We start from the raw sequence: 212,377 nt of genomic DNA, 5'->3' as shown, positions 1-212,377 counted from the left end.
TAAGGAAAAACAGCATATGTAAATATTGACAAACAAATTCAGTATAAAAAAATGAAAGAAACAATTTAATCAAGTTTTTATTTTTAGAAACTGTGGAACTTTATTTTAATGTTTCCTTCTATATTAACCACATCCATCCATCCATTAAGGTGCCTACAAAAGGCCTCCTGCTCTGTTTCTCATGACCACGTCCAGCAGACGGAAGGTCAGTCCTCAAAGTGTGAGAGGAAGGATCATCTTAAGCCATGGTTTCATAAATTAACTTTAGTTTTTTCAACAACAAATTAAAAAATAAGGCATCTTAAAATTGTGATTTGTCCTCCATTAAACCAAAAACACGGAGTGAAGGATCAGGTCAGCTGTTCAGCTCCAGACCCAAAGAGGTTCTGATGGTCAGTGGAGTCCCAACAGAGAAACAGGACCAACAAATACTCTGTGCTGCGTGTGTGAACACACACACTGCTCCCTGGCTTGGTGAGTGTCAGGTTCTGTAAAATGTTCAGTGCTTTTAAACAAAATGCAGTAGGAAAATACGGTGTGGATATTTGCATAGTATCTTAATTTAAAAAAAGTTTGTGCTGTAGATTAACATAAAAATATAAACATGAACAAAACAATAAAAAATAATAGATTAATGTGCATTTTTTTCTAGAAGTGTAGTTTGTTTCAAGGAAGGTTTGATTACATTTTGAGTTGGACGCTAACAATCTTCTGTATGTACATTTTCCACATGTGATGCCTGAAAAAAAGTTGGTTGAAATAAATGTCAAAAGTTAAAAACAACAACAGCTATGAACAAATGTTACCTATTTGCTCTACACTTTATTCTCAAATGAGGTTTTCTTTCTAATGTGACTCCTGAGTGTTGTTTGTTGTGTAGAACCAACAACCAGCTTTAGGTCGTTGACGTCACACCAGGTACGACACACCTGATTACTTTGACAGACAGACTGAATGTCACACATGCAGGCAGGTTTATCATGCGTGACGTGACATTAATGTATGCAACCAGTTCATCAACAAATGTAGAAACACTGTGTTCTTTGGTTTGTTAGTTCCAGGTATTCAGGAAACCGTTTACAGGATTATTCCTGACAAACGTGACACAAACTCAGGTTGGATCCAAACCATCTGTGTCTGATCATCAGGCTGCAGCTTCACCGTCTGTCCTTCAGCCTGACCTTGTTCAGCATTTACAAGGGGAGAGCAGCTGTGTGTGTGTGAGTGTGTGTGTGTGTGTGTGTGTGTGTGAGTGTGTGTGTGTGTGTGCATGCGTGCGTGTGTGTGCATTCTTCTTTATTCCATGCATCTCAATCTTACCTACCATTAATTTTAATGAGTTTTTCTTCAGATGTACTTTTCTGATGATTTTCTTTTTTTAAAGAATTGAAACATTGATTAAGTTTCAAATCATTTATTTTCATTACATACAGTTCTAAATGTAAATAAATGTAATACATAAATATCAATGTATAAAGATTTACATAAACAAAATTAAAATGTGTAACTATGATGTAATGAAATAGAACCGTCTCACACACTTGTTAACGGATTCACTGCAGGAAGCGTGACTGTGACAGATCTGTTCTTGTATGAAGCAAACTGAATCCATTTTAATTCTTAAGTACAGCAAAACAAAAAAAGGCCCAACACCATTGGTCTTAAATACATGAGATCTGTCAGAGTAGAGCTCCGTCAATACAGTAATGGATTAAAAGATTAATACTGGAAGATGGACTAACATCTATTACAACTGGAACGAATGTATTCATAATGACAGAACTAGTACAGTGATCCCTCGTTACTCACGGTTAATCCGTTCCAGGACCGCCCACAAATAACGAAATTCCGCAATAGAACGACAAACTATTTATGTTATCATTTACGGTAATGTGAACGTTTATGAACCCCCCCATACTGATACTAAACCACCTTCTATCTGCGTTACTGTATTACTGTTTATCATGGGTGATAAAACAAAGGCTAGTGAAGATAGTGGTCGTGGTGACCATCTCTCTGATGGCAACTCTGACTCTGACCCACAATAAAGGTAAAGGTAAAGGTACCACTAAGCTACATGCTACATGCTACATGAAATGATGTAATGCTGATTCTGAGTTTTCTATTTTTTTTTTAAATGACGTATAGTCGTTAGCTAGAAATGACCTGTATCTTTATTTTATTTTATTGTGTTAATTTTATGTCCTGCTATTATTTTTGGAGAGTCTTAGGGAATAGTACTTTAGTATTTAGAGTAGTAATGATATTCAAACGGTGATCAGATTGAAATTTAATAAATAACGAGTTATATTCAACTTAAGAACAACCTCTAGGAACACACACAAACACACACCTTTCTGGACTTGATTAAATTAAAAACGGAATTATTTTAAATTTGATTGTCCAACTTATAATAAGTTATAAGTAATTGGAAAGAAAATAATGGCTTCCTGAAAAAACTCAATCCAACAAGCTGTCTTCTTTTTATCTGTGCACCAAATGATGGAAATCGACAATTCACAATAAAAAAAACCAACAAACACCTCCTGCGTTCACCAGCTTCCTCTAAAGCTGTCCTCGCACACATGAATGTTTCTCACCATAAGAAACTAATAATGTTTAAAGGAAAACTAAAGAAAACTAAATGATAACTACTCATATTTGAAAGATTTATGAATTTTCAACAAACAATATAGAAAAAACCCCACCCCAAAACATTTCAGAAAAACTGTAAACTCTATGAAACAAGGTCTAACTGTAGTATGTAATAATAACATTCACATGTGAGACACATTTCCAGTCAGCACAGACTCCATCAGTCCGGTGTGAACACAGGGATATACAGTAGAGCTGTAATGTCCACAGGTAACACAGAAATAGAATCAGATTCACGTCGGTCGCCTAAAGCTGCATTCATTTGTCTAAATATAATCTGTGGTGATTGTCGGTCGTCCAGGTCCTGACACGTCTCTGCTGGATCCAGTCTGCTGGACTCGAAGCTGAAGCTTGAAGACGTTTTGAGTCTCCACAAACCAATCCAGACATCAGGTAGGGCTTTTATTTTATCTCATCTTCCTCCAATTGCAGTTGTAACTGACTTTTTTTGATGCATTCATGTTTTATGTTTCATGTTACTACTGGCAGGAATCCCTCCATCCAGTAACATCAAAATAAAATCACGACCAAAAAAAAAAAAAAAAGGGTTCAAGTCCAGCTCTCCTTTAAGAATTTATGAGGTGTTGCTTCAAATCAAATAAACTAAAGTGTGACCAAACAGTTCTGCAGGCCTGTTGCTTCACAGACAGCCCCAAACTATTCATAATGAAAAACATCTTTCATTCAAATGTGGAGCTCAGCTGGTCTCCAGTCACCTGCTCCGTCCCCACGAGTGGAGCCCCATGCGTGTTTCCACCGAACCAACGGAAGTGCCTCTGTGTCCACGCACATGTATGTCAGCCTAACATGTAGGTGTGGCAGGAAAAACTACAAGCCCTTCAGTGGTTCCACTCACCCCTGTTCAACTGCACAGCTCAGGAAATGACATGTGAAGGGTTTGACTGATGCACTTTTGAAATAATTACATTTATTAACAATGTTTTAATTTTTAATTTTAATTATTAATTAATTTAATTTATCATAAATTTTTTCTATTTTTAAAAATTAACAAAAATTATTAACAATATTTTAATAAATTATAAATAAAATAAAATAAAGTTCTAAATAAAATGAGAATATTCACAACGTTATTCTTTTATTTAATACCTTAATTTACCACATGTCAGCATTCATGAACACATCAGTTCTCTGAAATTCCATCAGAAACATCCAGAAACTGTCAAACACAGCTGTGTGATAACAGACGTGTTGCCCTGATAACACAAGAGACAAACCACTGACACTAATGTGAAAATAACCACGGCAGTAAAGCGGTGAACACACACTGGGACACAGTGTGCAGAGCGGCGTCCGTACAGCCTGAATGGTAAACACCAGAATGTCAAGTGGTGGTGAAATAGATCCACTAAACATGTGTTTTACAGACACAACAATGTACTTTGATCATCTGATCAAAACTACCAATCCTTTGCTTTAACAGAGGAAGACAGCAAACAATGGAAAGCATTAGATAGTTAAAAAGTCAAAGCCAAGAAGTAAATCCCATCAATATGCAGAGTCACACATCAAACTGTGTCCTACGTGAAGGAAATGTGTGCTCCATAGGTGTCTGGTTGGGAACGTCCTCCTCTTTAACGTCACATGTGTTCCTCATCAGCCCCCCCATCACTCCGCAGCCCCCAGCGTGACTGATCTCCTCTTCTAAGGAACATGTGTAATAAAGTACATGCCACCGTCCACAGCCAGTCAGTTACGAAGCTATTTAACACCACGGTCACATGACGCGCCGCGATCACGACTGTCCTTTCCATCACTTTTGCTTTTCACACTTAAAAAAAGAAGCACCGTCGTTTCAGATAATAGGAATGAACCCAACAACAAAACATGTTGTAGCTGTAGGCAGAGAGACACCGCAGTATTTATTAAACTTAATAAATGTCAGCGTCGTTTTGAGGACAAGGGGCCCTATTCTGAAAATCACACTTTTCCAGGTCTCTACATATACATCGTGGTCCTCCCTAACCCGACCAACTCCTACAATCTGGTAAACAAACACTTCCTGCATCAATAGATATTTGGACTTTTAGGAAGTCATGGCTCTGAACGACTCCATTCGACCATAAAGCGCTAGATTAGCCGTTCTTGATGTCAGACTTTGCACTCTGCTATTGGACAGAATATTGGACGATATGGATTGGTGGACATGCTCAGGGGCGTGGACGATATGGATTGGTTGACACGCCCAAGGGCGTGGCCATCCCCAAGACGGAGTTCTTTGTGTCAGACGTGAGGCAGCAGTCTGTTGAAATGGCGTCCGTGAGAAGGAGACAAGGTAGTTGTTCAGGTGTTGATTGTACAAATCAACACCAGCGTTTATTTTTAATCCCATCAATGAAGAACAGAACAGACCGTGGTTACATTTCATGTTTAATGTCTCTGTGCAGCTACATCTCCTGCTCGTTAGTTTGTGTGTGAACCACTTCACTCCAGCCTGTGTTAGCAACGAGGGTCAGTCCAGACGGGGCTTTGTCTGAGACTGATCCTCATTCAAGGATCACTCCCCACCATAGGGACCAAGGACCTGTACCCTGGACCAAGGACCAAGGACCTGCACCTCGGTTACAGGTAAGTCTCACCACATTTATCTTTAGCAGTTGTCTGTTAGCGTAGGGTCGTGCTGGACCTACAGTAGGTACAACACACAGAAGTTGGTCTCATGTTTTCTTATTGTTTGTTAGCATGAAGTCATGTTAAGCAAGGCTATTTAGGCCAATGGGCTTTTTTTCGAGTTTGCGTGTTGCGTGTGCTGCTGCACACCCGATCACGTGTGTGCGTGCAGGACCTACAGTATAAAGCTAAAACACACATCAGTTGGTCTCATATTTTCTTTCCTATTATCTGTCAGCATAAATAAAGTCAGCTAATGCTAGGCTAAGTAGGGAGTTGTGCTTTGTTTCGTATTGTGTGCATGCGCACAAGTTAGAGTCGATTGTTTGTTGGTCGTCATAGCGACAACACACACAGGTCTGTCCTCGTTGTCCAAAATCAGAACATTGGTGTCCTGACATTAGTGTCCCTCTTCCTTGTGCATCCTTTCAGCCCACAGCTTGAAGGGTCGTGGGGGGCCAAACTGACCCAGTGGACACCCATCCTGTTGGTACACAGCTGTCCTGAAGGACTCTTCATTCCCACTATAGAAGTAAAGGTATGTACAAGTCATATTCCATACAATGTTTTAATAAAATTGGTTAAATACACTAATTTTCTAAATATAGTTGTCTATAGGTGTTAGTGAATGCACGTGTGTTGATAGTAGTTCAGTAAAAAATAAGAGTGTTGTGTATTAGAACATTCCAGCAAGACAGTAAGTGAAGTGAAGACTTTAGTATAAATTTTTGAGACAGATTCATGTATGTCATGTATTGTTTTGGCTCCTTATGTCGTTACGTTTGGTGTACCCCTCTACAAGATCCACTTTCCAAAGGCTTTTGAAGGGACGATGCAGAGTCGAACCTCACCAGACAGAGACAACATTCTGTTAGTGATGTAATATTTTAATATTTCAAACAAACATGTTGTAAAATTCTGTTGGTAATTGTTCGCAACAAAACACAGTAAAAAGTAACCATACAAATAAATAAATTAGTATCAAGTACCAGGATGTATTTTGAACACAATTTTTCTAAACAGAGAAATGAATCAAACAATATCAATAACAGTAAAGATCAATCTTTGTGTTTTACTGAACAGGTTTTGTAGCTGACATGTTGGACCTCATATGTGACAAAGTCTTGGTGGACCCCGTGCCATACACACCTGAGATGTTGTCCATTCCTCTCCCAGAGAATCTGTCTGCCCAGTGTGAGCGTCCTGACAAGGAGGAGGTCATTGCCAGCTACATGACCAGGTTCAACCAAGACTCGGTCTAAATCCAGCGTAGTGGCCTTTGTCTTCAGGAAACTCCTGGCGTATGTGAAGGACCCCACAGGGTGGAATGACGACCCGGATTCTGTGTCCTAAGTAGCCCCAGCACCAGCCAACAAAGGGGCCATAGGCCAGATGTCTGCACCGTCTACAGAAGGAGGACACAAAACTATTTATTTCACAATGTTTTCAATCCTGAGTATTACAACTGTTGTTGATCTCCTGACAGGATGGCCCTGTGTTCTCATTATTATTGGATGTATTGTTTTATGTAAAGAAATGCTTGTATATGTCAACAGAAATGGATTGTGAATACCAAAAGATGTTCAACATGTCTATTAATAAGATAAAAATCAAGGTGTCGCAAATACAATACATTAGACTTTGTTGTACCTATACTGTATATGTCATGTTACTGCATTAATGAAGGAATGCCTAATGAAGCAAAATAAGACATAACTAGTTTTTATTCCGACATTTTTCAAAGAACGACTTACCGATGTATTGGTCTCAGACTGAAGGGCCACACTCGGCCCTCAGTACGTGAGCGGCCGTTTGTAGGGTGTAGACGTTTAGGCACACAGGCTGGAACCCAGGATGTTGAGTCATGAACGGAACCTCATCAACCTGCAGACGGCTCCTAACCTACAGGGAGAAACATGGTAAAGGTCATTTAAATTTATAATGGTAAAAGTAGCCGAATACCGTAGAGACATAACTTTGTGGTTTAGCTGTGAGCTTGTTACTTGTATCTCTAAACAGATGTTTTCTGCTTCTGTTGGCACACAGTCAGTGTCCACAGGAACACCTGTACAACAGGTGAAGACACCTCAAAATAGAGCAGATAAAGGCATAAAGAGGATAAAGGATAAAGAAGGGCGTGGCCCAGGTGAAGGAGGCGTGACCAGCGGAGCTCATTAACATACTGCAGCCGGAGGCCTGAAACGAAGCGTTTTGTGAGGAGCTCAGATGAGCGATTTTGAAAAGCTGATATTAAGGACCACAGATCACTTTAGGTCAAAATATGTGGAATACAGTCTAGTTGGACATCTGGCAGCTGAATGACATTAAGTTAAAAATACAGAATATGGGACCTTTAAAAAATTAAAAGTTAAAACTGAATAATAAATATTGGCTAGAAGAAGCTTCAGCTCCTGAGCAGCCGCTGTCATCCGACCTCTGCTCACGTGTGTCGGCCTTCAGGTGTGTGAGATGATTTTTGTATGTCCTGTGTGCATGAAGGTTTGTTTCCCTACTCAACTAGAAGATAGAAAAGATAAATAAAAGTTTAAAAGAATCTCCAGGTTGTGCTGCATTACTCAGAGTTTATGTGTATTTTCAAGTCACAAATATTTTAATAGCAAATAAAATAAGTTGAAAAATATCCCTCAAATCAATGAGCTTTTATAGAATCATCACTATGCTTCTCTGTGGTGGGTAAAACCACCTTAACCTGGTTAAATGGTGTGTCCACTGACAATGAAAAACATCTAGTTTCCTGATTTTAAGAAAGAAAGAACATGATTAATGCTTTCATTCTGTATTCTTGTCAAGATGAAGATTGTTAGGATCTAAAGACATGAAACACTTTGCCAAATAACTTCTTCCTCCTACGGATATCATCTCGGCTTCAGCTCTGAAGTGAGACTGAGATGTAAAGACTGACCACAAACGGGTCCACTACTTTCTGTTGAAACAAGCGACATGAACCTTAGAACAGTCCTTAAAAAGGAAACATCACACTTTTATTCCTCATCTTGAATCAATAAAACCCCAAAGTTCAAGTCATCACTTCTGGTTTTGGATGCCATTCTTTAGTTTCATTGCACTGCAGCACTACTGGCAATAAATATTACAATTCAAAAAACAACAATAAAAGTTCAAACTTTAGAAGTATGGATGGACATTAGCATGTGTTGCACAACTCCTGCCAGACTGGTTAATTTTTAACAAAACCCGTGTGTGGGTGTGACTGTGGACAACACATGTTTTCTGTTGACTTAAAATATAACATGTGCTGTTTAGCTACACATGTTTGACACGTGCAGAAAAAGGAGAAGAATACATGCATTTTTCCTCAAATATGAATCATGGGAGTGTGGGTGTTTGATCACTTGCAGATCAAGATATGTACTTGCTCTAAATAACAGCAACAACAACGCTCAGCATTTATTCCCATGACCTCAGAGGATTTATTCAACCACCAGTATTCAAAACACTCAAAAGCAATTTCATGTCATTCCAGTATCAACCACAGACAGAAATAACTCACAGCTTAATGCTGCGAATTCCTGCTGAAGCGTCTTGAATGAAAACACCTCACTGCTCTCTCACAACGATGGCACTTCAGTCAGAAAGTCAATTTCTGTGTACGCTTGAGCTGCAGTGGATGTCTCCCACCGTCCTGTCATCCTCACTGCTAACTTAATTTCCTGCTGTTATTGTCTGATGCTGTCCAACTATCTTTTCTGATTATATCTCATCAGGTTTCAGAGACGTGTACCTACAAAGGTATAAAAGTGAAACTTTGACCTTGACCTAGTTTTTCAAGGTCAAGGCTGTGATTTAATGTTCATCCCCTATCCTCCCTGAATAAAATGTCTTTTGTTTCGTCTTTCTATCTGATCCGGTTCCTGAGACGTGCAAAAAAATGTACAACAGTTGACATAACTGTAGTTATGTCAATGGGTTAATTGTCAATGGGTTAATTGTCAATGGGTTAATTGTCAATGGGTTAATTGTCAATGGGTTAATTGTCAATGGGTTAATTGTCAATGGGTTAATTGTCAATGGGTTAATTGTCAATGGGTTAATTGTCAATGGCTGACAACATTTTCCCTAATGTTCCTTAATGCCAGTTCCTCCCCAGTCCCCATTGTTCCCCCTGTTTTCTCCATTCCTGTGTCTGTCTGTCTCTCCCTGTCTGTTGGTGTCTGTCTGTCTCTCCCTGTCTGTTGGTGTCTGTCTGTCTCTCCCTGTCTGTTGGTGTCTGTCTGTCTCTCCCTGTCTGTTGGTGTCTGTCTGTCTCTCCCTGTCTGTTGGTGTCTGTCTGTCTCTCCCTGTCTGTTGGTGTCTGTCTGTCTGTCTGTCTGTCTCTCCCTGTCTGTTGGTGTCTGTCTGTCTCTCCCTGTCTGTTGGTGTCTGTCTGTCTCTCCCTGTCTGTTGGTGTCTGTCTGTCTCTCCCTGTCTGTTTTTGTCTGTCTGTCTCTCCCTGTCTGTTGGTGTCTGTCTGTCTCTCCCTGTCTGTTGGTGTCTGTCTGTCCTGTCTCTCCCTGTCTGTTGGTGTCTGTCTGTCTCTCCCTGTCTGTTGGTGTCTGTCTGTCTCTCCCTGTCTGTTGGTGTCTGTCTGTCTCTCCCTGTCTGTTGGTGTCTGTCTGTCTCTCCCTGTCTGTTGGTGTCTGTCTGTCTGTCTCTCCCTGTCTGTTGGTGTCTGTCTGTCTCTCCCTGTCTGTTGGTGTCTGTCTGTCTCTCCCTGTCTGTTGGTGTCTGTCTGTCTCTCCCTGTCTGTTGGTGTCTGTCTGTCTCTCCCTGTCTGTTGGTGTCTGTCTGTCTCTCCCTGTCTGTTGGTGTCTGTCTGTTGGTGTCTGTCTGTCTCTCCCTGTCTGTTGGTGTCTGTCTGTCTTGTGGTACTGCTACTGTTATTCAAAGAGTCTGTCATTTTTTAATCAGTCAGGTTATTCCATGTAATCTCAGATCCCTTCTGTGTTTTACGGTGTTAATGCGATCGGCGGGCCTGCTTGTTCTTCAGTATAGCGTTCCACTCAGATGTGTTGTGTCGCGTTCTTCATGCAGAGTTTTGTCAGAGCCAGCATTACCTGCAGCTGTCAGGTCTGTAGCTGGGTCTTGTCAGTGGTCTCTATGCCTTTCTTTTTATTATTCAATCATGCATTTTTGTTAATGAATGTAATCTAAATGAGTTTGGAATGGTTCTGAACCGTATTTATGGTTTGGGTTGTGAGGAGTGCATCCATTCTGAAATAAACCAAGTCTAAACCCCCCAGATCTGAGAAGGATTTGACCTACTGTTAACCTACTATTTTTTAAAATAAACTTTAGACAAGTTTAATTTGAATTGAGTTATTTGAGTCAGGTTTTAGTCAGGTTCAGCATAGTTCTCATCACACTCCTCAAAGTAACAGATGACCTTTTACTGACGGCCGATGCTGGAAACAGCTCCACTTTAATCCTCTGCTCCTGCTGCTCCATGTAATACTGGACTGTCAAACAGAAAGTCAGTCAGTCAGTCAGTAGGACTCTTGCGAGGTGGGGGGGGGGTTGTCCCGTCCCTGTTCGTTGAGCCAACCAGTTGAGTCAGTTTTTTCCAGCGTTGGCGGTCTTGTGCCAGCTGCTCTGTACCCTCCACAGCGACTCCCTGCTGTAGGAGGTCGCCCACAATGGAGTCAACCCATCGGGTGCGGGGGTTGCCTCGAGGTCAATTCCAGCCTGAGGCCTTAGGGTCCAACTGGAGAATGGTTCTTGTTGGGTGATTGGGGGGAAGGCGGAAGACATGAGCAAACCAGCGGGTACGACATTGTGCAGATACAAGATGCAAAGAGGGCAAGATGCTCGGGGCTGGTACGTAAAGCTCTTGACAGGCTCTACAACGTCATCACCCAGCTGCAGGGGAGGTGGATCCGGTCCGTCATGGACATGCATGAGTTTGGTTTTAGTCCAGCTCACTTGAAGGCCAAGCTTCTCTGCATCTCCTCTGTACATGCCCAGGGCGTCTCTCAGCTGGCTGTAGGATGTGCTGAGCAGGATGGTGGCATCAGCATATTCCAGGTCGGTCAGGTGGTAGTTACCGAGGGATACTCCAGGGACTTCCTCACAGACCCTGGACATCAGATGGTCAACGATGCCGTTAAAAGGTCAGGAGCGGCTGTGCAGCCCTGACAAACGCCATTGGAGATGGGAAACCAGTCGGAGTTCTGCCGTTGCTGCGGACACAGCTCTGTGTGTTGATGTAGAGCAGCTTGAGCGGGGCCGTGATCTTGGTTGGTGCTCCAAGGGTATGTCGGATGCTCCAGAGTGAAGCATGGCAGACGGTATCAAAAGCAGCCTTCAGATCAATGAACCTGATGTATAGATGGCGATCTTTGTGGAATTCATGACCTCCTCAATGAGCAGGCGAACGGCAGAGATGTGATCTGTAATGGAGCAGTTAGGCATGAAGCCAGCCTGCTGGAGACGGCAGCGACTTCTAATGGCTGGGAGAGAATGGGTGAGCAAGATCTTGGTGAAGAGCTTTCCGGGGATGGAGAGAAGTGTAATGCCTTTTTGGTTCCTGCAGACTAGCCTGTCACCCTAACGTTTCTAGAAGAGTAGGATGACTCCTCTGGTCCAGTCACTGGGAAGCCTGCTGTCTCCCACACATGGTTGAAGGTGTGGGTGAGCCACTCCACAATACTATCACCATCAGATTTTAGCATCTCAGTGGTTACTGCACAGATGCCAGGGGCTTTCATGTTAAGTTTTTTCAGAGCGGCTCCGACTTCCTTGGGTGTGCTGGGATCTGTACTGCTATTGCTATGTGGATGACACTTCTTCCTTTACAAAACAGTTAGGATGGTAATGTCAATCATCTTTTATCTTTTCTATCAGAGGTAAAAGATTTGAATGACCTCTCTTAAGACGGCTGAAGGAGAATCAATCATTATCAGAAATCATTTTATTTCTTCTCCCAAATCTGCTCCTATTTTTAAACTTCAGTTCCTGTCTTCAAACATCAGACCCACAGCCGTCAAACCTGGTGTGGCGTCTACAGTCAATTTATGACAGGCATTGTTGTACAATTATGTTATTCTCAGCTAAGAAATATCTAAGCTAAGATCAGATCTTTTCTCTTTGATTGATCCTGTGATGTCACCGATGCTTAAAAAACTTCACTACTGCTGTTCTTTGTATTCAGATTGAAATGAATTAGTCATTACGCACATCATCGCTGTTTTAAATGCAGCTGCTCGCTCTTCATCTGACGCTAAAGATGGGATCACATCGGGTTTGTTCTAGGCTCTCTTCATTGATCATTCAGTCACTTTCTGTATTGATACCAAAGTTTGACTAATTAATGAAGCACTTTGTGGCTCATTCCCTTTAATATTGGAGACATGCTAGCCCCTTACAGCCTTTGACCCCCCAGGAGGGCTCTGCTGCTAACAAAGTCTGGACTCAGGACTGAAGGGGACCAGGTAATACTGTCAGGGCCCCTCAGGCCTGGAACTCATGGCCTGAGGTTCCAACAAAGGCAGCTCCAGTGACATCTTTTAAATCACTTCTCAAGTCTTTCTTGTTTGTTAAGTTTTTTCAGATTGTAATTATTTTCTTTTTTCAATCCATCTACTTATTTGCATCCATGTAATCTATTTTTATACATTTCTATGACTTTCTAATCATATTTCCCTTAATATTTGAGGGAAGGGTTTTGATGTCTCTGTGCTATTGGTGAATTTTAATTTTAACTACTTAATATGTTGTTTTACCCTGAGATGCACTCCGTAGCTCTGTTCTGAAAAATACTGTATAAATAAAGCTCATTATCATTATTTTATTATTATTATTACTACTACTACTACTACTACTACTACTACTACTACTACTACTACTACTACTACTACTACTATTATAATTATAATTATAATATGCCTACTTGTTTTCTTTCATATCACAGTTGTTTTCCTTATTGTACTGCAGCCAGAAATTTGAATTTGTGATTTACTTGATAACAGTCTCCTTCTTTGAAGCCACAGAGATGCTCTTAGCATAAATTCTTCTTCTTCTTACTTTTTATTTCTTACTAATGCATAAAGAGTGTCTTTGAACATTAGAAAAATGTGTATTTTCCAGGCGAGAAAACCCGAAGGCAGTCACGTTTCAGTTGACGGGTCTTGTCTGTCACACAGAATGGACCGGCTGGAGGTGTCAAAGTTCACCTGTACAGTTGTCTGCGTCTTAGTGGGCTGGGTCCTGACTGCTGGTATTTATAGGTGGTTTAATGATGGGCGGGGGCCCGGCCTTCTTCACTGTGGGTAGTGACCTTTACAGGGCCTGGCAGTTCTTGATCAACGTGCTGAGAGACTCCAGTGTACAGTACTACAGTAAAGGAGTCACAGCCCTGGAGCTGCTCCCCCTACTGGTGAACAAAGAGCTGTTCACCACCTGAAAAAAGGAAGGTGAAAATGTGTTCTTCTCGTATGCATACGTCTCATATGCATATTTCGCTGCCCTCCTGTGGATGTATTGATGCTGATACAGGAAACACACGGAAGTGTGTGTAGGCACGGATAAATACACCGACAGAGTCGTGTGTGTAACTAATGACTGTTACACTGAACACTGAATATAAGACACTGTTCTCAAACATCATGAGACCTTTACAACTTTTAGTTTTTACAATGAACCACAATGTTTAGTGTGCGTTTTAAATTTAATGTGGAGGTAGATGAGATGAATGGATGTTCCCACAGGTGAATTCTGTGTGCAGACAAAGATTCAGGAGACTCCAGTTTTTAGTCTGGGTTTATTGTCCATCTGTAAAACCTTTTTAATATTTATCCATTTAGTAATTCTGGTCAGACTTTGACACCTACACTAGTGTGTGTGTGTGTGTGTGTGTGTGTGTGTGTGTGTGTGTGTGTGTGTGCGTGCGTGCGTGCGTGTGTGTGTGTGTGTGTGAGCATGATAAATCATGTATCTCTAAATGTTAAATCAAATGTAATGTATGGGTCCATATTCAGCAGCATCCAGCAGTGTGTTTAGAATGACACATTTCCTGACTCCACCCGACCTGGCGTCCGTCTGTCTGTCCTCAGACTGTCCCCTCTCTCGTCATGTGACCGCTGGATTAACAATCCTCGTAGATTATAAACGTAATAAAATTGAAAACAAAGTTTTAATGTTGATTTAAATGCTGACAATTTTTAACAGACATTCATTTCAGTTGATCGACCGTCCAGGTTAAACTTAAATTTACGATCACACAAACGATTCTGAGAAATTTTCCAAACCACACCGAAAGATTTTTTCTTATTAATTGAAAAATATCGGAAGTTGAAGCTCAAAATGAAACACTAACGCAAAAGGTTCCAGTTTACGCACAGGAATAATATGAAAAAATGGATAAGTGGTTGGAATAAACTTCAGTGCGTCAAAAATAACCCACATTAAGATAGAACCTTATGAATAAATTGTTTCATTGACATAAAGTTATTGGGAAACTGAAATGTCTTTAGAATAAGTTATTTGACCGATAAAAAAAAGAAATAATAATAAACACAGAGTCGTCTGCATCACGGACTGCTATTATTCCGTTCCACTTTGCGACACCTCGCACGTTTTGGAGCCATTAGGTCTGTAATGATTTACTTCCAACATCAAACGGCGGAGAACAATGAGGGTCTGTCTGCTGTCTCTGCCTGTGCGTCTTTAATTCTCCATAACAAAAGTACAAAGGCCGAGACGGAGACCAAAGGCTTTATACCTTAACACCTTTAACACCTCTGCGGGCCGCGGCGCCGCGCCGCGCCGCGCCGGGCCGACGCGCACCCACGGCCCCGTCTGGAGCACCTGATAGGGCGGAGGAGGGAGAGGAGCGGCCCCGGAGTCAGAACGCACGGGAGGAGAGGAAGGACGGCGGTGGCACAGAAAGTGTGTGTGTGTATGTGTGTGTGTGTGTGTGTGTGTGTGTGTGTGAGCGTAACAAAAAACAAGTTTAAAAAAAATTATTAAACTGCATGTTCACCAAAGAAAAGCGGCAGAAGAAGAAGAAGAATATTCGATCTACAATCAAGGAAAGGAAGTTTTTTTTCTCCACAAATTCTCCACGTCAAACACACAAACAGATGCGTAAGTAAATGTGGGTTCTCCTCGGGTCCAAACGGGGCTCCTCACGCCGGGTCAGCATGTTTCTGTTCACTACAGACAACGCTTTAAGAGATTACACTAATTCCATTTTGAAAGCCGGTAACTAATATTGTAATGGCGACACGTTTTATGGTTGATCCACGCGTGGTGTTGACACAGGATTTACCTCGTTGCTTCAGTTACTGCGTCTCAAATAATATTCAGGTGGAAACAAGTTTATTTTTTTATTTTGTTGTTATTTTCACCCAAACACGGAATACAGTGACTTCTATCCAGTTGAATATTTAATTGAAACAAATCTAGAACTGTTTAGTGTCGTGTTTGATCGGCTGCATAAGAATAAATTCAATTCGCCTGACAAAGAGTTAGTCAATGTAACTTCATCCTTAATCTAGATTATCTCAATGATGCCTGGGACGAGAGAGATTAAACAGTTTTGGCTCCTATGAACAAGATGATATCACATGACAGGAAAAATCCTGTCGACACTAATCACGGATATAATTATCGACTCTTTATTGGAATAGATCGATGAAGCAGGTTTTACAGCTGCTGACGCGTCATTTACTGGAACATGTCTGACTTTTTCTAAATCAAGTTGCAAAAAGTTCATCAAAGGTGAGACAGACGCGTGTGTGTGTGTTTGTGTGTGTGTGTGTTCACGGACATGTCTCCTCTCCCACGCCTGTCTCCGTGTCAGTGTCGGGCCCCAGCAGGACTCCGGTGGGGGCCCCCGCCGCCGTCACGCCCGCGCCCCTCGGGAAGGAGCGCGCGGAGCCGTGCGCGCGCAGCGCTCTCCTGGAGCAGAACCGGCGGCACCGGACGGCGTTCACGCGCGAGCAGCTGTCCCGGTTGGAGCAGGAGTACCGGAAGGAGAGCTACGTGTCCAGACCCCGGCGCTGCGAGCTGGCCGCGGCGCTCAGCCTGCCGGAGACCACCATCAAGGTACGGCCGCAGGGGCGTCTGGAGGGCCGCAGGGCCCTCCTTCACCAGCGTTCACCACACTGCAGATGGAGGGGATTCAGCCGAACGGGGAGACGTTTTAACGGGCAGCAGCACAGAAGACATGGAACTAAACCGAGATAAAACATTCTAAATATCACCAAACTATTTAAAAACTAATAACGGGTTTTACAAACAACTAATCAGGACTGATCAAACGAATACTTTCTGTCCCCGCTGATCAATACAGTGAAGCCTCCCCTAGTCAGTGTCACAAATAGAATTACTGACTAAGATTTTAAAAAGACAAGATAATGAAAATAGGTTTTTTTAAAAATTTGACTAGATTTTCAAGAGATCATTTAATCAGTTCCTATGTCTCTTCCTCAGTGTGTGTGTGTTTGTGTGTGTGTGTGTTTGTGTGTGTGTGTGTGTGTGTGTGTGTGTCTTTCAATGATCCAGGTTTCATCATATATTTTGGTGTCTTCAGACACTATAGTTTCAAATGAAGTCAGCGGACTAAAAGTTTTGAAACAGACAATAAATATCAACTGTTTCCCTTTTCCCCCAGAATCAGTATTATAATGTAACTTTATGACCATCCCTTTAAAAATATAATAATTTGGTTCAAATCTTCCTTTTCTAAAGACACCCATCTCATCACGCAGCTCACTCAAGGAAACAGAAGCGTGTTTGTTAGCTTGACTCATCTACCTACTACTTACTGACACCATGACTGTTAACTCTTCCTCCTGACACCCAGAGCCACAGTCTTCATCAGTGTTCCCGTCTGTAGTTATATGACATCTGCAGTGAGACCTGCATCACCACTGCTGCAGTGGGAGCACAGCTGTGTAGTCGATGACTGGAATCATGATGTCCACACATTTTCAACATGCGTGGTTTTTATTTTTCATCTTATTGTAATGTCTTGTGAAGCTTTAGATGTTCTCCCTATCTGTCTCAAACCCAGCATTTTATTAATCCTTGAGTTAAAGATCGTGGCGTGTGATCCGTCCTCTCACTTTGCACTCGTTAGGAAGCAGAACAACACAAAATGACCCGTAACACAACAATTTTGTACCAACGAAATAAAGAAAACATGTTCATGAGTGAGCTGTGGATGTGTTGGTGGACACATTTAGTCTCCAGTCTTTATGCTAAGCTAATCTGCTACATCAAGCTATTACATGGTTCAAGGGGTAGGTAGCCTATGTGTTGTAAATTCTTAAAGCCTTTATGCTGAGCTCATTAGCATTCAGCTCCAGCGCTGAGCCGGCCCCAGGGACTCCACAATGCTACCGATTACCACCTCTGGGCTAAACACAACCAAATCACATTCAAGTCAACCAAGTCCCAGTTCATGTCACATGAAATCCATTCCAGATTTCTACTTGGGAAACATCAGAGTGACATGAAGAAACCATATCTAATAGTCTGTGAACACTTCTAATGCCCAATGCAAAGTAGACGTCTAACCAGGTCAAAGAGCAGGTCTACCCCAAGACTATGATGTGTCTGATCGCTCTTCAATCAGGTAGCAATCATGTGATCAACTGACCCAAGGGATCAGGGTAAAAACCGATCCTCCAGCTGCTCCTTTCCTTACAACAAATAGAATGTCTTATTTATTGCAACTGAAATTACGTTTGTGCTTCTGCACAGAGATTAAAGCTGTGACAAAGCACTGATAGAGATGATAGACTTTCTGTTGGCTTACCTCAATGGTTTACAGCCACAACAAAGACACAGACAAAAAAAAATCAAAAATTTTCAGGTCAAAAGAAGACGTGAACAATCTGACATAGCTCCTCACCCATCTGCCATGAGGTTTTCATCATCTCCCCTCTTTCTTTTCTTTTCATTCAGAGTGATAGATTGAGTAGTGACAGCTTTAGCAGTGTCTGCATTTGACATAGAGGCCCACTGGCCCAGTGTAGCAGCTTTAATGTGCAGTAAAAGCCTCCACATTTCTACCAACCACTGGAGGGTCTTTTATGAAAGAGCAGGAATCCGAGGCAAAGTCTCGTAAACGCTGCCACCTGACATTTTAGAAGCACAGCCTTCTGGAAGATTCTATAAGCTGGTAAAATAATTTAAGACGGGACGGAAACATGGCCAACTCGTCCCCGTGAGCTTTGAGTTTCTGCCGCCACACAAAAGCAGGGGTTAAGTGAAGAAAACAAAATAATCTGGTTTGTTTAAACTGATCTCGACTATCTGTGGTTTTGGACAGCATGCTGGCGTCTGCAGGCTAACGAGGCGTGGCATTTATTTTAGAACTAAAACATCAACGGCGAAGATGAGAAAAGACAAGATGTAGGAAGGAGCAGTGACGTGCGGTCAGGGGAGGCAGGTGAGATACGGCCTCACCTGCCATCATGAAAGAACAACAATTAAAAATAGAAGAAATAAATTAAATGGTTATATTTATCCAGTGATGCGTATTATAAAGTTGTTTTCTATTTAATGTCACCAATTTTAGGTTATATTTACTCCAAATAGCTGAATTTTTACATTTACTGCTGAAATACTGATCAGAGATCTGTGGTGAGACACCAGCTAGCCTCACCATGGATTGATCAATGGATTGATCATGGATTGATCAATGACTCAACTAGCTGTGCTGGTAGCTAAACAGCGAGATGGTAATATGTTGCTATTAAAATGTTCAAACATGTTTGCTCTATGAAGTAAATTTGTATTATTTAGATAATGTATATAATGTACAGTGTTTTTTGTCAACAACTTTTTGTGTGTAACGTCTTTCTGGAGTTGAGCGGTCCTGAGACCGCTGGGAAAAGACACGAAGTGAGGCACGATGTTCTCCTGCCTCATGGTAGGGGGCGCTGGTGATCCCAGGGATTCGGCTGAGGATTCCTCTTCCTGGGCCGTAGAAGAAGTGACAGTAAACTACAGCCTTCATTTGTTTTCCTCTCCTCTTGCCTTACTATAAAAATGGAGGATTACACATCTCAACTCAGATGTTTTCTCTGCTTTAGTTCTGAAGGAGCGGCGCATGGACTTCATTTATAAGTAAACGTAACATATAAACATGTAGGAAACAACATAACAACATTTTTTCAATCAAATTTGCTAATTAGGTGTTACAGTTTGTACGTGTAAATAATTCTGCTATGAGACTTGAAAAATAACCCACTCACTGTTGCTTATTAAACTGTGAATAAGCGACGCTGTGGGTTCATGTTTGTGAATCTGATTATGATGAAATCAGTGCCTCACCAGCCATGAACCTCACCACACGTCACTGGGAAGGAGGATAGTTATGATAGATCAAGATTAGATAATATACCTTTATACTACGTTTTAAATGTGACTGGAATGTAAAGTCAACAAATCTTTTGCAATAAACTATGACCCAAAACGACTGGAGATACTTTGCTAACTACCACAGAGGCAGTGGACGCTCTGTTGCTGCATTTCCTGATCTTGTTCCTGATCTTGTTCCTGATCTTGTTCCTGATCTTTTTCCTGATCTTGTTCCTGATCTTTTTCCTTCCTATCTCCAGGTGTGGTTCCAGAACCGGAGGATGAAGGACAAACGGCAGAGACACTCCCTGCCGTGGCCCCATCCTCTCCTCAATCCCGCCGGGACACTTCTGATGGGCCGCGCCTCTCTATCGTCCACTCTACCATACCCCTTCATCCTGCCCCACATCTCACACCTGCCCCTCCACCACCACCACCACTACTCCCTGACTCTCTCCTCACCTGCATCCTCAGCTCAGAGTCGCTACAGCGCCCCCTTGAGAAGCATCGACGCACTCCGCCTCTCCCAGTATCACAGCAGACTGGGAGGACTGCCTCCAACCGCGGCCACCTTGCCCCCCTCCACCGGCATCGTGCAGCATCCTGCCTCGTGTCCCTGCCCCCTCTGCCTGCACTGGGGACCAGAACAGCTGCTCAAAGCCAGAGGGGAGCCCCTGGGATTAAACCAGGCACACAGTCTCAAAGCCAACATCCAGCCTCCTGTTCAGGAGCAGAGCGAGGAGGTGGTGTAGAACCACAACTCAACTCAAGGGCCTCAGACATTCAGATGAGGGCTGTCATGTAGCAGCACTCTCTGAGACTTTCATTAATCCTGACTGCATAGTGGATCTCGCCAAGTCGTAACAGAAACACACGTGAGTTTCTGCAGACACTTTAACAACAGCCGAGACTCATAAACCTTCTAAACAGGACTGGGAAACATGCGGCGTATAGGTCTCCTCTAACAACACGAATCACTTCATACCGCTGTTTTACTGCAAACATGTTATTGGGTGACAACATTCAGCAGGATCTTGATAGGCTTTACGGTTGATTCAACAAACACACCAGGTCAGAGTGATGTTCTGATTGCTTGTTCATCTCTTGCCCCATTATCAAATCACTAATGAACACCATCCCAAGGTACGGAACTCCTCTGCTGGGGGCAGGAACGCAGCTCCAGTCCAGAAGGACCGATAAATACAGGCAGACCTCAGCTTACGTCGTTTTGAGGTACATTGGTCTCGGTTTAAAAAAAAAAAAAAGTTAAAAATAAAAATCAAGTTTACGTCATTTTAATTACCTCTATGTCGGTCGATCAAAAGTATTGGATTGTAAAATTATTAGTAAATCATTAAAAGTACATAATATCATGTTAGTGTACAATAAATAAGAATAAAAACACATTATTAAATTAAGAGCCTGTAGCAACCCCCGTGACCCACAAAGTAACATGTTGTACCTAAACCAAATGAAGGGTAGGCACTATGTGTCGAAGCAGCTGCTAAGTCGTTACTGGTAACACGGCTGGTATTGACAGGCTGGTGTTGACGGGCTGGTGTTGACAGGCTGGTGTTGACAGGCTGGTGTTGACAGGCTGGTGTTGACAGGCTGGTGTTGACGGGCTGGTGTTGACAGGCTGGTGTAATGCTATTAAGCACATCGAAGGAAACTTCTTATTTTGCATTTGATTAGGTTGTAATTTTATCTTTATAAGTTTCTCCTTACCAAGCAAACTCAGAAGGAAAGTGTCGGGACCTTGTGGTCACTGGGCTAGGGTTAGGATTAGGGTTAGGTTTAGTGTTGGGGTTAGGATTAGGGTTCAGGTGTGTGCTAGGTTTAGGGTGAGGTTTAGAGTTAAGATTAGGTTTAGGATTAGGGTTAGGTTCGGGGTCAGGTTTAGTGTTAGACATGATCTCATTTTACAAAACCATTGTGTAAGCCCACCACATGAGCACCTTTGTGAGCACCTTTGCATCTCATGCCCCTGTCCCTTGTTTACATTCCGTTGACCAATCAGCAGCAGGATAAGACTGTTAAATTCTCTCAGCTGCATTCTAAATATTTCATTGTGGGTCACACATAAATGTGGTGTAGATGGATGGAAGTGTAGATGTTTCCACTCTGCTGGCTCAGAGGTGAGGACAACAGTGACTGCCTATTATGGCTTTATATTTTTTATATGGACAGTGAGGTGCAATAAAATGGCAACAGTCCCACCTGAATAGGATGTGCAGAAGAAAGTCACAAATATCTGCTGATAACCTTGGTCAGTAAATCAGTTCGACCTGGTTGACTGAGAACCTACAGAGTTGGTCGGTAACAGAGCCCAGTCATACTTTACACAGCAGTGAACCAAGAGGAAGCCTGTAATCCATTATGTGTGGTGCTCAGAAGATGGCACTGGAGTGTTTGGTCCTTCATTGTGGGCCGGAACACATCAGAATGTGGCCCTGACCACCCCTGAGTGTGGTTAGAATGGTCGGATCACAAAAGACATCCTCAATTCAATCTAAACAGGCTCTAAGATTCCATTGTATTAAGTTACCGCTAATTTTTCCCCCCATAATTTTAATAGTTAAAAAGTTTGTTCTCCTTTTGTTGGTATTCCACACCAGCCCGGAGAAAAGTCGAGTCTAGTTTTTGTTAAGCGAGGCTTTGTCGGGGTGTGCTCAATAGAAGCACTCCTGTAGTAATTTATCGAAGAAAATAGAAAGAAATACTAATAACAGGATCAGATGACATTTAGATCTAGTTGCAGTAGGTGCTTTGTTTGAAATACCTATCAAATTTGTACTTCATTTAGTATGTTTTTATGTCAGAATGGTTTTACTGACGAAAATGCTGCTGAAAAATAAAAAAAAATTAATGGAGTGACTTTTAATGTCTCCCTGAAGATAGTAGAGGTTTGTAATTATAGCGTTTGTAGTGATTGCAAAAGTCCAATAACAATAACAGGCAGAAGCATTAATGTTACTTTTCTGATCGCAGATAGAAAATTCAGTCAGGGAGGAGTTAATCCCAACAAATAAAATTTAAATGCACACACGGAGAGTGATAGGAGGGTTCAGATTCACCATCTCTAGTTAGATAACACCTGGATGTGTCAATAGCCTTCTGTCAATAAAGCCTCTACAACAACTTCTGTGTTTTACATGGACCAGTATAGACTACATGTATGTATATATATGTATGTGTGTGTATATACAGTATATATTATGTATGTTTGTATACACACACACACACACATCTCCCCACCTATATATTTGAATAAGCTCACTTTCACCAACTCCACCCACTACCTGTCAATCAAGCGCCAAACCAATAATCACGGAGCATTCGCCAGAAGGAATCACGTGAACAATGTGGCGTAAGGCATCTGCTATGACAGGAGAAGAAATAACTGTACATGGACTTCCCAGTTAAATTAAGTTTAGAGAGTCATTCTTCTACCAATATATTCACTATCTCTCCTCTGGACATGTCCAAACCATCTCAGTCTGGCCTCTCTGACTTTATCTCCAAAACCTCTAACATGTGCTAATAAATGTAAATATAGTAAGACTGTAATTCATGTTGGTGGTAATGACACCCGGTTACGCCAATCAGTCATTAACATTGAGTCGGTGTGCAGCTTCGCTAAATCAATGTCGGACTCCGTATTGTTGTCTGGTCCCCTTCCTAATCTGACCAGTGATGACGTGTTTAGCGGCTTCACTCAACCGCTAGCTGTCTAGGTGGTGTGCTGCTAATGACATACAGTTTGTAGATACATTGGTACCTCTACTTACGAATGTCTCTTCATACGAAATTTTCTACTTACAAAACGCCTCAACAGGAAAATATTGCCTCTAGTTACGAAAGAAATTTCGAGTTACGAAAGGTAAAAATACAGTATGGGCTGATACTCGCAGCTCCTACAGGTTCCTGAACACAAAATTCTTACAGCTGCTCTGCCATTGGCTATTACCTAGCATCCTCCTGGCATCCCATTGGCTGAGAGGAACCTCTGTGTGTAGCTAGATAGGTGTCTATGCAGCGTCCTCCTCATTCACCCCTCGACCCGTGAGGTGTTCTGATAGTTTTACGTAAATATATTAACTTTTAGAGTATTCACTATGGACCCCAAGAAAGAGACGGAGAAAAGAGGAAAAGAAAAGACGAAGAAAAGAGTTTTTTTGTCCGTACAAACAGAGATAATAGAAAAGCATGAAAAAGGGATGCGTTTGGTTGATCTCACCAAAGAATATGGCCGTAATGCATCTACAATCCCTCTCCAAGGAACCATCACCTTATCGTGGTGGAGAGGTTTGTGTGCCCTAAGGATCCTGGGAGCTATGTTGTCTGGAGTCTTGTACTCCTGGTAGGGTCACCCAAGACAAACAGGTCTCAGGTGAAGGGCAAGACAAAGAATGGTTCAGAAGATCCCATGAAAAACGGAAAAGGGAAAAACGTGACCCTGCCCGGAGGAAGCCCGGGGCCCACCTCTGGAGCCAGGCCTGCCACGGGGCCTGGCCGGGCTCAGCCCGAAAAGGCAAGGTGGATTCTTCCCACGCCTGTGGACCCACCACCCGCAGGGCAGACCGATGGGGTCGGGTGCGCTGCCATATGGGTGGCAGTGACGACAGGGGGTCACGACGGACCAGACCCGGGCGGCAGAAGTTAGCTTTGGGGACGTGGAATGTCACCTCACTGGCGGGGAAGGAGCCGGAACTTGTGTTGGAGGTGGAGCACTACCAGTTGGATCTGGTGGGGCTTACCTCCACGCATACCCTCTGTTCTGGATCCAAACTCCTGGATAAGGGTTGGACCTTGTTTTACTCTGGAGTTGCGTCAGGCGTGAGGCGCAGGGCGAGTGTGGGGATACTCACAAGCCCCCGGCTGAGCACAGCTGTATTGGAGTTTACCCCGGTGGATGAGAGGGTCGCATCCCTACGCCTTAAGGCTGTGGGGGGGGGGGGGGGGGAGACTGACTGTTGTTTGTGCACATGCACCAAATATCAGTTCAAAGTATTCGGCCTTCTTTTGCCTTCTTGGGGTCCCTAAATGGGGTCCTTGAAGGGATCCCTGCAGGGGACTCCATTATTCTCCTGGGGGACTTCAACGCACACGTCGGCAATGATGGAGACACTTGGAGGGGCGTGATTGGGAGGAATGGCCTCCCTGATCTGAACCCGAGCGGTGTTATGTTGTTGGACTTCTGTGCTAGTCACGGATTGTTCATAACTAACACCATGTTCGAACACAAGGATGCTCATAAGTGTACCTGGTACCAGAGCACCCTGGGTCGGAGGTCAATGATTGATCTTTGGATCGTATCATCTGATCTTCGACCGTGTTTTGGACACTCGGGTGAAGATAGGGGCAGAGCTGTCAACTGATCACCACCTGGTGGTGAGTTGGGTCCGTTGGCGGAGGAAACCTTTGGATAGACCTGGTAAGCCCAAACGAGTAGTGCGGGTGAACTGGGAACGTCTGGAGGAGGACTTTGTCCGTGAAGCCTTCAATTCACACCTCCGAAGGAGCTTCTCGTGCATCCCTGTGGAGGCTGGGGGCGTTGAACCTGAATGGTCGATGTTCAAAACTTCCATTGCTGAAGCTGCAGCTGAGAGCTGTGGTCTCAAGGTCTTGGGTGCCTCAAGAGGCGGTAACCCTCGAACACCGGGGTGGACCCCGGTGGTCAGGGAAGCCGTCTGACTGAAGAAGGAGGCCTTCAGGGGCATGTTGTGCCTGGGGACTCCTGAAGCAGTTGCAGGGTACCGACGGGCCAAAAGGACTGCAGCCTCGGCTGTGATGGGGGCAAAACAGAGGGTGTGGGAGGAGTTTGGAGAGGCCATGGAGAAGGACTATCGGACGGCACCAAAGTTGTTCTGGAGGACTGTCCGACACCTCAGGAGTGGGAAACGGGGAACCATCCAAGCTGTATACAGCAAAGATGGGACACTGTTGACCTTGACAGAAGAGGTTATCGGTCGGTGGAAGGAACACTTTGAGGAACTCCTGAATCCAACTACCCCAACTGACCCATCCTCTGTTGCAGAGGCAGAGCTTGAGGATGATGGGGGATCAGAGTCAATCTCTCGGGGCGAAGTCACCGAGGTAGTTAAACAACTGCACGGTGGCAAAGCCCCGGGTATTGATGAGATTCGTCCGGAAATGCTGAAGGCTCTGGGTGTTGAGGGGCTGTCGTGGATGACACGCCTCTTTAACATTGCGTGGAAGTCTGGGACAGTGCCGAAAGAGTGGCAGACTGGGGTGGTGGTTCCTCTTTTTAAAAAGGGGGACCAGAGGGTGTGTGCCAACTACAGGGGCATCACACTCCTCAGCCTCCCTGGGAAAGTTTACTCCAAGGTGCTGGAAAGGAGGGTCCGGCCGATTGTCGAGCCTCAGATTGAGGAGGAACAATGTGGGTTCCGTCCTGGTCGTGGAACAACGGAGCAGCTTTTTACTCTCACAGGGATCCTAGAGGGGGCTTGAGAGTATTCCCATCCAGTCTACATGTGTTTTGTCTGGAGTACTGCGGGGGTATGGGGTGAGGGGGCCTCTCCTCAGGGCCATCCGATCCCTGTACGCCCAAAGTGAGAGCTGCGTTCGGGTTCTCGGCAGTAAGTCGAACTTGCTCCGAGTAGCTGTTGGCCTTCGCCAGGGCTGCACTTTATCACCAATTCTGTTTGTGATTTTCATGGACAGGATATCGAGGCGTAGTCGTGGTGAGGAGGCTTTACAGTTTGGTGGCCTGAGGATTGCATCACTGCTTTTTGAAGATGATGTGGTCCTGTTTGCGTCATCAGCCTGTGACCTGCAGTACTCACTGGTCCGGTCTGCAGCCGAGTGGGAAGCGGCGGGGATGACGATTAGCACCTCCAAATCTGAGGCCATGGTCCTCAGCAGGAAACCTGTGGAATGCCTACTCCAAGTGGGGAATGAGGTCCTTCCACGAGTGAAGGAGTTTAAGTATCTTGGGGTCCTGTTCACGAGTGAGGGAACAATGGAGCATGAGATTGGACGGAGAATTGGGGCAGCAGGAGCGGTATTGCAGTCGCTTTACCGCACTGTTGTCAGAAAGAGGGAGCTAAGCCGAGAGGCAAAGCTCTCCATCTACCGTTCAATCTTCGTTCCTACCCTCACCTATGGTCATGAGCGATGGGTCATGACCCAAAGAACGAGATCGCAGATACAAGCGGCTGAAATGGTCTTTCTCAGGCGGATAGCTGGTGTCTCCCTTAGAGATAAGGTGAGAAACACTGCTGTTCACGAGGGGCTCAGAGTAGTCGCTGCTCCTTCATGTGGAAAGGAGTCAGTGGAGGTGGTTTGGGCATCTGGTGCGGATGCCTCCGGGACGCCTCCCTAGGGAGGTGTTTCTGGCACGTCCAGCTGGGAGGAGACCTCGGGGCAGACCCAGGACCAGGTGGAGGGAGTATATCTCAACACTGGCCTGGGAACGCCTTGGGATCCCCCAGTCAGAGCTGGTGGATGTGGGGGCAAAGGGAAGTTTGGGGCTCCCTGTTGAAGCTGCTGCCCCCGCGACCCGACTACGGATAAGCGGTGGAAGATGGATGGATGGATGGATGGATGGATGGCATCTACAATCACCACGTTATTAAAACAAAAGGAAGTTTAAGGAGTTTAAGGCATCGCATGGACTCTGTGGAGACGCTTCTGGAGAGCAGGACCATGTCTAAAGTTAAGGCTATCATGAACAACACCAGCCCCCCCCCCCCTACACACCACCTTCTCCCAGCAGAGGAGCACCTTCAGCGGCAGACTGCTGTCACACAGCGCCTCCACAGAGAGGCTGAGGTCCTCCTTTGTGCCATCAGGGGGTTCAATGACTCTCTCAGGAGGAGCGGGGGGTTGAATGGAGGGGAGGAGATGGGATGTCAGCCTGTGCTGCAGTGTAGGGGGGCCAAGGTGTTGTGATGTTGTGATATTAGATAGTGATGCCTTACAATGTAAGAAGGGTGTACCTTACCCACCATGTGGGCCTCCTGCTATTTTCACTTTCACTTTTTATTTGTTATTTATGTTATACTGTTTATATTTTAGTTATAGTTTAGTATATAAGTCCTGTAATGCTGCATGTGTCTGTTAGTGTAGTGTATGTCTTGTGGTATGTCCTGTGATGTCAGTGTTTCTTTTTCTCCTGGTGTTTATCCAGTATTTATTCGTTGTGTAATGCCTGAGCAGTGGATATGTGCAATTTCCTCCGGGGTTAATAAAGTATATCTACGTATCTATCTATCTTTACGGTGATTTCAATATTCACATGGACGACAGTAATGCTAGCCTCAGTAGCACATTTATGTCATTACTAGACTCCATAGGCTTTAGTCAGTGTGTACAGGAATCTACTCACCAGTTTAAGCATACTCTGGATTTAGTCCTGATTATCGGATTGAAATTGAAGAGCTACTTGTCTTTCCACTGAATCTTCTCTTCTCTGACCACTGCCTGATAACTTTTGACATTCGGCTGTTGTGTAATTCCCTTCCCGCAAAAAAAGTTTATACTAGAAATCTATCAGATCATGCTACCTTAGATTTAATTGCTCCACTAAAAAATAAGACTATAAAACAGGGGATGCGAGCTCCCTGGTTTAATTCTCATACCCACCAATTAAAACAGCATTCCCTAAAAATGGCGTTCTACTGAACTAGGAGAACATCGCTCTGCATGGCAAGGTAGTTTACATAAATACAGGAAGGCACTTTGTTCTGCTAGAGCAGCCTATTATTCATCATTAATTTAGGACAATAGAAACAATCACAGATTCATGTTCAGTACTGTATCCAGACTGAGAAAGAACCACATGAGCTTAGTATTCCATCAGGTCTCCACAGCAAGGATTTTATGAATTTCTTCAATAATAAGATCGGGCTCATCAGAGACACAATTTTAATGGCTATCCAGAGAACACATATCTGACTCCTGAAACTTTTGGTTCTATGGATGTCTTCTCTCCAATACAGATCAGCCAACTGTAGTGTCCTCAGCTAAACCATCCTCCTGTCTGTTAGATCCAATTCAAACAAAACTCATCAAAGAAGCCTTACCTTTACTAAGCAACCACTTCTTTGTATAATTAACCGGTCATTATCAACTGGATATGTACCACGGTCCTTTAAAGTAGCTGTAATCAAGCCACTTCTCCAAAAACCTTACCTTGACCCTGCTGTTCTAAATAATTATCGACCCATCTCAAATATCCCGTTTTTATCTAAGATCTTGGAGAAAATAGTCGCTAATCAGTTTTGTGATTTCCTTAAATCCAACAGTTTATTTGAGAATTTCCAGTCAGGTTTCAGGGAACATCATAGTAGGGAAACAGCACTTGTCAAGGTTAGCAACGACCTTCTAACCGCTTCATACAGAGGACTTGTTTCTATACTGGTTCTCTTGGACCTTTGTGCGGCGTTTGACACAATTGACCACAATATTCTTCTGGCACGACTGGACCAAACAATTGGTATTAAGGGATCAGCACTGATGTGGTTTAAGTCCTATTTAACTGACCGTTCCCAGTTTGTTCACGTTAATAACAACTCCTCTCAGTCAACTACGGTTAGTTATGGAGTTCCTCAAGGCTCGGTTCTTGGTCCAATACTGTTTATCTTGTACATGCTTCCTCTGGGTAATTTGATAAGGAAACACTCCATCAACTTCCATTGTTATGCCGATGATACGCAATTATATCTCTCGATTAAACCTGACGAAGTCAGCCAGTTATGCAAATTACAGGCGTGTATCAAAGGGATTAAAGATTGGATGACCAATAACTTTTTACATCAAAATTCTGGTGAAACTGAGGTCGTTGTGCCCGGCCTACAAACTGTTAGGGATGTAGTGCCCAGTGATGTAATAACCTTGGATGGCATCACGTTTGAGGCCAAAACCACTGCGAGGAACCTAGGTGTCATCTTTGATCAGGATCTCTCGTTTAACACACACATTAAGCAGGTTTCTAGAACGGCCTTTTTCCATCTCCGAAACATTGCTAAAATCAGGCATATTTTAAAACGGAGTGATGCAGAGAAATTAATCCACGCTTTCATCACTTCCAGACTAGATTACTGTAACGCACTTTTTTCAGGCTGCCCCAAAAAGTCGCTGAAGACATTTCAACTAATTCAGAATGCTGCTGTCCGTGTTCTGAACAGGACCAGTGCCAGAGACCAGGTTCTGACCAGGGCCAGTGCCAGAGACCAGGTTCTGACCAGGACCAGTACCAGAGACCATGTTTCTCCTGTGCTGGCTTCTCTGCATTGGCTTCTTTTGATAGCTAGGATAGATTTTAAAATACTCTTCCACACGTACAAAGCCCTTCATGGCCAGGCACCGACCTATCTGAAGGAACTTTTAGTTCCATATAATCCATCTAGAGCATTACGCTCTCAACATACAGGCCTACTGGTGGTTCCTAGAATCTACAAAAGTAGGATGGATGCTAGAGACTTAAGCTATTAAGCCCCCCTGTTATGAAACCACCCCCCGACCTCAATTCAGGAGGCAGACACCGTCTCATTATTTAAGACTAGACTTAAAATGCTTCTTTTTCAAGAATGTTACAGTTAAGGAGGCTTAGGTTGCTAAGTTCTTTTTCTTATAGACCTACACTGCTGGAGACTCAACATCAAGAAACACTGAGCTCCTCTCTCGTTCTTTTCTCTGAAGCTCTCTGTTACTCCTCCTTCTCTCTGACCTCTCTCTCCTAGTCTCCAATCACACCTTTACTAACTCAACTTCTTCCCTGGAGTCTCTGTGCTCTATATCCTCACAGGTTTTCTCAGGTTCATCCACCCATCTGCTGTGGACCTGTTCCTCCCATCCCACCAGTACTGCCCCTCATCAATCCATCTGCTGGGGTCCTGTTGCCTTTCTTCCTCTTTGCTGCCATACAGTCATCCATGCAGCTGTAATTGTGTCAACTACGTGATGGGGGAACATGTATTGAAGGAAACCCAGGAGTCGGTGGAAACATCCTGATTTTCCCGTCCCTAATTCAGCACCTGCATCAAATCTATAACCATATTGACTCTGACTCTATCTGGCCTATCTGACATTCTCTCTCGGTCTCTCTTTCTCTTACAATGAAGATACATTGTCCTTATCTTCAATTTACTTCTTTTCCACCCAACCAGTCAAGGCGGATGGCCGCCCAAAAGAGTCTGGGTCCTGCCCAGAGTTTCTTCCTCAATGAGGGAGTTTTTCCCCATCGCTGTCTCTTATGCTCTGGAGGGTTCAGTTGGGTTTTTCTGTCTGTTAATGCACTCTGAAATGTCTGTTGCCATGATCAAGCGCTATATAAATAAAACTTGATTGATTGATTTATTGAATGATTTTAAATTCCATGATTAATTTTGGTAGAGCAAGAACAGACACAAAAGGTCTGCTGCTGAGAAATTGAGCGATGTAAAGAAGAATGTAATAACATTCATTCATTCATTGATCTTCCAACCCGCTTCATCCGAATGGCGGGTCATGGGGAGCAGGAGCCTATCCCAGCTGGTATAGGGCATGAGGCGGGGCAAACTCCGACACGACGCCAGTGCACCGTGGGATGAAATATCACCCAAGAGCAAAAGGAGAAGCGTTTGATCTGACATGTGTTACATTGGAAGAGCAAGCATAAACACATACAGGGTGATAAAACATACTATGACCACTACCTTGTAATGACTGAAGTTACCACAGAGATTTATTGTGAAAAGAGAAAGGAAATTCCCAAATGAAGGTTAACAAATGCTTACTGGGTGCCTTCCAAGAGATCAGTGCAAACAGATGTACAAAACCTCCATGTAATGCAAAATAATCCATTGTCAGCACACTTTGATCCAGTGTAAAAGGGCCTAGGCAGTAGACTGGAGAACAAGGACACAAAAAAACACATATATTAGAGACGATGAAGGGGCATGATCAGAATAATAAGAAACGAGTTACCAGTGATTCATACTGGAGACAAACCGTTTTCAATACTGAACTCTGCACACAAAAACTTTGAACAAAATAAACACTTCATCGTTCAGACAACCTTAATGAGTCCAAGGCAGGAACACCACCTGAATGGAACACTGTTTTATATTAGAACATAGGTGGTGCTTAGTAGATCCATTAGACATGACTTTCAGTATATTAGACTTGTCAGACAATCACCTGTGCTTGTCTGACGTCAGTGAAAGATGGTGTGCAGCGTGTTGTGTTGGCACACATGCCGTATGGAGCAATTGATATGGTGTTAAGACTTTTTACAAGACTTTTACTTGGGACCTCGGCCAAGTTTACAGTGGAAACAAGTCATTATAGTGCAAGGACAAGAACCCTTACAGATCCTTCTCATTGTCATAACCTCCATTTGTGTAATATGATGGAATGAATGGTCACAGGGACATTAACACATTTTATAGAAGGCAGAGTGGATTTGGTTTGGGTCAAATACGATGGTCACACATCAGGAAAGCACAGACCAACAAGGAAGTAGTGATCATTATAGTGTGTGTGTGTGTGTGTGTGTGTGTGTGTGTGTGTGTGTGTGTGTGTGTGTGTGTGTGTGTGTGTGTGTGTGTGTGTGTGTGTGTGTACACTGTATATACTGTATATGTATATACTGTATATGCGTATGTATGTATGTATATATGTAAGTGCAGTAATCCCTCGTAATCCATTCGTGCATCAGCACACGCGACTTCACCTCATCACAGATTTTTAGTAAGTAGTCACGTGATCACTGTATGTATGTATGAATGTTTGTATGTGTGAACTGATTTAGAAATAAAAGTCATTTACCAAGATGGATTCAATGGAAATTGGCTGAATGCTTTCAGATTTCAAGCTTTTGTTGGACTGGTGATGTGAAGGCAGGAAATGTGGATCAATTTCAATTCAGCCCCAGAGATTCATTTTCTTCCATTCCATTGATGGAGGAAAGTGACCAAAAATACCAATGTGCTGTCTTGTCTGCTCTTATCACATCCTCTGCTCTTACAGTTTCTACTTCCTCTGGGTTTTACTCTGGATTTTTTTTTTTTGCAAAAGCGAATGAGACTCTCATAGATAACTACATTACAAGTTTAATGTTCCTTCGTTACCTCTGTGTTTCAGAGATTTCTTTGATTGCTTATGTTAGTCTTTGAAACACAATATTATTTTTTTCCTGAAATCAAGAGTAATAGTTTATTCCTGTCTGTGACTATTTGTGAAAGCTGAAAAATGGGATGTTCATGCCTCATTTGCCACCTTCCAGGGGTATATTATTAAGAGTAAACTGGTAAAGATGGATAAAAAAAAAATACAAGCAGTAGTTGAAATGTCAACTTCAATCAATCAATCAACCAATCAATCAATCAATCAGTCAATCGATTGATCAATCAATCAATTAGTTAGTTTCATTTAAAATTCGTCAATACCACCAAACATTAGAACTAATTCAAAAATGAAAGCTACAGCGAAACAAGTACGCTAAAGGTGTAATGTTAATTAAAATTAAAAGTAGGTTTTCAACCTTGATCTAATCTGAACCTTGAGATTCTTTAAAATGTAGTTGTATTGTGTTCCAGAGGTAAGAGGCACGGTAAGCATCACTCTGAGGCCAAACCATTTCTTGTTATTTGAAGGACTAGGAGAGCTACTTCTAATAGGAAACTGGCCGACCAAAGACAAGTACATTAAAGTAATGAAGTCTGGAGATATGAATGCAAACAAATTCTAAAATATAATATACCTCTGATTTGTTCATTGACTTTAGGACAATAGCAGCTCCACCCATAAAGCTGACTTCTTCATCCAAGAGGAAGACATTCTGTTGCTGATGAGAGGTGAAGCATCGTCAAGCTTTTCCTACAAGTCCAGTTGGCTTTATTCAACACAGAGATCTACCATATGTCCTGACATTTACAACTATAAGAGCTTACAATAAATTCACAATACAGTGCGCCCTCGTTACCCATGGTTAATGAGTTCCAGGAACCACACGCGATTAATGAATTTCGCCATAGAGCGTCAAACTATTTATCTTATCTTATGATCTTAGCCAGTGGCTACTTTTCTTCTGATCTCCAGGAGCCAAACATGGTTTAATGTAATACAGAGTTCATAAGAGCGCGACACTCCAGAGCTGAACCGGCAACATTCTCTACAACATAATTTTGTTTTCTTGATTTTTTTAATTAAAGTTGAGGAATGAAATATACTTTAAACTTCATGTACAGCCAATAAAAGAAGTGTTCCTCACTATGTTTTGTGAGAAATTTTTATTTTGATATACATTTATTTCATATTCATGGAAATAATTTGACACCTGCTTTAAATACACATACATACATACATACACACACAGCAGCGGGCGTCAGGAAGTACTACCAATACAACAACAAATGCTCAAATACACACTAGATAACTACATTTAAAGAGTTTCAGAATAGCAGTGTGTAATGCTTATAATACTGTCTTCATGTGAGAGAGAGTCTCTGAGTGTTTTTAGAATGATGAAGTCTTTTCTGAAATCTGTAAGTACACTTACGTTTTTTTATTCTATATTTATTTTTTCCAAAACAAATCTGTTTTCCTTCATACCCGTTTTAATAATCATGTTTGCATAAAGACAACATTGCTGCACGTTACTCATGAATACACAGTTGGTTTACAGTTTATTTATCAACAGAATAAAGATTGAAAGTTAAGCTTTTGTTTGCTGGTTTTGTCTTTCTTGTTTCATGGTCTAGTAGTTCATGGCCCCAATAACAGTGTACATTATTATAGAACAATGCAAACAATCTCTTCTGGGTTTCGCCCGATACTTCTTTTCCCTCAGCAGAGTCAATTCCGGATCCAGTTCTAATGTTTCCCAGAATGTGTTCTGTTCTCTCTGCTATTCCATGTTAGCAGGTGTACCTCACACACCCTGCATGGATTTCCAACCCACCTGGACAGGTGTTTGACCATATTTGTGCAGGAGCAGCTGTACAGAGGCTGCATGTAATAATGTGAGACCATAAACAGAGGGGTTAATTACAGGTGAGTCTGTCTGAACAGAGCTTAGTATGGTGGGGCACACAGAGGGGACCGCTCAGATAATAATGTGGTATAATCGTGGAGGGCCATAAATAGAGAGGGAGGATACAACCGCCTGTCTGAACTGGCTCAGGGGGATGTAGAGGGAAGTACTGACTAAAGGTGTTTCATCTGACAATTTACTGTCTGGTGGCTAAACTGGAGATCCTGATCTGGCTTGAACAGCTGACTGCATTTGAATCTGCCTCAGCAGTGGTCTTTCATTTATACTGATGCTATTTCCAAAATATGGAAAATGTTCTCAACTGAGGCGTCAAAGTTTACTCTCACTCTCAGGGAGACAGTGGGTCAAATCCACTGGGTAGGGCTGTCACCTCACAGCAAGAAGGTTCCAGGTTTGAGTCCTTTGTGTGTGGGGTTTGTGTGTTCTCCTGTGTCTGCGTGGGTTCTCTCCGGGTTCTCCAGCTTCCTCCCACCTCCAGATAGCTGTGGTGGTCAACCCATTGTCCGTAGATGTGTGTGTGTGTGTGTGTGTGTGTGTGTGTGTGTGTGTGTGTGTGTGTGTGTGTGTGTGTGTGTGTGTGTGTGTGTGTGTGTGTGTGTGTGTGTGTGTGTGTGTGTGTGAGTGGTTCCGCGATGCACCGGCGATGAGTTTTGCATGTCTGGCTGGTGGACCAGAAAACTGGTCACAACAACCTCCCAAAACCAGAACCAACAACCACAAAGAGCTTGACAGCACAAAGCCAACAGCCCAAGACAACATCCAGTGTCACATATAAAAGAGATGCTTTGTCTACACTATTACTATTTATACTGTAGTTCTACAAAAAGTGGCTCAGGATACTGACTTTGAAATTGGGTGAAAATCAATCACCTGCTCTACATGGATCACATTAATCTGTACGTCAAGCACGAGTGAGAAACCTGTCCATGATTGGATAAATGTACCCGGATGGAATCAGAGAGGCAAAAGGGTCAGAACTGAAGGGGCTGAACTACCAGAGGGCAGCATATGAGATGTCCCAACCTGTTCAAGATGCTCAAGGTTTTGTATCTAAAGTATTCTGTCCCCCCACACAAACTGGGATTTGCACCACATCACTTGAATTAGTATTACACCGACCCTATCACTAACTACCCCCCTGTAACCTGTCACATGCTGAGTCTTTCAGAATCAACAGACTTGAATGCAATAGCCTCTGTTACAGTGATTGTTTTTCTTCGTGTATTCCAGGTGAGTTTTATGTTATAAAAATACCAGTCAATCAAAATAGTGTACGCAGTGCAAAACAATGAAAACTTTCAAATCTGTTTTTAAACCCGGAGTACAGGTTTTACTAAAAATGTTTAATACAAAGACTTGTGATGACAACACACACACACTAAGCACTGTTTAGAGTGGACGCGTCACTCTGGCCTGCTTTGTGAAATGAATTAGTTACCATTAATTAAACAGCCACCTCTCTAAACAAATGAAATATAAAGTAGTTTAAAATTTAAATAACTAGTAAATTAGTTTCCTTTAAAAAGTCACAAAAATAATCCTTATTGTACATGTGTATTCATGTGAAAGGTGCTAACAATCAAATGGACCACAGTCTATTAGGACACAAAACCAAACAAAAAAGCAACAAAAATACAATTAAATAGTCGTTTATGAACTGAAACAATTTTTTTTACTTCCATGTATTTTGTTTTCTATTGCAGAGAACTGAAAAACATAACCATCGTCAGATTCCATCATTCTTTTTCCTCCAATATAATACACATAAAATAAAAAACTTTCACGTGTTCCCTTCCAAAAAAGAAAATGTCTTTCCTCAGATCACTCATTCAGTCTTTCTCCCTGTATAAAACTGACATGCATAGGAATATTTCTGTATCAATGTAATGAAATGGCCTGTACTCCACAGTGTGAGCCCCAGCGGCTCCAGGAACGCGTTAGGAGGACATCTGGTGGGTGGCTGGAGGAGCACTGAGTGAATTTTCATCATGTTGGGAAAACACGACATGAAGCAAGGAAACCAATACATGAAGAAACATCCACCCATTAGTGGATGCTTCTGTGGGGCCAGCGTACACTGATGGTCACGTTCCATTATTAAACAAGGGTGCAAATATTTGTTTGTTTGTTTGTTTGACAAAATCAACTGTTTCCCTTACTTTTAAGCCTTTTTTCAAGATTTTTTTGTTGTTGCTATAAACAAGAGAAACTTAACTGGTTGCATAATTTCCAAGTAGCTGCAACATCCACTGGACTTGTGGGCCCTGATCAATAGGAGACATTAAAACAACTTAGAATTAGAGCTGATTTTTCCACAGAAGGATAGCTTTCTAATGTTACGGATCTGTCTGTTTTCTCGTTAAACTGATATTATATTAATAAAATTAACCATAATGTCTTCCCCTGACACCAGCTAAGAATGGAATGTGCAGTGACTCCATCTGCACACCTAGAAGATTCTGCAAACTCATGAAATGTGAATTAAATATATTATTTTCAGTTTCCCTTTTGTATTATATCCATATTTGGGGTTTGAGATCAATAGGATAAATTAGGGGACGGCACGGTGGCACAGTGGGGAGGGCTGTCGCCGCAGAGCAAGGCAGTTCCAGGTTCTCCCCGTGTCTGCATGGGTTCTCTCCGGGTTCTCTGGCTGCCTCCCACCTCCAAAAACATGTGCTTCAGGTTGATTGGCCGTTCCAAATTGATCGTAGTTGTGAGTGTGTGTGCGTGTTTGTGTGTGTCTCTGTGTGGCTCCGTGGTGCACGGGCATCGCGTCCGGAGTTTCCCCCAATGCACACCCTGAGTCAGCTGGGATAGGCTCCGGCTCCCCACAACAGCGGATGAAGCAGTTGTGAAAATGAATGAATGAATGAATGAATGAATGAATGAATGAATGAATGAATGAATGAAATCTAGAGCAGGCCCTGACTCGCTGAGGAAGGTTGTCTGCATTAGGGGCGGCTGTGTCTTGGTGGTAGGCGGGCGGTAGAGTGGGTCGTCCAATGTTCTGAGATCGGCGGTTTGATTCCCGCCCTAAAAGAACAAAAAACACCAAGAGGTCAGCTGACAGTCGGAGGTGTCAGCTCACCGCCGGAGCACTGCCGAGGTGCCCTTGAGCAAGGCGCCGTCCTCACAAGCTGCTCATTTGGGCGCACCACGAAGGAGCTGCCCGCTACTCTACCTCCCATGCATGCTTACAGGCCCCCTTGTGTGTGGTTGTGTGTATTACAGGGTCCTGTACACACTAACATGCATGCGTGTGATTCACTAACAAAAACTGGTGTGCGTTCTTAATTTCCCTTCGGGGATTATAACAGTGAATAGAATTAGAATTTAAAAAAAATAAATCGACCAATTGGGGTTAGACAGAGGAGGAGAGAGAGAAACAGACAGACAGACAGAGAGACAAGCAGACAATTCACAAGGCGGTCAGAGACTGCATCATCCCGCGATGCCTCTAGCTTCCTGAAAATGTTGCTTTTTGTTTTGTGATTATATGTCATCAGGTTTCAGAGATGTGTACCTATCTTCTTCTTTTCCTTTCGGCTTTTCCCTTCAGGGGTCGCCACAGCGAATCATTTGCCTCCATCTAACCCTGTCCTTTGCATCCTCTTCTCTCACACCAACTACCTTCATGTCCTCTTTCACTACATCCATAAACCTCCTCTTTGGTCTTCCTCTAGGCCTCCTGCCTGGCAGTTCAGAACTCAGCATCCTTCTACCAATATATTCACTATCTCTCTTCTGGACATGTCCAAACCATCTCAGTCTGGCCTCTCTGACTTTATCTCCAGAACCTCTAACATGTGCTGTCCCTCTGATGTACTCATTCCTGATCCTATCCATCCTGGTCACTCCCAGAGAGAACCTCAGCATCTTCATCTCTGCTACCTCCAGCTCTGTCTCCTGTCTTTTCCTCAGTGACACTGTCTCTAGACCAAACAACATCTCTGGTCTCACCACAGTTTTGTACACCTTTCCTTTCATTTTAGCTGAGACTCTTCTATCACACATCACACCTGACACTTTCCTCCACCCGTTCCATCCTGCCTGGACATGCTTCTTCACCTCTTTTCCACACTCTCCATTGCTCTGGACTGTTGACCGTAAGTACTTCAAATCCTCCACCTTCTTGATCTCTTCTCCCTGTAACCTCACTCTTCCACTTGGGTCCCTCTCATTCACACACATGTACTCTGTCTTACTGCGGCTAACCTTCATTCCTCTCCTTTCCAGGACAAACCTCCACCTCTCTAGCTTCTCCTCCACCTGTTCCCTGCTCTCACTGCAGATCACAATGTCATCTGCAAACATCATAGTCCATGGAGATTCCTGTCTAACCTCATCTGTCAGCCTGTCCATCACCATAGCAACAAGAAGGGGCTCAGAGCTGATCCCTGATGCAGTCCCACCTCCACCTTGAACTCCTCTGTCACACCTACACACACCTCACCACTGTCTTACAGTCTTCATACATGTCCTGCACCGCTCTAACATACTTCTCTGCCACTCCAGACTTCCTCATACAATACCACAGTTCCTCTCTGGACACCCTGTCATCAGCTTTCTCCAAATCTACAAAAACACAATGCAGCTCCCTCTGGCCTTCTCTGTACTTCTCTATCAACATCCTCAAAGCAAATACTACATCTGTAGTACTCTGTTTTGGCATGAAACCATACTGCTGCTCACAAATGTTCACTTCTGCCCTTAGTCTAGCTTCCACTACTCTCTCCCATAACTTCATTGTATGGCTCATCAGCTTTATTCCTCTGTAGTTGCCACAACTCTGCACGTCTCCCTTGTTCTTAAAAATGGGCACCAGCACACTTCTCCTCCATTCCTCAGGCATCTTCTCACTATCTAAGATCCTGTCGAACAACCCACTCAGAAACTCTACTGCCACCTCTCCTAGACACTTCCATACCTCTACAGGTATATCATCAGGACCGACTGCCTTTCCACTCTTCATCCTCTTCAGTGCCCTCCTCACTTCATCCTGACTAATCTTTGCTACATCCTGGTCCACAACAGTCACCTCTTCTAGTCTTTGGTCTCTCTCATTTTCCACGTTCATCAACTCTTCAAAGTACTCTTTCCATCTTCCCATCACACTACTGGCACCTGTCAATAGACTTCCATCCCTATCCTTAATCACCCTAACCTGCTGCACGTCCTTCCCATCTCTGTCTCTCTGTCTTGCCAACCGGTATAGATCAGTCTCTCCCTCCTTACTGTCCAACCTAGCATACAAGTCATCATAAGCTTCTTGTTTGGCCTTTGCTACCTCTACCTTCACCTTACGCTGCATCTCCCTGTACTCCTGTCTACTCTCCTCAGTCCTCTCAGTGTCCCAATTCTTCTTAGCTAACCTCTTTCTCTGTATACACTCCTGTACCTCCTCATTCCACCACCAAGTCTCCTTATCTACTTTCCTTCCAGATGACACACCAAGTACTCTCCTACCTGTCTCCCTGATCACATTAGCTGTAGTTGTCCAGTCATCTGGAAGCACCTCCTGACCACCCAGAGCCTGTCTTAACTCCTTCCTAAAAGTCATGCAACACTCTTCCTTTTTCAGCTTCCACCATTTCGTCTTCTACTCTGCCTTTGTCCTCTTCATCTTCCTCACCACCAGAGTCATCCTACACACCACCATCCTATGCTGTTTGGCTACACTCTCACCTACCACTACTTTGCAGTCACTGATCTCCTTCAGGTTACACCGTCTACACAAGATGTAGTCTACCTGTGTGCTCCTACCGCCACTCTTATAGGTACCTATAAAGGTATAAAAGTCTCAATTTGACCTTGACCTAGTTTTTCAAAGTTGTAGTTGTGATCTATTTTTTCAGCGCCTGTACAACCTAACATATGCATGTGATTTGATTTTTTCTAACTAGTGTGTGCCACAAAATTCCTCTCAGGGGACCACATTAACCTTGACCTTCCACATCTGTTCCAGCTGTTCTTTCAAACCTTGATATTTCTCAATCTTTTCGTGTTCCTTCTTCCTGATGTTGGCGTCAGCTGGAATCTCCACATCTATCACCACTGCTCTCTTCTGCTCTTTGTCCATCACCACTATGTCCCGTTTGTTAGCCAGCAGCTGTTTGTCGGTCTGGAAGCTGAAGTCCCACAGGATCTTAGCCTCGTTGTTCTCAACCACCTTCGGTGGTATGTCCCATTGGGACTTGGGTACTTCTAGTCCATACCGGGTACAGATGTTCCTGTACACAATCACAGCTACTTGGTTGTGCCTTTCCATGTATGCTGAGCTGGCGAGCATCTTACACCCTGCTACCACATGCTGGACTGACTCTGGGGCTTCTTTACATAGCCCGCACCTTGGGTCGGATCTACTGTGGTAGATATTGGCCTCTATACTGTATATATATATATATATATATAATCATCCCCTTCTCTCCCTGAATATAACGTCTTTTGTTTCATCTTTCTATCTTATCCGGTTCCTGAGATATTTGCAAAAAATGTACAAAAATTGACCTTGACCTAGTTTTCTCTAGGTCATCTCATTTTCATCCCCTTTGCCGCCCGAATAATATGCTTTTTGTTTCATCTTTTTATCTGCAGCGGTTGTGAAGATATTTGATGACCGGACGAACACACGAACGCTGACAATACTGCACATCACCGCTTCACGGGATGTAATAAGGCGGTCCTTCCCATGGATTAACCAAGCATTGGACTCTTAGAAATATCCTTCCACTGCAATTTACACTTCCGGCATCGTTGTCCAATTAAATTGATTAACATTGCTTTGGTCCCGCCTATATAATTTTGTAGCCAGTCAGTATCATTGTTGTTAAGTAAAGGTCTATCCGATAGGCTAAACCGTCTCCTGTGACAATTGTTTGACCAATAGGCGTTGAGGACGAAGACTCTGCTCCGATAAATGACAAGGTTAGCTTACGATCCGTTCACCGACCGCCGCTGCGCCCCGGAGCTACACGTACTGGACCCCGTCAGACCGAACCAAGCCGGTAAACCGTCACTTCCATGGTGCACACCGTTCGTGTGTGGTCACTTTTAATTGTGTTTTCAATGTGCGTTCATGTCGTCGTTACACCTGTGGTCGGAAGCTCTTTTGAGTCACCTGTCATTGCTGACATTCGCTAACTTTAAGCTAGCAGCGTAAGGTCGGCCATTCAGGGACTCCCGGACCGGTGTGTGTTCTCGGTTCCAGGACCGGTGTGTGTTCTCGGTTCCAGGACCGGTGTGTGTTCTCGGTTCCAGGACCGGTGTGTGTTCTCGGTCAGGACTGGAACTTGGGTTCCACCACGACCGCTGTGGTGTAGGTCTGCTGGTGCTAGCAGTAGCCCACGTACCGGCTCCGGTGGGCCGAGCAGCCCCGATGGGTTGGGCGGTGAAATGCCTGCCGATCGCAGGCCCACTGTGACCTGAACCGGCTCTCCGCCGGTGGGACTTCGTGTTCGTTCCTGCGATGTCGCGTCAAGGATCTGACTTGTTGGAGGATTTCTCGGCTGAACGAGCAGCACCGTGTCTGGTTTCTAGGACTCGGATCCGGGGAGAGTTTTTGACCTTCAGGTCTGCAGACTTTGTTAGCATAGCAGCTTCGGCTCCGTGTCACCGCAGCCGAGCAGGTCCGGACAGGTGACACGATCACCTGTTTTAACAAAATACTTTCTGCACAATTTTTTTCAGAATCAAATTAAATTAAAACCAGAATATAACGTATCTCTGCTCGTGCAGACAGAAGTACATGATTTTGGGCTATTTCCCCAAAACGTGTTGTTTCAAATAGTGGTGAATTTTTGTGCACTCTATACTTTATTATATATGTACATTGACCAGAGTGAAATCATCGTTGCTACTCTTTCAATCAAGTTGTCAGAGCCGAATATAATCACCCAGCTCTCCCCATGAACCAGAGGCCCCTGTGTGCACTGGTGATGTCCTGTCAGTCAGATGAGGGTTTTTTAATCCAGTTCAGCACTTCCAGTGTGCTGATATCTCATGTTCAGTTCCACCCCAGCCTCCAGCTGTCCCCCTTTGTTTTGTGTTCATAAATGTAGGTGAATGTCCAGGTTTCATTCTGGTGACCATATCGCTGATCCTCTCCTGTCTCTGCAGCTTCCAGCAATGTATGCCTGCGCCAAGTTTGTCACTTCTCCTGCCCTGGTACGTCCACAAAAACACTATTAGTGAAGGATGCTGTTTGAACACGAGTGTCCATACCTACGTTTGTGTTTAAAAAGCTGATCTATGTACACAATAACCAACAGCTGTTGTGAAGCTGTGATTGTACTGGAATGAAGTGACATGACTGACAGAAAATGGATTATGAGCATTTTAGCACATTAATTTGCCTTAATGGACTCATTAACGATGAATGGCAAACATTTTTGTTGTTGTTTTGATAACCATTTCACATTGGTCTCGTGACTTGTCCTAAAATGTGTTTAAAAGGGAGGCATATTTGGCAAATGTATTAACACACTTTTACCCTGTTGTCTAAAGCTCCGTGGAGGGTCCAGAGTCCTCGCCCGGCCTGTCTCGGTCTCCCTTTTCCACAGACCTGAAACCACAGTGGAGCAGCAGGTTTGTCTCAGACCATTAAAGAACTTCTGCCCCACATCTGAGACATTTTCCGCTGTGCTACCTCCACTCTGCTTTCCACTTCCTCCTGATCTCACCCTCAGAGGTGGCCGACACGTTCTAGTCCTAGGAGTTCTCGTACCGTTCAGGTTCTGTTGTTCTTTCCACCATGAAGTATTTTTCCACTGAATAGCAAGGTGACGTTGAACATATCAGTGAATAGATATGGTGATAGCTGAGTAATTGTTTTCACTTTTACACTTTTTCTTGATCATGACAATTATATTGGCTATTGGGTTGTACTGCTCATCATTTCATATGGTGTAAATAGTTATTAATAGTTACTAATAGTTAAATAGTCACAAAATTTCTGTGGTAATAGTACTTAACAGCTGACTTAATAGTGGATCCACAACTTAAGTGTGTTCACACCATTCATGCAGTTCAGTTTCATTGTTTTGCCTTTTTTCTCCTTCCAGGTCTGTTTGCCCGTTAGCAACTCGACAGTCCTCACGCGCTCCTTCCAGAGCAGCGCCGTGTCCCGGGACATCGACACTGCTGCCAAGTTTATTGGTGCTGGTGCTGCCACAGTAGGTGTAGCGGGGTCAGGAGCTGGAATTGGGACGGTGTTCGGAAGCCTCATCATTGGCTACGCCAGGTAGGGCTTGAGCTCATGCAAGGTGTGACAGCATCTGACGTGCTTTCAGTGACTGTTATTTAGTAATATATAAAAAAAACAGCATGACGACCTCATGAAAACTGAGTAGAATCCAGTCGTAGTGTCCACAGGTATGGATGTGGCCTTCTGGCAGAACTTCACTCCCCCTGTACAACCTGATTGGACTGCTGGTGTTGCCACATGCCCCCAGTAGTGACAAGGACATATAAATAATAAAGAGTTTTATTAAATTCTCTTACTTTGGAAACTGAATAATGCAGCAAATGGAGGTCGTTGTCAAAGAAGGGAGAGGAGGAAGGTTTACTGTTCTTGTTTTTGCCTTTTGTTGCTGGCACTTTCTGCGCTGTCACTTGCAGGTCGTTTGAATAAAATCAATCCAAGGAGGTCTGCTTCTGCCTGCTTCTTTACAATACAGTAATATCTCATTACTCACGGTTCATGCATTCCAGGGCCACCCGCAGAAAATTAAATTCCGCAATAGAGCAACAAACTATTTTATTTAGTTATTTAAATGTTTATGAACCCTCCCCACACTCATCTTAAACCATCTTATATCTGTATTACTTTTTCCCATACTCTGATAAACTGTTTAAAGCATTTTTGTATTAAAGAAAAGTTTCTTTAATGGGCTACTAAAGCAAATACAAGTCTAATCCACCATGGAGACAGAATTTAACAGTCAAGCAGTTCCTCTACTGCTTAGTTAAAGATCCTCTCAGGACCATTATGTCTGAATTTCAAGAACACTTTTCTCAATTTACACCATAAATGAGCAATGAGACAAAGATTGAACATGTCTCATATCTACAGAACAGTAACTGAAGTTCTCATTTCCTGGTGCACTAACTGTACCTGAACATTGCATATTTAAGGTCACATTTTTCACTCACATTGTTTGTTTTTGGAATTCTGGGTGCCCTATTCTGTATAATTCAGGTTTCCTGAATATTTTCTGAACCCAGTGTTCTTGTTTGCGTGCGTCGTTGTGTCTTTGACACAAATTTTTTGACAGGGACGCAGGATCGTCAGATGGCGTGCTTCCCTCGGACGCAAGCTTTTAATGCACTTCCATTCAACAAAAACATTCACAATTTTTCCATTTCTCCACGTAAATATTAAACCCGGAAATTGGCATTATGTTCTGATCTTGCGCCTCACGAGACTCACCTGCGTGATTTTGACAAACGGCAACACAACGTCTGCATGTTTTGCACGCTGTAGTGAGCGAGGAGTAATTTAAACCCTCCAGAACAATTATAAGCTGTCGTTTGTGCTTGGGGAGTCCTGTTGGGTTTCTCTGTCTGTCAAAGTGCTTTGAAAGTAAGGGTTGATTGAAAAAGATATAGATATTACTGAAATGTGTGAGGAAAAGGCTCTGTCAGCTTGGTGCAGTGTCCACAGAAGAGTATATGAATTAATGGCAAAGAAAACTATTGAGTGAAAAGCAAGTGAACCCCCCCCCCCTGTATTCTTCATTTCTGAAACTTTTTTTAAATGACTACCAGGTTTTAACATTTTGATAAAACTAATATATAATTGTACTTTTTTTTTCTTTTTACTTAAACAGTTCTGATGTTATTAATAAAAACATTAAAATTAACTTTGCTTAATTTTTAGATTGTACTATTGGCAAAACTCAATCGTTGCATAAGCTTCTTCTGTATATTCTGTTCTTACTTTTGGGATGCATAATCATCACGTTGGTATGCACAAATCTTTCTTGAAGCGCATCCCAGGGATGCACTACTTTCTTGAGGTAAAATGAACTCTGAACCTTTCTGTCCACCACAGGAACCCATCCCTGAAGCAGCAGCTCTTCTCCTATGCCATCCTGGGATTTGCCCTCTCTGAGGCTATGGGTCTCTTCTGTCTGATGGTGGCGTTCCTCATCCTCTTTGCCATGTAAACACGTGGATACACCCACAGTTCCTACCAGTTAGCACCCACCAGTCACATTTTTTTCCTGAGCTCCGTTGACCCTCCTTTTTTGAACATCCATGGGAGGTTTCCAGAGTGGGGACTTTAAATGAGCTGGTCGGCCATTCCCATCAGTGGGACATCTGATTACATCTGAAGGTGACAGACCTGCAAGTCTACATTTTATTTGTTCCTATGCTTATTTGTTTTTCAAAAATTTTCTGTAAAAGCTCACTTTGGGTGAAAGAAACTGTCCAATAAATAATAGAAATAACTGACTGGTGTTTTACAACTTTTATTGCCAATGTCATTTTGTATGCATCCTGTGGAAATACAACTGGTAGATGTCTGAGGTGTCACATGGAGTTTTGAAATGTTTCATTTTTTTCTGTCAGGTCATCTGATTTAGCCAGTACAGGTAGTCCTCAACCTATGAACACAATTGGTAAACTGAATTTGTTCGTAAGTCGTTATTCAATCATTATTCAAGGTCATTTAAATGTCATTACTATTCTAAAAACTCAAGTACTATTGCCCAAGAGTGACCAGAAACAGTACTAGGATATAAAAACACATGATGATATGAAATACAGGTATAGGTCATTTCAAGTGCAGTCATTCTCGAATATACACGTTTGTTTTCAAAAAAACAAAATTCTAGTTTATTTCATCTTTATGCCTATCCATCACAGGTATTGGACTAGTAAAACCGTTAAAAGCACATAATATTGTAATAATCAGAATCCTTTATTAATCCACGAGGGGGAAATTGCTTTTCATTGGTTACTCCATGTAGAAGATTAGTAAAAAGATCTTTTCCTTTCGGCTTTTCCCTTCAGGGGTCGCCACAGCGAATCAATTTCCTCCATCTAGCCCTGTCCTTTGAATCCTCTTCTCTCACACCAACTACCTTCATGTCTTCCCTCATTACATCCATAAACCTCCTCTTTGGTCTTCCTCTAGGCCTCCTGCCTGGCAGTTCAAAACTCAGCATCCTTCTACCAATATATTCACTATCTCTCTTCTGGACATGTCCAAACCATCTCAGTCTGGCCTCTCTGACTTTATCTCCAAAACCTCTAACATGTGCTGTCCCTCTGATATACTCATTCCTGATCCTATCCTTCCTGGTCACTCCCAGAGAGAACCTCAGCATCTTCATCTCTCCATTGCTCTGGACTGTTGAGCCTAAGTACTTCAAATCCTCCACCTTCTTGATCTCTTCTCCCTCTAACCTCACTCTTCCACTTGGGTCCCTCTCATTCACACACATGTACTCTGTCTTACTGCGGCTAACCTTCATTCCTCTCCTTTCCAGGACAAACCTCCACTTCTCTAGCTTCTCCTCCACCTGTTCCCTGCTCTCACTACAGATCACAATGTCATCTGCAAACATCGTAGTCCATGGAGATTCCTGTCTAACCTCGTCTGTCAGCCTGTCCATCACCATGGCAAACAAGAAGGGGCTCAGAGCTGATCCCTGATGCAGTCCCACCTCCACCTTGAACTCCTCTGTCACACCTACAGCACACCTCACCACTGTCTTACAGTCTTCATACATGTCCTGCACCGTTCTAACATACTTCTCTGCCACTCCAGACTTCCTCATACAATACCACAGTTCCTCTCTGGGCACCCTGTCATAAGCTTTCTCCAGATCTACAAAAACACAATGCAGCTCCCTCTGGCCTTCTCTGTACTTCTCTATCAACATCCTCAAAGCAAATACTGCATCTGTAGTACTCTTTTTTGGCATGAAACCATACTTCTGCTCACAAATGTTCACTTCTGCCCTTAGTCTAGCTTCCACTACTCTCTCCCATAACTTCATTGTATGGCTCATCAGCTTTATTCCTCTGTAGTTGCCACAACTCTGCACATCTCCCTTGTTCTTAAAAATGGGCACCAGCACACTTCTCCTCCATTCCTCAGGCATCTTCTCACTATCTAAGATCCTGTTGAACAACCCAGTCAGAAACTCTACCGCCACCTCTCCTAGACACTTCCATACCTCTACAGGTATATCATCAGGACCGACTGCCTTTCCACTCTTCATCCTCTTCAATGCCCTCCTCACTTCATCCTGACTAATCTTTGCTACATCCTGGTCCACAACAGTCACCTCTTCTAGTCTTTGTTCCCTCTCATTTTCCACGTTCATCAACTCTTCAAAGTACTCTTTCCATCTTCCCATCACACTACTGGCACCTGTCAATAAACTTCCATCCCTATCCTTAATCACCCTAACCTGCTGCACGTCCTTCCCATCTCTGTCTCTCTGTCTTGCCAACCGGTATAGATCAGTCTCTCCCTCCTTACTGTCCAACCTAGCATACAAGTCATCATAAGCTTCTTGTTTGGCCTTTGCTACCTCTACCTTCACCTTACGCTGCATCTCCCTGTACTCCTGTCTACTCTCCTCAGTCTTCTCAGTGTCCCACTTCTTCTTAGCTAACCTCTTTCTCTGTATACACTCCTGTACCTCCTCATTCCACCACCAAGTCTCCTTATCTACTTTCCTTCCAGGTGACACACCAAGTACTCTCCTACCTGTCTCCCTGATCACATTAGCTGTAGTTGTCCAGTCATCTGGAAGCACCTCCTGACCACCCAGAGCCTGTCTTAAGTCCTTCCTAAAAGTCATGCAACACTCTTCCTTTTTCAGCTTCCACCATTTTGTCTTCTGCTCTGCCTTTGCCCTCTTCATCTTCCTCACCACCAGAGTCATCCTACACACCACCATCCTATGCTGTTTGGCTACACTCTCACCTACCACTACTTTGCAGTCACTGATCTCCTTCAGGTTACACCGTCTACACCAGATGTAGTCTACCTGTGTGCTCCTACCGCCACTCTTATAGGTCACTCTATGTTCCAGCCTCTTCTGGAAGAAAGTATTCACTACAGCCATTTCCATCCTTTTTGCAAAGTCAACTACCATCTGTCCTTCTGCGTTCCTCTCCTGGATACCAAACCTGCCCATCACCTCCTCATCACCTCTGTTTCCTGCACCAACATGTCCATTGAAGTCTGCTCCAATGACAACTCTCTCACTTCTAGGCATACTCTGCATCACTTCATCAAGGTCCGACCAGAATTTCTCCTTCTCCTCCAGCTCACATCCTACCTGTGGAGCATACCCACTAACAACATTGAACATCACACCTTCTATTTCTAGCTTCAGACTCATCACTCTATCTGACACTCTTTTTACCTCCAGGACATTCCTAACAAACTCCTCCTTCAAGATAACTCCTACTCCATTTCTCTTCCCATCTACACCATGATAGAACAACTTGAACCCTGCTCCTAAACTTCTAGCCTTGCTACCTTTCCACCTGGTCTCCTGGACACACAGTATGTCTACCTTCCTCCTCTGCATCATGTCAAATGTAGCCGCAAGAGGACACAAGCCAGTGTCTTATTGTGCCGGTCCCAAGCCCGGATAAATACAGAGGGTTGCGTCAGGAAGGGCATCCGGCGTAAAACATTTGCCAAATCAAAGATGCGAATCAAACCTAAGATTAGTAAAAAGATAAGAGTAGGTTATTTAGAATTAAGAAAAAAGAGCAAAGGAGATTAGTCAAAGTCAGCTTTATTGTCAAGTGTACCATACATGCATGAAACTGCAGTCCACGATAAGCAGGCAGTACAACAGACAGCACAACAGGTAGTGCAACACAGGCAGTACAACAGGTAGTGCAACACAGGCAGTACAACAGGTAGTGCAACACAGGCAATACAACAGGTAGTGCAACACAGGCAGTACAACAGGTAGTGCAACAGTCAGACAGTACAGCACAAAGTATGAGACGAAACACAAAGGGATGGTAAACATCTCTATACACTCTTCAATTCCATAGGGGAAGTGATGTGTGTGCAGTCCCTGAGTTGACTCTGGGGGAGAGAGAAATGGGTAGTCAGGTGCTGGGGGGAGGGCAGGGCAGGGTGAGAGTAGGGTTAAAAGTTGTGGCAGGGGGCAGAACAGGGAGGGAGTTGAGCCTCCTGAGATAAAAGAAGGAACAGAATTATATATAAATACGTGCAGTATACAGATACATTAACAATAACTGCCATTTCATTTCACCTTCACTGCATGTTAAAGTGAGGCATCGTACAGCCTGATGGCCACAGACAGGGAAGATTTCTTGTCGCCTTCAGTAGTGTGTTTAGGAAGGGTCATCCTACTACAGAACGTACTCCTTTTTCCATCAGTAACCTGTATAGTGGGTAGCGCTCATTGTCCAAGATGGTCCTTAGTTTGGACAGTGTCCTCTCCAACACTACAGTGAGTCTAACTTTCCTCCAACAATGTCACCAGTCCTGCAGATCAGTCTGTCCAATCTCTTGATGTCCACTACCCTCAGACCACAAACCCAGCACACCACAGCATAGAGGAGCGCACTGGCCACCACAAACTGATAGATCATCTGCAGTATGGTGTTGCACATGTTCAAAGACCTCAGTCTCCTCAGAAAAAAGACATGTCTTTGGCCATTTTTGTGGTGCTGCAGTGGCAAGGGTCAGCAACACCAAGTTCCTGGGTGTGCACATCTCCGAGGACCTGTCCTGGGGCCGCAACACTGCATCACTGACCAAAAAACCCAACAGCACCTCTACTTACTCCACAAACTGATGAGAGCAAGAGCCCCACCCCCCATCATGCTCACCTTCTACAGACGCACCATCGAGAGCATCCTGACCAGCTGCATCACTGTGTGGTACGGCGCCTGCACCATTCCCTGCCCCAGGACTCTCTGTGCAGCAGCAGTATGAAAAGGTCCTACAGAACCTCACCGCCACATTCAGCTCCGAGAGGTCAGTCCGAGAACTCACAGAGTCACCTGTCCTCGTCCAAGGTCATCTAGGCTCCACCCACTCGTTTCTTGACACACTTTCACTTGTGCTTACGAGGGTTCTGTTTGCACACTCCCTCCAACACTACACTGGGTCGACCAATCAGCTGGGAGTTTGCGATGACAACAGAATGCGATGACATTCCAGAAGTTCCCCAAACATGATGTGGAACCTTTACTTAGAGCTGGGCTCCTTTGATGAGATCGGACACCGTTGATGTCTGTGTTAAATTCATTTGAACATGAGTTTCACAACTGAATGATTTAAAGCCGGCATGTCCAAAATCTGGACTGTGGGCCAGTCACGGCCCAAGATCGTACCTTAGGCCTAAAAATGTGTTAGAAGTGACCCTCCAGACAGTACAGTACACAAACTGAGCATGCAGTTCCTTTTCTCAACCCATGGAGGTAGTGTTGTCTAACATGTCTTTCAGCTGCCATAAATCTCCACAAAGAAGAAGACTGAATAATGAACCAATCACGGAGCATGCAGCTGCTGGTACTCTTGCTTGGGACGAGTCGTCCCTCCATGTGTTGTCCCTCCATGCTCTCCAGGGGTTCACAGCTCCCACTCAGCTGTCTGAATGATGCTGTTCTGACCCCCCAGCTGGAAAGTTGATGGTGAAGCTGCAGTTTAAAGGGAAGGTGGAAATTACAGTCTGTTCACTTTGACAGCTGAAGTAACTCTGACTGACTCACCATGAAGGTGTTTCCTTGTTCGCTCTGATACTGTTAATAACTTTACATGATAATACACATGACAAGCTATCTGAGAGCGACCATGTTGAGAAATTGAAGGAACTCAAACACAGGCTGAATATGGAGATGTAATCTATCACAGTGTTGTGAGGAGGCTCCACAGGAGAACCACACTGTAGTGATATTTTTCTCTTTGAGAGGAAATTGGACAGTTTTTGTCTCTAAAAGGAACACCAATTCAAAACTGTCAAACACCAAATGGATGGCAGACTTTAGATTTAGATCTTTAGATATTTGGTAAACCCTCTCTGTAGATAAAAATGTGGTAAATATCCCTCGGTACAGAATCATTCAATGAAATGACTCTGAATAGTTTGTAACTATGTAGATGGGACACAGATTATGCACAACAGAATCTCTTGCATTTCGAGAACCAATAACCCAAACCCTATTCAAGCTCCTTGGTGGCAGCCCGAGAAGGAGTCAGTGTGTGTTTTCTATCTGTGCACATCCTCAGTAGCTGTTCTAGCTTCTTCTTCTTCTGTCGTGTGTCCTTGGACCTTCAGCTCCGTTGTAGCAAGCCATTCCAGCGTGTCATCGTCCAGGTTAACCATACCCTGATCACCATTCGGAGGCCGGTATATGGGGCAGCTGGTCACGATGTGTTCCACAGTCTGTAGTGGGTCTCCACACTCGCAGCGGGCGCTGTCTGTGAGACCCCACTTCTGCATTGTGGCACCAAAACGTCCCACACCTGTCCTCAGGCGATTGAGTGTTGTCCACTCCTTACGGGGGAGGTTCTGGCCGGGAACATCTGTGGGGTCCTTGATGTAGTAGTGAAGCCTGGATGGGTCTGCTACCTTCCAGTGGTCCCTCCATTTTTCCCTTACCCAGGAAGCCCTGGAGGTGTCGGCTGGTGTTGTTCGGAGTAGCTCCTGCGCCTGTGTGCAAAGGGGTGTTGGGACTTGAGGCGAGCGCGCTGTGGTGTCTCTGTGACAACCTTGTGGAGGAGGTAGGATTCACTCCGCTGTGCCTTTTGAGCGAGGGCCAGCGTGGCTCCTTCTCGTCTGACCACTACTGCATCGATTCCGGCGAGGACAGGCAGTTGGTTTGTTGGAGTGGCACGTAGGCATCTGGAGATGGTACATAGGGCGATGTTGAGGGCAGCATACAACTTCCTGACGTGAGGGCTACAGCTCCAGACTGGGGCACAGTACTCCGCCGTGGGGAACACCAGGGCCTCAGTGGAGATTCGCAGAGTCTTTGTGGTGGCTCCCCACGTGGTACCGGCTAGCCGCTGTATCAGTGCAGCTCAGGCGGTGGTCTTTGCCTTGACACTGTCCAGGTATTGCTTAAACGACAGTGTTCGGTCAAGGTTCACGCCAAGGTATGTGGGGCAGGACTGGGACGGTAGCCGAGTGTCGTCAACCATGATGTTTATGTCGCAGGTTGCTTCCTTGTTGTATAGGTGGAACATTGCTGCTACAGTCTTCTCAACGCTCAGCTTGAGGCGCCAGTTCTTCAGAATTGAGGACAGGATGGTCATGTCCGTGGAGAGGCCCTCCTCTACTGCTTCCCAGGATGGCTTGCTGAGTAGAATGTTGCTGGTCTAGCTGTGAGTTTATGTCCCTAAGAGACCTGAGGTAGCTCTCCACAGAACTCCTCCATCAGTGGCTGGTTCTCTTGGTACTCTCTGCTGTACAAAGACGAACAAAAACTCACAGCTCGCCTCCTGATCTGTCCGGGCTCAGTCAGCTCCTGTCCTGTGTCAGACAGCAGGGAGTGGATCACGTTGGTCTGTCCATGCTTCTTCTCCAGGCCGAAGAAGAAGCTAGAGGGAGCATCCATCTCTGTGATGTTCTGAACCCTTGATCGGACCAGTGCACCCTGTACTTTAGTATCTAACAGGTCGGCTTAAGCCATTCTTTTTAACTTGTGAATTTCAATGTACCCCTGATTTCCTGTGGAAGTATTTGTCTCTAACTCCACGATATCAGCCTCCAGGTCCTTCATAGACTGGCAGGTGTCACGTGTGACGTTTAGAGTATACTGCTGGCACAGGAGTTTTATCTCAGTTTTGCCATAGTCCCACCACTGCCTAAGAAAGGTAAAATCAGCTTTTATAAGTTTAAAAGTGCTCCAAAAATAATTTCAGACTTTTCTAAAGCCTCTGTTAAGTTAAAAGTGAATTAATATGCCAGTATTCTGTCTTGGGTAAAATATTTTTTATCTCAACATGACAAAACCAAAGAATGATCAGTAAGAACAGCTGCCTTTATTTTACAGTCCCTAAAACATTGAAATTGTGTGTAAAACACTAAAAGCAATCCAGCCTGGCTAAAGACACCCAGTCCTGTTTCAGATGTGACCACGTATACTGTTTGCAGTCTGAACCAAGCCACAGCAGTTCAGCCTAGTTTGGACTTTTCCAAGAAAGCTCTTTCTTTCTGCACCGTTTGTTATAGCATAAATTTTCATAAAAACCAGGGTGTGGTGCTCAAATTGTGCCTTTGCTAAAAGATACCTCCCCTTTACGACATGCTTGACCTCCAGAGATGTTGGGTTAAAAGTTCTAGAGAACAGGAAGCCCACTCTACCACTCAGTGTGGTGTGATGGCTCAGGACCACCCTAAAAGACCATTCTAAAAGAATCCATGATGACGGAGAAGTTACAAGTAAACACCTGAAAATGAATAAATAAAAATAAAAGCAAAACTGGCAGCCTCATCAAAGTTTTTTTATTTTGATCATTTGCTTTTTGAGTCGACATTTCCTTGTCACTATGTTCTGACGTAGCTCTGTTCTTAATAAGATGCGTTGCTAAATTTAAAAGAAAATTAGTTTATCAGGAAAATTTTGTTCAGTATTAAGACTGGGTTAGTTAAAAACCTAGTGAGTTAGTTTAAAACCTAGTTAGTTCAAAAACTAGTCAATTTTAAAAATATGTCTTGTGGTGTGTCCTGTCCTGTTGTCAGTGTTTCTTTTTCTCCTGTTGTTTATCCAGCACTGTATTTATTTATTATTTATATCTTGAGCAGTGGATATGTGCAATTTCCTCCAGAATTAATAAAGAACTGTATATATCTCAGGAAATCTGATTCGTATCCAATTTGCAGTCTGAACACAGCTTTAGTCTGAGGCTTATGAGTCTATTGGGTCTTAATGTTACATTTTAATGACTGTTAGCATTAAGCTAAATCCTCTTGCCAGGGTCATGTAATCGGCCCTTGTCCATGGTCCTGAAGCCTTATTAGGCCATCTTCATCATCTTCATCTTTTGCATCGGTCCTGGCACAGAAGATTAAATGTTTCATGTCTTTTCAAATTTGCGTTAAACGTAAACATTGAAGTGTTTGGAATTTGGGCCTACTATTGTTCTAAAAAAGGGTTAGCCCTGCTGATTGCTTTTAATATGACTTAAAAAAATATCCCTTTCGAGTTTTTTGACAAATCACACCCTTTTATATTCATAAAATAAGTGAGAACTTTACTCAAATACTTCACATGATCCAAAGTTGTTGATTCTTTTAATCATAAGCTTTTGCACATGATAATGATGATAATGTCAATCTAATTATCTGTATCGTATAAGATAGAAGATTAATTCAAGTTATTCCACATGTGTCTCAGAATGGTAATTATTTCTTCATTTAAGAGTGATTTTCACTTCACCACTGAGTACGTAAAGGGTAAAGAAGAAATCAGTTCTTTGAACCAGAATTTTTTGCCAACCGGTTTGTTCCGAACAGAAACAGTATAGTATAACGTTTCCGTTTTTCTGTTCCACCCAAGATTTGAGGTACCTGAGGTACATGAACTGGTTAGAACATAAAAATATAGTTTCTGAACTGGTTAATTGCATTCCTTGTAAATATAATTGGCAATTAAGGCAATTAGTTTTCATACAGTAGCTATGTTTGTACAGTAAACAGAACAACTACACTGATCTATTTACGGAACAGAAGATGGAGAATCAGAGGGAGAAGTTAGGGCAGCTGATGAGGCAACAAAGCTTCAAAGCTTCAGAGCTTCAGAGCAGAACTCGAGGAACTCTGTTCTGAAAAGGCTGCAGCCAATGAATTAATGTTTAAATCAAACATTTTTTAAAGATTAACAGACTGCAGTGTTTACCTGTTACGAATATATCGAGATTGGGAGACCATGTTTGACTGCTGGTGATGTGCCTCAACTTCTCTCCACTGTCATCACGCGTTGAGAACCATGAGGTCGGATTTTTTTTTCAAGAACAAAAAAAATGTATTTATCCGGTTACTATTATTTTTGAATAATCGATTCTGTTCCTGAACATTAGAAAATATCATGTTTTTGGTTTCGTTTTCATGAAAGAACATCCTCAAGAGAACTTTTATTTTGAAATTCCTCACGGATGTCCATGCTTTTAACTTTACAGTGTGAGGGACGGTGAGAAGCGCGACTCTGTAGTTGCGTTGCGTGAACACAGGAGCGTGAAAGTGGACGACTTGAAAGCGTTTCTTGTCACACCAGGGTTTTAGAACTACCAACCGCTTCCCGTTGGACTACTAGACCACCAGAGGTTCCCGGGGCAGGTGGAGGAGCTGATTTAGAGGAAGGTTTCCTACTTTTTGGAGGCCTGGAGAACCGAAGGCTGAGGAGAAGTGAGGTTAGCTCGTAGCGATGAATAAAAGTCGTTGTTTCGGGGCCTCGCCTGTGAGCTCGACTCTCCCCCGTTGCTCTGCGCTCTAATCCCGCAGAGTTTCGCTCCAGGTCGCGGCTGTCAATGCTGCTTCCAGCTCGCTGCTGCCATAAATTAGTTCCTGTAGCGTCACGTTACCTTCTGCTGAAGTATGGCGGACAGCTTCGAAGAGGAGTCCAGCGGCGATGCCCATCCTGTCGGCGGCTCCGGACAGGGCAACGGGGTTTCCTTCCTGCCGTCTCTGACCAACTCTCTGCCGGGGGGACACTCTGCTACCAGCGCTGCGCAGTTCGGCGCTAACCCGGCCTCCGGTGCCGCCGCTGCCGCCGCCGCGGCCGCGCAGACCGGCCTCACCGCTCTACTGGCCCCCATGACGGCTGTCAGCGCCGCCTCGGCCGGGTTCGGGAACACGGCCACCCCCGGCTCGTCGCCGCCCGTCGTGGCCGTGCCTCCCACCGTGCACAACTCCTCACCGCTCTCGGGCGTGGGGCTCGGGGTCGGCGGGGTGGCCGGGTCGGGCCTCGTACCCCAGATCCACGCCACGTCCTGGGACCCGACCCTCAGCACGGACTGGGACAACGAGAGGTCCTCCCAGCAGTGCATCCTGAGAATAAAGAGGTAACCGTCCTGTCTTCGACCACAGGATTTTCCGCACTATAAGGCTCACCCAGAGCCTTACGTTTTGTTTTGTTTTCAAAAACCGACAATGCGCCTTATATATGAAATACGTAAGTTTTAAGATATGTCGTTCATTGAAAGTGCGCCTTATGGCCCAGTGCACCTTACGTATAAAGTTTGGAAATAGGCCATTCGTTGAAGGTGCGCCTTATAATCCAGTGCGCCATATAGTGCAGAAAATACTATAAACAGTTTAACACTTTGTTGTCACTCTGGTCGCTGTGTGTAAGCCCCCCCCCCCCAATGTCAAAGCGAAAATGAAAGCCACAAAGATTTAAACCTCGGGAACAGTTCCAAGAGTCGAGACTTTACTGAGTCTTGGTTGCTAATTGTTATTTGTGTGTGTGTGTGTGTGTGTGTGTGTGTGTGTAAAGGTTACGGCACCTAAAGTGACAAATGGACTAGTTTTCGGCACCATAAGGCGCATCTAAAAGCCTTTAATTTTCTCAAAAACCGACAGTGTGCCTTATAATCCAGTGCGCCTTATTTGTGAAAAAAGTTTTGAAAAAGGCCATTCATTGAAAATGCTACTTATAATCAGATGCACCTTATAGTCCAGCGCACCTTATAGTCCAGCACACCTTATAGTGTGGAAAATACTGCAACGGTGCCAAAGGCCCACCATCTGATGGGAACTTTGCTTATGCTTAGTTAGAAAGTTTATGAAGCGCATGACTGAATAGTTCAGCAACAGAAAGCCAAACTATTCTTTCCTGCACATATTTCAACGTTGAGGTTCTGTAGTCAAATACACACTAACGTGTCTGCAGTCCTGACTTATTACACACTGAAAATATTTGAGTGTTATGAGGAACAACGTGTGACAAAGGAGACCCTCAACTCCTGTTTGGATTAAATGATTAAATCTGTTGGGAAATAATGGGAAACATTCCAAAATGGCAGGTTCTTGCCCTCACTACCCAAAAACTCCTACCAACATTTTTAGTGTTTTGGTGATATTAAATTATAAATGCTTATATAATCTCCATAAACAAAGGTGTTTTTGGTTTCAACATTTAAATGTTGTATGTGTGTTATTATCAGCTAAATGTGGGGCTTCAGTGTTTTTATACATTTTAGGTTGTGTTCCAACATGTTTGGAAACATGCAGGTAACCAATTTTCAAAGAAACTCCATGAAAGTTGCTTATTGTTAAATTTTTATCAGATTCTATATTCTATTTTCTAATTTGTCTCCTTGCTGCTTCCTGTCTGACTCTTCAGGGATATCATGTCCATCTACAAGGAACCTCCACCAGGAATGTTTGTTGTGCCAGATCCTCAAGACATGACCAAGGTAAAATCCGATCCCCTGGTTGGCACCCTGACTCTTTTACACTTTTCACTTAGTACCTCATTGGGTGGAACGGTGGCGCCGTGGGTAACGCTGTCGCCTCACATCAAAATGGTTCCTGGTTTGAGTCCTGTTCTTTGTGGAGTTTTGTATGTTGTCCCAGTGTCTGCGTGATTTAGGGGGTGTGATGGTGGCACATTCTGAGGCCGTGTGAGGAGAGGTAATAGTTTTGTTTTTTTGCATTCTGGCTAAAATGTGAGCAAATTTAAATGGTAAAAGGCACAGGGTCTGGAATCATTTCAATCCATCCTTGGAATCAAGTCAGCTGATCCTATCTGTAGCGTTTAGAGTTATATACAGTGGTACCTCTACTTAACAAATTAATTGGTTCTGGAAGATATTTCGTATGTAGAAAATTATGTAAGTAGAGACGCGTTTTCCATGCAAATGCCCTAATCTGTTCCAAGCCCCCCCAAAATTCAGACATAAATGTTTTATAAAGCATAAAAATGCATCAAAACATGTAACAAATACATGTTACAATTACATTATTACACAATAAATGAGAGTTGTGCATAATGTAAAAAACAAAGAATAAAAATGATGGTTATTTACCTTTTAACTGCTGTCCTCATTGTTTTTTGCCCTCTTTGGTTCATGCCCTCTTGCCCCACCATGAACAACAGAGTGAATTCCAGTCCTCCTCCTGACCTTCTCCAACCACACATGCGATGCCTTAAACTCCTTAAACTTCCTTTTGTTTTAATAACGTGGTGATTGTAGATGTATTACGGCCATATTCTTTGGAGAGATCAACCCTTTTACATGTTTTTGTATCATCTCTTTGTACGGACAAAAAAACTCTTTTCTTCGTCTTTTCCTCTTTTCTCCGTCACTTTCTTGGGATCCATAGTGAATACTCTAAAAGTTAATATATTTATGTAAAACTATCAGAGCACCTCATGGGCCGAGGGGTGAATGAGGAGGACGCTGCATAGACACCTATCTAGCTCCACACAGAGGTTCCTCTTAGCCAATGGGATGCCAGGAGGATGCTAGGTAATAGCCAATGGCAGAGCAGCTATAAGAATGTTGCGTTCAGGAACCTGTGGGAGCTGCGAGTATCAGCCCATACTGTATTTTTACCTTTCGTAAGTTGAAATTTCTTTCGTAACTAGTGGCAATATTTTCCTGTTGAGGCTTTTCGTAAGCAGAAAATTTCGTATGTAGAGACATAAATAAAGTTATACTCTACATTTGTTAGTAGAGGTACCACTGTAGTCGTCCCTCGTTACTCACAGTTAATGCGTTCCAGGATGGCTGTGTCTGTTTTCATAGATCAACATGTCTGTAACAATCAGTGTGACTGTTGACTGACATGTTAGCCGGAGTTTGTTTTCCTGACAGTGATGCTGCAGGTAGGACAGGTGATAGCTTCAGTTGGCTAGCAGCAACACATTTCAGACTAAGTTGGGACAGGTTCGTGTTTACCTTTGTGTTGCTCACATCTTCTTTTCACTTGATTCCCACTCTTGCCTGATCATAGATTTCAGCTGTTCTACAGTTCAGCGTCTCCTTTGTTGTATTTTACATTTTATAATGTTCCAAACATTTTAGTGGGGGACAAGTTTAGACTGCAAGCAGATCAGTTTTAGCTCTCATAGACTGTTGTATGATGGAGCCACGCTGTTGAAATAAGTATGTATTTTTAATGCATTTCTGCTGAAATAAACAATGCATTTCCTGAAAAAGATGTCATGTACTTGGCAGCATATGTTGCTTCAAAAATGTTATTTATCTATTGTTTAGCGCTAAAGAGGCTTTCACTATTGTGCAGGTCATGTGTACTAGTACATCCCCATCCTATGGTGGGTGTCCATGATTTCCAAAGAGAATTTCAATTTTATTGTTTGTTAGACTGCACAACAAGACACAGGCACAGTAGGTCAGCTGAAAGAGGAGGGGAGTCAAGAGCAACAACCATTAACCCTTGGGAACTGTTTGGGCCCAAAAGTGACATTTTTGTTGTTTTTATGTCTTTCCCAATAAATCAGTCAGTTAAATGGCTAAATACAGGAAATTTTGCCAGTAATTTACTTTCAACTTTACATCAATGGATAGGTTTGAAGTAATGGAAAAGATCTGATGCATTGAAAGAAAAAAATAATTCTGTATTACATTTTTTTTTAACACTTTTCTAAGAGGACCTTTTTGTGACCTGAGTAGGTAATGTGTGTAGCCATTTGAAGAGGTCACTGAGGTTAAATACACAAGTGTGATGGCGTGGAGGTGCATATTTAACACACTCAGCCTTTTAAATCAGATGGATTCAGGTTTCTTTTGGATCTGTGTCTAATTGCAGCAGCACATTGATATCAACTCCGAAATGTGTTGGTTTAAGGAAGAACTCCTAGTTGGTTCTTCCAGATCTGAACCAAATTGTAACTGGGCCTGTTCTGATCCAAACCCTTTCTCCCACCAAGTTTCATGTGGTTCTGGCACACTGAGGTCATGTGATGCTCGGTGGATGTACTGCAAATAAACCTTGTGTGCGTAGACAGTCTTGGATCGTTCATTTCAACTCAAAAGTTGGAGCAAAAACCAAAGTGTTGCATTGAGTTAATCTGTACAGAGAATTACTTCCACAGTCAAGACATCACACACACCTGTTCCTACACCCAAGAAAAATAAAGGAAATCTAAAAAATACCCATAAATTGCACTAATGAAATTAATATATTAAAGTCAACATGTGAGATTGTGTCTTTCCTAGTTAGACCTTTTTGTTGCAGTGTCTGTGTACCAGCCTTTCTACTGTGAAGTCCATCAATTCCTTCCAAGTTTTTGTGTTTGAATTCTGTTTTATCAAATCAATCATTTTCATTAAATTTATGAAAGATGAAAAATGGTTACAGTAAACATAGCGGAGTTCTTTGTTCAACAAGTTAATCTGTGTGTGGTTGTATGGACGTGTTTGTGTTACTGTTACGTAAGCCAAGGATCTGTTTTGTTAGTTCAGTTCAGAGAGAAGTTTCTTAACGAAAATAACTCATTCTGAATTATATGGACTTTTTGTAAATTTGGGAATGTGCTCCACCTCTTTCTGATGTACATAATGTACATACTCATTTGGGTTTTGAATGGTAAATGAGATCAGATCACATGTAGTCATCTGAGTCAGACATGGAGACGTATTATATTGCAGGTGCGAACTGTCCTGAGCTGGCCATTTGTGATTGGATAACGCAGGAGGGATATTTATATCTGCTATCGACAGGCCCTGAAGCCTGACTGCTCATGTGTTGTTGTCCTGTGTGTGTTTATTGTAGCCATGATATTGTGACTTTATGATTTTATGACTTTCCCACACACACGTTCTTCCACCCAGGAGATCCTTACTTTGAGAAAAGATTCTCCATCATCATTAGTAGGTGTGATCACAAACACGTGTTCTTTGTTTTTATTGCCTGAGTTTGGCTCTAAACATTTCCACCTACTTTATGGAAAGTTTATATTTATACTTAATATTCATCACATCTATTCATGTTTTTTTTAAATAATTCCTTATTTATTGTTGTGGGAAAAGTTCCACACATATTTTTCCAATGAGTCACTAATCCTTCATACTGTCAGCTGCAACCCTCATTCCATACATTCATGCATTCAGTGCTTCAAGCATCATTCAACTAATTCTGTATGATTCATATTTTTCCCAAAATTAATGTTTTTAACTTCATATGGATTCTACATCTTGAGCAGTTCCTCAGTGTGAGCTGTCATCTGCTAGAGTGGGAGAAAAATCTACTAAATGAATCGTCTCCAAGACCACAGTTGTGACTCTGCAGCCGTAATTCCTCTAAGGGAGGTGTATATTTAAAATTATGTGTTTACATCAGTAAAAGGACTTAAAGTTGTGGCTTCTTTTGCCTCCAGAAATTCTCAGGGTTATAAAGCAGAACTCAGGGTTTCAGGAGCTTCCCCAATGTGTGTCTGACCAACAAAGACCCCTGGGAACGGTCCATGTATAGAATTTATAGTTCTTAGGGAGTCAACCTTTTCCACAGGACCTGTTTCTGTGTTTGATAAGTGAGACCTTGGCATACCATCACTATCTGTCTCTGGGCCAGCGTTAGTTCTCCCCTGGGTGTGTTGACTCCTTTATGCTGGGTAATTGGCTTAAGTAGGTCTGATGAAGGCAGGAGAAATATGATGTCATAGCCTTGAACACACACAGCATAATAAATGTAAGTGACCTCACTCTAATGTTACGTTACCAGTGGATGGACTCTCAAAGCACAGTTATGTGTCTACAATGATTACATGAGTGAACAAGCATGTGTCTGTGCAAATTCACAATTATTCAACCAGATTGATCATGTGATTAAATAAATATTTTAACACTACATTTAGATTAGTTATACATTTGATTAAATATCTTAACACCACCAATTCCACTGATTCTGCAAGAATAAAGAGGTACATGGACTCATTGATGTTTTTAAGTATCTACTGTAAACAACCTGTGGTTTGGAATAGATGAGGCCTTATGGGAGCCATTTGACGTGTGTGCAGACTCGCACACCTTCCCCTATTTGCTGTAGGGAAATGTTAAAATGTGACGCCTGAACCTCTCCCTCATTTTTGTGTCTCTGCAGTCATCAGTGTCAGCTTCCGGTCAGCTTGTTGTTTACTTTAGACGACTGGATTTGTTGTTTTATCACTCTTTCTGACACACACGCACGCACGCACACACACACACACACACACACACACACACACACACAGAGGTATGTATTGTATGTATATGTAATACAGTATGTACTGTGCATACTGATCATTCGTAGGAGCCATATGTGTGTGTGTATTTGTACCTGGTATACGTATACAGTAATCCCTCGTCACTCGTGGTTAATGCATTTTTACTTTCAACCATCCGCAAAAACTAAATTCTGCGATATAGCAACAAACTATTTTATTATTTACGGTACTTTAAACGTTTCTGACCCCTCCCCATACTTATACTAACCCACCTTCTATCTGTATTACCTTGAAAACACTCTGATAGACTGTTAAAAGCACTTTTGCGTCTCACAGAAGTCCGAGACTCGCGTAGCACACTTCAGGATGCCGTCAGCCAATAGAATTCATGTATGGTATCACGTGACTACGTAATAAAAATCTGCGACGAGGTGAAGCTGTGCGTGTTAATGCGCGAGGGATTACTACTGTGTGTATATAGACTGACTATACCCAGTCACACTTTCATAGCAGACAGTCAGTCAGAGTTGAATTGATGCCCAACTGGAACAGATAAAATCCTCTCTGACGGGTTTATCAGTGACACGGCTCAATGCTCAACAACAGAATGGAGGATATGTTATATACTGAGAACTGTAGTTTACATTTTTAAAATTTTTGTTGGTATTATCTTCAGATGACTCGCATTATTGTCAAAAAGATTAGCTGGAATAGTCCGATCAATGTGATAAAAATAGCCTAACTAGAGTTCAGTGTGTTTAGAGTCACGTTTGTAATGTGTCAATGAAGATGACAAGTTTGGGTAACCCTGATGATGGTGAGGTGATGTGCATTCCCAGCGTCCCTCATGATGTCCAACTTCTGCCCACCCTACTTCCATTAGTTTAAGTTGTCTGCCTGCGTCTCTGTCCCTCCTGCTCAGATCCACGCCTTGATCACTGGGCCATTCGACACACCGTACGAGGGTGGCTTCTTCCTCTTCCTGTTCCGCTGCCCCCCAGACTACCCCATCCACCCACCACGTGTCAAGCTCATCACCACAGGTCACAACAACGTTCGATTCAACCCCAACTTCTACCGTAATGGCAAGGTCTGCCTCAGCATCCTTGGGTGAGTTGTCTTCTTTTGGAATTACTGGTGGTCCTACAAAATCCTACAAGGTCTACAAGTGTTACAGCCTCAGGTGGCTGAGCAGACATTATGTTTTAAATTGGGAGGGAGGAGTGCTGAGAGACTGTCAAGGTTTTCATTCATCCAAGTCGTAGTTGTCCAAAGGCATTAAATCAAATCAACCGGACTTGTAGAAAGTTCCTTGAATATGTTTGACTTCTTCCGTTCTGAGCTGAAGCAACAAGTCCAGTTCATTTGATTTAAGGCCCAAACTGACTGACTAACCCAAATACTCCTGCCCAGCTGGTGGGTAGTGGATTAAATTTCATTAACCAATGTCAAGCCTTTGCATAGTTGAAGCGGTCAGGTGTCAGACAACAAAAAAACACAGTTGAGCAGAGATATATCTGAAGTGTGTGGGCAGTATTTCAGTGTTTGAATTCTGTTCTCTGCAAACTAATGAAGTACTTTTATAATGTTTTCCTGTGTAGAGGGAGTGTCAATTAGCTGTTAATGATATTTGCACATCCCTAACATGAGACATCAATCCCAAAAAAGTTGGACCAGTTTTTTTATATATATAAATAAAAACAGAATGCAAAGTGTTTTAAAAAAAAAATCCTTTTAACGTAAAATAAAACAATTGAGTTCTGATAACTGATAACTTCTATCCTGTTTTTACCCTATGAATGGCCTGTTACGTTGGGTACAACGTCCTGAGTGTTAGATCAGATTTTAAAAAAACAGTGTTGAGAAGAAACTGATTATAGAAAATTTTGGAAAAGGGAATGCTATATTAATGTGATATTTTTCTATTGATTGTATAAACATACATTAACCATTGTGTTACCTTGACTGGTTGAGACATTTTACGACACACTTTAGATTCTTGACCCCACTGAAGTCCTCCTTCCTCGTGTTCATGTCACCAGTGATGCTCTGAGGTTATTAGTGATCCACCAGGTGCTTCACTATCTTCCCTAGGACAGCAAATCATTGGTCCAGAGCCGGGTTCAGATCAGGTCCAAGCTCATCAATTTTACGTAGGTGTCAGAGGTCACCATGCCACACACCTTACAAAGGATACATGAATTACCCTAAAGTTAACTCTCTCCTCTCCACCAACCTGATGCTTGTGTGAACTGAGTCCAAAGGGTTAAATCAAATTACAGACCAATCTTGGTTTGCTATTGGTGTTCTTCAGTAGTTTTTGTTGCTTCCTTGTTCTGTAGAAAAACATTCTCTACTGTTACCTGGTATCCTCTTGTGGAATTTGATGGCATAAAATTCAAAATAAACATGTCTATGAAAAACATCTATGTAGGTGATGTACTGCTTGGGATACCGTCTGTTACTGATTTCAGTATAATAACAATAAACCAAAAAAGAATTAGGACATGTACCGTATTTTCCGCACTATAAGGCCTCAGATGTTCTCATAATCCCATAGTGCGCTTTATAATCCAGTGCGTTTTATATATGGATTAATATTCATATTAATATTGGTTAAAAACATGATCGCTGAAAAAAAGCCAGCAGTCTGGCCGCCAGTCATGCCGCACTCCGCCACCAGAGGAGCCCCCTCACAAGGCACTCGGGCCCACGCCCCCTAACAACGATAGTCAAGGGGCGTCACCGAAGTCCCGGCTCTGACTGAGCTGCTCTCAGACGGTAGAGCAGACTGTAGGAGCACCGGTGGTTACGTAGCAAAACATGAGGAACTTTCAACAATTCTATGAATAAGGTCTGACTGACTGACTGATCTCAGTATTTCTAACTATTTGGCGTCAGAAATAACCCACTTTAAACTGAATTGGTCTAAAAATGCCATTGTGATGGAATCTGGAATCTAGTGACGGTCCATTCTATTAGTCTGTGGAAACACACGGAGAAACTGGCATAAAGGTGAATGAAAGACCCTCAAAGATGAACTTCCAGCCTTTTCTGAAATATAAAGAGCAGAGTCACTGCTAGACAAAGGTGCCAACGGGTGTGCTGCATTGATTTACAAATGTAGTTGATAGATCTGGGGGGGGGGGGCGAAGGGGCGCATTCAGGCTTGTGTATTCTGTCTGCAGCGACGTGCGGTGAGATTCACGGCGGTGAGACACCGACGTTAAAGTCAGTTCTAGGAGTAAAACAGCGTCACGTTTGACAGTAAATTAGCAGCCTGACATTAAAAACTAGTTAAAAATTGTTTAGGACACACAGCAGCAAATAGCTGCACCTCACCTCCGACTGGACTACCGATCAATCGAAACAATATTTAATTAATAAACGAAGACGAACGTCTGAGCTTAAATATCTGCTTCGAACTTCAGATCAGGAAATAATCCGCTCTGTTGGCACTGACTGCACTCGTAATGAATTTAACCAGTTCTTAATGTCAGGTTTTTTAATGTGCGTGTTGACTTCTTTCTAAGATGGCAAAGTGATCAAGTGATCAGGTTTCCTTGATGAGGCTCAGAATGGATTATTAACATAACAATAGGGGCCATTCAGAGGTAGTCAGGAAGTCATGAATGCAATCATGACTGAGCAGCGCGGCTCTATCTAGTGGACGGATTGCGCAACTACAGCCGCTGCAGTTTATCAAATAATTTTTATTCATTTTTTATTGTGTGCGCCTTATAATCCAGTGCGCCTTATATATGAAATAGATTATAAAACAAAAAATTACTGAGGGTGCACCTTATACTCCAGTGCGCCTTATAGTGCGGAAAATACTGTAATAATGTTCCGTTATTATTGGAGTCATGGCTGTATTATTTAAGGTAAAATCTAGATTATGGACAGAATCTCCTACATGTCGAGTGGAAGGGGGAGAGAAAAGCTTTGTTGAAGGTTCAGGTTAATCAGACTGTACGGTGTGAGCGTGCTAATCCTGAGTCACGTCATCACAGATGGATTACTCAGTCCAGTAATGTGTTGGAATCAAAGAGCGTTTCTTTTCAAACTGGTTTTGTTACAGTGTGTTTGTGTCTTCCAGGACGTGGACCGGTCCAGCCTGGAGTCCAGCGCAGAGCATCTCCTCTGTGCTCATCTCCATCCAGTCTCTGATGACAGAAAACCCCTATCACAACGAACCTGGCTTTGAACAGGTACTGTGTGTGTGTGTGTGTATGTGTGTGTGTAGGAGTGTGTGTGTGTGTGTGTGTGTGTGTGTGTGTGTGTGTGTGTGTGTAGGAGTGTGTGTGGAGGAGTGTGTGATTAACTTCATATTCCCCCAAATGTATCACTAAGTTTGAAGATTGTTTTGATTTTTCTCGACTTGGTGACCTTGAATACATTTAAATGTCTCATCAGTGACATGTTGTTATTCTGACTGGGATTAAGGGAGTTCAACAGAAAACAATCCATGACTAAAAGGAGAGGATGACATCATTTAAAGCTAATTTTGGCAAAATAATTAAGGTTGATGTAAAATGACTATACGATAATGGTGAACTATGCCGTCCTTTTAGAAGTTACTAAATTCACAGTAACTTTAGACCCTTCATGTAAAATTCAAATAGAACGAGCCAATTTTAATATAAATAAAACCTATAGCTGAAGCTTTAAACAAGTACACAAAAAATTGGTTCGCTCTCATCCACTTAGGGTTTCGTTCTCGACCAGGAATCTACCGAAGCACCTGAACATATAAATAAAAACTACATCAGGTCTGAAATAAATGTTTTTTCTGAAAAACAATGGCCTATTACGTGCTGGTGTTCTCACCTCTTTAATGTGACTTCTGTTTCTGGAGCAGAGGTGGAAGCCATGTTTGGATTTTATGAAGTTCATGCTCAAGAAAACTTAGTTGCACAAGTCTGTTGGGCCAAAGATGGACAGGACTCCAGACAAACACTTTTTCGGCCTATTAGAGTTCATATATCTGCACAAAAGTGCCATCTGCTCAATATGGTTTACGTCCCTTGACTCATCACAGGAAGTTGAACATGCTTGAGCAGAGCTGGTCATCAGTTTGCTCACTGGTGATGTTGGTCCTGTCATCAACGGTCTTTGCAGAGAGAGGCATTTCATTTTCACACTTTCCTCTTTGTTTTTGGATTCTGAGAAAAGATTTGTTGAAATTTGTTAAACTACTCTTTCATGTATTCTCCGTCTGTAAACGTCTTCCTCCTCCCTCTGATCTCCTGACCCGCCACAAAACTAGCAGCTGGAGTCGAGTTCGGAGAGTTGATCCACCTGAAAGTTATTTTGCTCTGCTCAGCTCTCCGTGTCACTCTCCTCCTCTCATCTTCATTTGGGTGTTCATCAGCAAATGCTGCGTGTTTGTTTAGTAAATGTCTCTCAACGTTACATTTTTCTTATTTTTTTGGTATTTTTTCATGGTTGGCTTACCGTGGGGGGTCACACACTCAAGAAGCAGAGGCAGGTAGAGGTGAGGGCTGTAGACGTGGATAAAAACTTTTAAAAATTTGATGTTCCAAGTATCACCTCCAACTTAAAAATAACAAAGTACACAAAGATAAAAAAAATACACAAATGGTATTAAATTAAAATAACCGTTACTCATTTTGTCGAGGCCTAAGGGAGCCGCATGTTTCCAACCCCTGGTCTAGAATATGGACAAACAGTCAGGAAACACGGCCATATCAGACAGGGAGTCTTCTTATAAAGGCCCAATTCAAGACGAAACAGTTTGAGTTATGTGTATTGTTTTTGATTTGTGGACCCCATGATTGGGTCTTGTGGGGCCACGATCCCAACACGGGATCGTATTGTGTTGTGTTAGGGTTACAGTCTGGACACGATGCTAGATGACCTATGACCTCTCCTGTCTTGGGTAGAGTGTGTGTGTGTGTGGGTTCACAACGTGTAGCTGTGTATCACTGATATTCGTATCTATTTGACCTGTACTTTGGGTGGGGGGCAGAAACTAGCCTGCTAGCTGCCTTAGCTATTTTTTTCTCATGTTAGCTTACCTAAATATCTGTCAGCTGCACTGGAAACGTGAGTCAAGTAAACCTGACGGTGACTCACTTTGTGTGTGTGTGTGTGTGTGTGTGTGTGTGTGTGTGTGTGTGTGCGTTTATTGCGCTGCGTCACTCAGATCTTGAAATTCAGCTGCGTCATTGATCCTGTGAGGCCAAATATGAGGTTATAAAGCTTTTTACTGTCAGTTGTTGACTGTTTATATAGATGGCGTGACATAGATAGATAGATAGATAGATAGATAGATAGATAGATAGATAGATAGATAGATAGATAGATAGATAGATAGATAGATAGATAGATAGATAGATAGATAGATAGATAGATAGATAGATAGATAGATACTTTATTAATCCCGGAGGAAATTGCATATATCCACTGCTCAGGCATTACATAACAAATAATACTGGATAAACACCAGGAGAAAAGGAAACATTGACATCACAGGACATACCACAAGACATACATTACACTAACAGACAGACACATGCAGCACTAACAGGACTAAACTATAACTAAAGTGTAAACAGTATAAAATTTAAAAATATTACAGTATTAAAATATAAACAGTATAAAATAAAATTTAAACAGTATAAAATTGAATTAAAATATAGAACAGTATAAAAAATAAATAAATTATATATATATATATATATATATATATACAACAGTATAAAATTAAATTTAAATTAAATTAAATTAAATCCATATTCAACCCCGTGCTGACCTCGCCACCTCCCCCCCGCTCCTCCTGAGAGAGTCATTGTACCCCCTGATGGCACGGGGCACGAAGGAGGACCTCAGCCTCTCTGTGGAGGCGCTGTGTGACAGCAGTCTGCCGCTGAAGGTGCTTCTCTGCTGGGAGAAGGTGGTGTGTAGGGGGTGCCTGGTGTTGTTCATGATGGCCTTAACTTTAGACATGGTCCTGCTCTCCAGAAGCGTCTCCACAGAGTCCAGGCTCAGCCCGACCACTGAGCCCGCTCTGCGGATGAGTCTGTTCAGACGGTCCATATCTCTTTTCCTGGCCCCCCCACCCCAACACACAATGGCGTATGACAGCACACTGGAGACTACGGACTGATAGAACATGAGAAGGAGCTTAGGACAGATGTTGAACGAGGCCAGCCTCCTTAGGAAGTACATCCTGCTCTGCCCCTTCTTGTACACACAGTTGGAGTTGAGTGACCAGTCCAGTCTGCTGTCTAGCTGCAGTCCCAGGTACTGATAGTTTCCTACCACCTCCACCTCACTGCCTTTGATGATCACCGGCTGTGGAGAGGGAGGTGCCCGCCGGAAATCCAGAACCATCTCCTTTGTCTTGGAGACGTTGAGCTGGAGCTGGTTCTGTTGGCACCACTCCACGAAGTCAGCCACCAATGCCCTGTACCCCCCCTCATCACCCTCCCGGATACATGCCACTATCGCGGTGTCATCGGAGTACTTCTGTATGTGGCATGTATCCGAGTTGTGCTTGAAGTCTGATGTGTAGAGGGTGAAGAGAATGGGGGATAGAACGGTCCCCTGTGGCGCCCCCGTGCTGCTAGTCACCATAGAAGACAAACAGTCCCCCATACGGACGTACTGGGGTCTGTCCGTTAGGTAGTCCGTAATCCAGCTCACGAGGTAGGGGTCCACAGCCATGGAGGTCAGTTTATCCTGCAGGAGCTGGGACTGGATGGTGTTGAAGGCACTCGAAAAGTCGAAGAAGAGCACTCTGACGGCACAGCCCCCGGCGTCCAGGTAGGAGAGTGTGCGGTGGAGGAGGTACAAGACAGCATCGTCAACCCCAACCTTGGCCTGATAGGCGAACTGGAGAGGGTCCATAGCACCCTGCACCTGTGGACGCATGAGCTCCAGGACCAGTCGCTCTAGGGTCTTCATTACGTGGGAGGTAAGAGCGACCGGTCGGTGGTCGTTGAGCTCACTAGGGCGTCCTTTCTTGGGTACAGGGACAATGCAGGAGGTCTTCCACAGTGACGGGACCCTCCCCAGCCGCAGACTGAGGTTGAACAATTGTTGCAGGGGGTCCCCTAGTTCCGAAGCACAGGCTCGGAGGAGTCTTGGGGAGACCTTATCTGGTCCAGCCGCCTTGTAGGGACGGAGCCTCCTCAGCGTTGTCGTCACCAGGTCTGCAGTGATGATGGTCTCGGTCGTGGTGGGAGCAGGAGGTCGTGGCGAGGTTGGAAGTCCAGTGGTTGAGGTGGGGCCGTTGAGCTTCGCAATTCTTGGAGTGGGCTCGGGAGAAGTGGCAGGGGTGGAAGGAGAGGAAGCACAGGAGGAGGGAGCATCAGTGGAGCGGTCTGTAGGCCAGGAGAGGTCTGTAGGCCAGGAGAGGTCTGTAGGCCAGGAGAGGTCTGTAGGCCAGGAGAGGCCTGTAGGCCAGGAGAGGTCTGTAGGGCCAGGAGAGGCCTGTAGGCCAGGAGAGGTCTGTAGGGCCAGGAGAGGCCTGTAGGCCAGGAGAGGCCTGGGACGAGGAGCCGGGAGTGGTGGGGGAGCTGAACCAATTGAAAAAGCTGTTAAGTTCATTCGCTCGTTCAATATTCCCCTCCACAGTGCTGCGCCCTTTCCCGTGTCCGGTGATGGTTCTCATCCCATTCCAGACCTCCCGCACTCGGTTGCGCCCCAGCTGCTTCTCCAGCTTCCTCCTGTACGCCTCCTTGGCCTCCCTCAAGCAGAGTCTCACTTCCTTCTGGGCCTTCCTCATCTCCTCCTCGTTCTTGCTCCTGAACGCCCGCTTCTTCCTGTTCAGGACAGCCTTGACTTAATGACTTAAAGCCTTGACATACAGACTTTATTATCAATGAATAGTGACACCAAAGTGGTGTCACTATTCATTTATTTCCAGTTCTTTCTGCACGAATAGATCCATACATACATCCAGTACACACAAACAGTGTTGGTGAAGTCCTCTGAATGAACCGGTTTTTCATCAAACACATCTCGTAAATGTTCTGGTATGAAGCTCTGAGGTCACGCCCTGACACGTGTGACTCAGGACTAAAACCCGTTGAACTGATTGCACAGATCAATACTTGTGTCATCAAACATCAGAAAATAAAATGACCAATTTGAGATCTGCCGACGCGACACAATCTTATTGACTCAGAGAACTTTGAAATCATTTTATGACTCAAACAAGCAGCAGTAAAAACACGATGTCATTGATGGAGGCAATGAAATGATTCCACAAGCATAAAAAGTCTTATTTAAAGGAGAGAACAATCCAGGGAGGGTCTGCTTCATTCGTGGGTCACAGAGGTTGCTGGAGCCCGTCCCAGCTCAGTACGGGCGCGTCAGTAATTAAAAAATATTAAATAACAGGCAGGTAGTGGCAGGTAGTCCGTCCTTCATCTTACCTGTAGCATCAGGCTAAATGGTCTTCCCGTGTTTGTGTGATGGGCCTTTATCCTTGATCTTGAAGCTTCATTAGAACATCTTCATCATCTTCATCATCCACAGGAAGATTAAATGTTTCATGTCCTTCTAAGTTTGTATTAAATATAAATGTTCAGCTGTTCTTTTTTAGGTTAATGCCTACCATTGACCTCAAAAAGAATTGGAACTGTTGATTGCTTATTTTTTCATGTGTTTTTTTAAAATGTTTTTTTAATCAAATCGCACCTGGTAATATATCCAGCAGCAAAACAGATGTGTGATCAGTGAGCAGCTGTAGCTGAAGGTATGTCTGCAGTTAAAATAATGACTGACAAACTGAACCAAACATTAAACGCTCCTGAAGCTTGTGTTCGTTGACCTAAATGCTGTGTTGGACGTCAAGTAAATGAGAAACCGCTCTGGACCATGGAAGGCAGTCAGGACGGGGTTCAGCCTCTTCCTGTTCAGAACGCGTTCTGAGAAAGAATTTGGAAAAGAAAAAAGTTTCAGCTATTTGTAACATAAAAAAACCCCCAAATAATAAAAGTAGAATTTCTAAAACATTCCACTCCCCATCCATGACTGTAACCTCACACACCACGTTCTCCGGGCTGATTAACCAGTGACGGTGTATTTCAGGTGGACGTGAACTCTTTACATAGAGCATTTATTAGATTTTCTCTTCAACAATGTGTGTGTGTGTGTGTGTGTGTGTGTGTGTGTGTGTTTCAGGAGCGCCACCCAGGTGACAGTAAGAACTACAACGAGTGCATCCGCCATGAAACCCTGAGGGTGGCTGTGTGCGACATGCTGGAGGGCAAAGTCCCCTGTCCTGAGGCTCTGTGGTGAGACCAACACATCCGTCCACCCTGCTCTCATTTCTCTCCTTCTCATTGGCTGACTCCTCTTTATTTATGCTTTTCCATCCACTAATTAGCTGATCTGTGTCCACTTGTGTTTTTTAGGAGTGTGATGGAAAAATCCTTCCTAGAATATTATGATTTCTACGAGGGAGTCTGCAAAGAGAGGCTGCATCTACAGGGCCAGAACATGCAGGTGAAGGGATTGTTCTTTCATTTCCCATGTGTGCTTTGAGCTAAAAGAAAACGACACGAGTTCATTGTTGTTCATTTTCCAGCATTCAGCCTCGATCTCTGAGCAGCAGCAACATTCAGTTGTTCAGATGATTGTCAGATCATAGAATAACACTCATTTAAACAGTTGTACAGCTGAATACAATGAAGACGCATCATTTGTAAACCTTTTAAGTCTATTTTACCTCTGAAAGGATGAACTTTGTTAAAGTTGGGTTCTCTACGTTGAATGGGGCCCATCCGTTTGTGGATGACTGGTCTGTGGGTCAGTCGGTCTGTGGGTCAGTCGGTCTGTGGGTCAGTCGGTCTGTGGGTCAGTCGGTCTGTGGGTCAGTTGGTTCTGAACGATGTTTAGTTGTAAATGAGTGGATTCTCTCCTCCACATCTGTCTGAGTCCCTCTTGATGCTTGTGGAGATGCTTGCCACGGTCACATGACTACCTTCTTAAAGGGGCCGCTCTGCTAAACTAAAACTCCCATGTTAGTAAAACCAACAAAAAGCAAACGTTGGTGTGACGTTACGAGAACGCTGCTAATAAAGTTAGCAGCGTTCTCGTACAAATTGGATTCAAGTTTATTATTATATTTAGAAAAAAAACCTGTTTCTATGCTTTGTATGGTGATATCACCGGTCTGTGAAAATACTGTCGTTAAATTGATCATTGGAGAAAAAAGGCTGTGTGTCACTGGTTTAGAGTACTTCAAGTACGATAAAATAAAAGCAACATTATGACGAAGATTGAAGTAACAGAGCTTATACTTGACAGTTCAGACGGTGTTTATTTAGTTTATCCGTTTGGTAAATGGGTAAAGAGTCTGCATGTAGACTGAAAATCAGACATTTTGTCACTGCAGAGCGCTGAAACCCAGGATTCAGGTGTGAACGGTGTGATGGCTGTGATTCTGTCCTTATGTTCACAGTGACAAACCAGCTCGTTCCTCTTCTTCTGTCCCTCTCTTTGTGACCAAGGACCCATTTGGAGAGAAGCGTGGTTGTTTCGACTACCAGGGCCTGCTTGCTCGGCTCGGCTCCATCCACAGGAGGATCCGGGAGAAGAACCTGGCAGAGGACAAGCAGAACGGATCGGACTCGGACTCAGACACCAGCTCCTCCGGGACGGACCCCGACAGCCAGGGCAGCTGCAAGCCCTGACTCCCACCGCCGAGCCGGGCTCGCCGCCAGGCCGGGACGGGGGGAGGGCTTTTGTTTAGTTTGCGGTGGAGGAACAGAATCACAGATTTGAATGTAACAAACACATGTAAGGCTTTTGGTGGGTCGGGGGCTTGGGAGTGACCTCTCTATTGACGCCGGAGAAGGAAGGACGCTCCTCTTTTGGGCTGAAGGGGTGTTTTTTGTGCTACTTTAGTAGCAAAGCAGCCCCTCTGATGTCAGTCTGGCTCTAACGCTCCAGTTGGATGTCCAGACACCCGACAGATGTCGACATTAAGTAGCCATCGTTGTTTGTGAATAGAAAAATTATTTTCATGGCTCTGACTGTACATGCACTCTGTCTAAAACACGAGACAAGTTCTGGTCCTCCTGAAAAAGAACTTGTCTGAGCTGGATGGACCTGTGGTGGGTGATGTGGTTTATCAAGGCAGGGTCTGATCCAGATTATCCTCCATCCTTTACTGATTCACACAAGGAGAAAAAAACTTATGATGGAAGGTGATTTGACTAAAGTAACTTTGCAGGTCACGTGCCTTGTCTCCTCTGGCCAGGACGAAGCCATGACGCGACCCATCAAGACTGTCTGCTACCTGGACCCCATCAAACATCAAGTCACCATTCTGAAAACAATGATTCCTGTGTGTGCAAAGCATTCTGAGTTTTCAGTTTTAAATAATTCAAATCTGTTTTCCTGCTGGGAAAGTTGTTAGAGACTCGTCTGTGTCATTCGTATCCATCTTGATACAAACTGTTCTGCTCCTTGTTGTCGTGCGGTGTGTACAGTGCATTGTTTAGTCGTAAACCTCGCTATTATCCAGGTTGCAGGCTGTTGTGATGGCCCTTCAACATCAAAAACCAAATGTTTCCACGCGTCGGCTGATCCGTCTGGGTTTGGGACAACTGGAGGCAAACGAACGGAACCCCGGAAGTGTTGGGGCTGCAAGTTGCCCCTCGTGAACAACAGCCCCACCAGTCCTTCAGTTCAGCCACTGCAGAGGGCAAATGAAACCACGTCGCTGCTTTAACAATACATTATTTGATTGAGAGATGCAGTCTCCAAACAATTTATAAATGAATCTGGAATCTGACATCAGTGACCAGATTCTGCAGCTCCACATAGTGACCGGTCTTGCTGACAGTGTGAACCTGGGGGGGGGGGGGGTAGCTGGTATCAGTTTGAAGGGCTCTCCAGGGAGGGGAAGCCTCTCATTTTTATCTCTGTTGAATTGTGCCATTAGTCACCCGTGCTTGTCAAACACAACAATCATGTGACATCTCCTGAAACCTTGTGTTATCATATCTATAGGGTGGCTTCCAGAACCAACACCTGTCAATATGGATCTGCGTGTTTTTTTCTGTCTAAAAATGAGTCATGTTGATGACAGTAGAATATTTTTCCAGTTTCTCACAAGTTTAATATTTCTTTACCAACTTTACAACGATTTTAGTTGTAGAACTGTTTTAAATTGGCAGACATTGCAGCATTCAGAGGCGATCAAAAATCTGTTGCGTTATTTTCTATCGTACGTGCTTCTCGTGAAAATCCTTGGTGTCAGAGGACAGGCTGTAGATCTTTCGCAATGACATCACCCGTTGGTAAACCATTTAACCCATACTGAAGCAAGAAATTAGCATATTTGTTATACTAGATGGTGGAACTAACATGGATCGGTAGTAATGTACCTCTACATTATCATCTTACTTAGAAATGGGACCATAATTTACCAAGTGATCATCATGCTGCTAGGGAGATGTGAGAAGAGTGTTTTCAGGTTGACTCTGCAATGCAAGTTTGCACACTTTCAGAAGGGACCTTTTTTTTTGCATCTAGTACAAGCAAGGATTATGCTAGGATACCAGTAACAATGTACAGGATATGAGTGTTGTATTGAGATCAGTTTTAATAAATCCAGACCTGCCAACCTGTACTGATTTCTGTGTAGCAGGTGTTTATTTTGGCATTAAAGTAAACGGATGTGATTTGTCATTCTTGTCAAAATGCCGGTGATGTCTGACGTCAGGTGTTGGCTTGCAGTGTCTAAATAAAAGTAGCAACGTTTGTCCCACCAGACATCCAGAAAAACATCACTGGACCAATGTTGGCACTGAATTAAAGCCGAGATCCATGAAAATATGAAAAATGAATATTAGCTTAACATGGCATCGAGTATTGACGGGTTTCCTTGTTGACGTTTTAAATTGGCAAACTTGCTAAATTGTCACATGTTTTAACACAGCTTTACACATTTCTGTAGGCTTATTCTCAGCAATGCAGCCAAACCCATAACTAAAAGGAGAGAAGATAGTTGAGACTAAACAGGTGTGTATATATGTGCATTCACACACCTAAGTACAGTGTTTTCTGCACAATAAGGCGCACTGGATTATAAGGCGCAAATAATAAAAAATATTAAAATAGATTTTAAAAAGTAGTGGCTGTAGTTGCGCTATCCGTCCACTAGATGGAGCATTCATCACAGTACCTTTACTAGGATGTGAATGGCCCCTGTTGTTATGTTAATAATCCATTCTGAGCCTCATCAAGGAAACCTGATCACTTGATCACTTTGTCATCTTATAAAGAAGTCAACACGCATTTTAAAAAACCTGACATTAGAAACTGGTTAAATTCATCACGAGTGCAGTCAGTGCCAACAGAGCGGATTATTTCCTGATCTGAAGTTTGAAGCAGATATTTAAGCTCCGACATTTGTCTTCGTATATTAATTAAATATTGTTCCGATTGTTGGTAGTCCAGTCGGAGGTGAGGTGCAGCTATTTGCTGCTGTGTGTCACAAGCCTGAATGCACCCCTCCGCCCCCCCAGAGCTATCAACTACATTTGTAAATCAATACAGCACACCAGACACCTTTGTCTAGCAGTGACTTTGCTCTTTAAATTTCAGAGAAGGCTGGAAGTTCATCTATGAGGGTCTTTATTCACCTTTAGTCCAGTTTCTCCGTGTGTTTCCACAGACTAACAGAATGGACCGTCACTACATTCCAGATGACAGCACAATGGGGTTTTTAGACCAATTCAGTTTAAAGTGGGTTATCTCCGACGCCAAATAGTTAGGAAATAGTGAGATCAGTCAGTCAGTCAGACTTTATTAATAGAATTGTTGGAAATTCCCTGTTTTGCTACGTTATGGTAGCCAGACACCGGTGCTGCTCTGCTGCTGCTCTGCCCTCTAACTGCAGCTCAGTGAGGGCCGCTGCTTGGGTTATGCCCCTTGACTACCGTTGTTAGGGGGCGTAGGCCCGACTACCTTGTGAGGGTGCCCCCTGGTGGCGGTCATGTTTTTAACCAATACTAATATTAATATTAATCCATATGCAAGAGCATCAGATTATAAGGCGCACTATAAGGTGTCCTTATAGTGCGTAAAATACTGTAACTCCCTACTGCAGTTGTGATTTGGGTGTTAATCAATATATATATAATGTCCCTCTCACCCTTGTGGGGTGGTATCTGTGTGTCATCCTCCAGCTCGGGTCCTCTACCAGAGGCCTGGGAGTCTGAGGGTTCTGTCAGTATCTTAGCTGTTCCTAGGACTGCGCTCTTCTGGACTGAGGCTTCAGATGTTGTTCCAGGAATCTGCTGGAGCCACTCTTCCAGTTTGGGGGTCACTGCCCCAAGTGCTCCTACTCCCACGGGGACCACATTAACCTTGACCTTCCACATCTGTTCCAGCTGTTCTTTCAACCCTTGATACTTCTCAATCTTTTCATGTTCCTTCTTCCTGATGTTGGCGTCAGCTGGAATCGCCACATCTATTACCACTGCTCTCTTCTGCTCTTTGTCCATCACCATCATATACAGTATATATATATATATATATATTCAGAGGCGATCAACGAAAAGAACACAATTAGAAACAAAAAAAAGCAAGGCAACCCTCACACACTATAACCAAATAGCAATAAACCCAAAATAAACTGTTTAACACACAAATTATCCAAAAGAGGAAAAAAAAGATTACTACACAATAAATCAAATATAACCCACCAAACTGATCAATAATAACTGAACGGAAGAAATAACAGATGAATAAACTGAAAAAAAATGGGGAGAGTCTGCCCCTCCAATTAAAACCACCCTCCAGGGGTAGTGGCTCAGCGTCAATTAGAGGGTCGGGATGCCCTCTCTTGGCTCACGTTGAGGACGCCGTATGATACGGCCTTGACCACCGGTAATGGTGTCTGGCCCGATATTCGCCGAATCAGCGCCGGATTGTGGTGGTGGAGGCCTCCAGATGAGCCAAACCCCAGAGCAGACACACAGATGCAGGGGGGGAAAAAATAACACAACGAACAGAGAACGAGGAACCAAGAACCAAAACAGCAGTGAGCTCTCAGTGGCGATGACGGCCGCGCAGTGCAAAATAAACAAATTAACCTAATTAAAATACGACTATAGGACATTACAAAATAAAAAGTTACAAATAAACATCCTACCGGAGGGCAGGGTTGAGGTGTCACTCGTGGCAGCAGGAGGAAGAGGAAGCGGAAAAAGGATGGAGAAGGGTCCGACCAGGTCTATTTATTAGGCACTCGCTAAGTGTCTGCTACACTACCCCCTCACGGCGAGGAGTGTAGCACTATCCTGCCATATATATATATACACACACACACACACACACACACACACACACACACACACACACACACACACACACACACACACACACACACACACACACACACACACACACACACACACACACACTAATATATACTAATATATGACACAGGTCATATATATATATATATATATATATATATATGTGTGTGTGTGTGTTGGCCCTTACTTTGCAGCTACGAAGGGCACTGGTGAGGTCAAACACTGATGAACGAGGATGCCTGGCCCTCGGCCTCCATTCAAAGGTGTTCTGTTGGATTGAGTTCAGGACTCAGTGCAGGTCCGTTAAGTTCTGTAACACCAAACTCGCTCGTTGGACCAGGTTTTGTGCACTGGTGTACAGTTATGTTTTTTTTTTTACAAATCGCACCATGTAGACAAGGTCTATTCTCCTAGCAACTGCCAGCCAAACCCAGACTTGTCCACCAGATTGCCAGACTGAGAAGCGTGATTTATCAGTCAAGACAGTACGTCTCCACTGTTGTACAGTCCAGAGACGAAGTACTTTACACCCCTGCATCTGACGCTTTGCATTTCGAATGGGTGACGTAAGGCTTGGATGCAGCGGCTTGGTCGTAGAAACCCATTCCATGAAGTTCTCCATGCGCTGTCGAATTACTCTGAAGCTTACATGAAGTCTGGAGGTCTGTAGTAACTGATGATGCAGAAAGTTACAGGCCTCAGTACACTATGCGCCTCAGCATCAGCAACAATTTGTGTGACCTGCCCATTCTTGAGCTGTTAAAAAACCGTTCCCAGTCCCACTGCCACCTTTATAAATGAATTCAAAGTAAAAGCTGCTGAGGCTTCTTCTCTGGCAGCTGAGTATGTGCTAACAGACAAGGGTGACTTTGATTGCAGGAGGAGAGGGCCTCTTTGTAATGGAAAACAAGAGAAAGTGATGTAAGCAATCTTCTGTAGTTTGATTCAAGTATATAACTACAATGAAAAGGTGAGTTTACTGGTAGGAACAGTAACAAAAGTAGGATTGGTAGTGCAAAAATAAAGGTTGTTGTTCTTGTGGCTTCCATTAAACCCACCAGTCCTATCAGTTCTCATGTAATTTCTTGTACTCTAGTTTTCCCAGTAAATTGTTGGAAGCTGGATCTTGGTGTAGAGTGGATGAATGTGACATTTCAGCTTTTGTAACACAGTTACAATAACAATTCCATTTATAGGACATAGGCGGTCTCAGTTCTTTGTTCACAGGATGAACAGGAACCGGAAACCACATTCCAACCTCCATGGAGAAGGGGGCTGAATACTAGTCACAATGTAATTGGACCAGAAAAATGATGCCATGTTTTCCTAGCAGCATGATGACCATTTAGTAAATTATGGTCCCATCATCTCATGCAAATTTCTTATCTGAATTGTATAAAAATCACTGGGCAAGGAAAGATTGCGCTCTTTTCCGCTGCGCTGTTGCAAGGCCCGTTTACTGCAGGCATTCAGGGACACTGGGGAGAGCCCGGATATCTGTATTAGACTTGTTGTCAGGAATAAACTTTTTAAACTTATGACGATTGGCTAAGTCTCCTATTTTACCTCAATAACAAGAACCCACAGAATAACGAAGTTTTAAGACTACTCTGCTTCACAGAACAGAAGAAAAGGTCAGGGAACAGACAGACATCCAGAAAGCTCTTAAGACATGTGGCTATCCAAACTGCGTCTTTGTCAGACCAACCAATCCAACAACAAAAACAGCAAATGAACAGCAGAGGAAAGACAAACAGAAACCCGTTGTCAGGCCAATCGCTGAAGTTTCAGAAAAATCCTAAAGAATTGGAACACACTGAGACAGAAGCTGGTGCACCCAAAAAACAGAACAAGCAGAGTAATGTAGTGTCTGCTGTCCAGTGCAGTGAGGATTGCAGTGACTGGTTCACTGGAGAAACCAAACAAGAGTATGGATCAACACAGGAGAGACAACTCAAGACTAGACTCAGGCCCCGTCCACACGATGCCGGAACTTTTTTAAAACACAACTTTCTTGTTGCGTTTACGCCTTCCGTCCACACGACAACGCAGATATCCAGAACGAAAACGCAACTTTTTGAAAACGCTGGCCGAGGTGGATTTTTTCTAAAACGCTGACGTCTTGCCTGCGACGAAAACCTTTGTGACGTCATATTTATGGGCCTGTGTGTTGTGACAACAAAACGCGGAGGATTCCAAATGGATAAAATTTGACTCAATACTGCCACCACATGGTTTGGCATGCTTATAGCCGTCTTTGAAAACGCACTGGTGTGTTTACGTGTGGACGGAGGTTTTTTTTAAAGCGCTGTCGTGTGGACGCAAATCGTTTTCGAAAAAGTTTTTAAAAAGTTGTTTTCAAAAAGTTGCGTTTTCAAAAAAATCCGTCATCGTGTGGAGAGTCGCATTTTAACAACCCCCTTCACGCCCCCATCAACCATTGTTGAGGAGTCAGTTGGGTTTCAACTATAGTCGTTGAAATATGAATACCACTGACCACACCCCACAGGGTTAATAAGCTGGGACCAGCCACCACCAGATCTGAGGGAGACTCTTTAATACTCTTGGTGGAGAACCGATTTAAACAGCTTTGGATGACAGTCCACCTGAAGGACACAGGTCACTCCTTTGAGAACAGATGGTTAGGAATTAAAAAAGCCATTTTGGTCAAACTGGAGAAACCATCTCTGAACAGAGGAGGATTACGACACCGTCCATCAGCCACCTACAATGCAGCTTTGACCTCCATCAACAGAAACCACAACAAGCATTCACACCTGGGTGCCACTCACCATAACAGCTCACCTGAGGGTGGGCAGGACAACACCTTCTTCATAATTAGTAACAACTACTAGCTAGACTTATTGTCTTGGAGGTTTTGGTCCCTTGTTTGTTTTCTGCTCCACTAGGAGTATCTGGATTCTCTACTAGTCAGCCAGAGCTGAATAAGGCTATTTTTTAAAAAACGCAACTTTTTGAAAACGCATCGAAAACGATTTGCGTCCACACGACTGCGTTTTCAAAAAAATCTCCGTCCACATGTAAACGCATCTGTGCGTTTTCAAAGATGGTTATAAGCATGCCAAACCATGTGGTGGCAGTATTGAGTCAAATTTTATCCAACAGGAATCCTCCGTGTTTTGTTGTCACAGCACCACGGGCCCATAAATATGACGTCACAGAGGTTTTCGTCGCAGGCAAGACGTCAGCGTTTTAAAAAAAATCCACCTCGGCCAGCGTTTTCAAAAAGTTGCGTTTTTGTTCCGGATATCTGCGTTGTCATGTTGACGGAAGGTGTAAACGCAACAAAACGGGGACGGGGCCTGAGCCTCTTGGTTGAGTGGTGAAACGTTTTCAACCAATCTTGAAGCAAGTCTAGTTGACTTCTTTTGTTCTTCCTGAGTGTCTGCATGCAGTACTGAAACATGGTGGAGGTTCCCTGCAAGTCTGAGCTTGCATATCTGCAATTGGAGTTGGGAATGTGGTTAAGATTAAAGTTGTCTTTATTGCTGAAAAATACAAGCAGATACTTATCCAACAGTCAATATCATCAGGGAGGTGTCTGATTGGCCCAAGTTCACTCGGCAGCAGTGTCATTAGAAACTGACATCAGTGTTAAGAACTACAGTAGGAGACCAGGAAGTGTGTTCTCCACAGAGACCTGACCTCAACACCATGGAATGTGTAGCGTTACATAACGAGACGGAAGGATCAGAGGCAGCACACCTCCACAGAAGATCCGTAGTTAGTTCTCCGGCTTACATGTGTGTCTCTTTTGATCATATGTGGCCAACGCAGGAGACAAAACATCCATCCATCCATCTTCCACCGCTTATCAGTAGTCGGGTCGTGGGGGCAGCAGCTTCAACAGGGAGCCCCAAACTTCCCTTTCCCCCCACATCCACCAGCTCTGACTGGAGGGGTCCCAAGGCGTTCCCAGATCAGTGTTGAGATATAATCCCTCCACCTGGTCCTGGGTCTGCCCCGAGGTCTCCTCCCAGCTGGACGTGCCAGAAACACCTCCCTAGGGAGGCGTCCCGGAGGCATCCGCACCAGATGCCCAAACCACCTCAACTGACTCCGTTCCACGCGAAGGAGCAGCAGCTCTACTCTGAGACCCTGGTGAACAGCAGTGTTTCTACCTTATCTCTAAGGGAGACACCAGCTATCCACCTGAGAAAGACCATTTCAGCCGCTTGTATCCGCGATCTCGTTCTTTGGGTCATGACCCATCGCTCATGACCACAGGTGAGGGTAGGAACGAAGATTGAACGGTAGATGGAGAGCTTTGCCTCTCGGCTTAGCTCCCTCTTTGTGACAACAGTGCGGTAAAGCGACTGCAATACCGCTCCTGCTGCCCCAATTCTCCGTCCAATCTCACGCTCCATTGTTCCCTCAGTCGTGAACAGGACCCCAAGATACTTAAACTCCTTCACTTGTGGAAGGACCTCATCCCCCACTCGGGAATGAGACAAAACATTCTTTTCAAATTCCTTTTCAGATTTCAAATGCAGTCACCTTTGTCTTTCTCTGCTAGTTAAGGGATGAACTTACCCTGCTGGTTTACCGTCCCAAGGTAACGTCACATCTCACCAACGTTTGTGGGCTCCGTCATCTCCCTGACAACCTCTGTCTTGGTTCTGGCAGACGCCTTCTACAATGCCTGCTTTTGCCAGCCTTAGTTAAACACCATGCAGTAAAGAGTTATGTTTTGCTTGGTCCTATCCCCACACCAACACCTCATCAATGCTGCTGTCTGGCACTTTCAGTCCTGTGTGAACAGGAAGTGTTCCAGTGCAGGAGCAAATCCAGTTAGGAGGTGGTTAAAGTGACTCTTCTGTTAGTGGAATCTACAGCATTGAATTGTCAGCATTGCTTAAAACTTTTGCTCCAACAAGCATCCCAAGGCTCTGTTCCATTGAGAGAGGGATGTAGTTCAGAGCAAACACAACCACACAGTACTTGGTCGAGTATCCTTCAGCATGAAGAACTGCGTCAACGTGGTGTGGAGGAGATCAGCCCATGGTTCTGCTGAAGTGTTCTGGAAGCCCTGCTCTGCTGCATCTCATTCGTATTGTGTGGTCTGGTGTCTCTCCCCTTCATCTGTTTAATTCTCCACAGAGTCTCTCCAGTTCAGTCAGGTGAGTGGGCCAGCCAATCAGAAAACCAGAAATAAAATAAATAAAAACAGCGCTCTTGGTGGGGGCTGTCACGGACCACTAGTTATACTGTTGAATCACCTTTGTGTGTCGTTAACAGGAGTTAATTGTTAATACATGACTGATTTAACTTAAGTTTTTCTCCCATGTCAGCAGCAACTTTAAAGCACAATTTTTTTAGGTATCAGCCATTTTTATTACTTTATAGCATGCTTTCAGATATCATGGCACAGAAATTGTTGAAGTATTATAATTAATAAAGTTATTAAATTGCTGTAAATGGACACCTGTATCCTCACTAATAGACAAATGCTACAGCAGAAGAGAATGTCTGCCAAATGATGATACTACAGGTACATGAATATGTGTTCATTTTCTTGTGCAGTACCTATTAATGTTTGATTCATAATCAATAAATAAATGAAGTCCATACATTTTATTTATTATATAGACAATAAATAAATGTATGGACCCAGACTCAACCGCAGGTAGATGACCTTCCTGACCTTGATGACCCCCCTCCCCTTCCTGATACTTTCGTTGTACCCCCTGAGGAAACTGGAGGATTATTCACAGCCTATCAAAAGCAGTCAGACATCGAAGACCAAATGGGGGAGGTGATGGACTGGACATCTACTGGGGTGGTACCAGCGTGTCATGTGATGGTGTTACGTTGGACGTTCCTGCCCATCGTGTGGACGACTACCAGTGGTTCCACTGGGAGCTCATGTGCAATTTCTGCACTCTTCTTTTTGCTGTTAGGGTCAGTATAGGTGTGTCTATACAGTGATGTTTATATGTTGTGATTATATGTCTCGTGTCCTTATATCCTACCTTTATTCATTGGGACTGCTGTGTTAACTGTAATCTTGTGTAATGTGTGATTGTATTGTATTGAGTAGAGGTTAATAATTTCCCCTGGGGATTATTAAAGTATACTTCATTTCTTCATCTTCGTCTTCCTTGGGTTTTCTCAAATATTTCTCAACTTTCACAGACAGTTGATAAACTGGCTAGTAGATGACCTAACTTTGCAGCAGACGATCAAAACTTTGGCCAATAGTTATGACAAACTTTTGTTGTACATTACAGTATTTTCTGCACCATAAGGCGCACTGGACTATAAGGCGCACCTTCAATGAATGGCCTATTTTCAAACTGTTTTCATATATAAGCCACACTGGATTATAAGGCGCACTGTTGGTTTTTGAGAAAATTAAAGGCTTTTAGATGTGCCTTATAGTGCGGAAAATACTCTACATGGTTTGTTTCATCAAATGGCTCATCTCTGCTACTGATTGAATATCTCAGCCTATGCAGTCACAATCTTGGCTTTGCCGCAGGAAGAGGAAGAGTTTGGCAAGTTTGAAGCTCTTGAAAACAGCAAAGTGTCGACCGATAAGAACAACGGAACATAAAAGTAAAAACACTGTGGACCGTTTGGGATGAAAGTTGGAGCTCAGTGAACTGTTTACTCTGATCAGATGGTGGATATTTTTATTTGTTGTCAGGTGCTGTGGCAACCATTCCTGCTAATCACCTCACAACAGGTTCTGATTTGACACAACACTATATTATTAAATTTTAAGCACTACACAAATATTCTGTATGTGTTTTGGGACACAGGACTCATTAATCAGTTTGTATTTCAACAGTTTAACAATTAAATTGACAGAAACCAATCACAAATATGATTGTTGATGTATGAAGAGCAAAATTAAATTTCTAGTGAAACTACCAGTTTAATTTCATGAAGTTCATCTTCCCCTCAAAATGCAAAAGAATTTCAGTTCTGTCTGTGTCCACTAGATGGCTCTTATTTATCACAGACTAGTAGATCTGCCTTGGGTGTAGTAATGATGGCTTCAATCGTCAAAATGAATAAATTGATTAATGTAGTACTTCATTAGTAATGTAATAGTATATCATGGCGTACTTAATATTACATATTTTCAATTAATGTGATTGTTTTCACAATTTAACTTTAATTTAATTTTTATTTCACAGCGTTATTCTTCAGTGGTGCATTTTTGCATTTATCAGGGATAATAAAGGCAGAAATTTATTTCTGCCTTTATTAGGGATATATGCAGAAATGCACCACTGATTATCATACTTGGTGTTGCATGAATAAAGATTTTATAAAGACCGTCAGTCTCGGTTACTGCTTTTACATAAAGTCACTTTTTTTTTTAAAGTTTAAAGTTGAATATACCTAAAATTCTTCTAAACTTTCTTGTAGAAAAAAAACATTCCTATAAATGGCGAAATATTGGTGATGTGAAAAACTTGAGATATTTACCTTAATTTCACTCACTTAATTTTTCAAATATTTATTCCATTCCAACACAAGTGCTTTCCTAATTTATTCTAGAACACAATGTATTTTATTGTTGTTGTTGTTGTTGTTGTTTCAAAGTTTAACCAAAACACATTTGCATTCATACTTTCGTGTGATCAAACCTGTCCCGGTGATCCATCAGCACCTGTGAAATAATGGCCACACATTTGCGAATTCTGATTGGTTTAAAGTCTCCTTAATTTTAACCAATCACATATCTTATCAACACAAACTAGCCAGTGATGATGCAGTGGGCGGGTCTTACCGTCACCGCAGCAGGTTTGGGATTGAGTCTGGTGTGTGTCGGTTCACACACAGGTGTCCTGTGACTGACGGCAACAAGTCCACCGACGGAAGGTGAGTTCAGAACAAACGTTTTACCGGATCGTTGACGTTAAAAAACTCAAAAATGTAGGCGGTTCAGAGATTGAGGTCATTGTTACTGGTTGGAGACTGTTGTTCCAATTTGAGCAGTGAAAATTAAGCATAAGGTTATTTAAGACAAGAGAGACTTCCTCTTCTTGAAAATGGTTTTTATTTAAAAAAAAAAAAAAAAAAGCCAAACGACAAACAAAAATCTTGCCAATGCCGACAGTTTAATTTAAAAGTGTGAAGTTGCCATGGCAGTTGGACGGAGTTGTTGACCTAAACAGGTTGTGTTTATTGGCCCCAAACCTGTTCTCATTAACACACCCTGTTGTGTCAGAGCCAGTCCTAGTCTTCAGAGATAGTCCTAGTCTTCAGAGATAGTCCTAGTCTTCAGAGCCAGTCCTAGTCTTCAGAGCCAGTCCTAGTCTTCAGAGCCAGTCCTAGTCTTCAGAGACAGTCCTAGTCTTCAGAGATAATCCTAGTCTTCAGAGATAGTCCTAGTCTTCAGAGATAGTCCTAGTCTTCAGAGATAGTCCTAGTCTTCAGAGATAGTCCTAGTCTTCAGAGATAGTCCTAGTCTTCAGAGCCAGTCCTAGTCTTCAGAGCCAGTCCTAGTCTTCAGAGACAGTCCTAGTCTTCAGAGATAATCCTAGTCTTCAGAGATAGTCCTAGTCTTCAGAGATAGTCCTAGTCTTCAGAGATAGTCCTAGTCTTCAGAGATAGTCCTAGCTCTTCTCCTGCACGGCCAAACATCTTGGGAATCAACTGTGACGACTTATCGCTGTATTTTTTAAATGTAGTTTAAGCTTCTGCACCACATCTGCAGAGATGTGTCAGTCCCGTCTGTCTGGAATGGATCTTGTTTTTAAGTGTCTTTTTTTCCATTCTTTAGCAGATATAAAACCACAACTAGGTGCCGTAGCACCAGAACCTCTCAGTTATTCCGTCACAATGAGGAATTGTTTTCAGATGTTTTATTTTACTGTCCATGACAGAAATAGCATCAATCACATGAACACGACAAAGATAGCAACAACTTCTAGTCATAGTGAATAGAGCTCAGCAATGGTACTATTTATGATTGGAATCAATTGCCAATCATTTTTATTACGTGATGTAAATAAAATTTAAGTCAAGCAATGTTGATATTATAACAATTTATTCTCCAGGTACAGCTGTTAAAACACTGAAAAGGAAATTAATGATCTGGGATTTTCAGCCTTATTAGATTGAAACAGATTTGTTCATGTCAAGAGGTGTTGGGTTTTCTTTAACACCCGTTCAATACCACCACAGCCCAACGCTCTGGGAATAATAATGTGAACCGAACGGCACTGATCCTGGATGGTGTCCATGCCTACATGCATCTGGATGTTCCTGCTGGGCTTTCCATGCATGGATAGACGCGTTCATGAGCACCAGGCTACATCTAACGCGTTTGTTCTCTTTGCGTTGCCATCAATTTGTAAGACTTAACCTGCACTCTGGTCCTTCATTGGATTTATTGCGTATAGGTGGGTCAAAAATGAAATACGTTCAAGTGTTTTCGTCTCCAGTTATGAGATGTTCTGAATCAAACTGATGGACTCCATGCCATCAGTTCTTTTTGGAACCTCACCCACCAATGTGTTGTTGTCACTGCAGAATAATAAAGTTCCAGAGTGTACTTTAAATGTGTGAAAGGAAGGAGGGAGTGGAGATGGGAGTGAGAGAACCAGTTGGTTCAGGTGTCTGCCCTATCTGAGGTGACATCACACACACATGAATGTGAAAGAACAAATTGTTCTCATCAATCAAACACACGAAGAAAATGTTGATTATTTAAACGCAAGGCAGCAAAGCGCGGGACGGACTTCCTTCTCGCCAGCAGAAACAGGAACTGTAGTATTTTGGTTGTTTCCGTGGCAACAGTCTCACTTTTCATTGTGAAGTTTATGCTTTGCTTGATTTTTGCATAAGTTCATGTAGATAGTCACACTTTCTAATTAAATGTGAAGATCTGCTACCATTACCATAGAAAGGTACAGTTCACCATCGGTCCTCGTGGTTAACGCGTTCCAGGAGCCACACGCGATCAACGAATTCTGCGATAGAGCAACAAACTATCTATCTTACTATTTACAGTAATTACAGTAAATGTTTCTGTACCCCCCCCCCCCATACTGATATTAAACCACCTTCTATCTGTATTACCTTTAAAACACTCTGATAGACTGTTTAAAACACTTTGTGTCTCATGGAAGTCAGAAACTCATAGAACGTAGAACACTTCATGATGCTGTCAACCAATAGAATGCGAGTACAGTATCACATGACTGTCTACCAAAAATCTGCGATGAGGTGAAGTCGCGAGCGTTGATGCGCGAATACACACTGTATTTGATCTGAAATATATTTTTTATTAGTTATACAGATGGATACTTTATTAATCCCAGAGGTTAATCTTTGTGAGATAACAAAACGTCTTCTAGCTTGAAGTTTTTGTCTCTACATGTAGTTGCACGGAACACAGGCGTGTTCCTTGGCAGTAACAACACAACGTTGCACACGCTTAGTGAAGCAGCTGTGGTATAGATTGGTTGTGGAGTGTTTTATAATCCCCTTCCATTCCTGTATGATTGGTTTGAAGTGGGACGAACACAGAACCCCTCCCTCAGGAGGGTTCAGCGTCGTCATGGAAGGTCTTCGTGTTGAAATCGATTTAAGATCCAACGGCCTCATCCCACTTGTTTCGTCCTATAACTGGTTTCAGTTCCGAGTCTTTTCAGACAACATGTCAGAGCGTGAATCCCTTCCATCATGGGTGTACAGTTTCTCCGTGACGACCCACGTGATGTAATGGGACAGGGAAAGTGTTCAGTGTGGCTCTCGGGGCCGTTTCTCAGGTTTACGGCAGGGCTCTGACTGGAGCCTCCGTCCTGGGGAATGACTACACAAGACAAGAATTTAAGAAGGCCTATGGGATTAATAATTTGGTTCAGGAAGATTGAGTCAGATTTCTGATTGATTGGCAGAAACTAACCACACCCCCATCAAAAATTCACCCAGTCAGAAATGACTTTCATTTAGAACTAACTGATACAGTGCTGAAAACCTCCTTAGGACACGTGTGTTTCCTCAGCAACTAATCAAACTGAATCATTTATCATTTTCAGCCACCTTGAAGTTGGAAATTTAACTTTAAATAGAGTCTGAGCTGCCATCGGACGTTGTTGCTGCTTTTCCACCAGGTGTTACAGCGAGTCGGTGTGTAGGTGGGTGTCTTTATCCTACATAGTGCTGCTTATGCTGCATGTACCCTTTTTATCATGTCTGGCTATTGTAGTGATAACACACACACACACACACACACACACACACACACACACACACACACACACACACACACACAGACACACACACACAGACAGGAAAGGTCAGAAATTTTAGTTCAGTGTAAAGAAATTATGTAAGGTAAGAATTCTTTTTAAAAGACTCATTTTAAACTTAAGTTTATGTTGATTAATTGTCAAAATGCAAATGTTTGGTGTGACTGGTCTTTGTTCTTCTAGGTACAGTAGAACACAGGTATGGAATTTATAGGATCTGTGTGTGTGTGTGTGTGTGTGTGTGTGTGTGTGTGTGTGTGTGTGTGTGTGTGTGTGTGTGTGTGTGTGTGTGTGAGGAGTGACAAAGCGTTTAAAGCCGTGTACCTTGTAAAGCGACTTGTAGAGCCGGTGTGCCTGTCGGTCAGGTTGGGGGGGGGGCGGCGTCGCTCCACTTTCAGTCCCGCCCAGAAACTTGCTGCCATTGATCAGCATCCGTCCTCCAGTCAGACGAGAAGCTGCTCTCACTTCACACCTCAGGAGGACATTCTGATGAGAGTCTTCAGGTTTGGATCTTCTTCTGGTGTCTGGTTTCAGGTGGAATGGAGTCTAGAGGACGTTAAAGGTTAAAGTCGGTGTTTGGTGAGACAGACGGGTTAGACAGGTAGTCTCTTTGGTCGTCGTGATTTTAAGTGTTGCTTTACTACATCACACTACCGTGTGTGTGTGTGTGTGTGTGTGTGTGTGTGTGTGTGTGTGTGTGTGTGTGTGTGTTATACTGATAGTCATGTATTGGGGATGCTTCCTGTGATCATGGCTGCTGGTAACAACATGAGATTGAAATCAGGTTCTGAAACACTTCCTGTTGTGTGTGTGTGTGTGTGTGTGTGTGTGTGTGTGTGTGTTCCACATGCTGAATGTGAAACCAGACTGTCAGCTGATAAAGAACTGTTTATTTACTGTCCTGTATATCACTGGATCTTCTTCACTGCGGTTCCTTCTCGATTCTGCGTGTTTTTGTGTGATGCAGGGATTTGTTCCTCGCCCTCCACTCACACTTGTACAGAATGAAGGCATGAAGGATCACATCTCATGTCTATCTTCTGATATTCCCAATGACTTATCATATGGTCTGTTTAACATGACAGTTAATTCCTTTGACCTAAAAAAAAAAAAAGGCAGCTCGCTATTTATGATGAATGGAAATGAAATGACAACTATTTTTGGAATGTTTCAGTCAAGCTTCCTCCATTGTCTGAACGGTGACACAGGATATTCACCATCTGGAATTCTTTGGGAACTTTATAATTGGAGGGGGGGGGGGCAGACTGTAAACAAATGCACATTTAACATTCTGATATAATAACACACATCTGTGACCTACATTCCAGCTACATGGTGGCCATGAAGGGTGTGTTCGGAAGGATTTTAAAGTTTATTCTGGATGTTGCACACAATGAGGAGTTCATACGAGGGATTAAAGGTGTGAATGGGACACGCAGGAAGATGGAAGTGAAGTCAGGAATCAGTTGGAGGAGTTTCCTACTTTAGTGACACTTTGAACCCTCAGTTCTTCCTCAGGGACTGTTTTTGGTTTAAAAGGAAATAAACTTTATTAATCCCACATTGGGCAAATTATGTGTCCACTCTAGTGTAGGTAGTAAATCACACACACACACACACACACACACACACACACACACACACACACACACACACACACAAGGAGCCTGAAGGCATGCAGGTGTTGGGAAGGTAGAGCTCCTTCATGGTGCCCCCCCAGTGAGCAGCTGATAGAGGGAATAGTGCCTTGCTCAAAGGCACCTCAGCAGTTTAAGTGAACTGGTTTTCACCTGTGTTCTTTGTCTGTATTGATTAAGACGTTGAAGTAAACGCTGGTTTGATCAGATTTAAACCTGTCACATGAAAGCTGTAAGTTCTGACTGAAAGCTCTACGAGTTTAGTTTTGTCAGTCGGATTCCTGCTTTAAGGACATGTGTATTGTGGTCGTGGCTGAAAATCCAGTCCTTTAACTGTATTATATAAGGTGGATGATCACATTTTGGGATTATGAACGGTTTGTCTTCCTTCCACAGCACCTTTTTCTTTCCCATGAGACACAACTCGCCCTGAAGGCCGCTTCACTTCATGCACTGCATTCCCACTCTACCGATGGACCCCCAGGTGTGTCCACCCCGTCTGACCAGCAGCCAATCAATGATCAATGGCCTTGATAAATCACCAGTCAGCACATTCCGACCGGGCCACTCTCGCAACAGCAGCTGTGGTTCTTCCAAACACATCAAACAGGTGAGAAGACCTAAAGGTGTCAATGTCAACTCAAGGTCAGATGGTGACCTCATGTCTCCATTTGGATTTTAAAATGGTCACACAAATCTTTAAAACCCACCTTAAAAGAGCAGATTATGTAGTTGGGTTACGTATTGTTAAGAATTATACATTTTTTAATTAATGTAATAAACTTAATATTATTATTATTATTATGGTTTTTTCTTTCTGACTACTGATGGTTTAATGTTGTCCATTAAATAGTTAACAAATATTAACGTTTCCAATTTCAACATTTTGAACCATGATACTCAGAAATTTGCTTTTTAATTTTAGCTAATTTAATCCCGAGGTTCCATGAAATGATTTTTAACGTCACTGATCTGCTCTGACTTTATCTGCTCCACTGCTAAAATCTCTCATTTCTTAGTTTTCACTTTGACGTCAACTTTTTTACTGCAGAAAAGCAGTCTTTTTGTCCTTTTTGGGGTTTGTTTGTAATAATGAGGGTGTTTCCTCTGCCAGTCTCGTGACTGGGAGGTGTTGGAAGACCTGAACCAGCTGGATGTGTCATCAGTCCCGGGCTCGACCCTTGACCTCAGCATCCCCGGGATCTGCGAGGGCGTCTTGTTGAAGAGGAGGAAGTATCCACTGAAAGGCTGGCACAAGGTGAGCGCCTGATGTACAGCACCTCCATTTTATTATCTACTATATCTTAAAGGTAATGATGGTTTTAAATTAAAGTTTTGAGGCGCTCTGGGATTTTAATTTTAGTGGTTTCCTTCAGAAAAACCCCTTCAGATCAATAATAATCTAATATAAATATTTAAATGAATTTGTTTCGGTTTCTAATGATCTCTGGGGACACGAGTCGTTGTTGACTGATGGTGTCAGAGATGCTCTTTGGGGGGTCTGGAACCTGTTGGGAGGTTTTCGTGACGGCGGTACTAAACCCATTGTCATCCATTCATGTCCATTGAACCTCCAGATGGAACCATCCAGTTGGGACGTCTGTGGAACAATCATCTAGGTTTCTTCAATGTGATTGTTGGATAAAGTTAATTCTCCATTCTTCTGTTTCAGAGATACTTCCTGTTGGAGAAAGGAATCCTGAAGTACTCCAAGACGCATCAAGACGTGAGTGAACTCTGCATTGTGACCTGGAGTAGTGACTTTTGGGTGACCGCTCCATCGGGGTCTCTACAGCTGTGTAGTGGTTTTATTGTGTGTTTGTAGATCCAGAAAGGGAAGCTCCATGGCTCTCTGGACGTCAGCCTGGCCGTCATGTCCATCAACAAGAACTCCCGACGCATCGACCTGGATGCTGGAGACAACCTCTACCACCTCAAGGTAACCCACTTATCATCTGAGATGGCAGTCTTCAAGGGAGGGGGGGCGTGGTGCATTCCTGTGACCTATATGAAACGGCGACAAAAGAGGAATGAAGTGAACTATTCGCTTTTTCATAACACGCATTCTGAGAAGTGTGTGTTCAGACAATAACAAAGGGCAAACACTTCCTGAACGGGACGGCGTGTCACCACGTCTGCCACGCCTCAAACGGTTTTACCTACAGGTTGTTGGGCTCAGGTTTTCACCAGGGGCTAAAATAAATCCACTGATGGTCAACCTGTTTCTGTCCTGTCTGTGGTTGTCCTTTGTTCCTATGTATTCGTCATTCAGCGTTCTCCTGCAGAGAAACTGTAGCAGCGTGGTTTTCCTCCACGTATTGATCGATCAAGGCTTCGTGAAGCACGTCTATAATTTAACCTGATTATTTATTGGTGACCTAAGCGTGGCGTCTGCACGATGACTCTCTGTTCTTTGGAAGTTGGTTTAAAATGTAGCGAATACAATTTATCGACGGGTTCTTGTGTTACTTTTAAACAGACTTCAGTTTTTCCTGCACTTTTTTCTTGATGATAAATTTGCTTTGACAACATTTAAATGCAAAACAATTAAATATTCATTCAGTGATTGTTTTATTGATGGTATTAGTTACTGATATCATAGTATTCCTGTACTAGATGCAAATGACATTTTCTAACTTCTGAATTAGTGCCTAAAAGTTTCAGGTGATTTTTTTCCATTATGTTGCATGAAATAATGTACACAACAATCCTGTGTTGTTGTTTTCTCCCTCCTGTCGTTCCTTTTAGGCAAAGAACAATGAGTTGTTCTACATCTGGCTGACCAAGCTGCGAGCCCATCGGGTGTTCAAGAAAAACGAGGCGATGAGCATCCATCACGGCATCCTGCACGCTCTGTCCCGGGCCCCCAGCTCCCTGACCCTCAACCAGCAGAATGCAGCAGTGGTCAGTAGAAACACATCAGTTTAACGTTTGCATTTGTGACGAAAATGCTCAGGAGAAGGAAACAAAAAAAAGCTCCACACACACCTCTCAGTGTAGTTTTGAGTATCTTGAAATCTGACTGTCAACACTCTGTATTCTCTACGCTTTTGGGCCAATTTATCCAAATGTTGCAGGAGCTTTGTCCTTATCTTATAATTCCAGGAAAAAGTGTCAAAAATCTCAAAAAGGATTTCAAAATGAATGCATTTGGTTTCATTACTGTGTTGTAAATTAATTTTAATTCAGGTTTTATTTTTAAGTGTTATGAGATTAATTGAACTTCAGTTGTTTGTATGTTGAGTTTAAATGATTTATTTGTACGTCTGCAGGCTGCGGTTCTGGTTTTTGCTCTAAAAGATTGTTGTCATTCCGGACCAACTTTCAAACTGCTTCAGCACAAACAGTTCAAGACTTTAAGAGATAGAATCAAATGTTATATTTGATAATATGTGACATGAAGAGTAGATTAGTCCTTCTAGCATGTATTCATAGTGGGGTCCTACAGACGGAGGTGGAACTCATTTTCTGTGTTTGTGATGTGTGATTTTAACGGTAGTGTGTTTGTTGTGTCCGTTCCAGCTGCCTCACTACGCCAGCTCCACCTCAGTCTACCACATGGAGAGCTCCGCCCCTAGGCTGGCCTCTCAGCCGGGGGCCGCCAACAAGGTGTCGGCGTGGCTGCAGCAGACGGACGACATGGACGCGACTTCCACTGGTGAGGACCGTGTGTGTGTGTGTGTGTGTGTGTGTGTGTGTGTGTGTGTGTGTGTGTGAGTGTGTGAGTGTGTGAGAGCTCTCAACATCCATCCCTGTTTGTCAGAACTGACTCGCTGTCAGGCCGAGCTAACAGAACTAGCCCAGCTCATCCAACGACTCCATTGGCTGGAAGGAGGCCTCCCAGTCACGCCCACAGACCTGGAGAAGCGAATCAGCATGCTGGTGAGGATTCTGATCAGAACGGAATATTTGGGATTTTTTTCTCTAAATTGAATGTTGTAGTCATTTAAAATCCCTTTTTGACGTAAAGCATGAATGTCAGTCTATAAACAAAGAATTACATAGAAAAATGTTTGAGACGGACAGAAGAACAATCCTTTTTCTTTGTACCAGAATCTCTTCTTGGAACAACCCAAAAGAGGAAAAGTCTTTGGCCACTCCAGGACGTTGTCCCGTGTTGAAGCGATGGGAATGGTAGGACTGGCGTGATGCTGATTCATCTTCATTTTGAACCTTGACTGAGTGTTTGATACCTTACCGTGTGCCCCCCCCCTCCAGTTGGGTCCTTACAACCTGAGCACAAGCAGCAGTTCTGGTTTAGGGGCGTCGGTTCCGTCCCTGTCAGGCCACGTCTACTCTCAGCTGTCCAGCCCTCAGGTCACCTCACCGGAGGCCAAGAAGCTTCACCAGGAGATCTGCACAGCTTCACAGAAGGGTGAGCCCCCCCTTTCCATTCTGTTCTTCATCAATCCCATGATGCTTCACTCAGAGGGACGCCCTGTGCGTTCCTGGGTGAGCTCTAAAATACGCAAACTTTGTTGTATCGTAAAGCTGCTGCAACTTGTCCGTCTTCTACTGGTTCTCCATCCTCTGTTCCGTAACTGGATCAGTCGTCATGACGATAAATTTCATGATTAGAAGCCTGATTTTCAGTCCCCCCCCGCCTACAGGGAGGGGCTGGGGGACAGTCTGGTGGAGCTCGTCAGTAACAATAACAACAATATCAATTACAATAATAGAATAATAATAAGGTATACAATAATATAATAAAATAATAGTAATAAAAATAATATTAACAATAATTATTATAATAATATAATTAGATATAATAATAATAATAATAAATATTATATGATATATTAGTAATAATAACAATATGTATATTATTACTAAATATATAATATTATTATAATACGAATAATTATATATATATATATATATATATATATATATATATAATATATTATTTTTATAATAATAATAACAATAACAAAACTCAACAATAACAGCCAGTGAGATGTTTGAGGTGACTGAGGTCAAATCTGAACTAACTGAGGTGTTACATTTACGTCCAATCAGCCGCCTCATTACACCTCAAAAGTCTTCATCAACTAAAATGATTGTTTGTCATTTAGTTTGTGTCTTTGCGTTGCAGTTCACGCCTCTCTGAAGTCCATCCATGAACTTTTGACCTTGGAGAGGGAGCGGGTGAGGCAGGCTTGGACCGCACCGGACCTCCGACAGAACACCTCGCAGCAGCTGGCCTCACTGTGCAGCACACTGTCTGAGGTAACACACACACACACACACACACACACACACACACACACACACACACACACACACACACACACACACACACACACACACACACACACTCAAAATGGTCCCCACATACTTCATTAAGCTTAAAACAACACTGTTGTGAGTCTGGAGGCGTTTCTCCTTTGTGTTAACTTCCTCATCAGAGGTAGAGCTCAGAGAAGGCGGGGCCACACCTGTGTGTGTGTGTGTGTGTGTGTGTGTGTGTGTGTGTGTGTCAGTAAGGTGGTGTGTGAAACTGTTCAGCAGGTTTGGGTTGTTTGTAGGGAGGACTGACACAAGCTAGGAACACACCTCGAGTCTCAACTTATTTACACACACACACCTGTAGCCTAACATGACATGTTAGCCTGACATGTAGCTTGTAGCATCGTTAGCACACATGCAGACACACACACACACACACACACACACACACACACACACACACACACACACATTGTCCCATCAGAACTTTTTCCAAACCCTGTCTGGTGTTGCTTCAGACTTCGTCTCCGCTGCAGGTGTCCAGTGTTGCTTTCCATCTGCTTCTTTTTCAGCCTGGGGGGCGTTTGGCGTTGGGATTTTTCAGCTTGTGAGTTCTCGGGTTGATTCTGACTCGCCACGTTCTTTAGGGAACAATATGAGCGTCCGATTTTCATGAACGCTCACATTTGTTAGGCAAAGTTTTTGATGCTGGATGCCCTTCCTGCCACAACCTTCCTATATTAATCCAGGCTTGGGACCGGCCTGGTTTGCCCGTCTGGATCAAATCTGGGGCTTTTAACTCAGTGGCTGTACCACTGAGTTCCACCCCCAGTCTAACAACTTCATAACGTCTCACCTGTCAGTAATGATCGCTGTTCAGTTCCATCTTAGACGTGTTTAAAGCTGTTACGACTCCATACATAAACTCTGATGTTACTAACTAATAGTTTCCTTACAGGTATTAATAGAGTATATACATTCACACTGTCACACATTTACATGTTACTCAGATGGACAGTAACAGTTCCATGTATTTGTTCATAACATTTAAAATAAAGAACTTGTTTCTTAAACTGCTCAAGAACCGACTGCGGTGTCGTCAACATAAATGTACAGTCATCAAATATTTTCCTTTAACTTTTAGAGGATGTCTTTTGTTCCTATCAGAATCATGCTGGTCATCGTTCAGGACTGACCAATCGCTGCTTTGCAGGACGCTGACACATTTTCTGTTTGAGCAAAACAGAAAATGTGTCAAAAATGTGAGCAAAAAAGTCCATTCCTGCTATTTTCTGGAGATGAAGCAGGAAATTAAATGATTGTGATGTTGTTGTCATTTTATGCCTGTGACCGACACATTTAAAATGGAAAGCCTGGGAGTGTGGAACTAGTTTAAACATCATTCAGTGGTGTGAGCAGTCAGACGGTGGACAGGATGCTGATGCTGATGTTGATGCTAATGCTGACGCTGATGTTGATGTTGACACTGATGCTGATGTTGATGCTGATGCTGACGCTGATGTTTGACGCTGATGTTGACGCTGATGTTGACGCTGATGTTGACGCTGATGTTGACGCTGATGTTGATGTTGACACTGATGCTGATGTTGATGCTGATGCTGACGCTGATGTTTGACGCTGATGTTTGACGCTGATGTTGACGCTGATGTTGACGCTGATGTTGATGCTGATGTTTGATGCTGATGTTGACGCTGATGTTTGATGCTGATGTTGACGCTGATGTTGACGCTGATGTTTGACGCTGATGTTGATGCTGATGTGGGAATGCTCTCTGATCTGCTTGACGTTCTTCACTGATGTTTTCTTGCATGGATGCTCTGTGTGTTTAGCTGGACTTGCAGTCCCGTCTGACCAAAGTCCACTCGCTTTCCCTCTCCTCTGACTCCTCTGAGGAATCCTTTTGCACCGTTCGCCCTGACCAGGTGTGTGGCTTAGTATTGTGTGTTTTTGTCACTGTGACTCTTGTGCATTCACTTTTCACCAAACATCAGGAACTTGCAGCATAGCACATATTTGACACTTTTCCTCAAAAAAATTACAAGAAAATTTAAAATGATGGACAGTTTTTCACTGTGATGGAAAATGTTGGGTGTTGAACCGGTAACTGTTTCTGAGGGTGTGTGTCTGTTGGCTCCCTGTCTGAGCCTCCACTAATGTCACGCTCACATCTCTTCATTTTCCGATTGAAACCTTTCCTCCTGACAGAAGACGCCCTCTCTGGGTCGTCACAGCGAACGCGCCCCCTCAGTGGCCGAATCGATGGCCGAGTACTTCGACGCCAGTGAGATGATGACCTGGGAGAGCTCCTCGGAGGCAGAGGCTTCAGATGAATCGGGGCTGAGCGACACCACCACCAGCAACTCCGAACCCGATGACAGACACAGTGAGCGTCTGACCACGCATGTCTGCAACATATATGTGTAGTGATCCCTCGAGTGATGCATTCCTGGAAACACCTGCAAAAACAAAATTCCACGATAGAGCGACAAACTATCTTATCTAAATTAAATACATTTTTTATTCAAAAAAATTGCAGGAGGAAGCGTGACTCTCGGAATGCGGTGCACACACGAGGGCTGTCAGCCAATAGCATGCGTGTACGGTGTCACGTGACTACTAAAAATCTGCGATGTAGTAAAGATACGCATCTTGAAGCGTGAATAAACGAGGGATTACTGTCTACATATATATATAATATAATATGTAGTATAGTATATAATATATAATGTAGTACATAATATATAGTATATAACATATAAAATGTACGACCAACACCGTGACTGACTCTTCTTTCTTTTTCAGCCACTGCTACCGTGAACTACCGGGCCAGTCTGAACAGCACCTCTGATAAACCCGGCCCAGTGCCCACTAATACTGGTAACGCTGCCACTGATTTGTTTCATGTACTTATTATGTGTGTTTTTATTGTGTACCACAGTATATAATTATGAAAAGGCAAGAGAAAGAAAACTCAGTGATAAAGGTCTGTAAAAAGTGCCGTGAAAGGAGGACACATGTCCTGTTGGTTCACGTTTTTATGAACTGAAATTCTGTAGCGTGAACTGGTAGAGACACAGAGAAAATAAAATAACATTAACGTTTGTCAGTCTTTCTATTAGGACTAAAACAATCAAAGTTGGTCATTTAATTTTCTCCTGAAACTGAACCTACAGAAAGGAGTAAAAAGACTGAAAGACACCTCCTCTCCTTTCTCAGAAGTCACAGCGATACATTAAAAAAATATTTTAATCATCTTTTGTCTGGAGGTTTTATTGCGTGTAAATTCAGACAGGCAGAAACTTCCACTAATGAAAAGACAAACTAATGGCCATGATGGTGATGAGTCACCTGCACACAGGTTCTGGAGAATCGCTCAGTTCAGTGACATGAATTAATGAATGTGTACAAAAGAACTGGGGCAGGAGAAGAGAAGGACGTTCCTCAGCGGTGTATCTCTATAGTTAATGATCTCATTATGAGCTGCAACCAAAGGAATGTTTTACGTCAACTCTTTAATGTATAGATGGCGTCAGCACCTTGTTCTGAAACTGGTTCCACAGAAGAACCTGAAAACTGAAGGCTCTGGGCTCCATTCCACTGGTGGAGACTCTAATGTAACATGTTGGTAGGACAGTAATCTGGAAGTGTGTGAGGAGGAGAAACTAAATTATATTCCAGATTTAAAGGAAGGTCAGTAAAGGAAAGAGATGTTTTTTAGACTGGTTCTGATCATGTGTAGCAGGACTGTCGATCACCCAACGGCCGCCTGGAGAGATCACTGAGAGATGATTGTTCTCATGTAACTGAATGACATAAGAACAAGGAAAAAACTTCATGGAATGCCGTCCAAGAGACAAGCAGCTGATTTAGAGAAAGAAATAGTCGCAGTTAGTTGAAGGACATTTGTCAGGACCTTTATAGGTGTGTGTGTGTGTGTGTGTGTGTGTGTGTGTGTGTGTGTGTGTGTGTGTGTGTGTGTGTGTGTGTGTGTGTGTGTGTGTGTGTGTGTGTGTGTGTGTGTGTGTGTGTGTGTGTGTGTGTGTGTAACATTTTGTCATACAGTGTATCCCAAAGCTGAGAACTTCAATGAATGATCTATTTTAAAACTTTTTTCATATATAAGACGCTCTGTTGATTTGAGGAACCTGTTAAATCCTGTACTTCTCATTATTCTGATGAAGCCTTTTTGGAACATGTCCTGTTGGTCTGAATGCTTGTTGTTGTTCTTCAGGCCGTCGCACCGCCCTCCCTGCCCCCGGAACAGACAACAGCCACATCGGCATCTTGGCCATCCTGTACAACAACATCGGGAAGGACCTGTCCAGGGTCTCCATGCCGGTCGCCCTGAACGAGCCGCTGTGTTTGATGCAGAGGGTGAGCGAGGAGCTGGAGTACCCAGAACTTCTGGACATCGCCAACCGAACCGATGACCCGTATGAGAGAATGGTGAGCTGGTTGTCACTGAAGGAGTTGAGGTGCAGTGGGGTTCAGTGTGGAGGTCGATAATAATGTCAACAACACCCCAGGTCTATGTGGCAGCGTTCTCCATATCCGGATACGCCTGGGCGTCCTGGAGGTACCGCTACAAACCGTTCAACCCGGTTCTGGGAGAAACCTACGAGAGTGACCGAGTGGACAGAGGCTTCCGCTACGTCAGCGAGCAGGTGGGCAAAACCTCCTGGAGGTACCTCCAGCATCCAGTCAACGAAGAGATATTTAACGTTCTCTGTTGCTCTCTTGTTTTCAGGTCAGCCATCACCCCCCCATATCTGCCTGCTACGCAGAGTCAGAGAACTTTGTTTTCTGGCAAGGTAAGAGTTAAAAGCTGTGTCCAGGTGTGTTGTGTACCTGGAGGAAACCTCACCTTGTGTTTCTGTCTGTGTCTGCTCTCAGATCAGAGATGGAAGAACAAGTTTTGGGGGAAGTCGGTGGAGATCATCTCTTCTGGACAGGTCAACGTCACGCTGCCCAGGTGAGTCAGAGAGAGTCAGAGAGAGTCAGAGAGAGTCAGAGAGAGTCAGAGAGAGTCCGAGAGAGTCCGAGAGAGTCAGAGAGAGTCCGAGAGAGTCCGAGAGAGTCCGAGAGAGTCCGAGAGAGTCCGAGAGAGTCCGAGAGAGTCCGAGAGAGTCCGAGAGAGTCCGAGAGAGTCCGAGAGAGTCCGAGAGAGTCCGAGAGAGTCCGAGAGAGTCCGAGAGAGTCCGAGAGAGTCCGAGAGAGAGCGTTAGAAGATCACCTGAGGGAGAACCAGCCTGCGTTACAACGTGCAGCACAGGCTTATGCAATACTGAAAGCAATTTATTACTACGAGTACAGTGACGGTACTGTGTACAGAGACAGTGGTCATTTGTATTGTGAGCCTGGTGTTTGCTTTAGATTAACATTTTTAGTCATACTTTTACTGTGTATACACACCAAAATAATTGGAAGAACATGTATTTTTAAGCAAAAACATTGTAAAAATTAACATTTCAAATACAAAATGAGACGAAACACTGTAAAAACATACATAATTCACTGCAGACCAGTAGCTGTAGGACATTTTAAAGCAAATGATTCTAATATCCGTACATGCAGATGCACTGGAAACACTGCACATCATTACTCTAACAATTATTACATAACAGGAAGTGATGAAAAAGGAATTGTAGGTTATTTAAGAAAAACAAATAGTGTCTATTTTCTTGACAAGCTCAAACATTTGCTGTGTAAACAGAAACCACACTGTTCTCTCTCTGCTGGCGCCTTTCAGTAGAATTCAGTCTAACTCACCCAACAGTCCGGCTCTCTCCCCCCTCCCTACAAGAACACCTGAACAACTAGAAACCACAAAGTTCTTCCAATATGTTTGAAGTTGGATTCATTTACAGCACAAAGGAGAAAAATTAGTGTCCACAAAACCCACAGCATAATGATTTGATGCATGCATGAAACTTTATTAGACCTACAGACCATTATTTATTTATTATTCACTTTATTATTATTTATTATTTACTTTATTATTTATTATTTATTTATTATTTTTACTTTATTATTTATTATTTACTTTTTTATTTATTATTCACTTTATTATTTATTATTTACTTTATTATTTACTTTATTATCTATTATTTACTTTAATACTAATGGAAATAATAAAGTAAATAATATTTAGTTTGGGAAAATGAGAAGACTGTGGATGTGGTAACCCCCCGGCACCGTTCCTGCTCTGAGGCTTTGTCACACCTGTGTGTTCAGGTACGGGGATCACTACGAATGGAACAAGGCCGTAACGTGCATCCACAACGTGCTGAGTCAGCAGCGCTGGCTGGAGCACTACGGCGAGGTGGTCATCAGGAACAAACGGAGCGACGTGTGCACCTGCAAGATCACCTTCGTCAAGGTCAGTACAAATACACACACACACACACACACACACACACACACACACACACACACACGTCTTCACGTAACCAACCCCTCCTTTAACGTTTACATCTTTTTCTCTCCTCTCGCTGTGGAACCCCTTGGACCGTGGTCCAGTCTAACTACTGGGGCTCAGACGGGAAGAATGAGATCCAGGGTGTGGTCCTGAACCGGGCCGGAGAGGTGGTTCACCGCTTTGGAGGCTTCTGGCATGAGGGGATCTTCTGTGACACTCTACCTTCACCGAAGTGCCTCTGGAAACCCAGTGAGTAGCATTATCTGTTTCCTTTCTGTTCTTGACCAATCCCATGATGCTTTGCTCACCGTTGAGCTCTGACACACAGACTTTGTTGCATCACAAGCAGCTGCAACTTCCTCTAATTCTCCACCCTCTGTTCCGTAACTGGATCTGTCGTCATGACGATAAATTCCATGATTAGAAGCCTGATTTTGACGGATGAGCTGCACCAGACTGCCCCCAGACCCCCCCGTTGAATTACATAACTGACAACTGTATCGTTAGCAGCCGGTGAGATAAGAGGCCCCCTAAGGAATAACTTGCTGTTGGGAGTTTCACTTGAAATCCTTGTGAAGTCTCAAACACGATGACAGTAGATCACAGCTTCAGAGTGAAGCAGCGTCTACAGAAAGCTTCATAACCAGCGAGTCTGACACTGGTGAACCCTCTGAGTCACCAACACATCACTAATGGGTCATTACTGGGGGCAATAGTGGTCAATGACCCCAGGAGGACTTTTGACTCAACTGTTCTGTGTCTTCAGTCCAGCTGTTCACATTCAGTGTGAAACACATTCAACTGTTGGTCATAAATTGTTCTTGATCTCTTACTTTCTACTCTCTTCCTGTTCAGACGTGCAGCCTGACGATCACTTCGACTTCTACGGCTTCTCCCAGTACGCCAGAGAACTGAACGAACTGACCCCCGAGCTGCAGGCGGTCCTTCCCCCCACAGACACCCGCTTCAGACCGGACCAGCGGTACGAGGAGGATTGGTGACTCACACGGCTCAGGTGCTGCACCACCTTCGCCCTAACGTGTTCCCCTCTCTCCACCAGGCTCCTGGAGCAGGGCAAGGTTCTGGAGGCGGATAAGAAGAAGGATGAGGTGGAGGAGAAGCAGAGAGAGAGGAGGAAGGCGATGGCCAAGAGAGGGGAGGAGCACGAACCCCGATTCTTCAGGTGAGGATCGTCTGCCGTCAGCTGCTGGCGTGGCGTTGGGACTGTGTGTTTAGACGTAGAATAAGGGTTTGGGTGTACGAACATTTATTATTTGGGGGATTTTCTTTCATTTTCATGGCTACAAGTTGAATCTTGTCTCATTCTCAGAGTGGGTTTTTGTCTCTAGAGAATTTCCAGGGCATAACTCAAAAATAGTTTTTCCAAACTTCCTGCACACGTCTGGTGTTTTTGTGTCCATTAAACCAATGGACTCTAAATCATGGACCGGTCTCTGGGTCAGTCGGTACCGAGCCGCACAGAAAGAATCCAGAACTTCCATTATTTGTTTTACTTCTTATCTGATTCTGAACGATGTTTTAACATTTTGGATTCTCTCCTCACATCTATGAGTCCCACTTTAGCGCTATAACGAAACTCCCAAGCTAGCAAAACCAACAAAATGACAAATGTCTTTGAAAGTTATCGTTGTGCAGAGTGAAAGAGCCAGGACACAGAGGAAGAGCCGAAGAAACCTGAAAATAATCGTTTTTCTGCTGCTCGTTTGGTTTTATTTTGGTGTCTTTACCCTCCACACCTCTAAGAAAATGTTGTCTGACTGTAAACCAGTCCGTTAAGGTCGGGGGCCGCTGCATCAAACAGTTTGAATCTCTGTATTAAACTTGACAAATAATAGATTTGATTTAAAATGTAATGAGTTTTATTGGTGCTGGTTTATGTCTTTGTTACTTTTAGACAGAGTTGCTAACCAGCTAGTTAACTGCTTGTCCATATTCTCTTGTCAAACACTTCAGTTTAATTTTTCTAACATTCTGTTGTTGACTCTCAGGAAATCTTTGGATGAGGATGGCAGAGAGGTGTGGCTGTACAACGGAACCTACTGGAAGCTCCGACAAGACCCAGGCTTTGCAAACACAAAAAATCTGGAGCTGTGGTAGAACATGGCTTCAAATGTGGTGCTGAGGCTGAAGGATACAGGCCAGGCGCTAAACATGTGCGCATTATGAAGAGGAATAATGTTCCATTAGTAAAAGAAATTGTAATGTAATTGTACCTAAGTTAGTCCTATACATTAATGTACGCTAGGTTGTTTCAGCTGCTAACCCTGACTGCAGAGGAGCGCGTATGGAAGCACAAATGACCCTCTCGTCGTCGTGAGGAGGTGAGGTGCCTCTGCCAAACAAATGAAGACTGATACGGATGAAGCCGGATGTTTCCCCACTGCTTTACCGTCGGTGGACTCACACACGGTCAAATCCTGTTTACGACCGTGTTTAAATATCACGTTTCTGTCAGGATCCGGGCCCCTCTGTTCTCATGAAGGGTCGTATTTATGGGGCAAATTTTTATGTTTACTTTTTGGTATTTTTAAACATGCTTAAATTAATAGCTGAGCTCACGTTAAAATATGGATGAGTTTAGAAATATATTTTTTAGATGCTTAAGGAAAAAGTGCAGAGCCATTCCCTCTGCTCGGGGGTAAAATACGTTCTTTAGGTTCTCAATGAATTAACTTTGATTGCGTTATGAACTTAGCATGTATTTTCTGCTGTTTGATTGTGACACACTGGTGATGCATTGTTTTACTGAAGCTGGTTAAATGTAGAAGACTTGATAGATGTCCTACTTGCCTCTCTGATATGAATTGATGTCAAAAATGAGCTGACAGGCAAGGATGAGGTCTCTGAAAGTTGTGATCTTAGTTAATGAATTGAAATATTTTAGAGATAGAGGAAAGGTGATATTGTAAAGACCCAGTAAAATGTTTTTGTCTCAATCATTTTGTTTCAAATAAAATATTCCGTACTCAAATCTTTGTTCCTTTCTCATTCTAACTCCATGTCCAGGCCTTTGTCGAGGCAGATCTAAGTATACTGGAAGACAAGTCTACAAAAACTGTCAAGAAATTAAATGTGTGTGCAGCAGAGATGATGTGGGTCGGTCTCGGTGGTTAGACAGTGAAACAGTGAAATATTTCCAGTGATTGTTTTTTTCTATGCATTTTCAGATCAGAATTTTCGCTTACATCACAGCCTGGAATAAATTTTTGGTATTTTGGCAGATACTTGTTAATATGTGGTTCTGTTTAATCCTTAATCATTCTTTTGATTTAGGGGAAGGATGAATTCTTTTCAGACTGGTGGGTGGTGATGTGATGTGATTCTGACACCCCATTAATACATTCTATAGCAGTAGAAGACCAATCGCTTTATTCATGCTCTCTGGCTGCTACAGCATGCATTGTTTGGTCATATTCTGATTTGGCAGAGGTTGCAATAGTTTACTTGTTGTGGGCATGTTTGATATATGTGTTTTAATTCTGATTTACTGGATTCAGACTGTCTTTATGTTCAGGGGATTTTTCATTCCTCCAGTGAGTCAGAACTCATTCAGTTACAGTTGGTATTAATTACACTCTTATCTGTTCATCCTAAAACCCTGTTTTAGGTGGGTGCACAGGTCCGCCTATATATAGGATGTAGATAATGCCATTATCGCTTAATAATATGTAATATATTTTTGTATTCTTGTATTTTTATTTCATTTTTATTTATTATTAATATATGAACTACTGTATTATTAAAATATCTGACTGCTTCAGAAGGATGGGGAAGAGGAGCTACAGCCCCCTCCAGTAGAGGGCAGTATTGCACTGAGACGATATTGTTTAGGACTACAAATGAAAGCAAATGCTGGAGTGTGACTACACAGATTGAATACAAATATGTGGAAATAGTGAATGAACAAATGTTCTGAGGAGACAACGTGACGGGAGACTGGTCCAGGGGGCTGATTTCGCGGTAGGAACCTTTGTTGCTGACTTCGGTTTCTGGTCGGAATGAAACCGGAAGCACACCGCGGCTTCCTGTTGCTAACGCGCGAAGGCAGGAATTCAACGCGTACGGACGAACTGCTGCGTGAACGTTAACTATACTATAATATTATAACCGGAGGGTACTCGGTGACGTCGCCATGGTAACGGGGACCCGCGGACTAACCACGTGACGCCAGCCCGTAACATCCAGTGTGAACGGAACCCTGGAGACGAGATCCGTCCGCGGAGCAGCAGGAAGTAGGTCCAACAGGTGACAGGTGGGCTCGTGCGCTGTACTGATGGGGGTATTATGGTCTGGATTTGGAACCTTTCCCCGTAATTGCAGTTTTGTTTTTTATATAAAATATGATAAACACAGTGGGGCCCAAAGTGTAGACAAACCTTCTCCTTCCATGTGTTTTCCTAACTTTCACGACTACACTGGATTCTGACTGGAGGCTTCAGAAGGATGAGAACACAGGTGGGGTTAGTAGGTGACAAAAGGGTGAAGTAACTGAAAACACGTTGTATATTCTAGTCTATTCAAAGTGGGCACCGTTCGCTCTGATTACTGCTTCACACACTCCTGGCATTCTCTCGATGATCGTCAAGCGGTCGTCACCTGAAATCAATCAATCAATCAATCAACTTTTATTTTTAGCACTTAATCACTTCTGAAGACGTTCCAAAGCGCTTTACAGACAGAAAGCCAACAATGCCCTCCAGGGCAAGCATAAGCGACGGTGGCGGGGGAAAACTCCCTCATTGAGGATGAAACCCCGGGCAGGACCCAGACTCTGGAGGGGGGTCATCCGCCTTGACCTGTTGGTTGGGAAAGAGAAATACAGTGTAGGTCAAGGAAAAGAGACGGAGAGAGAGAAACGGTTTTCCAACAGTCCTGAAGGACGTCCCAAAGGTGTTTGACACCCTTTGCCTTTCACTCTACGGTCCAGTTCACCCCAAACCATCTCGATCCATCAGTTCACCTTTTCTGCATCTCTCAACGACACGACGGTTGGAACCAAAGATCTCAAATGTGGACTCATCAGAACAAAGAACAGACTTCCACTGGTCTAATGCTCATTCACTGTGTTTCTTGGTCCAAACAAATCTCTTCTGCTTGTTAACTCGCCTTAGCAGTTGTTTCCTAGCAGCTATTTGACCATGAAGGCCTGATTCACACAGTCTCCTCTTAACACTTGTTCTACAGATGTGTCTGCTGCTAGAACTCTGTATGGCATTCATCTGGTTTCTGAGCTGAGGTGCTGTTAACTTGTGATTTCTGAGTCTGGTCGCTCAAATGATCTTCTCCTTAGAAGCAGAGGTGACACCTGGTCTTCCTTTCCTGGGTCGGTCCTCATGTGTGCCAGTTTCATTGTAGCGCTTGATGGTTTTTGTAACTCCACTTTGGGACGCATTTAAAGTTTTTACAGTTTTTCTGGACTGGCTGACCTTCATTTCTTAAAGTAATGATAGGCTCTCGTTTTTCTTTCGTTAGCGGATTGTTTTTTGACATAATATGAGTGCTAACAGTCGTCTAGTATGTATGCGGTAGGATTATCTACGTATGTACTGTATATCTGTGGATCCCATCCAGATCACTGGAGACATTATGACGAGTGAAGCTTCGTATCTCAGCAGGGGGGGGCGCTACAATGGATGTTAATTCCAGCTTCTCTTGCTGATGGACAGGATGAAGAGTTCCTCCTCCCCCCTCTCTCCTCCACCCTCTCCCCACCCGGCCCCCCTCCCCGTGTCCTCCTCTTCCACCCTGCTGACTGGCTGTCCTGAGCTGGACCTGTCAGTCCTACTCAGCCCCGGCCACGCCCCCACACGCCCCCCCCCACCGAAGACGAGTCAGCAGAGGGACCGATCGCAGCCGAAGAGGAAGACGGGAAGACGGTCCAGCAGAAAGGACGACAGCCGGGTGATGGTAGGACATGTAGCCTAACATGACATGTTAGCCTGACATGTAGCTTGTAGCATCGTTAGCACACACACAGACACACACACAAACACACACACACACACACACACACACACACACACACACACGTATACAGTCTTAAATGATTCTCAGTGTGAATCAGGACCAAACTGTTGGTCTGTGTGGGCCAGTCCTTTGTGAGTCACATCACTGGTTCGCTGTGCTGCAGATGAATGTCAAAGAGCCGATGGTCGTCACGGTAACGCCAGAGATGCAGGTCCAACCCAACGCCCTGCCTCAGCAGCCAATCGGAGCTCAGAGGAACAGCAGAGGACGTCACAATGGTAAAGCGTGTGTGTGTGTGTGTGTGTGTGTGTGTGTGAACATCTAATGAAACGTGTTTGTGTAAAGATCACAACAACACTGTTTTACTTTCTCTGAACTCCATCAGACCGTTAACGACAGTAATCAGTATTATCAGCTGTGTTCTGTGTCTCCCCAGCCCTCAGACAGTGGGCGGAGCCTCCTGATGTGGACCCCTGCTGTCTGGAGAGGATGGAGCTAAACAGCACTTTGGCCCTGAAAGCCCAGCTTCAGTCGCTTCAGGTTAACTCGGTTCACTGATCACCTACTGAAACGGTCTGACCAGCAGGTCATCACCTGGGTTGTCTGTCTGTCGTCCAGCAGGGGGCGGAGTTTGACTCCCACAAGGCCGTTCAGGAGACTCTGCAGAGTTCGGAGAAGACGAAGAACCTCATCAACGCCAAAGCCAGTGAAGGTAACAAGCGCAGGACCAAAGCGAGGTCTGTCCTGTGACGACTGTAGAGGCTTCATAGAGGCCACAGATAGCAAACCAGATAGCTACCGCAAGAATCACATCCCCATCCACTGCTAAAGCTAAAGTTAGCACATCCCCATCCACTGCTGAAGCTAATGTTAGCACATCCCCATCCACTGCTGAAGCTAATGTTAGCACATCCCCATCCACTGCTGAAGCTAATGTTAGCACATCCCCATCCACTGCTGAAGCTAATGTTAGCACATCTCCATCCACTGCTAAAGCTAATGTTAGCACATCTCCATCCACTGCTGAAGCTAATGTTAGCACATCCCCATCCACTGCTAAAGCTAATGTTATCACATCCCCATCCACTGCTGAAGCTAATGTTAACACATCCCCATCCACTGCTGAAGCTAATGTTAGCACATCCGTCCATCTCTCTGGAGAGGCTAACCATGTTTTAACAAGCCCACCTGTGGTGATGGTGTAGGTTCTCCATCCCAGCAGGTCAGTGAACGATTCGTTTTCTCCTCCTCTGCAGTTGTCAATCTGTCCCACTCCCAGCTCCTCTACACCTCATTGGTCAGCGTCGATGTGGAAAAAGACCAGCTGATCAGCCAGGCGCTACATGATAAGCTGGTGCTGGCCCCACCCCCTCGCTGTCATGGGAGCAAGACAACAGATGGCCCCTCCCTCTTGCCCTTCATGACCTCAGACCTCTTTAGAGAGAAGCCCCTCCCACCAGAGGAGGACACAGCCATCATTAAGCCCCACGTGGAAACGCACCACGCCCACTCCACCTTCGATCTCTTTACACGACAGAGACGCTATCAGGCCACTCCCTGATCCATGCTGATTGGCTGGAAGAACTGGGGCTCTTATTGGTCAGTGTGTGATGTCATTGAACGTCTGTTTATCGATAGAAATGTATATTTTTTTGTCATTAATCACTCAGCTTTAGTCAATAAAATGTTTTCAAATACATTTATTCCTGATGACGTGATCCAGAGTAGAGAACAGATGGGTTCTGTTGGCAGGGCTTTAACAACAGAAACATGAACTGAAGTATCAGTCAGATGTTCCAGATTATCAGGATGAGTATCGTTACTAAAAGGTCTAGAAAAGAGTAACAACCAGCAGCTTCAGGCAGGTTAAAAAGTTTCAATTTACTTCACAGGTTTATTTGAAACATTCTTGTGTTATTTCCATAATCAGCAAGATAATAATTACATTTCTTGTACAAAAAACAGCACTGAGAGATCAGACGTTAAATATAATGAAGTGGCATGATTTATAGTGTAATATGTGTCTTAAAAAAATTAATGAATTGAAAAGATGCCAGGAAATGGGACTGAAGTTGAGTTGTACTTAGAATCTATTTCATATATTTTATCCCCACCTGTATATTTGAATAAGCTCAAAGTCTAACTTTGTCACACCGTTACAAACTCCACCCACTACCTGTCAATCAAGTACCCAACCAATCACGGTGCATCTGCCAGAAGGAATCATGAACAATATGGCGTAAGACATCTGTTATGTTAGAAGAAATAACTACATGGACTTCAGTTCACATCATTCTAGAGTCAGAACTGTTAACAGTGTTCATGTTCAGAGCAGAGAGTCCAAACAGCAGAACGACAAAAAACAACCATTTGTGAGTGAAACTAGCTGCTAGCACCAACAGTCTGTCCAGCTATGGTTTCTGTTTGGAATGGGGCAATCCATGTAGTACCCACAATGCTCCTGGGGGGCTGACAAAAATGCCCTTTAGTAACTCCATACAGTTGTGTTCATGTAGTCACTAACAGAACCATCACTTCTCCTGCTCTTTTAACAGGAGCCTTTTCCTTCAGCGTTAGCTCCTCTCCCAATCTCACCATTAGTTAGCTTTCTTTCTCCAGTTAGCCTGCTAGCATTCATCTACGGCTTCTCAATGGGTCCATACAGAGAGAAGACTTTCCTTTCTGATGGACCTCATAGACCTGGCACAGGGAAACCTGAACCTGTCCCTGTCCCTTAGCTTTGCTGCAACAGGCCTTGGTTGCAGAAGACTTCCCATGATGCAGTCCTCCTCTCTTCACCCCGTCCAAACGCACACATTCATGTTCCGTCAGTGTCACTAACTTAGATTTCCATGGTGTTTTTTTTGCTCATTCATCTCACAGGTTCCTCTAGATAGTCATGCTGAGATCAGTGATTGTGGTTGTAGCTCCTGCTGAGGTTCTGCCTGGTGCTCACTGCCAATACTGACCAATACTATAGTAATACCAACCAATACTACTATAATACCAACCCATACTATAATACCAACCCATTCTATAATACTACCAACCAATACTATAGTGATACCAACCAATACTATAATAATACCTACCAATACTACAATAATACCAATACTATAATAATACCAACCAATAATAGTACCAGCCAATACTATAATACCAACCCATACTATAATAATACCAGCCAATACTATAATACCAACCCATACTATAATAATACCAGCCAATACTATAATACCAACCCATACTATAATACTACCAACCAGTACTATAGTAATACCAACCAATACTATAATAATAACCAATACTATAATAATACCAACCAATGCTATAATAATACCCACCAATACAATAATAATACCAATACTATAATAATACCAACCAATACTACAATAATACCAACCAATACTATAATAATACCAACCCATATTATAATAATACCAACCCATACTATAATAATACCAGCCAATACTATAATACCAACCCATACTATAATACTACCAACCAGTACTATAGTAATACCAACCAATACTATAATAATAACCAATACTATAATAATACCAACCAATGCTATAATAATACCAACCAATACGACAATAATACCAACCAATACTATAATAATACAAACCAATAATATAATACCAACCCATACTACAATAATACTAACCCATACTACAATAATACCAACCAGTAATATAATAATACCAACCCATACTATAATAATACCAACCAATGCTATAATAATACCCACCAATACTATAATAATACCAACCCATAGTATAATACTACCAATACTATAATAAAACCAACCAATACTACAATAATACCAACCAGTAATATAATAATACCAACCCATACTATAATAATACCAACCAATGCTATAATAATACCCACCAATACTATAATAATACCAACCCATAGTATAATACTACCAATACTATAATAAAACCAACCAATACTACAATAATACCAACCAATACTATAATAGTACCAACCAATACTATAATAGTACCAACCCATACTATAATATTACCAACCAATACTATAGTAATACCAATCAATACTACAATAATAACAACCAATACTATAATAATACCAACCAATGCTTTAGTAATACCAACCAATACAAAAATGGTACCAACCAATACTATAATAATACCAACAATACTATAATAATACCAACCCATACTATAATACTACCAATACTATAATAAAACCAACCAATACTACAATAATACCAACCAATATTATAATAGTACCAACCAATACTATAATAGTACCAACCCATACTATAATACTACCAACCAATACTATAATAATACCAACCAATACTATAATAATACCAACCTGGGTGGTCAAGAGGTGCTTCCAGATGACTGGACAACTACAGCTAATGTGATCAGGGAGACAGGAGAGTACTTGGTGTGTCATCTGGAAGGAAAGTAGATAAGGAGACTTGGTGGTGGAATGAGGAGGTACAGGAGTGTATACAGAGAAAGAGGTTAGCTAAGAGGAAGCGGGACACTGAGAGAACTGAGGAGAATAGACAGGAGTACAGGGAGATGCAGCGTGCATGCAGGGTTAGATGGAGGCAATTGATTCGCTGTGGCGACACCTGAAGGGAAAAGCCCAAAGGAAAAGAAGAAGACTATAATAATACCAACCAATACTATAGTAATACCAACCCATACTATAATAATACTAACCAATACTATAATAATACCAACTAATACTACAATAATACCAACTAATAATATAGTAACACCAATATAGTACCCACCACCAATCCCACCACAGGACGTCTTCCTCAGGCTGTGATTATTCTGAAGTCATCCTCCATTCTTCATCAGGATGTTTTTTTGGTGATGTGACCATTACTTCATTTATTCATTTGGATGGATGGATGGATGGATGGATGGATGGTAATGATGAAAAACATTGGAACATGTTTTCCCTTGCCCGGATGCGGGTCACCGGGGCCCCCCTCTGTAGCCAGGCCTGGAGGTGGGGCTCGGAGGCAAACGGCTGGTGGCCCGGCCTGCACCCATGGGGTCCGGTCGGGCGCAGCCAGAAAGGACAACGTGGGTCCCTCTTCCCATGGGCTCACCACCTGTGGGAGGGGCCATAGGGGTCGGGTGCATTGTGAGCTGGGCGGTGGCTGAAGGCAGGGACCTTGGTGATCCGATCCCCGGCTACCGAAGCTGGCTCTTGGGACGTGGAATGTCACCTCTGTAGCAGGGAAGGAGCCTGAGCTGGTGTGTGAGGTGGACAAGTTCCGACTAGATATAGTCGGGCTCACCTCCACACACAGCTTGGGCTCTGGTACCAGTCCTCTCGAGAGGGGTCAGACTCTCTTCCACTTGGGAGTTGCCCATGGTGAGAGACGCCGAGCAGGTGTGGGTATACTTATAGCCCCCCGGCTTGGCGCCTGTACATTGGGGTTGACCCCAGTGGACGAGAGGGTAGCCTCCCTCCGCCTTCGGGTGGGGGGCCGGGTCCTGACTGTTGTTTGTTCGTATGCACCAAACAGCAGTTCAGAGTACCCACCCTTTTTGGAGTCCTTGGAGGGGGTGCTGGAGAGCGCTCCCACTGGGGACTCCATCGTTCTGCTGGGGGACTTCAATGCTCATGTGGGCAATGACAGTGAGACCTGGAAGGGTGTGATTGGGAGGAACACCCCCCCCCCCCCGATCAGAACCCGAGTGGTGTTCAGTTATTGGACTTCTGTGCTTGTCACAGACTGTCCATAACGAACACCATGTTCAGACATAAGGGTGTCCATATGTGCACTTGGCACCAGGACACCCTAGGCCGCAGTTTGATGATCGACTTTGTGGTCGTGTCATCGGACTTGCGGCCGCATGTCTTGGACACTCGGGTGAAGAGAGGGGCGGAGCTGTCAACCGATCACCACCTGGTGGTGTGTTGGCTCCGATGGTGGGGGGAGATGCCGGTCCGACCTGGCAGACCCAAACGTATTGTGAGGGTCTGCTGGGAACGCCTGGCAGAATCCCCTGTCAGAAGGAGTTTCAACTCCCACCTCCGGCAGAACTTCCCTCACGTTCCGGGGGAGGCGGGGGACATTGAGTCTGAGTGGACCATGTTCCGCGCCTCCATTGTCGAGGCGGCCGACCGCAGCTGCAGCCGTAAGGTGGTCGGTGCCTGTCGTGGTGGCAACCCCAGAACCCGTTGGTGGACATCAGCAGTAAGGGATGCCGTCAAGCTGAAGAAGGAATCCTATCAGACCTTTTTGGCCTGTGGGACTCCTGATGCAGCTGATAGGTACCGGCTGGCCAAGCGGAATGCGGCTTTGGTGGTTGCTGAGGCAAAAACCCGGGCGTGGGAGGAGTTCGGTGATGCCTTGGAGGACGACTTCAAGATGGCTTTGAAGAAATTCTGGTCCACCATCAGGCGTCTCAGGAGTGGGAAGCAGTGCAGCATCCACACTGTATATAGTGGGGATAGATAGATAGATAGATAGATAGATAGATAGATAGATAGATAGATGGATACTTTATTAATCCCGGAGGAAATTGCATGGGGCACTGCTGACCTCAACTCGGGACATTGTGACTCGGTGGGGAGAATACTTCGAAGACCTCCTCAATCCCGCAGACATGCCTTCCCATGAGGAAGCAGAGTCTGGGTTCGCTGAGGCGGGCTCTCCTATCTCTGGTGTTGAGGTCACCGAGGTAGTTAAAAAGCTCCTCGGTGGCAGGGCCCCGTGGGTGGATGAGATCCGCCCGGAGTTCCTAAAGGCTCTGGATGTTGTGGGGCTTCCTGGTTGACACGCCTCTGCAACATCGCGTGGACATCGGGGACAGTGCCTCTGGATTGGCAGACTGGGGTGGTGGTCCCCCTTTTTAAGAAGGGGGACAGGAGGGTGTGCTCCAACTACAGGGGCATCACACTCCTCAGCCTCCCTGGCAAGGTCTATTCAGGGGTTCTGGAGAGGAGGGTCCATCGGGAAGTCGAATCTCGGATTCAGGAGGAGCAGTGTGGTTTTCGTCCTGGCCGTGGAACAGTGGACCAGCTCTACACCCTCCGCAGGGTCCTTGAGGGGGCATGGGAGTTCGCCCAACCAGTCTACATGTGTTTTGTGGACTTGGAGAAGGCGTTCCACCGTGTTCCTCGGGGGGTTCTGTGGGGGGTGCTTCGGGAGTATGGGGTACCGGACCCCTTGATAAGGGCTGTTCGGTCCCTGTACGACCAATGTCAGAGTTTGGTCCGCATTGCCGGCAGTAAGTCGGATTTGTTTCCAGTGAGGGTTGGACTCTGCCAAGGCTGCCCTTTGTCACCGATTCTGTTCATAACTTTTATGGACAGAATTTCTAGGCGCAGCCAAGGCGTTGAGGGTGTCCGGTTTGGTGGCCTCAGTATTGCAGCTCTGCTTTTTGCAGATGACGTGGTGCTGTTGGCTTCATCAAGCCGTGATCTCCAACTCTCACTGGAACGGTTCGCAGCCGAGTGTGAAGACGTTGGGATGAGAATCAGCACCTCCAAATCTGAGACCATGGTCCTCAGTGGGAAAAGGGTGGAGTGCCCTCTCCAGGTTGGGGATGACATCCTGCCCCAAGTGGAGGAGTTCAAGTATCTTGGAGTCTCGTTCACGAGTGAGGGTACAATGGAACGGGAGATCGACAGGCGGATCGGTGCAGCGTCTGCAGGGACGCAAACTCTGTATCGGTCCGTCGTGGTGAAGAAGGAGCTGAGCCGAACGGCAAAGCTCTCGATTTACCGGTCGATCTACATTCCTGCCCTCACCTATGGTCGCGAGCTGTGGGTCGTGACCGAAAGAACGAGATCCCGGATACAAGCGGGCGAAATGAGTTTCCTCCGCAGGGTGTCCGGGCTCTCCCTTAGAGATAGGGTGAGAAGTTTGGTCATCCGGGAGGGACTCAGAGTCGAGCCGCTGCTCCTCTGCATCGAGAGGAGCCAGATGAGGTGGCTCGGGCATCTGGTTAGGATGCCTCCTGGATGCCTCCCTGGTGAGGTGTTCCGGGCACGTCCTACCGGGAGGAGGCCCTGGGGATGACCCAGGACACGCTGGAGAGACTATGTCTCCCGGCTGGCCTGGGAACGCCTTGGGATTCTCCCGGAGGAGCTGGACGAAGTGGCTAGGGAGAGAGAAGTCTGGGCATCTCTGCTTAAGCTGCTGCCCCCGCGACCCGACCCAGGATAAGCGGAAGAGAATGGATGGATGGATGGATGATTGGATAGATAAATAGAATACTTTAATAATACCGGAGGAAATTTGATATCGTCTTTATTTTCTCTGCATCATAGACACAAACATGACTTTTGTGGTATTATGACTAATTAATGAGCAACGACAAGTTATTGAATCTTGAAGCCATCAAACTCATCACAACCAGATATTCTCCATGTTTGTCACTACTGGCAGTAGATGCAGTGGAGCAGCATCTACCTATGGAAAGCAGAAAATCACAGTTGCATGAGATGATGTAGCTGCAGCATCACAACCATAAACAATTAGGAAAACACAAACAGTACATTAATTTGCCAAATATATATTTGCAGAATAATCATTTGTGATCGCTCCATCAGGTTGTTCTATCACATCCTGGAGGTGAAGGCTGCTCTCCTGACCAGAGACCTGGTCACCTCAGATACACCATGGCAACCTACACACACACACACACACACACACACACACACACACACACACACACACACACACACACACACACACACACACACACACACACACACACGGTAGTGGTTATTGTACTTCTCCAGGAAATTGCTGGTATTGTAAGCTAACGTGATTCCAAAAGATGAAGTGTGTTATCTGTGAAGGTGGGGTCAAACCCTGGTAAAGAAGGATGTGAGGAAACAATTGAATTCTCCAGATGATATTTGTATGTATTTTATTTTATACACTGACTGTACTGATATGCCTGCTGTCTCTCTTTGGGACAGTCCCAGTGTGTGTCTGTGTTATTTTTCTGTCTGAGGCCCTGTTAGGATTGAGCGGATGTTTCCGTGTCTTTTACCTGACAGCGCCATCGCCAGTCGCAGCTCCTCCTTGAGGAGTTCCAGGAGCTCTCTCACTCCCTGTTCCCCCTGGGCAAAAACCACACAAAATAGTTACCCCTGCCCCACTTTAGTTTTAGAGCTTCTGAGCCAGCATTGAAAAATATTTTGTTAAAAATGAATGACTGAAAACAAGTTTGTAACGTGAGTGTTGTCCGGAGTGTGTGCTTCTCCCGTCAGGAGGCTGCAGATGGGCGTGGTCAGTCACCTGACAGGCCAGGCCCCACAGGACTGGGCGGCCAATGAAGACAGCCTTGGCTCCCAGAGCCAACGCCTTCAGGATGTCTGTCCCTCGTCTCACCCCTCCATCCATGAAGACGTCACAGCGACCCTGGACTGCCCTCACCACCTCCTCCAACATGTCCAGCTACAAACACAGTCACACTTCCTTTATGTTTATGGCACTTTACCCAGTGATGGCCCATGTCTGTATCATCATCGTCATCATCATCATCAAAGCCCATGTGAAACGAGGACAGTACAGCGGTAGCTTTAGGGCCATGTGCACAGATTTAGGCAGAAGGCAGACATCCTACTCATTGGGAAATGTGACACCAGAGTCAGTTTGTTTAATGCAAGCAAACACAGAGCTGTGTATCAGTAGAGTCGTGAGCCAGTTAACCTTAACCCTAATCCCAACCCTAACCCTAATTCCAACGCTAACACCAACACAAACCCTAATACTAACCCTAATCCTAACCCTAACCCCAACCCTAATACTAACCCTAGTCCTAATCCCAACCCTAACTCTAATCCTGACCCTAATCCTAAAACTTATCCTAAACATAACCCTAGTTCCAACGCTAACACCAACCCGAACCCTAATACTAACCCTAATCCTTACCCCAACCCTAACTATGATTTAACTTTAATCTTAACCCTAGAATTTAGCCTAGCCTTGACCCTAGCACTGACCTAAACCCTAAAACTAAGCCTAAATCTGACCCTAACTCTAACCCTGACGGCTCACTGATGACTGATGCTTTAGTATTTATTTCTAAGGTGGATGGAATAATATGAATATTGTGTTGAGGTGGATTATAAGGTCTGATGACATCATCACAGAACGGCACGGACCGTCGCTGGAACGCCATCCAGTTGTCGAGCTCCGTGATTGGACACAACAATGCCATCAACACCATAGTTCACTGCCTGGACAGCATCCTCACCTAAAGGCACACACACACACACACACACACACACACACACACACACACCTGAAAACATCTTCAACTGGTAGCACAGTGTGTGTGTGTGTGTGTGTGTGTGTGTGTGTGTGTGTGTGTGTGTGTGTGTGTGTGTGTGTGTGTGTGTGTACCATTCAGTACTCCTTTGACAATGACAGGTAGACGTGTGTGTTTCTTCAGCCAGGTGATGTCGTCCCAGCAGAGGCTGGGGTCGATGGCTTTAGCAACATAAACAGCCAAACCGCTGTCGTTGCCATAGTCACCCTCAGAGAAGGCCAAGGAGGCTGTAGAGAAGTTAGACATGCTACACACACACACACACACACACACACACACACAGAATGAAGATGTGTTTAGCCATCATGTTTTCTACATCATGTTTTCTGAATTGCTGCAGCTGTTTTTGGTTCCTACCTAAGATGCTGGGGAAGTTTAAAGTGGTTGCGCATGTCATCCCTTCTCCGGCCCAGATATGGCGTATCCACGGTAACAAAGATGGCCTTATAACCCGCCTCTTCCGCACGCTTGACCAACGACAGGGTGAGGGCTCTGTCCTTGTAGATGTAAAGCTGCAGCCACAGGACACCCCCAGAGCCTGCTGATGATGTCATCGCTGACATCACTTCCTCTATTGTAGAAGTGGCCCATGAGCTCAGCATCATCCCCGTTCCCACTGCTCTGCATGCTGAAGAGAGTCAAAGTGTTTGTCACCACGGTCATTATTATTATCATTATTAGTGTTGAGACCTATTGTAATAAATAATAAGGATAATTAGGATCTGGCCTTACAGGCGTTAACCTGCTTGTATCAGGAGCTAATGTTAGCAAAGACAGAATAAATATGGTGGAATGCACACTGGAAAAGGGATGGAATTGAACAGTAGAAGGTGTCTGTTCCACCTGGAACAAAATGAGGCTCAGTAACTGGACACGTTGACCAGGAAGTGGCTGAGATCCATTCATGATCTGACTACAGAGCGGACTGACAGTTTGATTTAGGCTTGATATTAAATTTGAATTGTCCAGTCAGAGGACGTCAATATGTAACGTGTTCCATACAGTGAATGCATGAATCATTTACCAGCTGAGTTCTGTTACTGTTCTCCCAGTACTGTTACCACAGTGCTGCTGGTCGTGTTCATGGTGTCACGGAGGATCGTAGTGTTGGATACCAAATCTGATATAACATCCAACCTCCATTATTCTTCTACTGTTTAATTCCATTTCAGTTTGTACATGACCTTATTACCTTATGTGCTACATACAAGTAGACTCAACTATAAACCAGTTGGAATCCTGGTTTAATGGGGAGAAACAGGATCATCACAGCCTAACAGGCTTCAAGCGTAGTACGAAGCACAGAAAATGAAAATTAAACTTCTGATATATTGATATATTGACAATGATATTTGACTGGTTTACCTTCATTCTGAAAAATGACAGCTCTGTGTGTGTGTGTGTGTGTGTGTGTGTGTGTGTGTGTGTGTGTGTGTGTGTGTGTGTGTGTGTGTGTGTGTGTGTGTGTGTGTGTACCTCTGGCTGTAGCCACCTCCCCGTCTGGATGAGCCATCCTCTGCATTGCTGTTGCCGCCACACACAGAGGCATGCTGAGCTCCTGGCCCAGGACAGAGACAGACAGATCCACTGTGGACACATCCCGTAACACACGAGGAACTACACACCACCTGCACACAACACAACACAACACATTCAGCTCTCCTTGTTGGTGCAAGAACAACAAGTAAATGATGTCTGCAACATCGTCTTTTGCCAGTTTACAATCAGGTCCTCTCCAAACTCCCAAAAGAACTAGTCAGCAGGTTGACTCATGTGAAGTGGCTCATGCTAATGAACAACATTAGCATACGAGGGCTACTAGTTACGTCTTTGAAATTGACAATTGGATGACCACTACTGACACTCCGACCATCATTGGGGCAGTTAGTTGGGTCCTGGTTGTTGGAGTATGAACAGCACTGACCACATGTCATAGAGGTCCAGAGCTGAGACCACCAGCACCACCAGAACTGAAGAAGCCTCTCGGATGACGGCGAAACGTCGTCAAGGAACTTTCTACAATCCAGTGGACTGATTTAAACACGTGTGGATAACCATGACCTGGATGAATGGGCTCACACTCCTGGCTGGGCGAGAGCGGGAATCGAACACTGGATGACCAACTCCACCGCTGAGCCACTGCCGGCCCCAGGGCCACTGCTGGAGCCTATCCCAGTGTACTAATGGTTCGAGGTGGGGTACACACCGGACGCCTCGCCAGCTAATCGTAGGGCTGTAATGATTCACATTCAAATTCACAAAATAAAGTAAATACGATAAGCACGAATTTCACTTTCGGCAGGTTTTTTGGGCCAGAAACTTAAAATTTATAATCTAACCATCTGATTAAGATGAACTACATTAAAATATGGGGCTGAAAACACAGTGGGGGCAGACAGTGATGCTAAAACAGGCTAGCTATAAACATCCAGGTGAGCTAACAGCTTGACCATTTGACTGTTAAGGAGTCATTTCTTAAAACGTACAGATAAGAACATTTGGCATGAAAATGTGTCTTAAACTTTCACAGCTAACAATTTACCTCAAAGATCCTCTAACAGACATGAGCTTTCAACCAAATTTTAAATTGTTTGGACACCTGATTTTATCAATTGGAGGTTAAAACCCCCCAAAGCTGAGTCAGTGTGTACATTCAAGAAAACTGAGCAGACATGAACCTCGACCGGAACCCAAACTTGACCCTTGACCTTGAACCCAGACCAGAACAGCGCCCCCACATGCTGGTACAGTAGTCAGAGTAAACATTTATTGCCAAGCTGTTGATTTCTGATTGAGTGATGGAAGTATTGTAAAATAATCTTTATTAATTTAACCGTTAAACACAAATGTGAGTTCTGCTGTTCATATTTTATGATTTAATTTCACCAAACATTAACGGTTTGACCAGTGGTGAATCCAGGTGGTGACTGTTTGGTTTGGACAGGCTGTTTCTGGTTTTACTGACTGGTTGCTGGACGTTCTCTGTCAGATTTATTTTTCACATATGTATATACATTACATTTCTCCATACCTTCCCCTCCCCCCCTTTCATTAGAAGAGGGGTCGATGAACGTATATTGATTTCTAATTTCTCAATCAGAAATCAACAATTTGGGACTAAAGTTCAGACACTTTTCAAAACTTTTCATCCGACACCATATAAAATTATTCTGACACAAATAGAATTTGCTGTAGAACATGAATTAAAATACTCCTTGATGCTGCATGAATCCACACAGGTTGAATTATGATCACACACACACACACACACACACACACACACACACACACACACACACACACGAGTGTGACTCTAACACAGGGACACATGTTCAGCCTTCATAAACACACATATGTAACTGCACCTGTTAAAAGCAGCGATGTTGTCGGCCAGTGTTCTCTGCTCGTCGGCTCCTGAGCGGTAGTAGTCGTAGACGGCCTTAGGGAGAACTCTCCCGGCTTCTTCCTCAAAGTCGGCCACACACACACGCGGTCCAGACATGGCTGTCCACTCTGGCACTGACAGGGTCACCGTGTCTGACACACACACACACACACACACACACACACACACACACACACACACACACACACACACACATGCACCACTGGAGCAATCATTAACCTGTCAGACACGTCATCAGCTTCATCGTAACATCAGCTCTTCTTCATTTACACAAGATAAAGACAAACACAAATATGATTATGTAGTTCAAACACAGTTATCATGCCATAGATAAACCTAAACCTCAACCTTCAAATTAAATTAGCCTTCTACCACCACCTGGTGCAGTTGGTTACATTTTTGTCAGATGTATTATTTATTGTTATTGGTATGTGGTATGGTATTTATTACAATGTAGCCGCAAGAGGACACAAGCCAGTGTCTTATTGTGCCGGTCCCAAGCCCGGATAAATACAGAGGGTTGAGTCAGGAAGGGCATCCTGCGTAAAACTTTTGACAAATCAAAGATGCGAATCAAACCTATGACTTCCATACTGGATTGGTCGAGGCCTGCGTTAACAACGACCGCCATCAGCGCTGTTGACCTACAGGGTGCTGGTGACCTACAGGGCGCTGGTGGAAATTGGACTACTGTTGGTCGAAGGAGGAGGAAAGTGCGTTCACTCGAAGAAAGAGAAGAGGAACACCAAGAGTATAGGACTGAGAGTAGGGACGTTGAATGTTGGAACTATGACAGGAAAAGGTAAAGAGTTGGTTGACATGATGCAGAGAAGGAAGGTAGACATACTGTGTGTCCAGGAGACCAGGTGGAAAGGTAGCAAGGCTAGAAGTTTAGGAGCAGGGTTCAAGTTGTTCTATCATGGTGTAGATGGGAAGAGAAATGGAGGAGGAGTTATCTTGAAGGAGGAGTTTGTTAGGAATGTCCTGGAGGTAAAAAGAGTGTCGGATAGAGTGATGAGTCTGAAGCTAGAAATAGAAGGTGTGATGTTCAATGTTGTTAGCAGGTATGCTCCACAGGTAGGATGTGAGCTGGAGGAGAAGGAGAAATTCTGGTCGGACTTTGATGAAGTGATGCAGAGCTTGCCTAGAAGTGAGAGAGTTGTCATTGGAGCAGACTTCAATGGACATGTTGGTGCAGGAAACAGAGGTGATGAGGATGTGATGGGCAGGTTTGGTATCCAGGAGAGGAACGCAGAAGGACAGATGGTAGTTGACTTTGCAAAAAGGATGGAAATGGCTGCAGTGAATACTTTCTTCCAGAAGAGGCAGGAACATAGAGTGACCTATAAGAGTGGAGGTAGGAGCACACAGGTAGACTACAGTCATTGACCTCCTTCAGGTTACACCATCTACACAAGATGTAAAGTATTGGTAGGTGAGAGTGTAGCCAAACAGCATAGGATGGTGGTGTGTAGGATGACTCTGGTGGTGAGGAAGATGAAGAGGACAAAGACAGAGCAGAGGACGAAATGGTGGAAGCTGAAAAAGGAAGAGTGTTGCAGGACTTTTAGGAAGGAGTTAAAACAGGCTCTGGGTGGTCAGGAGGTGCTTCCAGATGACTGGACAACTACAGCTAATGTGATCAGGGAGACAGGTAGGAGAGTACTTGGTGTGTCAGAGAAGTACAGAGAAGGTCAGAGGGAGCTGCATTGTGTTTTTTTTTGCAAAGGCCAAACAAGGGGCTTATGATGACTTGTATGCTAGGTTGGACAGTAAGGAGGGAGAGACTGATCTATACAGGTTGGCAAGACAGAGAGACAGAGATGGGAAGGACGTGCAGCAGGTTAGGGTGATTAAGGATAGGGATGGAAGTCTATTGACAGGTGCCAGTAGTGTGATGGGAAGATGGAAAGAGTACTTTGAAGAGTTGATGAACGTGGAAAATGAGAGAGACCAAAGACTAGAAGAGGTGACTGTTGTGGACCAGGAAGTAGCAAAGATTAGTCAGGATGAAGTGAGGAGGGCATTGAAGAGGATGAAGAGTGGAAAGGCAGTCGGTCCTGATGATATACCTGTAGAGGTATGGAAGTGTCTAGGAGAGGTGGCAGTAGAGTTTCTGACTGGGTTGTTCAACAGGATCTTAGATAGTGAGAAGATGCCTGAGGAATGGAGGAGAAGTGTGCTGGTGCCCATTTTTAAGAACAAGGGAGATGTGCAGAGTTGTGGCAACTACAGAGGAATAAAGCTGATGAGCCATACAATGAAGTTATGGGAGAGAGTAGTGGAAGCTAGACTAAGGGCAGAAGTGAACATTTGTGAGCAGCAGTATGGTTTCATGCCAAAAAAGAGTACTACAGATGCAGTATTTGCTTTGAGGATGTTGATAGAGAAGTACAGAGAAGGCCAGAGGGAGCTGCATTGTGTTTTTGTAGATCTGGAGAAAGCTGATGACAGGGTGTCCAGAGAGGAACTGTGGTATTGTATGAGGAAGTCTGGAGTGGCAGAGAAGTATGTTAGAGCGGTGCAGGACATGTATGAGGACTGTAAGACAGTGGTGAGGTGTGTGTAGGTGTGACAGAGGAGTTCAAGGTGGAGGTGGGACTGCATCAGGGATCAGCTCTGAGCCCCTTCTTGTTGCTATGGTGATGGACAGGCTGACAGACGAGGTTAGACAGGAATCTCCATGGACTATGATGTTTGCAGATGACATTGTGATCTGTAGTGAGAGCAGGGAACAGGTGGAGGAGAAGCTAGAGAGGTGGAGGTTTGTCCTGGAAAGGAGAGGAATGAAGGTTAGCCGCAGTAAGACAGAGTACATGTGTGTGAATGAGAGGGACCCAAGTGGAAGAGTGAGGTTACAGGGAGAAGAGATCAAGAAGGTGGAGGATTTGAAGTCCTTAGGGTCAACAGTCCAGAGCAATGGAGAGTGTGGAAAAGAGGTGAAGAAGCGTGTCCAGGCAGGATGGAACGGGTGGAGGAAAGTGTCAGGTGTGATGTGTGATAGAAGAGTTTCAGCTAAAATGAAAGGAAAGGTGTACAAAACTGTGGTGAGGTTTTGGAGATAAAGTCAGAGAGGCCAGACTGAGATGGTTTGGACATGTCCAGAGGAGAGATAGTGAATATATTGGTAGAAGGATGCTGAGTTTTGAACTGCCAGGCAGGAGGCCTAGAGGAAGACCAAAGAGGAGGTTTATGGATGTAGTGAAAGAGGACATGAAGGTAGTTGGTGTGAGAGAAGAGGATGAGAAGACAGGGTTAGATGGAGGACACTGATTTGCTGTGGCGACCCCTGAAGGGAAAAGCCGAAAGGAAATGACGAAGATGTGATGTCTGAATTTTTACTGTTTGTAATGATGATCTTTGTTTAGTGAAGAACGGCTGTGAATGTCTCACCCCGACTGGATGAACATGTCTCCAATCAGTCTGGTTCACAGACATTAAATTATCACTTTAATTAAAGTCAGATGTTGGACTTCAACCCGTCGTTCTCTTAAAGTGCTTTATGGACGGAGACCAAATACATTTATAGTTCTTGTTTCTAGGTTTTGAAGTAGTGCTCCCATTTCTGCTTGTGACCTTTGAACCCATATGGTTAAAGTGTGTGTTGACAAATGGTTAATATGCTGACAGTGGAAAGACACACAACTACCCACATAAAGAAACAGCTGTGCAGCGTCCCAGGAGTGATGGAGGTGAATAAAAGCTATGATGAACCAAAATAAATAGTTTGATTTTTGATAGACAACCAGGGGCTCATCAGAAAGTAACAATTCTATAGTTGGAAATTATATATATATATATATATATATATATATATATATATATATATATATATAAATTTCTTTTAGAAAGAAGCATTTATGGAGCTAATTTATTCTCTCATTCTGGGGGAAGATGAACTGGTGTGGACCTGTCGTTTTAGTTAAACAACTAAAAAATAAATATATATATAAATATTGCCAACTAAGAAATTGTTACTGTCTGATGATCCCCTAGTTGTCTATCAAAAATCATATATACTGTTTATATATATATATATACACACACTGCTCACAAAAATTAAAGGAACACTTAAAAGAAACACATTAGATCCATCAGATCTCAATATGAAGTTGGATATCTCTACAAATAACGACAGAGCAACGTCTGAGGAACAAAAGGATGCCAAGTCTTTTAATGGAGATAAAAGTTTTCAGCCTACAGAGGGCTCATTTGTGTAGACACCCTAAAATCAGAGGGAAATGAAGATGTGGCAGGCTAGTCCATTTTTTCAAAAACTTAATTTCTGTAACTCAAAATGCTTTTCAGTACCTTGTGTGGCCCCCACCAGCTTGTATTCATGCTAGACAACGTCGCGGCATGCCCCTAATGAGACGACGGATGGTGTCTTGTGGCATTTCCTCCCAGATCTGTGTGAGGGCATCCCTGACTGTTGTACAGTCTGAGGAGCAACCTGGCAGCGCCTAATGGACCTAAACATAATGTCCCACAGATGTTCTATTGGGTTTAAGTCAGGGGATCGTGAAGGCCATTCAATTGTTTCAATTCCTTCATCCTCCAGGTACTGCCTGCATACTCTTGCCACATGAGGCCGGGCATTGTGGTGCATTAGTAGGAAACCAGGACCTCCTGCACCAGCGTAGGGTCTGATAATGGGTTCAAGCATGTTATCTGGATACCTTATGGCAGTCAGAGCACCATTTCCTAGGCAGTAGAGGTCTGTGCGTCCCTCCATGGATACGCCTCCCCAGACCATCACTGACCCCCCACCAAACCTGTCGTGTTGAACGACGTTGCAGGCAGCATAACGTTCCCCTTGTCTTCTCCAAACTCTTTCACGTCCATCCCAGGTGCTCAGGGTGAACCTGCCTGTTAAAACTACAGGGCGCCAGTGGCGGTTTGCCAATTCTGGTGTTTTTGAGCAAATGCCAGTTGAGCTCCACGGTGCTGCGCAGTGAGCACAGGGCCCACTACAGGACGTTGGGCCCTCAGGCCACCTTCATGGAGCCAGTTCCTGATTGTTTGGGTAGAGACATTCACACCAGTGGCCCTCTGGAGGTCATTCTGTAGGGCACCGTCAGTGCTTAGCCTGTTCTGCCTTGCACAGAGGAGCAGGCATCGGCCCTGCTGATGGGTTGAGGACCTTCTAAGGCCCTGTCCAGCTCTCGGAGAATAACCACCAATCTCCTGAAATCTCCTCCATGCTCTGGAGATTGTGCTGGGAGACACATTAAACCTTCTTGCTGCAGCACGTGTGGATGTGCCATCCTGGAGAAGTTGGGCAACCTGTGCAACTTCTGTAGGGTTAAGGAATCGCCTCATACTGCCAGTAGAGATGGTTACTCAAGCCAAAACCAGCAGGAGTGGAAAACCAGCCAGAAAAGATCAAGAGGGAGAAACTTCAGATGACCTCCACATGTGAACCCAGTCCTGTTTCGAGGGTTTTCTAATTGTTGCCACTGTAGTGCACCTGTTGTTAATCCATGAACACCAATACAGCTGAAAGTGATTAACGATGCCCTCAGCTGCTGAACCAACCAGAACATTATCAGACAGGTTTAATTGATTTCATGCCAGGCCCAGTTAAAAAAGTGTGTCTTCAATTTTTGTGAGCAGTATTATATACATATTTATTTTTTTGAGCAGTGTATATGTGTATATGAAGGGAGTACTAAAGTAACGCATTGTAGATCTGAATGAATTAAATATTTATATTACTTTCTTTCCATAGTTGAATGTACACAAAAATTACCAATGAAAATCAAATGCATCAACAAATGGAGGTCTGGATTGGGAGTTACACTCTAAATTAAAGTGGGAAAAACACCACAGGCTGATTCAGCTTTGATGTAACGTCCTTTAAACAAGTAAAAATGGGACTTCACAGAAATGTGGCTGACTTGGTATTTGTAACATCTACAGCATCCACGGTGGTCAGTGGGTGTGGTGAGTGCTTCAGTGGATTATGAAACAGCTGATATACACTGAAGGTGACATCAACATTATGAAAATACACAACAAATGAATGATTCCTTATTAACACCAACACTCCTCTGAAGGTTCTGTCTGAGCAGAGGTCCCCAAAACCAGACCATCACCTCCAGGACTGTAAGGCTACACGGACATCAGGTTCTACTGACACTGGCTGGATGTGTGGGATGTCGTCCTGCTGCAGAGTCAATTCTGGGCCAATCTGACACCTCCCTGATGGTACTGAATGTTGGATCTCCTCGTATTTTTTAACATGGAGGACATTAATCCTAACAACACCCCCAACTCCATTTGCAGACGTTCAAACAAGCTGCCCTCTGCAACAGTCAACATTCAGATGCATTCATCTAAAGCATGTGTCAAACTCAAGGCCCGGGGACCAAATGTGGCCCGTCACATCATTTTATGTGGCCCGCGAGAGCATTAAAGGTGTCTAAAAATAAATAGGTCAAAAGTGTGATTTGAGCAAAAACTACATTACTACAACTACAACCACAATGCAGTAGTTCAGCCCATTTTAACTCTGACTAAACGTTGTGAACAAAGTTAACGTCCTAACTTGTGTCTGATGTTATTTTTCTTTATTGATTGATAGTTTGATCCTTGATTGATGGAGTTCTGTGGGTTTAATAACCTGACAAATGAAAAGGATTTATTTTAAAGAAACAAACCTTTAATATAAATGGTACGGTTTCGTCACCAGCTGTATTCAGTTTAAGGAATCTGAAGAATTTATTGTTGAATAAAAAAACTCACTACTTCTCAGTTTAATGTTTATTTGCCATCCAACAAAATCTATTAAAACGTTTAAGAATTAACATCTTACGCCATCACCAAAAAAAACAAATTCTCCCACTAAAAATGTAAAACTAGAAGGATCAAAATTTATAAAATGCAAGCATATGGATGGGGAGTGAACACATATGAGGCAAGCAAAATTTTTAACAGCCAAGTGAAAAAAAAGCAGATTTAAGTTTTAACTATAGGACTGAAGAGTTACAGCACTACACAGATTAAAGATGCACACAAAAGAAAAATAATGAGAAGCAGGTTCTTCACCTTTAAGTGTCCCATCTCAAAAAATAATCAGTCAAAACTGTCGCGAGGCCTTCGTTTCATCGATGACAGCACGAAGAGCCTCCCTGAGGAAACGAGCACACGTGATTTTATTCCTGGAGGTTTGACAACCTTCAACTCTTTCCTGCAGCTCACAGAACAGTTTGGTTTCCACGCCGACGTCGTTCGTCTCAGGTTTCCTGCAGAACGGCGTCCCTCTTTGCTGCGGCCCAAACGTGGGAACCCAACGGCCAATCACAATCACAACACCATTGATCAAATAGAGTAGACAAAAACAAGCGTGGCCACGTAAAACTCATCATCTGACCTCCAGTCCCCTAGAAGCCCCGCCCACAATGTGTCAGCTGGGTGCTTCAGAGGGAAAACGCTCACTTCCTGTTTCATCCCGCCCTCAGGTGGAGTCTGATTGGCTGTGGTGCTTTGTGTAGGGAGCTAAGCAGGTGATGGGGGAATGGGTTTCCAAGTGGAGGGTGAGGAGGCCTATGCCCTCCTTCCCCCCCCCCCCCCCCCCCCGTCCAGCACTGCTCTGCCCAGTCAAACCCCACAAAAGAAGAAGGGGCTGAGGGCACGCTGAGCGCTGGTCGCCCCATCGCTGCTGGTGGGGTGGAGTGTGGTTGCAGCGATGCCAGGAAGTCACCGCCCCATTCTGGGTACCCAGGAGTTTGGGAGGGTGGACTAAGCATCTGCTTCCTACCTCCTCCCCCCAGATTGGCCGGGTGCTGTTTTTTTTGCGGCACCCCAGACCCGCTGGACTCTGGTGGATCTCCAAGCCTTTGCTTGACCAAAGATCTGAAGCGGTGCAGCGTTCACACCCAGGCGGTCCAGCCCTCGTACAGCTGGGCCAGGTTGTCCATGTTGGTGGCCTCCTTGATGACAAAGTCCACCTGCAGCAACAACACAGGACACCGGCTCAGGTCCACGCCGCATCACACCGCCTCCCCTTAAACACTTGGTTCCAAACTGGCTCCATTAAGAGATTAGTCCTCAAACATCACATCTAGAACTCACTCGGTTCCATCACAGGTCAAAATGTTTCACCGCTTTGTACTGGATTTTGTAGTTTTCCTCAAGATTTTCCTGAAATTATTCACTAAGACATTTTTAATGTATCTTAACTCTTGGGAACTGTTTGGGCCCAAAAGTGACATTTTTGTCACTTTTGGGCCATTTGTTGCTTTTATGCGTTTCTCTCCTAATAAATCAGTCAATTAAAAGACTAAATATACAGCATTTTCCACTCTATGAGGCGCACCTAAAAGCCTTTAATTTTCTCAAAAACCGACAGTGTGCCTCATATATGAAAAAAAGTTTTAAAATAGACCATCATTGAAGATGAGTTCTCAGATGTGTTTTACAATCCAGTGCGCTTTATGTATGGATTTAAAAAAACAAAAAACAGGCCATTCATTGAAGGTTCGCCTTGTAGTGCAGAAAATTTTGCCAATAATTTTCTTTCATCTTTTCATTTTCTAAATTCCTTAATGCCTGTTATTGACACACAATACCTAAAATGGTCAAAAATGGTCCAAGTGACTCCCGTTATAACCACACATTTTTTATATACTATATTTATGGACAGGTCTGAAGTAATACAAAAGATCTGATGAATTTAATGAAAAGAAAAAAATTCTGTATTAGATTATTTTTTACACTTTTATGAGACTTTTTGTGACTGGATTAGGGAATGTGTGTGGCCGTTTTAATAGATCCCCGAGGGTGAAATTGCTCCCAGACCTTCCTGGATGCCCAGAATGAAGTTTAACTAAAACTTTAGTGAAAAAAAAAAGAAGTTAAAATAGAGAAGCCTTTAGATCATCCAGTTCTTAGGATTTATTTTTTCTTTCATCATTTATTTTTCAGTTTTGTTTCTCGTGCTCACGTTCGCCTCGGTGCGATGTGCTGACGCTACATTTCAAACCGATCGGCGGTGGATCCGCCCGTGAGACTCGTACCTGCTCCGTGACGCTCATCCTCCTGTTGGGGTCGATGTCTCTGCCCTCCAGCTTGGCTTTCACCCTCTTCCACACACTGACCGCGTACGAGTTCCTCTCCTGAACGGCTGCAGGACGGACGGACAGACAGAAGCAGGTTCAGAGCTCAGCCCCCTCCTGACTGATAGAGGTTTGCGTTCACACGACCAGTGAAGGGGTCATCGACTGTACCTCGTCCTGTTTTGGGGTCACGCACGGCCCTCTTTGGGCTGGGGTTGAGACCTTTGCTGTTCATCAGCAGCGTGCCGGGTGGGGTGTCGGTGGGGGTTCCCAGGTTGCGTGGCAGCGCCTTGCGTGCATTCTGGGACATGGAGTCCGGCTGAGTCTTCACCCCGCTGCACCTCACAGCTGAAGACAAGAACGTGACAGGAAACAGGATTCAACCAGGGGTTCTGAACGGGTTCTCATTCCCCCCTGATCCATCTCACAAAGGTCAAAGGTCAGACAGACTCCACAAGCGTCTCCAGAACTACCTGCTGCGAAGCTGGTCTGTGCTACAGAAACAGGACTGGAACACTCCCCGTCTCTGTCTGTCACCAGCGGGGAGGCGAAGCCCACCAGGCCATTATACACACTGTAACAACACACACACACACACACACACACACTGTTAGCACAGGACTCGTTCTGTCACACGTGTGTGCGTGTGTTTCTGGGGGTGTGCGGACCTCTGGCTCTGAGAGTGCAGGTCCTTCAGGGTGGCAGGAACCTCCTCCAGCAGCTCCAGCTGCTCCTGGCTGTGCGGCTGCCCGCTGGCCTGCACCAGCGTGAACAGCACCAGCTGGACGTTGTCCTGCCACGCCTTGTACTCCAACAGGAAGTGACGCACGCTGCCCTCATACGTCACGTCCTCGCCGTCTGCCAACGCTCCCTCCTCATCCTGAGTTTCGGTTTAGTGTATAAAGGCAAATTGTCAAAATTTTGAGAAACACAAAATATTGCAAGTAGACCACTGATGTTACCCATAATTCAACAGTGTCAAACCCAGCGCTGTGCGTACCTTAGCCATGGCTCTGAGCAGGTGCTTGACGTCGGCCAGCTGGCGGTTGTGGTTGGACAGCGTGGTCTTCATGGAGTCCACCAGGAGCTGCAGCGTCTCTCCGTACGACTCCAGCTGCTGCTCCCGCTCCTCCTGAGTCCTCCGCTCCGCGCTAAGCTCCTCCTCCAGCCTCCTCTGGGCGCAGCTCAGCCAATCAGGAGAACCGATGGGAAGGTCCAGCACAGGAGTCTGTGGAGGTCACACAGGGTGAAGCTACAGAGGACAACGGGGAAACCGCTTCACCTCACGACACGCGTGAAAAGTTCACCAGCAGGGGGCGGCACATATCATGTGATTGTACAATAAAGCAGAATGTAAACACATAATATCCTAGTAGCAACCCCCGTGACCCACGAAGAAGCACCTGCTTGTTCTCAAGCTTAAAATATTCATATTCACAAGTCATGCCATCAAAACTAATAAATAATCAATAAACATTTTCAATATTCTCAATCCCTTTTGGTTTGACTGCAGGTGATTGAGGTCAGAGGTCAGACCCACCAGCCTGTGCAGCAGCTGGAGCTCCAGGGGCGACACGGAGCTGCTGAACTGGGCGGCGTAGGAACAGGTCTGCTGGCACCGCTTCAGCAGCTCAAACAGCGCTGCGTCCATGTTGAGGGCCTCGGGGGACCGCGTCCGGAGCCCCTCGAAGTTCAGGATGGTGGAGCACAGGAAGGTGACCTGCAGGGGGGGGCAGAACATTCCATCAGCTCCGGCCATCCTCCCAACGCTGGGGGGCCTGAAGCAGAGAGCTGAAGGGCGGGTCATGTGACCTGGCTGGTGCGCTGGTTCTCTCTGGACACCAGAGCGCGGCGCTCCCTGATGGACAGGTCGAAGTCCTGCAGGATGGGGGCCAGAGCCGGGTTGGCCCCCCCGGCCCACTTCAGGCGCTGCTCGATGCTCGACTCCAGCGCCGCCAGCTTCTCCTGAGGACAGACACCTGTCTGCGGTGAGACGCTGACCTGTCTGTGGTTCTGACCTGTCTGTGGTGGGGGGGGTTCTGACCTGTCTGTGGTGGGGGGGGTTCTGACCTGTCTGTGGTTCTGACCTGTCTGTGGTTCTGACCTGTCTGTGGTGGGGGGGGTTCTGACCTGTCTGTGGTGAGACGCTGACCTGTCTGTGGTGTGGTACTGACCTGTCTGTGGTGGGGGGGGGGTACTGACCTGTCTGTGGTGCTGACCTGTCTGTGGTGTGGGGGGGGACTGACCTGTCTGTGGTGTGGGGGGGGACTGACCTGTCTGTGGTGTGGGGGGGGACTGACCTGTCTGTGGTGTGGGGGGGGACTGACCTGTCTATGGTGTGGGGGGGGACTGACCTGGATGGTTACTATGGCGCCCTCATCCTGACTCAGCTTGTAGAGCTTCTTCTTCATGTTGCTGAGGATGACGGAGCGGGGGGGGACGCTGACACTGAGAGGCTGGTTGTTGGGGACCAGGACGTCCTCATGCTGCCACTGGGGGGGGGGGGGACAACAGTCATGTCCATGTAAGTACAAACATCCATATTTTCCACAAACGAAGAAACAACTGACAGCTTAAAATCCCAAATAAACTGTCACCACTCCAACATACATGTGATGGTTTGGCTCCACTTGTGAGAACACGCTAAGAACACGCTAAGTATTTTTGCCCCTTGTTGTAAAACTCTATTATTTGCTAAAACAGTGGTATACACCCTTTTTCTGTGCCACAGACGGGTTGAACACCTGGTGATCTTTTCACAGACTGGTGGAGGAATAAATAAAACGACGAGGAGCTGTTCTAAACATAATAATCAATAATCAAATGTGTATCAACTTTATTAGCAGCGTCCTCGTAACGTCACGACTTGTGTTTTTTGTGGGTTCTTCTAGCGTGTGTGTGGATGCGTCCCATCAGGAGCGTACACACACACAGATACACACACACACAGATACACACACACACGTCAGTGTGTACCTGAAACATGGCGATGTGCAGCTGGCTCCTGTGCAGGCCGGCCTTTGCGGCCTCCAGGTTGGCCTCCAGCCTCCTCAGCAGGTCCACCTTCTTCCAGGCCGTGTCGTAGGAGGAGGCCAGCACGTTGGCTCTGTTCAGCAGCAGCTGGGAGACGCGGCCGGACGCCAGGCTCTGCTCCACCGCCTTCTGACACAGCTCATCCAGAGTCACCTTCACAGCAGGAAGAGAACATGTTGTCATCTGCATAGAAACAGTCGCACGCAGAATCACAAAAGGTTCTGGATTCCTTCATCAGGAGAAAACATTTTGGTTCCAAACATACATAGCCAGGATGTAGGCCACCATGATCCGGGTGAACAAGAACCCACACACACCTTACTCTCTGAGCCGAAGTCTTTGGCCTCCACCTGGGCGACCACGTCCAGGCCCAGGGCGGACAGGATGCTGCAGAGGGCCAGACCCAGGGCTTGGCTGGGCAGACCCATCAGCATCTGTCCAACAAACTCAGCGGTGAAGGCCTTGATGGGGCGGGTCATCTTTTCCTCACTCACCACGGTCACACCTGACCCCGTGGCGCTGGGCAACAAGCACAGAGGCTTCCCTAAAGCCACCGGTCCATTTGTAGGCAGCAGGTCATCAGCAGGGACACCCGCACCTGGAAGCACATCGGTCAGCACCGGTTCAATCATGGACGGTTCATTTACCATCGCTGCTATTAGGATCTCCTACCAGAGAGAGCCTGAGCGAATGAGGCACACAGTCTGAAGAAATCCCTGATGGTCTGCAGCCTTTTGAGGAAGAACACCTCCTCCATCAGCTGCCGCTGGTTCAGGCTGTCGAAGACGAGGAGCTGCTTGGCCCGCGCCTCCCTCAGAACGTCCACCTTCCTCCAGGCTGGTGGGACCTCCAGGGAACTCAGCTGAGGAGCAGAGAGGGACAGGAAACGATTGCGGTAAGCGTGTTCGTCATTTCCTGTTGTGTTTGTTTGCTTCGGCGTCCTGGTTTGCTGCTGTCGCATAATCGCTGTTAAATATCTCCTGTCATTTTAGAACTGTGGAGGAAGCTAGTTGTTTTTACAGTTTAAACCTGACAGCGAAAGTTATCACGTATTCCGGCTAACCTCTTACGAGTCGTTCATTATTAGAGCAATGTGCTGTAATACGGTGCTAGCGTAGCGGCTAATCATGGCCTTTGGATTTCCTCGACAGCAAAGTCGAGGAAATCCTCGCCACTGTCGCTCATGCTTGCTCTGGAGGGTTCTGTTGGGTTTGACTGTTAAAGCACTTTGAAATGTTTGCTGATGTGATTAAACCCTATACAAATAAAGGTAGGTTTGATTGTCACCATGCCTCCAAAAAAGATGCAAAAGTTAGAGAAAAACCAAGTGACAATGAGTGCTTTCTCGAATAAAAAAAAACCAATGAAAAGTTAATGAAGAGACAGAGACAGATATCACTGATAGATATGAGTGAAATGTGTGTGTGAAGGTTCTGTCAGCTTGGTGTAGTGTCCACAGGAGAAAATATGAATTAAAGGAAGAAAACGACTGAGTGAAAAGCAAAAGTGAAAAAACCCCAAAAACTATTACATCTGTATTTCCAGAACTGTTTCTTTTTAAATGACTACCAACATTTAACATGTTTATATATATATATATATATATATATAATTTTTTTTTTACTTAAACAGTTATGACATCGTTATTAATAAAATCATTAAAATTTACCGTTTAGTTTTTAAATTTCACTATTGGCACAACTCAATCCTTGCATAGGGCTTCTACCGTATATTCTGTTATTAAAAACGTCATGCTGGGGTGCACACATTTTTTTTGAAGCGCATCCCAGGGATGCACTACTTTCTGGAGGTAAAATGAACTCTGCATGACAACTGATCCAGTTACGGAACAGAGGATGGAGAATCAGAGGAAAAGTTGCAGCAGCTCACGATTCGATAACGTTTGCGTGTGTCAGAGCTCGTCCACGAGCGATCACGGTGTCGCTCTGAGCGAAGCATCTTATGATCAGTAAAGAAGACAGATGTGTGACCAGCTTCAGTACGTAGCACGAGCACATTTCATGAGGACCAAACCTGCACTAAAAGACCAAAATCTTCTTATATATTTGTTCCTTACTGTTAACTCCTAACGTTCACTATATATGACAGACGACGGGAACGCTACCTTCTCTGTGAGCTGCCCAAACGTATTCTCCAGCTGGGTGAACATGCCGTCAAAGGCCACCAACAACATTTGACCCGCAGACATCTTGGGCGTATCCTGGCCCGGTCCGTCCATGCTGCGAGGCTGGATCAGCTCCGAGTACTGAGCACGCAGCATCCTGATGACACAAACGTCTCTTTAGATTAGCAGACACGCTTCGGATTACAAACATTCACGTTTACAATTGGAGTGTCTGATGGAACCAAGAGGAGAGTTTTATGGCATCACACACCTTGTAATGTGAAGGCAGTGGTGGTCCAGGTCCAGGTCCAGGCCCGCGGTGGCCTGCAGACCGTCCACCAAACCCTGCAGGCCCAGACCGTCGGAGCTCTGCTCCACCAGCTGCTCTAACTCAGCCAACATGGACTCCAGGGTGGGCTCTCCTTTGATCATACAGCGCAGAGCCTCTGGGAAGATGATCTGACGGAAGTTGGTGTTCAGTTCCTTCAATGAACAAGAAACCAGTATCAAATGAGTCCTTCTGGTTCTGTCTGTTCATCCTCCACTAGATGAAACTCCAGCAGCTTCTATTCCCCATCCACACCATGGGCTGCTGCTAACGTTACCATCTTTAGATGACGCCCCCACCTGTAAGCATGTGTACACAGCATTGGCCAGGTAAACGGTTTGAATGGCCGCTGAGGGGGTGTGCAGCTCCAGGTCGTGATGCAGGAGGGGGCAGCACTGCAGCAGTGTCGCCAGTGCGCTGACATTTCCAATCATACTGCAGAGCTCCTCCAGGAACCACGCGCCATCACGAGACGTCAGGTCCACCAGCTGCTCTCCAGCACTCGCAGCTGCATCCTCCATGACCAGGTTTCTCCTGTGGGGGGGGTGAAACAGTGAGCTCCTGTTCATCTTTTAAGGTCTACAAGTTAGAAATATTTCTAAAATAACTGTCCGAGGCTCAGGTTGTTATTTTAAACGGCAAAGTGAAGTACAGAAGGGAGTAACGTTCCACCTGCAGAGCTTGCAGAGGGCAGTGGTGATGATCCCAGCCAGGCTGAGGGAGCCCGGCTCCCCGTTCTCCCGAAGGAAAACTGTGGTGCAGTGCTCGATCTCCTGCAGCTGCTCCTCACAGACCGCTGCCGTCGTGCCCTCCGCCTTCAGTCGCTCCGCCTGGTGCATCACTCTGTCGTTAGCGTCGCCCACCTGGTGCTGCAAAGTCAACTCCACACTAGAGAGGAACTGGCAGGAGGCTGCAGGGGGCTGGGGAGAAAACAGCACCTCATACCTGTGGAGAGATGGGAAATCAAACCAAGTTGTGACATAGCTAAATGATATACACTATTTTCCGCTCTATAAGGCACACTGGATTATAAGGCACACCGTCGGTTTTTGGGAAAATTAAAGGATTTTAGGTGCGGAAAATACTGTATTCAGATAAAATGTTAATGCCAATCTGTGGTTTATCCTCAACAACCAGGACATGGATTATGGAAAGTGATGAGGAAGTTAGAAAAAAATGTTATAGCAAAACAATGTCAACTAAAATAATTCAAATAGTCTTCAGTCATGTTTCCTGATGACAGCGTATGGAGAATTGGGTTTAAGGCGGCACAAGACACCACATATTTCCTACAGGCTGTGGACTGGATGAAGTCACAGAACATGACATTGTGTTATATATAATAACACAATGAACTGTACAAAACAATACCATCTTACAGTTGGATTAGGCCTGAGGTGTCTGGATAAAACACACCGATCCAAATTAGAGAACACATTCAGATACTTCCCAGTTACTGGGAATAATAATAATAATCTAATAATAATCCTCTGTTCTACTCTCTTCTAATAAACCCTATTTAATTGGCAGCTTAAGGCTCCATTTTTCTCTGTTTTCAAGTGACTGAAACCCTGTGGCAGAACGTTGTTCAGCTCACATGAAATCCAAAGGGACGATCCTTGCAGCCCTAACAAGAGGAGTTGGCCGTTCCATGAAATGGATTTTTAGAAAATTGCATCCTTACAGCAATTCTAAATTCTACGTCTGTAGAATTTGGACTGACAGCTTACTCTGCAGCGAACAAATCTCATTAGTAGAAAGAAAGAAAAGTCGAGACTACTCCTAGTCTAATGGTCTGTGTGCACCTGAATCACCATTATGTCACAATGAAGACGTGTCCATTCTGGTTCCTTACTGTCTGTAGATTTGCTGGCATCGTTCTCCTGTCATGTCTGTCAGCAGTTCTTCTAACCAGGCCTTCCACTGGTGGGCGCGATGGAGCAGCAGGGTAGTTCGAGGGTACAGCAAAGCCACCGTGGCGTAGCTGTGCAGCTGCTCCAGGCAGCCGCGAAGGGCCCCACGGCGCTGCTGCAGCAGGGAGCTCACCTCCGCCTCCAGGCTCTCACACTGATTGATGAGGTGAGCCTGGCCTGCGTTCTGCAGGAAGGCTGTAGCTGGAACATAGCTAGGAGGACCTGGGAGAATCACATAGAACATATAAACCACCTAGAAAATGTAATAAGGCTTTAAACATCACTTCATGCCTGGAGGACATCCACGCAGACGAACCCAGGTCTATGGGGCTGCTGATGTCCTGCAGCAGGCTGGCCAGCTGTGTCGCTTCCAGGTTGGAGAATGCTGCCTGGTACTGGGAGATCCACTGGTCCAGGTCAGCCAGTTTGCTCTGAATGGCCTCCTGTACTGTCCTCTGCCGCGACTGCAGCTGGGTGTGTTCAGAGTACCTGTGACAAGATAACCAGGGGGGGTCAGCTGTCAGGATGTGCTTCATCAGATCAACTTCTGGGCATCTCTGAAATACGAAGGTGTGAAGGACTCCAAATACACACAATACCTAAAATGGTCAAAAATGGTCCCATTGACTCCCATTATAACACATGTTTTTCATATACTATAAGCATATATATGTATACAGTATGATATTAGTATATATGATAATGCTGACATGTTATAATGAAACATGATCCTCATTGTCTGCAGCAAGACACTGCCCCCACAATGACCCCACGATGACCCCACAACCCAGACACAAACCCACTGTTTTTATGAGACGGCCCTTTTGTGACGCGATTAGGTAATGTGTGTAGACACTTTAAAAGGTCCCTGAGGGTTAATAAATCACTTAGTTCTGAGTGTAAATGAGCATTGACACCTTTGCTCCAGCGTGAGAATGAGATGGTCTGGATGGTTTTCTGCTCCCTCCAGGAAGGCTATCTCCTCCTGAAGCTTTGCTTGTAACTTCTCCCCTTGGCAGAGCAGCTCCTGAAGGACCAGGTACTCCTCCACAGACTCTTCCACTTGTGGCAGCACTGCCAGCATCTCATCACGGTTCTTAAACCAGTTCACCTGCATCAGACAGTCAAGGAAATACATCAGAAACCCTCATGTTCATTTGTGTGCTGTATTTTCATACATTAAGGGTTCTGGATTGTCTACTCAGTTGGAGAAGTTCAGAAGCAAATGACCTCGTCAGGATCCAGCAGTCCGTACTTTGCCAGATTTATTATGAAAAGTCTGAATAATAATTTGGACAACTAAGAGAAAACTTTACCAAAACACTAATTCAGTTAAATAAATGCAAAAGAAATAAAAATGCTGGGGAAGCAGGTTAGGGAATGTCCATCCCAACAGGAAGAAGAATGGACACGTCATCGGTCACCTTGATCTCAGCCACCCTGGAGGAGAACAGAGAGCGGGTAATGTCCCTCTCCATCTCCCTCTTGCTCTGCTTGTTTTCAGCCTGCTGGCCCCCTCCTCCATACACGGCGCCGGCGAAGCCCACCTCCCCCCCTGCGGTCCAGTCCACCAGGGGATCATAGACAAAGGCCTCCAGCAGAGTCAGGAGGGTCTCTCTGCCGCGGCGCATCATCTGAACCGCCTGAAACCACACAGAACATCCAGCGTCAGCAGGAATCAGACAAAACAGTTTGTATTTTAGTCACTTCAAAGCGGAGGCCCGTGTGTCATGACTGAGATCCAACTTGTCTTCATGCACATGACAGGATTTTTGAAATCCATTTCTGAAACTGTCCAATGACATTGAATTCATGTTTTGCTTCATAATTAAACTGCACGCTGATGTTTTGTATAAAGTGCACTATTTCACTTAAATTTGCATAAAATTGACGTGGAATTGGAGTTGTGTGTGAACAATGATTAAAGTGTGGACAGTCAGTCACCTGTTCACAGGACAGCCTGAAGATGCCCTCCACCCCGGTGACTCCCAGAGCCGTCTCAATGTTGTGTGTCATCCTGAACGGCACCTTCTCTGGCACCCGTAGGCTCTTCCCTACAAACACACACAACAAGTCTATTAAAATACAGCTAGTCCTCAAGATACAAACATCCGACTTACAAACATTTTATTTTGTTTATTTGTCCTGTAATTGTTTCTGGTCAGTCTTAGGGAATAGCGCTTTCGTATTTAGAGAAGAAATGACATTTAAATGACCTCATATGAAGATTGACAGATAGATTGAAATTTATTAAATAACGACTTACAAACAATTCAGCTTACAAACAACCTTTCAGAACCAGTTGTGTCTTAGGATGAGGACTACCTGTATATATGCTCAGAAAATGCTTCTGCCATATTGTTGTCTACAATAGTTAAAAAAGAGGGTCCCTTGGATCAGTTTTACATAAATGCTGACTTTCACATATTCTCATGAAGCCTGTCCGTGTATTAAGATTGTGGCAGATCTGTTTTTATCCAGCACAGCGTCCTCCTTTGTTTCGGGTAAAGGTTCCATATAATTTTAATAAAATACTCAAGTTAGACAACTTAGCTGAGGAAGAGACCAACAAATGAAACATGATTATGTTGACATGATGGGCATCAAGTAGTAATAATAAAGATAATAATGAAATCCTTTATTATATAAGACGGTGCCTTGCTCATGGGCACCTCGGCAGTGCTCAGGAGGTGAACCGACACCTCCATTGTCAGGTCACAATTATGACATCATGATTCAACTCAACAGTAAATCACTTCAAACTGACCTTTTTCAAAGCAAACGTTGTAGTCGATATGCACCACCTCTCCAGTTGTCATGTCAATCAACACGTTGTCAAGGTGACGGTCGCCGAGGCCAATGATGTAGCCGACCATGGACATGACCGCTGTGGATCTGGCGTAGGACTGCAGTGTGAAAAAGGAACCAAACTGTTAATCTAGTTCTACCGTTCTTTCTGAAGTCGGATGTGACGTTCAAAGATGTTGCCATGGTTACCTGAGTGACCCTCCACCACTCGCTGGGCGTGGTGCAGGAACACCACAGCTCTTTGGCCAGCAAGTTGGAGGGCGTGGCCTCCATTAACTCCTTCAGCACCTCCTTCATGACGCTGAGCGGCCAGTCTCGCCGCGTCACGTCCAGACTGAGCCCCACCGCCTTCAGCGCCGGCCCGATCCGGCTGTAGTAGAGCTCACTGGGGCGGGGCACCGGCTGCTGCTGCAGCGAGTCTGGGGCCTGAGAAGGACGGAGAAGCGTCCTGTCAAACCAACGGTCTGCAGAGCGTGGCTGCATCACAGGACACACACACACACACACACACACACACACACACGTTACCTTCTGAGACTGCAGCACCGCCTCCCGCTGCTGCCAGCGCTTGTAGAGGCCAAACAGCGGCGTGGCCCCGTCCACCCACTGGATGAGCCCCGACCGAGTCCCCAGCGGCGTGACGGAGTAGTGGCGAGCGTGGAAGTGAGGCTGCTCCTGCTGGTTGATTTTGGTGAACATGGTGTTGACTATTGACAAAAACTGCATGATGCGTTCGTCCAAATGCAGATCCTCCAGACCTGAGACAGAAGAGAAGAGTCAACCCCCAATAGTCCATCAGTCCCACTGTCCCACAAACAGCACCAGTGAGGATTAGAACTTCTTCTAAATGTCCTGTTTTAATTGGATAACAGGAAATTCACCGAACACTTCCTGCCTTCTGCAAAGGTCAAACATGTTATACACTTTTATAAATTCTGTTTATTTTATTTAATAGCCTGAGAAACATTCAAAACAGATTAGAAAAAGAACCCTGTTAGAGGGTCAGGCTCAGTTCTGAGATTTGGGATGCAGTAGTTATTTTTTAAGTTAACTTATGCATTAATTTTAAATACAACTTTTATCCCATGTTAATTTTCCAAGGGAAGAATATTTAGTGTGACGACAAAACCTCTACAAACAGCGCAGTCACAGTTAACTGACTAATTTATCAGTTAACTGTGAAAGCTGACTAATCCCTGTTGAAATATTACTCATGTATTTGGCAGTCATGTGTGATAACAACTGAAGATGGATAATAATACTGGTTAGACATCATGGTGTTCTTTTGCTGGAGGAAATGTTCTCTTACTGGACCTTGTTGAACTTTGAACAACCATTGAAGGAGAATCACAAAACTGAAGACAAACACACACATCCCTGTCTCCATCATGTCATCTAAAGGCTGCTGTCGCCTTCTAGCTACATAACACCAAAGTCAGCGCTGTGAACTTCATGACAGACTCAACACAGAGCTGTCAGGTGGAGCGGAACCTCTTAACAGGTACAATTTAATAAAATACAAGCCTGTCTCCTTCCATCCCCGCCTGAGGAGAAAACAAACCAAAGAAATACAGATTCTACCTGAATCGACGTAAATACACTGTGAATAGTTTGTGTTGGAAAAAAAATGATTCACTTCCATTTCAGTTTCAATTTATTTGTTCCTTTTGACCTGATGATGCTGAGGGTTTACTCCTTTAGTTCTCACTGAGACCTTTCCTGTTTCTCTTTTTAAGCAACAGGTTTATTTCGTTGGGGGGTCTCCTACCTTTGAAGAGGTACGGGTAGTTGTGTCCATCTGAGCCCAGGAAGAAGAGCTTCTTGGGCTTAGTCTTGGTGGGCAGGATGGTGATGGTGCTGCCCACGCTCTGTATGGTGACGGCGTCTGACGCCGCCACCTCGCCCGGCAGCGCCATCTCTGTGGTCGTCATGGACACCAGGCGGGGGCTGATCTCATCCAGATGCAGCAGATAGCTGGCTCGCTTCTGGGCACGCTGCTGCAGGCTCAGCATGATCTGACCAACAACACATGATCAGTCATGTGTAGTGTATGAAAACACACACCGCCACACACACACACACACCTGTTTGAAGGGCAGCCAGCTGCTGGCGGGGTTGGCGGGGTTTGCGGGGTTTCTCAGTCGCTCCAGGGCGGTGACGATGGCGTTGCCGTAGGTTTGCTGGAACCAGGTTTCGTGCGGCGTCTCCGCTGGGGCGGCTGTGATGCTGCAGACGTGATCCAGGGCGAAAACGACGGGACGCATCAGAGCAGAGTGTTTGTCGCGCATGATCGCGATCTTCTCGTCCCTGCAGGAGAAGTCATGTCAGCGCTTTGTCTTCCAATCAGCATCAGTTTGGCAAAAGTCACAAAGACCTTATCAACAATACGTGATGCATTGGGGACACTTCACATTCTATTCAAAGCAAGAAAGGTGGAAAAAGTCATTGAATATGATAATATTTCACAGAAAGTCAACATAATGCTTAAAAAAAATTTCAGTGTTGCCATCTTTCTTTAAAACTCAAATTTAATGCATAAAACTAAGAAATGCTTGAAGATCTTGAATCTTAAACTGATATTTAGTCGTCTGAGAAACTGTCTCTGGCCCTTCGACCCAAAAAACAAAATTTTACAACATTTCTTCTTAGGCCAGTGGATGCGGTCTTTGGCAAACCACTTCAGCAGATGTCTGTTTTAACAATGGGACTTTGCGGGGGGGCTTCTTGCTGGTAGCTTGGCTTCACACAGACGTCTTCTGATTGTTACTGGACTCAGATCACCTCAGATCTTCTCCGATCCTCCTGGAGATAATCCCAGGCTGAGCCTTTGCCATTTTGGATATTCTCTGATCCATTCCAGAAGTTGTTTTTCGTTTTCTTCCTCAACTTTCTGGATTTGCTATTTTTAAAGCATTTGATATAATTTTAGCTGAACACCGATCACTTTTTACACGTCTTTATAGGTTTTCCCCTACATTATTAACTTCTCCCTTAAAGAATGCTCTTCTTCTGAACGATGCCTTGAACAACCCATTTAACCCCGTTTTTCAAGGACAAATGCACAGCCAGCATCTACAGCACCAGTTGCCTTGATCCTGAACTAAGGGACTCCTGTTTGACACCATTGGTTCTTATAATTCCCTATAACACTGACTGGTAGGTTCAATCAGCTGTGAGTACACGCCAGACCAGAAGTCTCACCTGCGCAGCGTGTTGTTGTTCTGCACCCTCTTGACCTCGTCCTCCAGCTGTTGGATCCGACGCAGGACGTGCATGTGTTGTTGTTGTAACACCCCCAGCCACAGCTCGTCCCACAGTAAGGTCACTCTGCGCAGCTCACCCACCAGCTGCTGGACCTGCTCAGCACACAGGAACCCACGATCACGTACGATACTAGTTTGTCCTAACACCAGAGTTCATTTTACCGCCAGAAAGTAGTGCATCATGGGATGCGCTTCAAGAAAAATGTGTGCATCCCAACATGACGTTTATGCATCCCAATAGTAATAACAGAATATACGGTAGAAGCGTACGCAAGGATTGAGTTTTGCCACTACTACAATATAAATACTAAACAAACTTAATTTTAATGTCTTTTATTAATAACATCATAACTGTTTAAGTAAAAAGAAAAAAAAAATTAAATATAAGTTTCATCAAAATGTTAAAGCCTGGTAGTCATTTAAAAAAACAGTTCCTCCGGGATTAATCAAGTATCTATCTATCTATCTATCTATCTAGAAATAAAGAAAAAAGTAATAGTTCTTTTTTTTTTTAAATTTGCTTTTCACTCAATATTTTTCTTTGCCTTTAATTCATATATTCTCCTGTGGAACCGGCACCAAGCTGACAGAACCTTCACACACACATTTCAGTCATATCTGTAGTAATATCTGTAGTCATATCTGTAGTAATATCTGTAGTAATATCTGTAGTAATATCTGTAGTAATATCTATCTCAAGAAAGCCCTCACTGTCACTTCCTTTTTATCCAACTTTTGCATCTTTTTCAGAGGCATGGTGATAATCAATCAATCAATCAATCAGCCTTTATTTGTATAGAGCTTAATCACATCAACAGACATTTCAAAGTGCTTCAACAGACAGAGAAACCCAACAGTCACAATGTGTGCGTCAAAGACACAAGAACGCACGCAAACGAGAACAACAACGCCATGCATCGCTCTGATGCCTCTTAAAGTATGAGTGTTTCCAGCAGGAGTTTGGTGTGTGTGTGTGTGTGTGTGTGTGTGTGTGTGTGTGTGTAGTCACCTGAAGCACCATGGTAGGGTTTGCTAAAGACAGTTTCTCCACTATCTTGCTGTAGCAGTCCTGCATCATGGCCTGGTCCTGACTGGAGTAGATGGAGGGCAGCTCCTCTGGAGCCCCTCCCTGGCTGCTGCTGTCCTGCTGCTCCACCTCCTCCACCAGACCGTCTCCCTCCATGCTGCCCAAGAAGGTGGGCAGAGCCGATGGCAGTTTACTCCCTGTCAACAACACAAACAGTACGTCTACTGCTGACTGCGCGTCTCTGACATTCCTACACATCCAGCGCAGCAGCAGTTAAACTGCAGCTTCCCCCTCCAGGACCTGAACAACTTATTCACCATCTGATCTGATTTTAACAACAAAAAATAAAAATACATCAAATAACACAGATAGAAGGTGGTTTAATATCAGTATAGGGAGGGTTCATAAACCTTTAAATTACCATAAATAATCATTTGTTTCTATACCGTGAAATTTTGTTTTTCCAGGTGGTTCCTGGAACGCATTAACCGCGAGTAACTAGGGACCACTGTATTTCAGTCGAGACCGTTTTGGAGTTATTTTACCAATGTTAAATAAAACATATATAAAGCATGTGAACAAATGATCAACTGCTGTGCCGGTAATAGTCACTAAACTTTATTCTTTCAAGTGTCTTGTTGTGAAGTAGAGATGAACAATTGGCTTCTCATCACATGTATGAAACATCTGCTGGATGAAGCTGCACACAGAGAAGGATAAACCCGTACCTGCATTCTGAGCCTCTGACCCCAGAGAGAGAGAACCCACGATGGCGGGGTACAGAATGAGGTGTGGGGAGTCCTGGGCCACTCGACACAGCAAGTTGCATATACTCTGTCGGATGTACGCTTCAGGATGGTTGAGTCGGGAAAAAAGCTGGGGGATGATGGCTGTGTGGGGCGACACATCACAATAAACACGTAAACAAAATCCTCATGTAACATGAACACACACCAGACTTCATGGACACTGCAGAATCTGAGGAGAGTCCATGAAGAGTCCATAAACTGTCTTTTAAATGTGTAATTGTTCACAGAAATGTGAAAAGGTATTGGTTTCAACTACATCATGAGTCAGTCTCACTGGTAAATGCCCCCTCATGCCCCTCCAGGCAGTGATCAACTTTTTTCCCCCAAATCTCTGCATTTACTGCATTAGAACTTGAAGGTACCCTGATAATATAAAACCTATAATACCAATCATTTTCTTTCGAATATCAATGAGTGATATCAGCTGGAGACGTTTGACACCAGATCACTGTCATATCTCTGCTGCAAATGTCTCCATTTTTTAAATAAAGGTGCGTTAAGAGTAAAAACCTCAGCCAAGGCTTGCAAATCAGTTCCTGGTTTCACAAAAATCTAATCCTTTCTTCCGTTACGAGAGCCACCTCTGTTTACAGAATGTAAAGACAAAGTAATGAGGGCAGTTCAGAACGCATCGGCCCCATTTCACACCATTAGCAGTTTGACATACCCCTCCAGGGTGCAGTGGGGGTGGAAGCCAGGCCTAACTCCAGCCCTTCCCTCAGTTCACCAGCATGCTTCACCAGCAGACGGAGAAGACGCAAGGTCGCCATGACGATCACGTCATCGTTGCTCTGTTTGCTGCTGTGACAGGACAGCAGGAGTTTAGGGTCGTCTTCATCCACGGGGACCTGAAACCAAACGCACAACGAGCGTGAAGGACCGCGTGGTCGTCATCGGCAACACATTTTCTCCCATGAGGTCTCACCTGCCCAGTGTTGAGCTTGAGGAAGGTGAAATAGGCCTGGCAGGAAACCCGGTAGAGGCCAAAAATGCGGTCAACCACCCGCCTCCAGACGCGGATCAGCCCATCCGTAACCGGCTGGCCCGCGTCCCCCAACCAGGGGCAGGAGCCGGTGAGCTGTCGCCAGATGACGTCCACCATGTCGTCCTCGTTGTCTTCCTGCTGCAGAGCCATGTCCTCGTCCTGGAGCGCAGCAGAACAGTTAGAAAGGACTCACCGGCACAGAGGGGTCGCCTGCAGAACGCCGCTCACCTGTATGCCCGTCGGCCGACACATAGCCTGACCCAGAATGCTGAAGATGGTGTCCTTGTCTTCTTCGCTGGTGGATGCGGGAAGCAGCTCCTCTACCTCCTTTTTCTCCCCTGGAAGAAGAGGCAGTCCCTCCCCCTGGCTAGAGAGACATCAACACCAGGAGACACATTCATACTGAATAACATGTAGAGCAGCGCTTTCCAAAAGGGCTAACTGGCATTTCGCTAACATGTTATTAGTTTTACAACTAGATCATGTAGTTGGATCACCACACACTCACCTGGCATTATCCACCACCTTCCTGCCCCAGCGGTAAGCCCAGCTGGCCAGGGCGGCCCACGACTTTGCCATCTCTGGTGCCAGGCTGGTGGAGAGCTGGTAGAGCTGCCCCAACACGAAGTCTGCTTCCCCAACGCCCACGTTCACTGCAGAGAGGACGGAGATGGAAATGTGGCTGGAATCAGGACCACACCTCGCCCCCAAAAAATAGGATGTAAATCCAGGCCAGCCTGGACTGTCGGGGTCACCTGAGGTCTCAGCGGTGATGTGAGGAATGCCTTGCTCCTCCAGAGGAAGCTCCAACAGAGCAGAGATGTTCCGGCTGAGAGGAGAGACGCTGCCAACGGCATTGGACGAGTTTCCTACTCCTGACTTCTTCATCACCTACAACAAAACATTACCAGTTCTTACATCATGGTTTCCGTAGTAACGCCACTGCTCAGCGCACCCCAAATGTAAATTAGTAGCAAAGCAACGGCCGTATTTGAGAATTAAAGTAAGCTGAGTGAAAACAAAACAATCACAGGTCTTGTGAACAGAGAGGCAGTGAAGGGGAGGACACCTGTTTCAGCTGAGGCGTCATGTCCTTCCAGTCAGTCAGCAACCATTTGCAGAGCGTCAGCAGCGAGTGGCAGGCGGCAACTTCATTCTTCCCCACATGACAGAAGGACAAGGTGGCCTTGCTCAGGACCTCCATGGCCTTCATCGACTGGCCTGGAGACACAGACGCTTTGAGGAAATAGATAGAAACATCCATCCATCCATCTGTATTTAGACTCTAGTGATGACATTTAAATGACCTCAAATGTGATTATGGATTGGAATGAAATAAATAACGACTTATGAACAATTCAGCTTACGAACAACCTCTCGGAACCCATTGCGTCGTAGGTTGAGGACTACCTGTAATGTCATCTGTTCATTACCTGCTGTTCTGAGGACTTTAGCTTTTTCTATCTGCAGCTCTGGCCCCCATTTCTCCCCCAGGGTTCCTTCCAGGGTCAGCAGCCTGAAGGCCTGACACAGCTCATCCTGCGGCTCCTCCTCCGGCGTTCCACCGCTGCACTGACCCAGCAGCCGGGACGCCAGGGCAATGTTGCCTTTCTTCCGGGCAAATTTGACAGCGGTCAAACAGAGCTCCGTCAGGTGTCCATCAATAGAGCAGGAGTATCCTGGACAGGAAAGAGATGAAGGAGAACCAACAGATGAGATGAAGGACAACACATGTTGCGGACGTAGCGATAGAATTAGAACTAATCAGAGAATCACTCGACTACAAAATAACCCAGAATAGAAACTAGCTTCAATCCCAGGTTAAAGTCACAAGCCCCCTGGTTTGATGCTTGTGATCACATTTAGCCTGAAATGTGGAGATCAGCTGGACACCAACTGTTGAACCCAACTCCAACTAAGATACGTTTTCAAGGCTGCCAACACAAGAAAATTCTTTTAGCTCTTTTTACAGAATATTTTTGCTGAAAACTGAAAGGTTTCTGTATTTACACAGCAACTTTTAAACCCAGATTTACATGCTTGTTTGAAATTTGTCCCGTTGAATCTGGCCAAGAAGAGCATCAACGCAAAATTTCATGGTAACTCACAGAAATCTGAAATAACTATGACAAAAAACTTAAGGGCAACAAAGTTTAAGATCAGCCTCCAGATTGTTCCAAGATGCAAGAGCAGAAAACCTAAAAGCCTTCTGTCCAAGTCCTGTTCTTGCTTTGGGAACACTGAAATGTAAAAATGGAAACTGCGTTTTCAAGACTATTGGCTTAAAAAAGATAAATGAGGGAATGTTTCTAATGTTTAGTTTGGTCAAGATTGAGAACAAGCTGTGGTAACTAAACCATCTTGTAATCTGTCAAATGCACACTGAGTTTACTCAAGAGCCTAAAGGGGAATAGGTTTAAGGCAACAAATGACAGAATCACCAGCGCTGGAAACAGACGGCTGCACTGAGAGGTTATGACCTTGAAAATGTGTGTATAAATGAAGTCATAGTGCCCTAGAATTGAACCTTGGGGAAACTGTTTGGGCCTCTGGGGTCAATCCCTCCGTCTGAATAATCTGGGTTCTGTCCACAGTGTAAATCTGAACCTTCACTGCAGTCTGCAGCACAATATAAAGACATTCTGACCATGTAGACATTTTTGGGTAAATTTTCTAAATGTCAGTCCCCTTATCGTTCTTTTTATTGTCATAAAAAGTGACATTTGATCCAGTTCATATCGCTCTACAGTCTATGTGTGTGGGGTCACTTATGGACACTTAGGGTTCAATCTGTTGTCAGCATTTAGTTATATTACACTCAAAGGATGGAATCTTTCCTAACCGCTGATTAGGAAACAAAAGCAAAGTAGATTCCTGTGTTTTTGTAGCAGACAGTCACAGGTACTGCTAGTTCAAGAATAATGTGTTCAAGAACAATTACCTTTGAGTTTGTTCAGGAGTTGTCTCTGAAATAAAGTGTATCTGAGGGCTTGAAGGAAGGGCTGGACATCCTGCTGCTTACAGGAGCTCAGGGCTTCACTGCTGAGGGGAATCACACAGTCCTGCAAAGAACAAGAGTCATTATCAAGAAACCTGTCAGAGATGATACGAGCTGTGTGACGTGGAGCAGACTCCTAGAATATACCATCAGTACATACCTCTTGTCCACTGAGTGTGTTCTCCAGGGTGGCGGTGCAGTGGAGCTGCAGGGTGGGCAGGGTGGGCAGGGCTTCAGACAGAGTCAGGGTGGACAGGCGAAGAGGACCCAAGCAGATCCGACCAGTCTGTTTCAGACAGCGCACCAACGTACTGCAACACGGAGGAGGACGACTGAGACTGGAACGCTAGCACGTCAGTGAGGACGACCTCAAGGCACCAACGTTCATCACTTCTCACAAGGCAAGTTCAAAGGTCACAGAAGGACATCAGAAGTGATCCAGAATCCTGACTCACACTCACACCTCTGATCAATTCACTCGTACGTCAGGATTTTGGAGGTGGTAGGAAGCTGGAGGACCACAGAGACATGCAGCACCGCCCACTGCAACACTGGGCTGCCCTTTTAATCTGGATAAACTTCCATTATTGGTATTATTTAAACATGAATTATTATAATTGTTCAGCTTCAATTCACCTTGAGGTAACTTTAGTCATCTTAGGTTTAAACTAGCTCTGTCTAATCTCCCCACCTCAGCCAATAAAGATTAGTAGTCTCTCTCCCATTTCCTCTTTTTCTTCCTTGAACCATTTGTACTTTATTCTGGTCTCTGTTTGCAATAGAATTCTTTAAGTGTTCCAGGAACTAAATGGAGGATTAGCGTGAATTCTCACTCTGGATTGGCTGCGGTCCTCTGCTCCTGCTTGGTTTTGGTCATGGCACCAACGGCGCTACGCAGGAGTTGTACTTCAATGGCTCTCTGCAGCTCCGATGGATCTGGACTCATGGAGGGCAGGAGCCTCTTCAGATCTGAAAGACACAAAAAAGATGGACAAATACATTTCAATTGAAGAAGCTGTGCCATTAATTAGTAGCTGTGTGCTGTAAATTCTGGATTATAAACTGCTACTTATTTCACACGCTCTGAACTATGTGGCTAATTTATAGATTTTTATGGGCTAACAGCCTCCTGAGTCGCATTCCTCCAGCAACAAGAGTGAGATAGACGGATGGAAGATGTTAACGTAGTTGGAGTTTTGGACATTTTGAACGTCATGATGGGAAGCAGGTGAAAAAAGCCACACGATGGAGTTTTTAAGTTAAAGACAATCGATCTGGCTGTTGAGGTAGAAACACAGCTGCTGCAACGTTGGCTTGGCATCAATGAATTGATGGAGAGACGTTGGCGATGGCAGCGTTGCATTACGGCCATGTTACAGGCCCACTGTTAGGAAAGACAGTAATTAAAATTTTTAAAAATGTTTCTGTGTAAATACCTCACGTTCCAACACCTCGACACCTGCAGCGTACAGACAGGTGTGCTCAATAGTCAGGAATTTATGGCATTTCATTTGTTCTCAGAACAGCAACAGTGTCATATTATATGTAAGGATTGGCATTTCAAGTAAAATTACTATTGCCAAAAACATATGGCACTATTTGAATAATAATACAAAGGAATACATGCATGACCTGAAATAACATTTAAAATAAAAAGGTTCCCATCTCTAATTATTGTTAAACGGATTCTGAAGTCTTTGTAATGATTTTTCTAGATGTGTCTAACATCTGTCAGATGGTGGTCATTTATTATCTACTTTAAGTGTTCTTCTGTTGTTAATAGTGGCGGTACCAGTCTGTGGGTCAGTCGGTCCGTGGGTCAGTCGGTCCGTGGGTCAGTCGGTCCGTGGGTCAGTCGGTCCGTGGGTCAGTCGGTCCGTGGGTCAGTCGGTCCGTGGGTCAGTCGGTCTGTGGGTCAGTCGGTACCAGGCCACACAGAGAAAATACACAACTTCTATTGTTTCTGTTGTCTCTCTGATCTGGTTCTGAAGCACGTTTTGTTTTGAACAGATTCTCTCCTCCACATCTGATGCTTGTGAAGATGCTTGCCTCGGTCACATGACTACCTTCTTAAAGGTGCTCCTCTGGCCACTAACAGAATATATTACCGCCAAATTGAGACTCCCAAGCTAGCCTGAAGGTAAGAAAGAAAAAAAACTCTTTGGAAAGTTTCTCTGCGGAGAGTAAAACAGCCAGTGAGGTGACAAGAAAAACCTACGACTTCAAAGAAAAAGGAAGCAGCAAAATAACAGTTTTTCTGCTGGTCTTATCTTATTTAGTTGTATTTATCCATCACACCTTCAAGGACGGTCTCTGAAAATGTTGTCTGACATTAAACCGGTCCGTGGCGCAAATAAGGATGGGGAGCACTGGCCTAGAGGAGGTGACTCTGTCCTGACGTCTGGCTCCGTGTCAGGTAACAACATATTACAGCAGACAGTACTGGTGAACTGTGATGCGATGGGATCCACTCACCCAGCTTGTCTTTACAGCTGGAGCTGTAGTCCTCTCCAGGCAGCAGCTCCAGCTGAGCTCCACACTCCGTCAGGTCTCCGTCCTCAAAGCGGCTCAGAGCCTCGATGTAGTTCAGGTCTGCCTTCAGGCTGATGCTGACCGGGCTGCTGGAGTTCTGCTTGAGGCCGTGGACCGTGGCCTGCCACTCCTTCACGGAGGCCCAGTCGCAGAGAGCCACGTAACACTGACAGGCTTTGTTGGCGAGGAAGTTGGTCACCTCCGGGGAGCACTCGTTGGCCTTGAGCAGCACGGTCTTCCTGGTGTCACCTTTTCAGAGAGAACAGGGATAACATGATCTCCACCACTGCCTCAAGGGCGACAGGTTCTCCTCACACACTAAACAACTAACTGAGTTGTTAGTTGTACATTAGTGGTGTAACACAAGTGAAATGGAAGCTTGCTACTCACCATTACTGGCGTGTTTGGGGCTGCTCATGCTGCTGGAGAACTTGAGCAGACAGCCCTCAGAGCCTTTGACGCTGCAATCCATCCCTGTGACTGCAGACAGCTGATCCTGATACTCCAGAGCTGCTTTTTCAAACCTTCATATATAAAACACACAACCAACACATGAAGCAAACACAGCTGAGCGTCTGCTGAGCTGTGCGGCTCTGGATGACGCTGCGTGGCGTACCGTCCCTCGGCCTGCAGGGCGACCGACGACAGCCAGCCCAGGTTCCTGCCGGTGATGAGGAGGCTCCAGGCCGCCAGGCCCTGAATGGCCTCCGGACAGCGGAGCTCACATAGAGCCTCCACCAGCAGCATCAGGGGAACCTCCAGCTCTGGACCCTGACAGGCAAGGACAAAAAACATGTTACTCATGTGAAAAGACAATACAATCGACCAATCAGGACGTGTCTATCATTAAAGCTTCCTTTGTTTGATACGACGTGATTGGAGCCAAATAGCAGAAATGATAAATGAGCCACGACAACTGAACACTGGAGGAATTTATCTAAAGCAAAAGTCAATTATTTTAATTGTCCCTGTTAACTGCTATAATTATTAGTGGAAGATCTAAGAAAAAGTGACTTCTCAAAGTTGAAAACAGAATTAAACACTTAAAATCCACCAAACATTAACAAGGTAGTCAGAGACTGCAACATCCTGCGACACCCCGGAATTTAAAGTTTAACCCTGACCTACTTTCAAAATGGTCACAGCAATGGATTCTATATTGTACTATCGAGAATGACACTGACCTTGTTTTCTAAAGGTGAAGGTCATCGTCACATTTTTGTGCCTCTGGCTTCCTGAAAATGTTGCTTTTTGTTTTGTGATTATATCTTTTATTTATTTAGTCAGTTTTTTTATGTTATTACATCCGACTTCACTGTCATCAGTGTTGGAACATCAACAAAAAGAAAAAAAAAGGTTGATGGGTAGAAGCCATTGGCTTGTAAAGTTCCCGCCCCCTGAATCAACAACATCTGTCTCATTGCAGCACATTATCAACCATCAGGTTTCAGAGATGTGTTCCTAAAAAGATAGAAAAGTGTAAATTTGACCTTGACCTAGTTTTCAAGGTCAAGGTTGTGATCTTATTTTCCTATCCTTGCCTCCCTGAATAAAACACCTTTTTGTCTTTGTCTTATCCAGTTCCAGAGACATGTGCAAAAAAGTGTACAAACATTGACCTTTGACCTTGACCTAGTTTTCTCAAAGTCAAGGTCCAGTCCAGGTATAGACGGTGTGTGTCACTGACCTGGGGGCTGCTGTTCTTGATCTCTGTTAGGAGGTCAAAGCCGTGGCGTACGGTCACCGCCGGCTGGCCTGACAGGAGACCCACCCTCATCAGCGCCAGGCGGATCCTCGTCAGCCAATCCTGGCAGGTCTGACGGTTGGTGTAGAAGAACGTCCTGATGCCCTGAGACGAGGAGACGAGGGGCTCCATCAGTCTGATAGTACTACTGTCACCTGCTCTAGTCTCATTCCTCCTTGATCATTGTGTCGCTCACCTTTGGGGGGGCCGTGAGAGCGTTGGCGCAGCCTTCATATGCATTGTACATGAGCTTCTCCAGGTTCTCCAGGTACTGGAGCAGCAGAACGAGGCGCAGCTGATTGGAGTGGTGTCCGTCCCCATCGCTCCCAGCACCGACCCAGGCTCCAACATCCTGCTCTGGGTTCAGACTGTGGGCAGCCAGGCTCCGGATCATACCTGGAGCACCAACAGAGGCCTTGTGGAAACCAGTTCTGGAGGTTCAGACCACTTGGTAATAAAATGTATTTAGTAATAACTAAGCTTTTAAATGTCCTTTCTTTTTAAACATTTGCATTTAGTGAATTTCCACTGGGACCTCCTTCTAAACATCAGAGCAGGCACCAGCACACCAAAAATAAAGGCCACAATTTAATAATGGACTACTGCAAACTGGTGTGTGCACACACACATCTATCACTGACAGGATAAACACCAGCAACATCAGCCCAAAGTGGTAAAAGGCTCCGGTGACGCTGAGCAGCACGCATGTCCTTCTGGTCTCTACCTTCAATGGTCTGGAACGTGTCCTGGGCGCGGCCCAGCGGCGTTCTCAGCTTGGACAGTACGGTGAACTGTGCAGCCTCCCACACCGCCCACTGCCACAGCACCGCCTCGGTTTTCACCAGCGCCCGTGGAACCAGGCCCGGCCTGCTGACATCAGCGGCTCCCCGGCCGTCCCGCTTCTCCAGCCGCTGGCAGCTGTAGAACAAACGCTCCAGCCAGGGGTCCTTGCTGTGGACACAGAAGAGTTAACGCTAGGTGACCTCGTTGGGTTCTGCAGCAGTAAAAACACACATTAGAACCTCACAACTAGATAATCATCATCATAAATAAATCATCAAATAAAGGCCTTCTGACAGGTACCCTCCACGGTTCAGGACCCCATACAAGATGAAACTGATGAGGTCGCTGAAGTCCTGGGGGTGGAAGGTGCTGCTTGGTGCTCGACTCATGTGGTGGCGAATGGCCAGGGAGATCTCCCTCAACTCGGGGTGGCTGTGGTTACTGTGGACACACACATCACAAACCCTTCAGTGATACGACAAATACACCACAGTGTCATCTGCGTACCTTAAAACAGATTTTACTTGGTACTGCCCAGTAGCACAAGAAGACTGACCTCAAAGCCACATCCAGAGGAATTGTCCTGAGCAGCTTGCCGTAGGCCTGCCTCACCCTCACTGCTGAGTGGACCAACTGAACCCTGCACACGTCCACACACCTACACACACAAACACACACACTGAGCTGAAGAACAACATGGAAACACACCTAGTTCACAGATCACTCTCCCAAATTTCTGAACGCTTTTCGAGGATCTGCTCACCTCTGAAGCAGGTCAGTGGACAGAGACGAGGAGAGGACCTGTAGGCTGTAGCAGGCCTGAAGGCAGACGGTCTGGTCTTCATTCAGACCTGTCCAGAGGACACAAGGGAAAAAGCACATCCACCAACAACCAGGAATCAAACGCAACTCAACATGACAATCACACAGCCCTGAAACCTTCTGGACATCGTGGTCTCACCATTAGAAAGGAGACCTCTGCAGAACTTGTTGAAGGACGGCAGGGAGAAGAGAGGGCTGTAGGTGTCGGACTTCTTCATCAGGACAGCGATCTCCTGAGCCCAGGTCAGCAGCAGCCTCCTGACACGTCAAGGCAAAAGCATTAGACTGTGTCCGCTGATGTTTATGACGTCTCTTAAATCTAAAGTTCATGGTCAGTGGACACACGGACAATGTCTTTATGAAGGCTACAGGACTGCGATAGGTGTGTGTCAGAGCCACAGAGGGACAGAACCTGGTCTCCAGGTAGAGGTGCTCCTTTGCCAGCAGGCCTCCCAGAAGGTTGAGCAGCGTGCTGAAATGTTTCTTTGTTGCCGTGGTAACTGTGCTGATGACAGCGCCGTCAAATAACGAGGGAGAAGACGACAGACTGGATGAGATGAAGTGATCGTGTCTGTAAGGGCGAAAGACGGGAAAAGCAGTTAGGAGAAATCAGGACACGCGTGGCCACACATTCATTCGCTCGTTCATTCATTCATTCATCTTCGTGATGACGAGAAGTTCGTCATCATTTCATCTTCAGTCACTTTTCGGATATCCAGGTGGCCGAAGCCGATCCCAGCTGACTACAGGCGAGAGGCGGGGTACACCCTGGATGCGTTGCCAGCGCATCACAGATATTATAGTACATCATTTTAGTAAACATGATGTCAGATGTTCGGGTTAAGTGTTTCTGTCTTCTATTAAAACAGTCAAGAACTAAATGAAAAACTATAATACACACTTATTAATAAATATGAATATTTACAGTCCAAGAATTTCCTTTTCACTAACATTCAAAAGTTTGGTGTCACTTTCCTTATTTTTGAAAGAAATGAAGATAACTTTAAACTACTCCTAAATTCAGTACACTCTATACATGGTTAATGTGATTAACAATTATTCCAGCAGCAAATGTCTGATTATCTGCATTGGTGTATAGATGTCCATTTCCAGCAGCTATCACTCCAGTGTTCTAATGGTGACACATGTTTGTTCATTGTGTCAGAAGGTTTGATGATTAGAAAACCTTTGTGTAATTATGTTAGCACTGCTGAAAACAGTTTAGAGAAATGAGAAAACTTCTCTGAAGCATCACATGTGTGGTCTGTTCTTGTTTTTAGAAATGAACGCTATTCCATGCAAGAAATTACCAAGAAAATGAAGATTTCCTCCAGCGGGGTGTCACTACACCTCCCTTCATGATATTTTAAAATGTGTTTGATTTTATAGGAGTTACAATTTGGATAATTATGCTAAAGAAGTGGAAAAATGTTGTCAGCGTGGTGACACTACACTATTAATAAATGCTGTAGTGTGTGATGGAATTTTGTCTCTAATCCATTAGTTTGTTCATAACTGAGATTGGAGGGGAGATGATCCGTGGAGATTCTGCTCATGTGTGGGATGAAACCTCATCGAATCAAACAGGATTTTAAATCCTCCTGTGAGGCTGACTACTCTAACAGCAGTGTAAAATCCAGATGATCTATTTATGTAGGACACCAATGCTACATATCATCACGCCGGTGTGTACATCACCTTGTGCAGTGGGAGTAGAGGGTGTAGAGTACAGCATACTGGATGGCAGGGTAGTAGACCGCCAGCTGAGAGTGGACCAGCGTCAGGTTGTGACTGAGCAGCGCAAAGACGGTCGGAGACAACGCCCACATCTACACACAAGACACGTTTAAACACAAACAGCAACTACTTGTCTTTCATTGTGATAAATAAACCATATAGTTCCAGTCAGGAAATGTTTAACTGTTATTTTAGTGTGACATCATAATGTTGGGACCTGTCCAGTTCTATTTCCTGGGCAGCATGAATGAAACCCAGAAGGGTACCCACCCCGATGAGAGAGTTCTTCGTGTTTCCGATGGTGGTCAGGGTGCTGAGGTTGAAGATGAGCGTGAACTGGGCCTCCTCTGGGGGTAAAGTGATGGAGGAGAAAGTGGGGTGCTGGATGCTGCGTAAAGGGCTGCCAGGAGCCGGGCCCCTGTCACAGGGCTCCAGGGACCCCGTCAGGCTGGTCAGGGCACACTCCATCTCACCCAGCACCATTTTATAAGCTGCTTCCAGTGTCGGAATGTTTTTCAGGCTCAGCAGTGTCTGGTACACACCGTGAACGGCTGACATCACCTGGGGGGTCACACAGACACAAACATGGAGACAGTCAGAAAAGATATGTAATAAGAGGCGTCTGAATGAAGCTGTTCTGATCCGTCTGGTTCTGAACTGTTGAAATGCTTCGAGACCCATTTATGTTTGAACATGAAAGTGTTTCCATCAACAAGTCCATGATTCCAGACAGACTGGTCACACACTGCACACAGCGTCTGCTTCCATTTACAACCTCCTGTCTCTGTGAAGTGGGATTTTCTGCAGTGACCGTAAAGAAAACCAAACTGCGCAGTCGACCGGAGGTCCGGAACACACTTAAGGTGTCATTGTCTCCGTTATCTCTAAATCAGCGGTCCCCAGCCACTAATTCTCATAATCATAGTTATTATTTGATTGTCTTGTTCACGCTTTTATTGGAAATGATCAGTATTTCTCCTGCGTTGAATGAACCGATTGTAAGTCGCTATATTTCAAAATAAACCTCATCAGTGCCGTCACTTCAATCTAGTTTTTAATATAATTATTTCTTGTAGTTATTTCGTTTACAGAGATGTTGATTATCAATTTATGCAAATAAAGGTTGTTTATGGTCTGTTGATGTCTGCATTTTACATAAAACCACTGATGATTTATTATTAGACTACAGCTGTCATGGCGTCATTAACGGGTATCAAGCCAATGAAGACCGGTCCGTGGCGTAAAAAAGGTTGGGGGACGCTGCTCTATATTACAGGTCTACTCACCCTAACCCTCAGAGGCCATATGGGCAAACAAAGATAACTTGATTGACTTACATTTGGTGATTCTGTTTCTTTGGACTTTGTTAACACTGACAATAAAGTGCAGCGAACAAGTAATGCTGGGTAATAGTTCTGGTTCAAAGGTGTCTGTAGGGTATCAACGTTTTGCCAGTGTTTGCTGTGCAGAAAACATGAACCAAACTGCAGTAATGATCTCACCTCTTTCTCTCTATGGAAGCGCAGCTTCAGCAGCTGGGAGTCTGGTGCCAATAATTTCTCCACAAAGGACGCCGGCAGCTTTGTGTTGATCTGCTCGACGATCTACAAGAAAAAGGGAGCTAAAAGACTTTTCTAAAAGCTGCGGAACAACGATTAGCATGCTTACAATTCCCACGTCTATAGTCCGTTACACGTTGCATCATGCTTGGAGTAACTGTAACTAAATCTGTTTGGGCTGCTCCACTGCAAGATGACAATGTGAGTACCATGTAATACCGTTAAACATGGTTTAGTCTGAAGTGATGAACGTACCAGAGTGAGAAGGCTGAGCACTGCCAGGTTGTAGTCTGAGCCGCAGGCCTGGCAGCAGTCCAGCTGATCCAGGCCATAGGCTAAGACAGCGTCCATCAGCTGACTGCAGGGCTCCATGCTGGCCAACAACACACCGACACACTCGTTTCCTGCAGTGAGGACGGCCTCAGAGAACTGGACCTGCTTGGCTGTGGTCACACAGGTCAGAACCCGGTTCAGAACCTGAGGCAGGAGCAGAGACATGTTCCGTTATAGATCGTGTGGTCTCAAAAGGTTTTGCTCAACGGGCTTCGTTCAGGTCGTGGGTGCGAGTCGTACGTCGGTGACGTAGGCCTCAGTGATGGGCGGTCCTCTGAAGGGGCTGAAGCGCTCTCCGATGCTGCGCACCACCGTGCTGAAAACCCTCAGAAGAGCAGCCAGCTTTGGCAGCGACACCGATGGTGGAGGAATATCTTCATCCAGCGCCTCACCAGACATCACGTGGTTCAAGTCCTGCAAAGAGTGCCGACAGTCAAAAAAGCTCTAACCAGCCGGTGTATTTCATTACTTTAATTTTTTTTTTTTTTAGACAATTCGATGCATATTCAAAGTTGTTTACATTTGAAGCTCAGTGTAAACACAGGCCTTAAGAATCTGGACCCCTAATTTTACCTCTGCATACGCCTCCATGTCCTCCAAGAATTGTCCCAGCAGGGTGGTGGAAAAGGTCAGGTCTGCCACCCAGAACTGTTCCAGACTCTGTAGCCAGCCTAGAAGCAGACAGGAAGAGGGTGAACACAAAGCCCCCTGCTGCCCTCAGGCTTTTACAACTTGGCGGCCAAACATCTGATCAGGTAGAAGAATTCAAAAGGCTCGCCAAATTTTATAGCAACGAAAGCTGAATGCACCGAAAAACAGCAATTTAAACATCAGACATAACTTTAAAAAAATGTTGTCATTAATTAAGATGTCTGACCTGAAACTTGCTGAGTGACCGACTGCTTCTGTGTGTGGTCGATGTGCCAGCCCACCAAGATGTCCACTGTGTCCTGTGGAAAAACAGAAAACACATTAGGCTGGCTGGGGGGTACATGGTGTATCCTGGCTCTTTGCTCAAATGAGCTGGGATCGGAGGAAACACACACACACACACACCCACCCACACACACACACTCACCCTGAAGTTGGTGCTGAAGACGTGTGGGTAGCAGCGGGCCACCTGGAGAATACATTTGACACTCTGACAGAGCAGCTCTGGCGTATCGACGTTCTCCAGGATGGACTGCAGGTTGTTCATCACCAGCTGGAACACACAAAACAGTCAGTCAAAAAACAGGTTGGATAAAGTACATGAAAGCACCCAGGATGTTCCTGAGGTTTGTGGTGATACTGGTGCTATTGATACAGTTCTGGTTCAATGGGACAACTTGAAGCTTCTGTGTGTTTACCTGCATGACGTGAGAGAAGGCCTTCCTCTCCCCTGCAGCCTCCAGAGCGTGCTGCGCTGCCACCAGGTAGAAGAGCTTCACTTCATCTCGACTGCTCGATGTTAACTTGACAAAAAGCCATTTGAAGATGCGTTCGGCCTCGTAGCTGAGCACCGTGCAGAGGAGACCCAGGCAGGCCGCCGCGTCCTGACGCAGCTCCCACAGCAGCTTACTGCTATAGTCAGCACGCCCAGGGAGGAGGTCACATGTTAGTCAATGTTCACAGGGTTCACGGGGTCGTAGCCCGTGAAGTTATAAATGATATAGAAAACTGATAAGAAAAACAAAATACACAGCAATAAACCAACATATTTAACGAAAATATATTCAGTTTTCTCTTCTCTTCAGAAGGATTCTAACAAAACTAAATCTCCCTTCAGCTCATGAATTGTTTTCCAGCTGAAGGTTTATTCTTGGTTACACTATTTATAGTTCACAGATGTTACTTCTACTTTGACAACGTCTTCGCAGGAAGTTAGGGTAACCCCAACACTAATCCTTGATCCCCTGAAGAAAACAAAGGACTAGTGCAAAATGCTTGACGGAGCGTTGGGCCTGGGCTTCTATGGCTTAAAGTTAAATGTCACAAATGATTGTTGACGTTCATTCTCATGTCTTGACATCCTCACCATTAGAGTAAAAATAAGCCATGATCCGCTGCATGCAGATACCCCTTCGTTCAACCGTCGCTGAGGTTAGCAGAACGGATCAGCGGCTCACTGACACGTTTTACTAACAACAGCGCCACCTAGCGTGACCACCATGTAGAACAACTGACTTACCTCTCATTCAAGATGTCACTCAAGGTGCTGAGGATGGTGTCCAACTGTTTGACAAGGGTCTGTCAGAGAGAAAATGGTTTCAATACGGTGATAAGACATTCCTTTACGAGTCCCACAGCGTTTGTCACAACCTTTATTGTAAGACAAGTAACGCTGTAAGTCAGTGTTTAAATATGTCAGCAGTGGATTTCAAAGCTGTTGAAACAGATTTGTACGTCCGCTAACAGAGCTGTGCTGGGGTCACATGATCACACATTAGTCTATTTGTTAGTGCATCTATCTAATCGGGTCAAGAGCAGATTCAGGTTCGAGGCTTACGCACTACTTCAATTAATTTGGGCATGTTCAGATTTTTAAAAGTCCTTTGCACATTAGGTTTATTGGCTTTTTCTATTCTTTCACTCGACTTTGGGAAACTGTCACCGGGACAGAAATGGTTTCTGGGAAAGCTCAACTATTCCATGCAGGAAAGGAGCATGAGAGACTAATTCTGATCAAAGTCAGTAATAATCTATATTTTCATTATTATTATTATTTCCTTGTTGGAAGTCTTTTAATTTTATGATGTCAACAGATATTTTAAGCTCTCTGGTGAAGTCACGCAGCACCCCACGGTGCTCCAGCTTCAGATGACTGATCATTACAGTGGAATCTGCTGTCCATGTAAAATCTGTGTCAGACCTAAAACAAATGGCTGCATTCTGTCATCCAGCAAAAAGGAGACAACTGTCTACAAGCAAACCTTGGTTTTCCAACGCTTCAGACATTGAACAATCGGAATTCGAACAAAAAATTGGAATTTTTTTGTCTGAGAAGTTGAACCAAATTTGGGAGTCGAACGCGAAACGCAGTAACATCCATCCTCCTCCTCCTCTCCAACGTTCACGCCAACTAATCAACCACCACAAAGGTAAAAACTCTTATCTTTATTGTTCTTGTGCTTTAACTGTATGTAATGTGCTTTTTACTTTAGTTTACTGTTTTCAATAATTTTTCACTTAATTTGCGTTCCATTGCCTACGGTACGAGTTACGGTACCGTAAACTTCTGTCCAAAGACGACGGTAACTCGTCATTCACCACGCAGATTCCGGAACAAGCGGAACGAAATAATTTCTTCTCTTCTTTATTGAACCGGAGCTACGCTCACCTGAACACACAATTGAACACTGGTACATTACGCATGTCGCACTCAACAGAACAAGACCATTATATTTACATGCAACCACTTCCAGGTACAACAGGAAGTCCCAAAATAAGATCGTAGTTAACACTTCCTTTCTCGTGTTTGTTTCATTACTATACAATTTGATATGACATTATGAAATAACATAGTACGCGGATACAGCGGCAGAAAATGGATGGATATTATGTTGAAAAAAGGTAGTTTTCTAGCTTCTTGGAACGGATTTAAGACCATTTACATTATTTGTAATGGGAAAAATGTATTTGGAATTCAAACAAATCGCTATTCCAACAGCCTTCAGGAACGAATTGTGGTCGGAAACCGAGGTTTGCCTGTATTAGCATCAGGGGATCACTTTAACAACGGAAGCTTTTGGGTGTTGTGAAATAATTTTGTTTCTGGGTGCAAAGTAAAATAATGCAAAGATTCAAAGTAAAACCAGGATGTTCAGAAAAGTTGTGTTAAAAATTCTTTGACACTCCATGAGACCCCACCTACACAACAGGGATTTGGATTAAAAAATAGGTTTTCTTTGTGTTGCAATTTAGAAATTTTGTGATACAACTAACACAATAGTTTATTTGTGCGTAAACATGTCATGTATATGAATGAAAGGGAAGGGTGACGACAATGTGAACAAATTCATGGACTGCGTGGACACTAGAGCATGTACAGTTGATAAATTAAACATGCCAATAACTTTTACACAAGACTCACCACTTTGCTGTCGCCGTGACAAATGAATTCCTTCAGTTGTTTGAGGGTGGCCACTCGGCGGTCGCGATCGTCCTCTCTGGAGACTCTGCGCAGGAGGTTGGCCAGCCGAGACTCCTCTGCATGAGCCATCCCTCTGTCTGCAAGACCCCCACAAGCTGGTCAAGTACTGGCCAAACACAGCTGCACGTCTCGTCGCGCCTTTTACTGCGGACACTGTTGTTTTCACGGAATCGTATCTTGGACAGCGGACACTTGTAAGAACTCACCCTGCGATTTCTTCATGTCCTTTGAAGCTAAAGCACGGTTTCCATGCTTAAAAGGAATCAAATCTGATGTCAAGTCATTGGGTCTCAACTCTTGCCCCACCGACTTCCAACCAAATGTATCATCACAGTCACCTTGACCAGTTTCATATCCACCTGAAACACGTGAAAATATTTGATTACAGAACAGATTTAAATTCAAATATTAAATACATGGACACACATTTTTCAGATTTAAATACAAAACCTCCAAACACAGTTTAAAATGTCGATGACTCACCAGTAAATAAGACTCAACAAATATGAAATAGGATTGTGATGAATAAAAAAACAAAACAAAGTGTATAATAGTAAAAATGCACCTATACTGTTGTGTATATGGATACCGACACACATCATTAAGGAAATGATGGACTGTCGTTTCTCTTTACTAAGATGATTGGTTCTTTCCATAACAGTTGTCAACTGTGTGACAAACTTGGCTTCTGCACAACACGTCTGATGGTCCCAACTCCAAAAACAAGGGAACAATATCCACAGATGAACCTTAAAAAGACACGCCTGTGACGCAGAAACCATTTCAGGCGACTTCCTCATGACGCTTGTTGAGAGGAAGCCAACGGTTTGCAAAGCTGTCACTGTCATCAAAGCAAAGCGTGGCTACTTGGAGAAATCCAATACATAAAACAAATTTAGAGTTCTTTCACAAGTTTTGTTTGATACATAATTCCACACATCTTGTTATGATGTCTTCAGTATTTATCTACAATGCAGAAAGTACATGAAAAAATGAGAAGGTATGTCCAAACTTTTGACTGGAACCTGTGTCCCATCAGATATTTAACATTGAGTGTGTCAACATCCCAAAGAAAGCTGAAAGAATGACACATTTGAAATTTGCATTGTTTTGCATCGTAGCTATATCGCGGAATTTCATTTTTTTGCAGGTGGTCCTGGAACGCATTAACCATGAATAACGAGGGATTACTGTACAGATAAAGTTTGTGAGTGTGATGACCAAAAGGTGCTGAGGCCTCACCCTCTTCTTGGTGTGTATCTGCAGCAGCGTAGGCATCGCTGGGCACCAGCGGATGGTCAGGACTGCTGGAGGGCAACACGTCAGACAAAGGTGCTGAACCGAGCTCTCTGGACTTCAGTCCGTCCTGGCTGGATGACACACTGTCAACTCTACAGATAGACACCAGCAGAAGACAATCCCATTACATCATATTGTTAATATTGTTTCACAAGTCCTAATAAATGTCCAACTTCCTTCCAATTTAATGCTTATTTCTTGATGTCATCAATTTTAAATTTAATGAATGACACTGAAAGCGAGTGGTTTCCTTCTGGAAAGCAGTGATGTTTGAAAACAAAGGTGCACCAACATTTTTAACACCAATAACGTTAAATGAATCCACTCCAGGACGGGGCGTGATATGTATGTCTAAAACCATAGTGGGATTTACGCAAAGTGTGAGATGACTTTATCAAGTTTGACACTCACTGAACAAACCAATTAATTTCCTTTGTTGAGTGTGACACAGTGTGTGACACTGGTGCACTCAAGGAAGCAGTGATCACGTTTTAGAAATTTACCACCTCTGAAAAATGTGTGTTTACATGCTCAGAAGAAAATAATATGGCTGACCTGACGACTGATCCCACTAGTATTCAACTATGTTCTATCAAAGCTGGAGAAGACTGGTGAGACGTCTCAATGAAACCTGTAGCTCTGACAGCTCCACTAATGTATGAAGAACACAAACTTTGAGATATTAAAGATACCTCTGTGGCTATGTTGATCAGCCATCTCTAAACAAACCTGAATATAATAAACTTAAATCATCGGGAGTCAGATGATCATGACAGGAATAAATTAGCTGAGGAACAAGCACAGAAACACACTCAGCAAACAGGCAGAATTTGGTACACAAGTGGTTCATGACACGAAAAGCAACAGATTAGAGGACATAATAACCGTCACCAAGGAGACAACAAAACACATGGTCCTTACTGAGGAGCTCCAATTATCATATAATAGACTTATTTTCCTAAACATATTCTTTCACATTTTACAAACAAATAAGAGCGCATACACGGGAATAATTATTGTGTGTGTTTGTCACCATCTGGTCAGAAATCAAATACTTCTGAACGGATTTTGAACTATAATTTTACAGCAAATGTTTATCCATTTTCTTTTTCTTTATAAAGTATTTGACAGTCTGTTTCTTATTTTTCTTCTTCCATTCTCTTCACTGTTCCTTCACACACATTGTCTTTATTTGACATCCATTCAGGAACCGTCTCCAGACTCGTCTGTGTTGTAGCTTTTCCACCTATGCAGATGACTTTTTTCCCTCCAGTCCTGGACTGTGGTGATATTAACACCAGTATTCTGTCAGAATGCTGATGTACCATCAATATCAATGTAATTATTGAAACATTCCTTTCAACTTCCCAGTTGTCTTCCAACGGTCCTCAACAAGCTCAGGACATGTTCCTGTCAAGTTGGATCCCAAGTTTTGTCACAAGTTGGTTGAGTTGGTTGAGTTCCTGGATCAGTGTAAGTCAAGAGTTTCTCTTCCCACTGCTTGGAACGTTGTTTTTGTAGTTGTCCAAGTATTTTATCCTTTTCTTGAGAAAAGCTAATGATTGAAAGTTACCTGGAAAAGTCCCACTTCCTACGGCTGGTTAAACTGTTTACGACTGAAAGAAGACAACGGCCAAGAAGGGTTTTTATCACCAGTGGATAGTGGAGTAAGGGTCTTAAAACATTTTTGGTTACATTTGCTTTCGGATGGCTGATCCCTTAGATCAAAACCTTGTGTGGTCAAAAACCAAAAATGATTTTAAGAGTTTTATCTGAGAACAAACCTCATTCTATCAATGCTGTTCTGCAGAACCATGAAACCAATTTGGAACTTTTGGGGTCTGTGGATCAGCGGTATGTCGGGAAAAGTAAGGATGACACTGAAAAGAACTCCCTACCTACACTAAAGCATGGCGGGGGCTCAGTGATGCTCTCAGGCTGCTTTGCCTGAAATTTAAGTTTGTTGAGGTTCAGATGGGTTCCATTAGGAGATTCTGGAAGAAGACTGATTATCACTGGACATTCTAGAAGGACAATGACCCCAAGCAATTATCAGAGTCCACCAAAGCTTGGTTACAAAAGACATCCTTAATCATTCTAGAGTGACCATCATCATCGCCTGATTGGAATCCAAACCAAACTCTCTAGTGACATTTGAAGGTGATGGATGTAGTCGTAGCAGGTAAACCAGGAACAACCCGAAACGGGAAGATTCCTCAGGAACAGAGGCAGATGGCATGGGTTGTATTGAGCTATTTAGACTGTTGTTTACTGCAAACTGTTGATTTGAAATAATAAACTAAATATAGAATGGTGGTTGAGTCATTTTTCATATAACTATACAGTGCATAAACTACAATCTCAAGCAGACCACCAACACGTCCCGTCAGAAGCTCCGGTGGTCGTCAGAAATATCAGTAGGTCCAGTCCAGTGGTCCACGTAATGGGGGGGACCATGTGCTCCAATAGGTCATCATCTACAGCTTTACTCTGAATCTGTTGGCCACGTTGGTGTAAATTTAGGGGCACATAGTAACACATGTGAGCTCAGATCCCAGTTCTGTCACCCACGGGTCATCCGGGAAGAGGAGCCTCCACACGCCGCTAGGGGCGCCAGAGCTCCACACGCACACCCGTGTCCTGCACCGCGGGTCCCCGTTTAGAGTGAGATCGTGGGTGGAAATTAACTCAAATTTAAAATTTAAATTTAGCAATACGAACACATGAGTGATATCAAGTGCGATATCGACGACGGTTTTGAAAATAGAGCCAACCGCAGACAGGTCAAAGACGGACTAACAATAATTCCACCTTAAACACTGAAAACTTGGCCTTCCGGACACCTGAGAGCAGCGGGTCCACGACCAGGACCCGAACCTCTGACATCAGTCAGTCGTGGGTCTTCGTTCACACGGGGTCAATCACCTCTGGGTCAGATTTAGGATTCCCTCTTAGCTCTGATCTCTTAAACCTGCCGGACCTCCACGGCCACACGGTTCACGCATGTCTGCCATAAATCATGAAGTTCTCTGGAGAGTTGTGGTCGTGCAGCGGGGAGCCGTCTGGCTGGCGTTAGCCAGTCAGCTAGCTCAGCGCTAGCTAGCTAAAGTAGCTTATCTGCTCCAGAAGTTCTGTCATCTTGGAGTTCCAGTCAGTGCCAGTTCAGTCGGTGTGTTGATCCAGAAACACCACCGCCGCTTTCATCCGCGTTACCTGAGATGTTATCGTTGACCGTCAACGACCGTAACAGACTTAGCAAAAGGCTAGCAGCGTTTAGCCCCTCACTGCCCTGCTCTGCTGCTGTGAGCTAGCGCTAGCTAGCGCTAGCTCCCGGCTCACCAGTGTGCGAGGCGGGACTGTGAACGGGGACCGAAACGTTTGTGAGACGGGCTGATGCCACGTTACAGCTTTGAAGACAATGCATTCAGAGGCTACGGACATTTAACGTTAGCGTCCCTTCTCCGTGGCCGGAGCTCGGTAAGACGCTACACCGCAGGCCGGAGGAGCCCCGGTTCGTGTGAAGCAGCGCGCTGCGGAGCGGAACACCAACCTGGTCTGCCAGTCATTCCAGTGGGGCTGCAGATTGTGGGCACCGCTGAGCCGAGACCCCGAGACTTTACGGCTCATTACCTTTTAGAGAGCTGCATGGTCCGCTACCAGCGGCAGTCGTGTCCCTCCCTTCACTTTTTCACTGATGTGTGTTACTAAATCTGACAATTCTCTTCGCAACAACTCGCCGTTGTGTTAGCATACAGTCGTGCTTCTTCTTCTGTGAGATGTCACGGCAGCTGTCATCCACGACGTTGCTTGTCCGCCACCTAGTGGAGGTTAATGGGATTGCCGCAGTCTCCATGTTTTAGGGTCAGGAGTCAAACGTACAGGTGTCCGCAATATTCTCCATGCTGTCTTCCATAGCTGTCTTCTCAATAATGTAAGGGCGGTGCATATATATATATATATATATATATATATATATATATATATATATATATATATATATATATATATATATATATATATATATATTATTCTTCTTTTCCTTTCGGCTTTTCCCTTCAGGAGTCGCCACAGCGAATCAATTTCCTCCATCTAGCCCTGTCCTTTGAATCCTCTTCTCTCACACCCACTACCTTCATGTCTTCCCTCATTACATCCATAAACCTCCTCTTTGGTCTTCCTCTAGGCCTCCTGCCTGGCAGTTCAAAACTCAGCATCCTTCTACCAATATATTCACTATCTCTCCTCTGGACATGTCCAAACCATCTCAGTCTGGCCTCTCTGACTTTATCTTCAGAACCTCTAACATGTGCTGTCCCTCTGATGTACTCATTCCTGATCCTATCCATCCTGGTCACTCCCAGAGAGAACTTCAGCATCTTCATCTCTGCTACCTCCAGCTCTGTCTCCTGTCTTTTCCTCAGTGACACTGTCTCTAGACCAAACAACATCGCTGGTCTCACCACAGTTTTGTACACCTTTCATTTTAGCTGAAACTCTTCTATCACACATCACACCTGACACTTTCCTCCACCCGTTCCATCCTGCCTGGACACGCTTCTTCACCTCTTTTCCACACTCCATTGCTCTGGACTGTTGACCCTAAGTACTTCAAATCCTCCACCTTCTTGAGCTCTTCTCCCAGTAACCTCACTATTCCACTTGGGTCCCTCTCATTCACACACATGTACTCTGTCTTACTGCGGCTAACCTTCATTCCTCTCCTTTCCAGGACAAACCTCCACCTCTCTAGCTTCTCCTCCACCTGTTCCCTGCTCTCACTACAGATCACAATGTCATCTGCAAACATCATAGTCCATGGAGATTCCTGCCTAACCTAGTCTGTCAGCCTGTCCATCACCATAGCGAACAAGAAGGGGCTCAGAGCTGATCCCTGATGTAGTCCCACCTCCACCTTGAACTCCTCTGTCACACCTACACACACCTCACCACTGTCTTACAGTCCTCATACATGTCCTGCACCGTTCTAACATACTTCTCTGCCACTCCAGACTTCCTCATACAATACCACAGTTCCTCTCTGGGCACCCTGTCATCAGCTTTCTCCAGATCTACAAAAACACAATGCAGCTCCCTCTGGCCTTCTCTGTACTTCTCTATCAACATCCTCAAAGCAAATACTGCATCTGTAGTACTCTTTTTTTGGCATGAAACCATACTGCTGCTCACAAATGTTCACTTCTGCCCTTAGTCTAGCTTCCACTACTCTCTCCCATAACTTCATTGTATGGCTCATCAGCTTTATTCCTCTGTAGTTGCCACAACTCTGCACATCTCCCTTGTTCTTAAAAATGGGCACCAGCACACTTCTCCTCCATTCCTCAGGCATCTTCTCACTATCTAAGATCCTGTTGAACAACCCAGTCAGAAACTCTACCGCCACCTCTCCTAGACACTTCCATACCTCTACTGGTATATCATCAGGACCGACTGCCTTTCCACTCTTCATCCTCTTCAATGCCCTCCTCACTTCATCCTGACTAATCTTTGCTACATCCTGGTCCACAACAGTCACCTCTTCTAGTCTTTGGTCTCTCTCATTTTCCACGTTCATCAACTCTTCAAAGTACTCTTTCCATCTTCCCATCACACTACTGGCACCTGTCAATAGACTGAAAGGGGCGTGGTCCGGAATGCAGGAGGGCGTGGGCGTGGCTATCCAGTGAGGGTCCTTAGGCAAGACCCTTAATGCTATACGAGCCTACCTCAAACATGAGTGAACACAATAATGACAGAGTCATACCGGCTCGGACGTCGCCCGGGTTAACAAGGTCCGCGTCAGATGCTAGGGAACCAGGGCAATCTGATGACAAATGGGCTACTGGAACAAGACACACATGGACAAGGGCGGAGAATACGGAGTTGTTGGAATGCTACTACACAAGTAATCCCAGAGAGAGGGGATATATGGGGCGGATGTGGGACCAATGGATTCTTCGAAACCCACAATCAAGGCTAACAAAGAAACAGCTGTTAGCCCAGTGTTCCAACATCCGTAACCGAAAACTGCTGTCACAACTAGAGATCGATGAAATACAACAACAATGCTACGGCAAGGGGGGGCCAGGACGCCAGGTCAGCGGGGGGATATCACCCCCCCCACAATCCGTGATTGGGTACCAAGCCCCAAGAGACATAGACTGCCTCAATACAAGAGCTGCTGACCTGCGAAGGAAGATCGTGACCCAAATGGAAACCTGGAGCCTCCGACAAATACCGAAGCTAAGTTGTCAAGTACCTTCAGAAGATCTGCTAGAAGATGTGAATGCTGCAATAAGAACCATCCCCACAGGGAACATAACTGAGACCAACAAGCTGATCCACAGTACAGCAACAGTAATCCTCGAGATGCTGGGATACAAGATCAACACAGGGCATAACAAACAATACCCTCCATGGAAGAGACGGTTAGAGGCCAAGATAAAGGCGACACGGAGAGAAGTCAGCCAGCTAGCCGAGCTACAGAAGGGGAACATGGTGAATAAAGGGGCACCCAGGAAATACAGCAAGCTCTCCATACCTGAAGCACTCGAAACTGCCAAACAGAGACTAACAGCTCTGGCTACCCGATACACCAAGGACATTGAGGCCAGGAGAATAAACAAGACCTTCTCCACTCAAACAGCAAAGGTGTACTCTCAGTGGCAGGGAAATAGCATCCGGCCAGACCCACCAAGAGCTGAGGTGGAGAAATACTGGAAGGGCATATGGGAAAGAGTAGCATCACACAACACCGATGCCCAGTGGCTAGTGGACCTAAGGACTGACCACAGCTTCCTCCCAGAACAAGAACCAGTAACCATCTCAATGGCAGACATCCAAGAAAGAGTGTCAAAGATGAAGAGTTGGTCAGCACCGGGCCCCGATATGATCCATACATACTGGCTAAAGAAGCTGACAGCACTCCACGAGCGTCTAGCAGCACAGATGAACCAGCTGCTAAGGGATGGGACGCACCCAGAATGGTTGACTGAAGGCAGGACAGTCCTGATCATGAAAGACCCACAGAAGGAATCTACCCCATCCAACTACCGGCCAATAACCTGTCTCAGTACAACATGGAAGCTCCTGTCAGGCATCATGGCCGCTAAGATGAGTAGGCACATGGATCAATACATGAGTGGGACACAGAAAGGAGTTGGTAGTAACACCAGGGGAGCCAAGCACCAGCTACTGGTGGACAGAGCAGTACACAGAGACTGTAAGAATAGGCAGACCAACTTGTGCACCGCCTGGATTGACTACCAGAAAGCCTACGACTCAAGGCCACACACGTGGATACTGGAATGTCTGGAACTGTATAAGATCAACAGGACACTAAGAGCCTTCATCAAGAACTCAATGGGGAAGTGGAAGACAACCCTGGAGACTAACTCCAAGCCAATTGCCCAAGTTAACATCAAGTGCGGTATATACCAAGGGGATGCACTATCACCACTGCTGTTCTGCATAGGCCTGAACCCCCTCAGTCACATCATCACAAAGAGTGGCTACGGATACCAATTCCGAAGCGGGACAACAATCAGCCATCTGTTCTACATGGATGATATCAAGCTGTATGCCAGGAATGAGCGAGAAATTGACTCACTGATCCACACCACCAGGATCTACAGCGACGACATAGGGATGTCATTTGGATTAGACAAATGTGGCCGGATGGTATCAAGAAGAGGCAAGATGATCAGAACTGAAGGGGTCAACCTACCAGGGGGCAGGATAGAAGACATCAAGGACAGCTACAAATACCTTGGAATCCCACAGGCTAATTGAAACCATGAGGAGGCCGCAAGGAAGTCATCCACAGCCAAATACCACCAGAGAGTAAGGCAAGTCCTGAGAAGTCAGCTGAATGGCAAGAACAAGGTCCAAGCCATCAACATGTATGCACTGCCGGTCATCAGATACCCCGCTGGGATCATAAGCTGGCCAAAGGAGGAGATAGAAGCCACAGATATCAAGACTAGAAAGCTCCTCACCATGCATGGAGGGTTTCACTCCAAGTCCAGCATCCTGAGGCTGTACACTAAGCGGAAAGAGGGAGGCCGAGGACTAGTGAGCATCAGGGCCACTGTCCAGGATGAGACATCAAAAATCCAAGAGTACATCAGGAAGATGGCCCCAACAGATGAACTGCTCAGTGAATGCCTTAGACAGCAGAAACCTGAGGAGGAAGAGGAGGAGGAGGAGGAGACAACATGGAGGGACAAGCCCCTACACGGCATGTACCACCGTCAGATAGAGGAAGTGGCTGATATCAAGAAGACCTACCAATGGCTGAATAAAGCTGGACTGACAGACAGCACAGAGGCACTGATCATGGCAGCACAAGAACAGGCCCTAAGTACAAGGGCAATAGAGGCCAATATCTACCACAGTAGATCTGACCCAAGGTGCAGGCTATGTAAAGAAGCCCCAGAGTCAGTCCAGCATGTGGTAGCAGGGTGTAAGATGCTCGCCAGCTCAGCATACATGGAAAGGCACAACCAAGTAGCTGTGATAGTGTACAGGAACATCTGTACCCGGTATGGACTAGAAGTACCCAAATCCCAATGGGACAGTTTTGGACATCTATGTAAGTATGTAACTTAAGAATAACAAAAAAATATCACATGGACTAGTTTAAACAAGTCCAGTTGATTCTTTTTTGAAAATTTTTTGATTCTTCTTGAAAAATATTTGATGAACTCAGCAGATGATCTTTGACAAACAAATTAAAAGACAGTTTCAGTTCTTTTCCTCATTGTTAAAAGCTATCATGAATGGATTGCTGTCTGACCATCGTGCGTACAGTATATATGTAATTTTTTAAATTTAATTTATTTTTTTTGTAAATACTCAAATAATCCCCGAAGGGAAATTAGTGGCACACTCTAGTTAGTCCAAATCAAATCACATGCGTGTTAGTGTGTACAGGCCTTTAACACACACACACACATACAGGGGGCCTGTACTCATGCAGAGGAGGTAGAGTGTCGGGCAGCTCCTGCTTGGTGCGCCCCAAATGAGCAATTTGTAAGGCGGATAGTACCTTGCTCAAGGGCGCCTTGGCAGTGCTCTGGAGGTGAGCTGACACCTCCCACTGTCAGCTCACCTCCGGGTGTTTTGGGCGGGAGCGGGAATCGAACCGCCGATCTCAGATCATTGGACAACCCGCTGTACTGCGCGCTCTACCACTGAGCCACTGCCGCCCCCCAAAAAGGTGGTTCTTAACCTTGTTGGAGGTACCAAACCCTGCCGGTTTTCCCTGCCACCTTTTTCAAAGAACAAAACCAAGACAGTGCATGAACTCATATGAAATTACCTACCTGCAAATCAGTGTGACTTCTGCTGTTGTTATTGAGACCAGTTCAGATAAGCATGGCTTCACCTTGACAACTGTTACTCTGATGTCATTTTCACAGCAAAGTCTGTTTCTGTTGTTTTCCATCAGCTTCAGGAAGTGTTCCTCTATTTTTACCAGAGCCAGACTAGAGTTGCTCAACTTGACATTCAAATCCTGCAGAACGCTGACTCCCATCACGTTCCGTTATACAGTACATGTAAATTCACGTTGCACATATTCGTCCGACCACTTTCTTTTTTTCGCTCAACATAGTTATTATGAATTAAAATATTAAGAAAGCAATCAGATGACGTACCATCATGACAGGCATAAATCGACTAATGAGCGCGCAAAATCCCCTGTAGCACAGGTAGGCTAATGATGTAGTGTCACGTGATCACCTGCAGCCAGTCATGGCTAAGGGGGGCGTGTCATCACGAATTGACACGATGCATCAAACGTACGCAGTGACTCGTGTATGTTTGGCAAATCATCCAACACGATGTGTCCGGTGTTTTGTCTTGACCTCCGTCTCAGCCAAACCCCTGAGACCGACTCACCGAATCCCTAGGGTTTGATCGAACCCAGGTTAAGAACCACTGAGATATATATATATACTGTGTGTGTGTGTGTGTGTGTATGTTTATATATATATATATAGTAATATATATATATATATATATATATATTACAAGGTATTACAAATACCTTGGAATCCCACAGGCTAATTGAAACCATGAGGAGGCCGCAAGGAAGTCATCCACAGCCAAATACCTCCAGAGAGTAAGGCAAGTCCTGAGAAGTCAGTTGAATGGCAAGAACAAGGTCCGAGCCATCAACATGTATGCACTGCCGGTCATCAGATACCCCGCTGGGATCATAAGCTGGCCAAAGGAGGAGATAGAAGCCACAGATATCAAGACTAGAAAGCTCCTCACCATGCATGTGTAACAGAGTTAAAATGTTGTTTATTTTTGAGCGTTTTGATTTTCATTAAGTGATGACTGTGATAGATTTTGTGAATTTTATCGAAACGTTTTTCTTATTTTCTTTTTATTGCGAAGCTTGCCTTGTGCGCGCTTCGTTACTTTTGTACCTCCTGTGCTTCCGTAGTCCCTCCCGTCTGTCCCCCAGAATGATAACTGCATTGCTGGGGGTAGGTTGTGTGGGAGCGCTGCTCCGCTATTTTTCTATTTTTAAATGTCGAACGCGAACTGTTTGCGCTGTAACCTCAAGAATGTCATAACAGGTTATAATTCTGTGATGTTTTGAGTAGTTTGTTTTGTTTCGGGAATCCTTTTCTAGTTTATTCAGCTGTAACGAGGTGAAGTTTTGGCGCTAACTGAGACGCAGCTCCGGGTCATGTGACCGACGGTGACATGGAGAGGCGGGAGAGTAACGTTTGTTATTTTGTCCGTTTAGAAGCAGAGGTGCAGAAAAGAAACGTGGGGAGATTAAATAACTGTTGTCTCCCACAGGTATGTTTTATTTTTGAATGTTAAAAATCATTTTGGTTTTTCTGTTTGATCACATGATTGTTTTTGTTTTTATTTTATTTCAGTGTAATATGTGTGATTGAGGACTGTTGCGATCCTCTAGAGAATGATAACTGCATTGCTGGGGAAGCAGAGGTGCAGAAAAGAAACGTGGGGAGATTAAATAACTGTTGTCTCCCACAGGACACAAAATAAAGAAGCAAAAACTCCGTTATTCGAGTCATCCTTTCGCCGGCCCATTCACGACCGTTACACTGGTGCCGTGACCTACTGGATCATCAGATCAGCTTGATGCTCATCGCCGTGGATGCTGTGCTGTTGCCCTGGTCCACAGTTCAAGTTTGCTGTGTATTTACTTTTGAAAAAAGTTTGTGAATGGGCGTGAGGGCTTGGGATTATTGTCCTCAGTGAACTTGGTGATTTCTGTTAATTTTTTTCTCTCTAATACTACCATTCTGTGTTTGTTTTTATTTATTTTTATTTCTGTATACAAGTACATAACGCAGATACTTTTGAGGGCTACCAACTACGATAATTATGGACAGCTTTGCTAGCCCTAAATTGCCAAAAGGTAGGGGTGCTTGGCTAAACAGTTTTGCCAATAGTGGTGCTGTAGGTTACTCTATGGCTTTATCTGCTGACGGTCTTGTCGACTCAGGGTTAGGCCAGAGCCCAGGTTGTACTCCTGCTAGTGGGTTTGTGAGGGTAGATCCTTGTACATCCACACCTGGGAATGATTTAGAAGCAATTCACCAACTCACAGACATGGTGGGTCAGCTAGGTGCCCAGATTGGTGAGTCCATTGTTGAAAAGCTGATGTCAGCTGGTGTTGTTAACAGTAGTAGTGACCCCCAGACTGCTTCTACCAACCAACATGTGCACAATGTCTCGGAAAAGCATGATCTGCCTCATGTGACAGTCCGTGTTAAATCGGATAAAGGTCTACAGACATTCAGGGGTGACAGTACGGATAAATACTCAGTCCGGGACTGGATAGAAATGGCTGAGACTCATCTCAGGAAACAAGAGGTCCCTGTGTATGACCATGCAGAGGAGATTATGAGCCACTTGATGGGAAAGGCTAAAGATGTTGTAAAGGTTGCTTTGCGTAGTGATGATACGCTGGATGTTAGGCAGAAACCTGGTTTAATATATGATATTCTCCTCCACTATTTCAGCGATACCCCGTCTTGTCTTCCTCTCGCTGACTTTTATGCCACACTGCCCGTGCGCAATGAAAACCCAGTTGATTACTGGATACGGCTGAATAAGGCGGCGGACTTAGCTGTTGAGGGTCTGCGGAAAAAGGGGAGGCAGACAGACAGTATGAGTGATGAGGTGGCCCTTATGTTCGTCAAACACTGCCCTGACCCAGAACTATCCTGCACCCTAAAATGTAGGCCGATGCATGAGTGGAACTCTCGTGATGTGCAGCTGAGGATTGATGAGTACCAGAGAGAGTTGAGGGCTCACAACAGAGGTTCTGTGGCTACGCAACTGAGAAGTCACATCACTGCCATCAGTCCTGACCAGTCCAGTCGGTTGTCATTAGGTTCGGTAGCATCTCCGCAGTGCCATGCTCCAAGCCCTTCACCGTCCTCTCTCGATGGCCAGTGCAGAGTTTGCCAACCAGATTGTACACTTCCAGTGAAAGTGCCAGTTCAAGGTGATTCACATCATGCACACTCCATGCCGGTTGGAGCACAGAATCTCCAACAGTCTGAGGAGAAGCTTCTCTCTCGTATAGTTGACATTTTTCAGGGGATGATGGAGAAAGTGCAGAGACGCAATACTTCGAATTCAGTTCGGGGTGGTAGGTTCCAGCGGGTTCTTCGTGACAGGCGCCCCAGGGAGACAGTTTGTAGGGTTTGTAATGACCAGAACCACACGACCATTTCACACTGCATGTCTGAGAGGCTGTGTTTTTCCTGCCTTGCCCCTGGCCACACAAGAGTCGGGTGCCCTGGTAATGACTCCTCCCAGCCCCAGTCAGGGGGAAACTAACTGACCTGTATGCAGAGGGAGGCCGTACGGGTCACACCACAAACTCCCAAACTGATGGCGTGTTTGATGCTGAAACAATTTACTCATCTGTCAAGATGTCATGTGCTGACTCTGAGGCTGTTGTTGTTTATCAGAATGTTCAGAGAGTTGGCAACAGTGAAAGTCTTTTCTACACACCTGTTGTGATGGGTGGTAAACTGATGATGGGTGGAATGTTGGACAGTGGCTCGATGGCCTGCAGCATCAGTGAATCAGCGGAGATGAAACTGAGAGGGGCTGGTGTAGTACCTTACCAAAATCAGAATGATGTCAATGTGGTTCTTGTTGGATGTGGTGGGCTACGTGTTCGGCCCAAATGTTCTTTTGATGTGGAGATGGAAGTGTATGGCTGCAAAATATTGGTTCCTGTACTCGTTGTCCCAGGGCAGCATGACGAATTGATCCTGGGGACCAATGTCATAAAACATATCCTACGCCAGTCTAAGTCAAGTGAGTCCTATTGGAAGACTGTGTCTGGCCCTTGTCCACCTGGGGATCCTGAGGTTGAGCGCTTCCTGTGCATGCTCTCTGGTCTGCACCCCTGGAAAGGGGCGGATGTCCCTGATAAGGTTGGTACAGTTCGATGCAACTCAGCATCCTGTCTGGAGCCTGGCCGTGAATATCTTATTTGGGGTCGACTACCCAAGAACACGGTTGTTTCTCCGGGCAGTACTGTTTTGACTGAGCCCACATCATCACACTCTGCACCTAGGGGTGTTTTGGTCTCGAGGATCGTGACTCCTTTGTGGGGTGACAGGTGGGTCCCCCTGAAGCTTATCAATACCTCTGACAGGCTGATACTGTTGCGTCGCAATGCTAAGTTAGCCGATGTCTACTCTTGTGTGGCTCTTGAGGACATGGAGGAGGCTCAATCAACTGAGGTCCCCCTTGTTAGCTGCACTCAGTCAGTCATACCATCGCCTGTTGATGTACATTCTACCAAAGCCAAGTTGGAGTCGGTTGGGCTCGGCCCTGTTGATATTGAGTCATGTGAAGTGTCAGAGAACTACAGGGAGGAGATGGCTGACTTGATTGTTCAGTATGAGGATATTTTTTCACGCCACCATCTTGATTGTGGGGAGGCGAGAGGTTTTGTCCATCGTATCCACCTGTCAGACAGTAGGCCTTTCAGGCTGCCATACAGGAGAGTACCTCCTGGGCAATATCAAAAGTTGCGCCAGGTGTTGAGTGAGATGGAGGAAAAACAAATCATACGGAAATCGACGAGTGAATATGCGTCGCCATTAGTGCTGGTGTGGAAGAAAAATGGAGATCTTCGCATCTGTACTGACTTTAGATGGTTGAACAAGAGAACCCTGAAGGACGCCCACCCTCTCCCTCACCAAGCTGATTGCTTGGCAGCGTTGGGCGGCAACTGCCTTTTCAGTACGATGGACTTGACTTCGGGGTTCTATAACATGCCTCTTCACGAAGATGATAGGAAGTACTCAGCCTTCACCACTCCCATGGGCCTGTTTGAGTACAATCGTTTGCCGCAGGGCCTCTGCAACAGTCCTGGGAGTTTCATGCGTATGATGACCAGCATTTTTGGGGACCAGAACTATATGAGTTTGTTATGCTATTTGGATGATTTGTTGGTGTTTGCACCCGATGAGGAGACTGCCTTGCAGCGATTGGAGGTCGTATTTGGCAGATTGCGTGCTCATAACCTGAAACTGGCCCCAAAGAAGTGCTTTTTCCTCCGTCGGTCTGTTAGGTTTCTTGGCCACATTGTGACTGAAAGTGGTGTTTCGACAGACCCCGGCAAGGTTGAGAGCATAACGAACATGACAAGCGCTGATCTCATGGAATCTGATGGTGTGACTCCTTCCCAGAAACGAGTTCGGTCATTTTTAGGGATGGTGAATTACTATCAGCACTTCGTCCCTAGGTATTCTGCCATTGCCAAACCTCTGTTTGATCTGTTGAAGGGTGGTCACAAGGTGGGAGGTCAGCGTAAAAAGAAACTGTCGAGCAGGAAGTTGTGTGCAGCTGATTGGACACAAAGCCAGGAACAGGCTTTTGAAAATCTTAAGTCCTGTCTGGTTCAAAGTGTTGTCCTCGCACATCCCGACTTCTCACGTCCTTTCTTAGTGTCGACTGATGCGTCCTTAGATGGAATAGGAGCGGTTTTGTCGCAGGTGCAGGAGGGCGAGACACGGGCTAGACCCATTGCCTTTGCTAGCAAGTCTTTGTCTCAATCACAGAGGAACTACCCGGCACACCGCCTTGAGTTCCTGGCACTGAAATGGTCGGTTTGTGACAAGTTCAGTCACTGGCTTAAAGGTCATAAATTCACTGTCTGGACTGACAACAACCCATTGACTCACATCCTCACAAAACCACGGCTGGACTGTTGTGAACAACGTTGGGTGGCCAGACTGGCGAACTATGACTTCGATATCAAATATGTTCCAGTCCCACAGAATGTGGTGGCTGATGCCTTGAGTCGTGTGCCATTTGTCAAAAATAATGTTGGCGACAGACTCCTTACCGAACCGTACGCAGATCTTCTCTTTGGAGTTTGTGATGTGTCGAGTGTTTCTGTTCTGAATGCCTTCCGATCATCCAGTGGTCATGAGGAACTATCACCTGCAAATGACTGTGCGCACTCTGAAAGTCGTCCATTAAAGCAGCGCACTCAAGCATTTACAAGGGAGAATGTGTCGGCTGTGCTGCAATCACATCTCGAGTGGGACACTGGTCCGAGAGTGCGTGCCGTGGAGGTGTTACAATACCTACCTCAGTTGGTTCCTCCTGGGCAGGACGCTCTGCCTGCATACACTGAGTCAGTCCTTCGTGATAAGCAGCTGGAGGACGGGATTCTCTCTCGTGTTTTATTTTATGTTGAGAGATGTCGGAGGCCATCCAGACGTGAAAGGTTTAAAGACCCTGTTTCTGTCTCAAGATACTTGAAACACTGGGAGAGACTGACTGTACGCGATGGTGTCCTGTACAGAATTTCAAGAGATCAAAGATCAAAAGCTAAGCGTCTCCAATTTGTTGTTCCTGATTCACTCAGGGCTGAAGTTCTGCAAGGGGTTCATGATGGCGCGGGACATCAGGCCCAGTCCAGAAGCCTGTCTCTGGCTAGACAGAGGTTTTTCTGGCCCAACCTTGACAGAGACGTGAGGGATTATGTCCGCCAGTGTCAGCGATGCATTGTAAGCAAGACTGTTGAGCCGGAGGGGCGCGCTCCTCTGAAGAGCATAACATCGACTAGGCCTCTGGAGCTCGTGTGTATTGACTTTTGGTCGGCTGAGGACTCTAAGAGTAAGTCTGTGGATGTTTTGGTGGTAACTGACCACTTCACACGTATGGCTCAGGCCTTTCCATGCAAAGACCAGACAGCTAGGCAGGTTGCGAGGGTTCTATGGGACCGGTATTTCTGTGTCTTCGGGTTTCCAGAAAGGATCCACAGTGATCAGGGAGCTAATTTCGAGAGTCATTTGATCAGTGAGCTACTGAGGGTTTCCGGTGTTAGGAAATCTCACACGACTCCCTATCATCCGATGGGTAATGGGAGTGTGGAACGGTTCAACCGAACCCTGGGTGGCATGATTCGTGCTTTGTCTCCCGTGGAAAAAGCTGATTGGCCACGACGGTTGCAGACTCTGACTTTTATGTACAACTGCACGGCTCATGAGACTACAGGTTACCCTCCGTTTTACCTCATGTTTGGCAGGGTCCCCCGCCTACCTGTTGACGTTCTTTTCCGCACTGTTCTTCATGACTCCGCTGTCACGGGCTACGACAAGTATGTAGCGTGTCTCGCAGATGACTTGAAAGAGGCAATGGAGATTGCCCAAGAGCATGCGATGAAAGAGCAGAATAGACACGCTCAGTTGTACAACAGAAGAGTGAAAGGTTCCAGTATTGCGGTGGGCGACAGAGTCCTTTTGGCCAACCGGAAGGAGAGGGGTAAAAAGAAGCTCGCTGATCGGTGGGAGTCAACCATTTACACCGTAGTTGACGTTAATGCTGAGACTCATACATACAGGATCTGTGACAGTGTGACTGGTCAGGAAAAGGTTGTCCATAGGAACCTGCTGATGCCGGTCAATTTCCTTCCTGTTGAGGGTACAGATGACATGTCTGATTTGGCTGTATCCACGACTACTACAGGTTCCCCAACGCCTAGAGATGATGTTATGGATGATAGAGCGGAGTCTCTGTTTGAGGTGGCGAGTGACTCCCTGTGTGCTATTAGTGAACATAGTGACAGTGGCGAGTACTCCCCTGCGACTGTGGGAGATGGGCTGGGCCCCTTGTCTGAACCTGTGGATTCTGCAGGTAGAACCAGAGGGTGGATTACGCAGCTCTCTGAGCCGAGTCTGTCGGCGGTTGACTTTTCTGAGGTGAGAGACGTGTCCTCCGATTCCATTGATGCTTCAGCGGTGTCGGTGGACTGCATGTCAAGTCACCCTGTCACTTGTGGTTCTAGCTGTATAACTGAAAGGGATGATACAACACATGTAGGGCGGTCTGACACTGCTTTCGACGTCTCAACGCAGACTGATGTTACCGACACCTTGCACACTGTAGCTCTGGGTACTCCCACGTGTTGTACTCACTCTCCTACGCAAACGCAGGTCAGAACGCGGTTTGGTCGTGTAGTCAGGCCTGTTAATAGGCTCATTCAGACCATGTCCGCACAAGCTGTCGTTTAGGATGAGTTCAATGTTAGTGGTTTTTGACAATCTGATTTTGTTTTTGAGACCTGTATTTTGTTTTCCAGGCCTCGAGTATGTCCTGATGGCCATCGTGGTGTAGTTATGTTACCTGATGGTTCTTCTTTGTTGTTGTTGTTTTTGTTTTGTTTTGTTAGACTTGGTACTGTGAGTTTATTTTGCAGCATCTGGGTTCTGATGGGGTGTAGATGGCACCCTATTACAAGTTGTTGGATTGAGGGTTAACACTGCTCTCATACCACTACATCCTTATGGGATACATTTGATGTTTGTTTTCTCGATGCTGCATCCGACGGCGCCTTTTTTTTTGGTGACTGTGCTGCCCATGCTTTATTTCGCTAAAATTCAGTGGGGGTGGGTGTAACAGAGTTAAAATGTTGTTTATTTTTGAGCGTTTTGATTTTCATTAAGTGATGACTGTGATAGATTTTGTGAATTTTATCGAAACGTTTTTCTTATTTTCTTTTTATTGCGAAGCTTGCCTTGTGCGCGCTTCGTTACTTTTGTACCTCCTGTGCTTCCGTAGTCCCTCCCGTCTGTCCCCCAGAATGATAACTGCATTGCTGGGGGTAGGTTGTGTGGGAGCGCTGCTCCGCTATTTTTCTATTTTTAAATGTCGAACGTGAACTGTTTGCGCTGTAACCTCAAGAATGTCATAACAGGTTATAATTCTGTGATGTTTTGAGTAGTTTGTTTTGTTTCGGGAATCCTTTTCTAGTTTATTCAGCTGTAACGAGGTGAAGTTTTGGCGCTAACTGAGACGCAGCTCCGGGTCATGTGACCGATGGTGACATGGAGAGGCGGGAGAGTAACGTTTGTTATTTTGTCCGTTTAGAAGCAGAGGTGCAGAAAAGAAACGTGGGGAGATTAAATAACTGTTGTCTCCCACAGGTATGTTTTATTTTTGAATGTTAAAAATCATTTTGGTTTTTCTGTTTGATCACATGATTGTTTTTGTTTTTATTTTATTTCAGTGTAATATGTGTGATTGAGGACTGTTGCGATGCTCTAGAGAATGATAACTGCATTGCTGGGGAAGCAGAGGTGCAGAAAAGAAACGTGGGGAGATTAAATAACTGTTGTCTCCCACAGGACACAAAATAAAGAAGCAAAAACTCCGTTATTCGAGTCATCCTTTCGCCGGCCCATTCACGACCGTTACACATGGAGGGTTTCACCCCAAGTCCAGCATCCTGAGGCTGTACACTAAGTGGAAAGAGGGAGGCCGAGGACTAGTGAGCATCAGGGCCACTGTCCAGGATGAGACATCAAAAATCCAAGAGTACATCAGGAAGATGGCCCCAACAGATGAACTGCTCAGTGAATGCCTTAGACAGCAGAAACCTGAGGAGGAAGAGGAGGAGGAGGAGGAGACAACATGGAGGGACAAGCCCCTACACGGCATGTACCACCGTCAGATAGAGGAAGTGGCTGATATCAAGAAGACCTACCAATGGCTGAATAAAGCTGGACTGACAGACAGCACAGAGGCACTGATCATGGCAGCACAAGAACAGGCCCTAAGTACAAGGGCAATAGAGGCCAATATCTACCACAGTAGATCTGACCCAAGGTGCAGGCTATGTAAAGAAGCCCCAGAGTCAGTCCAGCATGTGGTAGCAGGGTGTAAGATGCTCGCCAGCTCAGCATACATGGAAAGGCACAACCAAGTAGCTGTGATAGTGTACAGGAACATCTGTACCCGGTATGGACTAGAAGTACCCAAATCCCAATGGGACATACCACCGAAGGTGGTTGAGAACGGCAAGGCTAAGATCCTGTGGGACTTCAGCTTCCAGACCGACAAACAGCTACTGGCTAACAAACCGGACATAGTGGTGATGGACAAAGAGCAGAAGAGAGCAGTGGTGATAGATGTGGCGATTCCAGCTGATGCCAACATCAGGAAGAAGGAACACGAAAAGATTGAGAAATATCAAGGGTTGAAAGAACAGCTGGAACAGATGTGGAAGGTTAAAGTTAATATGGTCCCCGTGGTAGTAGGAGCACTTGGGGCAGTGACCCCCAAACTGGAAGAGTGGCTCCAGCAGATTCCTGGAACAACATCTGAAGCCTCAGTCCAGAAGAGCGCAGTCCTAGGAACAGCTAAGATACTGCGCAGAACCCTCAGACTCCCAGGCCTCTGGTAGAGGACCCGAGCTTGAGGATGACACACAGATACCACCCCACAAGGGTGAGAGGGACATTTTTTTTACATTTTATATATATATATACACACACACACACGCACGATCGTCAGATACATATATATATATATATATATATATATATATATATATATATCTGTGTGTCATCCTCAAGCTCGGGTCCTCTACCAGAGGCCTGGGAGTCTGAGGGTTCTGCTCAGTATCTTAGCTGTTCCTAGGACTGCGCTCTTCTGGACTGAGGCTTCACATGTTGTTCCAGGAATCTGCTGGAGCCACTCTTCCAGTTTGGGGGTCACTGCCCCAAGTGCTCCTACTACTACCACGTTAGCCTAGACCTTCCAAATATGTTCCAGCTGTTCTTTCAACCCTTGATACTTCTCATTCTTTTTGTGTTCCTTCTTCCTGATGTTGGTCTGCAGTAGATGGACAGTAAATCTGCCGATGTTACTGCCCATCTCACGTCCATGTTTGCCCTTCATGGGATCCCGTAGGTCCTGGTGACAGATAATGGATCATAGTTTGCCGCACGTAGCTTCACGACCTTCGCGACCAGTGGTTCCCCACATGTCACCAGTAGTCTGAAGTTCTCACAAAGCAACAGAGAGGCTTAGCGTGCAGAACAAACTGTTAAGAATCTCCTCACAAAAGCTGAGGATCCCTACCTCGCCTTACTGGCATACCGAACAACTCCACTCAGGAACGGCTTCAGCCCAGCGGAGCTGCTGATGGGTCGTTGACTGAGGACCACCTTCCCAATTCTCCCATCACTGTTGAAACTGTCTCTCTTGCCCAGTGCGACTGTCTGTGCGAAGGAAATGGAGATGAGACTGCAGGAACAGCGCCATCAGGCGCATGTCCTCAGCAAGTTTGCACCTGGACTAGAGGTGTGGGTGACCAATTCTAAGGTCACAGGAACTGTGGTTGGCACCCACACAACACCTTGATCGTATGTGGTCAATGTGCCTCATGGGACTGTTCGAAGGAACCGCCACCAATTCATCCCTAGGGGTGTACCTGAAAACAGTGGTAATACACTGGAGAATTCTCCAGCACACGCTGCTGTCAGTACTCCTGTGTCACCCCCAAAGGCCCCAACACCTAGGGCTAGTCCAAATCCCACTGTCCCCAGAACGAGGTCTGGGAGACTGATAGTGAAGCCCGTAAGACTGGACTTGTGAGGGTTTGTTTGTTTGAAGAAAAAAAAGGGATTATTACCTGGGTTCCTGTTTGAAACAAGAACAAAAAAGTATAGTAAAAAGGTGATTGTTGGTGATTGATAGAATTAGATGCCATTTAATTGCATTTGAATGACATTTATTTTTGGATTTGATTGCTTAATGAAGGTTATTGATGTGTACAGGGAAATGTTTAGGCTTGTTTATTGAGACTGTATTTTCATCTAAGGATAACCAGCAGATCATTAGGGGTAGAGTTTGCAGTTTTTCATGCTTATACTTGCATTGGGAGAAAACACTTTAGGGTTTATTGTTTTACTCAAAAGGGGAAATATGGTGTATTCTTAAATACTGTCATGAGAGGCGGGGTATGGACCCAAGTGCAGGACACCAAAAGCGAATCTTCCATCCATGATTTATGCAGAACTGAAAGAATTCTCCAGACAGGCAAGAAACATAACAGACTTCCAGGAACCAAACAAGAGAAACGAACCAGCGCCTAGCTTCTTCTTCTTCCTCTTGATTTCTGGCAGTGTAGACGCTGTACTGCGTATTACTGCCCTCTGCTGATCGTTATTTTAATCTACTTCAGATTTCCAGCACCTAGCTCTCATTGAGCTAGGCTTAAAAAGCCTCATCATGATTGCCCCAATGAAGTTCAGGTGTGAACGATCAGAATGGGGTTGTGGATGAGTCTCAGGTGTGGAGCCGTGGCTCCACCCACCAGCCTGGCCTCCCCCTGCCACACACCAGAGCTGCCACACCAAACCGTGACATACACATAATGGTTTAGTCTGTTTACCCATCTTGGAGTACATGGGATCGCCCAGGAGCGGGGACCAGGGGAGGGCTAGTGCCAATGTAATATGGATGGGTTGTTCAATAAAGCCAACAGTGACAGTAACCTCCTCATAGCAGAGCCTGTGCTTCCTATTAACAAAAGTATAACACGACACATAGTATACAGAGTAATCAAACAATTGTCGTGTTAGACTTTTGATGACCAGGAAGTTCATCAGTGAGTCGTTCACTTGTGTGGTGGAATATCTCAGTGGATTACGGCTGGTTAAGCCTCTACAACCCAAGGATAGAATTCATTCAGCAGAAGTAGAGATGTGAACGTTACGTTACTACAGTATTTTATTTCATTATGTGTTGCTTTTATGTCCTGTTATCATTTCTGGTCAGAATAAAACTTTTGTATTTAGAATTGTAATGACATTTAAATGACGTCAAATGGCAATTATAGATATTGAAATTACATAAATAATGACTTATGAACTCAAGTTGTGAACAACTTATCGGAATCAATTGTGTTCGTATGTTGAGGACTACCTGTATAAACGTTCATCATGAAAAAAATAAGCAATCAACGGGCCTACTTCTTTTTTAAGTTAATGATAGAACCTGTGGGCAGCTCGGTGGTACAGTGGGTAGCGCTGACGCTGCACAGCAAGGTGGTTCCGGGTTAGCGTCCCACTCTGTGCAGAGTTTGCATGTTCCCCCTGTGTCTGTGTGGGTTTTTTCCGGGTTCTCCGGCTTGTTTGTTTTTTGTTTTTTAAATTTTTTTCTTTCTATGACTATGTAGTAGAAATGATTGATTTACTTCTGTAAATATTATCAGTAAGTATTTTGTAATGAGTATTTTTTGAAAATAAGGGGGTAGGAGTTTAGCAAGTTTACACTTCTTCCTATTCCTTTTTGAATAGTGCTCACACCATTCTGGTGCATTTGTTATTGTCTGTTATTGCTATTTTGTTTTGTTATGCGAAATAAATGAACTCATTCATTCATTAATTCATTAATTCATTCATCCATTCATTCCTCCCACCTCCAAAAACATGCGCTTCAGATTAATTGGCTCATCCCCAAATTGCCCGTAGTGTGTGAGTGTGTGCGTGCGTGGTTTTCTGTGTCTATGTTTGGCTGCGCGGTGCAATGGCGTCACGCCCGGAGTTGCCCCCAACTCATGCCCTGAGCCAGCTGGGATAGACTCCAGCTCCCAGTGACCTGCAACAGCGGATAAAGCGGTGCAAAGAAAATGGATGGATGGATGGATGGAAGAACCTGTGAGCCTAAATTCAAAACAGTTAAACGTTCATATTTAATCCACACTTAAAAAGATATGAAACATTTAATTTTCTGTGGCAGATGACCTAGTTAGGTTTCAGGACCATGAATAAGGTCCAATCACAAGAACACAGTAGGAGGATTTAGCTAAACGAGCTAAATCAATGTAGCTGCAAGAGGAAACAAGCCAGTGTCTTATTGTGCCGGCCCCAAGCCCAGATAAATACAGAGGTACGTAAAACTTTTGCCAAATCAACCATGCAAATCAAACTTATGACTTCCATATCGAATCGGTCGAGGCCCAGGTTAACAACAACCGCCATCGGTGCTGTTGACCTACAGGGCGCCGGTGGAAATTGGACTACTGTTGGTTGAAGAGGAAGAGGAGGAAAGTGTGTTCGTAGGAAGAGAGAGAGAAGAGGAGCGCCAAGAGTATAGGACTGAGAGTAGGGACGTTAAATGTTGGAACTATGACAGGAAAAGGTAGAGAGTTGGTTGACATGATGCAGAGGAGGAAGGTAGACATACTGTGTGTCCAGGAGACCAGGTGGAAAGGTAGCAAGGCTAGAAGTTTAGGACCAGGGTTCAAGGTGTTCTATCATGGTGTAGATGGGAAGAGTTATGGAGTGGGAGTTATCTTGAACTGTTTGCTTAGTCTGATATTTGCTGAGTTATTTTGACATAATGTGAAATCTGAATCTGAGGGGTGTTAATGTTACGCTGCTTGGTGTGGGATGTGGCAGAAAAGGGAACTACAGCAGTTGGATTATAGTGGTGCAGTTTTTTTTCTATGAATGTTCGTAATTCAGATGTTTGTATCTTGAGGACCTATAGTGGATGCATTTAGAGTATGTAACTAACTAAATCAATCAAATTTTATTTATAAAGCCCTTAATCAGACATTTAAAAGTGCTTTTACAGGCAGAGAAACCCAACAGAACTCTCCAAAGCAAGCATAAGTGACAGCGACGGGGAAAAACTCCTTCATTGAGGAAGAAACTCCGGACAGGACGCGGACTCTGGGGGGTGGTCATCTACCTTGGGTAGATTGGGTAGATTGGGACAGGAAAAGCAAGAGTGAGAAAGAGATAGAGTGGCGGATAGGCCAGACAGAGTAAATGTGTTCAAGTTTACAGTTAGAACTTTTGATCCAGTGGGGGCAGGAATGTGGGGACGGGAAAGTCAAGCTGCGTTCACCGACTCCTGGTTTGTTGTCGACTATACATGTTCCCCATCACATATTTGGTTATTCCAAAGCAGTATTACAGCTGCATGGATGACTGTATGGTGGCACGGTGGAAGAAAGGAAGCAGGACCCCAGCCAATGGTTAGATGAGGGGTGGTACTGGTGGGATTAGAGAAGCAGGTCCACAACGGATGAGCGGCTGAGGGGTGAACCTGAGAAAAACCTGTGAGGAAGAAGTTGAGTCAGTAAAGGTGTGGATGGAGACTAGGAGAGAGAGGTCGGAGTGGAGGAGGAGTAACAGAGAGGGTCAGAGAGAGGAAGGGGGAGAGAGAAGTTCAGTGAGTCTTGATGTTGAGTCTTGATGTTGAGTCTCCAGCAGTTTAGGTCTAGATGGATTATAAGGAACTAAAAGTTCCTTCAGATAGGTCGGTGTCTGGCCATGAAGGGCTTTGTAAGTGAGGAGCATTTTAAAATCTATCCTAGCTTTCACAGGAAGCCAGTGCAGAGAAGCCAACTCAGGAGAAACATGGTCTCTGGTACTGGTCCTGGTCAGAACACGGACAGCAGCATTCTGGATTAACCGAAGGGTCTTCAGTGACTTTTCGGGGCAGCCAGAGAAAAGTGAATTACAATAGTGTGCTAAATCTATGCTGAGATTAGACTCATGAAACACTGGTGAACCAGGACACATCAGCGTTGGTAATTATAAATACTGCATCACATATGATCCACATGTATGGATCACATGGATGATGTACCCTAGTGTAGCATTGGAAGATGTTTCATTTCAACAAGTGAGTCACACAGTACAGACAATGAGACTATTAACTGCAAAATATATCTGTAAAACACACACACACACACACACACACACACACACACACACACACACACACACACACACACACACACACACACACACACACACACACACACACACACCATACCTGACATACCTACCATGTTCTCCTCCAGTTCCAGTCAGCATCTTTTCATCACTGCCCAAGAGCTTCTCCTCACTCTCCTGTGGTGGAATAACCTCCTGGATATAAACTGTCATTCAATTCAATTTATTTACATGGTGCCAAATTACAACTGACATTTTATCAAGTACATCAAGCTTCTTTAGAAGAACAGCAGGTTGATTTTGTCGTATGAAAAGCCCTCTTGTCAAAACTCTTATTTTTACATTGTACATTTTGGTAAGACCGAGATAAAATAACTGCAACAGATGGCCCGGAATTCAAGCATTTTGAGGAATGACTTGTTGATCAACCACTTCCTTCCACTTCTAATGGACTTTCAATCACACTAATCAATTAGGTGGAGAATGCCGTTTTTTGGGTTTGCACCTCAACCCTTACCTTGAACTTGTTTTGTAGCTGCTAAAATACTCACCAAGGAAAATATCTGTGACATTGTAGTTTTTGTAATTATTGGGGTTGGGCTTGGCTTACTGTCATAAAGAGACTGGTTTAATTCACTGTTACAAACTTGGATCCACTTCGTTGATTAAACTAGCTTTAGGTGTTCTGTTTTGGTACTTTGGCATGTGCAGAGGTTTTGTGCCTCTGCCTCTCTTTATTTTCTATACATACTCACCTGACAGAGTAAGCTCTTTTTTTTTCTTAAGAAGAGTAACTCTTATCAAGAAAATTAGACCATTGAAAATTAATCTCTATGTTGCCCGTCTTTTAAATGTGGACCTGGAAGCAGACCGGCATATTTGATGAGGTGATGATACTTCCGATTAAAGTGTCAGCTAAATAAATGTAATGTAAAACCAAATAAATACAGTACTGTACTTATGTTATTACTGACTTCGTTTTAAGTACTTGGGTGTGTCCCAGTCTGTCACCACTAGAGGGCGTCCAACAGTCACAAAGGACGACCCATATGAATGGAACCAGTCAATGGGTCTATTTCACGAAGGCAGGGTCAACCTACCTAACCTGTGGTTCTGGGTTGCTTTACCCTGAACTTGGAAAAACCAGGGATTTCGGTTTCACAAACGCGGTTCAGGGTTAGTTTTTCTAACCCAGAGTAAATTGACCCGCAGTTTAACTGACACGACAACTTGAAAAAAAGCCATCATCAATGGAGCCCCGATTCATCGATTCACCATGACGACGGACGAGACGCGCACCGCCACGCTTCACGGAAGTCGGAGTTCAGATTTTAATTTATGAATAGAAAGACTTTGAGGACATTTTCAGAAGAAACAGAACAGCGTTCAGCTGCAAAGAAGAGCGACATGTCGGGGGAGGGAATCGCTGCTCAGGTCGATGCGTCCGTCTAAACGTAGTCCGTGGGACTCACGGTACAATTACGGAGGTAAACGGCTTGAATAATAGTTTATTAATTTATTTTATTAGATGTAATCCAGCGGGGGAGAAGCGAACATGTCAACAGCTGAGAACGAAGTTTAAAACCATCGTTCACACAGGTCAGACTTCTGCATCATCTCGTTAGGGATCCTCTTCCTCATTATAACATAATGACATTGTACAGTAAATAATTAGTGGACTTTGGGCTTTTCAGTTGTTTTATCGCCAACAGAATGCTCCTGTCACACACATACATGTGCTCTCATCTATAGGCATTCCATGTTTAATTCTCTGTGTCTTTTAGTCAAATTATACATAATTGATAGAAAGAAAAAGAAATCAACAGGAAATTGAAGTAAAGAAAGGTGGTCAAATATTTTCTGTTACCGATTGTTCCTATTGCTTAACATTCTGGTGCGATGCAGAGTGACATTTATCCTCCACTGAAGGATCAACACTTTCTCATCCTTTTTTAACAGAACAAGCTGGACAGTCCGTCACATCCAATGTACAGATAGAGGCTCAGTGAACACCAGCGGTTCTTTCTGTGGCATTCATATGCAACTGTATGTTCTGATGTCCTCCTCATGTATTTCCAGCTGTTTGTTACAGAAGTTTATCCAATTCGCTTTCTATGAAATACAGACAACAGATAAAAAATGGTTTCTTTGGACCTCCAGATTAGGAGGGCAGATTTGAACATACAAATACAACGTTAGAGGTGGGTGTTGTTCACAAGTGAATCATGTTGAATATTAGAATGTTCACCACTAAAATGATCTAAGAAATAACTTTGTATTTATAAGTAATAAAGATGACCAAATGAAATGTATATTGTATGTTTTTATTGCCCGCTGTGGTGATGGTGAGTTACACACACTCTGAAATGATTCTGGCAGATGGAGTCACTGCTCTACCACCCTGGATAGCTGGCAGGTGGACGGGGTCATCATCGGGGTGTTCAGTTTGTGGGGTAGGGTGCTGTTCTCCTCTGATAGCGGCAATACTACTATGAAGAACAGAACTGCATCACAGGTCCTCTCAGGAATCATCCTGAGGTGTCATGGACACTGGAAACGGCCTTTCAGCAGAACTATGGTCATCTCCACCCGGGCTCTCGTCCTGCGGTGAATCCATGTGAAGTTCTATTGGAGGCCTGGGTTAGTAAGGGGTCAGCAGCCTCGGTTGGCATGGTAACCCCTGTCCCCCAGAAAACAACCATCAGACTCCTGTGATGGAAAGTAGATTCATTAGAGTGGATTAAACGATGGAGACAAGTGAATTATTGTGCTAATCTTTAGTTACTGCATTAGTCTGTTGCTCAGGTGAGACTCATCATACACCTGTGAGTCAGGAACCGATCAGGACCGCTCCGTCTCCACATCAGTATGCTATGCTTGCTCTGGAGGGTTCTGTTGGGTGTCTGTCTGTTAAAGCTCTTTGAAATGTCTGCTGAAGTGATTAGGCGCTATTTAAATAAAGGTGGAAAATGTAGTTTGCAGCATCACATATGATCCGGACAGATGTTAGTTTATTTATGATGCAGTGTAGAAACAGTAGTCAATGTACTTATACCTGCATATATTTGCTGTGAATGGACATCCTCTTCACATCATCACCTTCATTATGTGAGGGAGCCTTGATGGGAATGTGGGTACCATCTATGGCAGCGGATTACATTGGGACATCCCAAAGAAATTAATGTCTGGGACTGCAGCACAATATTTTAAAGAGAACAGACTTTCAAATTAATCAGATTTCTACATCATTCACCTGCAATCCTGTGGAACTTCTCCTTGATGATCCTGACAGTTTTCTCTCCAGGGAAATAGAAGAACTGGGGTCAAAGTTTAAAGGCGAGGCGCACTGAGCATCTCCCACATTATATAGGAGAATTACCGTTTGCTAATAAAAAATGACAAACTGAACGGAGCGCTACACGCAGTGTGTGTGTGTGTGTGTGTGTGTGTGTGTGTGTGTGTGTGTACCGATCATAAAGAGAACTGTGTGGATATGACGGGACATCTGAACGCGATACAAACATATTTAGTTCTCTGGGGCCCCACGTCAAATGGACATGATATGTTCACCCCTAAAACACCTCTAAAATACGGAGTTATTTATTAAACCTTACTTCGGTCAGACTCTCCGTCCGACAGAACCAGGAAATGAAGCCGTGCGAGCGGCGGTGAAAGGGGGCGGAGTCAAAAGAAACCCTGGGTTTGTGGAATAAAACCTGCTCCCGACCAGGTTATGTTCAGAGAGTCTGTTACTGCGGTAACGAACCAGAGGTTCACTTTACCTCGCTACGTGAAACAAGCCAGGGTTACTGCTCTAACTGTGGGTTAAGTTACCCCCCTTTGTGAAACCGAGAACCGTGATTTCAGGGTTAACTTACTCTGGGTTACCACTGCACCTGCTTTGTGACATGGCCCCTCCTCCAGACCAGGCTTGCTTCAGAGTCTGTTACTGTGGTAACAAACCAAGAGGTTTACGTTCTGACACAGGCCAGGTTTACTCCTCTGACTCTGGGTTAAGTTACCTCCCTTTGTGACACCGCAAGCCCTGGTTTTCCCTGATTTCATGGTTAACTTACCCAGGTTTTCCACTAAACCGGCTTTGTGAAACGGACCCCATGACTCAACGCAATGCGATCTGTGTAATTTTACAGTACTTCTTTTTAATGTTATTTTGAGTCTTCTCACCAATATCACCATTCAGACTAATGGTATTGATGACAGACAGCACAGATCAACCAACAACCTCAGAAATAAAATAAAAAAGTTAAAAAAAAAAAAGCTACATTTATTTTCATGTAAAATGCACCATCAATACAAATTTAATTTAAATTGATAAGAGTATTAGCAGAAGGAAGGAAATAGAATGCTATTCAACGTTTTCCATTGTATGAATAGTGATGGTAGATTGTCAGAACAGACAAATGGATTTCAAATATTACATTGTGGAAAAGTCGTCCTCCCATTTAAGGTGGTAAGTTTTTTGGTTTCTTGCTTTGTCCAGCTCTACACACATTTTATACGCTTTCTTATAGAAACAAAGTGGGAGGCTATCTATGGGATTAGCTCACTGGAGTTATGACCTTGGCTGCAGGGTGACCCATGGTGACCCATCATCTACCCATGAATATGGATGATAACATCTATTTCTAACATCTGTTTGTTTTTTTGAATGCCGTGAGACTTTTATGATTGAGCAATCGATTGCGATCAATATACAGATTTTGAGAGATAACTTCTCATCCTTCTCCTATTTTGCTTTCATAAAGGAAAATACAACATATTAATCAGTTTAGAAATATTTCCTCTGCCAGGTTTGTATGAGGAACAATGTTGTCTCTACACTCCATGAAGACTTTCCTCTGGTGCAGCCTCATGAAGATACTCTAGGCTTTGCCTATAACCAAATCATAAAAATTGATGCCCTGCTACATACAGATACCCAATCAATCACCAGTACAAAAGGTTGTGTTCTACACATTGGTATGGATGTCATCAGGCCATCCGTGTTCTTGTTTGTGTGCGTTCTTGCGTCTTTGATGCACATTTTTTGACAGGGACGATCTTCAGACAGCGTGCGCACTAAATGTACTTCCGTTCGACAAAAATATTCACAATTTTTCCATTCCTCCACTTGAATTTAGAACCCGGAAATTGCAATTATGTTTTGATCCTGCGCGAGTTTCTCGTCACGAGACTCATCTGCGTGATTGCGCCATATTAAAATCGACCAAACGTCAACACGACGTCCGTTCGTTTTACACGCTGCAGTGAGAGCAAGGAGTTAGACCCTCCAGAGCAAGCATCAGCCTCCTGTTGGGTTTCTCTGTCTGTTAAAGCACTTTGAGATGTCTGCTGATGTGATTTAGTGCTACACAAATAAAGGTTGATTGATTATCACCATGTCTCTGCCAAAAGCAAATGACAATGAGTGTTTTAGTGCATGAAAAACAATCAAAAGTTAATGAAGAAAAAGAGACAGATATTACTACAGATATTACTACAGATATTACTACAGATATTACTGAAATGTGTGTGGAGAAGGCTCTGTCAGCTTGGTACAGTGTCCACAAGAGAATATATAAATTAAAGGCAAAGAAAACTATTAGAAAATTTAAAAAACAACAACCATCTTTCTTTATTTCTAAAACAGTTTTTTTAATGACTACCAGGCTTTAACATTTTGATAAAACTAATATATAATTTGACTTTTTTTTCTTTTCACTCAAAAAGTTAAGATGTTATGAATAAATCATTAAAATTAACAGTTTGTTTAGTTTTTATATTGTATTATTAGCACAATCCTTGCGTATTTCTGCCGTATATTATGATATTCATTTTCGGATGGATAAACGTCACGTTGGGATGCACAAATTTCTCTTGAAGCGCAACCCAGGGATGCACTATTTTCTTGAGGTAAAATGAACTCTGGGCCATGTCAGTGGAGCATGAACAGATATTACTTAGTGTTGGTCCTGCTGGATTATTCGAGGTGTTTTCCTGAGGTATTTTCACTGTGCAGTATTTCTGCAACCCCCCCCCACAACCCATCAGTTTCTGTCAGTCTGTCCTTCTTTTCTTTCGTGCTTCTCTCCCTCTCTCACGCTCTCACATTCTACTAGCTATTATTAATACTATTGTCCAAACTGAGCATACAAGCCTTTGATGGAGCTGGTTACTCCAGGCGGCGATGCGTCAGCCGTGACGTCAATCATTCCAAACACACGGGCCTCTGTGTGGAGGAGCAGTCTACTGTGGGTGGCTTCGCTGGGCTCAAAGTTGTAAAGAACAGTGAATCGCACAGAGCAGTTAAAAAAAAAAAAAGGTGAATGGAGCTACAGCTGCAGTAAAGGGAGGGTTGTTCAAATCTGTCATCTCATCATTTCCATGCAGCAGAAACCTGCACCATCTTTCTATTTTTACGATATGCAAATTCAATTTGATTTGGGGTTTGGTGATCGGTGTTGTGTGGTAAATGACATCACTCCCCACAGATGTGTTCACATCCAGACACTGGGGAGTAAAGAGAACACTCTTTCTACAGGTGGATGCTGATGGTGGTGACACCGACAGCAGGAAGCAGGATGGATGCAGAGCAGCACTGACAGTCGGTGTTTCCATCAGACCAGCTGGAGCTAAAAAAGGAAAAATAATTCATTTAGATAATTTGACTTTGTCAAATAATTTTTTAAAATTTTCGGGTCATATGCATTGATGCAGCATGGTAGGATAAATCATGCATATGTGCTGCGATCTATAAGGATATACATTGTATTTGTGTGCATATGCATGTCCACATATTTGTCCACTCATGTCATCTTCCAACAAGGCACAGAACAAACATTGCATTGTTGATTTCAATACACTAAACACCACTTTGGGAGCTGAGAAGCTCAAATTAGATTAACATCTTTGTGTGTGAAAACAAAGTCCTTACTTAGAAGTTATTGTTGCTGTTGATTTGATGAGAGAACCCAAAGATGTAACAGAGTCCACTATTGAAAACTTGAAATTAGACAATCAATCTAAATGAATTAATTGTAGGTTGGCATAACTGTTCCTGTGCATAGAAAACAGATCTTTGTCCTGCTGAAGGACATCCTGGACCGGAACAAGAACATGCCATCAGCCGACATGAACATATGTTGTTACCTACAGAACTCACACATTCTGTACTTTTGACAAGCTTGGGCCAGTTCTTGGTCTTAGCATTCACCACGATAGGTAATATTGTTTTGCCGATACCTGCCTTCCTGTTGGACGCCATCATTTATATGTAGCTCTGGGAATATCATGTAATAATATATAAATAAATAATAAATAAATTAAAATTAATCTTTATAATTTTCTCTCAAACTCATATGGTCTCTAACGTGTTGAACACACTATAATCAGTTGTCAGAGCATCATTTCTTTCTAAATGGGTATTCAGTTTTCCGTTGACTATGTACACCATTGCATAATAGTTTTGATAATGATGACATATTACAATGCATTAGGCCAACTAGTATTAACCATGTGATTAATTAATAGTTACTAAGTAATGGCAGCTGATGAGAGATTTAGTTACTATATGAACAGTAACTACATGCATGTAGATGAAGCTACAAGAACACGTCCAAATGTTTTCAAAGAGTTTAAACTAGTTTTCTCTTCAATGAAATGTTATTAATTTGTTCAGTTTTTATGTGGTTATTGTAATAGGAGCCCTTTTTCAGTTATTACATCCCGCTTCAAAGCGGTGATGTATTGTAATTGTCTGTTTGTGTGTTTGTTCGTCCGTCCGTCCACCAAATATCTTCACAACCGTTACAGATTGAAAGCGATCACTTGGGCAGCAAAGGGGATAAAACGGAGATGATGACATTGACCTTGAGAAAACAAGGTCAAATTTCAACCTTTGTACATTTTTTGCACATATCTCAGGAACCGGATAAGATAGAAAGACGAAACAAAAGGCGTTATATTCAGGGAGGCAAGGGGATGGAAATTATATCACAGCCTAGATCTTGAAAAACTAGGTCAAGGTCAAATTTTCTATTTTATACATTTTTAGGTACACATCTCTGGAACCTGATCAGATATAATCACAAAACAAAAAAGCAACATTTTCAGGAAGCCAGAGGCACAAAAATGTGTAGGTCAGAGTAATGTTTTGAATTGAGGTGTGTTGCGGGATGTCGCAGTCTCTGACTGCCTTGTTTAGTGTATGATTTTACTGGGAATCAATTCCTGCGTTCACCACGAGGCGGATGGTTAGCTGTGCAGGTGTTCAGCTCTCATCTTCAGTGCAACAAAAAGGTGAATGCGATAAACATCTCACTGTTGTCTGTCGTATCATTTCAGTGTTCGCTCCAGAACACGGTTAACCCGACCACAGGCCTGTTACATAAACATCAATGATCATTATAGTAGTTACATTACATAGAAAGATCCCAAAAAACAATTTATTTGAGTTATTATTCATATAGTTGTCTCTGCACCCCCCCACACTGTATGTATTTTATTAAGAAGTGTGTGCTTTTCCTCAATAAATGATTTTTTTTCCTGATGACAAAACCATTTAAAGTGTGTTTTCTCTCTATTCATAAATGTGCATGTTTGAGTGCAGCAGACCCCTCAGACGTGCTGTATAGATGATAAATTGGTAACTCCCTCCTTGTGATTGGTGATAATTGAAATCAATGAGTTTGGACATTAATAATTTAGCTTCACCAAAGTGAAGCCCCCAGATGTAAGACAGATGCTTATGTCATGTAATTCTTCTGAGTGGATGTTGGTAGTGGACTTGAACACCCCTCCAGAAGTGTGATGTGCACACCTGAAAAGTATTGAGCATTAGGTGTGAATCGTGTTTTACTGAAGCTGTGTTTCAGGGCTGCTCTATACTGTATATAATAATAAATGTTATCAACTTTATTAGCAGTGTCCATGTAACGTCACACCAACGGTTTGTTTTTTGTTCGTTTTGGTACCTTGGGAGTTTATAATATAGTCCGTGTTAGTAGCCGGAGCGGCCCCTTTAAGAAGGTAGTCATGTGACCGAGGCAAGCATCTCGACAGGACTCAAGAGTGATTCATTGACAGAATGGAGGAGAGAATCCGGTCATTTTCAAAAAACAAATCATCACCTAGAATCAGATTAATAAATGAGAAAGAAATAATGTAAGTTCTATATTCTTGCTGTGTGGCTCAGTACCAATGAACCCACGGACCGGTACCGGTCCACGGGCCAGGGGTTGGGAACCACTGCTCTAGAACCTTTTAAGCCTTTTCTAGGACTTAACAGGTTTAACCTATAGGCTGTTATAAACACTGTTTATGTAAACACAGCAATATTTAATTAATCTACTGACTCTGTGTTAGTTAAATCTATATTCTATGTTGGGATCCTCTTTTTCTTTAAGTTATTTAATTGACTAACGTTCTAAGTCTCCGCAGTGCACTGGTGTCGCGTCTGGAGTTTCCCCTGCCTCACACCCTAAGTCAGCCTGGATAGGCTCCACCCCCCCTCGACCCGCGACAGTGGATGAAGCGGTTGTGAAGATGAATGAATGAATGAATGGTGAAGTGTTTTTCCATTAAGTCTATTACCAGTAAGTTTATATGTAGTCTCTTTTGTTCTGAAGGAGATACTGCAGTAACATATCATTAACACACTAACACACATTAACACACTAAACACACTAAACACATTAACACACACACTTTGGGGCGGCAGTGGCTCAGTGGTAAAGCGGGCGGTAGAGCGGGTCGTCCTATGATTTAAGATCGGCGGTTCGATTCCCGCTCCCGCCCCCCCCAAAATACCCGGAGGTGAGCTAACAGTGGGAGGTGTCAGCTCACCTCCGGAGCACTGCCGAGGCACCCTTGAGCAAGGTGCCGTCCCCTTTACAAATTGCTCATTTGAGGCGCACCAAGAAGGAGCTGCCTGCCACTCTACCTCCCCTGCATGCCTACAGGCCCCTTTGTGTGTGTGTGTGATACAGGGGCCTGTACTCACAAATATGTATGCATGCGTTTGTAATCAGTAGCTAGAGTGTGCGTTCTTAATTTCCCTTCGGGGATCAAACCAGTATATAAAATTAAAAAAAAAAAAAAAATTAACGTTAACACCATCAGACAATCATCAATTGAAGGCAATAGCATATCAATAAAAGTAATCAGTCTTTTTGTTAAATCTTTGTTCCGCTGCATATTTAAAGCAACAAGAACAGTTTCTATTCCTCCTGAGATCTTAGTTCTTGTGTTTTGTTTGAAACACAAATCAATGCCAATAATGAAAGACGTAAGATCAGTTTTGTTATTCCCAATCAAAAGGTTTCACCCTTTTTACTTATTTATCATTCATCTTTGTAACTCTTAAGTAATGTATAAAACTTTCTGAAAGTTATCATCATCAGACCGAGGCACTGCTATCAAAAAATAATGTTCAGTTAATCATTACAACTGTTTGTTGTTGTGTTCAGTGTTGTGACAGCTCAGTGTCACTTCTGACTCATTCCTTTAAACGTAACTATAAGACAATCATCGTTTACTCACATCATGACGACCTTGGCTGCTGCAATAACGCTCCTTTTGTTCCAGCATTCAGACAGCCTTTAGTTACTCTTCATACGAGTAAATAATGTAAAGTTTATAATGTACTCATTTTCTGTTAACTCGATAAAGTATAATTAATCAATAGAAACCCGATCAAACACCTCATAGAAACCCAAATACATTTCAGACATCAATTGTTCAGAATAACTATAATAATTTCAGTTTCTGTTAAATTAATTACCCACTGTCATAACACACACACACACACACACACACACACACACACACACACACACACACACACACACACACACACACACACACACACACACACACACACACACACACACACACAGGTCCTGGTTTCTTCCTCAGTAACCACAGTTACTAAGAGACTGATGGCAACGAGGCAGCGTTTCCATGGCATCAGCTCTAGTGGCTGAGTCATCTTCGCTGCGGTGCACGCTCGTATGTGAGTGCACATGTGTTTGTCTCATCATCACTGGTGTGTGTTCATTCTCTTCACCTGGTTTTATGAGGAGCATTCTTCAAACCCAAGCAGTCCCTGATGGGATGAGTTAAGGACGAGTCTTTTAAATGTTCTTTGATGTGAAACAGACTCACTTTCCTTAAATCCACGCCTGAACCCTGAGTATTCTGTCTCGTCTAAGGCTGTCTTCACATCACCAGGAAGAAGTGACTCAGTGCTGATCTCTCTTACCTCATCTGACAAAAATCCAACTTTATATTTGGTATAAAAACATTCTTATTCAGTCAATCTCTAGACCATTAGTGAAGGTTTTCTTAGTTCTGGTGGCAGTGATTAATGCTCAAAGTTATTTTTAAATTGAATTTAATCAGAAAAATTTGATAAAAAGAACATGTTGCAGTGTGAAATAATCACCTCATTGAGGTGGAGGGTGTGTGTTCCTCTGTGATCACGTGATCTGTGTTGACCATGATATAGCTGCTATTAATACGTATTTATGCTCAGTCTTAAAATTGTATAAAAAGACATTTTTAATAACATATACTGCTAACATATACAGATGAATGGAGAAAAAAGTGAAGTAAACATTCATTGAACATCTAATACAGTGATCTCCAACCTTTAATAATATTATCCAATAATATTTTTATTTTTTTTACGGACGGCCATTTAAGGTGTTGTGGATAAATACAACAAAATAAAATGATACGACCATGCAGCATAAAAACTCCTTTTTTAAAAATAATAATAAACATGAATTGAATGTGTTTCAACTGCATTAGCAGCGTCCTCATACAATCATGCCAATGGTTGTTTTACTAGCTCGGAAGTTTTAATCTAGCGGTAATGTATTCTGTGTTAGCGGCCTGAGCGGCCCCTTTAAAAGGGTAGTCATGTGACCGAGGCAAGCATCTTAAACGACAAGAGTGACTCATGGACAGATGTGGAGGAGAGAATCCACTCATTTAAAACTAAACATACTTCAGAATCAGAAAATAAATAAAAAAGGAAATAATGTTAGTTCTGTGTTCTTTCTGTTTAGTACGGATTGATCTATGGACGGGTACGGATTGATCTATGGACGGGTACGGATTGATCTATGGACGTGTATGGATTGATCTATGGACGGATACCGGTCCACAGCCTCGGGGTTGGGGACCACTGATCTAAGGGCTGTGAAGCCAAACTGACTGCATTGAAGAGCAATAGACTAAACACAAACTAATCGATACCCAACTGTACTCAACTTGGACGCCTGGGATCCTGTTAAGAGCAGCGCTGGCCTTACATTCAACAAGTAAAATGTATTGAACAACACTTGATAACCAAACCTCCACCACATCCAGTCTGCTGATAATATTTGCACCAGCGAACAGCTCTTTTGCAGGACGCCATCCACACTGTCGGCCATCTGAAGGGTGCTACATAAACTGTCTGTTACTTGAACTGTTCTCCAACTCACCAGATGCCATCCAAGATGAGCATTTGCCCATTGAAGGCAGTTTTAAGGACAACCTGCATTCAGTTTAAGGGCCTGGTGAGAATTATGAGGAGCACAGGAGTTTCTCTGAGATGGTTTGTGCTGAGATTCTGTTTCCTCAGATGGTGTGCTGTTCTCAGATCATCTCAAATTTCTATCGGTCTAACGTGGTTGCAGTTGTGGAGCTGGTCAGATGGGCTGCCAAATGCTTGGAAACAGACTCTTTATGGTAAAAAATGAACATTTAGCTCACAGCCAACAATCCTGGTGGGCAGCAGTCACGTGAAAGTTCCCCCACTCCCCCTGAGTCCACTGTGATGTGTGTCACTGCATGTGATAAATATTTTTAGATCTTTAGGAGTGACCAACCCAACTTACACTTCATTTGTAATAAATGTCTAAATCTGCATTGTCTAAAAACCTAAAATATCGGTACATCCTATTAGAAATATTACAGAAATATAATCCAGGTCTTGAATACATTAGTAAATAATCTGACGTCCTGGGTGTGGTTTGATTATTTGAGAAGGGAACTATCCATCCGTCTTCGTGTAGTTGAGGTGATCACAATCGTCTAGAGCCGTTTATCCACCTTGAAATGGGGCCTGAGGGGGATGCTTGGAATTAGTTAGACCTCATCAGGCATGCCTGAACCTAATCTGGCTCATAACACCTCAAATCCCAGCCAGGATGTTGCATTTCATTGTCAAGTCAAGCGTTTGGGATTTTACTCTGGACATGTTTTCATTAAAGAACTTTTGATACTAAATGGATGGTCTGTGTTCTGTGAGCCGTGGAGCTCCACTCTGCATGGAGCCAGAGCAATCCTCTCTGCACCGCCTACAGGGTCATAGGGATGGTTCCATCCCGTGGTGTACTACATGTCATATCAGAACCAAAACCCAAAATGTGTTCCATGTTTTTTTAATTTTCCATGGTCACAAATTCATATCTTAGAACACGTGTGTCAAACTCAAGGCCCGGGGGCCAAATGTGGCCCAACATATCATTTTATGTGGCCCATGGGAGAATAAAAAAAATAAAATAAATAAATGCATAAAAAAAGTGTGCTCTGATCAAAAACTGCATTTCCCACAATGCAACAATTAAGGCTATTTTAACTTTGACAAAAATATTTTGAAGTAAATTAATGTCCTAACTTGTGTCTGATGTTATTTTTCTTTATTGATTGATAGTTTGATCCTTGATTGATGGAGTTCTGTGGGTTTAATAACCTGACAAATTAAAATGATTTATGTTAGAACAGAGAAACAAACAAACATAGTTTTTTCTGTGTAACTGTAATGTTTGGAACTAGAATAAGTAATAAATTCAGAGGTATTTCACATAAAAGATTAGTTACATTTATGTTACATTACAATGAGTTACATTTAGTTACATTTATAAGTTACATCTGACCCTTTGCACCGAGGGCCACATCAGCATAACGGCTGTCCTTAAAGGAGTTTGACCCCTTGTCTTAGAACCTCATTCAATACCTGGACGATATGCTATTAGATTTAACAAGTGTTTAAAATAGCAGACAGGGACAATGCATGTGGGTTTGTGTGGTTAAAAATAAAACAACCCTCTATGACATACATGTAGTTTATGTTAAGTGTCATTTCATCTCATGACTCAGATTTTTCATGTAACAAATTCCCTCAGATGTGAAACTGTTGCATAGAAATTGAACCGTCAGTGAATCGATCAGTAATATGACAGTTTATATATAGATTAGCCTGAAACTCTAACCATAACCACTGCCAAACCAGGCTAGATGTCCACTATCAGTTACCATGGTGATCTAGCCAAGACAAAAGAGAGAGATACCTTTGTGACTCAGCATACGTTGTTAACCTGTACATCTGACTTTACATCATTTTTTGCACTTGGGTTAATTTATATTTATATAGACTTTATTTTTATTATTATATTAGACTGACCATCAAATGCTAAAGAAAAAGGACGGACAACTGCTGACTGTTGCTGCAGGTATACAGTACTGTCCTTGATATATATCTCTCCTGGTTAGTGAAATGTATGTGGTTTATTATAAGTGAGCATGCACACACACACGCACGCACGCACACACGCACACACACACACACACACACACACACAAACACACACACACACACACACACACACACACACACACAAACACATTAATTGTCATACTATGTTGTAGCAGGCCCCTCCCCTCTATCTGTTACAGGCAGTCTTCCTCTGTTTCCACTGAGAGACCTTGCATTATTAATGTTATTGTACTGCTTGTGTGCTATGATGTGTGTTTTTGACTTTTTATTTTTGAATTTCTTGTTTTGTGTCTTTGGGAGTTCACATGTGCCCAAGGTGTTTCTGTATGTGCGTTTTAAAAGCATGAATTCAACCTGTTTCAGTGTATTTCTGTCTCTCTCTCTCTCTTTCTCTCTCTCTCTCTCTCTCTCTCTGTGTGTGTGTGTGTGTGTGTGTGTGTGTGTGTGTGTGTGTGTGTGTGTGTGTGTGTGTGTGTGTGTGTGTGTGTGTGTGTGTGTGTGTTTGCATGATCATGCATGGTCCGTGGATGCATTGTGTGCATCTGTGGGTGTAACTCTTTTTGCCGATGGGGGTGGGAGACTGAACAGGAGGGTAGGACTCTATAAATAGAAAGCTCTCCAGCTCCCAGCCTCTTTGGAGAGAGACACACAAAAAGAAAGAAATGAGAGGAGTCGAGGCAGCTGTGCTGTACCCGCCTGCAGGAGAACTGGGAGGAGTAGCAGTGAGCCATGACATCACTTCCTCATAGAGGTGATGCCCGTAAAAGGACAAGCATATGGAGTCAATGGAAATGATTTCAAAATATTTCTATAAATTTAATTTTCAAATTAAATCCATTGCCTGACATAATTTCCCCCAGACAGTATGTGGGCCTGCAGAGACACTCAAAGAGAAGAGATGGATCATTATGAATAAAATTTTTAAGTGATTGCCAATATCATTTATTTTTTTAGAGGTGTCTAAAGAAGTGTGTGGATGATAGGCTGCTTGATTACTGTGTTTTATTATAATTAAATATGTCAGTTAACTCAACCAATAGTTAATATCAAATAGCAAAAGAGTTCAGCCTTTGCTTATGTTAATGCTTCCCGGCAAAAACCTAACGCAAAAACATGGTTCCTAGATGATTCACCTCTCACAGAGAGACAACCTGACAGCATAAAAACAACATATAATTAAATAAAATACAGTTACAGGTTGTTTAGAGTTCAGTTGTTCTCGATAATACGTCAGTTTAAAAAAACACGGAAAAATAATAATCACGCTTATGTAATTTCAATCAACTTAACGTCTGTTCACCGCAAATACTGCACTCTTTAAATCACTAGAAAACTGTTAAATATCATATTACTGTAAAATAAATAAGGATAAAATCATATCATCACATTAAAATACACATGTATAGTTCCAGTACCTATTGGTAAGCATCACGCATGAGTCATGTGATTGCTTTGACATCAGATTAGTTTATCGTATCCTTCTGCTTCTTATATTTTAATCTTTGAGGAGAAGAAGAAAGTATCACTTCAAGGAACCCTTCACCAGTTTTTACGCTCATCCAACATCAACAGTCAGAGTCAATGTTACTGTTAATGTTACTGGAGCATGTACCATATAGAATGAATTGTAGTTTTAAAGTGAAGGAAGAGGAAGAGGTGGGGAGGAGTTACTGTTGGTCAGAGGCAGAGCTGTCATCAGAAAAATGGTCACCCCTGTGATTTTCCTTGTTTTTCACAAGCCTTTGCTTTATCATCCCTGATTAACAGTAAAGCATCCAAGGTACGAAGCCTGACGCTCTGAGATGCTCAGAAAGACAACAAGCAACAACAAAAGGGGAGGATGAGTGTTAGAGCTGCGTGAACACAGTGGTGCTGCTTGGTGGCGCTTGTGGCAGCGAGTGGAACTGCAGGACAATAGTTGAAAGGCGTCTCTTCGTTTATATATACAAATGTTCATTAGTTGAATTTTCTTGTGTTGAGGCCGACCTGTACTTCTACTCTTTGATTAATCACATTCTTTAAGAGCACTGCACATAGAAACTCTACTAAAAGGATAGACACGCTCTCTGCAGCCGTCAGTTTGTCTCTGTCCCATGTCCATGGTGAAGACAGTTGTTGATGCTAAAGCTAGCACCATCAGCCTCTGAGGCTGAGCTCACATGCATTAGCTCTCAGCAGGTGTTTTCCTACTACTTTTGAGACCTAGAAGATGAATCTGTTTGCTGCCGGACACATTGCTACTAACGTTAGAAGCACCTATTGAAGCTGGCCTTGTTGCTGAGATCTGAATTAACCCCAACAAACTCCTTCATGGGTCTACATACAGCCTGTCCAACCCCCATTTTTTCAGTTATATCAAAATTAGTCAGGATTCCCCCCCTTTTTTTGTCTGCAAGTATTCTCATAGTTTAACACCATAAAAAGCGGTTAACTTTTAATGACATCAATGCTCGTTTTAGTCTTGCAGCTAAATCTTTTATATATTTTATTGCGTGCATGTGACCATCACCGGCACTCTCTGGGAAGTACGTTGTCAGTCTTTATTAGAATTTCCTATCATGAACCAGAGAGGGAAGCGCTGCACCTTTGTGTGTTAATAGGGAAACCAGACAGAGAGAAAATACAAACAGGGTAGTGGATAGACAGGCAGTGCTGTTAGAGTGGAAGAGACTTGAGCTGTTTCATTATTTCTCACAATTTACACATTATTACCAATGTTATAAAACACCAGACTAGTGGAGGTCCTGAAAGTATAGAATAGACCACCAGAGGAAAACAGTACAGGAGGAAGATGTAGGGCATGAGACTGTGATGTCTGAAGCGAGACTCATCACGTTCTGACGGGACCCAACGGTTCTCAACAATTGGACTTCACAGAAGCTGGTAGACCCTGAACCAACATGCATGTGTGATGGAAACCAACGCCCAGAGAAGCTACTAGAACCCAGCAGGGCCATGCTAGCAGAGTACCCCCAACCCCAGGGAGCCAGGAGCATCCAGAAGCCATCACCCAAAGAGACACTGGGGGAGCCAAGAACCACGTAGACCCAGGGACCAAGAGGAGGCAGCGGCTGCCACCGCCAGGGCTCCCAGGACAGGCCCAGATGGCATGGGGTAAGGAGACCCACCCACCACCCTCAATCCCCCCATCTGATACACACACACACATCACGCCCGATCCCCCAACCCGAGTATAGGGTTGGGGACGCCCTTACGGCATTCTACAAGCCCAGACAGGCCAGAGATAGGGGCCACACCAACCCCTCAGAGACACCAGAGAACTCCAGTGGGCTGCAAGCCACTCCCCCCCTGTGTCACTACCCACTGAAGCAAGCTGACCAGAGGTGGTCTGAACCAGCACACCGCCGGCCACCCCAGCCAGCCCACGCCAGGCCCCATCAGAGGCCCACCGCAGCCAACCAGCCGATGGGAGCCCTGCCTATAGCCCAGGTTCAATGAGATACCGATGTCAGCCCACACCCCAGCGCACAGCAAAATAAACAGACCACCGGCCACCAACAGCCAACACCCGGTTAACAGCGTTTGTTAGACACAGGCCACCGAGCCGACCGGCCCCGCCAAGGCAGCAGCTGAACAGTGCAGCATTCAAAGTCAATCAGGAGGCAACGTCTGTGGGAGAGAATCCAAGCCGCGCAGCAACCATCCTCCCCCCAAACGCAGCGACGACTCCCCACCACCACCTCTCCCCCGCACCCTCGAGCCAGCCCTTTGCAGCCCAGGTCACTCCAACCCTACCGCACCCCGGTCACTACTGCCTTACAGCAAGTCCACGGCCACGACCGACAGCAAGCGACCCCTAACCACCGGCGGTCACCGACAACCATCAACAATAGCCGAACCCCAAGCCCAACAAACAACCAAGCCCAGGACCCCAATAACCCCACCCAAGCGAGCTGTGAGCCCAGACCAAGCAACCAGTCCCAACGGTAGCCCTTAGGCCTAGGGACCAAAGTGCTGAGCCCCACCAGAAGTGCCCACCAGAAGTCCCATGTAGAGTCACCACTACCATTCCTGTTAATATGCGTCCCCGATCCCCGACGAAGAAGCATTCTCCCTGTCCTGTGCTGAAGTGCTACCCTGTGTGGAACGTGATGCATTAGAAGCCAGGAAGGAAGCCCAGCGCTGTCCAGACTCCTCCAGACATCGCAGGGTCCCCTCCTAAGTGTGAGTGTGTGTTGCTTTAAAATTGGAGAGGGGGGGGGGGCAAGTGGGTCGTGCATGGGGAGGATGCAGCACCTTAGAGCACTGCAATCTTCCCCACAATAGAGCCTATGTACAGTGCAGTGTGAGATATGTGAGGTGAACATTAGGAGGCAATCTGGTGTGGATCCGGCTCACATGGACAGGGCCGTAAGGGGGACCAGCATCACAACCGGCCAATCAGCCCAAGCCCACGACCCGGCCCGGCCACAACCACCAGGGCCCCAACCCGGCCACAGGCGTCCAGCGATCATCGACACCATTGATGACCGCCGATCACTGATCACCGGCAGTCAGTCCCATCCATCGGCTCACCCCCCGACAACAGCAACCCTAACACAGCACAACATCGGGGAAGACAGGCAACGCACAGCCTGCCCTACCATGCCTGACCGGCGGGCCACAGAGGGCCAGCCCAACAGCACCGAGGCCAGCCAGCAGCCCAATGCCATCACACTATTCAGGGGTGGCAGCCACCAACTTGACAGCCGAGCCCCCCTCCCCACGACTCACCTCTGAAAGTTAGGGTTAGGGTTAGAACAGAACAGACTTGAATGGTTTGGACCCGTCCAGAGGAGAGATGGTAAGGATGTTGGTAAAAGGGTGTTGAGGATGGAGCTACCAGGAAAGAGGGCAAGAGGAAGACCAAAGTGAAGGTGGATGGATGTAGTGACGAAGACATGAGGGCAGTTGGTGTTACAGACAAGGATTCAGAAGATAGGCTGACATGGAAAAGGATGACATGCTGTGGCAACCCCTAATGGGACAGGTCCAAAGGACAAGAAGAAGATCTGGGCTTTGTCTCTACTTATTATATTGAAAACATGAAAAAAATCCACATCAACCATCATCGATCATCTGGCTTCAGCTCCATAGACATCGTTCTTCATAGACAACCTCACCACAGCCTCCTACATATCCAATAGTTCTGGGAGAAGACGTCTGTGTAGCTGCTTCTGACGGAAAATCTGAAGAAACCAATCAGAGAGCCACCTCAGATCATTTGTTGTGAAAAAGTTGAGAGACTTCAAATTCAGGTTTGTCTAATATTCCTCAGATGGGAAGATGTCTTCTCAGAGAAACCAACCCAACACCATGAGGAACTGCAGTTATCCCACGTTAGGTTAATGCGTTCCAGGACCACCCGTGAAAAATGAAATTCCACGATTTAGCGACAAACTATTTATTTTATTATTTACAGTAATTTAAATGTTCATGAACCCTCCCCCATACTGGTATCTGCATTACCTTTTCCCATGCTTTAAAACACTTTCGCATTAAAGAAAAGTCTTTCTTTAATACACTGAAGTACCCACACATGGATGCTGTCAGCCAATAGCATGCTCGTACGGTATCATGTGACTACCTACTAAAATCCGAGATGTAGTGAAGCCATGCATCTTGAAGTATAAATAAACGAGGGATTACTGTATTTTAAAGACTCACTGGCGTGCGGTACAAGAACATTTTGTCACATTATCTATTTAATTGATGTTTAATGGGTTTCTGTAGATTTTCTTCTCTGGTGACACTGTACACAACACTGTTTATGTGATCCCAGCACCATCCAAGATACAGCAGTACCTTGTTCTTTACCACGTGTTGGTGGATGGATACAACGTCAGTGAGACCGGATATCGTTCTTTACGACGTGTTGGTGGATGGATACAACATGAGTGAGACCGGATCTCGTTCTTTACGACGTGTTGGTGGATGGATACAACATGAGTGAGACTGGATCTCGTTCTTTACCACCAGTTGGTGGATGGATACAACATCAGAGACCGGATCTCGTTCTTTACGACGTGTTGGTGGATGGATACAACATGAGTGAGATCGGATCTCGTTCTTTACGACGTGTTGGTGGATGGATACAACATGAGTGAGACTGGATCTCGTTCTTTACCACCAGTTGGTGGATGGATACAACATCAGAGACCGGATCTCGTTCTTGTTGGTGGAGTAAAGATGTAGCTTGTGTGTTCTCATGACTTTTTC

The 212,377-nt window shown here is 44.3% G+C and overlaps 7 protein-coding genes and 1 long non-coding RNA gene across 17 annotated transcripts; 6 read left to right on the top strand and 2 right to left on the bottom strand.

Annotated features, from left to right (window-relative positions):
* The first annotated feature begins 11,395 nt into the window (after positions 1-11,395).
* On the top strand, positions 11,396-20,363 carry eve1 (even-skipped-like1). The gene is made up of 3 exons (XM_068336480.1): positions 11,396-11,549; positions 16,100-16,344; positions 19,872-20,363. Exons 1-3 carry the CDS (start codon positions 11,396-11,398, stop codon positions 20,361-20,363), a joined length of 891 nt encoding a protein of 296 aa, XP_068192581.1.
* A 21,157-nt stretch (positions 20,364-41,520) lies between these two features.
* atp5mc1 (ATP synthase membrane subunit c locus 1) lies at positions 41,521-46,075 on the top strand. The gene is made up of 5 exons (XM_068336392.1): positions 41,521-41,625; positions 42,737-42,784; positions 43,124-43,204; positions 43,681-43,859; positions 45,672-46,075. Exons 2-5 carry the CDS (start codon positions 42,746-42,748, stop codon positions 45,784-45,786), a joined length of 414 nt encoding a protein of 137 aa, XP_068192493.1. The 5' UTR covers positions 41,521-41,625; positions 42,737-42,745; the 3' UTR covers positions 45,787-46,075.
* A 9,682-nt stretch (positions 46,076-55,757) lies between these two features.
* On the top strand, positions 55,758-76,414 carry ube2z (ubiquitin-conjugating enzyme E2Z). Its single transcript, XM_068336352.1, has 7 exons — positions 55,758-56,645; positions 57,929-58,001; positions 63,678-63,865; positions 66,855-66,966; positions 72,914-73,026; positions 73,147-73,237; positions 74,245-76,414. The coding sequence occupies exons 1-7, from the start codon at positions 56,179-56,181 to the stop codon at positions 74,425-74,427; spliced, it is 1,227 nt and encodes a 408-aa protein (XP_068192453.1). The 5' UTR covers positions 55,758-56,178; the 3' UTR covers positions 74,428-76,414.
* Positions 76,415-86,880: 10,466 nt separating this feature from the next.
* LOC137610299 (oxysterol-binding protein-related protein 7-like) lies at positions 86,881-106,602 on the top strand. 3 transcript variants are annotated; one of them, XM_068337858.1, is made up of 23 exons: positions 86,881-86,925; positions 92,339-92,552; positions 93,057-93,200; positions 93,615-93,668; positions 93,768-93,881; positions 94,691-94,846; positions 95,465-95,600; positions 95,706-95,824; positions 95,996-96,076; positions 96,161-96,317; positions 97,038-97,171; positions 99,022-99,114; positions 99,401-99,575; positions 99,995-100,069; positions 101,424-101,638; positions 101,719-101,856; positions 101,940-102,003; positions 102,086-102,164; positions 103,427-103,571; positions 103,712-103,859; positions 104,466-104,592; positions 104,671-104,793; positions 105,620-106,602. In XM_068337858.1, the coding sequence occupies exons 2-23, from the start codon at positions 92,391-92,393 to the stop codon at positions 105,726-105,728; spliced, it is 2,748 nt and encodes a 915-aa protein (XP_068193959.1). In that variant the 5' UTR covers positions 86,881-86,925; positions 92,339-92,390; the 3' UTR covers positions 105,729-106,602. The 3 variants fall into 3 exon arrangements, with proteins under 3 accessions (XP_068193959.1, XP_068193958.1, XP_068193960.1); XM_068337857.1 differs by having other exon boundaries at positions 99,398-99,575; XM_068337859.1 differs by lacking the exon at positions 99,022-99,114 and having other exon boundaries at positions 99,398-99,575.
* Positions 106,603-107,642: 1,040 nt separating this feature from the next.
* Positions 107,643-111,297, top strand: ppp1r35 (protein phosphatase 1, regulatory subunit 35). 5 transcript variants are annotated; one of them, XM_068337166.1, is made up of 6 exons: positions 107,643-107,863; positions 109,203-109,538; positions 109,762-109,876; positions 110,035-110,138; positions 110,220-110,310; positions 110,855-111,297. In XM_068337166.1, the coding sequence occupies exons 2-6, from the start codon at positions 109,290-109,292 to the stop codon at positions 111,157-111,159; spliced, it is 864 nt and encodes a 287-aa protein (XP_068193267.1). In that variant the 5' UTR covers positions 107,643-107,863; positions 109,203-109,289; the 3' UTR covers positions 111,160-111,297. The 5 variants fall into 5 exon arrangements, with proteins under 5 accessions (XP_068193267.1, XP_068193269.1, XP_068193268.1 ...); XM_068337168.1 differs by having other exon boundaries at positions 107,643-107,876; positions 109,298-109,538; XM_068337167.1 differs by having other exon boundaries at positions 107,643-107,883; positions 109,298-109,538.
* Positions 111,298-117,635: 6,338 nt separating this feature from the next.
* Positions 117,636-123,433, bottom strand: hao1 (hydroxyacid oxidase (glycolate oxidase) 1). Of its 2 annotated transcripts, XR_011038388.1 has the most exons (9): positions 123,265-123,433; positions 121,376-121,527; positions 120,257-120,527; positions 119,974-120,146; positions 119,733-119,824; positions 118,864-119,022; positions 118,616-118,685; positions 118,113-118,243; positions 117,636-118,022 (listed from the first exon to the last, which is right to left on the bottom strand). XR_011038388.1 is itself a non-coding variant. In XM_068337231.1 (8 exons), the coding sequence occupies exons 1-8, from the start codon at positions 123,399-123,401 to the stop codon at positions 118,176-118,178; spliced, it is 1,122 nt and encodes a 373-aa protein (XP_068193332.1). In that variant the 5' UTR covers positions 123,402-123,433; the 3' UTR covers positions 117,639-118,175. The 2 variants fall into 2 exon arrangements, 1 of the variants encoding a protein (XP_068193332.1); XM_068337231.1 differs by having other exon boundaries at positions 117,639-118,243.
* A 6,606-nt stretch (positions 123,434-130,039) lies between these two features.
* On the bottom strand, positions 130,040-170,348 carry smg1 (SMG1 nonsense mediated mRNA decay associated PI3K related kinase). 3 transcript variants are annotated; one of them, XM_068336230.1, is made up of 65 exons: positions 170,145-170,285; positions 166,538-166,686; positions 165,634-165,654; positions 165,502-165,547; positions 165,236-165,372; positions 163,334-163,392; positions 162,513-162,726; positions 162,242-162,367; positions 162,041-162,113; positions 161,737-161,834; positions 161,404-161,577; positions 161,086-161,307; positions 160,774-160,875; positions 159,542-159,832; positions 159,233-159,363; positions 157,947-158,105; positions 157,674-157,792; positions 157,476-157,563; positions 157,269-157,370; positions 157,013-157,153; positions 156,654-156,880; positions 156,126-156,325; positions 155,873-156,034; positions 154,802-154,956; positions 154,576-154,709; positions 154,129-154,434; positions 152,487-152,622; positions 151,814-151,964; positions 151,597-151,717; positions 150,089-150,334; positions 149,725-149,876; positions 149,411-149,546; positions 149,164-149,308; positions 148,884-149,022; positions 148,596-148,814; positions 148,338-148,518; positions 147,590-147,751; positions 146,844-147,058; positions 145,773-145,927; positions 144,656-144,878; positions 144,340-144,586; positions 143,100-143,329; positions 142,761-142,997; positions 142,531-142,669; positions 141,708-141,817; positions 141,188-141,406; positions 140,681-140,874; positions 140,080-140,252; positions 139,706-139,985; positions 138,523-138,795; positions 138,150-138,384; positions 137,794-138,005; positions 137,523-137,679; positions 136,070-136,259; positions 135,715-135,995; positions 135,341-135,580; positions 134,719-134,856; positions 134,177-134,329; positions 133,905-134,084; positions 133,365-133,592; positions 133,033-133,244; positions 132,838-132,938; positions 132,536-132,712; positions 132,326-132,432; positions 130,040-131,257 (listed from the first exon to the last, which is right to left on the bottom strand). In XM_068336230.1, exons 2-65 carry the CDS (start codon positions 166,571-166,573, stop codon positions 131,180-131,182), a joined length of 10,695 nt encoding a protein of 3,564 aa, XP_068192331.1. In that variant the 5' UTR covers positions 166,574-166,686; positions 170,145-170,285; the 3' UTR covers positions 130,040-131,179. The 3 variants fall into 3 exon arrangements, with proteins under 3 accessions (XP_068192331.1, XP_068192329.1, XP_068192330.1); XM_068336228.1 differs by having other exon boundaries at positions 165,502-165,654; positions 170,145-170,348; XM_068336229.1 differs by having other exon boundaries at positions 135,341-135,550; positions 165,502-165,654; positions 170,145-170,348.
* A 22,618-nt stretch (positions 170,349-192,966) lies between these two features.
* LOC137610290 (uncharacterized) lies at positions 192,967-194,612 on the top strand. Its single transcript, XR_011038456.1, has 3 exons — positions 192,967-193,044; positions 193,139-193,209; positions 193,570-194,612. It is a non-coding gene; the product is annotated as an uncharacterized lncRNA (long non-coding RNA).
* Positions 194,613-212,377: the final 17,765 nt, after the last annotated feature.

Source organism: Antennarius striatus, chromosome 16, assembly GCF_040054535.1.
Source record: "Antennarius striatus isolate MH-2024 chromosome 16, ASM4005453v1, whole genome shotgun sequence".
NCBI lineage: Eukaryota > Metazoa > Chordata > Actinopteri > Lophiiformes > Antennariidae > Antennarius > Antennarius striatus.
This window is presented reverse-complemented; position numbering and strand designations above follow the sequence as displayed.

Bases quoted from the DNA above. Each gene is read 5' to 3' on its own strand.
- eve1 (XM_068336480.1), top strand. From the start codon at position 11,396: ATGCCGTTAAAAGGTCAGGAGCGGCTGTGCAGCCCTGACAAACGCCAT. The intron at 11,550-16,099 runs GTATGTCGGATG...TCTCCGTGTCAG, and splicing joins TCTTGGTTGGTGCTCCAAGG to TGTCGGGCCCCAGCAGGACT. The intron at 16,345-19,871 runs GTACGGCCGCAG...TCCTATCTCCAG, and splicing joins TGCCGGAGACCACCATCAAG to GTGTGGTTCCAGAACCGGAG.
- atp5mc1 (XM_068336392.1), top strand. From the start codon at position 42,746: ATGTATGCCTGCGCCAAGTTTGTCACTTCTCCTGCCCTG. The intron at 42,785-43,123 runs GTACGTCCACAA...TGTTGTCTAAAG, and splicing joins TTGTCACTTCTCCTGCCCTG to CTCCGTGGAGGGTCCAGAGT. The intron at 43,205-43,680 runs GTTTGTCTCAGA...TTCTCCTTCCAG, and splicing joins AAACCACAGTGGAGCAGCAG to GTCTGTTTGCCCGTTAGCAA.
- ube2z (XM_068336352.1), top strand. From the start codon at position 56,179: ATGGCGGACAGCTTCGAAGAGGAGTCCAGCGGCGATGCCCATCCTGTC. The intron at 63,866-66,854 runs GTGAGTTGTCTT...TGTGTCTTCCAG, and splicing joins GTCTGCCTCAGCATCCTTGG to GACGTGGACCGGTCCAGCCT. The intron at 66,967-72,913 runs GTACTGTGTGTG...TGTGTGTTTCAG, and splicing joins ACGAACCTGGCTTTGAACAG to GAGCGCCACCCAGGTGACAG.
- LOC137610299 (XM_068337857.1), top strand. From the start codon at position 92,391: ATGCACTGCATTCCCACTCTACCGATGGACCCCCAGGTGTGTCCACCC. The intron at 95,601-95,705 runs GTGAGGACCGTG...CCTGTTTGTCAG, and splicing joins CATGGACGCGACTTCCACTG to AACTGACTCGCTGTCAGGCC. The intron at 104,794-105,619 runs GTGAGGATCGTC...GTTGACTCTCAG, and splicing joins CACGAACCCCGATTCTTCAG to GAAATCTTTGGATGAGGATG.
- ppp1r35 (XM_068337166.1), top strand. From the start codon at position 109,290: ATGGACAGGATGAAGAGTTCCTCCTCCCCCCTCTCTCCTCCACCCTCT. The intron at 109,877-110,034 runs GTAAAGCGTGTG...GTGTCTCCCCAG, and splicing joins CAGCAGAGGACGTCACAATG to CCCTCAGACAGTGGGCGGAG. The intron at 110,139-110,219 runs GTTAACTCGGTT...GTCGTCCAGCAG, and splicing joins CCCAGCTTCAGTCGCTTCAG to GGGGCGGAGTTTGACTCCCA.
- hao1 (XM_068337231.1), bottom strand. From the start codon at position 123,401: ATGTCTGGACCGCGTGTGTGTGTGGCCGACTTTGAGGAAGAAGCCGGG. The intron at 120,147-120,256 runs GTAGGAACCAAA...GTGTGTGTGTAG, and splicing joins AAACTTCCCCAGCATCTTAG to CATGTCTAACTTCTCTACAG. The intron at 119,023-119,732 runs GTCCGTGCCGTT...CTGTGTTTGTAG, and splicing joins TGGATGGCGTTCCAGCGACG to CTGGACATGTTGGAGGAGGT.
- smg1 (XM_068336228.1), bottom strand. From the start codon at position 170,221: ATGAGCCGTAAAGTCTCGGGGTCTCGGCTCAGCGGTGCCCACAATCTG. The intron at 162,727-163,333 runs GTAAGTCAGTTG...TGCTGACTATAG, and splicing joins AGTGACATCTTGAATGAGAG to CAGTAAGCTGCTGTGGGAGC. The intron at 145,928-146,843 runs GTGACTACACAC...TGTGCTGAGCAG, and splicing joins ACCCTACCATGGTGCTTCAG to GTCCAGCAGCTGGTGGGTGA.